The 282,420-nt window shown below is 30.6% G+C and overlaps 4 protein-coding genes, 1 long non-coding RNA gene and 3 pseudogenes across 10 annotated transcripts; 4 read left to right on the top strand and 4 right to left on the bottom strand.

The window, feature by feature from the left end:
• Nucleotides 1-4,829: 4,829 nt before the first annotated feature.
• LOC136969538 (galectin-8-like) lies at nucleotides 4,830-31,643 on the bottom strand. Of its 2 annotated transcripts, none has more exons than XM_067263740.1 (7): nucleotides 31,502-31,643; nucleotides 18,798-18,886; nucleotides 15,691-15,898; nucleotides 15,461-15,577; nucleotides 13,678-13,794; nucleotides 5,481-5,569; nucleotides 4,830-5,393 (listed from the first exon to the last, which is right to left on the bottom strand). In XM_067263740.1, the coding sequence occupies exons 1-7, from the start codon at nucleotides 31,520-31,522 to the stop codon at nucleotides 5,060-5,062; spliced, it is 975 nt and encodes a 324-aa protein (XP_067119841.1). In that variant the 5' UTR covers nucleotides 31,523-31,643; the 3' UTR covers nucleotides 4,830-5,059. The 2 variants fall into 2 exon arrangements, with proteins under 2 accessions (XP_067119841.1, XP_067119840.1); XM_067263739.1 differs by lacking the exon at nucleotides 31,502-31,643 and adding an exon at nucleotides 31,243-31,434.
• Nucleotides 31,644-39,465: 7,822 nt separating this feature from the next.
• LOC136969664 (neuronal-specific septin-3 pseudogene) lies at nucleotides 39,466-40,821 on the bottom strand (annotated as a pseudogene).
• A 4,782-nt stretch (nucleotides 40,822-45,603) lies between these two features.
• Nucleotides 45,604-63,793, top strand: Prim1 (DNA primase small subunit). The gene is made up of 10 exons (XM_067263676.1): nucleotides 45,604-45,783; nucleotides 45,865-46,016; nucleotides 56,521-56,695; nucleotides 56,761-56,897; nucleotides 59,057-59,115; nucleotides 60,514-60,593; nucleotides 62,927-63,012; nucleotides 63,088-63,290; nucleotides 63,368-63,555; nucleotides 63,624-63,793. Exons 1-10 carry the CDS (start codon nucleotides 45,651-45,653, stop codon nucleotides 63,641-63,643), a joined length of 1,233 nt encoding a protein of 410 aa, XP_067119777.1. The 5' UTR covers nucleotides 45,604-45,650; the 3' UTR covers nucleotides 63,644-63,793.
• Nucleotides 63,794-65,438: 1,645 nt separating this feature from the next.
• On the bottom strand, nucleotides 65,439-66,794 carry LOC136969663 (neuronal-specific septin-3 pseudogene; annotated as a pseudogene).
• Nucleotides 66,795-86,737: 19,943 nt separating this feature from the next.
• LOC136969503 (dual specificity protein phosphatase 10-like) lies at nucleotides 86,738-89,603 on the top strand. 2 transcript variants are annotated; one of them, XM_067263675.1, is made up of 4 exons: nucleotides 86,738-86,873; nucleotides 87,721-88,285; nucleotides 88,416-88,691; nucleotides 89,139-89,603. In XM_067263675.1, the coding sequence occupies exons 2-4, from the start codon at nucleotides 87,742-87,744 to the stop codon at nucleotides 89,381-89,383; spliced, it is 1,065 nt and encodes a 354-aa protein (XP_067119776.1). In that variant the 5' UTR covers nucleotides 86,738-86,873; nucleotides 87,721-87,741; the 3' UTR covers nucleotides 89,384-89,603. The 2 variants fall into 2 exon arrangements, with proteins under 2 accessions (XP_067119776.1, XP_067119775.1); XM_067263674.1 differs by having other exon boundaries at nucleotides 86,739-86,873; nucleotides 88,362-88,691.
• Nucleotides 89,604-110,862: 21,259 nt separating this feature from the next.
• On the top strand, nucleotides 110,863-168,299 carry LOC136969539 (transcription initiation factor IIA subunit 1-like). The gene is made up of 10 exons (XM_067263741.1): nucleotides 110,863-111,022; nucleotides 124,498-124,599; nucleotides 134,119-134,269; nucleotides 141,689-141,765; nucleotides 152,595-152,693; nucleotides 153,388-153,511; nucleotides 153,596-153,690; nucleotides 153,840-153,980; nucleotides 167,430-167,519; nucleotides 167,591-168,299. Exons 1-10 carry the CDS (start codon nucleotides 111,005-111,007, stop codon nucleotides 167,696-167,698), a joined length of 1,005 nt encoding a protein of 334 aa, XP_067119842.1. The 5' UTR covers nucleotides 110,863-111,004; the 3' UTR covers nucleotides 167,699-168,299.
• Nucleotides 168,300-168,341: 42 nt separating this feature from the next.
• Nucleotides 168,342-267,804, bottom strand: LOC136969545 (uncharacterized). 4 transcript variants are annotated; one of them, XR_010879836.1, is made up of 4 exons: nucleotides 267,541-267,804; nucleotides 261,824-261,882; nucleotides 174,898-174,989; nucleotides 168,342-169,298 (listed from the first exon to the last, which is right to left on the bottom strand). It is a non-coding gene; the product is annotated as an uncharacterized lncRNA (long non-coding RNA). The 4 variants fall into 4 exon arrangements; XR_010879837.1 differs by lacking the exon at nucleotides 261,824-261,882 and having other exon boundaries at nucleotides 267,541-267,790; XR_010879839.1 differs by lacking the exons at nucleotides 261,824-261,882; nucleotides 267,541-267,804 and adding an exon at nucleotides 235,029-235,047.
• LOC136969502 (N-chimaerin pseudogene) lies at nucleotides 216,592-220,095 on the top strand (annotated as a pseudogene).
• Nucleotides 267,805-282,420: the final 14,616 nt, after the last annotated feature.

Genomic DNA, 282,420 nt, shown 5'->3' with positions numbered 1-282,420 from the left:
TAAAATGATTTAACATTTATTAGATGATAAAAATTATGAATACGGAAAATTGAAATGGAGCTTATTTTTTCAGGTGAAGCATTTCAATCGAAAAAGAGAATATTTACAGTTCAAGGATAAAATGATAAATGAAAGCTATGAACCCATTGATGATGCAGCAAAATCCTAGTATTAATTTATTTGTACTTAAGATTTGTCTTTATAAACATTGTATAAAGTAGACATTTTAATTAAAGAAATTATGAATATTTACTGCAAAATGATGTCAATGTCTAGTGTTGAAGTTTATTTACAATTTGAAAATGCTGTTTAAAAATCACATTGACTATATAAAAAATTGAAAAGAGAAATAAAATTTTTATTTTTAAAAAATAATTTTTGATTAAAAGCATTTCAATCACATTGATACAAATTAATATATTCAGCTAAACAAAATTTTTATTTAATAAGAAGATTGAAATGATTACACGCACTCAGTGGTGATATTCGAAATAGTTAACAAAGGGTTCACTAGCAGAAAATTTTTCCCTGACAATCACCGACAAACGAAATGAAGTTTTGACTAGAAATAAATACAATACCTTTTCTTGCGATATATCTAATAATCAGTGGCGTATTTGGAATGTAAGGAGCCCTGGGCGAAGACCAGGTAACAATAGTATATTAGTGCTGTCGACCTTTTCTTTTCTTTTAGGCAGAGAAATTTTTCCCCCCAAATGGCACTCTGCTGCTAATAGACAGATGTCATCATCTCTCGAAATACAATATCCTTTTTATTTTGCTGTCCACAGCCATCTTGTATTATCTCGCACGCATGAGATTGTGGGATCTCTGACTGGATCTAGTTTCAAGAACTCTCTTGAATCGATCGCGATTAAACCTCATTTTGGTCGAGAGAGATCGCACCAAGACATAGTCCCCGACCTCACTCACAATCTAGATTGAAATGCTCGGTGCAAATGGGGTATAAGGCTCTAGTTTAGTAGTATTACAGAGTATAATAAGTATATTTTAATATATTTTAAAAAAAAAAAAAACAAAACCACTGAGAAATGTTCCGTGTGTTTAACAAGGTTTGGAAAACAAAATTTTAACAATGGGCTTGGCCGAACCTGTGCGAACCCGCTGAATATCACCACTGCATGCACTTGCATGGCAAGTAACAGCAAAACAAATGCACAATCATGGCATAATTTACAGCAATTGAAAGTGCATGAGGTAATGAGTATCAGTAAAAAAAAAAAAAAAAAAAACTTTTTTCTTTTGAGAAAAATCAAAGTTATTTGCATTGTGAAAGTAGGATTTTATAGTGTGTATTTAGATTTTTTTTTCATTCACCTGTAAGAACAAATGTCTAGTTAGTATGTTTATCATGTTAAACAATAAAAACTTTGAAAACTACAGTCACCATAACATTCTGATCAAGGGATTTCAGTTATTGCAAATTATGAAAGTTCAAAAAATTTTCTACGACTTTTTTTCATTTGAGAAAGTCTGTTTTTTATTTTGATTGCTACTCATTACCTCGTGCCTTCAACTGATGTCAATTATGCTGTGATTTATGCATTTGTTTCTCCATTACTTGCCATAGTAGTTCATAATTTAGAATGACTAGCTAGTCATTCAATCAAGATTTTTTTTTGTTTATTTTGGTATTTTTAATAAATCAGACATTTTAATTATGAAGTGCTTATAATAATTTCTGTAAAAACTTTTTAATATTTCTGAATACATGGATATATATATTTTTTCTACTTTGACCTGTGGGCATTAAGAGGACAGCGTTAGCTTCACGGTTCAAACATACTGTATCCTACACACCCGAGTCTGAAGTTCTCCTTTCTATGGAATAATCCTTAGTCAAGAACAAATACATTTTTAAATGTACAATTGTCATCAATAGATATTTTAAGTCGTTCTATCAGATCAATCAAAGACGCCACAAGCATAAGTAATACATATATATGTATGTATGTAAAATCTTCATTAATTCCAACACCTCTCGAGTTATAAAGGGCAGTCACATGTCATCTCTCCAGCCTTCTGACCAAGACGGCCAAGCAGCCAAGGTAGCAGCGTACAGTTCTGGGGCACCCAGGATCGAAAAATCCCCAGGAATTTTTTGGTGGGTGGTCCGTCCAGATATTCTGTCTCCATCCCTCACCATCCAAGCCACCCCATTGTGGGCCTGGACGAACCCATAATGGGTTTGCTAAAAGAGGCCCTCTTAGTGCTCACAGGTGAAGAGAGTTAAAAAAGTCCATGTATAAGGTGACACCCAAAAATGTGTAAAAGCACAGTCATATTGACCACAATTTGTCTTGGTCTGTTCTCTTATAGCTTGGAGACACTTTGATCTGAACAAACCAGTTAACATGCATATCATAGTTTGGACAGAATTTTTACTTTGAATTTCGAAGTAGCGGTATTTTGAACTAAGTGAATTTCTTAACATGTAAATCTCTATATCCCCAGTCAGGACAAAAGTGCAGTTATGAACTAATGGAATTTCAAATTAAACAATTGAAAGTTTTGAATGTCTTTCTGGTTTGCTTCAGACATTTGTAATGAAATACATACACATTAAATAATGTCAAACATTGTATAATACCAGTACATAAGTGTTATGTGATAATAGCAAATTCTTTTAAAAACACTAACAAAAAGGAAAAGCTGCCTATCCACTGACAGAGCAGATAAAATGCCAAACGTTGATAGTTGCAACGATGGTTCAACTGTACAGACACCATATTGTTTTGTCATTGCTGTAGCATTTGTTGTAAAGTTACTACTTGGATTTGTGCAATTTCTGCTTCAGCACCACTGCAACAAGCAGTATCAAAATTTTGAGCAGCTTACTGAGCAGAGCTAAGAATGTTCTGAGCATTATTAAATGATTATTCTTTGTCAGACAATTAGGAAAACTAGCAGACAAAGTTAAAAAAAAATTAAATCAATAATAATAAATTATAATAAAATTAAAACAGTAACTTCTTTATCTTTAAAAATAAGTTATTTAATTCAGCAAGAGCGGCCATTACAATCGTAAGCGTAAAATTCTTCAATGCAAAAACGAAGATAGAGTGATGTCACTAAGCATAGTTTACTAAAAGTAGTGTGAGTAAATGAGTAAGAATTCTTAAATTGAGCAGAGTCAGAATTACTCTGAATATTGTCCAATATTGTGGCACAGTCTAAGTCAGAATTCTGCGTTACTGAACATCGCCCAGTTATGCTTCTGAAACTGGAATTATTGGAACCCATCCAGGTGCTGAACTGTTCCAACAGAAATGTTAAACTAGATGGTTCTGTCAGAATGCTTACAACATTTGGGTGTCTTATTCAAACAAAACTTCAGCACATTGCCCTAAACACAAACAGCTCCTCCAAATAATAGGATCCACTTCAAACATTTCCAAAAAAGGGCCTCTGAAAATTCAGTGTTGTGTTTATAAGATTTTACCGTATCATTAGCATTATTATTACTATTATTCCTTACATCTGAAGCTTATAGAATATGAGAAAAAAATCTTTCATATTTATTTTATAATTCAAAATTCTTGCCTTAAGATTAAGAAATTTAAATCAATTATAATAGAAGTTTGAAATTAAAATTTTAAAAAGAATTTTCTTCTTATAAATTTTACAATCTTGATCTTGGGAAGATCACTGCAGAAAATTTTCTTCTTATAAATTCAAAATCAGATCTCATAATTGTTAATATATTTTTAAACATAAAAATATTTAGCTAAATTTCAAAGCACAATAATGGATGTTTAAATATAGAGTATAACTATCATTTAGACTTGAGAAATTGTACATTTACTAAATTTTATTTTCAATATTGTTTTCTAGTTGATATCATCTATCTAAACATGTGAAATTAACTACTTTAGATTGATCAAAACTTTAAACATGGAAAAAATTATGATAAAAAAATATCAAAGCAGATAGATGATATCAATAAAGTATAAAGTTATTTTGCATTATGTTTCAGTTTGTCTTAAGATTTTTACTTTTCTGTGGAGCAACTGAAAAGTATTAGAAATTTTACAAAGTAATTGTGTGTGTTCCACTTTATAATTAAACAAATCATAACATGTATAAACTAAATAAATATATGAAAATTAGTGAATGAAAAAAATAATCATCAAAATCAGAAAATTAAATAAAAACTTTAAAAACATGATTTATCCAAAAATTCTTTATTCAATATTTTACTGAGGTACAGTACATGAGAAGCAAATTGACTAGTTCTGTTATATAAAAATTATAATAAATGATTAATTTTAATTATTGATCTTATTATATTTTTATCTATATTCTTAAATCAAAGATATTTTCTATGGCTTTTACACAAGAAAACAATGCTACAAATCACACAAAATTAAATTTCTGACCTTAGTTATTTCTATAGGAGTGATTTTAAAATATTTATATGCCAACAATGTACCGTACTGTAAATACATACTTCTGATCAATTATAAAAAATGCTTTGTATAATGAAATGTATGATTTTCTTAAAAAAGTAGCCATAACTTTGTCAAGTTTTTTTAACATCTTACAATTTCTTAAAATAAACTGAATAATATATAAATTTAATTCCTGAGTTGATTATAAATACTTTCAATAGATTATCACATTTTGGATTTCATTGAATCCTTTTTTGCATAAACAAAACTATACTTTAATTTCTATTCTATTTAATACTTTATCAAAGAAACATTATAATGATTAAAAGATATAAACATAAATGTTTTTGATTCTTTTATTTCTAACCATATAATAATAATCTATTTGTCATATTACACAATATTTAATATTAAGTTATAAACTATCAGAACTAAAAATGCAATGGTACCCAGTACAAATATATAATATATCAAAATAAATTTTCAGAAAAAAATTAATATTTAAAAATTTTAAGATAATATGAAATGAAAACAGTATATGTAGAAATATTTCAAAAATAATTAATTCCTTGCTAAATTATGTAAGTACTATTTTTAATAGAAATATTAATTAAATTTGAAGAATACTTTTTAAAAAAATTTATGACTTAGGATCTTGACATTTTGATGCATGATAATACAATATCTCCATTGAAATCAAGACTGAAAATACGGGAAAGAGGCATAATACGATGTCTGTATTCAGCAAAATGTGCTCCATTAACTGCAACCATAAATTTGTCAGTCTCAATTCTGATAATCATATCAAAATGAGTACCTGGAGCAAAAGGAAATCGACCCTGTCTTTCTTCTTGGCCCCATCTACTATTGATGTAACTATTGCGAACAACTACATTTTGATTGAAACGAGCATTAAAATGAAAAGCTATATCTGCAGGTGGCGGCTGATCACCAATACGACATCGAAAGTCAAGTGTAAAGCTGTAAAAAAGCAAATGTTAACACTCATTTTAGTTTATCAAGAAATTATCTGAAGTTATCAGTAATTTTTTAATTTGCATAAATTACCTGTTAGGAAATGCAGTAACACGTCCACTAATATAAAGCATTGTTGATGGCAGTAGTGGCTCAGCAAAAGTGTAATTAAATGGCATTCTCTATTTAAAAAAATTACATATAATTATATATAGTTTATGTAGGTTTGAAATTATTCAATTTAGCAAAATTAAAACAGCACTATAAATTTTATCTTAAACTTCAAATCAAACAAAAAACAATTATGATAAAAAATTAAATTGTAAGTAACAAACAGCTTAAGTATTTCTACTTTATTTAAATCAGTTACTATAAATTTATATACAGGGTGGACCAACAAAAATGAAACAGCAGAGTTAACAGATAACACATTATCAGCCTTAATTTTACGATCAATTTTTTATTCCTTGCATGATTTCAGAGATGTCCCCCGAGAATAAAATCGACCTGTCCGAGCAATTTGCTTAAATACAAATCCAACTATCCAAAAACTCTGCCGTTTCGTTTTCGTTGGCCCACCCTGTATACAAAACAAGAAGTTATTATATGCTTAGTTAAAAGGTAGAAAAATTCTGTTGAACAAAATTCACAAATATGGATATAGATTTTGTATATGTATTATGCTTATTATTAAAAAATGAGCTTTTTAAATTTTATTTTTGAATAAATATCAGATATTAATATCAAAATAATCTATTAGTTGAAGAAGATCTGTTATCCTTTATACGGTAGAAAGCAAACACTGCTCAAAATGGGCCAAAACATTCTCCAAGCCTTTCATATGTAGTGGGATGAAGAAAAAATGCTGAAGATGAAATGGACATAAATGGACATAAATGAACAGATATCATCTTACTTGCAATTGGAGAAGAGTATAGCTTTCTACAGTCAATTAAGAAAAAGAAAACTCATAATGGGAACCTTCGTCACAATGATCTAATAAAGATAATCCTTGAAGACATATTCAAGACAAAAAGGAAAAAGTAGACCAAGAATCTACTTTGTACAACAATTGTGTACCGACGTAAATATGACAAATTACAAAGTATCAATCTTGATACAGGAACTTACCTGTTGGTGGATCATAATCAAGGGTGTCACTGGGGGGGGCAGCTGCCCTCCCCTAGAAATTTGAAAAAATTATTTAAATGCTAAGTTTTAATTTAAATAATCTTAGGCTTCTTGTAAGTTAAAAAAAAAAATGTTTTAATTAAGATATTTCTTTTCCAGTACATAGTAAATGATTAAAACTTTATGAATCATTTTTATTTTACCTACATACAATTCATATCCTCTATCAATTTACATCATCTTGCCCCCCCTGGCCCACTGGCTGGCATCATCCTTGATCATAATAAATACAATGTTACAAATCAGTCTAAGGACTAATAAAAGTATATAGATAGATTAAAATTTTTAAAAAAATGAAAGAATTTTTAATCTATCATTAATCTTAGCTCATATCAAGAAGTTTTGACAAATTTAACATTATTTTAGTCATATTCCTGAATTAAATTAATAAACTGAAACAACACTACTATGAACCATGTGCCTCTACTATACTTTCTTGTTCACATTCCATTTTGATAAATTTTCAATTTATTAATTTCTTATTTATTTTGTAGATTTATATAATTCAACTGTTTAATTTTTCATAAGACTGTAGAATGAATATCTTTCATTTTTCAGATTATTCATAACAAAAACCAGAAACACTAAGCATTTGAATTATCCAAACATTGAGGGAGGAAAACAATTATCTGCTTTTAATATTTTCATGACTTGTAATAAATATTCTTTGTCCTTATATTCATATGAACTGTGTAAGTGTATATTATATATTATGTTAATGTTATTTAGAGCAGCGGTCGGCAACCTTTCTGTCCTCACGGATCACTAAACTCACAATTTTGAATCCTGCGGACAACTATCATGAATTTTTTAAACGACCCTTAGATTATTGGCATCAGGTGATTATTTGTCATGTTAGAGGCAGCCTGGTGCCAATAATCTTGCAACATAACAATGCTTGTCCACATACCTTGCGCACAACTGGAGAGGCTCTGTGAAACCTAAAGTTTGAACAGATTCCATGCCCTCCTTATTCCCCCAAGCTTGCACCTTGTGATTTTTATTTTTTTCCTCTACTCAAGAGAGACCTGAAGGGTAATCATTATACCTCAGATGATGAGGTGAAGGCAGCTGTCAAGTCCTGGATTCGAGAAAAGTCTGAAGAATTTTTCAGTGACGGAATGAAAAAACTTGTTACATGTTGGGAGAAATGTGTTAGCCTTAACGATGATTATGTTGAAAAATAAATATATGATTTTGAAGCTTAAGAATTGTACTTTAATGTACTTTTTGCCCGATCTTGCTATTTGTTTTTGTTCATGTTCTATAAGCATGTGTGCATTACTTTTCAGCCTACCCTTGTATAAAAAAATTATCAATTCATGCTTATAATTTTTTAAACACCTATTTAAGTAATTATGATTGATAAAATGTTAAATTATTGAATTGAACGATATATACAATTACAGAAAAGTATGATGTATTATTTAAGAAATATACCTCTAGAATAAAATGTAAATGGGGTACATGATAAACTAACACAGTCCCAGCGTATGACATCACACAACTAGTATTACAGCTCGTATCATCTAGACCAGTGATTCTCAACCACTGAGCTGCGGCACTTTAGTGTGCCATGAGAGTTTTGAAGTGTGCCGCCACTGCAAATACCCATAAATGCGCAATGTCAGACAAGTAGTTCAATCAGTTCTACCTTCCTGGGACGCATTTGGAAATTGTAACCATTGTTACCAGTAACTGCCAGTAGTTACCAAGGCATTTATAAAATGTGACCTAAATAACCAACTGCGTTTAAAAAAATCACTGTTATGATGTCATCGGTTGTCCTGTGGTCCTTATTGAACTAACCATGTGTGCCACCAAATTTTTATATTATTAAAAGCGTACCATGACAAAAAAAAAGGTTGGGAATCATTGATCTAGAGAGCCTTGGCCAGGGCCATGTTTGGGGAGTAAGGAGGTTGCTGAACTTGTGCAATACCATGTTTTGCAAGGATTGTCTGGATGAGATTCAAGCCTTGGGCTGGAGCATTGTTATGATAAACAAACCAGTTGCAAGACTGCCAGAGCTGTGGTCTCTTGCACCTAATAGCATCTCATAGATAATGTAAAATACCTATACCTATCATCACTTATAATATTGTACAGTACATCACCTATAGTCGTAGTTCTCAATCTTTTTGAAGTCAGGGGACACTAAACTTTGACATTCTTTTTCCACAGAACACTTAAAATACATCAGCTTTTTAAAGCAGGGGTGGCAAACTTTTTTGAAATCAAGAGCACACTCAGTCTAGTATATGATGTCATTGCATTTGCTGATTACATTTCCATAAAAAAATTATTTTACATTGTATTGATTTTTCTTTTGCAACAATTTTTAGTTGTATATTTGATTTTTTCATGGAACAATCCTAACTAAGATATAGTCAAGCAGCTAAAGGAGTGACAAAAATTACATCTGAGAAACAAAGATGTGCCATCCATGAAATAATGGAGAGATTGCTTTTAGTTTGGATAAAAAAAAAAAGGAAATGAAAAGAGATGTAACTAGTATGACTATCATTCAAGAGAAGGCTAGAGAAATTTTTGAAAAACTGAAGAAACAAATTCCACATTCACCAGATGAGGAGATAGAATTCAAGGCTATCACTGGATAGTTTGCAAAGTTTAGAAGGAAATCTGCCATTAAACATGTGGTAATGCATGATAAGTCTGCTAGTGCAGATAAAGAAGCAGCTGAGTTCTGTCTCAAATTTCAAGAATTCATTAAAATAGAAGGATATTGTCCACAACAAATTTTTAAATTAATGAAACTGGTTTATTTTGTAAGCACATGCTGAACCATACCTACATCAGAAAGATAAGAAAAATGTTCCTGGGCATAAACTCATGAAAGACCAATGATGTTACTTTTTGGAGCTAATGCTAGGTGATATGAAGCTTAACCTGCTTCTTGTCTATCACTTTAAGAACTGTAGAGCATTCATGAAGAAATTCCAAAATTAAAGAGCTGCCAGTGATGTGGAGATCGAACAAAAGGGCATGGGTCATGCAGGTTCTTTTTAAAGAATGACTGTTTAAAGTTTGTGTCCAAAACATCAAGGATTACCTTCAGACTAATGAATTGTCATTGAGAGCACTGTTGCTATTGGACAGTACACCAGGACACCCAAAAGACCTTGAAGATAATTTGCTAGACAACTTTCCCTGGCTGACAGTTCAGTTTCTGCCTCCAAATACCACTTGGTTGATTCAGCCAATGGATCAAGAGGTTATTGCAGGTTTCAAGAAATTGTACATTTGCATGCTATTTTGTTAGTGTTTTGAAGTATGTCAGTCATCTCAAAAATGACATTAAAAATGTTTGGGAAAGAAAAATTTGATATTCTTGAAGCTAGTCAGCTCATTCAAAAGGAGTGGTCAGAAGTCATTCAATAACAGTTGAATTCTGCTTAGCAAAAGCTGTGTCCATCCTGCATTCAGTTAGACAGAGATGATGTCCCTGAAATTATGGATGAAATTGTGACAACTGCTAGATATCTGAATTAAAGGTGAATAATGACATCAAAGAACTCATAATAGAACATGAAAATTATCTGATGACAGAACTCAAAGAACTCTTGAATGAAGAACACCAAGAAACTCAGCAAGATGTGTTTTATTCTGAACAAGACGATAATGAAAGAGGACCATTGCTGACATCTGCTATTAAAGATCTTTTGAAGAAGTGGGAGAAGATCATAACAATGGTCTTAGAATAGCACCCAAATCAGGTTGAAGTCAATACATTTGGGGATCTCTACAACGATAATGCTATTAATCATTTCTGAAAATCCTGAAGAAGAGAGAAAAGCAATCGACAATATGGGGCATTAAAGTATCTGTCCAAATGGAAAAAAACATGACTGATGAAAATGCAAGGACTATGTATTATCGTTATTTCATTTAAATAAATGTAGTAAGAAATTACAGCGGAACCACACTTAACAAGCATAATTCATTCCAGAATCTTACTCTTAATACAAAACACTCATTATGCAAAACAGTTTTTCCCATATAAATTAATGTAAAATATGATAATGCATTCCAAGCTGAAAAAAAATACTCAAATATTTTATGTATAACGTTTATTCAAAGAAAATTATACAATGTACAGTACATTGTTAAGGAGCATGAATCATCATCATCTTTTCTTCTAGCACAGAATGAACCAACCTGAAATGCAAATTTGATTTGAAAAAAATAATAATAATCACAGATATGTCTGATAAACACACCAAACAGTATGCCAAATTCTTGGGCTATGTAAAGGCTATAATTAAATATTAGAAATTAATTAATTTGACTAGAGGTGGGTAGTTATGTTTCCATCTCATATTAAATTTAATAATTGTAAATAATTAATTTTTAATTTAGATATTTCTGGAATTTAATTTGGAATCGGTCATTAAATTTAATACGAGATGGCAGCGTAACTGCCTACCTCTAGTCAAATTAATTAATTTCTAATATTTAATTATAGCCTTTACATGGCCCAAGAATTTGGCATACTGTTTGGCATGTTTAGTATATGACGGGCGATGGTTGTTGATGTTTATACGTAATATGTGCAAACACAAAGTTTGGAAAAATCTTTGATCACAAGCAACACAAGATGCTAGTGGAACGAGTGCTAAACACAGACTGATGGAGCATGCACACAATCCAGGACTTCCCCTCTCCTCATCATTCATTATGTGAAATGTTGCTTGTTAACGAGTCATTTTTTTACAATTTGTTTTGCTTGTTATACGAAATACTCGTTAAGCAAGGTTCCACTGTATATAGTTTTTTGTTTATTTTTTTGGGGTCTCCAGAACAAATTAATCAAATTCCCATAAAAAAATCTATTGTAAATCAATAATCTGTTAACAAACAATTCAGGTAGCAAACATAGTCTTCGAATGGATTATGTTCATTAACCAATCACTCACTGTATAATGATGTCAATATTAATGGCAAACTTTAAGATAAGTAGATTTGCAAATAATAAATCACAATTATTGCAGATAATTAAATGACCTATAGCATTCTCTAGAAAAAAAAAAAAAAAAAAACAGATAATCTGTTGAAGAAAAATGCCAAATGAACATTAACAAAAACAAAATTAAAATCACAAAATGAAAACCTAACACAAGTAATTTTTAGTTTTCTTGACAGCCTTATTTCCTCAAACAATAAATGTCAAAAGAATATTACAGCAAGAATTATACAAGCTAAATTAACTTTCAATAAGAAAAAGAGACTTCTTACATTAAAGACCACTTCTTTCACAACTAAAATAAACTTTGTCAAAAGCTTCATTTGGTATGTGGCAACCTCTGTATCTGAGGCCTGGATCTTGAGAAGGTCTCAGAAGGCTTGAGATGGAGTGTTGGTGCTGAATGACAAAAATACTATGGACAGACAAAATATGAGGATGTTCTTAAATTAATTAGTAAAAAATACTACATTCTAAAACGTATTGAATATGATTCAACATCCTGACTAGATTACCACTAATGGAAGGAAATACTGGAAGTGGAAAGCCAAGAACTGAGTTTATGTACACTAGAAGGGAATCTATTTCACTAAGACCTCTTGACCCTGGAAAAGAGATTAATGGTTGATGAGCTAGCTGCCCACCAACTTTCAGGTAGAAAAAGAAATGAAGAATTCTGAAACAGCAAAATAAAAAACATGTCTAAGCTTAAGATTAAAATTATTCTTTTCAAATAATATTAAGTTTGTTAAAAAATTCTTTGTTTATCATAAAATTCTTATTAAATGTAATTTCTTATTGTTCAATATACTTTTAAATAATTTTACAAAGTATTTACAGTAGTATTATGTATTTATTACATTCTTATGCTGTTTAATATTCAATTACAGTAGAGCATCGATTATCCGACCCCCAATCAACCGTCACATCGGTTAACCGACCACGTTCTAGTCGGCAAATTCAAATGTCCGCTAGTGATGTGGCGCTACAATATCTGGCTACATATTGGCAACTTTAATATTATTTTTGTTAAATTTTTGCGTGTTTTAGCTGGCAACACTGGCTCGAACATGAAAGGGAGGCCAGTATGTAAACCAGGCTTAATTTTCTATTTTTCTTTATATTTGTATTTATTTTGTGCAAAATAAAGAAATAATTTTTAACAATACAATAGCGACGATTATTATTTTAAAAAATATTTTGTTAGGCTTAACATCAATGAAAATTCAATGCAAAGTAAGTTATCAGCAATATACTAATTACATGGAATATACTAATATACTATACTAATAATGTATTTATTTTTTCATACTTTTCGGTTATCCGTTTTTTCAGTTATCCGACCAACCCCAGTCCCAAGTGAGTCAGATAATCGATGGTCTATTGTATTTACAATAGAAAAATTTTGAATATATAAAGGTGATTCTCATGCTAGAAAATCCAGACATTCCTCAATATCTTTATGGTTTCCTATGAAAATTTACATGAACTTACCTTCTTGTAAAGCAAAGTCTTCCTAATGCAGATATTGAAAATGGCCACTCCAATATCTAAATATTTTTATATGAAAGTTATTGAGGAATGTTTGGGTTTTCTAGCAAGAGAATCACTCTGTACAAATGAACATTAGATAAAATAATAGAACAGAAAATTTAAAAAATTAGTTTTGTTTTTTGTCACTTTACTATTACTCAAATTGCTTTGAGTTTTGTTTAAAGTGGCCAAGTATCACTAGTAGCCATTTTGTCCTTGTATAGCATGAGATCAACCACTTCAGTGTCAAGCATTTCCCCAAGCCACTGATATGTCCTTCATTGCCCAGCTGAGATCAAGTGATATGATGACATGTTTATTAGCAGATAAACACATCATCAGTGTCACATCCCATTTCGAACATACACATGCTTACACTGGTAAATACACAAAAAAAAAATTTACAGGTGGAATTTTTGGTTCAAGTTAAAAAAGATATCCCCATTTTGTATTAACCAAGTTGAATTAACATGTAAGTCCCTATATTAAAGAAAGAGGAAACTGTACATTTTCAAGTAGAAGAGAACTCAAGTTAACTATGTTTGAGTTAAGCAGATTCCATTGTATTAGAAAATTACTTACAGGATTATATACTGGTTGGAAATTAACTGGTTTTGGCAAATATGGTCCCTGTGTACATATCTGTAAAACTGGTGGTGCTGGTGGACATATTTGGGCCCCGGGAGGTGGTCGAAACGACTAAAAAAAACAAAAAAACAAAAAAAAAATCACACACATTAACTTATAGCATGTAAATTTATTTCACAAAATATCTAAATATTGTATTTTGATATTACACTATTAAATGTTTAAATATCAAGCATTTGAAAAATACTTTTAAACTACACAATATTTAAATAAATTTCATTATAATGTAACTGTTTTAACTTGTATATTGTTATTTGTTAGATAAACAACTTATTTCACTACTTTAAAATTGCATTCTAATAGATAAAAAGAAAAATTATACCATATTTCTGCTCATGTACAGTATGCTCTTATAAGTCAAATAATTTAGGGAGTTAAGGCCTAATAGGCAAATCGAAATCTCTAAATTATAATATTTTGAATTAATTTACTAAATAAAGTTAAATAAAATTAAATTCATTTATAAAAACAACATTAATTTATGTTCTAAATGATTTACAAATCAAACAAAATGCAGAGGAGATGGCATTCACCAATTAACCACTCTTCAATACTGCTCTGCACTGAAAAACAAAACAACACAAAAACAAATCCACATTTTTGGGCTGCAATGTGAAAAAATTGTAGACCTATAAGTTCCCACTGTTGTCTGTCCATTCGTCTTTCTCAATCTCAAGAACTGAATTAAAGAGATGTAATCCGATACCAGTTATGGAAACCTTAGAGGCAGAGGCCCTGATTAACTATATATGAACTTCCAATGCAAACTGAAAGTCATGTTATTTCAATTCAAAACATTTTCCCTGAAAGCAATTAATAGATGACCAGCACAACTACTGTTAAAGGAAAAGTATGATGTACGGGAGCAAGACACTATAGTACTAATTAGAGGTGAAGAGCATATATTTTAAATTGAATAAATTAAAAATATAGTTAAAAATTGCAACTTGGCATTGCAACAATGCCACAATATATAATTGCTTGTTTTTATCAAAGATTGAAAAAGTAGAAAATATTTGGCACCAAAAGAATAAAAAAAGAAGCCAAATATAGCACAAAGTAGCCAAACCTGGCATCACTTTCATGCACTCCTTCATATGCAAACTAGCATGTCTTTGTATGGGACCACTATTTAATAAAGGAGTGGGCATCCTTAAAATTTAATCCGTTTTCTGAGTACATAAGATGGTCTGCTAAAACTAGATGTTTGAGTTGCTCTACAATTGATGGTTGAAGCAGTCTTTGCTTACTAGGAGAAGAAAATCTATTCTACTCAAAATGGAAAATTCATTGCAGTACCACTTTTTATTGTTCATGTTGAAAACTATAAAAAGCAACCATTATTGGAAACAGTTATTTTAGGGGTTGTGAAGGTAGTTTATAGTTTGGTTTAACAAATTATGGTAAAATTTTTGTTTGCTTTAACATGTAAAAATTAACATTGTGACAATGGTGTTTTGCCAGGGCAAATGGTAAAATTTGCTTTATTGGTGTTTGTTTGAAGGATATTGTTAACATTGCATTATAAAGCATTTTGTAGAAATTTTTATTTGTCTTTTAGTTTGGAAATATAAAGATTAATAATTATAATAAGAGAAACATATTTCTAAAACCATAAATTTTAATATTTAATCTAATAATGTTTGAATTTTATAAAATATTAATGTTACAAACATTTTTTAAACATAATCACAATTAAATAGAAATTTATACATACTTCAAAAGTGTATTCAATTCTGTTTATTTTTACAGCTCCCTCTATGTTTAACTTATCAATTGTTTGATAAGGCAATCTATGCTTAAATTCTGTATAATGTCGACCATTTACTGCTATCTGTAAACAAAAAAAAAAAAATTATTGATATTTTCTTATTAGGAAAAAATTAAAGAATAAAGAAGAACAGTTTATTCAAAGTTTCCATTTTAAAGAATTTTTTCATTGATTACCTTAAAATGATTCTGTTCTATCAAAAAAAGAATGACAAAATCTTTTCCTACAATAAATGGTAAAGAATAAGGTTCTGTTTCTTCATTTTGCCATCTACAATTTTCATAGCTATTTCGTACTACTACTCGCTGGTCAAATCGAGGATTAAAATGTAATGCTATATCACAATCATGTCTAGTATTTCCTCTTGAAAAATCTATGTGAAATCTATAAAAAAAAAAATTCAAAAAATTATGGGTTTTTCTAACTTAACTTTCTAAATTTCACTTACAAATTAATACGTGTTGATTTGTAATTTGATTATTCATATTAAAAAATGTATTTGAAATTATTCTGATCAGTTCCATTTTAGTTAATTTAGAATATGCACACTTATAACTATTCAAATATTTGGTTTAAAATTATATCAGTTATTTCTCTTTAAAGCACAAAAAATACATTCTTGAAAGATAATGAACTGTTTAAATTTGATTTCAACAAAAACAGATTTGGGAGAAAGAATTGATGATAAAATAACTAACACACATTATCTTTAGTCTACCAATGGGTGAAACTGAAATAGCAGTACATTTTCAGTATATTTTAAATATTTATCAGAAAATTTTGAGTATCATTGGAGCCAATTTTTAACTCCTTATAATAACAACTTTATGCTTAAACTCTGTGGATTAGCAAATTATTATATGAAATAACTGGTTGATTGTAATTTTTAATTTAAATAATTGAGTTTTTCATATTATTCAAATATACATCAATGAAACCTGATAATATAAGCAAATACACTCACAACAGCCCCAAATTTAACCTGTTCATTTACGGCTGTTGTGAGTGTTATTTGCTTCCTATTATTCTTTGACATTATGCCCATTTATAAGTGAATTTCTAAAAAACAATAAAAGTTTAGTTTTTATTGTTAAAATATACAATGGGGCAGAAACAATAAAAGTTTAGTTTTTATTGTTAAAATATACAATGGGGCAGAAACAAAGTGAATTTCTAATTGTTAAAATAAATATTTGAAATAAAAACTAAAAAAATATACTACAGGACATAACTTATGAGTTTCTGCAATGAATTAAGAATAAAGAAAAAGTTGTGAATCTAAGCTATTGTTAAATTATTATTTACAAAATAAACATTGCAACCAGCTATTGCAAATATGTTTAATGTAATAATACTTTATCTAAGATACAATGTAATCATTCTATATATAACATTTATTGTAAAAAATTTCCCTATAACATTTTGAGTCTCAAAACTTTATTGACTTAAGTTCTTGATCTCTCTATATTTGCCTGTTCTAACAGCTGCTGTTTTTCTCTTCAATTTTTAAAAGCTTTTTCCACCATTTTTTCTTCTCATGAGCTTCACCATCCTCTAATAGGATGCATCTTCCCAACAAAAATGTCTTGTTGCCACAAGACATTTTTGTTGGGAAGATGCATTTCTAGTTGTTAGAATCGTTCCTTTAGTTATAGATATTTTTTCAATAGATCCAAAACATTAGTACATTCTCAACAAGGCACATTTTATTTATGGAGAAGGCTCTTTCAACATCAGCATTTCAGTGTGAGAGAATTTTTCTTACAAATTCCATCAGCAACTTTCTCATTTGAGTTCTTGCTAGAATCTTTAAGTAGACATCCAATTTGTCCATTTTTCAGTTTCTGTCTTAAACTTCTTGACAACAGTGGATTTTTAAAGTTCTTCATAATCTCTTTACAGCATCAACTGTCACTTGACTTTTTGCAACAAAATCCTCCAAAATGTAATAAATACACATGATGCTTTTAATGTAGGACTTATCATTACTTCAGAAGAAAGGCAGAAAACATCTTTCACAAATTTGCTGGACAGAATACTATAATCTTTGAGCAAAATGCAATTAGAAACTAACTGCAGGATTTGTGTTTCCCTCAGTACTTTGTACATTTTTCTAGCACCAAAACCAATGAATACATACTGAACTGGCAAATACAAACTACTATCATTAACATTAAGTAAATGTTCAGCAATTTGGTTCTTGCCATTCCTTCTCAGAATCTGCATTTTGGACAAGAGAACCATTAGCCTAACTTAGGAAAGCATGTGCAATTTTCTATTGCACAACAGAAAGATCACATGTGCATTCCTAGGCTAAAAATAGGTCTGATTGCATCTTTTAGTAATCATTCAATTATTTAGCAGTCTAAGCATGCATTTGTATCAAAAACTGGATTTCATTTATTGTGACTAAAGAATCACACAACAAAAAATTGCATATGTATTCCCAAGCATAAATTTCACATTTAAAGAAATCATTTATAAATCCCATATGTTATAAATGAAAAAAAAAAAAAAAACTTAATAATTAGAAAATGTCAATAGACAGCACTGATAACACTTTGCTGAGATGTTTATAGCTATGAACTTTGTGATATTAAAAACAAAATATTTAAATCCACCATGCACACAAATACCTTGACATTAACCGATTTATGTTAATAGGCAAAGTAACGTAAACCAGAGAAAAGTCCATCATTTACTTATTGGCTGGGAATAAAGATTTCTATGACATTAAGTGGAATTGGCTGTAAATCACACAAACTCTACAAATATTCTCAAATATTTTAGGTTTAATCCATCAATGTAAATACAGAAAATAGATTTAAACATTTAAAATTTTATTTACAATTTAGAACAATGGTTCCCAAAGTGTGCACTACCACCCCTGTGTGAGGTGAGTAAATCTATGGGGCACAAAAAGAAGCAGGAGGGAACTGGAGGAAGAGTCCTGACCAAACAGTGACCATGCAAGGGTTGGGGTCACTTACAATCTTTCCCTTTTCTCTATTGAAATAGATAAGAAGAAACATTGCATTTAATGTGGAGAATAATGTTTGCTAAGGTCACAAAGCATGAGGTTCATAGAAGATTTTCTAAAAATATACCGAAGCCTTTCTCACACAAAGGAAAATGGGTTAGGTTGGCATTATATGGAACCAAAGGGGTGGTGGCTCAAAAAAGTTTGGGAATCACTGATTTAGAAAATTTTAACATACTTTGCATATCTCACTTGAAAAAAAATTTTTTTTATTCCTTCTGAAAATAATTTATAAATAAATACCTGTTTGCTCCATGATTAACAGAACCTGAAATCACTATCATCTTTCCTGGTTGCAGTCCATTAGGAATTCTTCCCCAATAAGGCAAAGGCTATAATAAATATATAATGAATGCATGTATTACAACATATTAATAAATTGTAATACACTTTGTAAGAATAAAACTCACAGATAATAAAATTATGTATTCAATAAAACTTTTATAATATTGATAATTATCAATAATTCATAAATATTTCATAATTTTTAACTATAATAAATATCACTAAAAAAATAGACTAACAAATCTCAAAAACAATAAAATTTTTATTAAAACCAGATTTAAACAGTAAAAAAATAGAAAATATAGGCTATTTATTTGTAATTTTTAAATAACACAGTTTTTATTACTAGAGAAAATTTACATAAAAGCAAAAATTATATTAAAACATCATAGATTATAATATAATAATTGAAATACACTAAAATATATATTTCTTATTATAAAATATATTACTCTATGCTTCTTCTTATGTTTCTCAAAAATTAAAGTGGTGACGTGGAAGATAAGAAGTTTGAACTGGAATCTAACTTCCATTAAAGAAAAGATGAAGCATCATAAAACATTTTAAAACACGACAGTAAACTGTCAAAATAGATCCATAAACTGTGGTAGTGTATTTTGATTTACAGCAAGCTTCACACACAATCAATCAATCTTTATTAATATGTATATGAAATTATTATCCTAGTTAATTTGCTAGAAATATATAATATATATATAACATGTTTATTGATATAATTTTATATGTAATCTATAAGCATGTAGTCATTTTTTGTTGCATGTTTCTTACAGATTTAAATAACAGCATCGAAAAATCCTATATTGTTTAATAATCCTGCATTCCAGAATTTTATTTAATTCTATTATGCAATGTGTTATAATTATATTAAATAAATACTATGATGCACTTCTTGTCTAGTCTTCTTAATACTAACTCTTCCAAAAACCTTTAACCGATGAAAGTCTGCTCAAAGTCCCTCAGCAAATGTTTTCAGACACCTCACTGTGCCCTTTCTCTAGCTTTCTTCTCTTCTTAAAACAATTTTCGAATTATTGAACACCTATTTCCGCGATGCACGTGCCAACCGAAAATTCAAAACGTTCGAATAGCTTCCGTAGAAACTCCAAATGAATAAAACTTCAACCAAAACACTTAAAAATGCTCCACAACTCCTTTAAAAAACAACATAGATCTGCTCACGTGATCGTTTTTTAAAGGAGTTGTGGAGCATTTTTAAGTGTTTTGGTTGAAGTTTTATTCGTTTGGAGTTTCTACGGAAGCTATTCGAACGTTTTGAATTTTCGGTTGGCACGTGCATCGCGGAAATAGGTGTTCAATAATTCGAAAATCGTTTTAAGAAGAGAAGAAAGCTTGAGAAAGGGCACAGTGAGGTGTCTGAAAACATTTGCTGAGGGACTTTGAGCAGACTTTCATTGGTTAAAGGTTTTTGGAGAAGTTAGTGTTTTCTACCTGGTGTTTTAGGTGATTATTTATATGTGAGTCTTCTTAATAGCTTGTGAGCACGAAGATTGACTTTTTTTTACCACTAGACTTATTACACCACCACCACCACAGGACATCAAATTACACTTAGAAAAACACTGTTTTATTTTCAGAATGCATTTTGGACATGGAGTCCCTCATCAGCTTTTTGATTTAACATGTAGATTTGATGTTTTGAACCTTAAACATTAAAAGATTAAACACAAGATAAAACAAAAAGTTTTTACATAAAAGGTAGTGCTGATACAATAACACAATAATAAATTGAGGTACTGGTAATTAGTAACAGTTTATTATTAGTTAGTAACAGTTTATTATTGTGTTGTTGTATCAGCACTACCTTTTATGTAAAAACTTTGTTTTATCTTGTGTTTAACCTTTTAATGTTTAATGTTCAAAACATTGAATCTACATGTTAAATCAAAAAGCTGATGAGGGACTCCACGTCCGAAATGCATTCTGAAAATAAAATAGTGTTTTTCTAAGTCTAATTTGATGTCCTGTGGTGGTGTAATAAGTCTAGCGGTAAAGTAAAGCCAATCTTAGTGCTCACAAGCTATTATATTAAATAAATATACATAAGTTTAATTATTATATTAAATAAATATACATAAGTTTAATTATTAAATGAAATAAAAATTTTAACTTTGCTATCCATATATGCCTTTATATCAACAATCTGAAACAAAATGAATCACTTTTCTAATGTAAAAGACATTATTTAAGGTTTGCAGGCTATATAATAAACATATCCTCATTAGGATGGTATCAATTTAAAACAAAAAAAAACCCATGCTAATAATGGTTGGTATAACCTGGTAATGAAAAAGTGTCTACATAAGTGTTACTAGGGAACGCTGATATCATCAATGAATTTAACAATACAATTTCACCACTTGCCATATACACACTTTGCAGAGATGTACCATGACATTGAATTCATTAAAACTGCATAGACATGAATAATGTAAAAAAGGGTAAACCCTGAAATTTTGCTAAACCGTGCTTGCTGTTAATGGATATTAAACCACTAGAAAAAATACTCTGGACAGCTAGCAAATAGGGCTACAAAGTTCATAGATCTCTAGTATTATCTTCAGTTTATTCCTCCAACATATTTCCCATTTTTACAATAGTCTTCCATATGGAGAAATAACCACTGTCACAAAATTTGAAAAAAAAAAAATTCTGGATTATAAGAACTAACCATATGTGATCAGTATGGACTATGATGAAATGTGATGTCAGTAATGGCATATGGAGTAAGTATTATATTGGTCAAAATAGTCTCGAAGAAAAATTAAATACTTAAATTATAATTTTTTATCCAATATCAGACCAACAACACATACACAGTGTTTATCCATAGAATTCAGCTTCCAGGAAGATGTGAAAAATTGCATTACAGCTTAAAATGTTCAGATGGTCTTCAATAAGCATAAAGTGCCTGAAGCACATTCAACTCGAAAATAGACTATCTTGACAAGGATCTGTTGTATGAAGCCAATGCAAGAATTGTTATACTAGTAAATAATATCATTGATAAATTAAAAAAAGCAGTATATCAAAAAGCTATGATGGATACTCAAAAGACATAAGGTCTCGAAATTGTAAGGTCATCAATAACAGGATAGTATAGTAATCCATCCAAATATTTCTTCAAAACCTTAAGATATAGCCCAATAAATCACCTCTACCATACATGAAACTTGAGCATATGATATCAGAAATAGAAGTTCTAATAGGGGAAAAAAGTGATCACGTGACATAGGTGTCGCGCATATCGATTCGGTTGTAAACAAGCTGTTCCGTTCGAAGGATAGCTTACTTTATAATAATGGAAGAACGAAAATATTTTTTAGGAAGGTTAACAACGGCACAATTAAAGGAAGAATTAAAAAAGTACAATGCCAAGTTAGCTGGTAGAAAAGCCGATTTAATAGAAAGGTAAGTTAAAATAATCTACATCTATATTTTTATCGTTAATTATTACATTTATAATTTCAAGTCCTTATAACTATTACATGATAAGGTAACTTACCAGTAGATGAAAGTTTTAAGGATAAGATTTCACAAAATGCACATTTTTCGTCGATAAAAACATTTAAAGATCAGTAAAGTTCTCATTGATTCCTTTCACATTTGTCTAACCAATACATAAGGTCAAAACTTTAATTAAAATAAATTTTTTTTCCTTTGGAATATGGTCATGTACCGAGCCTGATATATTATAACCAATTTATACCAGTATCTGAAATATTAACTGTACCAATAGGTTATCACTGTAATTTAGAACAACCAACACAAACAAAACTATGTTCTATGAAGTTCTAAAACAATATAAGAGATATATATCTTAATCTTTTACCAAGAGAAAACAATATTTGGAGTATTTAAAATAAATATAATCAAAATGTCTTTTTTATTGGTCACAAGTCTTCTTGTTTCAATAATTTAATGCAATAAGACTAATTTCTTCACCAATAAACTTTTTGTACAAGTGAATTTTTTCCCATTTTCTTTTACTAAATTTGGCATACACTATATATATGCCATATTTAGGTGCTTGTCAATACTGTTCAGTTACCTTATACTGTTTATTTTTATATTATATGTAATATATTAAGGTAAGAATATAATATATAATAATAATTTTTGCCTTTCCTGTCAATGTGACAGAAAAAACTAAATAAAATATTGGTGATCATATCTTAACTAGTTATTAAACTTGTTTACAATAATTTTCAGGTTACTGGCATATGAGAGGAATCAGGAAACTCATAATTTTTCTATATCCTGTGATAGCTCTCCTGAACTCAAACTTCCTGATTCATCTGAATATAAGGATCTCTCTCCAAGTTTACAAATACCAGTTTTGACTATAGATACAATTGATGCCTACATGGAGATGTCAGATCAAAGAATGCCACTGTCTGCTGTGCAGATGTATTTTAATGAATTCTTATTAACAATAAGAGGAACAAAAGAAAAAAAATTTTCATATTTTAAAGGTAATGTAAAATCTGAATTAACCAAGGGGAACACATATTATACAGATTTAGTAATTACAGATGATGGGGATATAGAAAATGCAATATGTGAATGTACAGCAGGTAAAGGGCCTAAAGCATATTGCAAACATGTATGTGTAACACTATTGGCAATAGAAGAATACGGAAGAACAGGCAATTATAAGTGTCACAAAACATGCACTCAGGTTCTGCAAACATTCCATCAGCCTACCCGCCAACATAAAGGTTCCCCAGTTAAGGCTAGTGAGCTTCCATTTCATTTATTTAAGAAGAGAGGAATGAAAAGGAAACGATTGGAAGACATGAAATTTGACCCCAGACCATCTGGCAGTTCAATCTCTGATTATACAAACTTTGTTATTAATTTGGCAATGAACATGCAAAGTGGTTGTGCAATACCGATATTGCAATTAAGGCAACCAGCAAACATGAGGGCTTTAGAGTCAGATCATGATTATTGCAAAAGCACAATGTCCGAAATGTTTTTAAAAGCTTTACATGTAACTGAAGCAAGTAGGGAGTACATAGAACATTTGGAAAAAGAGACCCGATTACAACGAAAAAGTGCAGTTTGGAAGAAGGAACATTTGTTGCGTTTGACATCTTCAAACTTTGGAAAAGTTTGTAAATTAAAATCAGCAGACAGACTAAAATTGTGTGACTCGTTACTGTCAAGTAGGCCAATAAAAAGTAAGGCAATTTCTCATGGCTTAAGGTATGAAAAAGAAGCAATTGAAGCATATTCTTCTTTTGAAAATACTCCTGTGAAAGAATGTGGCATGTTTCTTCATCCAAAATACCCATTCTTAGCTGCAAGTCCAGATGGGCTAGTGGATGATGATAAAATATTAGAAGTTAAATGTCCTTACTCCAGTTTTAAACTTCCTGTGAATGCAAAATGTACCATATTTGGAATGTACTGATGACAAAATTACTTTAAAAACGGAATCATGATTATTTTTATCAAATCCAAGGTCAATTAGCAGTGACAAATAGACAAGTTGCTCACCTGTTTGTTTACACAAAAAGTGACTTCAAAGTTTTTATCATTCCAAGAGATGATAAATTTATTGCAGACATGACTGAAACACTAATTATGTTTTTCCATGAGCATTTTAAGCCAGCTCTTTTAAAAAAGATGTTCTATAAACATTAAGTTTATAAAATAATTGAGCTAATTGTTATTTTTATTTTACAATTTGAGTTTATGTAAAATTTTTCTAGATGGTGAATTTTTTAAATAATAAAAAAAGATTTTGTTTTAAAAATTAAAATTTTTTATTTGCTTACAAATTTACAAACATTTATTCAACTATAGTACAAATTTTAAAACCACTATATTACTTTGAATTGAAGTTCCATAATGAAGACCTTACTGTGTATGCTAGTATACATTCTTAATCTTAGAATTTATAAGCAGACAAAAATTTAAAAATACTATAAATGGAAAACTTAAATTAGGCTAGGGTCTAGAATGAAAAAAACATTATATACAGAATTAATAGAGCTAGACTAACAGTGAAACAAATTAAGCATCTCTGCCAACAATGCTTGGTCTAAAATTGCATAACATAAAACATATAAATATAATTTCACTGCCAAGTTTGATTAATGTCGGATGCATGTGTTGCCTCAAAATCTTGAATGTACGAGCCATTCCTATAATACGTTCAATATGTATTCTTTTACTAGATATTTTTCTGTCTCGAGATAACAAACTGCTGCTCAGCTGTGCTTTTCCTCTCATAAAAGTGGGTGTATTTACCACAACATCTTTAGTAATTAGCAAGTCCTGAATGTTAAAACCTCTATCAGCCATTACACAGTCTTTTGCCTCTGTTATTTTACACAGTGAAGACCTTTCTGCAATCTGTCGATCACTTGCAGAACCACCATAGGCTTCTGAAACAAAACTTACTAGACCACCTGGTGTGCAACCTACAACTGCTTTTAATGTGTTGTCATTTTTATATGACGACCACGTAGCCTGCTGTGCAACAGGATTTTTTGGTTTGCTTATTTTGCATTCTAGAGAATCAATGATAACTCTAGTATTTGGAAATTTCATTTTAAAATCTCTAGGCATGTATGTATCAACAAGAGATCTTTCACTCCATATATCCAACTCTCGCCATTGTAAATACATGAAATTGATCCAAGTAATGAAAACGTTTCGTACTGTTTCTTCAGATACACTAAACATCCTACTCAACTCAAAATTTGCTGTATTCAATCTTAATTTTATTAAAGTCAAGAACAACTGGTTTGGCACTGCAAGTGTTACAACCTGAAACTTGTAATATTTTAAGCTGTATGCTGCTGGTCCCAAACTTTGTAGTACAGAATTGAAAGAATTGTAGTTCTCTAACCCAGTATAGTAATGTATAGCATTGTTGTCAAACTCAAATCTTTCAACTGACATTGGGACTTCAAAAGTATGGGTCTGTGTAGTTACACAGACCATAGTGCTTGCCACATTATTTTCAATAAGACAAGTAGCCTTTTCCTCCTCCTCATCTATTACTACTACTCCTCCTATTTCTAATGTACCAGTATCCATTATATAACATGCATCATGATTATCTTGAACTTTGCGTTCATAGTTTTCTCTTCTTGTTCGTCTGCTCGCAACCGAAGGTGCCTCTTTTTTAGACCAAAAAAATACATTTGGTACAGCATCAGCCTTCAGTTGTCTCTTTGCTGAGATGTTTCCTAATAAAGTAAAATAAATCTATTTATTTTTCATTCAGCATAAAGAATTAACAATTAAATCCATGGTACTATATATATTTTTTATCCTTTGTTAACTTAGCATTAATGCTATGTAAGTGCTCAAAACTAGCCTCTACTGTTAGGGCTTATCACGCCTAGATATTAAAACTAAACAGAGACTTTTGATGTAAACATCAAGTATTTTTCAAGCGAGGTGTTTGAAGCTTCTTAATTGCTAATAGCTTGAAAAAAATATTGTACAGTTATTATAATTCTTTAAATAATGTGCTTACCAAAGATATTAATCTCCTTATACTGATCAGGTGTGAAGTGATTTTTACACACGAGACTGGATGAAGTTGGTTTCCAATTTGCTCTTTTAACGGCGTGAATCCATTTCTTTCGCAATGCTGGATTTTTTGGAAACTTGTGACCACCACTATTAGAACAATGTGGTACACAGCACCACGTACTTGGCATTTTTGAAACTTAAAATATTTATTAGATTTTTGTTTAAAGAAAAAACAAATGGTACTTTACAACCGACAACGTATCGCTTAGTCTGTTTACGACCTCATCGATACTAGCGCCGCGTGCGGAGTAGATTTCACTTTTTTCCCCTATTGCTGCTATGGACAATATACATAAGGTACATTTTAATTAAAGGACATCCTTTTGTACACAGTAAACAATTCCAATAAGAATAAGAAGCTATTTTAGAACTGGATTAAGGCCTCAAAGGAGTGGGCTAAGATGGACAAGAACAAGGATATTATGCTTATGAAAAGGGAGATGTACTGTCATGGATTGACCACATGTATCGACAAAATGCAACAAGGCACACAAAAATTATCTTGACAAATTACAGCATATAGTCTAGTAGCCTGCTTTTCAGCTTCCTAATTGGTCCATAAATTACATCATTCTCAAACTGTCATATGCTCACTGAATATACTTAGGCTATTTGGGTTTGAGACTTCTTGGCAAACCCAAGTAGTCTGGGTAAACAGAGCAAGTAGACAACTTTGTCAATTATGGACAAACACACATCAACCTAAAGGCTTACTATGCAGGGAAGTATTGTGGCACAATACTAGAATGAAAAATTCAGTTGACTACTTTTAATCAACTATCGTAACCTGATGAAAACACTACCGAAAATAAAATTAATGTCACTATCAACAAGAACTGTTTATTAAGTAGATCTACATTACTAGTTTTTTCCAACTATCATACAACTAGCAGAGTACAATATCTTATCTACATGTTTCGGAATTAAACAATTTCATTTCTCAGTTACAGTGTTTTCGAAAACATTCTGAAAACATACTTGTTGCCATTGAGCATAAGTATTTTAGATGGAGTGGATAAATACTCATATATATGTTAGTATATGTATATTATTATTATACTTCATGTCATAATGCTAAAGTTTTAATATTTATTTTATTTATTGGTTTAATTTATCCACCAGTTGGCAACACTTAATCCTTCCACCCTTTTTACCTTTTTTATGAAGCAATACATTGTAACAGTTGTTATAATAAAAAGTTCTTTCTCAATGTCTTTTTTGTGTTTATTTCCTGAGTGTGAGCTTATTACTCAATCAACAATATACCATTTCATGATTTTACCAAAATTGATGGCGATTCTTGGGAATTGCCATTGTTGTTTGAGAATGCATAAACAGCTTAATGACTGTTTTTTAAATGTGACCATAAATTGCTGGTGTTGTTTGTTAATTTCATAACTGCATTTCTTCCAACACACTTTCTCAACATTAATTTTGGTAAAAAATACAGCCAAACTTTACTAGATCTAGTGTGGCAAGCACATGCATGCTTCTCTGGCACTATTTTGAATATGCAAGTATTCTTTGCTTAACATGGTTTTGCTTACCATGGGATTTGATTAATGTGTGAAATTAATTGTAGCAATCCCTTTATATATGTGGCAGAAGTTTTAATTTACATGGCTTTACCAGAGGTCTTTACTTAGCATGGATAATGTATTTTGATTAACACAATTTTGATATACAGTATGTGATAGGATCAAGGAATTAATTAATCACATTAATCAAGAGATTTCTGTATCGAATCCAAAGCAATTCAATGTTAGTTGAATAAACTGGTTTTAAAAATATTGATATTTTATTATTTGACATGGGCAAAAATTCAATATTTAGTCAATCGTCATTATCAATTGGCCATCACTACTTTATGCCTGATACATCAAAGGCCAATTTTATGGTGTAGTAAACTGGACAACAATCAATTTTTGGAAACTACAACTGGCAATCCAAATGGGCTCACTCTCAGGATAGAGCTGGAAAACCACAAGAAGTTATACTTTCTTGACTTAAGAATCAAACTTCAGGAAGGCCATATCACCATCAAAAGTGCATAGAAAATCAAAATACCAAGTTTTTATTTATTCTGGCAATATCAGTGAAACCTTTGGGACAACGCTATCTGCCTCCACAGCCCCTATATGTCATATCTACTCTTATTGCTCCAATGTCAACAACACCTACCAGGAAATAGACTACATCAAAAAAACTGAAGTTACAAGTACATGGCAAGATTTATTGAGCAACTGGCTAACAAGTATAAAGCTGGAGTAACAAAGATGTACTCCATTTACAAGACAGAATATACTTGTAGTAGCAAACTTCAATTAACAATTAGTGGTAGGCCTATTCATGGCAAAATGATCAGGTCTATTGACAGCAAACTCTGTTTCTGAGAAACTCCATGCTATAAAAAATGTTAAAAAATGATAAGGATCAACATGACTGCTTCAGGATCCCAGAAGAATAGGATCTGGTATTGTAAAAGCAAAAAAATTATTTTTAGTAAAAAGCTGAATAAATCCATTTTTGATCCCATTATTTAAAAGCAATACTTAAACAATAAAATCACTGGTATAACATTTCTATTCACAGTATTGCATCTATCAGTAATCTAATTTTACAATAACAAAATTTTCTACTGATCTTTAACCAACATTATATCAAATTAAAGCTAATATTTACAAAACAACTTTTGAAATCTATTGCCTGTAAGCAAATAAAAATCTCACTTATTTGCATTTTCTTAAAGAAATGGAACCATGATTAATAACATTAGACATGCAGTTGACACTCTTATATATCAAAGAGCAGAGAGTCAAATTTGACACAATTCCAATACTTTCCCTTGTTACGTAGACATAACAGCCGGTAATGCAATAAGGGGAATGGTAGAGATGATGCAAAGATCTAGAATAACTGGGACAGGAAAAATGGTCTGGATGGGGCAGAATCAGAGAAATAAGGAACCACAACTATTGGAAGATTAGTTACATATAGACATGCAGATAGACATGCAGTTGACACTCCTATATATCAAAGAGTGTCTCTAAAAGCAAATTATTGGACATTTACATTTTGATTGTAACTGCTTATATAGCAGTTACAATCCTATATATTCTTTGATATATAGGAGTGTCAACTGCATCATTCATCAATTGAAACCCTTTGTCAGAAAGAGATACTATTGATATACCTAACAAATCTAATTAAAAACTTTTTATTATATTTCTTTAATGTATGTTACTTGGAAAATATTAAACATTTGAATTATATAAACAGCATTTTAACAATGTTTGAAAATTCATAAAAATTATCACCACTATACTAATTTTTAAAATTCTCATTAACTTACTAAATTTGGATGTTAAAAATTGTATGTGTACTTATTTGCTTAAAGAATGTACTACAGAAACTAACATTACCTTTCTACTTGAACAAAACAAAAAATTAGCAAACTGACTGCTTTTTTGACTTTTCTGTCCATCTTGTCTCTCTAAAACTCAAACAATCTTTCAAACCCCTGTTCAAATAAATCTTATTTGAAAGACACCTGCCAGAGCATAAATTTAAATGAACATCTTTTTATTCTAGAATAATAATAAATTCAAACTATCTCTATATTCTTCTGTTCTCTCTCCCATTTTTTTTTTTTTTTTTACCATCCATTTCATGCATTTGACAAATTATCTACATCTTTGATATTTATAACTTCCTTAGTTAAATTTTCTTCTGTCAGAGTTTCCGAGGATGGATAGACAAGTTTGAAAGCATCTAGCAATTTGATCATTTTGTTTTTACAAACTTCAGTTCAAGTAGAAAAGTAATTTAAGATTGATCATATTACAGAGTTAGATTATATGAACAATACAGAAAATTACACACATCTAATAAATTACAATATTTGAATATTGTTTAATTAATTAAAATTGTATAAATAAAATATTCAGTGAAACAGTTTTACATTAAATATTTTAAATGGAATTTTTTGTTATATAGTAGAATCAATGATGCAAGAAAATGCATTTAATTTCAGACAACATTATGTAAGAAAAAATTTCATAACATTCTTTTAGTTTCAATGCTTATAGAAATGTTAAGATATATTTGTTTAGATAATATATCAGTGTTTGCTTATTGACATTTCTTTTTATGAATATTTTAAAAATATTCCAAAAAATATTTTTCTAAAATGATTTCTCTATAGTTTGAACCAAATTTTCTCTGGAAGTAAAACTGAATTTATCTATCTATCTCATTAAACTGATAAGTAATCTCCTTGTAGAAGTATTGAAAAATACATTTTATTGATTTATCAACAATTCAAATAAGTTTATCATCGTGTTTAAAAAATAGATATTCACCGATTAATTCTAGTAATACCAATTCATCGATATTAATCTGCAAAATATTCTGCAAAGTTAATACATTTAGTTTTTTTTTTATTAATTTCATATGTCAATAACTTTTCAAAATTGTTTACAAACTATAGTCACAATCCATCCTTTTATTAATAATTGAATGAAATTTACAGAATTAACAGGCATGTAATTGATATGATTAAGAGAAAATCCATGTGGTTGCTGGAAAAATATACATAATTTAATTATTTAACAAAGGAAAGTGTTCATAAATCATTCTGAACTTTAATATATTTATCAGAAATATTAAACTTAATCTAGAAATGAATAAACCTATTAAAGAATCAACAGGTAGTCAACAGTTATTTACATATATTCTACACAAAATTGATTTTAAATTAGAAATTTATATTCTAGAAATAAATAAATAAATCAAAATAATTTACCACATCTTCAAAATAATGAGCCATGGACGGATATCTTATTTTAAAGTCTAAACATTTATCTTTCATTTTTGCAAGATTCAAGTTGGACGCGCTTTACACAATGAACCGTGTTAAACTTAATTGTCAAGTCGAAAAGAAAATATATACACTATTTTAAAATATCGGGAATTCGATCTAAAAATTATTTATCGCGCAGTTATCACGAGGTATAACGTAAATAACACGTGACACCGAAACAGTTTTATTAATTATTACTTACTGGATTTTCAACTGCCTCCATGCTGAATTGACACCCCCCGTCTAACACGGCACGACACTACTTAACACAATTGATAAAAGATTTCTCTCGTTTATACGGAGGCGGTGGCGTATAATGGCAACAGACAACGAAATGACACTTATATATGAACAGACACGACCACGTGATTCTGATTAATTCATATATAAATATTCGTAACAGACAGTACTGTTACCAGTTTCTTATTTCATTTATGCAATAACATTAGAAGGCTTTTCCTTGCGTGTATTTATATATGTCTACACTCGAACGATGCAGATTTTTTTCGAGAAATTTATATATTTTAAAATTAAAAGATACTATATAGGTCTGTTCATAATTTTAATAGAAACGATAGACTTTTATGTGTTGTGAGCAACTAACGTGCGATGTAACACGTCAATTATATTTTAGTTTTGAATTTTGTATTGCATTTTGTTTTATATTTTGTATTGTGTAATCTTTAACTACACTAATCAGAAGTTAAATTTCACGTTTTTAACTTCCTAAAATAAGTTTAGAAGTAAAAATATTGCGCTTAAGAAAGTATATCACAAATTTTTCTGACGATGGAAATCTGACGAAATTTTGCTAGATTACTTAGAAATTACTGTAACGAAATAACCGTAGCAAGTAGTACGACATTTCTCAATCCGAGTGACAAATCTATGTATATATTTTTCAGATAATAAGTAAAGTTAGTTATAATCTGACTGTTCGACAACTTATTTAACTCTTTCCGCCCTGTGGGCACTTAAGAGGGCCTCTTTTAGCAAGCCCGTTATGGGTTTGTCCAGGTCCACGATGGAGCGGCCGGGTGATGAGGGACTCATCACCCGGCCGCTCCATCGTGGACCTGGACAAACCTATAACGGGCTTGCTAAAAGAGGCCCTCTTAAGTGCCCACAGATGCCCACTCTTAAGTGCCTCTCAAGTGCCGACATATACGGCCGGCCCCCGTCCTGATATTCCCCCCGAAAAATTCCTGGGAATTTTTCGACCTGTCTGAATTCGATCCCGGCTCCCCCAGAGCGATAGGCTGCTACATTCACCGCTTGGATATCCGGCTATCAGATTCAGATATTTGTAGATATTTGATATGATATCTGTATAATTTTTATAAAATGACAAAAAAAAGCTTAGTTTTAAGGGTAGAGATGACTTTTTTATATAAAAGTGTAAATGCTAATCACGAGTAAAATCTTTATTAAGTCCGACACCACTCAAGATATGACATATGTCCCCATCTGTCTCTCCAACCTCTTGACCTTAAACTGCCAAAATATAATAGAATCAATGTCCCTTATATATAAGCGACCGAGCCTAATTTCATTTCTTAATCATTACCCCATTTTGAGATATTAAACTAAATATACGCCGACGCACACACGGAATTTTTCTGTTTTTATTTTCCTGGCTGTTGTGTCTACGTAAAAAGGGAAAGTATTGGAATTGTGTCAAATTTGACTCTCTGAGTTTTTGTTCGCGGTCTCCACGTTTCGGCACCTCCTGAACCCAAAAAAGTCAAAACACTTCCGTGAGTGTGTGTGTGTTGACGAAATGTGGCACGTTGCTTGTGTATAGGGGCATTGATGCTGACTTATTCAATTTTGGTGGATAAAGATCGAGGGAGTGAGAAGGTCGGGTCTCATATCTCGAGTAACATCGAACTTAATGAATATTTTACTCTTTATTAGATTCTACATTTTTTTTTTTTTTTTTTTTTTTTATAAAACACATCCCTACCCTCAAAATTATGCTTTTTGCTATTTTATAATAATTAAAACATAGAAAGTTTTTTAATAACAAAATCTGGTAATAGGTGACACCACACCAAATTTTATTTATTATGATTAATTAAAGTTATTTTTTAAATAATAGTCAGGAAAATTACGTAACTCGTTTCTGAATTTTTTACATTATTTCTAAATAAGTAAAATATAATTTAATTATCACAAAATAATTTATTGAAAATTAATATTGTTTAAAAGATTAGCAGTCGAGCAAATTCAAAATTTGCGTTTTCGAATCTTCCTAAGTTCAGCCAAGTGGCATTTTTGAATTTGGTAACAGAATTCGATAGCAATTATGTCGGAGACATTAACCGAAACCACCGAATGGGGTTATTTGAAGATAAACTGCTGGCTCCCTATGTGAGAGACATACACGAGCAATGCGAGCAGTATTTGGAAGAAGAATGTGCAGATCGTAAGACCATAACAGATACGTGAGTTCAATGCTGCGTCTACTTCAGTGGCATGCCGTCCATGGAAGCTGTGGAAGCGCTGCTTTCCTTGTCTATATATATAAAAACGAATGTATGTCTGTGTGTGTGTGTGTGTGTTTGTCCTTCATGCATTACCACACCATTTATCCGATTGCCATGAAACTTTGGGAAGTTGTTTAATACATTCCCGCGAAGGTTTGTGGCATATGCAGGCCTCGGAGTCACTCACTTTTCTCACTTGTACTCACTTTTCTGAAGTATCCTCACTTTTCTCACTTTTCAGGTCATTTTCTCACTTTTCTCACTTTTTTGGTCATTTTCACGTGTTTAATTAAGATGTGGGACAAACCAAAAATAATTTTAAAGCCAAACGAATTGCCGAATTATCGGACTATCAGAATAGAATTTTTTAGAAGAAAATACGCGGACCCTGAGCAGACTCAAAATCGCAACTGCCTGCTCAGTGTCGTTAGGTTATAGGAAACAAAAATTTATTTAACGTATTTAAAAAAATCTTTTATGCACTTAAAAAATCCCTCTCATTACAAATTCAGAAGCCAGTGTTGAGTAAAGTTATGTACTCATGCCATATTTTCATTATTCGCCAAAATCTACCTTCTCCGAATTGCATTTCCTTCTACAGAGTTTAAAAATAAGTATTTTAAGCATCCCTGCGGTTTTGGCTGTTTTCTAAGAAAATCACTAAAGTCCTTTTGCAGGGGAAAACACACTACGCAGAGGTATTAATCTCTCAAGCTGACAACACTGCTGCCGCTTTTAAATTCAAAATATATAATTATTAAAATTAACACGAGATAGTAGCGTAACCTCCAACCACTAAAAAAGATTTCGTTTCTGACCATTTAGTTATCCTGATGATAGCCCAATAATTTGGCAGATTATTTGGTTTTAATTAACAATTGGGTTATGGAGTTGTCGTTTACAAAAATATTTTTTTACTTGATTTATCTTTAAATAATTTCATAAACTTGAGTTTAATAAAATTACTTTAATGATTTCATAGCATATTGTTAACGTTAAATCACATCTACATCTTCCCATAAATGTATGTTTAAATTGACTACAAGTATAATTATTCCATATAGTAAGTATTATTTTCATAAAATGTGTGATTACTTTGCTTGTGAAATATCCATTTTTTAATCTTCTCTTATGCCGATTATAATTGTGCATTAATTGAGAGACTAAAAAAGTAAACGAAAATGTAAATTCATATTTACATATAAAATTTACCAAATACATTAAAATATTCGAAGTGTTGTAAAAAGTACAACACGTAATTGCTTGTGAGAAAGATTTTCACACACTTCCCAAAAGGTTAACAACTTTGCAACGATGTTGGTTTTTATTCAGCTGCAGGAAAAATTTTTCTTGTTATTTATGAAATCATTAATAAAATATTATTTTACTTATATTATTTGGAGTATATTTATTTCAGATTTATTAATTTATTTTGAAATCAATATTTACACATCTCGAAGCATTAAAAAATAAACAGTTTCTGATAATGATAAATATCCGAGAATAGCCAAATTAGTGAAATCAACGTCGAAAATCCCGTTCCCATGAAAAAGAGGATCAATTTTATGCCGGGCACTTTCTCCTGATAGAACATCAGTGTTGGAAAGAATGCTTGATTCACTTTTGATTGTTAAGGAGGGACTAAACATGTATGACCAAAGCCCACACCTTGTACCTATTACAAAGGACGACTGAAATTAGCTTCCTCGGTGCATAGAAATTATCAAGAACGATTGGAAAATGAAAAGAAGTTAAAAGAATAAGAGAAACGGAAAAAAGAGCACAGAAATGTTTTGAAGAACAACAAAAGAAAGCTGTTCGTAACATGAAGATTATGGAACTGCAACTGAGTTTAAACCAGAAAAATGTAGAAGAAAATGAAATACATGCGACAGTCCAAGTTTTGTTAGAAACAGCAAACAAAAAAACTGGAGAAGGCTATTAACAGCAAGAACATGAATGAAGTACAAGCAGCACGTGTGATGCTTATTAGTTTTAAGTGTTCAAAAGCAAGAGGAAGCGAAAAAGAAGGAAGCTGATAACATGCAGAATAATCTTAATAAAAGAACATCATCTTTCATGACTGATTATTTACAGAAGCCAAAGATTTTTCAATTATTCATGGTTTACTGGAAATACAGAAGCCAGTGGTTATCGAGAGACAGAAAAAAAAACGCGATATAACCGAGTAATAAAAATTCTGGGCTTTTACTAAACAGATTATACATGCTATGGAATCTCTATTCTTTTATCAACAAGGGTTTCTGATATAAAATAAGCTTAGTTTTTCAATCTTGAATTTTATTCGTAGGTTATATCGAATTAATTGACGTTTACGTAAACATCGAAACCATGAACGCCCATTTAGCATTATTGTTTCTTTAACAATGACATTGAAAGACAAATACTGTCGATATAAAAACAAAACATCAATTGCGATTTATTATACAGTACTATATAAATCGCTTATTAGAAATTCGTGTAGTTTATATTTTTCAATAAAAATTATAAATGCTGTAATTGAAAATTTAAAAAAATAAATATTGAATATATAATAGAACATCAAAACTTATAAAATTAGAGTAAAAATTCTCTAAAAAGCAAAATAAAGTTACTACTGTATAAAAATTTTAAAGTTTTCGTTCAGAATTAAAGAGATCTTTTCCTTACACATTATGCGGTGAATTCGAAATTTCATACCTTTATGTGAATTAACGGTATTGCGTCAATTCACATAAAGGTATGAAATTTCGAATTCACAGAAACTTGTAAATGAGGAGACTGTACTTAAAACGAATAAATAAACAACTTTTATATCAAAAGAAAACAAATGACAATCGATCTATCCACCTGTTATGCATATTTAGCTCTTTCTGGTATTTCGTTGCAAATAGAAATTCAGTGGAAATTGGTAATTTAAAATTAATTGACTCAAATGCTTTTAAAATTTGGGGGACCAAAAAAACTCGATATAACGAGTGGCTACTATATTACAGTATATACAGAAATTTTTAAAATGTGTCTAACCATAACAGAATAAAAAGAAAATAACAATTTTTACCGTTATTTTGCTGAGTTTTCCTTCTGTGTTTTCACTTTGTTTTGTCACTATTGCACTCACTTTTTATTCACTTTTTCTGTATTTCAACTCACTTTTCTCACTTTTTCAAAGGGGAAATAGCACTCCTAGGCCTGCATATGTGAAGATCACCATTTCCCTCTATTCAAAAATATATTTATAATATGGATTAAGGCTTTTATGTCCAACAGATGGCGCTAACTTCAGACGACCTAAGTTTGCTTTTCTGTGAAGCATTATGCTTTTCTGTGAGAATGGACCTAAGCAGATCATTTTCTACCTATCTATATAAATAAAATACAACGTTTGTTTGTTCCTACCGATTCCTTTGAAATTTTGACACAACGTTGCATTCGAATATGCACGTGTTTTTATATAATATACATGTCGAAATTCTCCCTACGGGGGGAGATGGACGGGATTAAGGCTTACCGTGAAGAACTCGGCTTCTATTTATACTATTTTACATGCGGTTTTTTGCGTTTTTAATTGCGTTTTAATAGGTGACGTCAACAGAATATACACTAAAAAGGGATTTTTTGAAATTCCCCCACGGGGGAAGTGTTACACATTTATAATAGATACATTTTGAGCCACAACAACGCGTGGCCGGGTCAACTAGTATTTTATAAAATATAAATACATATCGTGCGATTATTTTCGTATTTTAACATACTCTGAATTATTTAAAATTAATATTTTATTATAACCGCATTATATGCTTTATTACAAATATCTATACATGTGAAAAACAATGATAAAATTTCTATTGTATATTCGAATATAAATTCGTATATGCATATTCCCAATGGAAGCACCGTATTGTCAAATACGGCACGGCTTCCACGGCGAAAATATCTGAATCGTGTAAAGCAGCCAGATTGTACTCATCGCGCATGCGTTTTACAGAGCACCAACCTCACGCGGTTTAAATCATGGATGCTATGCACCAAAATATCGTATAACGCTTCCAATGATATTATCCAGGGCCGGCATAGCTTCCCTATCATCAAATGTCACCGCACGCCACTGCTCTTCTTCATTTCTCTCTGATCCTCTAGATGTTGAATGCATGAAGAGTTTGGGGAAAATCGTCAACCTCGTTCCCATCGTAGCAAAGAGTGATTCTTGAAGACTATTTTCTCATCTGAAAATAGAAAATGCTTAGAAGAGAACGGAATAGCTGTTTACCCCGTGAAAGATATCGAAGAAACACGAGATGATGAGGTGATCAACGATGAAACAAAGTCTAAAATACCCTTTGCCGTAGTGGGGAGCGAGAAGCAGCACGAGATCAACGGAAATAAACTGTACGGACGGATGACTCGTTGGGGCTTCGTAGACATCGAAAATAAAGAACATTCCGAATTATCGGACCTCAGAGACATGCTAATAAAGACTCATACGATTGATATGATCGAGGTTACCAGATTATTTTTTCTACGAAAAGTTTCGTCGCGATGCTCTTAATGCCAGAAAAATAAAAGGCGTGGCTAGCAAAGAGACGGAAAAGAAGATAGCTGCAGGTCGGAATATCGGCGAAAAATGAAGCTATTTTAGTAAGAAGAGATTAAATCGAACGATCTCAAATCAGAGCATGAAAACTGGTAGAGAAAGATCAGCCGGTGAAAACGTTTCCGTTTCGAATATCGGCAAAGAAGGATGCATCGAAAAACAGCCCTAAAAAACGGAAAAACAAACATCGGTAATGTTCTTTCTGACATTTCAACTAAAGTATCTGAAAATGTGATCGATTATCCGATTAAAAAAGAAACGTGTAAAGAACGTACTTTAACTTAAATTTCATTAGGGGATCTTCACATCATTCTTCGTTAGTGGCCCTATATAATAATAGGCAGGCAGTATTCTAAGGTTTGTTTTACTACTGCAAAAATAACAGTTTTAATTTTGGCCAAGCCGATAAATCTTAGCGTTAATAAACTGTTTTAAAACACAAATGAAAAATAAGGACAACACAAATTGTTATATATATACTTTTAATGATGTACAGTACACATAAAACACAGCACGTTCCGTTCTCTTCTAAGCGTCATTTATGTTCGTATGTTCTTTGAGATCGGTAAATATGAAAAATATCAAAGGAACAAAATGTCATAATTAGTATTAGCATAAGCATGTTTCAGTTTGCTTCATGGCAAATATGGTGATGTATAAGGGCCGAATTTATGTGCGTTTAAAATCGCAATACATGCACGAAAAAATGCCAGGTGTCTCACATGTTAAGCTTTCCAATGTACGAGTAAAGATAAAACAACAAATTTTCTTATGAAATCTCGATATTTTTTTTTTGTGCTCACGAATTTAAGATCGTGATAATTTATAAACGAACGGCGTAATATATTTTTAACTACAACATTGTCAGAAGTTTTTAGATTTATTCCTTTAACAATAAACTCATTTGAATATTTTCTATAATTCAGAATTGAAGTATTTATATTTTAATAAAAAAAAACAAGTCAAATAATTAGAAATTTTATTAAGGTAAATATTGTCAATGAAAATTTCGATAATAACACGAAATTATATAATATTCTTGAACAAGAAAATTGAAATTTTCAAACATGAATTTCATTTTGTTCAGTTGCGATCCTCAATAGTTTCCTTTTTAAACGAATCGTCAATCACATTTTCGGGCACTTTAGTTGAAATGTCAGAATCGGCATTATCGATGGTCGATTCCGTTCCTTCTGCTTCTTTTGCGATGCTTCCTTCTTTGCCGACGTTTGAAACAGAATCGTTTCCATCGGGCGATCTCTCTCTACCACTTTCCATGCTCTTATCTGAGGTCGTTCGATTTAATCTCTTCTTACTAAAATAGCTTAATTTTTCGCCGATATTCCGACCTGCAGCTATCTTCTTTTCCGTCTCTTTGCTAGCCACGTCTTTCATTATTCTGGCATTAAGAGCATCGCGACGAAACTTTTCGTAGAAAAATAATCTGGTAACCTCGATCATATCAATCGTATGAGTCTTTATTAGCATGTCTCTGAGGTCCGATAATTCGGAATGTTCTTTATTTTCGATGTCTACGAAGCCCCAACGAGTCATCCGTCCGTACAGTTTATTTCCGTTGATCTCGTGCTGCTTCTCGCTCCCCACTACGGCAAAGGGTATTTTGGACCTTGTTTCATCGTTGATCACCTCATCATCTCGAGTTTCTTCGATATCTTTCACGGGGTAAACAGCTATTCCGTTCTCTTCTAAGTATTGTCTAATAACTTTCTTGAAGGCTGTTTTCTCATCTGGCGTCATGGTGTCACTCTTTGCTACGACGGGAACGAGGTTGACGATTTTCCCCAAACTCTTCATGCATTCAACATCTAGAGGAGTCAGCCGGCGACCGGGAGAAATGAAGTAGACGCAGCAGTGAACTCTCGTATCTGTTATGTTCTTCTTACGATCTGCGCATTCTTCTTCTACCAAATACTTTTCGTATTGTTCGTGTATGTATTCTACAATAGGGAGCCAGCAGTTTTCGTTGTTAATCTGATCGCCAAAACCGGGAGCGTCTGTAACGGTGAGGCGTAACCGAACTCCTTTCTCCTCCAGAAGATGGCTAACTGATTTAATTTCTGTTGTTTTGTTATAACCATCGATTCCCGATCCACTTTCGTCTTTCGAGCAACTTTTACGGCTGACACGAGCTTTAAAAAGAGAGTTGAGCAGCGTAGACTTGCCTAACCCTGATTTTCCAACCAGAAGAATGTTAAATTCGTAGCCTCTGTTCAGAGATTTCTTCAAAGTTTGCTCTTGAAGAGTGTCTACACCGACGTGACACCAGTTTTCTACCTTCAAATAACCCCATTCGGTGGTTTCGGTTAATGTTTCCGACATAATTGCTATCGAATTCTGTTGCCAAATTCAAAATGACGCTTAGCTGAACTTAGGAAGATTCTAGAACGCGAATTTTGAATTTGTTCGAATGCCGGTCTTTGGAACCAGAGGCGTAGCTACCGTGGAGCAGTTGGAGCAAACTGCTCCAGGGGCACGAATTATCTGGGCGCCAAGTTGGAAAGGGCGAAATAAAAACTTGTAAAAACATTTGTACAAATAATATTTTTGGATTTAATAATTAATTAATTCGCTTGTGCCAGTAAATATAGGTGGCGTATGAGTCGACCAAAATGACTGCTACAAAGGGTATAACGTGCTTGACAACGTACGAGAGTTACTTGTGTGTTGTCTTTTTAATAACTTTTCTCTCTGTAGTCAAAACGTTTTATTCGCATTTGTATCCGACATTAATCCTAGTTGATTTCGTAGTTGTTTAAGTCACGATGATTATTACACTTTGTGACATTTTAGAATATGTGGCTGATCGATAAAGATGTCTTACAGAAGGAGAGGAAATACTAAAACTGATAACTTCACATCTATCCAGCTCTTTCTCAGCAAACAATTCACTTCAGTTCCACCACAGCTAATTTTGCTGAGCTTAAAATTCTTTTATACAAATGTTTTCACCCTATCTAATATAGGCCATCGTCAGGTTTAATATTATAAATGTTCCAAAATGGCACGTACCGTTTTCGAATATTTTACATATTTAAAATTCAAAAAATAATTTAACTTTAAAATAAATTGAAAGAAGTGTGTATATTAAATAAATAAATAAACAAATAAAACACAGAAAACAAAGCTAAGTAGAAAGAAATGATTTAAGGGTTTTTAAGTGCCATTCTTTTTTCTATTATATATTTCCACGTTGTTGGAAGCGCATTAGCATCCATAGCATTTAGGCAACGGTTTTTCATTTTACTTTTATAAATTTCCAATTTTTCCATCTCCAACGCAATGGATGGAGAGTGCACCGTTTAAATGACTTTAGCCTCTTCCCATTTTACAATCGCTCCTTCAGTCTGTGCCATAATTGCTAATAGTGTTGTGTCCTTTGTCAAAATTGTATGTATGTTCTCGCAGACGTACCGCCAGGTTTCTTCTAGTCATACCACCAGTGGCGTAGCGTAGTGGGGGCGGCAGGAACGGCCCGCCCCGGGCGGCACGTATAGGGGGCGGCAAAATTTCACAATAAATAATAATATCTTGTAAAAATACCTAAATAAGGGGGCGGCGAAATTTTTCTCCGCCCCGGGCTGCTGACACCCACGCTACGCCACTGCATACCACATAATCTTTTTCGATTCCTAACTGTTGATTGAAGCGAACTGCGTAATATATTTTTAACTACAACATTGTCAGAAGTTTTTAGACTTATTCCTTTAACAATAAACTCATTTGAATATTTTCTATAATTCAGTATTGAAGTATTTATATTTTAATAAAAACAACTGAAGTCAAATAATTAGAAATTTTATTAAGAATTTTTCATTGATAAGTAGAAATATTATCAATGAAAATTTCGATAATAACAGAAAAAAAATAGTATTGAAGAAGAAATTTTAAATTTTGAAACATGAATTTAACTTTGTTCAGTTATTAATTAAAACAACTTCTGATATATTTCGAGTATAATGTACAGTATTCTATTGATACAGTAATAGTGAATAATTTACCTTAATAATTTTCAAAAATCATTTACAAAATTTTTATGTAGACTCGTCAAAAGTGAAATCGCAACACCACGAAGGAATGTGCATAGCCACATGCAAATTGCAGGACCGGTAGAGGTGACAGAGATATGTAAATGATTAAATTTGAGTACAAATCGGGTCTTTTTTTAAAACTCTTTCCGCCTTGTGGGCACTAACATGTCCTCTTTTAGCAAGCCTATTATGGGTGCGGCCAGGCCACAATGAAGCGGTCGGGTGATGAAGTACGGGACCCGTCATATCCACTACCTGAAAAATCCCCAGGCTGCCACCTTGATCCGATACTTACGACGCGTCGTATATGTCGGGTCGTGTGGTACTCAGTTTCGGGCCATAAAGATTAGCAGCTGGCTCGGGCCTTAAATGCTATCAGCGGCAGCCGAACTTTCAAATAAGCGTAGAAAATGCCTCGGAGACAACAGCGAGCTGAATACCACCAGTTAACGGCTGGGGAACGAGACCGTATCCTGGAAATGTGCGACTTCGGTTTATCGATGCATGCAGTTGCCAGGCGTGTTGGGCAAGATGCGAGTACCATCCAATGGTACGGCAAAATCAGTCAAGGGACTCTTAAACGGCTTCTGCGGGAGGAGGCCATAGATGCATGGCAATCTCACTGGAACGAACTTGGGCACCACATCATTAAGCAATTCATTCCTGACCTCCGGCAACACAACAAAATAAAGTGGTTTACCCCTGACCACTATAATACTCAGTTTTTGAGTAACCACGGGAAATTTGCTCACTACTTGGCGAGGTTTGTCAATAGAACGTCTGACGAGTGCCCCACCTGTGGGGTTAGAGACGGAGCTAACCATTAGCTATACGACTGTACTATAACTGCCAAAGAGAGAACTGAAATGAGTCTTCTCCTGAATGAAATTAACATAGAATGGCCCTGCGACCTTACCGACATTTGGAAAAGTCAAGAGATCTTCCACGCCTTCAAAAGGCTCGCAAAAAAGACGGTTCTTACTAACAATCAGCTGCTCCAAGATGGGGCAGTTGGGGGACCAAATAGCTCCTGAGGGGCTGCGCTTTCGGGTTTTCCTCTCCCCTGCTGGGCGGCAATGCCGCCCTTCTCTTTAGGTACAGGGGATGTCATCTTATTCTTTCTCCACGCGATACAAGCTTTTTTTTTTTTAACTCTTTCCGCCCTGTGGGCACTAAGAGGGCCTCTTTTAGTAGGCTCATTATGGGTTCGGCCAGGCCCACAATGGGGCGACCGGGTGGTGAGGGACGGGGCCCGACATATCCGAACGGACCACCCCCCGAAAAATTCCTGGGGATTATTCGACCCGTTCGGATTTGATCCCGGGTCCCCCAGAGCGGTAGGCTGCCACCTTGACCGCTCGGCCATCCGGCCGTTACGCGATACAAGCTGTAACGCGGTGATTCGTGAAACTGTTTTATTTTATTGTTTTATCCATTCTATATTTTCATCTTGTCTCTTCAATGTAGCATTCTGTAGCGCCAATTATATTGTTTCCTACGCCCTGGTTGTGCCACTGGCAGGTACAGGGAATGTAAAATAAATCTTTACGTCAATAAACCAACAATACAATACAATACAATACAATACCATCCAATGGTGTGTGACCTCCTGCCGTCAACGGATGCATCTGTGTCCACCCAAACCATTTCCAACAATTACATGAAGTCAAGTTGCACGCGCGACAACCAGCAACGGGGGCGCCATTATCTGCTCGACACAGGGTTGCGCGCTTGGCGTGGTGTCGACGTCATCGCAACTAAATCACTTAAATTAATGGCAAAATCGGGTTTTGTTTACGGAATCCCGTTTCTCTCTGCGAAGGAATGACGGCTGTGGACCGGTATGGCGGTATCCCGGAGAACGCTATGTTCCATGGGCCGTATTCTGGTCACCGTCTCTGGTCTCTCGTCTCTCACAAGCCGGTCGCTGGACGGCCGGATGGCCGAGCGGTCAAGGTGGCAGCCTACCGCTCTGGGGGACCCAGGATCAAATCCGAACGGGTCGAATAATCCCCAGGAATTTTTCGGGGGGTGGTCCGTTCGGATATGTCGGGCCCCGTCCCTCACCACCCGGTCGCCCCATTGTGGGCCTGGCCGAACCCATAATGGGCCTACTAAAAGAGGCCCTCTTAGTGCCCACAGGGTGGAAAGAGCTTTAAAAAAAAAAAAAAAAAAAGCCGGTCGCTGATTGGTTAATTGCCTCATTGATAGTGTGTCTCGCCGTATGTATCGCAGCATGTATAGCCTCTCGTCGAGGCCATATTTGTTACTGAACAAACAAGTCTTTGTTGCATATCTTTGTTTTTTAAATCATTTGCATGTGTCTCTCACCGCTATCGGTCTTGCAACGTGCATGTACTACGCGCATTTCTTCGTGGTGTCGTGATTTCACTTTTGCGGAGTGTATTAAAATAACGTACTGAAAACAACACGAAGATAAAAACAAAGTGAATAATATCGAACGATGCCGTTGGGGCAGCACATCGAAGATCTCTGCTTTTCTATCTATTCTGTGGGAAGTTATTTAATCTGTTACTATAAAGTTAGTCAGTAAATGGATGGTCGTAGCGGCTAAGGCGTCACCCCGCGACTCTGGAGACCAAGGATTGAATCCGGGCGGAAAATCCCAGGATTTTTTCACAAGTGGTTTGTTTTAGATGCGTCATGCTTCCGTTCCTCACCATCCGGCTGCCCAATTGTGGATCTGACTAACCCATAAAGATTATGTTTTAAAAAGATCCTCATAGTGCCTATAAGGTGGAAAGAGCAAAAGAAAAAAAATATTTTTCGTCTCAGGTTCGGCCAGACTATAATGAGATTATAGATTCCTGTGGCTGAGCTTTTCCAGCTCGTTCCTAACCACCGGGCCGCTTCATTTTGGGCCTGGCCGAACCCATAATGTGGTTGCTAAAAAGCGGCTCTCTTAGTGCCCACAGGGTGGAGAGTTAAAAAAAAGTATTTTTATGCATATTAATCTTTTAAAATTAGGTAAACTTTTAATTTCATCTGCAAAGAATATTATTTGTATTTAAAAAATATTTTTTGAACAATTAATAATTGGGCTATTATTTGGCGAAGAAACTGACTAATTTTTAAATATTATTATTAAAAATATTGGCGGGAAACTTGTCACGTAGCATGCTCCATGTGAATAGAGGAAAGAAAGAATAGAACTTGTCTCGTGTCGAGTAGGAAAGTAACGAAGTGTTTATTTTAAAAATGGCATTAAAAAGGGACGACGCGAAAGAAAATACGACTTATGACATTAGTCTTCTTCCCGAATTACTTCCAGTATATTATTGTCGTCTTTTCCCTTATGATCTATTCTATAAATGGGTTTGCCATAAAAATAGTACGTTTATTTTATTTAAATAATTTATTCATTCAATTTTTTTGTTTGTACCTTACAGAAAAATGTTTTATTTCGTTATAGTTACTCTATTTCCAAATAGGGAGTTCTCTTTTACTCTTAAAGATGATGTGTATTTACGTTTTCAATCATTTAAAGATCAAGAACAGTTAGAGAAGGAAATTAAATCGAAAAATCCATACAAAATTGATATTGGAGCCATTTATTCTTCTGAGGTATGTGTAATTAGACTTATTTATATATGCTGTTATATGACATAGAGCATATAAATAGCTTTAAAAATATTCTATGTATCATAAGCTTGTAATAATTGAAGATCTTGGGGCAAGAGTGGGTTAATTTGGTTAAAGCTGTGGTCACACTGTGCAATTTCTAGCCGCGCAAGTGATCGCAACTGCAACAAGTGCAAGTCGCGCGCATCTTCTTGTGATCACGCATTGTTTGCTGGCATTGCGACTTGGAAACATATGACCCTGTAATAAACCAATAAAATTATGGCAACTTGTTTTTGACTACTTTCGTGAGTTTACTAACAGTTTACGTTCTATTTTAGAGTACTTACAAAATTTTAACCGCTTATTAAAATGGCAAGCAGTTCCTTTTCTGCAATGAATAAAAGAAAAAAGGCAATCATTTTGGTAGAGTTGGCAAGTATACACAAAGAGATAAAATCTTCGATAAAATGAAGAATTAAAATCCCACAAGTATTTGTGAGCCCAAATAAGCTCAATCAATTGCAATTCTGTAAAAGTATCAATGCTCTTACTTTCTGTCATGATGATGACGGAAAGTAAGAGCATTTTCAATGTTGCTACCATATGATGTGGCGCAAAGGTGTTTGCTGATTGGATGTGCACTTGTAATCGTCATGAGCAGCGATGATATTCGAAATATTTAACAAAGGGTTCGCTAGCAGAAAATTTTTCCCTAACAATCACCGACAAACAAAATGGAAGTTTTGGCTAGAAATAAATACAATACCTTTTCTTGGGATATATCTAATAATCAGTGGCGTATTTGGAACGTAAGGGGCCCTGGGCGAAGACCAGGTAACAATAGTATATTAGTGCTGTTGACCTTTTGTTTTTGTTTTTGTTTTTTTAGGCAGAGTAATTTTTCACCCCGAATGGCACTGCTGATAATAGACAGATGTCATCATTTCTCAAAATGCAATATCCTTTTTATTTCGCTGTCCATAACCCGACACGTGTTCCACAGCCATCTTGTATTATCTCGCGTGTGTGAGATTGTGGGATCTCTCTTATGACTGGATCTAGTTTCAAGAACTCTCTTGAATTGATCACGATTAAACCTCATTTCAGTCGAGATTGAAACGGTCGAGAGAGATTGCACCAAGGCATAGTCCCCCGACCTTGCTCACAATCTAGATTGAAATGCTTGGAGCGAACAGGGTATAAGGCTCTAGTTTAGTAGTGTTACAGAGTATAATACGTATATTTTAATATATTTTTTAAAAGAAACAAAACCACTGAGAAATGTTACATGTGTTTAACAAGGCTCGGGAAACTGAAAATTTTATCAACAGGTTTGGCCGAACCTGCTGAATATCACCACTGGGCATGAGTAGAACAAACTTTTTGTTTCTAGTCATGGTTGCAGTCGCGCTGGTTTTCGAAGGGGTTTACTATAGTTAACAAGAACAGCTGTCGTGGTTGCAGTTGCCTGCATGGCTGGAAGTCGCAAGGTGTGACCATGGCTTAACAGTAACATGTTGAATTTCTACATTGCATATGATTTCCAGATTCAGGACCCATAATTTCTATACTGGTCTGTAAATCTCTAATATAATTAATCAGTCTTGTCCTGCCCTAAATACAGGGCAAATTTGGAACTTTAGAGTAATTTTCCCAGAAAATTTATAAATGAGTTAACATATTCTTACCCTGAAGTCTTTAATAATAAAACACTGTATTTAAAATTATATTTTGTAAATATTTTTGTTTTGTTGACTTCTCAACATTAAAAATATTTTTATTATAGCTCATAGTGAAATTTCACATTAATTCAAATGTGTATAGTGGTTTTGTTTTTTTCTAAACATGAACTGTTTAGAAAAAAACACAAAACTGTTCAATTCAATATTCATAAATTAATTTATTATAGTAATAAGTATCAACATTTGTTAGTATATCAATTAGCCTTTAATCTCTTTTTATATATAATACAATATGCTTTTTACAATTACACAGTACATAATTTTATTGAAGGATTATCATACAATTGAAACTATTATTGCCTTATATTACGGTTACCATATTTCCATATTTAATATGGACAGTCCATACTTTAAAGGCTCTGTCCATGTCTGTGCCATACTTAGAAAAAATAAACAAAATGTCCGTACTTTTCAACTAATTGTGCAGTTAAATCATAACCACTTAGATTTAAATCTGACAAAAGGTGCTAAATTTTTGATAATTCTTGTATTATTATATTTGCTGGCTAGGTGGCAACATTGGATAAACAAATGTAACAGCTCTGTTGCTTTGAGAACGTGTGCACATTCATTATAATGGTATTTTAAATTCAATAGTACTTGTTATCTAAGTGGTAAAATAGTTTTCTTATATTTAAAATTGCTTTTTGTGCCCCAAAGGAAAGTGTAAATTGAAACTTTATATGTCTACATTTACTAGATTGAAAATATGAATAAATTCCCTTTATTTTGCCTCACTGTTTGAGTACTTTTAATGCTAATCTATTCATATTTTGCCTTCAACTATTATGGTACCCTCTTGAAATGCATTTAGGCCCCTGGTGTTAATGGCCCTCATCAGCTAAGTAATCATATTTTAAATGTAAATTGTGTTTTGCCTTACATCAATAAAATTATGTACTGTTTAATTGTAAAAAGTATATTGTATGACATTTGTTAGTGCATTGAAAGAATCATTTATTTGTAAATTCTATACTTTTAAAACATGATAATGTAAATATAATTTAAAAACAATTTATGAAAACTTAAAATTGTACATTTTGGATTTTATCAAATTTTGTTAACCCTTTGATTCACAGTATACTATATTTGTTACACAACTTTGAGTTGCTTTGTAATAAATTGGTTTGGGCGGAACATCATTTATTTTGTCACTGTTTGTTGTTTCTAGTAGAAAACTTTTCTTAGGCCCAATTGTGTCATCTGATATCAAGAAAATGTTGGTTTGGAAGAACTTGCTAGGAATTTTCCATGTAAGTCAAGCAGATTTTTCTGTTTCTGTCATTAAAACATATTTCAGCAATTTTAATTGATATAATTAGGTTGTACCGGGATTATATTTAGTTAGGTAGTTATTAATACAATAATAGCTGATATTTGCATAAAATATTTTTCCAAACATTGTGATGTACTTTTTACTTTTCTAGCTGTTATATAGAGTGGTTAATAAAGTCATGAAATGTCCTTTTAAGATGCAAAAACATGTTTCAGAACATTGTCTATACATGCACTACATACATAATAAGAAAGTAAAAAGCAACTAACACTATACATAAGGTAATGAATAACAATATTAACAAGATAAAGAAGAATTAAAACAAAAAGGTCTGCATACGAATACAAACTGTTTTGAATAAACTTAACCAAATTCATGCTAGTATTTTGGAGCAAATGCTTTTTGTCTAAATATTTTCTCATTGATGAAACTAGTTTTGAAGTATCTTCTCTTATTTTATATCATTATTCTTGCAAGGCAGCATTTAGTGTAGCTTTAGATGTAATATTATGGTTTTGTATTCATCATTCTGATAAATCCCACAAGTGTTCTATGAGGTTAAGTTTACTTTCACCACTAAATAACACACACTTTCAAAACTTTTTCAACTTCCCCTCATATTCACATGCAAATTCTAAACACTTCTTTCTATTGATTTTAGAAATCAATGGTTTCTGTCTGACAGTGCATTCATGATAATTTGCCCTTTTTTAAAACATTGTGTATTGTTTCTGTACTAACCTTTTTATTTTCAGATGTGGCAACAAAGTGTGAATATTTTTGTTCTTCCTGGTCTAGACTTTGAGAGTAGATTGCTTGTTGCTTTAAAGTTATCAGTTACCTTTCAAATGTTGGAATGGACTTTTCTAATAACATTTATTATCAGTGTTTTTTCTTCATTACAAAGTTTAATTATTAATTGATACATATTTAGTGACAATTCACATCCAGATTTCAAAGTATCCATATTTTCTTTACATGACATTGTAATTTTAACAAAAACAAGAAACAGTTACATAAATGACCTAATTTGTAACACATAACAACTAGTAATGGATAAATTTGAACTTTTGGAGGTATTTTATGGTGTGAGTTTGAAAAAGAATACTTGTATGCAGACTTTTTTGGCATGCATTTTATAAGCAAATTTATTTTATGTTTATCATGTTTATATAAAATGCTCATTGTTTTAAAAAGTTTATATATTCATAAACAATATATCTAGCAATCTATTAAACAAAAAACATGGAAGTAACAAATAATAACAAAGTTTTGTGAGACATTTTAAAAATTATTAACTGCTATATTCAGACTTTTTTGAGTCACTCTATATATCACAAGAAAATATTAGAATTGAGATTTGCAAAATACCATCTGGGTGTTTTGCAAATCTCCATATTTTGAAACCTGAACCCAGAAAAAAGTAAAAAAGGAGGGATAAAAATTCCACGATGCATGTGTGCTTGTTGCCGTCTATTTTGTTTAATATCTCAGGAAAGGATAAAGAGTAAGAAATGAAATTTGGCACAGTAACTTGTATATAAGGGGCACTGATATTGAATTTTGGTGGTTAAAGTTTGAGGGGATGAAGAGAGGGAGGGTGTTGTGTCATATCTCAGATAGGTTGGACTTAATGAAAATTTTATTTGTTATTGGCATTTAGTTTTTTAAAACTCGTCTTTGCCTTCGAAATTAGCCTTTTGCTTTTTTATAATAATTAATAATATAAAAATTATGTTTTAATTAAATTTCATAACAGATGGTGCCACACACAATTTTAACATAAAAGAATCCAGCAACAAGTTGCATAACTTGTTCAGTTTTGCCAGGAAAGTTATGCAATTTGTTGCTGGATTTTTTAATACTTTATGATTCAAGAGAGATAGACTTAGTTTTTATTTACAATTTATTTTGTTTTGTAAGAAAGTAGATTTCATTTTCATTTTAAAAAGCATCATATTGTTATTTTTAATTTCTTCTTTTAATAGGTAGTTCCAGAAAAGTGTGATTAGGAATGAAAAGGGTATCTCAAGGATAAAGATGTAGAAGCATTATTGAATAGTTTGGAAAATGGTGATATTTCATATTATGAAGGAGAACATTTTGATGATGACTGCAAATTTTCTGTTCCATCTCCTGCTAATATTGATGAATCCAAAAGCTCAAATGGTTCATCAGATGAGGATGCTTTACTTGCTTGTACCATAGTGTATAAAATGTAATGTAAAAAATGTTATGAAAAAAGCCAAGATTGATTTGATTTTCAGTGGAAAAGGAAAACTTTTAGACAAGAGGAAACCACAGAAGTTTCAGATTCTTTAGAGCTATCTACTCTCTTTTTACTGCTTTGTTCATACTACAATGATGAGTTTTTTGAACTGATTGCAAACAGAACAAGTGAATATGCAATGCAGACAAATGGCTTGAAATTGAACACTTTGGAATGTGAAGTAAAGAAACTCTTTGCAGTTCATATTATGATGGGAATCCTGAAGTTTCCACAATACTGAATGTATTGGCAAAAGAGCACCAGAATATCCAGCATTGCTGATAACATTTCTTTCAATAGATCTTCCAGGTTGCAAACCAACCTTTATCTTGTCAACAATGTTACTGAAAATAACTCAGAAAATGTTGGATTTTGGAAAAGTTAGGCTAATTATGGATTGCTTTTTTCCAGGTCAGGTAATTTGATTTAGAAGAATGTCTTTGCATTGATGTACAAATTATACTATATAAAGGAAAATTGAATGTCAAGCAATATGTCAAAAATAAACCATCAAAATGGGTAATCAAAATGCTCTTTTTTGTAAAAAGAATCTGGTATTAAAAATGATACTATAGATCAGTGGTGTGCAAACTGTGGGTTGCCAAATTCAAAGAAATTTATTTAACAATAAAAAATAAAAGGCTCTTCTTCATTACACCCATGTGCAATTTATAAAACCATTGTTTTATAAATTGTGTTTTATTCAGACCTCTAATAAGGCAGAAACATAAGTGCAAATCCCAGAAAGAATTTCACTTTAACTATGTTGACAATTAAAAAAACGTCTACTGTCTATCTAGGGATCACGACAAAATTTTACACAAAATAGGGGTTGGAAATGAAAATAGTTTGCACACCACTACTATAGATTATTAAGGAAGCACTACAAAGATTAATAAATGGTTACCAACAAATTTAGTGTTTGTTTGTAACCATTAATTTTAGATTATATTTCAACAATTGTTTTAGTTCTGTCCCTGCAAATGAATCTGGAATTTTTCTTTACAGTCTCTGGAATCTGATTTTGCAGAAACTGTAAGACAGGTTAGGTAATGATGCAACACACTGACCACCTTAGATTCTTGGAGGCTCTAGAAATTTTTAAAGCAAGTTTAAACAGCACATAGATTAATTACAAGGAGGAACACACTCTGTTGACAGCTTGGCCGGCCCTTTATCAACTGGCATTATAATATTTAGTTACTATAGGGCCTATGGCACATGGTGTACTCACGTATGGCATTTTATTCCATTTTTCATAATATTTAGACAAACAATCCAATGCCTGCTGTTTCTAAATCTGTTTCACTCTTGGCAGATATTTCGATACAATATGATTTGATATTTTTGAACATTCAAATTTTTATTTTAAATTGACATTTCGTCAAAGAGAGGGCAATGTTTACCTGAAGCAGGACTCTGGAAGATCCCAAAAACGTTTGTGAAATAAATTTTTCCAACACTGGACTTTAGGTTCGGGATAAGAATAATTCAAAACTATATGTCCATGGATGGTGTTGACAAGGTTGATCAACTTTCCACAATCTCTATAGAATATTTATACAATCAAAGAAATGAATTTTATGTATGATTTTCCATTTTGTGGATTAGCAATCTGTAATAGCTGGTTGCAGTAAAAAAAATATTCCAGAGTCTTTAAATTCTGAAAAAGAATGTCATGCATTTGATTCATTTTCATTCTGAAATTGCTGAAGCATTGTTGTTTGTTGCTATTTAAGCAATTCCCAGAAAAAGAAAACAATCTTCTAGAAGACATAGAAAAGAGAGAAAAATTAAAGCAAGAGACCTCTTGTGTAAAAACTAAGTACTTGCCCATGTACAGATATAAGTTATGTTCATTAAATTCACTTCCCAGATATTGAGAGTAAAAGCCAACAAAGATGCAAATTGGAAGGTTCAACACAAAGAACCAAAGTAATGTGTGTGCCAGAAGTGTAAAGTGTTTCTATGTTTGGTTAAAAATAGAAATTTTCTCAAATTTCATACAAAATTGAACATTTTGAACAAGTTTAGATCCATTTTATGGACTAAATTAAGTACTGTACATTGTGAGATAATGGATTACTCTGTTGACTCACAACATTAATTTTTATACATAGAATAAAAATATTTTTTCTGTAAGGAAGGCTGTATGTTCTGTTATTGAAAAGAGTTTGAAATTCACAAGTTTTATTTATTTATGAGACCAAACAGTTGATTTAAAGGGTGAAGTTCCATACAAAAAGAAATTACAGAATTTTGTTGTTATTTTCCACATTAAATCTTATATTCATAATGATTATGAATACAAATATTAATAAAACATTTGTATTGAAATTATTATAATTAATATATGTAAATTTTTGTTCAAGAATAAATTATAAGAATATGACAATAAGATAAGATAATAAGAAATCACGTATCTAATTTTTTCTGAAATATTTGGTTGGCAACTAAGAGATTGTGGATTTTGTCAATAGGTGGCCTTAGCACATCCTTTTGTTTTGTCAACGTGTTCAAAGCGCCTAACCTATATTGTTTTCTTGTTGTTTGGACTTCCACCTTTAATTTAGTAAAAGAATTGTATTGATTAGTTATTTAGTTTCGTTTTTATCCCAATTTAAAAATGAAAGAACAAGACGTGCATTTCAGACATATTTTATTGTATTATTTCTGAAAAGGCAAGAACACATCACAAGCACACAAGAAGTTATGTGCCATATATGGGAATGAAGCCTTGAAAGAAAGGCAGTGTCAAAATTGGTTTGCCAAATTTCGTTCTAGTGATTTTTCACTGAAAAATGCTCAACAAAATAGCCGTCCAGTTGAAGTTGATGAGATCCATATCAAGGCCATTATCGATTCAGATTGTCATAGCACAACACGTGAGATTGCAGAGAAGCTCAATGTATTGCATACATGCATTCAAAAAAATTTAAAACAGCTTGGCTGTGTCAAGAAACTGGATTTATGGGTCCCTCATCAGCTTAAGGAAATTCATTTGACACAACGCATTAGCATCTGGATTCGCTTCAGAAACGCAATAAAATTGATCCATTTCTGAAACAACTGATTACTGGTGACGAAAAGTGGACAGTTTATAACAACGTTAATTGGAAAAGATCATGGGTGATACAAGATGAACCAGCCCAGACGACACCAAAAAAAAGATTATGCTGTCAGTCTGGTGGGATTATAAAGGATTCCTGTACTTTGAACTTTTACCAAGAAACCAAACGATTAATTCAAACGTGTACGTTCAACAACTCGCCAAACTGAGTGATGCAGTTCAAGAAAAGCGGCCAGAATTGGCAAATCGTAAGTGTGTTGTTTTCCAGCATGATAATGCAAAGCCCCACACATCTTTGGTCACTTGCCAAGAATTATTGGAACTAGGTTGGGATGTGTTGTCACATCCACCATATAGCCCTGACCTTGCACCTTCAGATTACCATTTATTTCGTTCCATGCAGAACTCCTTAAATAATAAAATTTTTAATGATGCTGATGATGTAAAATCACATTTAATTCAGTTTTTTGCTGGCAAAAATCAGAATTTTTATGAACATGGAATTATGACACTGCCTGAAAGATGGCAAAAGGTCATCAACAAAAATGGACAATACCTAATTGAATAAAGTTATATTTTTAAGCAAAAATTTTGAATTTTCCTTTTTATTTAAAATCCACAATCACTTAGTTGCCAACCCAATAATAAGGATAATTTTAGAACCAATTCAATTGAATTTTGTACAGAAATAATTTGTCAAAAACAAATAATTTATTTTAATGCAGTTTTTGTTTTTTATGTTTATTGAAAGAGCACACTTTTGTTATTTATATGAAGAAATAAAAAAATTTTACAAAAAAATACTTTTCTGTTGATAGGATGCCAGTCAATATATACAGCAATGGATAAGATTCAAGCTCTGAATGAGGGGTTTTGCACCCCCCAGAATTGTTGACCCCTTTATACAAGCAAAAATGTCAAAGAAACAATATTTTTACATGTGACCCTTTGCCAGATATTTGCCTCCAAAGGTTAATTTTTAACATGTATCAGTATACTGTCTATTCTCCATGCTCTGCATCGTCAAGGTGAGCGATAGGGAGCCTTGACTGAAGCTCCGCATCATGTAGTCGTGTACTTCAGTGTGAGCAATAGCAAACACGGAAACATCAGGTGGGGCGAGCTCCCACACTTCCTAAAACTATATAACATCAAGTACTCCACAAACAGTTAAGTGGGCTACTTGAAGCCTGTGTAGTTGCATAGGTTAAATAGTTAAACACAATAGTCTTAGTGGAGCAATGCAGGCAACGGTATTGCACATCAGATTAAAGTTACAACTGGTGTCCTGTTAACAGAAAAGTACCAAAAAATGAATTTATTAATATTTCATTAAACAAAAAATTATACAATCCTTTCCATTTAGTTTTTCTATTACTGCTATTCAATATTTACAATATATATGTAATCTATGAAAGAAGTAAAAAAATGAAAACACCTTAAGATAACACTTATGTGCTTATGTGATTAATAAGTTAACTAATTATTTCAAGTTTGTTATCTTAATTATTAATATAAAAAAGAAAATAGAATAAAGAGTATTAAAAATCAAAAATTCTAATTTAAAAATGTTCAACATTGAATGCTGTGAAATTTGAATTTCAATAAAATTTTAGAATTAATTTATTAAAAATAATACCATATTTATAAGTGTGCAATGCCAAAAAACAAACTTTTCTTGAGAGGTAAAAAAAACTTTTTCTAGTGAATGAATTCATTTCAATTTTACAATAAAATGGTAAAAAAAAAAAAACTCACTAGGTTACAAATTCTCTGCAATATCAAAGTAATTTAAAAATAAGCTGTAACATTTTAAGCACCAAAAGTCATGTGACTTGCACTTTGGCACTTTCAACGTTATGGCTTCACATAAATTCAGTTTTAAAATACAGCCACTTACAGTGACACTATCACCACAATATTTTTTTGCTACAGAAAACATTGCATTTAGAACTAAATTCTTAAATAAAACGTATTTAGAGAAAAATGACATTTACAACGTTATGGCATTGCACGCTTCATGTTTTGATTATTAATTTTTTAAGTTTTATCTAAATTAGAATAAATTTTATCGAATCTTTGCATTAACAAACTTAAATATTTTGAAAAATGAAATTTATGAAAAAGAAAAACTTGATAATTTGCAGCCAAAAAACTACCGCACTGCAGCCAATTTTTTGGCAGTGGAAAAAGAATTAGTTTTTGATATTGATATGACTGATTATGATGATGTTCGAACATGCTGCACTGGTGCTGATATATGTGCAAGATGCTGGCCATTTATGACAATAGCTATGAAGATATTATCAAAAATATTAAGTGGTAAGTTCTAAACTTAAGAAGAAAATTTTCATATTTTTAACATATTTAAATTTTGTCAAATACAGATGATTTTGGATTGTATCATCACTTATGGGTATATTCTGGAAGAAGAGGTGTTCACTGCTGGATCTGTGATGATAGTGCTCAATCACTTTCTTCTAAAGCTCGTTCTGTTATAGTAGAATATTTGGCAGTTGTAAAGGTATTTTATGGTATATTATTTTTGAATAATAAGCTTCAAATGACTTCTCATAAAATAAACCATGATAAAAAATAAAAAAAACAATAATCAATAAATTTACAAGAAAAAATAATACAAATGAATACAAATAAAATGCATATATAATAATAAAGAAATATACAGAATATATATAATATACATATATAATAATATACGGTATATATATATATATATACAGTCGAGTCTGCATAAGTCATCACCCGGATAACTTGACGCCATCGGATAAGTAGTCAGTTTTCTGTGGTCCCAGCCGACTTACATAGGCATTAATGTTAAAAAACTCCGGTCGGTTTACTCGTCACTACTGGATAAGTTGACATACTTTTGCTGTCCCACACACTGATAAGTCATCCCCCTCCTGAAAAAATGAATTCACTATTTTAAAATGTATACAGTAGAGCGTCGATAAGTGGAACCAATTGGGGACTGGGGTCCTTCCAGTTAATGATTTGTTCCAGTTTCCGACTTTGTACGAAAAAATACATTAACCTGTCCGATGTTCAAATTTTTCTCCGTTGCGTATCGCTTCCTGTTGAATTTTTCTCCGTTGCGTATCGCTTCCTGTTGAATTTTTTCTCCGTTGCGTGTCGCTTCGTGTTGACTTTTCGTCGATTTTAAGCCTAACGAAAATTTTTATAATAAATAATCGAGGCTATCGTATCGTTAAAAATTATTTCTGCATTTTGTACAAACAAAATAAATATATTAAAGAATATAAAAAACATGAAAATTATACTTTAGAAGTAAATTTAGTATCAAAAACATTCGATTCAGCACGACACAGTCCGACTGAAAATCGTTCCACTTTCCGGCCATTCCACTTACCGACGTTCCACTTATCGACGCTCTACTGTATTTATAAATGGATAGTATATTTTAAAACGGACTGCAAAGGCCTGTCAATCAATTTTAAGGAAGAGAAACAACTATTGAGAGCATGGCAGGCAGTTTATGACGCAACACTATAACAACTAGCGCGAGCACACATCTTTCAAATATTTAAATTTTAAAAGATTCGAAAAATAAATCCGAAGATAGAAAACTGGAAATTTAAAAATTAGAATAAAACCAGAAAATATTTATAGAAGACCTGAAGAAGACCCTAAAAAAGTGGATCAAAAATGTTAGTGATATGTTCTGAGTTTTTTACTTGCAAAGCTATACAAGGTTAGTGAGACATATTTGTATTATTGCTTTGTTCATTGGATGGAGTTGACTGTATCAGCAATGCAAATATGCTTGTGTAGTTACTTATTACTCATAATAATACTTTTTTGTAAAATACAAAACCAAAAAACAAGCACTTGATAAGTTACAGGTGCCAAAAGTATTTACAGGTAAAACATTTTTCACAATTTTTGTTTCAGTGTCAGATTATAATTGTAGCCTGCTCCGCAAGCAGAAATGATCCAGGTGGCTTACCCTGCCTAGTCCTCATACATGGATGAGACAACACTTCCCATTTTTTTCTCAACACCTCTATATGACAGTAATGTCACTACAGAACATACTACTGATGAATGGAATAAACAAATAAAAAATAACAATAGATAAGAACTAGGATAGCTGCAAAACAGAAAAGAATGGTACAGATTTAACCCAAGTTTAGCAACATAATATTATTAATAAGAAACTTTAGATATCAATAATTGGTGTGTTCATTTACCATTAATACCATTAATTTTATATATGTTTTGGTATGGAGTTTTTTATTGACAGTTTCTTGATGCAGCCAAAAAAATTATCAATAAAATGTTAGAATGATTAAAATGATTCAAATATTTTAAAATTGTTTTATTTATTTTATTTCGACAAGATATTAACATTATACCGGTGATACATCAGCTATATTAATGTTTGTAACAGATAACTTTATTGAAATTAAATAATAGTTCTTTTGTTTTTGATGGAAACCCTAATTCTTGCTGTTTGTTTTCAAGTTGAATGACAAGCTTTTACAGTTTTTGATTATTCATAACTTTTATTTATAAATGTAAAGAGAAAAATCTAAATTCTATAAATGTAATTAAATTTAACTAAACTATTTTAAGAAATTTCTTAAGTTAAATGGAATTAATTACAAAATTAGAAAAACATTATCAATAATTTTAAATTAATAGGGTGGTGAATACAAGACAAAGAAAGTTTATCTCGGAGAAAGAATTCATCCATCAATAAAGTAAGAGTTTAAAATTTTAAAACAATTTTTTTCCATCTTTTAAACTATTGTTTTAATTAGTTTTATATTATAAATAGCATTTCTATTCTGATTAAATGTGCAGCTTCAAAATAAAGAAGTCAAAAAAGTAATGTTAATATCTTTTGTTATTTTGTTTCATTCTTTAGAAATATCTGTAAGATATGTTAAATGCCAAAGTTAAATAAAAAGTTATTGTGTTTCCCACCATATGAGATAAATCCATAAATTGGCAAACTTGTTTAGAAAAAATGTGTATATACAAAGATCATGTCATACTTATTTATCACTAATGAATAAAAAACATATGAAATGGTTTATACTTAACAAAGTTTTTAGGCTCTTTGCATAGTCTCTGGCCATTTGTAGCATCTGTTGCCAAATGTCTTACAGACACTGTCCACAGACTTTTAGTAGAACTGTTTTCACAGATAGTGTATGGACCATTCAACTGCATGAATGGAATCTGTTGATGAGAATCATTGAACATCATAAAAGATCCAGAACAAGTCAAAATTGCAGGGAGACATGTTGATGAGTGAATAGGGTGAATGCTCAAGGATCTCTGAACCCCATTTCTGCTGCAGCATTGCCACCACACCATTGGTATGGCAGTGAGCCTTGTCATGTAACAAATTTGGCTGTTCTTGTACAACTGCATTTCTCTGCAAAAGAACTGCAGGCCATAAGTGATGTTTATGGAATTTTTTGTAAAAGGTTGATACTTTACATTTCTATATTTATATAATATATTTTTTTATTTATTAGCGATAGATAATTATGAAATTGTGATATGGCCCTCTTCATAAATATAAATATACATACACATACTATATATGCATACATATATACAGTGAATGAAGAATTCACCAAGTATTTTTCATTCAAGAAAAATCCTAATAATGATTATGTTATACATTCTTAATTGCTAAAATTTTTAAATTGGTGTGTACTTTCAGAAGTAAATTCTATTTGCATTCAGAACATATTTTCTTTAGTATAAAAAAAAGAATAGATTTTGGTTAGTGTTTTCAAACATAACTGAATGAAAAATAGCTATAAACGAAATATTTTTAAAAATTAATAATTTGACTATAATTTTAAATTCATAAAGATCTTATAATATTTATTATATGAATATACAATGAAGATTTGCAAACACTTTGTACTAATTGCAAAACTTTCAAGGTTTTCTTTTTGCACTTATTATAATTACATTGAAGCTATATAAGCTATATATTGATATATATCATATCAGATAACAATTAAATTATATAGATATTGGCAAAAAGTAATAAAACTCAAAAATTATTACTAATCAAAAGGAGAGAGAGAAATTTTTTTTTATAAATTTAAGATTTCACAATTTTATTTTTATAGGTCATCTTTAGCAATTATTGAAGAATATTTTGAAGATTTAATTTTGGATAAACAAGATTATTTAAGCACAGAAAAAAACTGTAAGAAGATTATTTCACTTTGTAATGATGAAAATATCCTTTTCACACCTACAATCATAATATTGATCCTTAGTTTTGCTTTTTAATTGTTTTGTGTACAAGTATATGTAGTTACTTATTGCCATTTTCATAATTTAATTCAAATTTGTATTAACACTAATGTCTAAAAAATAAGCATAATTGTCCAATCCAAAGATAAAGCAAAAAGTAAAAGCAGAAAATTTATGTGGATATTTCCAAATAATAAAAATAACCAGGATATACAGAGTTGAATGTTGCATTAAAAAGTACAAGTGTATACAAAGTATGCAGGCTTCATAAGTACAGCAGTAGCTTGTATTGTTTCTTAGTTTAACCATTGAGGACAGTTTGCTACTGACAGTGATAGTGCTACAAAAAGTCACATAAATGATTTTAAGACTGGAAGAATTATTGGAATGCTAGAAGCAGGCCAGTTGCAGACAGAGTGTATTCAAGACCCCAAATGTGCTGCAGAGCATCATATTCAGTCTTTGGGCCAGATTTTAAAGAATGGGAGATGTTGAACATCAACTTGGAAGTTGATGTCTAAGAGTCATCATTCCTTAACAGAATCTTTATTTGATATTAACTATGTTATAACAGAAGAATGTCTGGTAGGCAGTTCTTTGCAGTGCTGTCTATGGCCACTAGAGTTAGTTTCATGAAAAACTATCTATAGAGGAATTTACTAGTACTTTTTATACATTCTTAATTGCTAAAATTTTTAAATTGGTGTATACTTTGGTGTACACCAATTTAAAAACCCTGTCCTGTTACACCAATATAATTGGTGTAACAGGACTTATTATACTGGAAAATATGGATGCAGATATTTAGTCTTACAGATCAAAAATAATGTTTTTTATTTAGTTCACCTGAACACATACACTTTAAACTTGTGTTTCGGACTTGTTCGTCCCTCCTCAGCAGGCCTTTAAATGACACTTTCTACAATTAACAATAAAACATTTCTTGGTACAATTATAACTAAAATTAATTAAAACACAATTTCCCGACAATAAATTAAAAATTCTTACAAATTCTGTATTTCCAAACTTCTCTACATTTCCATATGAACTTATGATCCACACCAACCATACAATTCAACACATTCTGATTTTTTTATACATTATAATAAGTTTAAAACTATAAATTTAATTTTTATTTAAAATATTGAAGTAAAAATATTTTGTTGATAAATGTAATATATCTTGTCTTAAAGAATGGGATTTTGGTCAATATACGATGAAGTTACATGGGTCAATGGAAAAATATCATTTGTTAGTTTCTTTTATATTTGTAGAATAGGCTAGAAGTGACAAATTTTGTTGTTTGGGGACCTCTTGGGGATTAGGAAAAGGGAACCGAGACGTAAAGAGGAGTAAGCACCCCAACATACAGGCGCCCCTGTGCATCACACCAGATTATTTCACTTAAAATGAAATTTTTGTTAAATCAAAAAGGTATCTATAATTGCCCATATTTAGTTCAAATTATTTTAACTTAGAAATAGCAGGACATTGGGCAGGTTTCTAAAGGCAATTATCATGCCACTTTTAAATGCAAATTATGTTAATTGCTTTTCTTAGATCAATTATAATAAACTGAAAAATAAAAAAGATTTTTTAAGAATTTTAATTATTATCAATTTAATAGAAATTATAATAAAACTGCTTTGTGTTAATAAATAAATTATGAAAAATACTATCTTCTTTTTGTTTTTTTTCTTAATCTTTATAATTTAAGTGTGTTGCAGAAATTTAATTATAGGTTCAAGTATGTCATGACATATAAAAAAAGATTGAAAAACACTGCTTTCATATTCAAACGTTGTTATATTCAGAAGTGCATTTAGTTATGCTTGAAAAGAGCTTGTTAAATTGTAAAAAATAATGAAATAGAAGAGCTTTTACTTGTGAAAAAAGAGCTCCAATAAAAACAGTAAAGGTTATAATTGACTCTAATATGGCAAATTGCATCTGCTTATATTCCATGTTCATTTTATAAAGTTTACTGTTTGATTCTTTCGTATTTGGAATGAAACTAATGATAAAAACTACTTTTAACTTTTTGATCTGTTTCAAAATTATAAATCACATTAAGGAAAAACATGTATTGATTAAAATTGCATTATACAAAGTATTAATATATAATTAAATATGAATAAAAACATGTTTCCAAACCTGAAGATGACTAAGAAAGTTGAAAATGTTAATTTTTAAATAAACCTGATTTATTTTTGTTTAAAGGTTTATTTCTTTTCAGTTTTGAAATTATAATTTTCCTTAATTAAGAATTAAAGCTATGTTCAGCTTTAGAACAGAAGATCTATTCATTTGACACCAGTAGGGAAAGATGGAAATACATAAAAGATGCAGTGGCTTATCATTTATCCAAGGTACAAGTATAAGCATTTCAGGCTGAAATTTGTTTGCTACATATTTTTATATTATAAAGCTCTTTTCTTTTTTAGGAAAATGTATACAAATGCAAGCATTATATTGAAGAAGTTATGCTTCAACTTTGTTATCCAAGATTAGATGTTAATGTAACCAAACAAGTAAATCATTTGTTAAAAGCTCCATTTTGTGTTCATCCTAAAACTGGAAGAGTGTGTGTGCCAATTGACATCAGTAAAGTTGATGAATTTGATCCCTTTTCTGTTCCAACTATTACGTAAGTTTAATAATTTTAAAAAGTAAAACACTTCAATTTAATCATTTTAAATTTGATAATTTTGAAATGTGTTATAGTCAGTTATGTGAAGAAATAAATGCTTATGATAAAAGGGTAAACATTGCCACTTCAGAAACTGAAAACATTGTAAAAAACCAGAAGATACAGGATTATGAAAAAACTTGTCTTAATGACAGCATAAAAATGTTTAAGAAAGTTGTTAATGCAATGGTAGCTGCTCAAAAAGTATCAAAGAAAAAAAAAGGTAAGAAGAATGAAGTATTTAATGAAAAGATACTGATTTCAAATAAACTTAATTTGTTTATTTTTCAGATTATACCCTTGAGTTTTGATGCATGCAAAATATATACTCCATAGAAAATATAAAATATTTTCTGTTACATTATTTGCTCTGTATATTGAAAAATTATTTAAAATATTTTTCATTTATCTTATATGAAATTTTTTAAAATAAAAAATAACATTTTTTTTCCTCACTGAAATTAACTATATTCGTTCTTTTCCATTGAATAATTACTGAAATTTACCTTAGTTACATAATTTGAAAATACAAATGTTCTCTGAATATTATTTTTTCTTTTTTTTTAATTTATCATAAATTTTAGGACGAAATGTATGTTAAAATAACTGTATTTAGTCAATATTAGACCAAAGCCCATTTTTGTACAGGATGACCAAAGCTCAAAAATATTTTATGAAAATTGTTTGCTTTATAATATATAAATTAAACAGAAAAAAATTACAAACTTTCATTTTAAAATTCACGTATCCCTCTTTTTACGCGATTTTGAAATAATGCACTTGACAAAAAAAACTTAATCCTATTTTTATCTGATGTATTTTTTAACACAGAAAAAAAGTTTGTTTGAAAATTTTTAGATATAACTTTTTATTAAAATTGCGTTACTGTTAAAAAAAATTCAACAAAGAGTTGCGTAACTTTCCCGGCTGTTATGTAATTTTCTTTTAAAACTTTTATTAAACATAAGAAGTAAATTAAATTGTATGTGGCGCGATTTCGTTAAAAAAGTTTTATATTATTATTAATTATAAAATGTGTGAAACTTAATTTGAGGGTAGTGACGAGTTTTATAAAACACTATAAATGTTAACAACGAGTAAAATCGTCATTAAGTCCGATCCCACTCTAGATATGACACGTGACCACCCCTTCTCCTCTCGATCTTTCACCACCAAAAGTTAATAGCGTCAATACCCCTTTGTACACAAGCTACCGTGTCCAATTTCGTTTCTTAATTTTTACCCAATTCTGATATTAAGAAGGTCAAATATGACACGATCACAATATTTTATCAACAGCCGGGAAAGTTGCAAGAAAGTAAAAATTTGAAATGATTATAATACTTTCCCGTTCTACGTTATAGCAGCCGGGAAAATAAAATAGAAGTAGGATTAATGATGTATGTACTACTATACACATAAATCACAGCACGTTCCGTTCCCTTCTAAGCGTCATTTATGTTCGTATGTTCTTTGAGATCGGTAAATATGAAAAATATCGAAGGAACAAAATGTCATAATTAGTATTAGCATAATGCGTATTCGCGATTTTCACAGATTTTGTACAATTTAAGTCTTCTAAAAGCGAGAAAAGTTCCCTTTGCGAATACCCGTAAAATGTAAAATACATAAGCATGTTTCGGTTTGCTTCATGGCAAATGTAGTGATATATAAGGGCCGAATTTATGTGCGTTTAAAATTGTAATACATGCACGAAAAAATGCCAGTTGTCTCACATGTTAAGCTTTTCAATTTAGAGATAAAACAACAAATTCTCTCATGAAATCTCGATTTCTTTTTGTGCTCACAAAATTTAAGATCGTGATATTTCATTCAAAATTAATTTATAAACGAACTGCTTAATATATTTTTAACTACAACATTGTCAGAAGTTTTTAGATTTATTCCTTTAACAATAAACTCATTTGAATATTTTCTATAATTCAGAATTGAAGTATTTATATTTTAATAAAAAAAAACACAAGTCAAATAATTAGAAATTTTATTAAGGTAAATATTGTCAATGAAAATTTCGATAATAACACGAAATTATATAATATTCTTGAACAAGAAAATTGAAATTTTCAAACATGAATTTCATTTTGTTCAGTTGCGATCCTCAATAGTTTCCTTTTTAATCGAATCGTCAATCACATTTTCGGGCACTTTAGTTGAAATGTCAGAAGCGGCATTATCGATGGTCGATTCCGTTCCTTCTGCTTCTTTTGCGATGCTTCCTTCTTTGCCGACGTTTGAAACAGAATCGTTTCCATCGGGCGATCTCTCTCTACCACTTTCCATGCTCTTATCTGAGGTCGTTCGATTTAATCTCTTCTTACTAAAATAGCTTAATTTTTTGCCGATATTCCGACCTGCAGCTATCTTCTTTTCCGTCTCTTTGCTAGCCACGTCTTTCATTATTCTGGCATTAAGAGCATCGCGACGAAACTTTTCGTAGAAAAATAATCTGGTAACCTCGATCATATCAATCGTATGAGTCTTTATTAGCATGTCTCTGAGGTCCGATAATTCGGAATGTTCTTTATTTTCGATGTCTACGAAGCCCCAACGAGTCATCCGTCCGTACAGTTTATTTCCGTTGATCTCGTGCTGCTTCTCGCTCCCCACTACGGCAAAGGGTATTTTGGACCTTGTTTCATCGTTGATCACCTCATCATCTCGAGTTTCTTCGATATCTTTCACGGGGTAAACAGCTATTCCGTTCTCTTCTAAGTATTGTCTAATAACTTTCTTGAAGGCTGTTTTCTCATCTGGCGTCATGGTGTCACTCTTTGCTACGACGGGAACGAGGTTGACGATTTTCCCCAATCTCTTCATGCATTCAACATCTAGAGGAGTCAGCCGGCGACCGGGAGAAATGAAGTAGACGCAGCAGTGAACTCTCGTATCTGTTATGTTCTTCTTACGATCTGCGCATTCTTCTTCTACCAAATACTTTTCGTATTGTTCGTGTATGTATTCTACAATAGGGAGCCAGCAGTTTTCGTTGTTAATCTGATCGCCAAAACCGGGAGCGTCTGTAACGGTGAGGCGTAACCGAACTCCTTTCTCCTCCAGAAGATGGCTAACTGATTTAATTTCTGTTGTTTTGTTATAACCATCGATTCCCGATCCACTTTCGTCTTTCGAGCAACTTTTACGGCTGACACGAGCTTTAAAAAGAGAGTTGAGCAGCGTAGACTTGCCTAACCCTGATTTTCCAACCAGAAGAATGTTAAATTCGTAGCCTCTGTTCAGAGATTTCTTCAAAGTTTGCTCTTGAAGAGTGTCTACACCGACGTGACACCAGTTTTCTACCTTCAAATAACCCCATTCGGTGGTTTCGGTTAATGTTTCCGACATAATTGCTATCGAATTCTGTTGCCAAATTCAAAATGACGCTTAGCTGAACTTAGGAAGATTCTAGAACGCGAATTTTGAATTTGTTCGAATGCCGGTCTTTGGAACCAGAGGCGTAGCTACCGTGGAGCAGTTGGAGCAAACTGCTCCAGGGGCACGAATTATCTGGGCGCCAAGTTGGAAAGGGCGAAATAAAAACTTGTAAAATCATTTGTACAAATAATATTTTTGGATTTAATAATTAATTAATTCGCTTGTGCCAGTAAATATAGGTGGCGTATGAGTCGACCAAAATGGCTGCCACAAAGGGTATAGCGTGCTTGACAACGTACGAGAGTTACTTGTGTGTTGTCTTTTTAATAACTTTTCTCTCTGTAGTCAAAACGTTTTATTCGCATTTGTATCCGACATTAATCCTAGTTGATTTCGTAGTTGTTTAAGTCACGATGATTACACTTTGTGACATTTTAGAATATGTGGCTGATCGAAAAAGATGTCTTACAGAAGGAGAGGAAATACTAAAACTGATAACTTCACATCTATCCAGCTCTTTCTCAGCAAACAATTCACTTCAGTTTCACCACAGCTAATTTTGCTGAGCTTAAAATTCTTTTATACAAATGTTTTCACCCTATCTAATATAGGCCATCGTCAGGTTTAATATTATAAATGTTCCAAAATGGAACGTACCGTTTTCGAATATTTTACATATTTAAAATTCAAAAAATAATTTAACTTTAAAATAAATTGAAAGAAGTGTGTATATTAAATAAATAAACAAACAAATAAAACATAGAAAACAAAGCTAAGTAGAAAGAAATGATTTAAGGGTTTTTAAATGCCATTCTTTTTTCTATTATATATTTCCACGCTGTTGGAAGCGCATTAGCATCCATAGCATTTAGGCAACGGTTTTTCATTTTACTTTTATAAATTTCCACCTTTTCCATCTCCAACGCAATGGATGGAGAGTGCACCGTTTAAATGACTTTAGCCTCTTCCCATTTTACAATCGCTCCTTCAGTCTGTGCCATAATTGCTAATAGTGTTGTGTCCTTTGTCAAAATTGTATGTATGTTCTCGCAGACGTACCGCCAGGTTTCTTCTAGTCACACCCACATAATCTTTTTCGATTCCTAACTGTTGATTTTCAAATGGAATTTTATATACCCCAGCTTTACCTTCCTTTTTTACGCTGTCTTTATCGTTCCGTAGCAAGCTACAGATATTAGGTGCTCTTTTATAGATCATTCTCGATTTTTATAAAAAAAAGAGCATTTGATACAACGTTGACAAACGACACAACAACACAATATTATCAATTATAGCACAGACTGAAGGAACGATTGTAAAATGGGAAGAGGCTAAAGTCATTTAAACGGTGCACTCTCCATCCATTGCGTTGGAGATGGAAAAGGTGGAAATTTATAAAAGTAAAATGAAAAACCGTTGCCTAAATGCTATGGATGCTAATGCGCTTCCAACAGCGTGGAAATATATAATAGAAAAAAGAATGGCACTTAAAAACCCTTAAATCATTTCTTTCTACTTAGCTTTGTTTTCTATGTTTTATTTGTTTATTTATTTATTTAATATACACACTTCTTTCAATTTATTTTAAAGTTAAATTATTTTTTTGAATTTTAAATATGCAAAATATTCGAAAACGGTACGTTCCATTTTGGAACATTTATAATATTAAACCTGACGATGGCCTATATTAGATAGGGTGAACACTTTCTATTCTAACAAACTACTTTATACCCATAGCAGCCGCCATTATGTAGTTCGCGCTAATACCGCTAGGTGTCAGATCTATCGTTGGCACAAGCGAATTAACTACAGTATTACATTTGAATCCGTTCGACAATTATGTACACTTTTTAAGTGCTTTTCACCCGCATATCTTGTGGCATCATGTGATAAAAAATATTCTGGAAGGATCAGAATTGTTACAATCGGCATATCCTTCCGACATTTCGCCTACTTTTGGACCTCAACTGCTTCGATTTAAAATGTGTTTTTATACTCAAGTAAAGAAATTACTTCTATACGCCAAGTTGCCGAACTACTTTTAATTCACACCGCGGCCTCAAGTAGCTTCTCCGACATTATTGCAACACTCCTCATTTTTTGACTTTACCGGCGACGACAGCGATTTCGTTTTATTATTTTTGTATTTATTAAATTGAATAGTTCTTTTATTGTTTGGATAGTTCTCCCCACAATTTTTTATATGGATATTTTGTTTAAATATTTCTTAGTATTGGTTTGTATAACCTGTTTGTTTTATTTATGTATATTTTGCTTTATTGTGTTTTCTGTAACAACTCGTGTATTGTAACATTACAGTAATTTGCAATGTAATATATAATGATTTTGTTGTATTCCCCGCATGATGGGTAGTATCCCAGTATGTCTAAATAAATGAATAAATAAAAATTGAATATCTGATTGTTGAAATGCTTTAATTCTCAAATAAATTGTTATTAAATAAGGTTGTAAGTCGAAACAAGTAAAACGGCAAGGCCTTTTTTGGGACGAGACTTTGTCTCGGAGACTCGGGGCTCGATTGCGCACCATTTTCTAAGGAAAAGAGAAAAATGAGTTTTAACCATTGAGGAAAAGCCGACACCGGTACTTGGGTTTTAGCGTAGATTACGGCGGGCTTCGTTACCGCCGTGGTTAGACGGGTTGCGTTGTCACGGGACTGTTATTAGCTACTGAAATCGGGAAAGTATTTGTTCCCGAATTGTCCCGATGTTGTTCTAGTCGTTTTGCAAAATGGCGAAACGACGAGAGAAAGAGAATAAGCGCGTAACGTGTGTCACACGTTTGTCAAAATTCGATTTCGCAACGTTCGCATTTCGAAATGCCCAAAGAGCAACGTATGCGCAAATCTCGCACTAGCGCCTGTTTGTAGACAGTGTCGCCATTTTGTATTTTATTTTGACTCGGTTACTACCTAGAAGTCTGTTTTTTTTTTTCTTATGTGCGTACAATTTGGGCACCAAATACTCTGCCAAATTGCAACTCCTGACATGTACAGTACTGTACTCCTTCATCCCTCTAAGGTGTCCAGCCGTTGACAGCATCGCGATTTTACAGACAAGACATAGGCTTGTCAATAATTACATATATGTTTTTAAATTAAATGTTTAAAATAAATTTCGCCAAACCTCTTCCGAGGAACAAGAAGGCGCATCGATGCTACTTGCTCCAGTGCGCTGAATATGTAGCTACGCCACTGTTTGGAACAATACTAATTTTCAATAAATTATTTTGTGATAATGAAATTATATTTTACTTATTAAGAAATAATTTAAAAACCTCAGAAACGAGTTACGTAATTTTCCCGGCTATTGTGAAATTTTATTTAAAAGATAACTTTAGTCAATCATAAGAGGTAAATTAAATTTTGTGTGGTGCCATCTGTTACTGGATTTTGTTTTAGAAAATTTTATATTTTTAATTATTATAAAATGGCAAAAAGCTTAATTTTGAGGGCTGGATGGATTTTATTTTTCAAAAAATATTGTAAATGCTAATAACGAGTAAAATCATTAAGTTCGACCGTACTCGAGATACGAGACACGACCCCTTCCATCTGTCCAACCCCTCGACCTGTAACCAGCAAAATTTAACAGCATCAATATTCTTTATACACAAGCTCCCATGCCAAATTTCCTTTCTTAATCTTTACCCCATCCTGAGATATTAAACGAAATAGACGCCAGCATAGACACGCATTTCGGGTAACAGTTTTTTGTTTGTTTGTTTGTTTTGTTTTGTTTTTTTCGGTTCGGAGGTGTCAAAACATCCCGATTCCAAAAACGCGGAGGGTTAAATGTGACACGATTACAATATTAGCGAGGTTGAAGCCGAAGTTTTAAACGCGAAAACGTGTACGTCGGACGTTCAGCGCCGCTTTCCTGTAAGCCTAGAAGTTTGACAATGGTGTTTGGAAAGTCAGTGGAATCATGCTCGACGATCCAAACGCCGTTGTCAAACTTCTAGGCTTACAGGAAAGCGGCGCTGAACGTCCGACGTACACGTTTCCGCGTTTAAAACTTCGGCCTCAATCTCGCTATTACGTTACAAGGGTCACCAAACTTTTTCACAACGAGCCACATAACAGAGAATGGCGAGCGCTGGTCGCATAACCATTTTGTTCAATACAATACTGAATACACAATAAATAAAGACAACCAACATATTTATTTACCAATACAAACATGATGGCTGCAGCAAGCTTGTAATTGCTTTCCTCAGAAACTTCATTGCAGGTACTTACATAAAAAAACACTGATATCCAAAGTCGTCGAATTTTTTATTTTACTGATTTTTTTGAAAATTATATTACTGTCAGATGCAAAAATCAGATTGGACCAATTTTGGCAATTTTACTTACACTTATTTTAATTTTTTCTACACAGTGAGTTTAACTATAATCTATGATATTTTTATATAAATAGCTAGCAGGTAGGCCCGGCATTGCTCGGGCAAAAGTAACGATAGCGAAGATTAAGATTATTACGTTATAGTCAACTTTACCCGTTTTCACAGAATGCAAGAATTGGATCTTCCTGTTTCCGGACTAATTAGAGAATTTTTAAATGGGTCTAAAAATATGTTCGATTTCCCGCAAAAACAAAAAAAAACTGCGTCTGCGTCTTGCGCTTCTCTTTCTCTTAACAATTCCATTGTTACGTAACATTTCCATTGTTACTTGACACTTCCATTGTTGCGTAACACTTCCATTGTTGATGGAAGTGTTAAGCCTTATTCCTGTCCCTCTCCCCCATAGGGAGGAATTTCGAAAAATCTCTTCTTAGTGTGTGTTCTCGTGACGTACCCTAAGTGTGTACCAAATTTCAGCTTTCAACTCCTAACCGTTTGAGCTCTGCGCTGATTATTATTATTATCATTATTATTATTATCAACTCGTCTCGATTATATATATAGATTACCTTTTAGCTCATTTGTGGTACAGTGCGGCGGCGGGCCAAATGAACTGACCTCCAGGCCGTAGTTTGGTGATCCCTGTTATATTATAACATCTTGGAATGTAGCCCATGTTAAGTTAAAACGACCAGGAAAGGAAGAAGAAAGTAAAAATTTGAGATGATTACAATACTTTTCCGTGTTATGTTATAACAGCTGGGAAATAAAAGTTACATTATTTTTGTTAGAAGATTGGTTTTAATATTACTAAATGAAGAGTTAATTTATCTTTTTAAAGCACAGTACAGTACTGGGTGAACATTGGAGAATACTACGTTTAATTTATGTTTACTATACTAAATTGTGTTTACTATATTTACGCAAGAAAAGATAGGGCAAAACGGGGAATGTCTCTTTCTTCGTAAACAGTTACCTCCATCTGTGTAAGGAAAGTGTCAACTTATAATACGCATGCACAGCTTCAGTTTAGGGTTACAGTTTATCCTTTACTTTTCTACCTCTTCAAAAAAGTAAGCCTTGTGTTTTTCTCCACAAAAGTATTGAAAGCATATTGATAGGAATTTTGTGGAATAGTAATAAATTAACCGTATTGAAGCATCTAAGTTTCGTTTACAAAGTTGAACCAGATCTCACGTGATAAATGCTTTTCAAAATGGGTGTTTTGCCCATTTTACGGTAGAGAAGTGTCAACCTACCTCCTGAACATCCTGGATGGTCACCGATTATGTAGCTGCGGTTTTTTAAGTTGAATCTACGAATGGAGAAGATTGGATTGTATGCATTTAATGCCAGAGTGGGGCAGATGAAAATAATAATTGTTCATTTATTTGTAAAAACTGTAATTCGGAGTGAGATAAAGTGATTTATGTTTAATATGTTCTTTCATTTAATAAAATGATGTAAAACAAACAAAATTTTTGCCATACAGTTATATACCCTGCTTTGCCCTACGACTGCTTTGATGGCAAAACGGGCTTTTTGAAGACCTCTCCTTGTGACAGCTTAACGTGTTACTTTTGCTTTCCCCACGCCAAACTGATAAGGCTACCAGCACCTGCATTAATTAGTAAGTAAAACTGATGGCGATAAATAATTTGAAGTGGCTAAAAAAATTTAAAACGGGAAATAGTTGGCGAAATTTTTAAATTTTTCAGAACGACCCCTGTATATTACGTATTAAAAGAATATTTTTTCAATTAATTTCTCTTATTTTTCGAATTCGACAACAGTGACTTCGTTTTCATTTTTATTTACGAATATCCTATTTGAGCGAAAACTATAACTTGATGGAATAGCAGATAAAAAGGCAAATACAGTCAAACCTGTTTTTGTGCGATTTTTTTTGTGCGGTATATGAAAATTTCAAACAAATTGGAACATAATTGACTCCTGTAAAATTTTTTAGAACTCTATTGGATGTTTTCTATGACATCAGCAGGTTTTTTCACTTTTTATTCAGTAAAATTTTTTTCTCATACGTTTTTTTCGGTCTCCTCTTATTTTAATAGCATAAAAATTATGAATATTATGTTATATTTGAACAGATGCGGTAAGTTAGCTCCCCTTCACCTTTAGACTGCGGGTGTGAAATTTCACGCCTTGTTAAATGAAATAACACTTCCTGCAGCTATATTTATCAAATAAAATCATTATTTAACGATTATTTTTAACTTTTTAATGTTAGATTCGTATTTAAGTGGAAATAATTAATTAATATAAAAAATAAAATTCTTAGAGGATTTTTTCCCGTTAGGGATTGCAGAAAAAGGCCCATGGAGTTAAAAAAAACAATTCCTAGTTATTTCGTACGGTTTTGAGTTATTTTCTACGTGAGTCTTTTTTATACGGTCCCTATTCACCGCATAAAAAAATATTTTTTTAATTGTGTTGCGAAAACTATTTTTTATAGCCACTCGTGAAGTTTCGTGCGATTTTTTTTATGCGTTTTTTTTTATGCGGTCCCTATCCACCGCACAAAAACAGGTTTGACTGTATTGTTGAAACAAAAACTCGTGAACGAAAAGACGTATCGATATGAAAGTTTGTATATAACATCAGTGTCAGTGTAATGTGTTATGTACGTTTTCAAGGTCATAGGTCAACTTTCAAGTTAAAATGAAAAAAAAATATGGAAAATTGTCCAAAATTTCTTGTAAAGTTATTCAGTCGAACAAGGTGAAAAATTTATCGAGGTCATATTTTCAATGTAAAGTTACGTTCAAATATTTCTAACTTACATCATGTCCTTCTTTCCACCCCAAAATATCGATTGAATTTCTATAAATCAATTAATTTCTATATACATTCGATTTTCTGAGTTAAGCTGGAGTCACACTTACAGAAAAACACTACTGAAAACGTAAACTGAAAGCCAAATTCAGAAAAATTTTACGTCTCTCGCGCGGAAAATCAAGTGGAGAGGTGCTCAGTGGAAATTTTTTTCTGGTCGCAAATGTAGATGTTGACCAATCAGATTTCTGGGAGTGATGACGTGTTTACAATGTCACTGACGTTGCTGCTGTGCTGCTGGAGGCTGAAAACGACAAACCGCCTGAGCTGCCCAGCTGTCATTTTGAAACCTCCGCTGATAGTTGCGTCGCTGCTGCAAAATCATGGAAGCTCAGAAAGAAAAGAAGTCAAACGGGAACCAAGAATCCATGTTTAGCTTGAATTGGCGGGAGCCGTTATCAATGTAGATGTAGCGCTGTTAGTAATGTGAACTGACACTAAATGGCGAAGTTTATTTTTTTCATTCCGTTTTTCTATTTTTTTTTTTTTTTACGTGAGAAACACTGAATTTACGGTGAACGGAATATTGCCATTACGGTTCAGTTGGCTGTTATTTCTGTAAGTGTGACCCCAGCTTTACACATCTATTGGCAAAAAAGTTAACAAAATAATAAACTAAATATAATTCTTACAAAAAAAAATATAATTTTCAAAAATTATATCCTTTTTTGTAAGAATTATATTCACTTAATTACTGCGACAATGATATAGCGCAAAGTAGACGCGCTATGTAATTACTGCGACTGGTAGCATATAGCAAAATTGCTTAAGCCTGTGAATAGTGTGAGGACCGAATTAAGCCGGTTCGATTTGAAAATTTTATTGTTTCAAATTCCCTCGGGAGATAACGATGAAAATCAGAGATAACAATCACAAGTCAAAGGATGTACAGTCTTCCGCCGTCGAACTCGCTTCCCTCCTCCCCGGATCCGACCTTTGAGTCACGGAGATCGACTCATCGTCTACCGTCATCGCAACGGACGGGACTTGGAGTATATAAGGGGGAAAAAAAGCTGAGAACGGGGTCGCTGAAGGTCCGCACAAGACACCCGACCCGTAGGATCCGTCCCGAGAAGCGAGGGCCGAGACACGAAGTCACCGAAGCCCGCCGACGACGAGCCGCCCGCCCGATCCTCCCGCTTCCCTCCACGACCGGAGAACAGAGACGATTAACCCTACGATTACAGCTAATTCTTCGACTAATCCTAGGAAGAGGTATGATCCCCCCCCGCATTTGTGAACTCTCTCTCTCTCGGTTAGAAACGGAACGCGTTAGATCTTTTGTATCTGTTTACCGTCTAAATAAATCGTTATTTGTTTTCCTCATGGTTCCGTTACTTCGAATATCGCCTTGAACTTATCGACGAACCCACACACTTCCTCCACTCGACCTGACAAATAATTACCCGATCCCGACAAGTCGGGATATCACCAAAATTTAGCCATCCTTGACAGTGGGGTGGGTCTTGCCGACCTGTTCGCCGACAAAAAGGAGGTACGACTCCGTCCTACCTCCCGGCGTTTCCCACAATAGCCTATACCAAAGGTGGGCAAGCAAGAGTTCAGTGGGAGCCTAAATGTAGGTTTTGCAAAATGCATGGAAGCCGCAGTTCTGTACTGTCGTGGCGGATGGTATGGTAAGGCTGGGAAGGGTAGCACTTTCAGCAAGAGCCGCATGTAACTCAAAAAGAGCCGCATTTGCCCATGCCTGGCCTATACCACCAGAATTTAATGTTCCATACCTAACAATTCGGGTTTTTTTTATTTCTGGTTTATGTACTTTCTTAATTCTGATAAGCGTCCTACAGTAGCCGAATGCATAAGAGCACCGAACTCCGGTAATTAGTTCGTCGTGAGTTGGGGCATGGCTAAGTGGAGTTTTTCGGGTTTTCTTCACCTTAGTAACACATAAATAGGGTCCAGCTTCCCATAAAAGTCTTCCTGGGATACATCCCTCTCAGCAGATCGCTATGTCTCGTTGCTGTAACCGAATAAACCGAACTGCCGGTAATTCTAACGAGCGATTATTTATTGTGACATCGTCACGATGCCGAGCTGCAATTTTTCGACACAATGTTTTCAATTTGTTTAGCGGTGTCTTGCCCCTGTACATCGTACTTTTGCTGTTAGCCATAGAATCGTGCCGGTTATCTAACTCTTTTCAGGGAAAATTTTGAAATTGAAGTAACGTGACTTTTGGTTTGCATCGGAAGTTTTTTAGTTAATCGGGCCTCCTACCCGTAAGATTCCCATATCTGGTCTCGACTTTCATCTATCTAACTCCGTTCTCGAGATAAATTAAGGAAGAACAGTCAAGCAGGCGAAATTTATAGGCTATAATTTTTTTCAAATTGCATTCCAATCATTTTTCTATAACGCGACATTTACGAGAACATACTTCCCACGTAATTCATACAATCTGTTGCCAAAATTTAAACACTATCATCACATAAAAGGAATTATTCTCGCATTTTTACGAGATTTTTTATTTATTTAAAAAAATTATATGAAGTCTTTCGGACGTTAAGGTTAGCAACTTCGATCACTTGCGGGACCATTACAATCTGTCTAACATGGATCACTTTTCAAATGTTAATAATAGATCGGTATTAAGTAGTAATAGTTGACCATCCTCTCTTCCGGGAGGAGGACTACTACTACTTTTGATCGAATTAACTTCGACTCCCTTTTCAACAGTTCCTTCTTTCTAGAGGACCAGCGACATGGTGGCATTCGAACAGGAAAATTCCATAATACGAAGTTACCATTCTGCACAAAATATGTTTTAAGTGGTTTTCGAGGATGCCGAGTTTAAATATTTGATCCGTTTTTCGCGAAATTTGATTGGTTAGCAGATTACTGTTTGTAATTAGGCTGTGAATGGCACAATTTCTTAAAGTTAACATTAGGGAAAAAATATATCTTAAAAAATTTAAATTATCATATTTTCAATTGGTGTCTACTTGACCAATTCCATATCATCCGAGTATGGGATAAAAACGTGACATTGGTAGGCCAAACTCTTTATATGGTTTTCGTTTTAATGTCTGTTATATTATAGTATTTGATTTATATAACAAGAAAGGCTATCTTAGGTAAGGGTTTATCATACCGAGTGATCGATCTAACACAGTTTAAAAATTCTTTATTCCTCTATTGTACACAATTTAAAGAACTTTTTAAGTATGTTAGATTGGTCATTTGGTGTGATAAACTCTTACGTAAGATAACCTTTGTAATAATAAATTAAATACTATAATATAATATAATAGAAGGGTTAGAAGTACGAAATAATCTAATAATCTTAGTCTTTGTTGTTGTTATTTTTTGCCCGAGCAACGCAGGGTTCATCTGCTAGTAATTTATAAATAAGGAAATAACATTTTAAGAAAAAGTTTTTACGTATTTTATGAGTTTTGAAATCGATACTAACGCCATTTCGACCGTTATGACCATTCCACATTTTCAAAAGTAAGTTTATTTTCACTTATTTTGCAGTATTCTTCGCGTTTTTCGACAGCTACTTTTTAGATGTTTATTTGTTTACCTAATAGACGATATTAATCCGGTTCCGCCAGGAAAAGATGATCCACTATATTCAGACAAAAGTGAAATTTTGAAGTTTTACAGGCTTTAAACGTCATTATATCTTTCCAGAAATGCTTCATATTAAATCAGTCTCATAGGCACCGATCACTAGGGTAGAGAATGTTTATCCCTATCTTATGCTTACGAAGCATAAGATAGGGATTAATCTCGGATAATGATAACTGAATGACAAATAGCTGAGAGATGGCAGAAAGATCACGAAGCGGGTAGTTTCATTAGCGGATAGTTTCTAAACATACAATACGAGTGTGTGCATAAAAGCTTGCTGATGTCGTGGTGTGTCTAAAGAATAAACTCTTATGTATACATTAGAGTTTATTCATCACTTAACCCATTAACTACAGTATATACGAACTTACGTTCTGGATCGAAAGTCAGGTGATTTTTAAAAATAAAATACAATTAAAAATATGTCACAATGCATTCGATTTTTATATGATGACTTAATTGAATCTAATATTATTTATTAACAAATAGCCAGATAGTTTCTATTAATTTAAAAATGTTCAATGTTAAATTGCGAAGGGTGTATAAAAATTGTTTCTTAGTACATCCTGTTAACTAGTTATAACAGTTAACGGATGAAATTACACAATTTGGGCGTGAAGAGTAACAAATTTTAGGCAGAGCCTATGTTTTTAGAATTTCATAAACGTTACAAATGCTTTGCGTATAATTATAGAAAGACTTATTTTTTCCGAAACGTGTAAATTATAATACTTAGATATAGCTAATTCCAAAAGTACATTTACACTGCTATTTTCAATGAAAAATAATAAAACTACACAATTTAATATTCGAAAACATATTATTACAGAGGCACACTTTAAATAATTAAGAGATACACAGTGTGTATTAAATACTACACTTCTTAAGAAACAACTATCGCATACTATTTCGCAATCAGTTCTATATTATTTTAAATCAGAAATAAAATAAATGCAAAGATAAACTAGTTAATTCCCGAAATTAAATTTAGTAGAAAATATGAATGGACTGAATTTCCAATTGATAAATTAGAATTTGTCGGTGAATTTTTATTAATAAAAAAATCAAATTACGAAATTTGTATTCGTAAATATTACGAAAACATTTTAAAAAAATAGTCATCTTCTCATTGCACTTTGGGAACTATTCAAATATTTTCCCTGTTTTCTATAGGTATTCCCTACACTATGAAATAATTATTAATTAAACACGTCTATTTTTATTAATATTTTTTGTTGCCCTCATATATAAAACTTGCTGGATAATCCTAGTACTATAAGGAAATTACTTAATGTTGATAAACGTGATATATTGGCTATGACAAAATTAATTGTAATAATTAAACATTGCGAAATTACAGTTGCAATAGGTCTTATCTCCTGGAATACTTTGAAGACAACACCACAAATATTTGTGTACATAATACATATAGAACGTCACATTCTGTAGTACACATTATTCAACTCTCTAACCACATTATTTATTTTGCAAAATTCGGAAAAATCATTACGTCATAAGTAAAATAATATACATATCAAAGTAATAAAATAAAATTGGCGAATTTCTACTTCTTTCCCTTGTTCGTTTCTTTTATTTATTTATCTTGTAATCAAGAATTGGCATCTGTGTACTATAAGAAAAATATAACGATACAGTAGCTATAACCATAATTACATTACGTCATAATACGATAACGTCAATTTGTGTGACGTCGCTATCCAATTATAAAGATGATTACATTGTTGAGTCGTAATAAATCACTGACGAACGTTTCGAATAAAAACAATGACGAACGTTTCGAATTACTGTAAATATTTTAATAAAATATATTTAAATATTAAACAGTATAATAAAGAAAATTCTGTACGTTTATTTAAATTTATATTTCCAACAATATAACGAGTATCGAAGTGTACGCAGTCGCCATCTAACGGCATCTCATGCTATTATTTACTTTCTTCTTTTCAAAAAATCGAAAATAATTATTAATTTCATTAAAATGTTTTTAAATATTTAATAAAGTTTATTCAGAGTTGAAATTATAATTTTTTTTGTATTAAACATAGAATTTTATACAAAAAATAATATGTTTCTAGTGTTGGCATAGATCAAAAAAATGTATTGTTATCATATACAATGTTTTAATAATATTGAAATTACATTATAGCAGCAGTTATAGAATACTTGAATATAAATAAGTAAATAAACTTTCATAATTAAAAAATATACATTAAAATAGCCATTTTTTCGGAGAATTAACTTCATTCCCTAAAAGTATTCAAATAATTAATTTCGTTTTGCATTGCAAGATTTGTAACTATGATACACTCAATTTAATAATATTTCTCGTAATTTTATGATTCAGCCAATTGTTTTTTACTGTTTGGTTAAAACAAGAAATAGGTAAAAGGGATTTAACCCTACGAAACTACTTTTTTCAATATTGTGAATCAAACGTAAACTACAGATTATTATAAATAAAACTTTATATAATACTCTGCGAAATATATCCATAATCATTTTATATAACCTAGATTTTTATTTATACAACTTATTATATAAAAATTCCATGTCTTTCTGTATAAAATTTTGATTCGTATAAATCGGACGTTTAATGGAAATTGTATCAATTTATACGAATATTTTTTTTTAAATTAACGAATTAAACCTCTTCTTTCTTTAATTTTAATTACCCTTTTGTTAATGAAAACACATAAAGATCCGTTAATGCAGACAATGGCCTTTTCTCCGAAAGTTTTACACTACAGTAAAACGTCACAGAGATGAGATCAATGATGATGTCAGGTATGTAGAAATAAATCATTAAGCGCTTATGACATCACACTTATTTTAATTTTAACGATTTATAACAGAAACAGTAACTATAAATTCTATTATACAATAAATTACACTAATTTTTGTATGTGGGCTACGACGTCACTCACTAAATTGACAAAGAACGGAAAATGATGATAACGCTTTGTAATCTTGTCTATCATTTACTTGTTATGATTTTGTTTCCGTTGAGAATTACGTAAACAATCATTAATTTCGGCACGAGACTCGGGGGGAATGGCAATTACAAAAACAAAATTCGTCAGGTTCACTTGTGACGTCACGATTGAGTTTCTAATTAACCGAACGGATGAATAATTTCTAGCCCATATTTGGATTTATTTTAATAGACTATTAGTTTACAAAACGATAATACTTTTTTTTATAATTTACTCTATTTATCATAACAGAAATATGTAACACTCATTCGATTGCTTTTATCGCAGGAAATAAATAATTGGGTGGTAGTTTTAATGGTTATGTATCATCGACAAGAAATCTTTATTGTGGAAGAAGTTTTTGTAAATATACTCATCATAAGTTACAATCAATAAAGGGAAATTTCGTCCAGGTGCAGAATAAACTCTTTGCGGACCAATGGGCCACAGTTTGAATAGCACTGATTTAATCTATGAATGAATCTATCTTAGTTTCGATAGATTTCAAATATATACTTCCAATTTATTCGTGTATAGAACTTTCATTATTCTTATGTAAGTTAACCGTTACAAAGTTATATAAAGTAATTGGATTAGAGAATATTTTTATTCTTATTTAAGTATCTACGAGTATTACAAAAGATTCTTAAGTTACTTAACAAGCAGATACTTGCCGTACAAGAATAAATCTCGAGAGGATTTTCCTTGTGTAAGAGACTTATTTCAACAATGTACTGAAGCAATCCTATCGAATATTTTTAATTCATTGTAATGTTTAAAATTTGAATAAAACGTCTTCTATTTAATTAAATGTTTAATAAAACAGGATACGTCCGTGTTTTACATTATTAAAATAATTATATTATTAAAAAAATTTGATACGGTAGTAAAATCAAACTTTTCTAACAAGTTAATTTTAAGTTAAATAAACACAAATCTTTTTGAAACTTTATGTTTAGGTTACAAATTTATTATAATTGTTTTGGCAATTTCAACTAATTGATATATGAAAATACTTCAACTCCACTTTAATTCAGAAATTTCCGTCCTAGTTTCACCATTAAAAGTTCCTTTCCGGTCCATACAAAGTCACTATAAATGGTGATCGTTAACATCTTTCCAGACCATGAATTCCAAGACTTTCTCGATGCATGACATGTCAAAGTGATAAGTGACTTGTAGAGTCACATAAACCTTAAACACGTCTAATGATGAACATTATTCCATTTGGAAGATGAACGGCGATTAAATTATTCGTAACTGAAAACATTTTACAAGTTCTATATTTCACTCGACTTCTAAAGTTTCTCAACAACACTTACAAAGATATATAAACGATGTTATATACCTTTAATACTTAGATATCACCGAAAACATAAGTAAATTAATCTACATCATTAAAGGGAATTACCAAAATAAATTTATCAATCGAGGTGATGATGTGTGTAGTATAATTTAGAAGAATAATCGTAAATTCGTTACGGTGATCCGTAATGATTACATTCCCGTCTTTAAGTACCGTTATCACCTATCGGAGAAGCAATTCCCACATTCATTCATACCGCTCTGACCTCGTACATTGTCGAGTTTTTTCCTCACACCACAACTTTTCTTCTTATTCGATGCACCGAGGACGAATCTATTCTTTCGTAGTAGAAAATAACAGCAGAAAATTCCGTTTTGCACCACAATAAAGATTAATATCTACCTTTCAAAGAGATTCTTAGTGCCTGTTGTAGTCACGAATTCATAAAAAATTCGTAGGAAAAAACTTAAAATAGCCGATATCTCTTTTCTCCGTTCTTCCAAATTGACTATAGTATTTAAATTTTATCTAAAAGGTTTGTAAATGATCATTTTACTAGAAAAATTAGTAAATTATATAAAAAGAATTGCGTTCCTTAACATTGCTCTGCGTGATCCCTGCTCACGATGCTATGCGTGACGTCTCTTGTCTGGTTCTTCACCGCAAGGGCGTGTCAATTGTTTCGATTATCTGATGCGCTATGCTAAAAATGCATTATGAAATGCGTACGCTTCGCCTCACAACGCCCTACACGCTTTGGCATCCACTACTGTAAAGCACGAAACTACAACAAAAATTATACGTTACAATAGAAAATAATATAAATATTACAGAATGAAATTTGTTCCGAAATTATAAATCTTTCATTGTTCTGACGTACGAAAATTATTTTATTTAGATTTATATTCATTATTAACATATTACATACGATCCGTTTGTCTCTTCGTGATATTTACGTGTCTATTATCTTACAGGAGACACGTATATATTTAAATAAACACGTAAATACAAAGGTTTTGTTTACTTTGATATTTGTTTAACGTTATTACACAGACAAACAAGAGGTAAATAATATAATTAATTATAAGCATTACTTAATAAAATAACAATTTTCTTTGTTTAGAAAACACTTAAGTTGTATCGAAATCTCTAATTAAACCCGTATCGTAAATGGAGTTAAGAAGAAATTTGTAAAAAGTTAAAAATTGTTTTTGCATGAGGAAAATGTAAAAATATCGTGATCTCGAGGTTTAACCGTGATGCACACTTCCTACGTGAAAGGTCACTGCACACTGCCGACTTTTCATCCATCACTAAAATCAGCTTGAAAATCTACAAATTCTGTTTTTCCCTTTACTGTTAACTGCTTCATCGACAATATTATTGTAAATATTAAAAGTAAAACGGTATCGCATCAGTAATGATCTAACTGTTTCACATTGTTTTACTTCAAATTTCGGTGATTAAGCACTTTGATAACTTAAATACAGTTTGCAGGTAATGATTTATCACCTATTGTATAAGAATTTTTCGCTTGCCTTTTATTATATAAACTACAAATAAATTTTAAATATTAATTTTAGGGGAAAAAAATCATTAAAATTTTGCCACGAGTTGGTTTTAATTTAAGTAAATCGATAGCAAAGCGTTTAATTAATTACATAAATTATGAAATTTAACGTTTTTCGCGACAAGATATGTCTTTTTAGTAAAACTAGATCATTTATATTTATTAGAAAATAATATAAATATTTTGAACGTTATATTGCATATTTAGTAAAAGATGCTTGTTTGTATTACATATATTTTCCTAGGAATATAGGTTATTAATTAGTTGTATAGTTAAACCATTTACAAGAAAATTATACATTTTTAGCAATATCTTTGCTGTAGCTCCTTAAAAAATTTCAAAATTTTTGAAATAATTTGCAAGTTTTGCAGTCGAATCTTTGTTTTAGCAGAAGCAAAACTGTAATTGAAAGTGTTAAAAAACAAAAACAAAAGTGACAGTTTGCATAAACAATCAATACACGTTTTAAACTAAAATTACTTTTTCTCCTGTCGTAACTGCCCTCAGGCTACTAGTTGCCAATACTTTTTTTTTATTCATTGCCCTTTTGCTATTCTGAAACTCTGCCAAATTTGATCAAACTTCTGTTTAAAAATAAAATAATGGTCTAGACGCAATGTGGTGATTGTCCTTTTAACTTTACTAAATTATCTAAAACAAAACAAAAAACGTGAAAAGGTATTCACATATATAACACTACACGCATATATATTAGTATATAGAATCTAAATATACGATTAATATTTTTATTTTAAAAAATACTCATGTTTTAATACAACTTTGCTGTATTAAGATCATTGAGCCGAAAAAAAGATATAAATGATTTCATCCGGTCCCAAATTTAAAATATGTTTATTGATATAACTTGTTTGGCATTCTTTAAAATCGGGTCAAATCACGTGTCTCACCCCAGTTTTTAAAGATCTCATTTTGGGAGCGAGATTCGAACAACTCAGCGAAGTGTAATTAAAGAAAACCGTCGTAAGGTTAAAATCAGAATTAGTAACGTTTACATAAAAACAACGAGAAACTGAATAGAAATGGTTTAAATTTGGCATATTCTCGATTATTTTTAACTCTTTATATCCTAAATATAAAGAGTGACGCTAAAGATTCCCATTATAGTTAAATTATTTGCAATGGGGTGTCGGATTTAAGTTCGAGTTTAATAACCTTTAGACCTTACGTGCTTTGCTTTCGCGTAAAAAATTGCTATACGCAATCAATAATTATATATAAATAAAAAGATTATTTGTTATCAAAGAACCGAAGAAAGCTATCGAATAAGTAAATAAGCTTATTTGAACGTAAACGTAAACAATATGCCAATTACTTTCTATCCCGAATCGCTTTCCTTAAATTGTTTGTTTAAAAAAGAGAACGATCACAAACAATGAGTCATAATATTAAAATGAGTATTTTTCTGGGGTCTTTTCATTGACCGGAGTGAATGTCCTTGACGTCATTAGTGACGTCGAACAGAGCTAGTAGGACATGACCGTAATCAGCAAGAGTAAGATTCCAAAAAGCTGAAACGGCGATGTTTAGCTAAGCAACATTTGCTCCAATGAGAACAGAAACAGATGTAGGTCTGGTTATTTAAAGGGAATGCTTTCTATTTGTAACGTCGTGAGTCACTTCGTTACACTTTTAAAAACGATTCGAGACTGTAGTTCGTTACTATATCACGTGATGAAGCGAAGCGAAGAAGGGGGGAGAAATACTTTCGGGATAACTTGACTACATTATTCATTTTAAAAAGAAAAATATTGCATTCTTCGCCCTTTTATCAGTAACTCTAATATTATTATTGACAAGAGTTTATATTAATTAACTTATCTCTATACGTAATATATCTTATCGAGTTGTTTTATCATTACAGATGTATTATTGAGCAATTTTTTAAATAAACGTTTCATCTATTTATTACGTAAGTGTCTCAAGATTAAATTTGTGTAAATAAATCTCGAATGATACTTGTTTACTTTTAAAAATCAATAAGTCTATGCTATTTACATCGCCAGCATTTTAATACTTTTGCATTTAATTTAAATACTTTTCTTTTTAACATATATTTCTTAATTGCAACAAAGTAATATTAATTTACCTATATTTATCCTTGACTTAAAAACATTTTTAAATTTCATTATTCGTGTATAATTTTCCTCTTATTTAGCCAAAGTTTGTTATAATTAACTTTCCTTCCTTCTTATCCTAAAATATTTATTATGAAAATGTCTTAACTGTTGTTAAGATGCAAATTTCATTTATTCAAAGCTTATTAATTATTTTACAGCATTCATTTTCGAATTTAATCCAATAACTAATCATTTTAAAGATATATTTTTCGTTTTATTATAAAAATATGAAACTTTCATATTTATATTTATATAATTTTATGCTGATGCACCGCTACCTTATATGCAAAGACAATGCTATTGCGTGGGGCCCGAATTCAAGGTTATTTAATCGAAGACCCTAATTAATATTTTACATAAATATGTCCACTTCTGCAGTATATTAATTTTAAAGGAGAAAAATTAAATTATTACGGCATACTGTTTTAATCCTAAGGATAAATTAAGTTTTTTTTCCTATGAGATTACTTTGATTTGAAAATAAATTTAGTATTTGTACGTTTGTATTTTCAATATATATGCTATGTATAGGTAGAAAAGTTTTTATAGTTTTTCTACTAATTCTTCTACATTATTTCCTATAGATTTATAGGAAATGTATTCCCTACAGACTGTATTTAACGCAACTATATACATCATAGTAGCAAATAAAAGCATTTGTATTTATTGTGAAATTATTTTAATTAAATCAAACAAGCATTAATTTACTTTATATTGCATTTTAAAATAAACACATAAGTATAAATACAGACTTTATAAGTAGAAAAGCATAAAAATCTGCGTATTTTTTTTAAAGGTAGAAGCAATGATATCCTTATTAAAACATTAAAAAATTGAATTATTAACTGGTGTGTTGTGTGTTACGCAATTGGAATCACCCGGATGATGTCTGCTACCTTCGAAAACGGCAATAAAAGTTCTTATATAAAGCTAGATCAATTTTCTTCCAGTTTACATAGTAGCTGCATAAAAATAGAATTTTTCGATAATTCCCCCCTATAATTAAATTAAAGGTAGGAATTTCTTTTCTTTCGGTCAATTACGTTAAATTGATTTTAAAGTAAATCGAAATGGCGACTCTTTTTTCCAAAGGGCAGGTGTATTAAACATACGCATCCGACTCTAGAAGCGAATGCGTCATAGCCATTCGACCTTGGTCGAGATCACTGAAATCCCGTCATGCATCACGCTCCGTCCATGTGTACAACTGCCAGGTGTGACGTCAGTCGGTATGACTCATCGCGGAAACTGTTGACGTCGCGAAGCAAGATTGAGACCGACTGATTTTCACTGCTTTCTTCTTTCTACCCGTACCACAAAGAGGTAAGTTTACTCTCGTCTTTCTTGCCAAAATTTTTGTATTTTCGTCCAAACAGACTTTTGGCACCGCGTTAAATTGAAATATCAACAAATGGCCGGTTTGTTTATTTTATTATTTCTAAAAGAATATGGATCGATTATACATTTAAAAATTGAAAAAAATATATATATATTGTTTTTAGTCGATATTTTCTTAGTTAAGCTTTTGTGTAATTAAAAAAATTCTTTTAAAAAGTATATATATAAAAGAATTCCCTTGGCATTAAAATTTCTACAGTTTTTCGACGCATTAAAAGATTAAAAAATCGATGAAAATTCTTTTCCGATTGTATGGGGTATAAAGTTGAATGAAATATTATCTAATTGTCATATAATTGATTAAAATTGCTAAAATAATGAACGGTGCCTTAGAAATGAATGGATTTATCTTAAAGTTGAAGGCGTTTTGGGTATCGAGTGGAAAGAGAAGAAACTCGAATGCACGGAATATAGAATATCCGAAATGATTCAGATATTTGCAAGACGACACTATTTACTAAATAGGGAAACCATCCCGACTATCCGAAAAGTGAAAAAAAAAGGTGCCGTTAATCTAATCGTGACATCATAAGTTCTCGATTTAGCTAGAAAGCCGATAATGACCGAAAGATAACCACTACTGATGTCACGCATGACGTCAGACAAACCACTCCCCCTCCAGTTATAATATAAAAAGGATAGGATATAGGACAGAACGTTTTAGTGTGCCGTTTTCGCAATTAGTTGCAAGCGATTTTTGCTTATTGTGAAACGTTGTTTTGCAATATCTTTTGCGGGATTAACTTTAAGCTGTTGGTTGTTTGATTTCCAGGTGTTTGATTCCAGAGCCTCAATGTCTGGCGCAGCTCAAGTTCAGTTATCTCCCAGTATGTTCGAATTTAGCGAAGGAAGGAGGCAACGTCTTCATCTGACGCTCAATCGTAATTTCTGTTTTAACGGTTACCGACCGTCGTCTCCCGTTCACAAGAAGTGTAGAATGGACACGGAACAATGCAACAACAATAGAAACTGGATAAAACAAGTGCGTTTAGTGAACTCTTCCGAATTATCCGACCGATTAAGAAACTTTAGAAAATCAGTCGTTCTCATCGATTGTCGTTCGTTTTTGTGCTATAACTCCAATCACATTTCGGGTGCTATTAACCTTAATTCCACAGACAGAATTAACAGGAGGCGATTACAACAATGCAAATTACCTTTGTGGGATTTCGTTACGTCAAATGAAGGAAAGGAAGTGTTGAAAAACTGTTGCGGAAAGGAAATAATTGTTTACGATGATAACACGACGGACTTAGATAAATTACTCTCCACTAATTCAATTTCTCTATTAGTGAATGCGTTCTACAATCAAGGTTATAACGTATCTATCTTAAAAGGTAAGCCATATTTTTTTGTTTTTTTCGTTTATTTACTCAGTAACCTTTTAATTTCTAAGCATTTTAAAATAATTAGGTGGCTGGCGTGAATTTTATAACTGTAACCGAGATCTATGCTTTCAATCCGAAGATATATCTCCTTCTACGGTACCATCTCCTAGCTGCGATAACGCCGTAGAGACTATCCACGCTTGTCCAATTCTGCCATTCCTCTACTTAGGCAACGAGAAGGATGCTGCAGATTTGACGACGTTAAAACGCTTAGGGATAACTTATGTGCTAAACGTAACGGCGGATCTCCCCGATCATCAGTCGGCGGATGGGATCAAATTTAAACGATTACCCGCTTCCGATAACAACAATCAAAATTTAAAACAATACTTTCAGGCAGCATTTGAATTTATAGGTAGGTTTTCATCTTATATATTTTATAAAATAATATATATTGTAAACCATTTAAGCTCCGTTCGAGATTTTAATGATGAAGAAGCACACGCGTATTTTAAAAAATATATTAATATCTTATTACTAAAGTATAAAATGTAGAAATGTATATAGTGCTATATATTTTTATTTAAAAAATATGTGTGTGTGTGTAATAGCGATTCAATGGCTCCTAATGGTTGTATGTGTACTACATCTGGTTTGGTTGCATGAATCATCGCCCATGTGTCCAACAAATGAAGAGAGAAATGCCAAACAGATGTAGCTGTTGAGCAAAGAATGAAAAATTAGAAAATTGTTATCTAATTCACTCCGCATCGGAAAAATTTAATAATTAGTACGAAAATATTAAATGTATTCGTAAACGTAGCTTTTAATAAAGTTCGTATTTTTGTTTGTTTTCTTTCAGATGACGCCAGAATGAAAAACTGCAACGTTTTAGTGCATTGTCAAGCAGGCATTTCTCGTTCGGCTACAATTATCATCGGTTATTTGATGCACCATAAACTCATGAATTTGATCGACGCTTATCGATTAGTGAAGAGAAAAAGACCTATCATATCACCCAATTTAAACTTCATGGGACAATTATTCGAATTAGAACAATCGTTAAAAAGATCTCCGAACGAATGCGACAAACCAAGAGCCTGTTGAATTTTTAGTGAATACAGCACGGCTTAGTTTTTTTTCTCAGGACTTTCATACACCTCCATCATCGCTGACTAGTCTATCACGATCTCCTCATTTTACACGAATTTTATCACTATTTCACCAGATATTGATATAACTGGTCGTTGTTTTCTTTGTCATGATTGTATTTACGGAAACTAAATTATTTTTTAATAAAACTGTAAATTATATTTCTGTTTTAAAAGCTTGAAATGTCAATTCTAATTCTCATTTTGATCTATAAGAATCCATTTTCTCATTTAAAAAAAAGAAATTAAATATATAAATATACTCATAAAATTTAACAAGTTGATAAACTATTTCTGCTTCTTGTTACTCTTGTTCTACGCGTAAAAATATTGTAAATAAATTATTAATCAGCAAAAAAACATATTTTTTTTTCCTATTGAATTAATGACAAAATATGAAATCAGATTCAAGAAATAACGTGATTTCATAATTATGAGTAAACTTGTGACAAAGCTGATTTAAATGAGTCAAACATTATCTTTTTCAAACGCAAAAAGAGAAATTCATTTCATAATGCTAATTCAAGCAAATCGCACACGCCATTAAATGTACGATAACGAAAATTAATCTGAGAAAAGTAAATATTAGATCAAATTTATAATTACAAATGTATCATTCATTTTCACTTCCGTAATACAGTATTTAAAATTGAAATTACGAATCGAAATTTCGTGGAAAATGATGCAATAATGTAACGTTTAAAAATTCGATATTAGTGGAATCGGAGAGGGTTTTTACCTAAAATTAATTTTATTTTTTTTTAAATTTTTACCAAAAGTAATGATACAATAAAATAAATATATTATTAAGGATTAATCTATAACACTAATGCATAAGAGTTTAGAATGATAATATTAATATTTACATAGTTTTTTATTGTATGTTTCATGTCGATATGCAGTCGTAAAAGTTCTAATAATTCAAGATTTATACTAGTATTATGTTAATTAAATCCCAAAAATCAAATCAATTTAGCTGATTTGGGAGAAATTTCATTTTATATTTGATTTCTTTTACAGTCAAGAGAGTTTCTAATTTCCCGAGGGTCCTATTACAAATACAGTCGAGATTCTCTTTTAAAAAACTTCAATGTAGAATAATTAAACATAACTCAGTGTAGGATTCTCATCGATTCGCAGTTTAGACACCTTTATAAAACTGTTGATTATGACAATACTCCTTATTACACATTTCTAAGTGCATACAAAGGGGGTGGATATATATATATATATAACAATATGTAGGAGGATACATTATATCAATATATAAAAATTATTATTATTATTGGTCTTATATTTTCCGTTATAATGAAGGAAAAAATAATTAAAACGTAAAAACAAAAAATGATTTATTGAATAAAATAAAAATTTTTCTTATATGTTTAATTTAGAAAATTTATTAATAGATAGATTTCTTAATACCCTTATTAATTATTTATTTATTATGGTTTCCATATCGAATTTAGTTCAAAATAGGCGAATTTACAAACGTTAAATTACATTTATATCTGATTGATCTAAGAAAAAATTAACGAGTTAACTTATTAAAATAAATTATTACTTTTTCTCCATTATCTATACGTTATACTCCAGTAATTTTTTATCACATAAAATTATGGGAAATTATTTATATTAATTTATATATTAAACTAATGAGATAAAAGAATATTTGGTTTATTTATTTAATACACCTTTATTATATTTTTTTAAAAAAAACTTAAAGTTATTATTAATGTTAACATTATAGTTTGTTTGAATAGAATTAAAAATTATTTGTTTAATTTTTAATGCAATTTCTATACAGTTTAAAACCAGAATTTTTTAGGGCATTTAAAAATTTGTCAAAGATTTACGACTAATAAATAGATGAGGATATACAAAGTCGAGAGGGTGAAATTTCAACAAATTGCATTGTCATCACAGATAAGTGAATCTGTTATGTTTCATCCCGTTCATCTTAACAGAAGCGGAAAATGAGCTGAAAGAATTACAACCGCCAGCAACTCGTGGTTCAAGAAGAGAATGAAATTTTAATAAATTGCATTATCATCTCAATTAAATATGTTAAATTAATACAATAAAAATGCATTTAAAAATAATATATATATATTTTTCTTAGCTGATTTAAAATCAATTTTATTTATAATTCGGAGAAAGAAGACACTGTATTAGGAATTTATTTTGAATTTTATGGATTTTAAACGTTTATTTTAATAATCAAAATTCGACTAATTGACTATCGCTTGTAGCAGGGATGCATTAACGCGTAGACGTATCCTCCCACCTTTATCTCACTAGTATTTTTGTTCTATGGTCTGTATCTGTATAATGCCTCTAAGCAAACTGAACCGAAGGCCTCGGAAGAAGTGAATAACTTGTTTTATAATAAGAAATCCGATCGAAATTAATATTAAAAAGTTTAGAAATTTATTCAAAAAATGCCACTTTTAACGAATAAATTCGCACTTCGGCGAAATAACAAATTTTATCAATTTCTGATTAAAAAAAAAAAAATTAAAAGGTTTATTTTAATTACCGATGAAATAATCACTGCTAGCAAATTTTCATAAATATTTAGTAATAATTTAACTAATTTTAACAGTTATTAGTTTTCATGAGTTTGGAAATAATGATAATAATCATTATATGCTAATTACTGTTATTATTTGCTAATAATGATAATAATAATAATTAAAACGCGTTTGAATATTAACAAGTATTAAAATATCATATAATTATTGATCCACTCTCCACTCTTTTAGCTATTCAATTACCAAGTTCATCGAATATCTGATCGATAAACTGACACGTTAGCAAAATTTCACTCGTGAACGAAATACTAAAATTACTTATATATTTAAATATTGGCTATATAAATTCTGTTACAGCTGAACAAATCACGTGTGACATAATATTACAAACAGTGATAATATTGTATTTACACTTCAGTTAGTTTTTATGTACCCAATTTATTCATCCGTCTCCGTTTAAACTGTACTATTGTTCGATATTTCAAAAGATTTTCGCAAATGAATCAAGGATTTCCCGAATTTTTTGAATCACATCAACTTACGCGAATCAACAAAACAAAGAGGCGACATTTTAGTTTAGTTTTAAGTTAGTAACGACCCGAATAAGTATAAAACCTCGCCCTTATTTCGTATGATGAATTCCGATTCATTAACGTTAGACGTGGGCATGTAAATATGTTGTTTGAACCCTGAAAAGTAAGAGGTTTCCCACACGCTGTTAGTTATCAACCTCCACCGATGATGAAACACAAATCCTACAATATTAATTCCATAAATAGATTATATAAATAGAGACGAGTCTGAAGAGATATTTTCCCATTATTCTAATTTTAGTGTTTCTAAGTTTTTCGTTATTTTTAACGTAAACTATATTTTTATTTTTATAAAGTTTTATTTAATCAATTATACGTTTATCTCATTTTAATTTAGCCGTAAGTCGGATTAATCATAAGTTTATTGCCATTGTTCGCTAGTGTTGCTTTGATGACGAATGACTTCTCTTGAAACATTACCCACTAATGTGACATTTTCTCCTTACCATTCTATCTGAGAAAAATACGGCATTGTCTTTTGATACGCCGATAGAAAGGCGCGTCAAATCTCTTACAAAGAAAATAAATCATATAAGAAGATGAAAGAACTCAAAGAAATTGCCGAATGCTAGCTTGTAAGATGCAAGAAACTCTGTTTAAAAAGGTTAATAAACTAGAAATCACTTTCTACGATTGAAAATCTTGTTTGCCAGTTAAAAGTAGGTCTGTCGGGAGAGTAGAAATAAATAAAATCTACCTTTGAATTTTTAATGCAGACAATTTTCAAACAATTCTGGTATTTCTGATTCTTAATACTTTACAATGAATTCGTCAGAATTAGTAAGCAATTTTTAATGGGAAAATGATGAGAAATTCGTGTTGATAAAACCGAAAATCATGTTCGAATACTTAGAAATGTTGGTGTATTCAGCAAAAAAAGAAAATATATTCAGCTTAGAACTAAATGTTGCTACCTCTTACGGGTAATGTACTTGTAATATTGATTCTTCGACCAGTTCGTTGCCTTAGGAGTCGTAACTTGCGTACAGTACGTGCAATACCAATCAATAAAAAGTAACCCGTTAAGTATGTCTATGAATATATTATTAATTAGATAATGATAATGATTAATATTAATTATATTTGCGTAATAACATTATCTTTATTGAAAATAAACCTGCAGTTTTTTTTTTAAACAAAATCTAAAATATGCTCATCAATTTCGTATTTAGTGATTCAGTATCGTGTGGTAAATTCCGCTCTTTATGAGAAATCATTATTTGTTTGTTAATTCCGTTAATATTCATATGTAACTGGCTAACGGGGTTTGAATTACATCGTGCCTTGAAATTTATTAGTAAACAAATGTTACAGATACCCCGATCACAGGCTTCAGTTAAGTAGAATAAAATTATTTAACAAGTTACCTAAAAATGGGTGACTTCCCGCATAAACAGAGATTCTAACCTAACCGGTTCGTGAGAAAAGTAGTAAAGGTAATCCCGGAAATCAGCACTCAGTTTCCCTATTACATTCTGCTTTGAAATTATTTGCATTATATTGCTTAAAAAATTCAAACATGTTTACATACAGATATATTTCTTACACAGGAGCAAGAATTTTGGTACTGTAAATAGTCTTATTATATAAAAACATACTAAAAAAAATATGCCATAAATTCTCTAAAATTTATCTAGAAAAATATTTATATAATTTAATGAACTTTAAATCTTGATGAAAATTTAATATATTACTGATTCTGCTTCTGGTTTCATGCTGTAATATATAGTTGTTAGCTCTGAAAAATCACGAATATGAAAACATACGTAAACAAAAGCATAAATTTCTCTTCTAATATGACACTGTTCGTTAAAAAAGAAGAAGAAAAATTACTTCTTTTGTTCGTATAATCTTCAAAAAATTAATCTTAAAAGATTTCTTCTTTTCTTAAAAATAATTGTTAAGTTAATCTTGATAAAAGATAACATATCCATTATATAAATATTAAAAGTTATCGATATTTTGGAGGCTGTTCTCAGCTTCTTTTGCATAAAGTTCCTCAATATGAGAAATTTTGTTTAAATGTATATTAAGGATTTGATACAGTGTGAGAAAAAGACAAGAAGTCACTTTTATTGTATAGTCTTGGGGCCTCGGGAGACCTCAAGCCAATCTTTTATAAGAAAATATTTCCATCAGAAAAATTCTCTCAAAGAAAAACCCCTAATTCGAATTTGCCTGGGCCCCATGAAACTATAACGCGCCACTGTATAGTCTTTTTTTTGTGGAATATATTAAGTATTTTTAAATAAGAATATATTATAAATTGTAGCCCAATATTAAAATTTTAGTTAAGTTTTCTGATATTATAAAATAGTAGCATTTTTCCCTTCGTTTCTTTATAAATCTATAGTGTAATCAATAGGATTGGATATTTGAAAATCGAGTACGATATTAGAATAGACAATTTCTATGTATGAATATAATTACAAGCAATTATTATATATTATATAATTTTATCTACGGGTATTTATGATTAATTAAATTAATAAATTCTAAGATATCTTCGATAGAAAATTATTTTTTTTTTTCGATCTTTATTCCTTAAAAACGATTCCATTCAACTGATACGAGTTAGTAGTTTTTCCTTTTAAAAATTTTGAAAATTATTCAATAATTTCTGTTTGCTAATTAATTAATTTAATTAATTTAATATAGCGAATTATTCATTTGTAAATTAATAATTTGCTATATTAAAATTTCTCGAATTGATTTTATGAAGTCGAAATTTATAAATGTATATTTTTATTGTATTTTATTGTGCATTTTTATATTTTTTATATTTTATTTTTGATCGTTTCTGTTTATCTTATACGTTTAGATTAGAAAATTGTGATTTTTTATGTATTTTTATATTAATTTTTCCGATCTTTCTAGTAAAATAAATTAAACCAAAATTTAAAAGAAATTTTTATTAATTTATTAAGCAATTCTAGAAAATTTATATTAAAAATCTAAAAGATTATATATAAATTTTTAATTGCAAAATGTTAAATTTGAAAGTAATTAATTATAATTCTATAAAACAAATGAGTTATTTCCATATTAAACTACAATAAAAAAAAATTACTTTTTATATTCATAAAGTATTTTTAATGAAATTTTTAATTCTGGAAAATATTATTCATTATAAACTAGATTTTATGAATGAATTTATTTAATTCTGATCGCTCTTGACATTTAACTGTCCTTGTAAAGTCGAATGAAAGAAAAATTGTTTCTTTTTTTTCTCTCCAGCTTCTACTTTCAACAGTAATATATAAATAAATGATTGTTATTTATATAATTTTTAATGTTTAGTATCATAGAAAACTTAGGTTAAATTTACTATTGATATAATATTGTTTATTGTTTGAAACAAATAAACATACACTATCTCATAATAAATGGTGTTATATTTTATATAAATTAACTCTTTTGTATTTATGAAAAGTAACTTATATAATAATATTTTTACACGTCTAATCAATAATTTATAGTTAAACAGACTCTTTAATTTCCATTTTAAAATAATTAAGCATCAATTAAAAGTGCGAGAAACTTATTTATAAGCTCTGTTTAAAATGGTGCTGACTGTTTTTATTAGCATTTAAAAAATACACAATCTGTTAAAATTTTAATATAAATAATATATAAAAGAATATTTACAATTAAATTTGAATTAAATGCATTTCAAAACAATAAAATGTTTTATATCTTTTAAATATGTTTTAGGAGTGGTGCACTTATCTAATAAAAAAAAAAAAAATATGTTTTAGTAAATAAAACGCATATAAAAAATAATAAAATTTATTTTCATGAATGTTTTTATAAATAAATTTTTGTAAATATATTTCTATGTTAAAATTTTATAAACTGTTATTTCTATTACTATTATTCGTTTAAATATCACATTTATATGATATTTAAACGAATAATAGTAATAGATACGAATAATATTAAATACAAGTAATAGAAATGTTAATTAATGTTCGGCTAAAAGTAATTTGGATAGAAATTGCTATTTTCTAATGGGATTTCTAGCTATAAATAACCATTAAACTTTTAACTATTAAGTAAATGTTTCTCTTATCATAGGATGCAAGTATCAATTAAGTTACTGAATTTAATAACTTTTCTCTCCAATTATTGACTGAGATGATTCAGATTCTCTCGGAAAGTTAAATAGATTCGAATTCTGAGATCCATATCAAAATTTTAAAAAATTACGTGAAAATAAAATGCAGCATTAAAATATGAAATAATCGAGTTAAGATTCAGTTTAAATATTGTTTCCGATCTCTTCCGGTTAGCATTATTTGAAATGACATGCCTAGGGTTGCCAAGTACTTGGGGATAGAATTTGGGACAAACTGAGTTCTTTCCGAAAGATATGGAACAAGTCAATTCCAGGACATGCAATAGATGTGTGCTTTTACTCTGCCAGTGACAGAAATACATTTAAAACGTGGAAAAAGATACTTCATTTTAGGAACAGTTTTAGAATAAAGTTCTTCTGTTGCTAAATGGCAGTCGGAAAAATTCCGGGACATCTGTGCAATCCTAGATATGCCCCGCTTAGAGATGACCCTTTATAAAGGCATCGTGCTTGTAGGGGCCTAGCAAGCGTTGATAATATATTTTAGTAGTTAAATCATCAAATTAGCAACGAGCAATTATTTCTTGTGACATCGTCACAATGGCGGGTCACAATTTTTAAACATATTTTTAATTTATTTCATTTAAAATAGGCCTATATCTTCTCCGCCTCAAATCAGTAGTGGCTTGCCCCGTATATCATACTTTTCCTTTAACAATAGACTCGTGCCAGTCATCTATTTAATACATTTCGATGGAAAATTTTTGAACTGAAATAACGTGACTTTCGGTTTGCATCGGAAGTTCTTATATAGTTAATCGGGGCCACCTGCTCCTAAGGTTTCCACGTCTGGTCTTGTCTTTCATCTATCTAACTCTGTTATTGAGGTTAAGGAAAGACAGACGGACGAACGGACAACAGTGGGAATTTATAGGTCTACAATTTTTTTAAATTGCAGCCCAATTATTAAACACATAATTGTACCAGTAGCTATGGGCGAATTTTTCCAGGGGAGCAAAGCTGGGAGACAAGTAATTACATCAATAAATTCTGATTTAATTATTTAATTTTTGGGGTTTTTTTTAAACACAAGTGGATTATAGAAAATAATATTTCATCAATATAAAAACAGACAAAGAGTCCCATGGTCGAGGGTGTAATGTTCAATCACTTTTACGATTATAATTTGTGGAATTTTTACTCGATTCCAGAGGAGTCAAGTGCCCCTTTTGCTCCCTCTGCGTATGCCCATACTGGTAGCTGTTGCATCTGAAAATAATCCTTTTTAAAGTTAAAATTGATCAAGAACCACCTGCAATCAACGATGTGTCAATAGAGACTTTTTCACTTTCGATTTTATCCATTGAAAGAGATATTACTGAAAAACTGGACTTTTTCTCTATAATTGATAAACTCAGCTCTGCTAAAAGCAGTTTTCTAGATGAATTTCTGCATATCTATTGAATTTTCCAATTCATTGTAAACTATCGTACACATTTTGTTACTTTATTGTATTTATGTATTATTACTTTGAAGTGTCTGTTTGTATATCTAGAATGTTCATATTATTATACATCTAAATAAATCTACTTTCTATCTCCATCGCTCTTTTAATGGTCTTCAAAAATAAATTTCGCTTACAGCTTGCAAATTCTAGGGCCACCTGTGGCCCTGTTTTTTTTTTTTTTTATGAGGGTCATATTAACGTATGGGCATATCCAGTCACAGCCGAGGGTTTCAGAATGCTCGTTTAGACACATCTAGTAATTTAGTCGAGTGGCTAATAATTTACTACCTTACCGTGTGCATGTAGTGAAATTTAGTCGAGCATTTTAGTGAAATGATTTAGTTTAATCCATTCTATTCTATTTTTCCTAATCGAATAGCAACTCCACCACGGTCACTAACCAATTAAGCATGTACACACGGATTTGTTTTCAGTCGAACTAATTAGTTCAACATTTCCTACAGCATTATTCAATTAGCATCGAATCCAGAAGTATCCAAAGAGAACAAACTAAAAAAATCTAGCAATGAGTTGCTTAACTTTCACGGCAATATTTAAAACTGCGTTTGTAATGCCATCTGTTATAATGTTTTATTATTAAAAACTTTTTATATTTTTCGATATAAGCTTCTAATCTGTATTATCAATTAATTGAATTATATATAAATATATGTCAAAAATTTTAAAAATAATAATAATAATAATAATAAATATTTTTAGCAAAATTAAAAGTTATCTTAATATCTTATGTAATATTTCGAACATTTGCATTATATATTAAGTTTAAACTGGTAGTTAAAATGAGGAAACATAAATATTAATTATGGAGGATTTAATTTTTAAAAAAAAGTAATTGGTGATGTATGAATGATATATTGAAGTATTGAATACATATTGTTATAGAGTTTGTTTCATATTCTAGTTTATGGGAATTCTTAGTATAGCTAATTGACTGTGCCTACAACACAGTTGGATGCTAATTTGCATTTTATGCTTGATATAGTGAGTAGGTCAACACGTGTAAAAAATAACAATATTTATATTATATCTAAATAACAATGGTATAAAATCTATATAAAGATTTTCACAGAGAATTATATATATGTATCTTTATTTGATTAAAAGGTGTACTATTTATAAAAATTTTTACAAATATATATATGTATATATATTTTTTGTAATGAGAAATATTTACATTGTAGACTTTTCGGTGTTTTTAATACTTTTCTATTGTTTACAGATACAGTTATAGAAAAAAATACGCAATAACAGTTAAATTAAAATTAAAATAGAATGACACATACAAAGATATCCAAATGAGTAATAAATAATATTTACCACTTGTTCTGAAAGTGTTGTAAATCAGTGTTTTTCTAGTATATTACATATTAATAAAATAACAGTAACAATGTATATATTTAAATATATTTTTAATTGCAATGTATAATTATATATTTAATTCTTTTAACGAAAAATACGTGAAAAATTACACATATTTAACTTATTAATTTTATCATATTTACTACACAAATAATATCCTTTCAAAAGTATAGGCGTGAAAAGTAAACTATTCACGCACATTTAAACATTTTTTAAAGTTATAATAAATAATAATTATTATTATTTTATTATAACTTTAAAGGTTATCATTTTAACGCTTATTTATATAAAAACTGTCATATTAAATAACACTATTCAAAAACGTTAATCCAGAACACTAGAGAAAGTGTTTTAAACGTGGTGAAAAGCTAGCGTATTCTTTTATCTAAACCGGAATTTCGAGGGCATTGTTCTTTGTCATGCATTTGTCAAACGAAAAGGCAATTATTTTTTCCTCTTCAGATTCTTTTACGTTGAATTTGAAAACAAACGGTAAAGAGATGATTGCCAAATATGGTCCACTTTTAACAGAAAATAAAGAATGAACAATCTCTTACGTACTTGAACTTCATCCTGTTTATATCTAAGAAGAGTAGCTCTTGACAATAAGAAGAAAAATACAAATTATTTTATTTTGTACAGAATATCAACAAATATTTTCAATCTTATATATTTTTATAGTAAAAAATATATTTATGAATTTATTTTATAAATATTTTTGTACCTTTTAATATTTCTTTTTTCGAAGAAATATTCTTATAAATATAAATATTTATATATTTTAAATTAACGTCACGTATAAATTTAGTTATTTTAAACGTTTTCTTAGAGGAAAAACTGTATAAATAAATATATATATGGAACTCTATATACAAGATTTATAGGCTTATATGCATCATATATCAAAGGAAGACAAAGTATGATAGAGAAGATCAGTTATATTTTATATTATGAAACTGAACGAAACTAAATTTCAAATTTTATTTAATTTAAAAACAAAAATCTGTTTATTATTGCTTCATTTTTTAAAATTCGCAATAAATAGATTTTTAAATATATAATTATTATTTTAATTTTAATCCATGAACTTTGTACCCTGATAAAATTTACTTAGGTCATATGTATATATACAATATATGATTTATCGTTAAAATTTTTAAATATACTTCTCGAATTTTACGTTTCGAAGAAAAAATACACCTATTATTATTTGAAAAATGATATTGGTAAAAGTATATATTACTATTTATAATTTTCTTATAAAATTTATAGCTTCTTTCTTTTAATTCAGTGATATCGAATACAAGAGAAATTTCTAATGAAATAAAAAATTATACTTGGAATTATTAGCCTTTTCGTGATGATATAACCTTTTAAAATCTTTTTTTTATGTATTTTTGATTAGAAAAAAATTAAATAAATAATAAAAATAGAGATTCGTGCAACTGTATTCACGTCAATGTTTTAGAAATAATGATTAAAATTCCGTTTTGTTGACAACATTTTTGGAATTAGTAAATAAACTCATCCGATTCCAAAAATGAAATTATTGACTTTTCCGAGAAGTTGCAAACAATGATGAACTAAATTTTTATTAAACCTGTCATCGTGTAACAAGTCTCTAGCTGTGACCCATTATGACCCACCCAGTCATTATTTAAAATGCTTTAAAAATAAAAAGTTAAAAAAGACTTTCTATTAAAGTAATTTATAACCTCTTAAATGTGACTTATCTAAATCATAATTGGATTTTTATTTTTAATTACACTGTCTCTCTATTCTTTACATACAATAAACTGTATCATTTAACAAAGTTAATTATTATGTCATACGAAGTCCGATAAATATTTTTAATAAATAATTCAGTAGAAAATTTATGGGCTTATAAATAAAGTTTCTGCTCGCGTTGAAATTATAATTTTGTGAATATTAAATAATTCGTTTATTATTTTTGTAACAGTAATTAAAAATAAATTTTTCAGAAAGATGTCTGCGAGTTACTAAGAAATGAATATTTATGATTGACGAAGCGTTAAGTCCTGGAACAGCTGAAGATTTCCATTAGTCGAATATTTGATATCGTTTTCTGTGTTATAAACAACGCCCTTTAAATAATACTCCCAGGATTTTACAATTTATTTGAAACATAACCCATCTAAATGTTGGAAGACATTTTATTATTTATATGTAAAGTTTTAGAGGCATAATTAGAAAACACTTATCTCAATAAAAACTATTGTTATTCTTTCTTAATTATATGTGATAAGATAATTTTTACAGCCTGTGATAGAACACTTTTGGGGAACGAGTTAAATAATGTATACGTAAAATATCAATAAAATTTGAAATCTCTTTCTATGTAAAGGGGCTGTCCATAAATTACGTCCGCATTTTTCTTAAAATTTTTACTTTCCCTCCTTCTATTGTTCCAGTTTGTCTAAGTTTCTGTAACCCCTCTTTGGACGTCGAACAAAACTCGATCCCCCTTAAAACCATTATCGGCCCACTAGTGACCAACGGTAAACACTGGGAGTTCGGTCATAGGTTCGCACCTCGCCAGGGGGGCTGGCCACGTGGAGTTTTCCAAATTTTCTCCACGTCTGTCACGTCTGAATAGAGGCCACCGAAAGGCATTTCCCCTAGACAGATCGCCCAAGTGTTGCGTTGCCTTAACAAACAAACAAACTTAAAACCATTATCACTATATGAAGGATAGATACCATAAGTAGAAACGAAACACAAGAAATTTTAAAATGAATATAATAAAATGCATAAACTATATAAAATTTAATGAAATAGACGGACGTCCACCGAAGCTCAACCTTTCCCGTAACCCCCTCTCTCCCTTCCAGTGTGAACGTCATTTATGGACAACCCCAAAGGTCGGATTAGGCTAATTATTACGCAAAATACGCAACTACATAGGGCCCATGACGGACCGACGTTTTCATTTTCAAAATAAATAATTTTATTTTATCATCATGTAGTAATAATAAACTTGTTTTCTACAAGACTTTTAAATACTAGAAAAGATTTGTTATGCCAGAGACTATAGCTTAAATGCATCTTGAAGTCTCTTGATCTTGCTCTCTATACACGTATATTTAAATTCGTATTTTTAATGTTTTAGCACGATAAAAAAAATGTTTACTTAATGAAAATCAATTAAAACTTTATCTATATACAAGTTAATTTTTAAAATTTTAAGATGCAAGTTTTAAAAAAAAAAAACGTACAAAATTTATATTTAAACAAGGCCATTACTGAAAAATTAAAATATTAAAAAATATTTTAATCGTTTTTATATTGTAATAAGACTTTTTATTAAATTTCTAAAAGATTTTCTCGTTGTCTTTCCGAAAAATTTCTCAAAAATTGAAAAAGCGAAAAGTTAAAATTTTCTCGTCTATCTGTCTGTCCATTCATCTGTTCTCAAAATTTCTTGGAATTAAAAGAATTAAGTAGACAGAGGTGATTAATGGTTGCTGATAAGAGAGACGGTCATTCTCCTATCATAGATTTTAACTTATAAACATTTAAATAATCTCCTTTAATTAATTGTCATGCAATCCAGTTTTTCTATATTTATAAACGTAACTCTAAAAATTACCTTTATATATAAAAAGAAAATCTAAATAAATATGATAAATTAATATACTTTACATTGCAATCAATTTTAAAAATACACTGTAATTGTATTTTATCTTAGTTTGTTCAATTTTTTTAAATTGAAATAAAAGAAAATATATTTAATACTATCGATACGACGATTAAATATAGGATTTTATCATTAATTTTTTAAATATTTAATGATATAAGATTTTTTAAAAATTATATTAAAATTCCATTCGAATACGTAATGATGAAGTTATAACAATTGTGACTATGAAATATGAAGTTATATTACATAAAATTATTAAATAAATTAATGTAAAACAATTGTGAAAATGAATTTTCTCAATGTTAAAACGGTAATTTCGGTTTCATTATTTTATGTTAAAATATTATTACAGTATTAAAACAAACTCCGAATAAAACGAAGACATGTATAAACGGATAAAGTAACTTCAGACGGAACAATTTTTTGTTAAGCTAGGAACCTATTTAAAGCGGAAACAAGGTTTTTGGATACGAAAAATGTAACCCGAATAAAGCAAAAAAATTAAGATTTCACTTGTAGACAAATTAGTAAAATCGCTTCCAGGTATATCCAGGTTACCACAGAGCGTGACAAACTGTATTTCAAGAATCAGTTCGAATCGTTTCAGAAAAACGAGGTCACACGACGAGGGGAACATTAGGACACAAATCTTTGTTAATATTAGTCGTTGTTAAAATTAACCTGGGGCAGAATCGAATACTTTTAAGAATTGAGAATTTCAAGAGAACCTGAGAACCTAATTCTCGAGGGTGTAACTCGTTGAAAACAATGAGAATAAGATAACACAGTGCTGTTAAAGTGTCGATTTGTCTTAGTAATTCAGTGATTTTGTACAGGAATGTTGCAGCAGCGACACCTCAGAAATGCAGCGAAATATAGTGCCAAGCAGCGCCATAACACTTATGTGTATTACAAAGCGAAATAACTCTACATTGATAAAGAAGTAAGGGTACCGCAAGAAAATTACCAAGTTAATGTTCCAGTATTAGAAAATGATTGAAAAATACTGGGGTTGTTAGTAACTAAGTAGTATCGACTATTCAAGAACAAGCCGATTAACATTGTTGGTAGTTAGAGATCGAAGTGAATGATTAGAGTATTAAAATTCTTCGAGAAGCTAAATTATTTGGTCTCGGTAATGCGATTAGAATTTCCGACGGCTGAGTGAAACACCAGTTCTTTGAACTCAAATTCGCTTGTTTGTTATCTTGTGAGTTTATAAGGACTGTAGCGAGAAGTATTCAGATACTTTGCACAAGTTCTCGCCTAACAACGAGGGCTTATTAAAATTAAATAGTTCTCAATTCTTGCATTCGATATTACCATCTTTAGTTGGAATCATTTTGGATTCAAATCTAATAATATGTTTTTATGTGCAGTAAATAAAGTGAATTTACTATAAAAAGTGGTCATAACTGCGCGACATTAATCTATAGTTTAGAGCAGTGGTTCCCACCCAAATTGGGCTCTACCGCCCCCCTGTGAGGTGAGTAAATCATGGCGGTGAAAGAAGCAAGTGGGCGGCAGGGGAAGCTGGAAGCAGGATACTGAACGGTAATCATTGCAAGGGTTGGGCGGGTAAGAAGAAACATCGCGTTTAATGGTTTCCAGACGTGGAGAACAGTGTACAAAGTGTGAGATTCATAGAAAAGTGTTCTAACACTGGCGTGCCATCCATGGAAGTGGTGGAAGCGCCGCTCCCTTGTATTTTATAAAATATAAATACATATCGTGCGATTATTTTCGTACTTTAACATACTCTGAATTATTTAAAATTAATATTTTATTATAATCGCACTATGTATTTTGTTACAAATTTTTATACGTGAAAAACAACGATAAGATTACTATTGTATATTCCAGGCCTGGCCAACCCAAATTGTTTCGCGGGCCACTTTGATCACGTGTAACATTACGGTGGGCCACAATTTAGGCAAACATATGCTTTTAAAAAAGTAAAACAAATACAAAATGAATAAGATTTTATTATACCAAGAGTTTGTACTCGCACTTGTGCACTATAACAATGACATGCAAATTTTCATTTATTTAATTGTTTTAGTATACACATAACGGGAAACAAAAGTTTTAATAGATATATAATATCGAGTTAGCGGGCCACACAATTTAACGTGACAGACCGCGGGTTGGCCAGGCCTGGTATATTCGAATATAAATTCGTATATGCATATTCCCAATGGAAGCGCCGTATTATCGAATACGGCACGGCTTCCACGACGAAAATATCTGAATCGTGTAAAGCAGCCAGATTATACTCATTCGCGCATGCGCTTTACAAAGCACCAATCTCACGCGGTTTAGCTGGTGGATGCTACACATCAAAATATCGTATAACTCTTCCAATGATTCTATCCAGGACGGGTACAGCTTCCCTAACATCAAAGGTCGGACGGCCGGATGGCCGAGCGGTAAAGGTGGCAGCCTACCGCTCTGGGGGACCCGGGATCGAATCCGAACGGGTCGAATAATCCCCAGGAATTTTTCGGGGGGTGGTCCGTTCGGATATGTCGGGCCCCGTCCCTCACCACCCGGTCGCCCCATTGTGGGCCTGGCCGAACCCATAATGGGCCTACTAAAAGAGGCCCTCTTAGTGCCCACAGGGCGAAAAGAGTTAAAAAAAAAAAAAAAAAAATCAAAGGTCACTGCACGCCACTGGTTTCTAAGAATATTTCCAAGCCTTTCTCACAAGGAAAAATGGGTTAGGGGACGGTTGAGAGCGTTGGGTATAAGTTTATGGAACCAAGGGGACAGTGGCTCGAAAAATTTTGGGAATTACTGAGAAAAATTAGTAAAACCTTCCAAAACGGTAAAAATTCGGTACGGTGCGATTCCGGTTTACGCAGATTTTACTGTATTACAACATTAATATATACAGTACCTGTACATAAGGCAATAAGACAATATATATTTTAAAGTTATACAGTAGAGCGTCGATAAGTGGAACGTCGGTAAGTGGAATGGCCGGAAAGTGGAACGATTTTCAGTCGGACTGTGTCGTGCTGAATCGAATGTTTTTGATACTAAATTTACTTCTAAAGTATAATTTTCATGTTTTTTATATTCTTTAATATATTTATTTTGTTTGTACAAAATGCAGAAATAATTTTTAACGATACGATAGCCTCGATGATTATTATAAAAATTTTCGTTAGGCTTAAAATCGACGAAAATTCAACACGAAGCGACACGCAACGGAGAAAAATTCAACAGGAAGCGATACGCAACGGAGAAAAATTTGAACATCGGACAGGTTAATGTATTTTTTCGTACAAAGTCGGAAACTGGAACAAATCATTAACTGGAAGGACCCCAGTCCCCAATTGGTTCCACTTTTCGACGCTCTACTGTATATTATTATATAACTTAATATAATATAATATTAATTATTAATATAATTATTAATATAATTAATATATATTATTAATATATATATAATAAGTAAAAATTTTAATATATATATATTTGTCTTCTAACATATAAAATATCTAGTTTTACCGACATAATTCAGCCAGTAGGAAATCCGGTCATTCACAGGATTTTAACGTTCCCTGCTAAAAGAGGAAATGAAATCATTAGATTCCAATTAACTTTTTTTTAAACAATCAATCGTTAACTAATAACGCTTTTATGTTATCTAAATTAAAATTTTTATAAGAGATAATTAGAAATTTTAGAAAAATAAATGTTGATTATAAATTTATTGCAGTTAAGAATTTTGTCACATTTAAAAAAAAATAAAATAAAACATAATTTAACTCATTACAGGTCCATAAAATCACTTACAATGCATGCATTCAATGACTTTTTGAACTTTTGAACAATGACTTTACACAACTTTTTGAAACTGTTTCAATAGAAATAAATGGAAAAAAATCATTTTTACATAAAAGAAAGTATTTAATTTAGAATTTTCAATCTTTTATAAATAATCAAATAGTTACCAGCTTCTTGTGATTATGTTTAATTTTATAATTTAATAATGTTGTTATAATCTAATTTCATAATTTGCAAAACTTCTATTATTTAATGATTAGATTTGCAGACTTTCGAGAATAAAAATGTAGATCAAGCATTATGATATATTATATCAAAGTACAAAAATCCAGCCACGAGTTGCTTAACTTTCCCGGCGACATTTGGTGGCGCCATCTGTTATGATATTTTATTTTAAATTTTTTTAATATATTTTTAACTACAGTATTTTAAAATGGCAAAAATTTAGAGGGTAGGGATGTGTTTTATGAAAAATTGTAAATGGTAATAACGAGTAAAATCGTCATTAACCTTTGACCCTACTGGAGATACACACGATTCCCATTATCTCCTACTCCCTCGACCTTTAATCACCAAAGTTTAATAAATAAACCTCCCTGTAAAATTCTCCAAGGCGTCGACGTCACGACTCTAGGGAAAAAATTTTTCCCCACCGCGGTCGCCAGGATGGGGAAAAAATCCAGCCGCCGCCATTTTGTGACCTAGGGTAACATTAACCGAAAAATATTCTACATAATTTTTTTGTAAATACCGTATCATACAAATAAATCATATATAAGAAATATTTTTTCATAGATCTGATACATTTTTTAAATCATAGAATGATAATTAAAGATTGCATACATATTGGCGGAGAAGAGTCTATAAAGAAAGGTCGACTCTGCTGGTGTTAAATTTTGGTTGTGAAAGGTCAAGGGGGTGAGGGAATAGTGGGTCACATGTCATATCTCGAGAGAAATAGCACTTAATGAAGATTTTATTCATTATTTTAATATTTACAACTTTTTATAAAACGCGTCCCTTCCCCCGAAAATTATGTTTTTTGCTATTTTATAGTAATTAAAAATATTAAAAGTTTCTTATAACAAAATCTCATAACAGATGACGCAACGCACAATTTTATTTATTTATTATGCTTAATATTTTAAAAGTTCTTTAAAATAACATCTAATAACAGCCGGGATAGTTACGCAATTTGTTGCAGGATTTTTTAAATAACAAAACGACTCTGGTCTCTATGTTGGCAAGTTTTGATAATCAGGGAACCATTAAGCCGTTTGCTTTTCCCATAGAATCTGTACTAAAGAAAAAGAAATCGAGAAAAGCGATACTTTTGTGACTTTTAATAAAACCGTTATAGCGAGATAAGCTACGGATTTTGAATACCCTTAATAATACCAATGTGTAATTTACATCGATTATAGCAATACGTAAGTATGTTTATCGATATGTGGAAAAGTAAGTTTAACATCTCAATATTTTTTACTTTTTCGGCTTGTTATGTATATAACATGGGAGGTATTGGAATTTGACCCTCCAAGATTTTTGAAAATCTTTACGTTTTGAGATTTCCTGAAGTCAAAAAGATGGAAAAATCCCATGTGTACGTGTTGGTGTCTGTTCCGTTTAATATCTCGGAATGAAGTAAATTGTGTATAAGGAGCATCGATGCTATTAAGTTTTGGTGGTTAAAGATCGAAAGTGAACCCATATGTCATATCTTGTGTGAAATCGGACTTAATGACGAATTCACTCGTTATTAAAATTTACAACTTTTTTTTTTTAATTATATAACTCATTTCTACTCTTAAATTTAATTTTTTTAACCATTTTATGATAAATAATAGTAGAAAAAGTTTTATTAATAAAATCTTATACAATTTTAAATTTCATATACAATTTTAAATTTGTTTGCCCGGAAAGTTTTAGTACTCGTTGCTGGATTTCTTTTTCTTTTCTTTTTTTGGGGGCATTCTTCGAGCAACTGTAATGTGAAGATCGGTTTAATTTGCTTTGAAATCGTTTTATGCTAACAATATAAAACTTATTTAAGTTTTTAAAATATAGTAATAATACTCTTTCAAAAACATTAAAATATTTTATATTTCATTAAAGTTTCTTAGAACATTTAAAGTAGCTTTATTATTTAAAATTTTATCGTACTTATTATAGCGTCATAACTTCAAGTTATCTACAATTGTGCAAGTTATGTTTAGTAATATGAAAAAATTCATAACTTAAATTGTCATGCGTTGTGTACGTGCCTCGCACATTATTTAGTTTATTACATGGTCGATATTTAAAATAAAAACCAGATAAACAATCGTGTGATAAAAACAAGAAACATATTCCACAGATTTTATAATCTGAGAAATGAATCCGGCTATCTAGAGTGGAAGGCTAATTTATTTACTACCTCAACCATTCAGCCGTCAAAAGTTTAATTTCATCGTTCTAATAGAAACATTACGTAATAATCCGCAACATCTTCCGTTATTTACAGATTATAATTCTTCTAAAACCATTGCATCCCTCTTGCTGTTAGCGCTTTCTGAACAAAAAGAGGCTTCATCCCTCCCATAAAACCATTACATTTATTTTACATATGTACAATGTAATGAAATTATCTGCTACTTCAGTGGTGCCCAAACTACGCCTCAGCTAAATCCGGCCCATGACACGCGTTAATCTGCCGCGCGAACATATTTGAAACATCACTTAAAAAATTATGGAAATAAGCCTACTTTTTGTATATATGAAACATACAAGATATTTGTAGCCCGCCAACTTACTTGTGCGTAATTTAGCCCGACAATCAAAAACTTTGGGCACATGATCTAGTTAACTCCTTCCGTCCTGTGGGCAGTAAGAGAATCCTCTTTTAGCAAGCCCATTATGGGTTTGGCCAGGCCCACAATGGGGTGATGAGGGGTTGGGCCCTACATAACAAGTTGGACCATCCCCGAAAAATTCCTGGGAATTTTTCGATCAGTCCGGATTCGATCTCGAGTTCCACAGAGCAGTAGTCTGCCACAATGACAGCTCAGCCATCCGGAATATGTAAGTTGTGCATAATTTATTATTTAAATGAATTTTTTTGAGTTATGTTTTGATATTTATTTATTTAATAGTACAAGGGAAACCCTGCATGTACGGGCATATTATAACAAAAAAAAAAAAAAAGGAAAAAAACATTACAATCATCAGAATCAAACAGGTATCATCAGTATTAACAATACAGCGCGTAACAATAAACCTGTTAAAAAAGAAGCAGTATAATATTAATAACAATAAGAAACAAATGTTTTGATATTAAATTAATAATGATCATAATTAAGCATTCATAATAAATATTTCATGGATAAGAAGACTTTCTAACTGGCCGACTGGATAAAACCACTAAACATACACTCACTCAGACACACACTCTCTTTTCTCTTTCTTTTTTTCCTGACTAACGGGCTAGCCCTGACATAAATTTTTTTGGGGGTATTTTTCGTATGTCTAGTAAATAAGTAGGGAACAATTTCACATAGAATTCCACTATCCCCTCGGCAGAGCGCCTCGTGTTCCATCAAAGTACTTTATATAAAACTTTAGTGTATCATTTTAAAATACTATATAATTACAATCAACGATTTTATTACTTAAAATTATTAAATAAAAATGTTATTAATAAATATTTCATAATTGAAATTATTGTTTAGTATATGATTATAAGTTTTTAAAATACTAAAATCAAAAAGTTGATTTTAACCTAGAACATTTATTTAATGTTTAGGAATACAAAAAAAAGAAATAAAAACATTATGATATAATTATTATTAATTAATTAAAATTTTAAAGTAAATAAAGATTTTATATTTTTACCGATTGCCAGATGGCGAAACGTCGTTTTGACGTCATTAGAGCAATTGTAAGACCCCCCTAAGGAAGCAAAGAGGAGACAGGGAATATATAAAGGAGGAACGTTAGCTGTTCGACGGCTGCCACTGGAGCCCACAAAACGGAAAAGAATCGAAAGTCGAGTGAATGGCAGCAGCAAGAGTGGTAAGTTCGCTCGAAAAACAACAATCGATATGATATATAAAAATTAAAAGACTTAAATATAAGATCTTTTGATCTTGAGTCAATCAGCTTTTGACTTAGTGAACAAATGTCGGAAGAGCGAAAAATCCGAATAGAAAATAAACCAATTGTGTTTGTCGATTGGGAGCTTTTCAGGTACATATATAAAAAAGAAAAATAAACAAAATGAAGTTTTACCAAATATCTTTTATTTTTTATTTGTGATTGGGAATAATGATAAGGGAACTTCCCATGCTTGACAAAAGTGGAACAAGTTTTTTCCTTTGTGTCCCTCTTTTTGCTTTAGGCTCAACTCATTATTTTCAAACTTTTTATATCCTTGTTTAGAAATGAAATATTATTGTGTGTAATATATATATACATTAAGATTCTTTTTTATTTATATTACATTAAAACATACAAAAATTAGGAAAACTGAAATTTGTAGGGGAAAAAATTGAATAATATAAACTATATAATAAATTGTAGGGAAGATATTGATTTAAAGAAAAGGTTCACTTAAAATTACAGAATTAGCGGGAAACAAAGCCGCTACTGAATTAATTTTTGTCCGATAATGCAAATTTAATAAATTGCAAATAAATTGCGTTATATATATATTTATATGGTAAATTCAAAATAATTGAAAATGTTTATTTCTTAAATAATACCATTTTGGTTACGTTGTATATTTTTAAAATAACAATGTCTGTTTATTCAAAAAATAAAATATCTTTACACTTGAACTTTAAATTTCAATAATTTTCGTAATATGCTTGGATACTAACTCGATTGTGTATAGGATTTTATATTTTGATGATATTGTATATTAGTATTAGCAGATATATCCGGTGCCTGGACCGAAAAACCAAATTTTTAATATGTTTGTTTTAATGTTTGTCCTTATTATCTTTTGCCTGGCATTGTTAGATATTTCCACTAGTAATTTCATAAAAAGACAAGAAAATAAAATTCAGAAAACCATCATTTGTTAAAAAATCACTGGGAAAAATTAAACACTGGTATATCTTAAGAAAATTATAGTAGTTGCAATGAGAGATTGCATTTGGTCAATACTGTCTGTTTTAGAAGTGGGTGACAAGATGAGGTAGTACTCTCTGCATCAAAACTTTTCTCTACTGTTTTTAACTTCTTTCTGGGGCTCTATTCAACTTGCTATTAGATATAAATGTGTTTATGAAATTGTGTGTGATTGACTATTAAATCCTTAGATCACCCACCCCCTCTAGCCCTCCTCTACTTTCCCAATTATTACCTAGACTACAGAGGGTTTGCTTATGTTTACACAAAAGCTTTTTTTGAGGAAAATGATGATACTATAACTGATAAAACTCGTATGGCATAACTACTCACGTACGTAGCAAAATTAGTGCAGAATTATCCCAGCTCCTCTAAAATGGACGGTTAGTATTAACCAGGTGTAATGACTATACAAATTAGCATAGCCGTCAATAGAAACATCAAACAGGTTCCAAAACAAAGTGAAATTTTGTTAGTTGGTGATTACGTTGAATAATTGCTTTTGTTGCAGTGTCAATGAATTTTGTCATTGGTTTTATTTTTATCCTCTCTTAATGAAGTCAGTTTTTGTTTTATCTAGGTATCTTTTTGTAGACTTATTCTATTGTATTTTATAAAAATATTTGTGAAGATTAACAAATTTTTCTCAGTGAAAAGTCTTAATAGAGCAGTCTGTAACAAAATAATTTAAAGTGAAATATTTCAAGAGGTAATAATTATATTTCAAAGAAACATTGAAAGTATAGGCAGGGCCGGCCTGAGAAATAGTGGGGCCTGGTGCAAGGTTGTCGAACCTATACTCAGGTATCCCTTGCTTAACACTGTTTTGCTCAATGTGGGATTTGATTAACGTACGAAATTAATTGTGGGAATCTCTTTATGTACGTAGCAGAAGTTTTAATTAATTAACCACATTAGTCAAGGAATACCTGTATATGGAAAATAATAAGATTTTTAAGTATTTTCCAAATATTCATGCATCATTAGGTTTTATATCTGAATCAGTAAAGTAAATTATCAGTATTTGAGTGAAGGAACACCAATTATAGTAATGGTACTGCTCAGCTAGTTTTAGCCAATTGCATGCTATTGTTCTGATTATGTGTTCTTAATAATTAAATGTTTTATTAATATACTATTTCCAAAATGAAAATAACGGAATGTAATGATGGGTTGTTATTTAACAACCTGTTATTTTGATAAAACAGTAACAGATTGTTGTGTAAAAATAACAGCAAGTAAAAAGTATGTCACATTGTGCATTACTGTATGACAACTGGAGAACAGTCAGAACAGTAAATTGTAGAAAAAGACTTGATAACACATTAGACTTCTACCCTACCAACTTCAGGAACCTGGGTTTGTTTCCAATTGGAAATAGAGTAGTTTTAATGGGTGGTCTGTTCTGAATATGTAGTGTCCATCCCATACCACCTGGCTACCTCTTATGAGTCTAGCCAAACCATTATGGGCATGATTAAAAAAGTCTTCTTGGTGCCCACAGAGCAGAGTTTCTAGGCAGACAAAGGGTACTTCCATAAGTTAAGTAATGATATCTTTTACAATTTTTATTACCCTTTCATCACTTGTAACATACTGTAATGCTTCTCACTGGGATCCCTACAAAATTACTTAATGCATAAGAACTCCTTCTATTTCTAGTTTCTGATACAAAGACTTGACCATAAACAAAATACAGTTCCTTAGTAGTACTATATCTTACAAATTTTCTATACCAATATCATAAAAACAAGAAATTTGAGTTTTTACACAGCTCAAAATTTTTAAAAATTGAATTGTACATACTTGGGTTTATTTAGCACTGAATGTCAAATTGTAACATTCATCTATTGGAAAAAAGATTTTAATTGATTCTGTTTTCATTAAACTTTAAAACATACAAGTCACCAATTTTAGTTGGCTAGGTAATTTACATTGTGCAGACAGAAAGCAAATTCAAACCAATTATTTTGATGCAACTGCTTATGAATAGATAAGATAATTGATTTGGATGTTTGTAATTACTTAGGAAATTGAAAGTTCTTTACTTTCCTACAAAAAAAACATTGTAACTTCAGACATTGTATAGTTTCATAATGTTCCATATTGCTAGGATAATATCACTGCTCCATATTACTGTAATCCCATAACATAGGCCTAGGTCCCCCTTAGCATTAATTTATGGAAACCTTTCCATGGTCTGATGTTAACCATTGCTGATGGCACGAATCCATTGATTCATTGACCATCAACAATTGAAACAATAGGTATATTCCCAAACAATATTTTTGTGTAGAATTGTAGAATTGGATATCTTTAACTAAGGTGACCAACCGTCCTCCTTTTGTAAGTTCTGTCCTTCCTTGAAAAGTGTCCTCCTAAATGTCCTCCTTTTTGATATTTGAAGACTAATCTGTAAATCTCCATATTTGATTGATGCTGAGCCGATCCGTTGCATGTGATGTGATGTGTTTGTATTTGACATGACGGTTCATCGAGTCATGGAAAGTTTGACCGACTCAACAACCCACGACTAAAAAAAAAGAAAAGAAAAGAAAAAAAAAAAGGTCAACGGATTTACGCTAGTCAATATAAACCTATGTGATGATATCGCTTATTCGATATAGTGTTCAAGTTTGCTCGAGTGCGGGCATATTACAATTCAATAATCCGATACTGTTTTATAAAACAGTTAAGAAGGTTGACACCCACAGTGTGACTTTGGGTGACACCACGATATCTGCCCTCGGTGTCACCCATGCTAGCTATGCCACTGCGCATACAGTAGAGATTATTATAGTGTATTATTATTGCAATGAATAAAATGTTTCTTTTATTTACAATATTTTTTCCTTCAATTTATGTGTCCTCCTTTTCATTATAAAAAAGTTGGTCACTTTACAGATTATATAGATGTTTTAAAGATATCCAATAATATAGCTCTATATATAGAGCATTATATTAATTTTCTTGTCGTATGAAGTCTACCATATATGCCATATATGATCTACACAATTTGGAAACCACAGTTTCACCAGAATTTGGGCACATTTGAATTAGTTTTGGACAGTCATGGATTTCTTCTGTTTTTAACCCTCAAAATTAGAATAAAATTTTAAATAGAGCCATTTTGTAGGTCTTGTAATGAAATGCAATGATTAATTGTTCCATTACTGGTTTCTGTGGATTTTTTAAAAACCAAAAGTTTTTGGCTTTTTTTCAGTAACTTATCACATAAGGAACTCTTATTGATACAGACTTTCTTAATGGAAATACATTTTGGGTCATTAAGACTTAAAATGCATTTTTATTTGCTTTCTTAATTTTGTCCTTTCTTATTTATTCATAAAAATAAAAGCCAAAAAAGTTAATAAAAAAATAAAACCTACATAAAAAAACACTATATAAGTCTTTAGTCATTGGTAGATGTTGTGATGACATGGTATGACATGGTAGACCAAATATGACAATTAAATATGTATGGTAGACTATATATGACAAAAATAACATTCTATTCTTATTTTTAACTTAATTGATAATTTTATTTGCCAGTTGAATTAATGCATTCGTCATATATACTGTGTACCTGTATGTCAGGGATAAGGATATAGTAGACCCTGAATTGAATGGACCAACAAGGAGAGAGAGAGTCTATAATTTTTGATTATCCAACTTTCAGAGAATGTCTAAGTAGTAGTAATAAATAGAAAAATCATAAGAATAACCAATAACTTAGTATGTAAAAAATAAAATTATGTTTTTCTGTTTTAAAACAAAACTGAATGTAAAGTAAACCATCTACTTAAAAAAGTAGAGGGTCCCAATGAGCTCCCCTTTATCTGCTACCTTATGGGTTGATCATTAGATAAGTAGTTTAAAGCAGGGATGGGCAAGCTTTTTCTATGTAAGGGCCGCATTTTAAAACTTTTGAACTGACACGGGTTGCATACGTGAGAAAAGAGAAAAAAATGCTGGTAAATCAGAATTATTTATTCATATATAATTATAAATTAGCATAGGTATAATTAATTTAGCTTCTGAAACTGATGTAAACATAATATATCAGAAATATTTGGTTAAATATTTGTCACTGCTAGTTTTAAATTAGTTTCAATGTGTCTGTTACCCGGTTTCTTGTTTTAATTTTTACTAAATTCATCACGGAAAACTATTCACATACATAAGTTGTAGAAGTAACGTTTGAATTTTTGCTGCGTACTTCCTTAAGCTGGGAAATTGATATATTTATTCATATTTTATGCGACATGAGCCGCAAAAAATATTAATGCAGGCCGTCAGTTGCCCATCCCTGGTTTAAAGTATTCATTACCTCGCTCACTATCTGCTCCCCACTCCTATATTTCAGTTATGTAGACAACATTCTTGTTGCATGGGAAGGTATAAACCAGGAGCTGTCATACTCTGTACATCATCTATCCATTGTGTATTCCTCCATTTCCTTCTCCAGAGAAGAGAAGATGATATAAAAATAGCATTCTTTGATCTGTACATACATAGATTCTCCATGGGGTTTCTCTATTTAGTGTACCACAGGTTTAATGATATTTCCCATGTAATCCTGATAACATTTTTTCAACCTTCACATTGCATCAACTCAGCCATTTTCATCCTCATTAGAAGAGCCTTTTTGCTTTCATCAATGAAGGAGCTTGTTGAACTTGAGTTACGTGACATTTATGTGGCCATAAGCAAGGCAGGATATTCATCTGCCAAGTCTTATCAAGTATCTCTAGGACAAGTGACTCTTATGAATTACAATTTGAATTATATAAAATAATTATTTTATATTTACAATCTCTTAAAATATCAGATAAAATTTTAAGATTGAATACATTACAAGCATTTAAAAGCATGTAGAAACCAAGATTCAGTCTTTGACAATCCATTTATTTGTTCCTTTCTACAGATTTATTCCTTTATTGTTTGTTGTTTGCACATTTAAGTGTAATGCTTTTTAACTCATTTATTGCTACTAATTTTTTTTATCATATTAGTGTTATATCCTAAAATAATTTTTTAACATCAGTTTGATTTTAGAGAATTAACAAGCTGTTGGTGATAAATCAGGAAATATTTAAATAAGAAATGAATTCCACTGGACAGATTCAAACAAAATGTCCTATATAACCTAGCAGTAATTTTAAATTAATTAACATTTTCAATTATCTAAAATATTCATTCATCTTCAGGTTCTTGAATGTGAAGATAACCATTTAAAATGGTTGAATATATTAGTTTATTAGAATTATTGCTGGATTATAAAGATATTTGTTTCGAAATTTAGTTCTACAATCTGATATTTCATCAAAAAATTTCTTAATCATCATTGCAAAATAAGACTGTTGTGTTATAAGTTTTTATATTATACAAATCATTATCATTGATTTTAGTAATAAGAACAAATATTTTGTTAAAAATTAGATAAAAGTGCAAACAAAATTCACAAATTAACAAAACAAATGTATTATGACAATATTGTCTGTCACTTGTATATTTTAAATAGTTTGTAAGTTTTTATAGAATCTGTAAAAGCCAGAATTGCATAGGACTCCATAAACTTTCTGGCTTAAGCAAGTTTTCAGTCTTATGCTGTCTTTAACAAGAAAATGATTATTGCTTCAAAATATGAATATACATTTTAACCAAGTTTTTCTCTAGACTTAGTGTTTGCTATGTTTATTGAAATGACCTTAAAATTAAAAGGAAAAAGGTAAAGAATGTAAAATATATGTATATTTTCTTTTCTATTTTCCTTTTAATTTTAAAGTCATTTCAATAAACATAGCAAATACTATATATATGCTATGTTTATTGAAATGACTGTCTGCCTTGTAGCCACTAAGAAGACTTTTTCAAGCCTATCATGTCAGATCCACAATGGGACAGCTGAGTGGTGAGAAACAGGGTCTGAAGTATCTAGGACAGATAATCCCCTGAAAAATTCCTGAGATTTTTTGCTCTGTTTAGATTTGATTCTGGATCCCCAGAGTGATAGGCTGTTGCCTTAATCACCTTGGCCATCCAGCTAGCCATATATGGTGATTTAAAATAAAATTTCGCTTTAGGAAAAAATGTAACAATAACTAAAAATCAGTGTTTAACACTACTAAATATTTATTTTTTCTTTGTTAATCCACACATTTATATTGTAGCATTTATAGTATTTTCCAAATTTTTTGTGTATCTTCATCTGCATCTCTTTGCTATTTCTTGTTTGTTGCTAAGTGGTGCCCTTTTAGTAATTATCAATGTTCCCTCTAAGCTGTGCGGCCGCGCGCTGTTCAAATTGTTGCCACGCACGAGAATTTATGTGCTGCGCAGGCAAGCATGCACACTGATTTGAATTGTTGTTTACTTATTTCTCACTATGTCTGCAATGTGATTATTGCTATGTGTATTTCGATTAAATACATTAAATCATTGACAAAAGATAATATTTTGTATGGAAGTATGTTTTAAAATGAATTTTAATCTCTATTTTATAATTAATTAATTTAATTTATATAGGAAAAAATAAGATTTTATATATATATGCTCAGAAAAATATTTTGCTCAGAATCTGCTCAGCAAAAATTTTTTTTTGTTCAGAGAAGTATATGTTCTGCTCATCTACAAAAAAAATTAGAGGGAACATTGGTAATCATGCTTTTACTTTTCTCTTTTAAAATATTATCTTAGCATTTCTGTACTTTATTTCTTGACAAGAATGTCAGGGACAGACAATTGCCAGACTGGTTTTGTTCATTGAAAGATGGCCTTTGACAAAAGGGGTGTCCACCCCATAATAGAATAATATGAGGGGCGTTCAAATGAAAAGGTACAAAACGACACTGTGAGTATAATTGAAGTCTTTAAAGTAATCACCAGAGGCCTGAGCACAACTATCCCACTGTTTAACAAGCCAAAGGATTCCCTGTTTCCAGAATTCCTGTGGCTCTGACAAGAGTCAGTCCTCCACTGTGTCCTTCAGTTTGTCGTCCGAGTTGACGTGCTTCCCTTTGAGATGCTTTTTGAGCAGACCAAACAGATGGAAGTTGCAGGGCGATATGTCTGGGCTGTAGGGCGTTTATCTTGAGTTTGGCCGTGATTACTGTGTTTAATGGCCTGATCTCGGGTCATCACTCAAACACTCCCAGCCTTTACAAAAACAGGCACTCCACTTTCTCACTGACTTGTTGGACACAGTCTCCCCCCGTATACAGCCATCATCTGGCGATGAATATCAGCTGGTTTAACACCTTCTGCAGTCAGAAATCTGATAACACCTTGCTGCTCCTCAATCATCAACTTTTGCAATGTGAACACCATGACGTCCTCACATGCACTGCCACATCAATTGGATGGAACACACAACTGCCTGCTTCTCCTCTCCTGTCATGTGTGGGTGCATGCGCATGACACACAACCACGCCAGACACTACATTCGCATCCCTAGATGTCTCACTACAGTATCCCAAAGCAGCATATTCCCATTTCAACCAGTTTAATTGTGATGATGTTTCGTACCTTTTCATTTGAACCCCCTCATACAATATTTATTAAAAACCAAATAAAAGTTGACATGAAATTAATTATATTTATTAAAAAATAACTTATACAGGGATACTTAAAATATATTAAAAGTAACTTATATATAACTTATAAATGTATTTTACATGCAAAGCTAAAAGAAAAGTCTCAGTAAACATAGATCATAAAACCAACCCATAGGAAAGGAATTGAACCTATTTTATTTTTGTGCCTGGGGAAAGACATCCATATGATAGTGTGAAAACAGTTTTGAATTGTGGTGTCTCAAAGGTGTCTCTGTCTTCAAAAAATTGACTTTTTGTGTTTTTAATGTACCATAGCTAATGTTGAATTGGATTTGTACTCAAAAGTTTGCATACAATGTCTCAATAATCCATATTACTGAAGTGATTTTGTAACTTAATTGCAGAAATGTTGTTTCTTTTTCTGCACAAGCAAAAAATAGCAAGTAATTAGTTTTGAGTAGTAGTATGGTCATGCAAATGGAAATGCATGACCATACTACTACTCAAAACTGGGAATAGCATAAGCTATCTGTTCTATCTTTATCTTGAAGTCTGTCCTAATTGCCAAAATCTGGATGGGAGAATATTTACCCATATTCATAATCATCTTAGAGAACAAGGAACATTTTTTGTGGTACAAACAGGTGAAAGGTGGCCACAAAACAAAGGCAGTATTCTCAATTGAATAATGAATGATTCACATGTTAGCTCAAGAACACTTGCTTGTGAACATGAACTTTTTAAACAACTGCCATGTGAATTTTGCAGTGAAATCATTTTTCTCTTTACCATTTTCAACATATCCAGGCCAGGCTGTGATATATGATGATTTTCCACCATAAAAAATATTAATTTATACTGGAATTAGAAAGAATTATACAGATTACCACCTATATTAGAGTACTTCAATGGGTTTTACAAGTATACATGGAAAACCACCCATTCCTGTTCAATGTTCTCTTCACAGATGAAGCAATGTGTACAACAAACAGGATATTCATTTTCATAATCAGCACAGTTGGGCTGAGAACTATAGAGAGATAGTTTTGTCATCTTAGCACCAACACTAGTACTTAATTAATGATTGGGCAAAAATCATTTGAAGCTGACTGACTGGCCCTTAAATTTTGTCAAACATATTCTTAGAGAATCATTTTGAGCTTTCTTGGTGAATTTGATAGATACACATACAAACATCATGAAACCAGATATATTAGTAATACTCTTTGAGTAAAACATGTACCCAGTTGTACGACCCATTGTCGATAAGGCTAAATCACCTAATGACTGTTGTATTAAATCAAGCTACTTCTCTGCAAATATTTTAATTTATTTATATAAATTAATTAATTTCTAAATAATTTGTCACTAGAGGCAGGCATTAGGTGCTATCTCTTATTAAATTTAATAATTATATTTAAATTAATTTTGTAACTTTGCCTGTCAATTCCCAGGGGCAGATCTAGGTTTTTTGGGGCCTAGGATTTATTGAAGTCCAATGGGGCCCCATTTTTTGTTAGATTAAGAATTATTACAATAAGCAAATAATACTATAAATTATCATTATTATTATATATTAATATTAACTATTTTTTTACTATATGATAAGTGTTCATTGTTAATGAAAATGTATTAAAAATTTATGATGATGATTCAATTTTGTGGGCCCAGGGCTTAAGCCCAGGCGGTTCTACATAGGGACTAATAGAGCTTAAGCCCTATTAGTTCCTATGTAGAACCGCCCCTGCCAATTCCTATTGTAAATCTGTTCTAAAACTATGCAGAATGTTGGCTAAATTAATTTTTATAAATAATTTAGAATATTCTGGAAGAAAAGAATTTGATAGAAAACATTTTTTTTAATTGTTGGAAGAAGTTCCCTTAGCATCAAGAATGATCATTTAGTTCATGCATAATAGAGCACCTCTTCATTTTATTATTGTAACAAGAGATTATCTTAATTGAAAATTAGGGAGAGGTGGATCATCATTTTCCAGTTAGGACCCTTTATTTAAATTTCTTTGATTTTTATTTTTGGAGGTATTTGAACTCTTGTCTACTTCCTGCCATTTGCAGCTGTGACAGAGCTACAAGAGTGAGTTGAGAATGCATGCAATGTTATTAGAAATCAGTCTGGAAATTTAGAGTAAGGAAGTTGATGTTACAGTGTCCGAACAATGGCAAACTTCCAAAACCTTATAAGCTAAACACTCAATTTTTAGGCATGTTTTTTGGAAATGGTTGGGAAGTGGATCCTATTAGTTAGAAAAGAGCTCAAGTTAAGGGCTACACACACACACCAAATTTTGTTTGAATTGGAGACCCAAACATATGACTCTCTCCCTGTGAGATAGCCAAGCAAGGAGCTCTAGATCTCAGGTCATCTGTTACTGATTTTTCTACCATCATAAAACTTTACACACCACTCAAACTTTTTGATCATGACAAAGTGTCTTTCTTGAACACTACCAAGAGCAGTCAATGAATTTCTGTACTGTAAACACTCTTGCAACAGGAAATTTCATCATAAGTTTTTTGTTCCAGACAAACATCAACTGTGTTGACATGTGTGGTCCACCAATGATGTTGACTGCTCTGATATAGTTTACAATCTGGCCAATAGATCAGTGGCTGATCTACAGGGAGGGCTACAGGGGTTTAAGCCCTCCCCATCGACATAAAAAAATTAAAACTTATTTGTTCAAGCATCAACATAAATATGGTTTATTGGCTTTGACTTGTTCAGATATTATTAATTTTTGAGTTAGTTCCCTTTGGGTACTTTTGAATCTACTATTGCAACACATAGTCCTAGTATATGCTACTTTCCGTATTAAGCCCTGGTCACACTATGCGATTTCCAGCCATGCGGGCGACTGCAACCGCGACCGGCTGTTCCCATTAACTAGTAATCCCTCAAAAACCAGCGCAACTACAACTAGAAACAAAAAGTTTGTTCTACTTGCACCGATTGCAAACATGCATCCAATCAGCAAACACCTTTGTGTCACGTCATACGGTGACAACATTGAAAATAGCTCGTCTTCATGGCGGATAGTTAGAGGATTTATACTTTTACAGAATTGAGATTGATTGAGCTTATTTGAGCTCATGAATACCTGTGGGATTTTAATTCTTCATTTTATTGAAGATTTTATCTTTTTGTGTATTCTCGCCAGCTATATCAAAATAATTGCCTTTTTTTTTTATTTTATTCATTCCAGAAAAGGAACTACTTACCATTTTAATAAAAAAAGTTGCTAAAATTCTGTAAATACTATGAAGTAGAACATAAAATGTTGGTAAACTCATGGAAGTAGTCAAAAACGAGCTACTGTAATTTTACTGGTTTATTATAGGGTCACATGTTTCCAAGTTGCAATGTCAGCGAACAATGTGTGACCACAAGAAGATGCGCGTGATTTGCACTTGTTGCAGTTGCGGTCGCCTGCGCAGCTGGAAATCGCATAGTGTGACTAGGGCTTTAGTGGAGTTTTTGATGCAGCAGAAGCAAAGGAATAGTTGTGTCCTGGAATTAATTGGACACTTCTTATTTGTATTATAAATAAGATTTATTGAGCCTACTAAATTACAATTGAAAAACATCCTTAACTGCTTCTTTTGTTTTGAACTACAGACTATTCAAGTAACATTTAAGAGAATGAAACCATCATAATCTTCTAAGATTAGAATCTCTAGGAATGAGATTCAATCTGTTAGAAAATATGAAAAAATTTGTACATTGCATTTTGCAGCACCTATACAGTGTGAAAACATGATTTTTTGGACAGAACTTATCTTTTTTTGATTAAATCAGATTTTCTTTCACAATACATTGTGATTATCTTTTATACTTTTGTACTGTTGTATTCACTGTGATTCTGGAATGAAAACATAAAATTTTTAAAATAAGCCAGGACAATGTAATACAATAAAGAAAATATATTTCTCTTTGCAGACAATACATACATAATGTGTCTTTAAACAATACATCCTTTCTCATGCAGATGAGGGATAAGACAATTCCATGGTGGAGTCAACGTTTTATTTTAGGCTTCTTGTCCACCTTCAAATGTAAAATAGTCCAATACTTCCCTCTAGTGGTGGCAGCACAATTAAAAAATAATTTACAATTTTACAAGTTTTGTATTACATTGTCCTGGCTTATTTTAAAAATTGTAAATTATTTTTTAATTGTGCTGCCACCACTAGAGGGAAGTATTGGACTATTTTACATTTGAAGGTGGACAAGAAGCCTCAAATAAAAGGTCGACTCCTCCATGGAATTGTCTTATCCCTCATCAGCATGAGAAAGGATGTATTGTTTAAAGACACATTATGTATGTATTGTCTGCAAAGAGAAATATATTTTCTTTATTGTATTGGAAAACATAAAATATTCATATGAATTTTAATATACATAATAGCAGATGATCTGCTGTTACATATGAAGAGTTTGGTGCAATAAGGTGCATAATTAGTTGATTTATAGTGGAATTTCATAAAATTAAATAGGAAATTAGCTAAGTACAAGCTTCCATTTACAGTGAAATCTTGATTATCTAGCATGATCTTTTTATCTGCTAATACGCTTAGAAAAGTTTTACATATATAAATTAAAGTTAAAAATGTTTTACATAAGTATATATCTGTTTGTGATAGTATAAAACAATGTATAAAATTATAATGATATTCTTATGATGGAAAAACTGAAATAAATTGCAATCTTGTGTGAATTTTATAAATAACCTTTAAGTAATAAAATTTAATTAGAAATTACTAATATGTATTCTGAAATACTAATTATGTTCAAAAAATTTATTAATTAACACTGAAATTAATAAAAATAAATTTTTTTAGCCAGTGTTATATCGCAGTGTCATTGAAGATGTTGTGGCTAATGTACGAGAAATATTTTTGGATGATGGAGTGGATGAACAAGTTCTTATTGAATTGAAACAAGTTAGTAAAATATATTTTAAATTTTACCAAAAGATTATTGCATATTTTAACAAGCAATTATATAAAGTTTTGCTTGAGGTATTTTTTAGTCTGGTAAATAAGTTATTATAATGTATGTTATAAATTTAAAAATTTAATATGTTAAATTTAAAGTTTAATTAAAAATAACCATAGTTTTAAGATTATTTTGTAGATTTGAAAACGTTAGGAATATTGTATTATATTAGTGCAATTTGAGGTTGAGGTAGGCATTCTCTTAATATTCTTGCAATGATTTTTTAGAACACTGTCGTTGTGAAATTGTCTCACATTACAACTATATTCAAAATAATTTAATATTAAATTTAACATTCACATATTTTAGTGCTTTTATACATGTAATTAAAAAATTATGTATCAAAAACAGTCTAATTATAAATTTTATAAATGCATTATTTTTTAATTTTGTTAGTCCTCTTATTCAGAAACTTTATAAAATTTATGTTACAGTAGTAAAATAAAAAAAATTGCAATCCAAAATAGCTGCTATAAAAACTCAAAGAAAATTGAAACAGGAAGATATATTTCCTGCATTTTGATTTTTTTTTAGCATTTTGTAAATCCATTTTTTTAAAAATTAAATTAAATGCAGTGGTTACTATTAATTTTTGCCACAAATAATGCTGTTAGAATCTGTGAAACCTATAAAGTTCACAAAAAATAACTTTTTTTTCTAATTATAAATTTTGCTTTTGTTATACAGGTATTATTACAGTATATGTTTAACTTTTTACTCTTGATATTTGACTGTAATGAAGTACTGTACTTCTGACTGTTGTAACTTGGTTTGAATTTTTTGCTTTCTTGTGATTTGACTCATTTTTGTCTTTTTCTTGAAAAAAGACAGAATTTTCATCTCAGAAAAGGAAAACATTTTTGTCGCTATCTCAACATATATCTCCACGAAATGTAAGAAAATGAGTGGGAAGCGAAGAGAATGTTTCAGGTGAGTCAACAGAACAGTTGATCTTGTCTTATATAAGTACTGAAAAGGAGATTAATGTTTAAGAAGGAATTCAACTGTTGTTGAAATTACAAGCTTCTTCAAATAGTAAATTACAAATTCTTTTAGAGCATTTAGATAGAATGCAAATGTGGATTGAAAATATAGACACTGCTTTGGTAGATCTTGAATCCAAGCTCTGTCCTTGAAACTGATAGAGAAAAAGGTTATGTTAAAGGTGATAAATCAATTACGGAAATTGATGCAATATGTAATAATTTGCATGAAAAGTTAATGAGGTTAGAAGATAAAGAAAGAAAAAATAATAATGTAATCTCAGGTATAGAGGATAACAATAAAATGGATGATAGCTTATTTAAGGTTCAGAAACTTAATGATAGCTTAAAGGTTACAGATGTGAACATTAAGCATGTTCCTAGAATTGGAACATTTAAACCAAATGGAAAAAGATTAATTATTTGTGAGTTGATCAGTTTTGAAGAGAAATTAAACGTACATAAAAACGTTAGTAATTTAAAAGGTTTAAATATATTCATTAACAATGACTATTCGATGAGCAATAAATACAAGAACTATCAGAAACAAATTAAGGCTCTTTGGTAAAGAAATGTGTTCAAAATGAGCTATGAATGTTAAATTGCAATGTAACAGATTAATCATACCAAAACTCTGGTGACATTTGTGTCTAATTACAAAGGTAAAATTATCCAGACAGATGGCGAACAATTAGTTTACAATGATAAACAGTGTGATGATATAAAGGACAAGGATGATGAGTATAAAGTTCTGTACTTGGATAATAATGATAATATGAAACTTCTATCACCTGTTTAAATAATAAACATTGCTTTCCTAACTTCTGGAATCTGATATATAGAGAAGGGATGTGTTCTGTCTGGTAGAAGCATGGCATACATCTGTTGCAATTGATTCAATGTTTTCTAATGATTATAAAATTTATCTTCAGGTAGTGTATAGCTGTGAGGATCCTAAAAGACCCAGTGGCAGATTAATTGTCAGTCTTAGATTAGATACAGTCTCTGAAGTTAAACTGATATTTGTCATGATTTGTGCTGATTTTACAACTAGATACTGAAGACTTAACTAATATCCAGCTAATAGTGTCATAAATTCCACCTAACAATAATTATGATGATGATTTCAAGAATATTTTGTTGCTTATAGAAAACTACTCACTACATGGAAATAACTTGATCTTATGTGCAGATTTTAATGCTAGAATGGAATATTCTGATTATTTGTCATGTTTCACTGGTGGCCAGCAAATTGCTTTCAGAGCTACAAAAGATTCCATTGTTAATGATAGAAGGAAAATTCTCAACCATTTTTGTGAGGATAATAATCTTGTTTGCTTAAATGGTTTATTGCCAGGGGATGATGAAGGTAATTTTACCTACCATACAACTAACAGAGGCAGTGTAATTGATTTTGTGTTAGTGTCACAAGAAATATATTCTCATATTATAAATGACTTGTGTGTTTTATCAGAGATAGGTTCTGATCACTCACCTGTCTTACTATCAATAATCCCCTTGGTATCATCCAGAGTTTTGGTAAATGTGCAATATGGAGAAATGAATTTAAATCTTCATTTACTGTCACACTAGATAACTTTTTATTGGAAGACTATGGAGGAAACCTCACATCTAATAATCTAGTGAATTGTATGAGGTCTATTCAAAAATTTCCAGAACTTTTTTTTATTACAAAAAAAATACTTCACTTACAATTTATTGGTCATGGTCCCCTTCAAAGTAGTCTCCTCCCCAATGTATACACTTATCCCAACGGTATTTCCACTTTTTGAAACAGTCCTGGAACACTTCTTCCGGAATGCTCATAAGCTCCTTCGTCAAATTTTTCTCTATCTCTGGAATGGTGGAAAATCTTTTTCCTTTGAGCAGGTTTTTTAGTTTGGGGAACAGGAAAATGTCTCATGGGGCCAGGTCAGGTGAGTAGGGTGGGTGGGGAAGCAACAGCGGTCTTGTTTTTGGCCAAAAACTCATGAGTTCTGAGGGACGAATGAGCTGGCATGTTGCTGTGGTGAAAAACCACTCGCCACTCCTCCAAAGTTTGGGCTGTTTTTGCCTGATTCTGTCTCTCAGGCGTTTCATAACCGCCAGGTATTCCGTGTTGACTGTCTGGCCTGTAGGTAGGTATTTGTAATGCAGAACCCTCTTTTCATTAAAAAAAAAACAGTCAACATTACCTTAAACTTGTTGAGCTTTTTTAGGACAGGGGGATGGTTCATAGCATCCTCATCATAAGCCATTGTAATCAACTCAAAAGTTTCCGTGAAGGATTTCCCGAGTTTCACACAGAATTTTACAGAACAATGCTGCTCCTTCAAAGAGCTCATTTCCGTGAATCCGATAGTTTGCTGAACCCCACAAACACCCCTTCACATAAGCAGCTGTAACTAACCACCAAAACAAGATATCAACAAACGGATTGAAGGAGGTTACTCGGGAGGTTTTGCAGACACAACACCTCCAAGTGGATTAAAAAATAACCAACTGGAGGTGCACTATTCAAAAAGATCGGGAACTTTTTGAACAGACCTTGTATAGTTAAAGCAACAATGTCCCTAGACTTAATTCACGATGTTAAATCTGTTTTTCATAAAAGCCATATAAGAAATGTATGGTATGATAGTGAATGTTACATAAAATCTGTGGAAATTGTTTAAGAAGGCAAAAAAGTTAAATACAGTAGAACATTATGCTTTCTGTGAAAACTATTTGAAAGAGTATAAAGTATTATGTCAAAACAAAACAAAAAACAGTCTTATTTTTGGAATTTAAAAATAGGAGATTGGTGTCATTTAATAGTTCTAAAATATTTTAGCAAAAAATTAATAGTTTTAAACGTAAAAGTGCATCAAGTTATAATTTAAGATTTACCTTAGAAAGATGGTTCAATTTTTTTTCCACTAAATTCTCTAAAGAACATTCTTTAATTATTAATGATCAACAATTGTCAATGGATAAGGTATACAGTGTTTCCAATAAAGTCAGAATGTTTTACAGATTTTACATTGGAGGAAATAAAAAGAGCAATTAATCATTTTAAAGCTGGTACCTCATCTGGAATTGATTTTATTAGATCAGAATATTTAAAGTGTCTTTCAGAAAAGTTTCTTTCTACAATTGTAGAAGTTTTTAACTCTATTAAAATAAAATAAATTCTAGTTTTCCAAAGCATGGATTGAATCTTTGATTATTCCAATATATAAAAAAGGTGATGTGTATGATCTCAAAAATTATCGTCCTATATCTTTGGTTCCTGTAATTGGCAAACTGTTTGTCTTTATTAAATAAAAGACTAGAAAGCTGGATCCTTACATATATTTTGTGTCAGGAGCAAGCAGGTTCTCTCTCTGATCAAGTGGAGATACATGTGTTAATATATTCAGACAATACTGTAATTCTTGCTGATACTCCACAAATGTTGCAAAAGAAAATTGCAATTTTAGAGGAATTTTGTAGTGACTATGGACTATTTATAAATGTTTTAAAAACTAAGGTAATGGGTATTTTAAAAAAGCAGTAAACTATTACCCAGAGAGAGATAGTTTCTTAACAACCAACCTTTACTAGTTGTCCCAAATTACATATATCTGGGAATTTTTATTTTTCTTCTGGAAAATTCTTACAGGCCAAAAATTATAATATACCTAAGGCTAAAATGGCACCAGGTTCTATGTGGTTGATTCTTTCAAGAGCTAAAATTAATTCTGCTCATATTAATATTTATATAAAATTATTTCAATCAATGATTTTATCTGTATTACTTTATGCTGCTCCTGAATGGGCAATAACTTATTATGATAAAATGGAACTTGTTCTTACTTTATATCTTTGAAAAATATTTATGCCATACAGTAAAATTCCAGTTTACATGTTGTGTTTGGAGTTTAGCATTTCTAGAATATTAACAATTGTAATTAAAGGAATAATTTTATTTTAGATTTTGAAGTTGGAGGATAAAAGTTATGTTAAATTAACATATAACAAACTCTATAAATTAGATCAACATGATTTCTTCTTTTTATGGTTGTCTCAAGATCCTCATTTGATTGAAAGCTATCAAATGTTAATTCTGAAAGTGTGTTGTGAACAATGCAAACAAGAAGATTGGTCTCTGCTGGAAAAGAATAAGCATTTTCAATTATACTGTAGTATTAAAACAACTTTTGTGTGTGAAGATTATTTGTTTATGGACGTAAATTATGTAAAATGGTTAATTCTTCAACTAAGATGTGGTCAAAATTATATTTCGACATATAATAGTACAGTACACTAATAATAGATCCTGATAGAATTTATAGTAATTGAACATGCAAGTGTATGAGACTTAGGAACATGTATTTTTCTATTCTATTTTTCTATTCAAGAAAGTTGGAAAAAGTATTTGATGAGATTTAAGTCTTGGAAAGATATAATTAGTTTCTCATGTTTCTCAAAATCTGATTATTACTGTGTATTTTATTTGGTTATCCTCTACTAAGTTGTTATGTTAATTTGTTAAATATTACTAACTTACTTTTAAATTATAGTTTAACTCCATATAATGAACTAAGGTTCATGCAATAAAGAATTGTTATTATTATTTGACTGTAATAAAGTTGTATTAAAAAAAGGAAATTTTACTGCCAGTTATCGTGTGCTGTCAGTTACTGAATTGGTTATTTTTCAGGCTGACATTCATAACCAATATGAAACCCATAAAAATCATCAAATCTTATCAAAACGTGAGAACTCCACAAATTTTGACACTTGATACATGGCACAAATCAGACAAGTATGGACAACTGTATTCACATATAAAAATATATAATAATCTCACTAATAAAGATGATGATGATGATAATAATAATAAGTTATTAAAAAACTCTGAATACATAGCTTTAAATGAATTTTTCCTTTTTTGAGTTTTTTTTCCTTTACTTTTAAATATTATACAAATTAATATCAATATACAAGGAAGAGTCAAATGCAAACCTTAATTTGTAAATAAATTCCAATGTATACCCTCCATTGGTTACAAAGTCCATGGATTCTTCTGAAATAGAATTGTTTCGACTGCTTGTAGAGCTTTATTTCTAATTTTTAATCATATATATCCAAAAGTTAGCCCGATTATTCATGGCAGTTGGTGATGTATTGGCTTGTAGAGCTATTCATAAACTTCCTTTTGCAACTCAGCACCTCTTTAAGTGGTGTAAAAAAGTGATCACTTGAGGTGAGGTCTGGTGAGTGTGTAGTTTGTAAAACGCTCCATGTGCAGTTTTTCCATGAATGCAACTGTCAAATGAGCAGCATGTAGTTTTCACATTGTCTTGTTACAGAAGAACCCCATTATATTCAACAAGGATGATATGGGGTGCTGAACTATACTGATGTTAAATAATTCAGCTATTGACTACGGTGTCACAATTCAATGACCCTGTCTTGGTTCCTGATCATCATCCACAGAAGTTATGCCATCTTCAAACTTTGTGAGCCCAGAAGGGGTTACAAAAATATTCGTTACTCAAGTGTTAATTATATTCATGCCAGTTAATGGTTGATGTGAGTCTTATTTTATCTTCAAACTTTTTATGCCACGCGTGGAGAGATGTGCATGCACTCCCATACTGAGCCTTCATTTTACAATGGATTTCTGCTGTTTTCACCCCATTACTACTAAGGAATCTGATAACAGAATGGTGCTCCCCTCTGCAACATGATTCTAATGAGATGGTCATCTTAGGACTACTGCTGTGACATCACAAATGTAGCCATATGCATACTGATTCCTAGTACCTACTTTTCAGATGTCCTTCAGCATGTCAATTTGAAAAAAAAATACATAAGTTTTAGAATTTTTACACATGTTTTAAGGTTTTCATTTGACTGATCTGGTAATAAATAATACTGAATATCAAATATAAAAACATAACTGACAGGTTACACTTTTATATCTGTTATTAATGTTTACATTTTAAATAATGAAGACACTACAAATGGACTACAGTTTTAATATGTATGTCTGTGTATTGTTTTTAATGGTGAATCATTGGTTTTTTTTAATGAAGATTTTTAGTATTTTATCTTCAGTCATTAGCTATCACAAACCCTGATTATAATTAAAAAGGATTTTAAAAAAGATTGCAACTCATCCCTCTAGTTTTCATTATTTAAAATGTAAATAATCCTGGGTTTGTATGGATCTCTATTTACATCTATAACTTAATATCATGCTTGAGGTAGAATCAGAAAGGGCTTTCTTTTAGTATTGTCTCTTGAATTCAGAAAATCTAAATATACACAATTTTAAGAATTGACAATTAGAAAATAACTATAATAGTGGAAATTTTTATAATTATAAAAACAACGTATCTAATATATATGCCTGTCAATTTAAATACAATAAGAAAAAACTTATCAGAAATAATATAAAGTGATAAAATGTGCAGTATGTAGCAATTCCATTTTCATAATGTAGAAAAATTGATTTACAATATGGAATGATTCCTATCCAATGCTGTCTAGAGAAATATTTAGCAATCCAAATGCTATCAACTCTGGTATGATAACATTTTAAAACTTGTGAAAGACATCTGTAAAAAAAAATGCTACCAAAACTCACCACTTTAGCACTTTTGGTATGGATAATCCATATAATGGGATGTTTAAGAAGGGCGGATTATCGAGGCTTATTGCAAATTTGATAGCCTAGAAAGACAGTATCACAATGCAGCTGAGAAGCATCACAATGAGGAGGCCACTAAAGTGCACCTCTTGAGGAAGAATCGGTCATTTTGATTATCCTGTTACATCCATAAGTAGCATCGACATAGAATCGAGTAAATGATTTCAGGACAGATGATGGAATCCGCCAGTAGTTGTCGGGAATTTATTTGACAGAATATATACAAAAGTTATGATCAAGTCGACCACGAACAATGGTTGGAGCATGCGACAAGGTGAGCGATCAGACGGTAGCACGTCAACCCAAAAAGTGAGTTAGCTTCAGCCCTGACGTCACATAGGTTGGGGATGGTGGTCAAGTGCCATGTTGCCAACCACCACAACAGAGAATTAATTATGGTTGGCTATTGAACACACTGTTTGTTGCCTTTGGATTTTTGCATCTTCAAAATGGGGACCACATTGAGCAGTGTCCTCTGCATTACTAAGGTCTTTGTACATGAGTGTCTTATATAAATAAAATGTTTGTTGCTTGCAGTGCCAAAGTGTTATTATGGTGAGTTTTGTTGTTAATTTTTTTGAAATGTCTTCCATATATCCTGAAATGTCAAAATACCAGATTTTATTTCATTTAGACACTAAATATCTCCATACACAGAATTTTCACTTATTATTTTTATTCTTTTATGATTTGAACATTGTTCAAACCCTTAGAACTAAACTTGGATGCTATTTTTTCTGTGGGAAATGAGTTTATTTTACTTTCCCAGCTTGTTATATATATATAACATGGGAGGAAGATACTGTATTGGAATTGTGTTAAATTTTATCTACTGGGTGTTTTGCAAATCTTAACATTTTGAGACTACATGATCCCAAAAACATCAAAGAAAGAGGAAAAAAATTGTGTATTGGCATCTATTTTGTTTCATATCTCAGGATGGGGTAATGATTAAGAAAAAATTTGGCACGGTATCTTGTGTATAAAGGGTATTGATGCTATTAAATTTTTGTGGTTAAAAGTCAAAGGGATGAGTTTGTCATATCTTGAGTAGGGTTGGACTTAATGAAGGTTTTACTTGTTATTAGCATTTAAATTTTTTTTTATAAAACTCATCTCTGCCCTCAAAATTAAGCTTTTGTCATTTTATAATAATTATAATGTAAAAAGTTTTTTTAGTAAAATCTCATAACAGATGGTGCCACGATTTTGTAGGAAATTTGTTTGCTGGGAAAGTTACGCAACTCATTTTTTAATTCAAAATTCTCAATCTTTACATTTGAAATTAGTTCAAACACACCAATAAATAAATAAATAAATTGACTGAGAAATGGCATAGAACTCATAAAATTATAAATTTATAAAACTTATAAGTATGATCAAATATTAGATTATTTTGTTTACAGTCGTGAGTAAATGTAAAGTAAGAAAATTTGAATTATTTAATAATGATATTTTGTAGGAAAAGTGCATTCAGATATATATAAATTAACAGCTAAGTAATACAATAGCCCCTTGTTATATTGCACTTGTCGGGAGATGAAGAAAAGGTGCAATATAACCAAGTACTGAAAATTCTGGACTTTTACTAAACAGATTATACATGCTATGGAATGTCTATCCTCTATTCTTTCATCAGCAACTGTTTATGATACTGAAGGTGATAGTCTTTATCACTATTTTGTTGTGATTTTTTTAGACAATTTTGAGATACATTTAATAGACCTTGTTCAGTTTCAAAACTTACAAAACTTCATAGTATTTATTATTATTAATATATTTTAAAATACTTTTTATAGGTATGGGAGAAGAAGTTAATTGAGTCTAAAGCATTTGAACAAAGGGATTCAGATCCTGTTCTGAATTCTGGAAATGTTGTTACCCAACAGTCTGTCATTCAACGACAATCTCAAGTACAACAACAAACAACAACTCAGATTAATCCTTCAGGTAAATTGTTGAATATTATGGAGACTATTTCTATATATATTATTAGCAGATTCATCTTAAGTTATTAAAAAATTGATTTTAGAATATAAATTTGCTAAAATAAGAACATATTCCTAAATGTGTTCTTATATTAAATTTATACTTTAATATATGTTTACCTTTAATTTTTGTAGTTTAAAATTAAAAGGAATGATTTAACCGCTGTGATTACTCAACTTGTTTAATGTGCCTTTAACTAATTTGAATAATGCTAGAAGGTTTTTGAAGAAAAGAATTGACCCAAAGCAGGACTTGAACCCACAGTTTCCTCTTACTGTGTGGTCATATTGCCAGTTACATGATTGCGTGGTATTTTAATTATAATTAGTTTGTATAATGCAAACATTTTTAGTGTGGTTAGCAGTTATTCTTAGGCATGGAAATGCCAGTGTTGGAAGGAAGGAAGGTGAGGTAGACATGGGGAGAAGGAAGGAAGGTGAGATAGACATAGGGAGTTGGTTACAAAGGCGACAATTGATGCAAAAGACAAAGAAGATATTGCCAGGCAAGGAGAGGGGAGTCTTTATACTGTACCTGCTGGTAATACAGGACAGCCTAAAAATCATGCTACCATTTAAAAACTGTATAACATTTTTATATTTATTTATTTTTGAAAGAATGCTTCTGAAAATTGAAATATAAAATTTGGAATTTTTTGTTTAAAGCAAATGTTATAAAGTAAACGACCTCTATTTGCTGCCTCACAAGTGCACACTTTTTTAAGTGAATTTTCTATATGGGTCAACATGTCAGCTCCCAGTGCACAAATTTCTGTTTGAGTGTTTTCTTTCAATTACTGGATATTGCAGAGTTTGTTAATGTATACTGATGAGTTTGTACACACAATTATTTGGTAGCCTCACAGCTGTGAAGAAATTCATTGTGGTCTCTTGCCATGTTTTGAAAACAAACAACATAATTATGTCATCACTGGTAATCTATTGGCTTTATCTCTTACACTAATTGCACTTTGTGTGGGTATGTGTGCAAATCCTTTTAAATTCACTGTAAGGATGTTCTGGGAATATTAAACTCATAGAAATATCTAGTGGATGTATTTTGTTGAATGCTTTGCTGAACACGATTCCTGTTTTCTGGAGTTTGCATGGAACATGGTCTCCAAATTTGTGGCAAGTTAAATACAGAGCCCTGTTATTGGAAACAAGTGAATTAGATGAATAATTGCAAATTTAGAGAGCTGGTTCCTTACTTGATAATGGCTTCTGTATGCTCTTTGTGTGTGACTGACCATTTTCAAAATAAAATTTTACATCTTTGGTTTGTAGGGACTGTGCTATATTTCTCCATAACAAATTTCCAAGGATTGTAATGTTAATATTTGAAACCAAATGAAAAAAATTATTATTATTATGAAAATTGTTTTGAATTTTTTAAAAGGGTAGTGTGACTTTTGGGTTACCATGTAAATGTATTATTCAAATTTCATCACTGTTAAGGCACATTAATTAAGCTTTAAAATTAAATTTGAATTTCAAAAATGTTTTTGATTTGCTCTATATTCTGTTTTTTGTTATCTGAAGCTAAAGCTCTTTTTTTTACAATTGCTGTAAATTGTTTTCTTTTTCTTCTTCAATGATTGATTTAAATTAATTAATCATCTACATTTTTGTGACAGTATGAAATACATATTTTTTTAATGCTAATTTTTTTACTAGAGGAAATATTTCTTGCGCTCTGGTGGTTTTAATTTATTGTATATACATTGATATTGTAAGCTATCTATGTTTTTATGTATAGATTTCCTAAAATATTTTTAAAATGAAGTTTTTGTTTTATTAACTCAGATTTTTTTCAGATGGAATCTTTTTCAATAGAAATTATCATTTTTGGATCTTGTCTTTGATATCTTATTACCAGTATTATTTCTGCTTTAGACCTACACTCAGATTAGTTTTTATAATATCTTTTAACAGGTTCTTTATTGCTAGTTTTATGAAATAATTTTAAGACCACCCTAGGAATAAATTTAACTCTGAGAAAGTCCATAGTATTTTTTCTATGTTTCTTTCTTGTTTTTTTTTTAATTCAAAATAAATAAGTTCTATAACCTAAGTTTGACTGTTTATAGGATATCTTAAATTTGATATTAATACCTCAAAACATTTTTTTAAACATGTGAAAAATCAGTTGATAATTAAGTATAGTAAAGCATCGATTATCCAACTCAATTGGGGACTGGGGTTGGTTGGATAACTGAAAAAACGGATAACCGAAAAGTATGAGAAAATACATTATTACTATAGTATATTAGTATATCCCATGTAATCAGTATATCAGTATATCGCTATTAACCTACTTCGCGTTGAATTTTCATTGATGTTAAGCCTAACAAAAATTTTTTTAAAATAATAATCGTCGCTATTGTATCGGTAAAAATTATTTCTTTATTTTGCACAAAATAAATACAAAAATAAAGCAAAAAATAGAAAAATTAAGCTTGGTTTAAATACTGGCCTCCCTTTCATGGTCGAGCCAGTGTTGCCAGGTAAAACACGCAAAAATTTAACAAAAATGATGCTAAAGTAGCCAAGACATAGTCAAATATTGTAGCGCCACATCACTAGCGGACATTTGAATTTGCCGACTAGAACACGGTTGGTTAACCGATGTGACAGTTGATTGGGGGTCGGATAATCGATGCTCTACTGTAATTAGTTCAACCACCAGGTCACGGTCACCTTGGGTCATTTCAACCACCAGGCGTCAAGTTGAACAGTGCTTTGTCTTTGTTCTGGCTCTAATTTTATAATAAATTTGTTTCTTCCATTTCTTTAAAACATTATTATGTCTTATTTTTGCTTTTTGGCCTTTGGTGCATGTGAGTATTAAAAATTTGTATTATTTTGTTGTTAGTCAACCTTGCACTCGTGCACATGACTTAGTGCGATAGCTAAGCCTAATCTGCAGCACGATGCCAGGGCACAAATCTAAAGCTACCTCAGAAAATGTCTCTGCAGCCTTTGAAGAAATATCGAAACTAGGATTTACAGAAGCCATCAACCAACTTAAAATTATTTATCAGCCCATAGTGAATAAACACCCAGTCAATCAATAAGAAAGCTACACAGTGGATCAACTAATACAAAGGATAACTGACATCCATTTATGTTGTTTAGATAAATACAATGCAGTACAAGAAGAAATAGTTAAACTGCAAGATGATAAAATACATTATCAATCGCAACTGAAATCATATGCAAATGCTATTAAAGTTTCAAGAGTCTCAAAGTCCATAACCAGCCTGGTCAAGCACAAAAAAAGGAGACATTACTGTTAACTCCAGGGATTAAAAACTTGCAAGTGGACAAAAATACAGTCAGAAGTCATTTAGAATCTGTTCTAAAACTGGTTGCCAATGGTATCAGGATTGACTCCTGTCTGGTGCAAAAAGATGGAAAAGTCAACCTCCAAATATCCAACACTGCCAGTGTCGATAAAATTATTAATCTTATCAACAACAATGATGACTCTGAATTCAAATTTTCAGCAAGAAAGAAAACTAAAAGAAAGCCCTTAGTTCAAATACACCATGTGTTCTCTAACCTAAATAAAGAGGAGTTGCTTAACACTGTCACTGCACAGAATGATAACTTTAAAAAAAATACTAGAAGAAAAAGATCAGATACTACAACCACTATTCTCCTTCAGATCCAAGGCAGACTCTGCTCAGGAAAAAACATGGGTTTTGTTGACCACACCACAAGTTATCAAAATTTACTAAAAAACAGAAGGTGTATATAGGACTTAGATCTCATCAAGTCTTCAATTACTTAGGAATCAAACAATGCTACAACTGCTGTAAATTTGGTCATATTGCTTCAAAATGTGTACCGGAACAACCAGCCTGCTCACATTGTGGTGTCAAGGGTCACAGCTATAGAATGTGTGTGGAAAAGACCAAGTCTTCTGTTATTAAGTGCATTAATTGTATCAGATGGGCTAAACATCTAAAAATAAATGTTCAAAATGTTTCTCACAAAGCCATAGACCCAGAATGTTCTGTATACTTAAAAGTTAAATCAAAACTGATTGAAAACAGACTATGGAGAGGGCACATACCAAGAAACATTAAAATTGTTCAATTTAATGTCAATCACTCCAAAGCAGTCACAGGAAATCTGGCAAAATACTTAATAATGACATAGACATTGCTCTATTACAGGATCCCTACATATACAATACCAAAATTGTTGGCTTTCCTAGGAATTTCAAGATTATCTCTGCAGCTGTCCCCAATCCCCTAGCTTGCATTATTATATGCAACCCAAATATCCCCATATTGCAGCTAACCCAGCTATGTAATGAGTTCTGCACTGTAATATCTATTACTCTGGATACTGTTCTGTTCTTATCTTCAGTTTATTGCTATCCCAGCTTGCCTCTGAATGATGCCATCTCTTTTTTAAAGGAAACCTACAAAACAGTTGATAAGAATAGGCTGCTGATTGGTGTTGACTCCAATGCCAGAAATCCACTTTGGCATGATATCATAGAAAATAGCAGAGGCACCCAATTTGAAGAATTCTTAGAAAATCAAAATTTTACTGTTATAAATTAACCAAGTGATCCAACTTATGACTCTATTCTGGGGAAAAGTTGGATTGATTTAACTATCATTGGCTCCTCTCTGGCTAAAAAGATCACAGGTCAGTCTCTGGTAGAACAGGAGATGCTATCTGATCACAGAGCCATCTCCTTTTGCATTGAACAGCAACACAGGCTTTGACTTACAAAAAGTAATTCCTTCAACCTAAAAAAAGGCAAACTGGCAAATGTTTTATGGTCTAATTCAAAAAGAACTGAATAATTTAAGTACACTAACCTATCTTAATACTGAACAGGAAATTGATAAATGGGTGTCAAAGCTAAATAACATTCTGAAAAGTGCAGCAGAAAAAGCCATTCCCAGGAAAGTCCCTCTAAAGAATATCTGCTGATGGCAAAAATTCTAATTAACACAAACAGGGTAGAAAGACAATCTGTGTTTTAAGAATTTAGAATGACTGAAAATGCTTGTGAGATTTTCATGTACCACAATGTGCATTGACTAAGGCAGTCCTCTACTTTTGTACAATTCACTATTTTGTACTTCGATTTTTATCCATATATATGGCAAAATACACATACTTTCATGTAATGATTCTCCCCTTCTCTTGAACTATTAGTCACTATTCCCTCCCCACGTCTCCAACATTAATCACGCCCATTTTCGACATCACAGGTTCACTTTTGAGCAGGGACATCTTGAGTTAGTCTTCATGCATCTTGACAAATTTTTGACCATCATGGAAGAATGTGATCCCAAAGGAGAATGTATATCTCAAGTACAAATGGCAATAGAAAAAGAAACAGTATATTACAGAACTCTTTATCAAGAAAAAAAGAAGAGTAAAATTCAATTATCTCTTGACAAATTTATAAAGAAAACACCAGATACTAATCAATAAAAAATAAATATTTTGAAAACCCTTTTTGTTGTTTTTTTTAAATTGCTCTATTTTTGTGCATTTTGACTTTCATACACATTTCAGGAACCAGTTAGGTATGAAAGTAGAGGACCACTTTGTATGTAGAAAGATATGATGTTATTTTTGATCATTTTATTTTGAGAATGGATTACATTCAAAAGCTAACAAAAATTTGTCAAATTTACAGAAATAGGAAATCTGGACAATCTGGAATCTTTGCACAATAAAAGTTCTAATGATCTGGATTATTCTTCATTTAAATTTAAACTTTTTGCACAATGTATCTTTTCTCCTCTTTTAAAGATGATCCAAAATTTATCTTTGATTCTAGAGCAGTGGTATTCAATCTATGGGTCGCGACCCCAAATGGGGTTGCAGAAAATTACCTTGGGGTCGCACTGTTAAAATGTTTGAATACCATTGATCTAGAGAAATAATCTTTTTTGAGCAGTGCTTTTTTTAAATTTCGTTAAACATAATTTAGGACTGGAATTTAATTCACAACAAAGAAATGATTCCAGTGCAATTCTTAATAAAAAAAAAAAAGTTTAATATATAGTAATATAGTCCAATATAATCCAGCAAACAATTGCTGGATTATATTTGACTATATTATTATGTTTGGCTTTAATCTATAACTATTGGGTTTTAGATGTTTATATTTATAAGAAATTTAGTGATACATATCTGGAAAAATTAATGACTGATTAAGTAAAAACCAAAATAACCTTAATTATATCTTAAAAGTCACAAACCAAGTGCTTTGAACTAATAATTTTAATAGTCTCATATAAGCATAAGTTCAATAGCACAGAATCTCATGTGGGGACTTTTTTAACAAAATGAAGTGTGGGAATTTTCCAATTGTTTTTTTTTTAATGTTTTGTAAATCAACAGTGCACTTTATTACAAAAAAAAAGAATGGAATTGAATTACTGAATTTTTTTTTTATAAACAGTAGTTCTGATTCTATCAGGTGGGGAATAAATGCTGGAGATAGCAAACACAATTCAATAATAATAATCTTAACCAAATTATATTCTTGAAATATGATTACCCAATCTTCCAGTCTAAATACCGGTTTATTTAATACGTACTCACTTTTTGAACCTTTGTATCCAGTACTTCTTTACTGTCCACAAAACAAAGCAGACCTCGATTGAGTTTAACCTGAAGCAGACCTTGAGTGAGGCCGAAAACGTTTGTTTTGTGGACAGTAAAGAAGTACCGGATACAAAGGTTCAAAAAGTGAGTACGTATGAAATATGATTTATATAATTTTCATTTACTAATGCTTTTTTTTTTTTTTTAAATGATATAAACCTTTAGCTGCACTAACAACGCACAAACCTTATTTAATATCAATATAAACAAACCTTCTGTGTTTCCATTTGCCATTTAAATTTATGCAGCATACTTTGTACTTTGTTGGAATTACCAATGTTTTTGCATTGATGATCATTATCGCTCACAGTTATCACAGCTTAAGAAACCAGTCTACTATTACAATGTTCATACATTAAATTTTTTATAAAAGAAAAACCAGTCATTGTTGGTCTATATTGATTTCTCTTACTATCTCTATTTTATCTTAAATAATAATTTTGTCACTTCGTATATTTTCTGAATTAATAATTTTATTGTTAGAACCTGTTGTATTTTATTTCATATTGTCTTTGAATCCATCTGCATCATTTGTTGTTATTTTTATCATCACGAATTTATTTTGTGACAGTTTTTGTAGTATTTTCTTTTTGTATCTAAATAAAAATAAAGAAATAAAATTGAAGATTTACTCAATATATTTCATTTTTAAATAACATTTTAATTTTTTCAATATTAAAGACTATTTAATTATGAAAAATATTTAAATAAAAATATTATTCATTAGCTATTGCCCAACCACTTACAATACCAGCAGGTAGTGTCTTACAACAAGCTGTGCTTCAGTATACAGCTGGACCAGGAGTAAGTATTATTATTACTATTATTATTATTAAATGTATTTATACAATAAACTAACATTGTCTAGTAAAATCTGTAACAAAAGTCATAGTAGGTATGTTTTTCCTATCAGATAAAATTAGTTTGATATTAGCTTTTTCACAAGCGCACAATTATTTGTGATATAGAATATGTTCTTATGTATTAAAAAGTGTGTGTGTGTGTATAATAAATTAAATAAATAAATAAATATTATATATTTTTATTTAGTTTGAGAACATTATTAAATCTAGTAAAAAAATAACCATTGATTTTTGTATTACTTTTTGCAAAATTCATTTAACTTAAATGAAAAAATTTAATATTAAAATTAAAATACAAATTTTAATATTAACTCTCTATTTTTTGTGTATTTGGATTCTTGAAAGAATAATAATGCTTTATTTAAAACAATGTTTCAAAAATGTTAATTTTAAAAGTTATGAGTATTTTTAGTTGTATTTTAAAAAAGTTTTTTTTAGCAGTACAGACATTTATTGTAAATAAAAAATAAATGTTCAAATTTTCTATCATTTGTTTTTTTTATTTATTTCAAATTATTCAATTCATTAAATGTAAGAATTAAATTATTTAACAGAATTGCCACTTTGATTAAAAAATTTTTTTTCCTGGGACATCTTTTAACCATTAGTAATTTCACAGATACAGATCAAAATAACATGTTTTTTGAAGGAACACAAATGTTCCTTTTTTAAAGATTATCTCAAAAAATTTCTGGATGAAAATTATTTTTATCGTAATTACATAATTGATGATGTAATTATCTAACTCAAAATCATTGAGACATTTAAATATCTTAGTTACAATAAATTAGTTTTTCAAAAATACTTTTTGAAAATACATCTAAAAATGATCACAGCTTTTGAAATTAACATTTTTTGAAAAATTGTTTTAAATAAAATTTTGTTATTTTATTGAGAATACAAAAAATAGAAAAAGAAAAAAATGGGTGTCCCATTTGAAATTCTCCCTTAAGGGGTGGCTGGGAAATGTTTATGAAATAAATAAACCTCTCAAAAGTAAATAACTTTTATTCTGATTAATTTTTAATTGATTGATTGGATGCATATTTTACAAGATACTCAGGGATATTTTAAATGAACCAACCTGTATAAAATTAAAAGTTTATTGGTACCTTAGAAACTTTCCATATTATGATAGTACTATGCCTATTAAATAATGCCTACCAGTACATGTCAGAGCTTGATCGTGGTAGAAGCGTAGCGTACAGGCACTGCAGTTTATCATTCCACTCTATTGCTGTTTGCATTGGACATATATTTATATATTATTAGAAGAGAAATTAAATGTAGAACAAAAGAAAATAATCTTATGTTTTGCAAGTATAAGAAATTTGTTTGTGATTTTATATTGATAGATTAAAGTCAATTTTCATTTCATATTAAAAGCATACCAATACAATGTGACTACTATGAGTGTACTTCACATCTGAAAACATCTCATAAATAAGAATAAGCCTTTTCATTATTCTTATGGTCAATGTTTGTACCTTGTTCTAATATATCTCAATCACTTTACTTGTGTTTCCTAAAAAATATTAAAATGCTATAAAACATCTATTTACCTATCAACTAATGATTCTACAGCAATCTTTCAATCTTCATGTCCATTTTCCAGGAGGAGTGGGCAACATATAAGAGGGATACTCATCCATTTATCAGATTTCTCCAGACACCCCTGTCTCTGCATATTTCTTTCACCTTTGCCACCTTTATCTCTCTCTTAGCACAATATAAAGGTAGCTTCATATAAAGTACATAATAAAAAAAAAATCTGAGTTGGCCCATTTTTACTCATTAATTCCTCTAGCAATGAATTTGCTTTTGACTTAGACTCCAAGGCCCTGTTCCCAAGTACACTCTCTTTAGTAATTCCTTCTCATTCATTTTCTCGACAAACCTATGTAAATAAAACTTGCTCACTCTTTGTATGATGTTTTCTTTCACATCATATTCTTTCTTGATATTCTCATTCCTCAAACAATCACTTCACACATTCTCTTCAAATATTTCATTTCACATGCAGTGTTGTGACTTCTATGATGCTTCGGACATACCCATACGTATCAGCACAGAAACCATAACAATTCTGTATACTGTCATTCTGACTTTTTTTTTACATATTTTGTTGTATAAATGTACTCATAACATCTACAACCTGTGCTTCAACATTTGCTCTTCTTTTGGTCTCAACAACTATACTGCCATTTTTCTGAAACATGCTTCCCAATACACAAATTCATCCATTTGTTCCATACATTTCCCCATTCATCTGAATTTCACATTTTATTTGCTTTTTCTCACACTCAAACATAACCACCTTTGTCTTACTGACATTCACAGGCAAGTTAAACTCTTCATGTGCTTCAACCATCTTTGGCACAAGGGTCTGCAGTTCTTTCTCAGTGTCTACTAACAGCACTGTATTGTACACATACAGCAATTAACACATTCTCTCATTCCCAATTCTCACTCTACCCTTAGATACTGTGTTTCTCATACATGCATCTGTGTACACATTTAATAATCATGGAGAAATCTTACACCCTCTTTAATATCTTCTGTGAAATTTGCATGAAAGGTACAACATGCTGGGATATTTAAATGATTAGCATTTCAACGCATGCTTGCAAAAGCTGGTTTCTCATACAGAAATTGCATTTGTATGTTGGTTGCTTGTGTAAAGGTTTTGTTATGCCTCATGTAAGAAGGAGGAATGCCTACCAGTACATGTCAGAGCTTGATTGTGGTAGAAGCGTAGTTACAGGCACTGCCGTTTATCATTCCACTCTATTGCTATTTGCATTGGTCATGATCCCATGACTGTCACGAGAATATGGAATTGATGGGTCCAGGAAGGCCATACAGAATGCCATGTGGGATCTCAGCGTCTTCTGTTCAGTAACACCTGAGAGGACAGACATTTTTTCCACATGGCCTTGCGGGATTGTACAATTACATCACATACCTTGAGTCAGGAACTTTGGTCGTTTTCAGAACAACAAGTGTCTGAACAGACAGTGCAACAACATCTGCGACACCATGAATTAACAGCACAATGATCATTGCCGCAGCTTTCCTTGACACTGCAGCAGAGACAGGCATGCCTACAATAGTGCATTCAACGTCAAATATGGATGCAGGTGTGGCATCACATCATCATTTCAGATGAAGCCTGGTTTTATGTACAGCATCATGATGCCCATATCCATGTGTGGAGGCACCGAGAGGAATGATCGTTGCCAGTTTTCATTCATCATTTTGCAGTCCCAGTATTTGGAGTGATGGTATGGGATGCCAGTGGTTACACATCCTGGTCACCTCTCGTTTGGATAGCTGTCATTACATTTCTGATGTGTTAAGGTCCATTGCTGTGTGTTATCTTCAAGTCTTCCGTCATGCTTCCTTTTAATAGGACAATGCATGACCTCATGTTGCCTATGCTGTTCTGACTTTTCTGAATACAGAGGGTGTTCAATTGTTGCCCTAGGAAGCATGTTCTTCAGGTCTGTCACCAATTGAGAATGTCTGGTCAGTAGTTGCCGAGAAACTGGCACATCATTCTCGCCAGCCAGTATGATAGATGAACTCTGGCATAGAGTTGAAACTGCATGGACTGCTGTATCCATACCTGCCATCCAAACTCTGTTCAACTTGATGCCCAGCTGGATTACAGCTGCTGTTATTGCCAGAGGCAGCTGCTTTGGGTACTGATTTCTGCATACTCTTTACCTTAAAATTACCTGTCAATCATGTCTTCCTCCCATTATACTGTATATGTATAATAAATATGATTCTGCAGTTTGCTTTCCTTTCTGGTGTAGCATTTTTAATGCCCAACAGTGTAAATGGGTAAAATACAGAAGAAAAATTTGTATTTGGACATTGATGCTAATTAGTTGAAAAGTTACACTAAGCTGGAGGTGTTTGAATTGAATGAAACTCTATTGATGCAAACTGGATGATGAAATGATGGTAATAAGTGATTACAATATAAAGGAACAATTTTCTCTGGAACAATAGTACAGTTTTGAACAAGACTGTAGTATCTTGTAGTACCTCCTCTTGCTTGTATACATGTGATAAGATCGATCACCTAGATAGTACAAGCATCGTTATGCTATCTTGCATACAGGCCTGTGTATGGTACCAAGAAAATATAAAAACAGAACTGAGTGTATTTATTTAGTAAAATATAATTTTTAAAAATTATAATATGTATTTGTATAATAAACAAATATTTCCAAGACATTCTGTTTTGATATAAACAAAAGCAATACAATAATTTTTAACAGATTAAGCTTGCTTTTATTTTCTTTCGAAACCTTTCAATAGTAACAAACAGTTATGAGTTTAAAAGCCAAAAAGTTAAGAGAATATACTCATATAAACATCTAAAACCTGACAGTTATATGTTAAAGCCAAACAATTGCCAGATTATATAGGACTATATTACTACTACTATTATTAATTAAATGCTAGAAGTAGGTGTTAGTCAATATCTCTTGCTAAATTTAATAATTATAATTAATTTAGAAAGTTCTGGAAGAAGAAAATCAGCCCGAAATTACTTAGAATGTAACCTGATATAATCCAGTAATCATTTGGCGAGAATATGCTCTTATAAAACGTAAAGAATAGCAAATACTAGGAAGCTGTTTTTGACTATTAGTTGATTAAAGATGAAGAAAAACCTTTTCTGACATTGCTAATGCAAGGTTTATAAAATATCTTTAAAAATTGTATGAAAAATGAAATACATTTTATTTACGATACATTGTAAGACTTCCAGAAACATCTAAAGAAAAAAAAAACCAAAAACATTAGTCCTCAAAGCCTCCAAACCTCCAGAAAAAAAAACACACCTTTGTTTGAAGAAGCCTTCAGATACAGTGAAATAGGATTTTAATTGTTTTGCCCTATCCAGAATGATGCTGATTAGGATCTTAGAAGAGTTGATGATTGCTATTATTATTACTTATATATGAACCTTTTATTAATTATTAATTAATAAAAGGTTCCTATATCCAAGTCTGGACACTGGGAAATTCTCATTACAAATAGCATTTGAACACTTATGACAGTAACAGAATGTGTTTCTTTTAATTTAGTATTTTATTTAAATATTTAAATTATTTATCACAGAATGCAATAAACATTTTACTATTTAAAACATTACAAATAAGCAGTTATTTAAAAAAACATATTTTCTGTTTGAATTTACATCTCGAAAGTAAACTGTTTTGATTTCAAAAATATCAGTCCAAATAAATAAGACAATAAGTTTTAACAGATTAAAATATTACACTTGTTTACAAATTTATTACTGAATACTTTTCTCTCAATGAATATATCTGAAATTCTTTTATATTTATATAAAAGCAGAATAATAATAGTACTTGATTGCTTCTTGTTATCTCCTATGTTGTTTAGATTAATTCTAAACAACATTGGAGGCCCAAAATTCCTATAAAGAACTTATCACACAGGAACACTTTTTTTGATGGAAAAAGTAGACTTGATATTCTATTTTTTTTACAAAAGGAAATGCATTTCTGGCTATTTGCCCTTCATCAGTCCTTAATCAGTCCTTATGGTAATACTGAAATGATGTCTAATGGTGACTGCTGGAATAACTATCATTCCAGTTTTACCACATTATACATTGAGGACAGATGAAGGGCAAATGGCCAGAAATGCATTTCCTTTCATAAAAAATAAAATATAAAGTCTACTTTTTCCATCAAAAAAGCATTCCTGTGTGATAAGTTCTCTATAACAATTTTATGCTTAATTCTAAAGAACACAGTAGTAATAATACAGTAGTACACAGACCATAAAAAGACTATTAAGGCTTAAACAAAATAATGACATAACCCAGGATTATCTTCATTTGAAGTATTAGAAGACTTACATAAAAAATATAATTTTTTCGAGTTTTTTCTTTACATCCTTTTTACAGTCCAATTCAGAATTAACAGCAAAACTGGCTCGAAGATATAACTAAATCTTTGTAAAACAGTGAACATAAATTATTGAAAAATTTACACAGACCTTTTATTGTAGGATTCAGTGCTTTCACAATAAAACACTGATTAAAAATTTCCCACAATATCTACCATGTCTTGAAGTCATAATAGCCATAACTGCTTGGAGTCTTCTGGTGGTCCTTTTGGGTATATTATGGCTTCAAGACATGGTAGATATTGTGAGAAATTTTTAATCAGTGTTTTATTGTGAAAGCATTGAATTCTACAATAAAAGGTTGGCATTTTCATCATTTTTAACTTGTGTAAATTTTTTTAATAATCTATATTTGCTGTTTTATGAAGATTTAGTTATATCTTCAAGCCAGTTTTGCCATTACTTCTGAGCTGGACTGTAAAAAGGATGTAAAGAATAGATTTTTAAAAAAATTATGTTTTTTATGCAATACTTACTGTTTTAATACTTCAAACTATTAAGGTTTTTGTTAACATTATAAGTTGTTTTAAAAATTATTACAATTTAGATAAAATGTAAATTTAAAAAATTTATTTCTTTTTATATTATTCTTATTCTTTCTATTTTTAAAATTTCTGTAGTTCCCCATTTATCCAGATCAAATAGAACCAGACCCAATCCAGATTAATGAAAATCTGGATAATCAAAATTAGTTGGATATTGAAATTCAAGTCTAAAATTCCAAACTGAAAATAATTCTTAATGATTGAAAATTAACTTTATTTGCTTTAACTGACCTGAAAACAATAGGAACATAAAAATTACTCAGTACATATACTTTTACAAACAATATGTATTTTTATCATTGCAAATGTGAGATTGCTACATAGGTACAGTCAGTGGTGATATTCAGCGGGTTTGCACAGGTTCGGCCGAACCCGTTGGTAAAATTTTCAGTTTCCCGAACCTTGTTAAACACACGTAACATTTCTCAGTGGTTTTGTTTCTTTTAAAAAATATATTAAAATATACGTATTATACTCTGTAACACTACTAAACTAGAGCCTTATGCCCCATTCGCACTGAGCATTTCAATCTAGATTGTGAACAAGGTCGGGGACTATGCCTTGGTGCGATCTCTCTCGACCGTTTCAATCTCGACCGAAACGAGGTTTAATTGCGATCGATTCAAGAGAGTTCTTGAAACTAGATCCAGTCATAAGAGAGATCCCACAATCTCATGCACGCGAGATAATACAAGATGGCTGTGGAACACGTGTCGGGCTATGGACAGCGAAATAAAAAGGATATTGTATTTCGAGAGACATTGACATCTGTCTATTATCAGCGGTGCCATTCAGGGTGAAAATTTTTTCTGCCTAAAAAAAAAAAAGAAAAAAAAAAGGTCGACAGCACTAATATAATATTGTTACCTGGTCTTCGCCCAGGGCCCCCTGCATTCCAAATACGCCACTGATTATTAGATATATCGCAAGAAAAGGTATTGTATTTATTTCTAGCCAAAACTTCCATTTTGTTTGTCGGTGATTATTAGGGAAAAATTTTCTGCTAGTGAACCCGTTGTTAAATATTTTGAATATCACCACTGGGTACAGTACATATTAAGATTGTAAATAATGTTTCAGTTCTCACAAATATCACAAAGAATAATTTTGCACTAAATGTGTAAAAATTTAAAAAGAAATGACTATTTAAACCAATCCAGATAAATTGGGTTTAGCTTTTGAAAATTTTTTATAATTCTGAATAAACTTGTTTTTGTAGATAACGTGAATGATGAACTTGCTGACTGTATATCTTTTACATTTCATTCAAGGTTATAATTCCTATAAATGAATAGTTATTTTTTCAATAGCTTATGTCAAAACTATGTGATATTCACCACATTATCAGTTTTTGATAACAATGTATATTGTATAAATATCATAAAGGATATAAGATTTGAATTTTGTAAATGTAATTATTTACAGAAAATGAACTTTTTAAAGATGACCGTTTAACATTTAATAATGTTTAAGAAATATTAATATAATTTTAGAAATATCTTCAAAAATGTTTCTTCTATTGTTATAAAAGTACAGTTTAAATTTTTAATCAAAATTGTTAATGCTTTTAAAATGCTTAATTTCTAATTATGACAGCTGCATTGCTTTTGCATAAACAAGAATACAAGTAAAAAATTTAACATCATTTATATTATAAATATTGAGAGTGCGTTATTTGAAATATTCAAAAATTATTGGATAGAATTAAAATGTTAACATTTAGTTTACTATAACTGAATTTATAATTGAATGTTTTCAGAATTATTACTTCTTAAAGAAGATTAAAAGTTTAAAAATAAAAATAATTAAAAATTAAGTAACTTTGATTTTTTAAAATAAAATTAACAACTCAAATTACATAAATCTTTTGATAATTTAGTAAGATGTGTTTTAATTTTTTTTTAATTATCAAAAGATGGATATAATTTATCTTGGCTGATTAATTTTGTTAAAACATGATTGCATGGTTTGTTTGATTTTCCAACAAAATAGTAATTTGTTGTTCTCTTTATCTATAAAAGATATGATTTTATTGCAAACTCTTTAGTGTTGAAAACAAAATTGAAATTTCGAAAGCCTAAAAATTTCATAAATATCCTATGTTTTACTAACGTACTCAATATAAGGATAAATAATATATAATAGTAGTAGTTTATTTGATCAATGCCAATTATTTTAATTGATTTGCAAATTGTGTTGATGTGAATATGCTGAATTTAATCATAAGTTAAATAAATGTAACAAGCAGTCATTGGCAAGTCTGATTGATCCCTTTTTCTATCAATTTATTTTGTCCTGAGCTGTCTATAAAAATAGTTAAACTGTAAACACTTATTACAGTTATTATCTGGAAATGAAATATTTTTATATTAAACTATCTTCAGTTCTAGATCCTTTAATTAATTTTTTGTAAAAATTAATTACTTAAAGCAGTGGTCCCCAACCCTATGCCTGCGGGCACCATGGCGCCCGCCAATCGTTTTACGTGTGCTCGCCACTGTGCGACCACGATAAAAATAAAAATATTTCGGTTTTGAATAAAATGCTATGTAAAAGTTTTTTCACTTTGAATGATTAACCATTCAAAAGTAGAAATGGCGTCCAACACAGATGAAAGCGAAATGCGACCGATCTCTTTTTCCCCTCTGCCAAATCTGCACCAATGCAATTTCCCATACCTGAAATGAAGTAAAACGGTCCGTTCTGAATACCGTAAAATCAAAGTAGGGAAATGTGTAGGGCCCGTAACTTGGAGTGACCTACAAATTTCAGCAGTCGTTAACTAAAAAAAAAAAAAAAAAAAGGTCAACAGCTATCCGTGTGTCAGAAGTAATCTCTGGCACCGTCTACAAATATTTCTGGGTGACACAATGATATCCGCACCAGGTGTCACCCATGCTAATGTCACATTATATAAGATTTGTTTAGAAGCAACTTATTTAAATGGGGCCCCAATTTAAATTTTGTCTAGGGCCTGCTAGAGGCTTAATCCGGCGCTGTTAACTATGTCCAAATATAAATTCACCTTGAAAAAATAAATGGTGCCCGTTGTCCAGCCGGTATTCTAGAATGTGCTCTTACGTACAAAAAGGTTGGGGACCCCTGACTTAAAGGATCCACAGGTAAAGAAATTTTTCTTATCCAAAATTGTTTTTCCCCCTTCCTCCAAAGTTTGGTAATTTAATTCCAAACCTGAATCCATTTTAAGTATACAAAAGTGCACAGATGCAAGAGTCAATGTGTCCATGATTGTGACCAATACTGTTGTTTTCTTCTATAACTCATATCAGTCATCATTCCAACTTAATCATCTCAGAAGTTTTATATTGTTATTATTTTAATTATGGAGCAAAGAATAAACATTAAAGTTTGTTGCAAGTCAAACAGAACTAATCTGACTGAAACTTTCAGATTTATAACATAATTGTGTGGCAATGATGTTTCCTGTTACTCTTTATGACTGTCAAGAGGATATTGAAGACAGTAAATACTAGATAACCAAATTTAAAAATATTTGAAATTATTTGTGTGGAATTTGTTCCAATAGAAAAAGTGAGTAGAGAATATTATGCACAAAGTGTGGATCATTCAGTTCAAAAATTTTATCAAAAAAAGAATATTGCGGGAAAAAAAGGAGTTACTTCCTGCTTTATGACTATGCACAGCTGCTATCTATTGTGATCAAGTTTTTGACAAAGCATAGGCTTATAGAACTAAATCATTGTCCTTGCTCTCCTGATTTCTCTTTCTTATAGACTATCTTTCTCCTCTTAAAATTGAATTGACATTTAAAGAAAAGTGATTTGAAGGTATAGGAAAACATTAAATATAATATGACAAATGACAAAGAAATTTCTTACAGTAGATTTAAAGTTTAAAAGATATTTCTAACAACAATGTGAGGGAGTGCAGGAATGTGAAGTACCTCAAAGAAATTACTTTGAAGAAAAAGTTTATTGTGTTTCTTATAAATTCACATAATCCAGGAATCAGATTGTCAAACTTTATATGGTAAAATTTTAAATAAAAAATTTTTTTAATCAGTTGAAAATCATATTGTTTAGTTATAAAAAATTTTTGATTTATAAATTTCTTCTGTTTGGATATTTTTAAACAATAATATTGAGTATTGGAGATGTATTTAAATAAAAAATTGTTTTAGAATATTGAAGAAGATAATTTAAATATTTCAACTATCTTATCTGATAGGAAAAAAAATTAACAGTTAGGGAAAGCATTATTATAATTTTACTTTTTTAATTAGGGAGAGGGTCAGAAAACTGTTGCCTTCACAATGCCACAGAAAGTAACAATAACTCTTCCTGCTCATCAGATATCTCAAGCTGGACTACAATCTGTTGTAGTAAGTTTAAAATTTTAACTATGTATTAAAAACAAATTATTTGTTTGTATTCAAATGAAAAAATAGCATTATTACTCATAATTATCATATTTTATGGCATATAAGATGGGACTTTTGTCCAAAAAAAAAAAAAGAAAAGCTAAAAAATCACCTTGCATCTTGTATGTTAAGTTGTGATCATCTACAGGCTAAAGAATTTCCCAAATGGCCTAGATAGTAGGCTATGTGTAACCTCTATATAGCCCAACTCTTGAATAAAAATGTTATTGTTAATTAAATATATTAATAGTATTATTTGCTGTAGCTAAGGAAATTTTCATGTATTCATGTTGAATATTTTAACAGTAAATTTTAATTTTAATGACTTTTTTTAAACTCCTCTTTTTTACCTAATAAATGAAAGTGTGGCATTCTGATTCTACTTTTGTAAAATCAGAATACAGTAAAAAAAATTTGAAGCTGAGTGCCAAAGGTGTGGGGTGGCTTAAATTGAACACACTAAATACTTTTTTCCCTAAAATTCTGTGTTGAAATGGGAGTGCACGTTGTATGCTGTAAAATATGGTAGTTAACAATTATTTGAAACAAGGCAGTTCATAAATTCCCCAAAATAAAATTGATATGGTTGTATGATTGTAATCAAATTATTCTTTATTTATGTATGTATTACTTCAAATTTTCTTTTTGATTACAGTCGGGCCCTACCACATTAACTAATTTACCACCAGAGGTAGCTGCTACTCTGTTACAACAAGCTGCATTGCAACAAGGTAGCATTTTAAACACAGGCCAACAGCAATCAACCACTTTGCAGACAAGTATTATGATTTTGTTTTATATTTTTTTAAAAAAAATTTTGATTTATATGTTTTTCAATTCAAAATGTTTTGTTTTTTTAACAGGTGATCAACCAATTGCAGGTATTCAGTATCAAACATTAATATCCGATCAACGACAAAAACAGTTAGTGACACAAGCCAACACATCAACACAACAAGTAAGGCAGTTTTAATAATTTATAAGTATATGTAATGCTAAGTTAAATATGGAACATTTATTATAATGGAAAATTCTAATATAAAATATTTTTTGTATATTTGATAGTAAATTTTTCTCATATTGTTTAAATTGTAATATAATTGCTAGGTAAGAACTATTACTCAAGTTGATGGCACCAATGATACTAGTGATGACGAAGAAGAAGAAGATGAATTTCGTGATGATGATGAAGTTTATGATGAAGATGGGCAAAATGAAGAAGATAATGACATTCTGGCTGAAGAGGAGGTATTGAGATTAAAATTATTTTTGCAAAAATTCAGAAGTTAAAACATAATGTTTTAACTTATCATTATCATCATCAATAACATAACATCATAACATTATCATCATCAATACAGAAATTTACAGAAATCTCATGTTGTTGATCAGTGAAGATGAATGAGGATAGATATATAAAGTCAAATTATATAATATGTAAATACAGATTACAAATACTATTCATAAAGTCATGATTATACACATAAACATTATATACAAGATGAGACAATCCAAGAATGCAACTTAAAAACTGCCTTTATTCAAAATTTATAGTATGTATGTAGGATACAAAACTAATTATATTTTTTTAGTTTATTAGGCCAATCTTTAATGGATACAAATAGAAAATAATACAATAAATTACAGCTGAATTTTAAAACTTCAACAAATTGTTGCCAATGATTTTCATTTCCCATTATTTTTGTAATCATAAATTAATTTTAATGTATAATTATATTCAGTATTTAAATTAATATTTACAATGAATTAATGAATATTAGAATTTCAATATATCTCAATATTTATGCAAATATGGAAACACTTAACAAATTTTAGAAAAAGAATTTAAAATAAGCATTTAGTAATAGAATTCAACAGTAATAATTTTTAACTGGATTTAATAGATGAAATTAAGTCTACATGAAAGATTTAAAATAAAAGTTTAATCTTTATAATTGAGACTGAATCAACTATTATTCCCTTAGCTAATGAAATTTTATTACAATATAAAGTCCTGCTTCCTTTGGTTTTTTTTTTATTGTAACAAAATTCTGAACTTTTTACTTGAATAAACTTAGAAGAGGTATACTAAAATACTAGAGTAAAGTAAAAAATAATAATAATAAACAAAACAAAATATACAATCTCTTTTCTATTATTCTATTATAAATCTATTTTGTGCATTTTAAATTTTCATTGAGCAGTGAATTAATTAATACTGTGGCAGATTAAAAATGATTAATAAAACATTGTAAAATTTAGAAGTATAGAACTGAAAACTCATTACATATATTATTTTCCTGAGTTAGTAATTTAAATATATTATAAGAATATTGTAAACATGTTTATTTTCCAAAAGTGTTAAAAGTTATAAATGTTAATTTTATAGTATATGTTTGTCATTAATAAGACTATTTTAATGTAATTATTATTCTATTGTTACATTATTTTAATGATTCTTGAGTAAGAATCATTAATGTAATGAAGAATACAAGAATTATTCAATAAATCTTAAATTTTTTTTATTACTGTAAACTTTTCCTACTGCTGCATTTCTTTTATGCAGGAAAATAATGTTTTCTTCTGTAGATGTAATAATGCAAAATTTTTAGTAAGTAAACAGAATACATAATTTGTTTATATAGTAAAACATTTCACTAAAATACTTTAAAATGTTTTAAAAAATAAATGAATAATGAGCTAAATATACAAATGTTATAATGAAAATTTGCACAAAAATTATCTTTCCCACAAGTTGCTTTTGAACAAAATTGTTTATACTAAATACTTGAATTTTTTTGCAATTATTTCCTCTTAGGTAACATAAATGACTTCCCTCGATAGTTATTGGAAAATAAAAATGATCTGTATTGCATGTATTTTTCTTATAGTTGCTTCTTAGTTTCAGAATGAAATATTTCCTAGAAGTTTTTTTAATCTGTTACTTATCATTAGAGCAATTCTCTACTCGTGTGTCTTTTATGCAGGAAGCAAATAAATAAATTCATTTTATTATAATTGCTAAATTAAGAATATTAGGCCTATATATAAAAAAATTATTGGATTGATAATCTATGCACTACAAATACCATTGCATATTGTTTTTTTTTTTTGCAGTTTAATCTGCAAATATATACATCATATCAGTTTATAACTCTCTCTTCAGTAGATATATTTAACAATAGAAATCATGCAAAAATATGTAGGTTTGAAATCAAATAAACTGGAAAGAAACTGTTGTTACTATCTTTTTCAATGATTATGACATTACAAATAATTACAGCATATATATTAAATTGATAAAATACACAGTAGTATGATATAAAAAAATTAAATATTTAACATCAATCTAGGTATATCATGTTATAATTGAGTTTAAAGTCTGATGTATGTTGATAGCTTCTATAATTGATCATTAACAAGAATAAATTTAGAAAGGAGACTATAAATTTATTTTTAGTTTCTGCAGAAAAGTTCTAGATTTTTGTGCCCTAGCTAAGGCATTTGTTTGTCTGCCAGGTTTTGAATTTAAATAATATTCCTGGCACAGATACTTAAAATCAGTTTTCAAAATCCATTGGGAAGACCATGACATTTATTAAATGATTTATGTCTTTGAGTAATATAAATAATCACTTGCAACAGTTATTTTTATTTCACTTTGACAATATTAAAATATAATTACAGTTATAACATTTTGAATCTAAATCCATAAATCCACACAGATTCATTTGTACTGATAACAATAACCAAATGAGAACATTAAGCAGGATAAATAAGTAAGATTATAATTAGTGGAAATTCAGGTTCTATTTTATTGACTCTGATATTAAAAGGATACGTTAAAACAATTAAAAACTATATTACTTGATGATTTATTAGTTCTAATTATTATTAATGAATAGTAATACATCCAGTGAAGTTTGTCTACTAAATTTTGCAGTACTGTCTTTGACAACAACTATTGCATAATTGAAGTAAGAAATGCCAACAATTTAAACTAGTGTGCTGTAAACAAATAACAAATAAATAAAATGATTGACATTTTTGAAGTTTAAAGCATTTGTTTAAGACTAATAAGAGTAACTGATGGCAATTTCCTATTATCAGCCTATCAGTGGAGACATAACACAAAAAGATAGTTTTTTGTTCATTCATTTGAAGATAATGATATCTATAACTGAGTTCTGATTACAATAAACAAGTTTTTATAGTGTGTTTGAAATTATGTTTTGAGACTTGCTAATTCTGATAACTATATAGCAATATCCCTGATTTCAATAAATGGATTTTACTCTATTTTGATTAGTTTTCAAATCAGAAGCTCGATGCAGAAATTATAGATGAGATGATAGCATTTCTAAATATTTTTTCCACATTATAGTACAATTAATTAAAAATTTTTTAAAATATACTATCATAGATAACCTTAAAGTTTATTAAAATTAAACATTATAGATTACTATTAAAATTAAACACTACATACCATGCATTCAATCTTCTAGCAAATAATATGTATTTGAATTAAATACAAAACAGAATGTTTTCGGTCTCTTTTAGAGGCCTGCATCAAGCTTTACAGAATGTTAGAGGTTCTACTTTAGAACATTTTTTAACTTTGTGAGCAAATAAAAGTTAAATATACAAATGAGATTGACAGTAAATAATCTTTATACCTATATTACCTCTTAGTTTAATCTGTTGGTCATTTAGTAGTTTTTTTTGCCTTCGATTCAAATTAAATAATCAAATAATGTAAAGAAATTTTACTTTCATTTAATTATTAGGCTAATTCATTATAACATACATTAATATATAATCTGCCTATAAGGTTTTTTTTATTGGATATAGAAATATCTAGATTTTTTTCCCTCGGTATTTTCATTCTTAATACCACATGGAGTTGTAAAATGATCATTGCCATATTGAATGCTACAAAACAGCAAGAGTGAAGATTGTATTGTATTATCATAAATTAGCAAAATTTGTTTAAAATAAATAAATTAAATTGGTCAATAAAAATTAAAAATCCAGGGCAAAGTATATTTGCCCTGGATTTTAATTTTTATTACAGAAGTACAGAAAGATATTTTTAAGTCTTACTGAATGCCCATTCACAATCACTGGAGCATAGTTATCATTAGCAGAATTGATTTGTCTTTATAGACCCTTCTCCTCCTATATGTATGCAAATTGATTTTGTATACATATAGGTGGAGAATAGCTTATAAAGAAAGATATAGACTTTGCTAATGTTAATTGTGTTCTGGTGATTGAGAGTAGATGTTCAGTAAAATAAAATATATATTTTTTAGTTTGTTTCAATATTGCATAAATGGGACAAGTTATTTGGTTTTTACCAGTATCTTAAAAAAATGAGTCTCTGGATTATTTCAATATATATGGTATTTTAGTATTCTAAAATATTTTCAAATTTAATAGAAATAGGTTTTGTTTTAAAAGTTAATTGTATATGTAACATTTATTTTTTGAATGTTACTTGTTTTATGCAAGAATCTAATATATATATGTACATTAATTGAAGAGAGTTTCAGTTTGTCAGACTTAGTTTGAGTGAACAGCTGGGGGCTAAAAATACTGTTCAGATATTAAATTAAAGTTCTTATCCTGTAGGTGATGCTGCAGAAGAGAGATTTGAGAAAGATACAGTGGTTTGGGCATGGCAAAGGTATAATGTTAAGTCTATGGGACAAGTCTATGTTGGGATCCCACCCCCTATTAACTTTACCCTGACCAATTTTGTGTGTTTTATGGTTTTATTATTTTAAATGCTGAAATTAATAAATGTACATTTTAGTTACTAAGTCCATTGTTTTTTTTTATTCTCTCCCAACTCAACCTCATCAATCTCCCATTTCTTTATAAGCCCAAGCGACACCAGGCATATGCAGCTAGTACTTTTTAATAGGCAGCTATATCATTATAACTTGTTTACAAATATACATGTTTCATAATTTAATTTATATATAATTTTTTAAATTTTAGTTTAAATAAGACATGTTTAAAATTTAGATTAATTATATGAATTTGTAATCTAGTTTACTTATATTCTTTTCAACCTTTTCATATACAGTATATATATTATATAAAATTTCATTCTCTAAGGGGTGCTCTGTCAAAATGGGTATCATCATGAAAACTGGGTAGTACTGAAAATGCTGTTGCATGTTTGGCTAATGTTCTTTGAAATTATTTATTTGACAGAGAAAGCTTATTCATAGGATGTGTGTTTAGACGACATCTTTCCAGACAAGAGAAGTTATCTTTGTTTTATACTAAATAGATGTTTTTTTTTTCCTTCTTTTTTTAAAATAAAGTAATAGAAATCTTTTGAAGGACATTAAGAAAAGTAAATGCACACAATATTCTAATATGTTCATAAATTCTTGTAGTCTGATTGGCTGTACATAGCTTGATTGCATATAATGATATTCAAAGACAGTCTTGTCTAATTCAAGTTTTTATGCATTTGTTGTTATGAATATATATGAACTTGTTATTTACAATCTTGAATCAGGTTAGAAAATTTGTTATTGAATTTGTCATTTATAATATAAACTGAACTATACATGGATAAACTGTGGGATGGCATTTAATTAGTAGAAATCAGTCAGACTAGTTTTATATATTTGTCATATGATGGAATATATAAAACATTTTTGCGAAAGTCACACTTGTAAACTTTACTTACCTATTTCACTATAATATTCACCAAAAAAAAAAAAGAACATAGTTTTGTTCATTTCTCATATTTCTGCAACTTAAAGGGGAAATGTTTTTTTATAAACAATTTCTAAATAATGTTCATTAATTCAAATTTTGGTTGAAAATAATTAACACTTCCACTCTACTTTCTAAGCTACTAGAAATGTTAGAAGCAGTTATAATATGTAAATGTTAACTGTATAATGTTACTTCTAACGTTACAGAAAATGAAGTATAAAAAGTAAGCAAATTTAATTATATTTTATAAAACATACAGTGGGGCAGATTTAATACTATTTCTTGGTTTTAGGTTAAAAACAAGCTTTAAAAACAATAAAACTAAAAGACTAATTGATGATGTACAACAGGAAATTTGTAAAAGAAATAGGTAAAGCCTGAAGAGGGTGACAATATTTTTAGAAAATTTACCTGAAATGCATAGCTTGTTGTTTTTGTTTTTGAAAAATAAATGATTGTTTTTCTGTTCTGAGTATCCTCGGTGTTCTTTGTCTCTGATAAAAGGCAGTTAAGGGTGAAAAAACAAAATAAACATTTTTAGATTTTTAGTTTTATTGTTTTTAAGCTGTATTTGATGGTTTTAACAAATACAAACTTAATTAATTATGATAAAATAATAATAGTCAAATCATGTTTATCTGGATCAAATGGGATGGGACCCAATCCGGATTAATGAAAATTCAGATAAACTGAAATTCAAGTCTAAAAATTCCATACTGAAATACTTTTTAAGGATTGAAAATAAACTTGTGCTTTACTGACTTGAAAACAATAGGAACATAAAAGTAACTCAGTACATATATACAGGTAACCCCCGTATAACACAGGAGTTATGTTTCAAGAAATTGCCGTGTTATGTGAATCTGTGTATACAAAACAAAGAACTAGTACTAAAAGGGGGGTTAGGTTCCAAAAATTAAAAAACATGCTATTATATTTTCATAATTAAGATAAATATCTTTATTAAAATTTTCTTAAGAAGTGATACATATTAATATAAATTAAACAACACCAAAAGCAAAGCATCAAGATCTGGCAACACTGAAACAAGTTTCAAGAAGGACCACGTGTATCGACAGAAGGTGGGAAAAGAAAATTTACATACTGTACTTATGTACTAATAGTTCACAAAAATTATGCAGAAAAATCTGATAGTACGTACACGCTCAAATGAAAAATGCCAAATGAGGTATTTTTCGCACTTAAAAGCTTTATCACGTTTATTGAACTGTTGTACAGGGATTTCCCTAATTTCAAATTAAATAAAGTTTGCTTTTAATAGTTTTTATTACATTTCATGTTGTACAAGGGTTTTACCCAATTCTCCAACCATGTTAGAGTGAATCCATGCTATAGAAATGCCGTGTTATACGGGTGTTACCTGTATATATATGTGTACTGAGTAACTTTTATGTTTCTATTTATGTAACTTTAATCCTTGCAAATGTAAGAATGCTACATAGGTACATACTAAAGTATTGAGTTCATAAATAATGTTTAAACAATTTCACAAAAATAAAAATTTTTATACAAAAATGTGTAAAAATTTAAATACTAGTGAGTACTCAGACCAATCTAGATGAATGGAATCTAGATAAACAGGGTTTGCTTGTACCATACAAATAATACAAAAATTAAATATTTTTGGTATTTTATTTTGGTTCAGTTTGTAATGTTTGGCATTCTCTAAATTTATATTTTTTTCTTGCATTCTTAACCATTGAATTTATAGTGTTTGATAGAATTCTTCTTAACCTGATGATGATCTTTATTAAAGACCAAAAACATTTATTATTAAGCACTGTTTTGCTGCTTAAAAGATTGAGAGTGTATTGTACAATACAAATGTTTGTCAGAAAGAATCAAAACTTCCACTTATTAAAAAGTGCTTATAACAGGTAGATAAAAGTGGCCTTATACAGCTAATGTTTGCATACAGTGTGTTATACAGTGAATGACAACTGGAAACTGTTATACAGTAAAACCTGTGTAAACTGAAATTGCATGGTTCTGAATATTTTTTCCAGTTTGGCAAGTTTCTGTTTTGAACAGGTTTCTTTTTAATATAAAAAGATCATCCTGTTCCAAAGAACTTTTTCCACTTAGGCAGGTTTGTTTTATTCAGGTTTCACTTTAGACAGGTACGCTATTAGACTACTCTATTTGACTTACACTATTAGATTACTCAAAATTTGATATGTTGTATGTCATATGACAATGATTATATGTGATTTTCATATTTATATAATGAAAAATATACTGTAGAAGAACATGAATTTAAAATTAGTTAGTTGATCAAGAATTCAGTTTTCTTAAGAATTACCAGATGAAAAAATATTTCAGTAATCTTATTTCTAAACTGGTATTCTGAAAATTTGAGTAAAACATATCATAAATGAAAGGATTCAAATCTGATGCATTTAATATTAAATGAGATGGGGCATTTGAAACATTTTGTATATGTGAAATATATTTTTATAAAATATTCTTAATATCTTGATGGTGTGATAGTTTAGGACTGTTTTTTAAAGTGGCTTTGAACGAACATTTTTTTGTGTGAAACCACAAGTACTAGTTTTCTCTGCATTGTCTTGGGCATTTGTATATGTATATTAGTATAGCACAGACATGGGCAAATGCGGCTATTTTTGAGTTACATGCGGCTCTTGCCGAAAGTGTTAATTTCTGTTTTTTATTATTATCTTTACAATTTTATTTTTATAATTTTGTGAAAATATGTTTATTAAAAAAAAAACTCAATATTTGTTTTATATTATATAATAAAATTGTGCGCCTTACCATACTATCCGCCACGACAGTACAGAACTGCGGCTCCCATGCAATTCGCAAAACCTACATTTCGGCTCCCACTGAACTCTTGCTTGCCCACCCCCAGTATAACATTTTGAGGCTAATTTATATTTTTACTAATAGGACAATGCTCTGTTATGTTGCTTGTATTCTGATGATTGGTTTCAAAAATATGAGCATTCTAATAGTGAACTGTCCAGTTCTTGGGCCTTAATTCTATTGAAACTGCTGAGATAAATTAAACTGTCAAGTACACAAGAATAAAGATCATCAAATTATAATTTTTTGAAGATCTATTGTTTGAACATTTCAGATGATACAGAAAAAAACTGATGGAAAATATCCCATAGAGACTAGGCTATATTTTGTTTTTTTGAAAAATTATTGAAAAAATGAAAAATTATATCAGTAAATATCTAAATTGTAATGATAGGCTAGTGTGTTAGAAAATTTAAAATTATGTATTAAGAATATTTTAGCTAGGAATTGTAATATTTAATTATGAATAATCTTAAAATTTTACCATCTGCTTTCAACTAGATTATAATAATCTGCTTAGCAGATGTTAATTTAATAACAACAAATATTTTGAGTCTTGTATTTATCAGTTTAGATCTATAAAATTTCAGCAATTAAGACAGTTGTCTTTAATCTTCTATTCCTAATGGCCATATTTTGATTCATCATTTTTGGATAATTGTTAGCTATAACTGTTTGAAACATTCTTTGATCCATATTGTGCAAATTAAGAGATATATCCAATTTTATTACTTTGTATTCATATAATAAATGCTGTTTAAAATGATATATTGTAATGTTATATTTTAATAAGAAGAAGCATCTATATATTCAAGCTAAGATTCTATATTCAGTGCACAACAGAACTTTTTAAGTCAAGGTGCCAGTCCCCACCTGAATAATAAGGTTGTATTCAAGACAAAAAAAGGCAACAAACTGAAATTATTTTAGATGTAGTAGTGTTAACTGTTTATTTAATATAAAATATTTATATTAAACTGATAAATTCATTTTATAAAAGTATATAGCTCAATTTCTTTAAAGATAAAGGTGAATGACGCACATGAAGAATGTAAAGTCTTGCGCTTCAAAATATATGATATATCAATACTGTATTTAGTATAAGCATTAATGTTGTGTACCCAGTGTTAAATCTATACTGATATACAAATTAAACTAATTCTAATAATGCTGCCATTTTGTCGGTAATTTAAAAAATTTTCACCTTTTGATAAATATAAAACACCCAGCCGGAGAGGGAAAAAATCCCGGTGCGTGTGTTAGTTTGTAGTGTTGATTATTTCACATTCAAACTTAGAATGAAAGTACAGTCAGTTTATATTTTGTTCCTTTATTTGTAATCTTGTACAAGGTGTTTAGAGATTTGTTTGTTTGTGAAATAAAAATCATAAATAAATGTTTTCCAAGTAAAAATATAAAAAATCAATTTACGTAATTAGCTCTTTTTGTACCAAAAGGATTAAAAACCAGTTTCACCTTCATTAACAAATCCTATATTTATGCTAGCGATTAAAAGTTATTTTTGTGTTGAATGCTAATGAAACAGATTTTTCATTATAATAAAATTTTCATTGTAAATATTGTAAAAGTTTTAGCAATTTTTCTTATTGCAATGGAATGGTGGAGTGTTGCAATTCTGTCAAACAAGCAATTTCTGGCATTGAGTTTAGTGTTACCTTTGTCTAAAATAATAAACAATGTCGTCACTTTCTCGTAATACTTGAATGGTACAGTTTTTGCGATATTAAATGCAGTTGACATTTATTTTAATCTGAAGCACTTAATATTAAAATTGCAAGTTAGAAATTGTAGCTATGAATTGTTTTTAACAAAATTATATTTAGGTTAAATATATATCTCTCTAAAAAGTGATTGTCATATGCCATCATTTCTCAACCTTGCTGTGCGATGATGGGCAGGTGGTCCACCGACAGATTTAAGTTAATAAATATTAAAAGGTTGTTCAATGATTGTTCACTTTTAACAGTTTACTTTCAATTCAATTAATTATGTTTTCATGTGTATTCAAAACACACTTAGATTTATTATGTTATAAATGGCACAGCATGTCCCAAATGTTGGTAATCCCCACATTGGTTTAAAAGAAATTTAGGCCTACATAGTGTTTTGTAGAATTTTTTCAGACATTTTACTGGATTTTGACTTGAAAGGTTAGAAATGCTGTCATATGCAATACACAAGGCATAAAAAGAGAGTTTGCCTGTAAATGCAACAGATCTCATAAGAATTTGTGTGACTTTAAAAGTCTGCCTTTTGTTGATCATTTACTTGATAATAAGTTATGAAAAAATGAGTAAATGTTTAAAATTTATAGGTTTATAATTTAAATTTTATATTTTCATCTTTATTTCACTAATCATTATGATGTAATATATAAACAGTTTTCAATTATTAACTAAAACTTTATGAACAAAACATTTGTATGTAAAGAGATAATTAAGAAATCCATCTTAACCCTGTTTTTATACACACAGTTTTACTCAAAATATCTTTTTGAATTTTACATTTATTTTACTTACTCTGAGAAGAATAAGAATTCATCATTAGGATATAAAACGATTCAAAGTTATGATAGATTCTGTTAATCTGTTTATGAATTTATGGGTTTCCATTTAAAAGAAACTTCCATTTTGTCTTTAAAGTAGCTTATAATTAATGTCTTAATGCAATTTTGTTTTCTTTTACTAAAATTCTTAAATGGAAGAAACTTGAAGAAATTTAAATTAAATTTCAAAGAAGGTTTAAGTGGTTTGCAGTTGAGGAAAAATTATCAATAAAAAATTTTTTGTTAAAAAACATTGCCAAATTTTATTTTGTACAAATATCTTCTAAAATATGCCTTCTTAGTTTAAACAAGTATGCTTTTTGAGATGAGTTTCTATTTTAATCGTTCTTGTTTGTAAGGGATAAATTACACAAATCAATTGTATTTGTGGCAGGTATTCATTCACCTTTTGAAGAAGTATGCATAACATACTTCTTTTAACTCAGTTAGCAACAGAGGAATTTATAAACTTTAAAAAATTCAAAAATAAAATTACATTTGATAAAATCCAGACTTAAATGTAGAAGACAATACTATTATTATTACTACTAGAAATTGTTTTTGACTGCCCGGGTTTACCGTCAGGTAGATTTTAGAATAATTTATTCAAATTTGGGAATTGTTAAATTAAAATTTGTTTCTATAAATTCAGAATTTGCATTTCAAATCTTAAATTAAAACTTCTTTTTATATTCAAGATTTAAATTTAATAACAATAAATCATCTAGTTTTTCATACCCTTAATTTCAGTGTATTGTCACCAAACACTAATATAACCAATTAACAATTAATATTAACAAACTTTCTTACATGTAAGATTTAAAATACAGAATATAGATCTTGGCATTTGTTAGTTTATGTTTAGTGTAAGCAAAATTTTAGTTTCGTTCGTTCTTATGTCGATGTTTATCGTAATTCTTTTGACGATCCGACGGCGGAACGACAAAGTTCCAAAGCGTTTATCAGTAAATACCATTTGAAAAAATAAACAAACCAGACGACGTAATGTGCTTGCCCATTACTCAAAGAAGTGGACCGTGTGTGATGAAATGTTCAAGATCAACGAGCATAGACTCTGAATATTTTTCTATAAATTTAATTTGTTTTGGTTCGAAAGCCATCATTCTAAAAACCGGCAGACGACAGATCCAGGTAGTTCGAAAACAATTTTTAGTAATATAAACTTGTAGGCTTGTATATTTGTCTGGATTTTATTTGTCGACAAATACAAAATCATTATTTCCAGAATTAACTATTACCAGAAAAATACTTTAATGGAGTTATGTTCTGTACCTAGGCTTAAAAAAATTTTTTTTTAATATTTGGAACTAACTTAAAATCCTATGCTTGCTTATATCAAATTGTACTTAATTCTGAATATAAATAAGTATACTGGTACATATTTATATGCTTAAAAATATTGAAATAATAAACCGCTTATGATCAATGCACCTTATTTTTTTATTTCAATATGGTGAATAAATTTTTTATTTATTAAATTATATAATACTCTAAATAAAAAGAAATAAACTAATTGTTTTTTGGTAGATTTTTATTAAATATTAGCATTGCCTAAGGTTTATAAATTTAAATTTCTCTGTTTAAAAAAGGAGGAGAAAAAAATTAATTGTTATATTCAAAGGAAAGAATGGTTACATAATTGGAAATTCTAATTATATATGTAGAATTTTTTGTCTGTCAGTAGAATTGTGATAGTCAAGCTAGGATATTAGCTAACCTTCTATTTAGTTAACAAAGTGCATTCACCCATAGCCAGCCATTTTATGTATTGATGGAAAGTAATAATTCTTTTTGAGTACTTTCCGATAGTATTTTTTACTATTATTACTAATACACAAAAATCTTCAATTTGCTGTATTTATTATTCATATCTAACTGTTGTTTTTAATTGCAAAATACAAATAACGTGTAGACAGAGAAGTGATTTATGACTGCCATTAAATTGTCAAATGACGAAATTACTATAAAAATTTCATTATTAGAATTAGTTACAGGTGCATAAGTACTGTACATGTAGGTTTTAAGAAGTTTGCCCAAGCCCCAAGCAGCAAAATACGAAAATTTTAATTATAGGATATCGGATCATTTACAAGGAAATACGCTCGGTCGATTCGAAACATCGATGATGATAATACAAGAGTATTTACGCCGATCTGTATTCTAAAAACGGGCACTTTTCTGCCCAGATAGGTTAACTCACCTCCGACAAACATCTATTTCTCCTGGCAAATGCAACGACAATTAAATAACTTTAATTGCTTAATAGCATGCGACATTTGGGCAAAAATTGAAAATTAATTCAACCATTCCTTAACGTTTAGAGAAATGCCAAGTAGTGCCAACAACTATCTCCGGGCCAGTAAACGCGACGTTTAATTAAGATAACATTTTCGAAGTTTATAAGACTTCGATTACGTTTGCCGTACGAGTTATTGCCAAATAAAAGAAATGGCGGATGGTGAGAAACGATTAAGAAATTCGTCGCTTTTTAAAAATTCTAAACGCTTATTTTTCAGGATCCGTTAAATTCGGACGACGACGTCAGCGAGGAGGACCCATCCGATCTGTTCGATACGGACAACGTGGTCGTCTGCCAGTACGACAAGGTAAGTTTCGTTCTCACGCGCCGCTTCCTCTCCGATCCTTTCTAATCTCGTCATTTCCGTCTTTGACGCAGATCACCCGAAGTCGAAATAAGTGGAAATTCCACCTGAAGGACGGCATCATGAATCTTCGCGGAAGGGACTACATATTTCAACGAGCGATGGGCGACGCCGAATGGTAACGTTTCCGGCCGGGCCGACTATTCCTCCAAAGCAGTCTTTCACAAATTATTAAGATAATATAAAACAAAACAACAAACATCGTTTGGAACATTTCGTATTCCTTGTCACAATTTCGCATCGTCGTTTACATCCCCGAAAGAGACACTCCGGCTCGCAGCTCCCGTATTGTACAGTGACAGCCAAACACACATTATTATTATTATTTTGCTGTCCGGCTAATCACGTTTACTTTTTTCTTTTGTACCGTTTTCCATACTAACCTATTTATTGATGTTACCCCTTTGTATTAAAGAAAGAAGTCTTCCCTTTTTTCGGTTCGTCCGGTAGACTCTCCGTAGAAATGAGTGTGATTATGTAAATATATATATTCGACGTATTTCGTATCGGAAGTGCCAAGTTACTGGCAATAATTAAGATTTTTTGAAAAACAAAAATTGGAAAGTTGGGCATTAGGGTTTATTACCATATGTAGCTTTTTTTCTTTCTTTTCCTCCTCCTGTTTACTTTTATGGGATAAGAACTATTCGTGTATATGATTCTTTGTACAAATTTGTGAGGAGTGATGTAATTCGAAAATAAATGTTAATATTTGATATTTAAGAGATTTCTAACGTGGTCGGAAGAAGTCAGTCCTTATTCGTCTTTACCGTTACGTTACGCTTCCTTTATTAAGTTTATTTATGCAAAAATCAACCATAGTAGTGCCTATTTCACACTTTCTTACAATATAAATTATAAAAACGTCGTCTGTATATATGTATACATATATACATATACACACACGAGATACACACACACTTATTTTTCCCCTAGCGATCTGTCATAGGGAAAAGTCATATAACTTTATTTTCTGTTAACATTCTTTGTAAATTCAGTTCGTTATTAAAATTTTCGACAAATAATAAAAAAAAAAAGTTTTGTTTTTCCTTTAGATTGTAGATCATCCGAGTGAAAAGCGGCATCCGTCGGAAAGTGGAAATATTAAATGGGGGGATTTTTTCCTATCGTGCGCGCCCTCTCGCGATAGTTGGCGTATAATTCTTTGCGCGATAGAACTTCCCTTTCAGAAACGGAGTCGTGGCGGTTCTCACGATAATCGACTGGGACGAGTCGTTCGACCGATACCGGAACCGCGTTTTTAGTCGCCCCGACAAAAGGTGTCGCTTACGTAATTTCCGTTTTGCCACGGTTTCTTTGGTCGAGTTGCAGACGGAGACTATATTTCGACCAATTACTAGCGTCGGCTCGTATGTGCGTTTTCTATTATTTCTCGTCGCTCCACCCGACGACGGGCGGAAGAATTATTCCGAACATCCTCTTCGCCGCGGCCTTCCGCTCCATCGGATGCCATCCGTGCATTTTTCTACTCGTATTATTTATCCCGTAATGCGCCAGACAATTAGCAGTTTCCTTCCAAGCGTTTTGACTGTGTCGCCACCTGGTGGCGTAAAATAATACAATTAATTCCATATAAATTTTATTTGTTAAAAAAATAAATAAATATTCTTTATCGTTTCATCGAGTAGGAACGGATATCTTATTAGGAATAGAGGAAACTTCGGTTTCCATCGCCGTCTTCCGATTGCCTTACTCTTCTTCCTGAAAGGAAAAAAATCCTTGATATGCTTCTTTGATGATATTATTATTTTTTTAAATACAATTCATTTAATAATAACAACTCAAAAATTATACTTTCAAAAATTAATTCGATGGGTTAAAAAAATGTGAATCTTGTTCCGCGTTTTAAGTTAAAGAAATTCCCCCCATGCCTACTGGAAGGGAAAAAACTCTAAGAAGTCTACGGAGGCAAAAAATACTCGAAAGATAATTAAAAATATTTTTTCTTGGAAAAAAAATTCCGTTTCCCCGATGGCGATTGGATGAAAAAACTGCTTAGAAAAAAATCCGCTTCGACATATTAGTAATGAATTTAAGTAATGGCGATTAATTTATGGAAACAAATCGAAGAATTGCAAATTACTCCGGTGGTTAATTGACTCTTATAAAAGTAAAAGATTAAATTTTTCTTTAAACTTAAGTTTTGCCTTTATTAATTTTCTTTGTGCCATTAAACTGGCGGCGCGCGGAATCGGGGAAAAAAAGGGAAAGAAAAATGACAAATTTGGTGGATGGCGGTCGTTATCTCGTTTGTTAATACGACAAAAGCCAAAATCGTCATCAGGTAGATTAAAGAATCTTTGCTAATTCCCTTTATCATCTTTATTTTTAATTGATAAACACAGCGGTTAATTAACATGTTTCTGGCTGCAGCGGACGAAAAAGGCAGAGACGGCAGAAGCGCACAGCGATACGTATTGAGTGTAATTCAATGTAAGCAGTCATTCTGTAAACCATCAAGGGTGACAGTTGGCTCGGTCGCACTCCGCCCCACACTCCGACTGATAAGAAATAATCCACCAAAACACTACCACTTCTTGGCGTAAGCGGTGACTTTAATCACGCGTAATGACTCTCCCCCCTTTCCTACCGTCTAATTAACTTTGGGATCTCTTGCACTCTACATATTTCACACGAGTGACACTGGACACATGCTCGGAAGGGCTTTTCCTTTAGCCGTGGGACTAATGAGGGCTGCAATTCATCTAAACGCTGTTACGGATGGCTGCCTGCGACCCCACCCACTCTAATGGATCACCCGAGCCGGGAGAGGTTAGCGATTGGTGTCATCCCGTCACTTGTCACCCTATCCGGACACCAACATGTTTTGTTTGCGGCCCGCCAGGAAAAATCGCTTCATTTACTTAGAGGTGGAGTCGCGTTAAGACGTGACATCATCCGGCCGCGGGTAATTTCCCAAAAAGATTGTAATTAAAAAGACATCCTTGGTGGGTTTTAATAGCGGATGAGGAACAACCTTTATTCTCATCATGTCTGCACGTTACCGGCTCGTGCATCTATTAATTTTAACGGTTCGTGTGCCGTTATATTGTTCGATATTAGTTCCACGCCGCGCGTCGTATATCCTTCTTCCGCGCGCCCGCCACTTGGAAAATTTTTCCAAATTTCGACGTCGCCTGTTTATTGTAATTATAAAGACGATAGCGACGCTCCTGGGACATGGCCAGCCTTTCTGACGTCTCCGGACACGTCCGACTTATAAATAACTCAACGTCGGCACCACATTTTGCATACGAAATGTTCCGGTAAAGTGTTTATTACAAAACAATACGTGACCGGTTGGGTGGGTTACGGTACGACTCGCGCCTACCTGGAGGCCCGGCACCCTGCTCCCATCCAGCCTTCAGACAATTAATTTGTCCATTATCTCAATGAGTTGGGTTAGAATCTACTGTCAGCTACTCCACCCACTAGGAGGATGATTCCGGGAAACTACCGTAGTTATCCGTCTGTAGGAGATTTTATACGCGACGTAGTAAAACACACACATCTGACGCGCATCTGATTTACGACGCCGAAATCATTTTTTCTCCTTGCCGTGCGGACCGGCAAACGGACGCCCCCTATAAAAGAACAAATATATTCTTCCGCCTGCGGCGTCTTCGGTGGCCGGTGGGCTTTTTATATTTATAGGCAAGGCAGCATCCATATCGTAATAGGTCTACAGAGTATTGTAACAAATTTATACTAATGGAATATCGAGTTGGGGCATCTGTTTAAGCTGCCGACCTCCTACGTTGTAAGCGCGCAACGTGATGTTGACACTCCCTCCATCTACCAAGCATTGTTTCCTAACTAACCACTAAGCTATTGTGGAGCATTTCTCGGCTGCACAATGTTATACTAATTGAGGTACATAGTTTGATAAATTGTTAGATGGTGCTAACTATACTAATTAATTCATAGCGGACACACAATGGAAAGACATCCGGCACCCGTACCGTTTTTCCACTTTATTAACCGCTCTTCATTTAATTATCCGTCCCTAAATGCGGATAATGCCTAACGAGTTTAAAAGAGACCCTCGGTTCTATCTATTACACTATAATAAAGGGGGGACGGCGCGAAGTATGCACGAAACGCCCTTCGGGTGTCTCCGGTAAATCGAATCGGAGTATCCACGTTTCGTCGTTAAAATTTAATTGTTGCCACATCGGAATTATTTTAAGAAGCGGGATAACATGTAAACCGCGTCTACTATTTTTCTTGCAGGAGTGCCCCCGCCACGGTAGCGCTTTTAAATAGTAAACATTTGCCTCTTTGCATGTAAAACCGGTTCGAGTAATTTCCATTCGGACATTGACAAATGACTCAATGAAGTCGAGTAAAGCCGAAATTACACTCGGGGACAAAAACATAAGGAAACTGTAAATAAAGAAATGTTTGCTAGCTAAGAAATCGTATTTCTTTCAAAGAAATCTAATTTGCATGAAATTACACAACTGCAAGGACCTTAACGCGTTGTTCCACGCCCGCCTACCAAATGGAATTACTTTAATTGCCGCCAGGATGTAAAACTGTATTTTTCGAGTATTTAAAATTTATTCGCCCGAGTTAAAAATTGAAACAAATGCCTCGGGCGCAAGCCACCAAAGAAAACGAATAATAAAAAAACAACCAAAAGAATACATTCGATTTTAATCTGCTTAAATCTCCGATTTGCTGCAGCCTTTATTGCAACGGACCCTTAACTTTTAAAAGAGAGGAAATGAAGTTCCCATACAGAATTTAAACATTTCTTACCCTAATGAAAATCTTTCCGCTTTCGTGACCGTGCGCCATCTCCCCGATTTTTATCCCTTCCTGCATTGATTAACCGTGCAGACGGCCACTTATATTCCCCACGAACAAACCGCGAAATTTAATGTTTCGCAACTGATGAGGCTTTACTCCAACCAATAGTTCGGGACGATAATGGCAGTACGATGTTTGTTTTTAATCAATCGCAGCCGAATATTTGGATGTCAAAAGTGTCGTCTTCGGTGGCAAACGCAGTACGATCCCATCCGTTAACTGTGTTAAAGCGCAGTTTCCACTTCGGCCGTAACGTTAAGTAACGAGGAGGAGCAACGAAAGGATAATATGGGATTTGCATAGGAAGAAGGTGACCGATACTTAGAGGAGGAGGGCGTCCGAAAGGTAGCAGCGAACACACTTATATGGGAGTGGAACGGAATGGTTATCGCGCGGTAGTCGGGCAACCAATTTATTTCTCTCGGCAGTAAATACAATTACGGTGTGTTGAAAAATCTGTCAGATAGTTGTTTTTCAGCATTACACACTCGACACACGTATCTGTTGAGGCTGCCACAAGAGAAATACAGTTGGTAAAGTGTGGAATGGCTCGACATCTATCTCTTGTGCTGCCAGCCACAACTACTAAATGACCAATACCTGCCAGACTGAAGTGACCGCACTAAATTATTTTATTCTCCCCTCATTCGTTGTGTTGCCCTCTCGTCTTCGACGGTGGACGAAATAACTTTAAAAGTGATAAATTCTGACAATATGAAATTCCTACGTTTATTTCGAGTCGACTTCTTTTAAAGCTTAGTGGAGCATGAAATGGCCGAAAATGTCCGGCCCGAGCGCGTCCGAAAAATACAATCCGACGTATGAGACTTTTTTACATTGTCCAGTCGATAACGAATCGATAGAGACTTTTGGACAGGACCCGCAAGAATGCCATCAAGCGCATTCCAGTTTTGTATACTTTTTTCGCAATCGGGGGACGAGAAAAGAGGGAGATAAAAGGACGACTATTCTTGTTTTGGAAAAACAATTTTCTTTGATTTCCGAAAGGAATAGAGCGTTGCCGCATTTTCAAAAGAACGCTTCATCTGTTGAAAATGATTTTGTTTGGTCTGTGGAATTTTTTTAGTTCCGGTAATTTAGACGGACACAAAACACGCAAGAATTCAACTGGTTGACGTCATTTTTATAGATTTATCAGGCGAGCTACAATGTGCAGGCCGACTTTTATCGGCGGAGGTGCCGAGCGTTTAGTCAATGCCGCATCTTTCTTTACACGGTGCAAAAGTGAATTGTTGTCGTGTCCTTCTCAATACTCTTCTATCCCGATAACAGGACCTCGTAAAACCAATTACTGTCAAAAACAACTATTACGCGAATATTACTCCTCCATCAAGCGGGCGTGCGGCCATTCAAATCCCTTTCCTATCTGGTTTCCACACTATATAAAACTCCGGATAACGAATTGGCCAGGTACGGAAAGAGGCAGCCCCTGGCCAATTAAGCAGCGCGTTACGAAATTTTCTCGATTTGGACGGACGTGTCGATTGAGAAATTAATTTCAAGTGGTCGAGAGTTTAGAAACTTTCTAATATGATTTTCGGCAACTATTAACAAAATTTGTCAAAGCAAATAGAGCTGGTGATGACATTATAAACCTTCTACCGAGCCGAAATAGAATATCAATTACTTAACATTTACAGGTGAAAAGTCCGCTATTGATAACTGCATGAATTAATGCCAGCCACAACATATCGCATCACTACAAAGGGAAAGTATCCCCCAAGGAACATGGCCTGGCCTCTGCAACCCAAGACAAATGGAGCATATTTCCTGATGGTCTCATTATTCTTTCCCACCACTTGTGGTCGCGCACAACCATCCAATTAGAATACTCAAGATTACACCACAAGACTAATAACCTTGTATTTTTGGCTTCACTTTATTATCCTTAATAAGTTTTAACAAGGACCGCAGCTAAAATCCGACGTTTGTACAATTCCAGATGATTTAGTTTAGTATCATACGAATAAAATAATTTTATAACAAGCTGTACTAACTAGTGGTTAGATATTTACTCCCTGTTTATCACGAGAGACAAATTTGATTAATCAGCAAGTCGTAAACTTGATTAGTCTTTGTCCCTAAATGTAGGAATGTGTGCTGAGTGGATTTAAGTGCAGATATTGTAGAACCCTACAACAAATCTAACAGGACGAAGTTAGCACTATTCTGTCCAGCTGCAAACATTTACACTCCATGTCTTGCATTTATAAGGTCACGTGCTATATAATATATTGTCTGTTTTATACAGAAGTCTTCTTCTGATACCCGTAAATTAATTTTACAATATTCCTGCGCTTTCCGGCAATTAAAAAAGAATTTTTATACTTTTAGTAAGTACATTTATTTTTTATATAAATTAAAACACGTCACCGACAATCATTTATATGTTTTCTTTTTTCATATCTACTGATAAACGACTGAAATATAGAGATTGAGAAAAATCATCCAACTATAAAATTACCTTGTTGCAGGTGGTCGACAGCTGTCAGTTATTTCTCAAGGTTTCTGCAGAATATGGATGAAACCGCGCTGACATATCTTATTTTTATAATCCTACAATAAAAATTTTGTCTGCTTACTAAATATTCTTCATTTATTTTTACTAGATTTAGTTGTAGAAAACCTCAAAAAAAGTACGAAGCATCGATGAAAAATTCTCTCTTTTTATATCTTATGTTTTTTCTATTTTTATAAATTATTAAACAGATTTTAATAAAATATAAATATTGTTAATCTGTTTTGACAAGCTCAATCGAAAAAAAATAAATACAGTATACAGTATATAAATTAACTCATTAAATAACGAAAATACTCAGTAAAAAATCCATAAAAAGTGTTGGTCGTTTTGTATTTTTAGAGAAAAAAACAATTCTAGTCGTGTTAACAGATTTTTAAATTATTTAAAAACCTCCAAAAGTACTTAAATTTACGACTACATAAAATAAATAATAGTTAAAACGTTTATAAAAAGTAAGAAAACTTTTTTCTACAGATATAAATAAGGTGTCGATGTTGCTGTTCCTTTCCCCGAATTCATTTCAACAAACTTGTAAGGGAGAAAAAAAGCACATGCGAATCGTTTAATACAATTAAATAAAGGAAATTGTATCGACTACTAAATAAATTAAACAATGTAAATATAGTTAAAAGTTTTAAACAGCTTGACACTAAACTATATACTAGTACTATTCTACAAACTATGTGACAACATTTACTATCTAGTAGGATGTATCATCAATCAGATTCAGAAGTTGCACAAAGATCTGTTACTGACACAATGTCTCTGATTTACAGGTAATTAACTTCAGTACGACCAAATTATCAGTCTAATTAATCCTGCTAATCCCAGTTACTGTAACTGTGGCTGGACGAGGACATGGCTAAATCTACATTCAATACAGTCAGCAAAATAATGCAGGGGAACAGAAATTGAATGATGTCCCCTGATTAACGAGATATTACAGGAAATTTGTGGCTCCAAAACCAAAGTGATACTAATACCAAATTTTGATCAAAGATAACAATACGTATTACACAATACTTTATATAAATATATATACACTTATAAACAACAACAGTATATATATATATAGGTATGTCTGTATTATTCTCAACATTTAATTAATTTAACATTTATAATATTAAATTATTTGATTAAACTGGAATATTTTTACTTGATATTTGTATGGTTTCTAAGTAATTGATCATGTCAGATTTGTGTATGTTTAAGATGGTATTGATCTGCTTGTTTATTATTATTAGTGCTATTTATATAATGTGTTTGGTCTATAATGCATAAAATTTTCATTTCTCTATCTACATTATTTAATACAGAATGCGCAATTTGTTTAAAAATTTATTTTACAGATATTACAAATCTCTAAATGTTAACTAATGATGTTTTAACACTGAATTAATTATTTTTAAATTATTACTTTTTTTCCCATAATTAAATATTTTTCTTAATTGTGAAAATTTAATGCATCTTTTAAGTAACTTATTGAATTTGAATTTATTAACAAAACGGTTTGTTCCTTTTGTTGATACTTTTAATTTAATTATCCTCATTCTTAACTGAATAAATTAATCTGCTTGATGTAATTAATACAGTGAGAGTAATGTACACCTGATATATAATTAATTTTATTATATATATTATGATATAAAATTTTATTTTCAATTTAAAAATGTTTTTATTATTTGATTTTATTTAAAGTATTCAACATCATAAAAAAAAGAGGATAAATTCATATAAGTGATGACAATGCATGAAATAAATAATGAATTTAAAATTAAAAAGGGAAAAAAAGTAAATTGCATTCAGTTTAAGATGATAAAAATAAATATATTAAATTTAATAAAAATTTAAATATTTTACAAACATCTTGTAAAAATTTTTAAAGTTTAAAATATTATTTTTAAAGCATAAAAATAACTATTTCTTTTAACTTATTGATGGTAAAATAATAAAAATTAATAAAAAAAATCTAATCGTAGAAAGACTTAATATTTTTTTTTCAAATTTTAGATACATATAATGATTAAATTCATAAGTTTGATTTAAAAAAAACAGCAGCTTGATTTTTTGTTACTCAAATGCTTTGATATACAGAAGATTTGCTTTATTAAGTTTTTTCTTTTAAGTTATTGCTTAAATTTAATAATTTTCTGATAAATATTAATATTTTTTTAAAATTTACCACATTTCACAATAACCAGTTAAATTATTGTTCTAAAGTATTATTATTATTTTTTATATTTTATGTTTAAAGAAATAATAGCTTGACAGATAAGATAATAACTGACTTCATTTATAGGAAACGTTCTAATTGTAAAAAAAACGATAAACAATATTTCTGTAATCAAATCCTAATTTATAAAGTCAAACATAATTTAATTTATTTTCAATTTATGCTTAACATCTTACATATTTAATTTAAATATCAAATAAAGAATTCTTTCAGACATCTTTTCAATTAATTTGACATTGTCGCCCATTTTAATATATATAAAGATTTATCAACAGAAAAATTGAAGATTTCCTGTTATACGTCTCTGTATAAACAGAAATTGGTAGGACATCCTTAATATATACTTTGTTGAAAAGAATCATCTTTTGTTGTAATAAACAAATTCTCTAATGAGAAAAGTATACAAATTCTTAATATATGTTTAGCGAATTTCGGCAACTTACTGTTGTCAGAGAATTTCATTTTTTCACATAGTTAAACAAATTTGTTTTGTAATACAAGTGTTATAAATAAGTTATTATTTACATAAATAATTTAAGATTTTAATCAAATTTCAAAATTCTTTCATATTTACAATCAAATTGCATCTAAATATGTTTTGTTAATTTGATATAGAAATTTATATAAAGTATTAAATAAATTATTTGAAAAATATTCTAATTTCTAAAACAATTAGTGTTTATATATCAATTTCATTTTTTTAAATTAATATTTAAAATAATATTTTTGTAATTTAATATTAATAATTTTTATCACTTGTCAAATAAATTTCTTAAGCTATAATTTTCTATATTTTGAGCTAAATTTATTAAATTGAGAAAAATAAAAATTGACTAATTTATATCATATATCTTAATATAATTTTATTTTATAATTTGTTATAAAGATCAATATGATATTTTAATATTGAATAAGGGAAATAAAGCCTATCTTTTTTTTCATTTGGAAAAACAGTCTTTCAAAATCAAATATATAAAATAAATGATTTGTTCATATTAATATTGACCATTATAAAAGACATCTTAATATTAAAAATATAACTTGGTGTTTTTTTTCAATGGTTTCAAAATAAAATTCATGTTTAAATTTTATTTCATTCAGAATGAAAAATTTATTTTCAAATAAAAATTACTTATAATTTATATATACTATAGAATAAACTTAATCAACATTTTTATAGAAAGTATTAAAAATATATAGAAGCTGAAATGTGAATCACGCAATTTAGAATTCAAATAAGCTACAAAAAATATTCAAATTAAAGCTAGATAAATTTATAGGATTAAACACAATCCAGTTTGAAATATGAACCAGACACGGAATGCCAAGTATACTCAAAATATTTACTAGTTTAAGGTTGAAAAGCTAACATATATGATGCAAGAACCATTATAAAGTTTTTAATCAAATGATAAATGTAAAATAATAGATAAATAAATGCATGATGATTAATACAATACTATCAAATTAATTTTATTATATATTTTAAGATAAAAATAGAAAATATATTTCTATATATTTTAGCAAGCCACCTGTCTATAAACATGGTTTTAAATATAGATTAATAAATGCAGAGTTAAATTTTTTATATTGATATTGTAATATTTCATCTGTTATTGACTAAACAAAATTTATATTTAAATCTCATGATTATGCACTATAACAAAGATGAAAAGAGTTTGCAGATTTAATATGGCCTAAATATTATTTTAAACTGATCGTGATAATATAACACAACATAACTCGACATACTATATTTTCTTTATAAAAAAACAAATTCTATTTTCTTTATTTCTTTTACAAACAAATATATATTTAGACTTAATACATATGATATTAAATCACTGAAAATGCATTAGCTATAAATCACTTTACGTTAATTAGATGATTTGTTATTCAAAATACTTATACATACAGTACCTAAATTAAAAGTTTTTCATTTAAAATAAAATTGGCAAATTCCAAGATCAAAATGATTATTATACATTTAATAGTTTAAAAACAGCAAATCAGGTGTTAATCAGCCACATAACATCTGATTTCTTTCATTTTACTTAAATACCTAAAAATAACCAGTAATATATTTTTATTTCAATATTTATAATATTTCTATATAATTTTAAAATCTCCAATTATTTAATTTTGAATCTGGACATCTGAATATAATTGATTTCTATAATAAGATATTCTACAAACTCAAAAGTTTACTTAAGGATTATAATCTATCATTAGTATTTTGGCTTTAGTGGGAATAGTAGGCATACATCATTTGAACAATTATCATTTATTATATATTTACTATCCAACATGTATTGTATTATAAATATAAGCAAATCCATAAATATTAACAAAATTTAATATTTATACATTCTTACTCCTCCTGATGAATGTATGGTGTTTCTCCGCATCATTTGGTAAGTGTTTGGTAAAATAAAAAGTTTGTGCAGTGCTTTAAGTAGGGATAAAAAGTGTACTCAAATAATAACACTCATATTAATATTCAAGTCTCTTTTTGAAAAGATTACTAATTTGGCTATTTTGATGTTAAAATCTGAATAAGGCAGTTTGATTCAAAATTAATTATATTTTTATTAAAAATACAATAAAATAAATAATTTATAAAATTAAAAGATTCAAAATTTAAAATGAATATATTTGCAAGGCTGTCTGGTCATGGCTGAACCACTTCTTGCTATCAATGTTATGAATACAACTTTAATTTAAAATCATCCACCAGCATAATAACACTATCAGACCAAACCAATAGACTTTTCTTGGGGGAAAGGTAGAAAGCAATACCTATGAGATTGCTTTCCCTCTTAACATGACAACTGCCCTCTTCTTTTGGCCAGGCCATTTTTCTCCCTTCCTACATCCCTGATTTGTACAATATTAAAGAGAAAATTCAAAAAAATATTTTTCAATCTTCTGAACATCCATTCATAATCACAAGAACACAAATAACAGTAAACAAAGTCAACTTTTCTCTATAGGCTCTTCTCTGCTTATATATATTTAATTAATTTAAAATAAAAATCTAACAATTAATAGAAAATTTTAAAAAATCATCCACAGAGTTCATTAGAAGAATTAATTTTTCTATTTGGCTATTTAATTATTCAATGTTTAATTTTAACATATATGACTTTTCTAATTTCCTACTCCAGATTTACTAACATTTAAAAAAATCCAACATTCATTACACAAAATATTTTAAAATCTGAAAGATTAAAGATATGACAGACATTTCTATTTCAAAATTTAATTCTCAAAATGTTTAATCACAGGTTATATTTAACTATTAACTAAAACAGGATTACAATTGATACATTATAGTTTATATCTGTATTAATAACAGATGTTTTTTACAAAAAGCAGGTAACTTTTTTAAATTGATGATTTCATTTCCATTGCCTTTTTTGGCAATGGAAATGAAATTATCAATTTAAAAAAGTTAGCATGTAAGAATAAATTTAAGAACAAAATAAATATAAACAATAATAACAAAATAAGAATAAATTAAGAACAAAGTTAAATAGTCCTATCGGAAATCAAATTAATTATTATTATATCTAATACTTTTAAAGCAATTACCAGTAGTGTCATTTTTAGAATATAATCAATCTACATGCAGCTTCATTTTTAAAATAAAGTTAAATTACTTCAAAAGTGTTAAATGGTATAAAATTAGTTTTACTTCTAATAAGATTTTTTAATCTATATTCACAAAGTTTAAACAGTTTAATATTTTTTATTGTACAAAGTACATATCTAACTAATTCTAAATTATAAAAAGAAAATGTGAAATAAGATATTTAATTCCATGAAAATATTATTATTGTTATAATGACCAAGAAAATTCAACCAAAAAAAAAAATCGGAGGCAAATGTATTAATGCACAAGATTGTGAAATGCCAACTTCAGCATGAATACTTCTGTTTAGAAACAATAGTTCAATGAAGATTGTAGATGGTATAAAAAAACTTAAAAAAGTTAAAATAGGAGAAGCAGAAAGATACAATCTGAAAAGTACAATGTACTTAACAAATATTTGATGGTTGATAGAGCACTACTCACTGATTAAGAATTTCAAAATCAAAAGATTATATACATGAAGAAAAATGACAATGTGAGAAAAACTAATTGGTATATTTTCAATATAAAATTTGATCTTAATTGGCATTTATTATAAGTATTAAAACATTAATTATATTTTCAGTTATGTTATCTTAAATATAATTGAAAATTCCAAAATCTGTCTTTCTACTATAAAAATTTTTAAAAAAATTCTTAAAATTTTAGAATATCACTAATATAATAAAAGATGGATATAACACATTTTAATTATTATTCAAACATATTTTATAAAAATATATATTAATTATGGAGTACTGTTTTAAACCAAAAAAACATATCTTAAAATCAGTATGTTTTATTTTCTAAATTAAGAATTAATATTTTCACTTATCTCAAACAAAATATTCAATTTCAATAAAAAAGATTCTATTTTTGATCCAAATTATTTTGGAGTATCCAATATATTATCTAAATGAATGTATCTTTAATTGAATATTTAAGGTAATTAAAAACATTACTTCAAAAGATACAAACATATTGGTCTAAAAATGCATAATTTATTCATAAAAATACAGTTTAAGAAATTTATATTATTTTAAATTATACAATATTTTGTCACTGGATATAATATACTAAATTTACCGTTAATAAGTATATAAATATACATATAATTGATTTTTATTTTATCATTCGTTAAAATATTTTTTGAACATATTAACATATTAAAAGTGATATTGAAATTCATATCAAATTACTTAATTTGATTATTTTTTAAAGTTGTTATTTTTCTGTACCAAAATTTATTTTTATCCTTAAATTAATGAAATGTAGATTGCAAAAATAATATTAATATAAAATATTTGTTATGATTTTTAATTCAATTTTGCTTTCCATTCATATCTTGTCTTTAGTTTTTAGTGTGTTAAAGACAAAATGAAAATAGAAGAAACAAATTAAGTGAAACTCATAATTTTTGAATGTCATCCGTGGTTAATGCTTGATTATTTAAATATACGTACAATGTTAATATTAAACAAATATACTTCATTTTTATGTAATCAATGCACTAAAATTTGATATCACAAAACAAAAGACATCAAATGATTATTTATAGTTGTTATATTAATGATGATATATCAGACAATTAAATGATATATATCATATCAACTAATAACTATTTTACGAAGTGAAAAACTTAATTAACTGATGTATATATTAAAATTAATGGCAAAAAAATATTCAGGATGAATGAGTAAACCAACTGTTCTAAATAGAAATTTGCTTTATTATTTTTATAAATCTGTTATATTAAGTATTTCTGTTTTAATCAAATTCTCATAAAATTACCATTACAGTTAAATTGCAGATATTCAATATATTTGTTAACAAGAATATTGTGGCACTCTTCTAGGGACACTCTAGGTGGTGCTTAAATCTTTCCATATATTGTATAAGACACCCTGTCCTATGTAGACACACCTACTTTTGTACCTCTACTGTGTGTACTATACATTAAACTATTCCAACTAAGCAGTTCCTTTCTTTACCTTGTTACCACACACTACACCAGCTACAACTATATTATATACTTATAGGCTGTTTCAATGTACTTTAAAAACAGAAACATGTTAAGAGATATTTTTTAATATTTTTATAGATTTATAACAATATTTAAATTTATAAAAATTACTTTCTTATTTTATTTTACAATAGTTTTTAATTTAAAGTATAAATTCAAACATCTCAATAGTAAAATAAATTGGATTAATCTAAAATATCAATTTTATCAATAACATATTATTTAATAGCTTAATAAAATATATTCCTTTATAAAACAGTTCCCAAACTATGACCTGCAATGTGATCCAAAAAAATTAGAAGTTTTATAAATTATATAATTCCCTAATATGTAGAATTTGCTCAGTTATTTCAAGTCAAAGAAAAGAATGCTTCACATACTTTTTAGATAGCAATTTGGATTTTGAAAAGAGCCAAAAGTCAGCCAGAGCCATGACTGGAGAGTAAGGATTCTGCTGAACTTGTGCAATACCATGTTTTGCAAGTAATGTCTGGAAGAGATACAATCCAAGGGTTGGAGCATTGCTATGATGAATGAACCAGTCACGAGACTGCCAGAGCTGTGCTTGAACTGAACAGCATCTCATAAGTGATATAAAACATTCAGATAGTACTCATTTGTCACAGTTTGTCCATGAGGGGTGTACTCATGATGAACTATGCCCTGATGGTAAAAAAAATAATCAACATGACCTTCATATTGCTGTATGACTGCTGTGCTTAGTTTGGCCATGGAGACCATGGCATTTTCCACTGGGATGTTTGTGCCTTTGTCTCTGGGTCATACATGTAGAACCAGGTCTCATCTCTGGTTATAATCTTCATGAAAACAGTATCCATCATGTTCCACCATTTTCACTTCTTCATTAATGTGATGATAACAGTGTATACCTGCAACTATCATAGCTGCCTGCAGAATAGGATGGGCGTGCCAAAATTCACATATGTGCAGTAGAGTCAAGGTCACATGATGCCCCGCTTGCAAAGAAAAAATAAGATTGATATACTTTTTAAATCAGACCTTGTACAAATTCTCATCTTCTTACATGAATAACATAAGATTACATATCCCACACAAACACAGCTAAATGACCATTAGATGTTATACACACTTACTCTAGTGAATAACACTCAAATGGAGTTTGGCCTAGACCAGTGGTTCTAAACCTTTTTGAAGTCACAGAACACTTTTGAATATCAGAAAAATTAGTGGAACAGAAAAAAAAATCACTAAGATCATAAAATAACAAAAAAATAAAACATGAACATACCATTTTATTAAAAATTATAGATTACAGAATACATAATAATAAAAACAGTAATTAAAAACTTATATTTGTAAAAGCTAACTAAAATAATAAAACTTTTATAAAAATGGAACTTCTTTAAGTCAATTATAATGCAATACATGAGCTAATCAGGTTTTGCAAATTTCTTCAATTTCAGGTCTACTATGTGATATAGCTACCCTCACTTCTTTGTCTATATATGCAAGTCTTTCTCATTTTTTGAGTTTTTATATTGGTGAATGTGAGATTCAAGCTCATACAAATATTACATTGAAAACTGTAACTGATTATTTGGATTGGACAAAAATCGAAAATTCCTTAAGAGTTATTTCAGAGAATTTCATTTTTTTAATATACCATCTGTTGACAAGTTGTTCTTGTATCAAAAATTCACAACTTGATAGGTTAACTGTGCTGAATTGATTTTATATCAAGTCATAATTTTCTGTATTTGAGGAAGGAAAGTAATTTGCAATGTTTTCTTCCAATAGTGCTAAAAGTTCTGTTATAACAGAAATAATTCCCTTAACATTTTTATTACGAGGTTCATATTTTTTCTGCTATGAGAGTTTTCAGAGATACTTTTTCTAAAACATTGCCATTTGTTAGTGGATGTCAAAATATCTTCATGTTTTCTTTGGATATTTGTATTAAGCTCTTCAAGTAATTAAAAATATCTGTTAAGTGTGCCATTTTAACAAACCAAATATCATTTTTAAGATATTTTATAAAAGCATTCATACCTTCATTTTAGAACAAGTAACATAAAAAAATTTTTTTTAGCAACAAACCAAATATCATTTTTAAGATATTTTATAAAAGCATTCATACCTTCATTTTAGAACAAGTAACATAAAAAAATTTTTTTTAGCAACAAACCAAATATCATTTTTAAGATATTTTATAAAAGCATTCATACCTTCATTTTAGAACAAGTAACATAAAAAAATTTTTTTTAGCAACAAACCAAATATCATTTTTAAGATATTTTATAAAAGCATTCATACCTTCATTTTAGAACAAGTAACATAAAAAAATTTTTTTTAGTCAATTCCTACTTAGACACAACAAAGAACCAACTTAGACACAACTTAGTCAACAAAGAAAAATTTTATTCTAGTTACTTTTTATTAAATAATTACAATTAATATAAATATGTATATACATATGCTAAATATCTTATATAAGAGAAATTTTTTTCTCCCATATAAAACTAAAATTAATTAATTAAATTTAATTAATGAATTAATATTTGAAAAAACTGTATTGTCATCCACTACAAGTTTAAAAAAATGTATTTGAACTTGAGTGGATGAATAAAAAGTATTTTATTAATGATTGAAAATTTGAACAAGATATATAAATATATATAGGGAGAGTGTGAACTAATAATAGGAATTTAAAAAGGCCAACAATTCATTCTTAAGTTCTAAAAATGAACACAGCACTTGACCTTGAATCTTACTTCAGCATACAAAAGCAAAGATTTATACTGAGTTTCCATAGATATTCAAATTTTAAAAAAATCATCTTAAATGATCATGACCCTAAGTTAACATATTTACAACTTGGTCTAGTATAGGTTTTAATGTTGCTGGCAATGTTTTTGAAACTACAGATTCTCTATGCAAAAACATTGCTTAGATATATTTGAGTTTCTTGTCTTTGCAAGGATAACAAGAGAAGTTCACTGCAAAATGCAAGTTGCATTTTGTCTGCATTCTAAACTGTGAATTTACACTGGTTTGTCCAAGCATAGTTTCAGCTAGAACATTGCATTCATAATTTAGCAGAACACTTGTAACAAATTCACAGAACACAGTTAAGAATCACTGGCCTAGACAAATACAGAATACTTCACATAGTAAAAAAAATCCTGAAAAAAGATGATTTTGTACTGGAAATGGAGGCATCAGTGAATCCATGGATAAGGGGGAAGTCTACAAATATTTAGGATTCCAAGGTCCAAAATTTAGGATTTAGGATTTAGGATTCCAAGACAAACTCACAGAACATGCAAAAACAAAATAAAAACTTAAAAAAAAATGTACAAAGGAATACAACAGTATATCAAACTCAATACTAGCAACACAGCAGAATGCAAAACACACATTTAAAGTAATCAACACATAGACCTATGTCATCTCAGTATTGAGACTTGTACATTAGATACAGAACTAGAATAATTCAAACAATACTAAAAAAAAAGCACTTTAAGCCATCCATAGAAAGGATGTCTCTTCCTCATAAAGAGGGATAAGACCTCACAGATATAGTAAATCTTAACTACAAACAAATACAGACATTATGAGAATTTTTCTACATAAAACAAAAAATATTGCAATTACATAAAGCTATAACTCTTATAGATAACAATAATATAACATTAAACCTATACAACACTGATCAGGATCTAACACAGTACAAAAAACACATATCATCATCAGGATGCCTACCATGGAGCTCTTTCCAATCTAAACAGTAGGCATCCTAACAATCTCAGCCGAGATCATGTTAATACAGAAGGATTCACAGTTACCATACAAAACAAAGTCATAAAATTCTATGCACAGAAAGCTAGAACTTCTGTAAATAAGCTTCACAAAACCTTTCACTTTTTTTTAGCAACTTCTTTAATTGATTAGATAAGAGAACGAACACTTTTGGCTATTTTTAATGGCCACAGACTGCAAACCCACAGATGATGGCTATGTAGACAAACTCCATTCTCATGTAGCAAGATTCACGCACACCTCCTTGGCCAGGAAATGGGGGCTTAACAACGTGATGGTAGCCTCTCCTGACACTCCCAGGCTGTTTGCATTTGCCAAAACGCACAAACTGACCCCGTCGCTTAGACCGATCCTGGATAAAGCCAGATCTCCTATGTACTTTCTTGAGAAGGCCATCCACAAGATTGTCTCTAGCCGTTTGAAAGGCTATAGGTTCTCTATCACCGATTCCACTACTTTTGTGTATATGTTACGGCAAGCTGAGGTGGGGCAGGATCCACACATCACGGTTTTGGATTTTGTGTCCCTTTTCCCTTCGATTTGTCTACAGTCTTGCTTCTACGCTCTGAGGGACCTTCTAGTTACCAAGAAGAATGCACACAGGCTTCGCAATCTGATTTTGGAGCTGGCACATCTCATGTGCTACACCTCGATTTTCCAGTTTAATAACACCTCGTATTTGCAAGGTCGGGGAGTACCCATGGGCAGCCCCCTATCGGGGGACCTATGCGAATTAGTTGTGCGGCAGTTAGAGGGGAAGGTGTTACCCAAATTCTTACATAACATAAGTCTGTACAGCAGATATGTTGACGACATCTTTATTCTTTGGATAACCAAACCAAATGTAGATGATTTTCTGGCATGCATGAATGACAACGCGTACGGTCTTTTCCTTAACCTTGATCAGTTTAGTGACTCACACGCCCATTTCTTGGATGTTAACATACGCTTCAGTGCTGGCAACATTGTAACGAGTGCGTATCACAAGCCGGACTAGGTGCCGCTATATATCCCTGCGAGCGCATTCGACCCCTTTGCTTACAAAATTGCAGCCTTCAAGGCCTTAACCAGGAGGGTGTACACGCACCACACTAACAGGCGTGACACCATGGCAGAGCTTAAGCACTTAGAAGAAATTGCTGTGGCGCATGGCTACGGTAAAGGTTTGGTCTGCAGCCTAGCCCTACATCCGACCCCACACTGCATTCCGGGTGCCCAGTCTGCAACGAGCAGCACCCAGCATCCTGTTACGAAGGGCAGGCACATGGTCGTCCGTTACTGCCAGCAGCTTGACCCCCTATACAGGGAGATAGCTAGATGGTGTCACATCAGTATAACTTATAGGAGATCCGGCATGATTTATGACCTGCTACATAATGTTAAGGATGTGATCGATTGTGACAGGGCCCCTGGGGTTTATTCCATCCCCATCAGGGACAATAGGTTCGGTAGGGATTTAGTTTACACTGGTGAAACTGTTCGTTCTATGCAGAAACGATTATGGGAGCATCAGGCAAACCACAAAAACAACAGGTGCACCACGGCCTTACAATGTTAGTTTCCAACCTGGAAATTCAGGTGGACTTCCTGAGCATGATGTTAATATGGCGTGCCTTCCGTTACAATCACATACGGCACCTGGAGGCATAGGAGATATATAAAGCCAGCGTCGAAGGCACCTGCATCAACTTTAAGAATGGGGACTCGGTTGCGCATGCGTGGAGGTACCTGTTCAAAGAATTCGAACGGTGCCGAGCGGAGAGGTGAAACACGACACGTATGTTGTTTATTTTATGGGCAACACCATTCTGGTGGTCTGGTGGGATGACCGTTAGTTCTCAACCCAAAGAAGGCCTCAGTGGAGGCCGAAAACGTTAGTGTTGTATACGATAGAGAACCAACTATGAAAGGTTTTAGTCTGTCTCTGTGTTACGCACTACAGTGTTATTAGAAGAAGTCATTTATTGTTGTTACACAATTGGTCAAGAGCTTTTCTTTCTCAATGCCTCATGCTACATACATGTTTTACAGGAAACACTCCAACATATATATATTTTTTAAAAGTTTTGCTACTGTTGTCCATCTGTCCATCCTTCCTTCATCTCAAGAACAGAGTTAGATAGATGAAAGACGAGACCCAATATGGAAACTTTAAAGGCAGAAGGCCCCAATTAACTATATATGAACTTCTGATGCAAACCAGATGTTATTTCAATTCAAAACTTTCCCCCTGAAAGTTTTGAATTGAAATAATATGCCGGTCATCTATTAACTGCCTTCCCTTGAACACAGTTAATAGAAGACCGGCACGACTCTATTCTTAAAAGGAAAAGTATGATGTACATGGGCAAGACACTACAGTACTAATTTGAAGTGGAGTGCACATATTTTAAATTAAACAAATGAAAAATATGATTAAAAATTGCAGCCCAGTATTGTGACAATGTCACAATAAATAATTGCTCGTTATTATTATAAATTTCTTTTCATCTCATTCACTTTTAGTTCTACAGAGATTTTATATTGGGCTTTAAATATTATACCTAAAGTTTATTAATTAGTGCAAGTATAATTTTTGAGTAAATATCTTTCAATGTAATAAATTTTAAATATTAACCATATATAAAAGAAATGAATTTAAATGAGCAATTATTTATTGTGACATTGTCACAATGCCATGCTGCAATTTTTAATCATATTTTAAATTTATTTTATTTAAAATATATGCTTTCCACCTCAAATTAGTACTGTAGTGTTTTGCCCCTGTACATCATACTTTTCCTTTAACAATAAAATCATGCTGGTCTTCTATTAACTGCTTTCAGGGAAAAATTTTTTAATTGAAATAACGCAACTTCCCCATTTGTATCGAAAGTTTGTATATAGTTAATCGGAGCCTCTTTCCCATAAGGTTTCCATATCTGGTCTCATCTTCATCTATCTAACCCTGTTCTTGAGATTAAGGAAAGACAGATGGGACAATTTATAGATATACAATTTTTTCACATTGCAGCCCAATTATTGACGATATTTTCTGAAAAAAGTTAAGTCAAAAGTAAATAAAATTACTTTATTAGAGCACTGTTAAAATTAAAAAACTAAATATTTTGTTTCTGGGACCCATAAACCATTTTCAAAGAAACATTTGTACAAATAGCAAGGTAAAAGTTTATTTTAATTGTACAGATGTTCTATCAAAAAATCAGTCTATGGACCTGAAAATGTTTAGATTAGCATTTTTGGCAGTGCTAATTTTTTTCTTTCTTAGCTTTTTGAATTTATATAAAAATTTTTTGCTATAACCAAATAATATTTTTATCATAAAATATCTAAACAAACATTCTGTTGATTCTATTGATTAATCAGCAATTTTATAAAATGTCATCATATGCTTCACTCAGATAACCAACTGTAAGTTCATATAGGAAATCTGAGTACAAATATTTTATATTAGACTTAGTCCATTATTTTTTAATGAGTAAACTAGGACAATATAATAATACAGAAAGATTATATTTTAATCATATTTAAATCAAAGTAAAGAAACCTGTAATAAATCATATCAAACAAAAACAAAAGTACAATTAATAATATTTTTTTCCCTCCCCAATCAAAAACAAGTTGAAAAAACTTTAAATGCATTGAAGCTTCCATCTTTTTCTCCCTAATTTGAAACAGTTATTTAATGCATTTATTTATTATAATAAATAAATACAAATATATTTTCTTTCATTTTTATAAATGTAAATAAAGATCGTATATCTTTTTTGCTTAATAAATCATTTTCAAAGGAATGATATTTTTCATAAAGCAATGATAAAGCATGCATTCACTTAATGATTTGATATTTAACATATTTTTATAATAAAATTAATTTAAAAGTTTTAGGATAAATGGCTATTTCAAAAGAACATGTTTAATACTGAATATACAATAAAGTAAATAGAATTGTATAGTTTGAGACACATTTATAAAAATTTCCATATAAGTTTAAGAAATCTAAAGGATGATTCATACCTTAAAAAAATCTTTTTGTATAGTTAATATCTATTCTCTATCTGATAATTAGAATGTTACACATATTATATATATATAAAAGGAGAAAATCAATTCTTAGAGAGGAAAAAGTAAATAAAAATGTACTATAGTTAAATTACTTAAGTTTATGTTCAGTTTTTTCATGATGCAAACAAAATCTATTTATGTATTTCTAAATTGAATTTTTTATATAGTGTTTTGACCAAATTTTGTTCAGGAAATTAAACTGTCAATTTTCAAATATCAAATATATTAACTTTAAACTTCTAAACTCCTCATTTTTTTAATGATCAATATATGGATTTTAAATTTTATATTTGATCCAAATAATTCTCTTGTTTTAAATGCTACAATTATTATAAATAATTTTCTTACTTATAAAACATTTGAATTTTTAATTTTTTCTATTTTACAGAGATTATAAAATTATTTTATGTATAGCATTTACTTATCTAATAACATATTTCTGTTAATTTTATAAATAATAATAAATTTTTATTTATTATTAGTTTTTACAAATGAAAATAAAATGTAGTAACTTTATATTTTTAAATGTTATTCTATAGTCTCCTAATAATACACTGTCACAAAAAATTACTATAAAAAGGCTTTAAAACAGTTTTTTTTTAATTAACACCGAATGTTTGTACATTAAAGTATCATTGAAATCCTTTCCAATTGATTCTATATAATCATTTTGAACATTAAGATCCAAAATTTTACCCCGAAATATATTTTATTCTTACTTTTTCTTCACTTCAATATTCAATTTATTAAAAATTCAGTACATCATAAAAATAAATCAAAATAATTTAAAAAGATATGCTTTCAATTCGAAAAAATAAACAAACTACCTAAACCTCAAATATAGGTTTTTACCACAATGTCAATGTTTAACATTTAAATATTTTTCAGCTGTTCAAATTCATAGAATTTATGTCAAACAGAAAGAATTTTAATTGCAGTACATATTCAATAAAAATACTGTATAATATACTCTTTGTTATCTGACATAAATGAAACTGAAAGTTTGTTGGATGATATAAAAATTAAGCAAAACAAATGTACTTTTTTGTTCCAAATAAACTGTATTTATTTGATTCTAAAGTATACCTCAATTTCTACACAGGTTTTTGTGAAAAAATAAAAAATACTGATAGTAAGATTTATTTACAAAAATTTTCATTCCAAAAAATAAGAAGTAACAAGGAATGAAAAATTAATTTATTAAAAAATTCTTAAATACATAAAGTAAATCTTAATTGCTCTCACTATCACATTATGAAAATGAGTCATCAGTCGCACTATCACAACTGACTTTGGAATCAGTGTTGGCATTGTCATTTTCCCAAACTAAGTTGTCTTTTGTGCCATCCATTGCATTTGTAATGTAGCATGTTTTAAAGGAATGAATTATTATTTCACTGAAAACTATCTTCAGGCAACAGATACCCATTCCACAATTTTTGAAGCACTTGCCTTCTTTATTTTTCCAGAAGCAGTTAAAGCATGGTTTTCCAAATGTAACCAAATTTCATATTCTTTTCTTACATAGTTCTTAAAAGATTTGTTGATGAAAAAAGATTCCAATTAAAAACTACTGGTTGGATGATGAAATTAGATTAGGGATAGGAGACGTGGTATAGAATAGATTTACTTTAAAAAATTGTCTTTTCAGATAAAATTTAACCACCTTTGAATGGTAAACCATCTGATTCTCAGGGACATTAAAACGGCAAAAGAAGTGAGACAATGCATAAAAAATAATTTTAAAAATTGCATGCACTCATGCTAGCAACCTTGGACATTGTAACTTTGACCCAAAAATAATACTCAAAAACAAAATCATGGACCCCTAATTTTTATTATATTTTAATTTTCTCATTTCATATTATGTAAAGTGACAAAGTGTAATCACAATCAACCAATCAAATTTTGAGAATGAACTCAATTCTATAAGCCACACAGAAAAGTCTTTGCTAATGTTCCACCTCAATTAAAAATAGTGATGATAATCATAATAGCAGCATAGAAAAGATTTTTGAGATATTTTTTTGTATGATAACTTTTTTTTTTACTAAAACATTCTAAAAGTCTCTGAAAAGTACATATTCAGAATTAAACTTGTAAAGTACTATTTTTAGTATCTTAGGAAACCGACACTAATTGTGGTCGGTAAAACTTCCGTTAACCTAACGGGTACTTTACACGGATTCGAGATTAGTTTGCCAGGCCTGGGCTTTTAAGCGTGCACCGAAAAATTAGTAATAATAATGATAAATATCAAGTCAAATCAAAAGTTCAAATATATTTAATTAGTAACTAGAATGTACTACGTACAAATGTCAATAATCCAAACAAAATTTATTAACGAAAATCAACAAGTCAACCCGACAATAAACTCAGCTACTTAGTTTATCTTAAAATTAATTCTCCTTTGAAAATTCGACAAATCAAATTCTTAGAAACTATGAACAAAATCTCTTACTAATTAAACGTCTATCCGTCACCTCACTATACGAAGAAACTATTTCCTCAATCCTTTCGATATCGTCAAATCGTCAATCGAACTCCTCTTTAACACCTTGGATCGTCCAATTATCAATCTGGACTTCTATCAGAAAATACTTCGCTTTCGAATTTACCTCGCTCTCAAAGTCGCCTCGATTTGGAAATCACCTCTCTCTCCTTCGGTTAATGTACGGGTTTTATACTGTGAGGTGACGTCACACTTGAGCTGAGTTACTCCCCTTATTTACATACTTAGTTGCTAACATTAATTTTCTTTTCTGGCAGCTTTAAGTTTCCGACAAAGCTTATAAACCGTTTACAAAGTATTTATCATAATTTTCTGGGATGTTAAGACGGTTTATCAAGTATTTCTTTACTAGTGAGTGTGGGGACTCCCCCTCCATTTTTTTTTCTGCGGACTGTTACTTCCGCCGGGCAGCGCAAGTGCGCAAGATTTTTCCTACGGCGCTTATTTCTCCGTGAGTTGTTTTATCTTCATTTTTTCATTACTAACAAGAGAGTGGTGGGGAACCTTCGTCCTAAATAAACATAAACCCCAAACAAAAGATAATAAAACGGAAATAATAATAAAATAAAAATAACGCTTGGACTCAGTTCCTTACAAACTCTTATTATTTGTATTTATTTCTTAACATTTATCATATCATTAACTAAACACACAAAAAATGCTAAAATAAGGTGTAACTCCAATATAGTTATCTAATGAATGTTCATTTTAGGTAAATACATACTTGCAAACCTTTAGAATAGGGAATAGTTGAGATGTTGGTAGAAAAATGCTGACAGCATAAAATGCATGAAAATTCTTTATTAACATTGATATTGCACAAGGCTTATATTAAATACCTTTAATAAACAAAATGTAATTTTATGTCTGCATATGACATTATGTAAAGCTATTGCCATAAAATAAACACTGTCAAGAGTATAGCAATAGCTTTATACTTTTTAACATCACAATGTAAAAAAGGTCAAGTATTTTACAGGACAATCATAAATATCCACACCCAGATTTACCATGTGTTCCATCTTGATGTGTCATGAGTCTTGATATTGCATAATGAGTGCCTCCTGTTATATGCCTTTGTGTGATGTTTTGCTTTGTTAATTTCTTTTGTTACAGTGTACTCATGACAGTGCTATCAGTTAGTTTATTGACTTTCACTGCAATTATTAAGGACAATGATTTTTCTGATTGTGGTTTATTTTCTCTCTCTGTCTTACTTTTCTTATCATTTTGAATATCTTTTCCTTTTGCTACATAGCAATACAGGGAGGCTTTGCAATGCTGTGTGACAAAACCAACATCAGCCTTACTATTTTACGAGATTACAAATCTTTGTAAAATTCCATAAACCTCAAATAACCATCTGGTTTCTTTTTTTGAGAAAGTTCATACCAAGTTTTTTTGAGAAAGTTCATGTATTCTTAAGTGAGGAATCCATTGTTTCTTCATTTTGGGCAGAGAAACTGTAGTGCTTCTCAATAATTTGGTCTAACTGTAAAAGTAAACTCATTTCCTTCCACTGATGAGTCAGCCATGATTGATTTAACCACCAATGCAATGACACTAACATTGCCAGACTTGTAGATGCAATTTATCACATCTGCCATTTAAAATTACCATATTTGAGCTAAAATTCTCATATGTATACCAACATACAGATATAAAAATATCAATCTTGATTCTTTTCCAAGTGAACAAATCTGAGAATGTTTTTTCTATTTCGCTTCAGTTGTTCATAATAAAATAAATACAATGTCTTTGGCATATATATTGGTATTAGACTCATTAAATAAGGTGTTTATGTGATAATATCAAATTCTTTAAAAATGCTGACAAAAGGGAAAAGCAGCCTGTCCACTGATGGTTGGCAACTATGTAAATATATTGGATTTTTACAACTGATTTCGGTGTTTTTTTTGTGTGTTCAATTCTAAATATTACCAGTTCTAATGAAATTATTGTCATATTAAGATAAATTGAAGTCATTATTTCAAAAAAAAATTCTTTTTACATAGTAGAACTGATTTTTAACTGTAAGGTTATATAATTTTTAACTGTGTAGACCTAAAAATGATTTACTGAAAGATTAAAAGTACTTGTCAAATAAATATATTTATGCTAATTATCAAGGTTTGTTTTTAATCACTACAAAATAAAAGATTAAGGGAGAATTTTATGTGGTATAAAAACTTATAAATTGTCCTTCTAGTAAAAAGCCAATGTACTAGATTGCTATATTGAGAAAAACTTGCAGAAATGAAATTACTAAAAATTAAACTATGAAAAAATGAAATTACTAAATGTTTTCAAAAGAAAAGATGGATCTCCAGAATATTTCAAATACAAAATAAACTTAATAATCAATACTAGAAATTTGAGCAGAGATCTTATAATTTAGAATTAGCATTCTGTCTAATAAACAAAAGTCGCTTGATTAAGATACCAAAAAAATTGTTTAATACAAAGAGTTCTATTTCCTTTAATAAATGTAAAATACAGAGCATTCACAAAGGATAAAACTTTTGTTGTTGCCTTTTTCTTTCTGTTGTTGCACACCATCAGTAGTCCATCGAAATTTACAAAAATTACAGAGACAACCTTCCTTTTTAGGACATAAATAACAGTACCATGTTATTTAAATGATCCTTGTTGTAGTGATTCTTGGACAGTTTTTTTTAACCTGTTTTAAAACAGAAAAAGATCTCTCTCTCAAAATATTAGAAATAGACAATATCGAAAACAATCTTCACTAGTGACTACTGATACATATAAGATCAAATACAGCCTCTTCAACCTTCAAATTTCCGGTACACAATGATGAACGTTAACAAACTAACGTTTTCGATTCTCCACCGAGATCTTCGTCAGACAAATCAAATCAAACGAGCAATTATTTATTGTGACATCATCACAATTTCAATTTTATTTCAGTTCTATTGCAATTTTCTTTTTCTATTTGCAAATTTAAAAAAATATTTTTTAATTCGTAGATATTCTATTTCATTAATCTGCTATTTAATTTATATTATATGTTGAGGATGGTCTAAATTATGGCCAAAAAAACATTTCATATTAAGCAATTTTTGATAACCTTCATCAAACAGATCTTGTTCATTGAACAATACAGTGCTAAGTTTCACATATTTTTGTATCAAAGTCAAAATATCTGCTATAGACAAATGATAAAAGTAAAGTACAAATATAATAACAAATAAGTTAAAATAAATAATAAATAATATATATATATATATATATTTACAGAGGCTGATTAAAATAGCTTGGGCTGCTGGCTGAACAAAGTCGAAGTCCCTATCATAAGTTTTAGTTTTAATAAAAATTAAATGCACATATGTAATTATACATCATTTCTACAAAATAATAAAATAAATATTATTCAAATATTTTTGAATTAAAATGTAGGAAAAAAAAACCACTAAAAATTCAGTATCTTCATAATTTTTAGGAACAACATAGTCACATCATGAAGTTGATGTTTATTTGGAGGCTCCTATATTTAATTATAATTATAAAATTACAATTAATTTTTATTAAATGTAATTTTCTAATTATACTATTACTAGTGAGTTGCTTATAGACAAAATTTGCAGGTTGAGGCAAAGGAAAGCCTCCAAATAAAGGTTGATTCTTCTCTTTGTTGCTTTTGATGTGTAAGAAGGAAAAAATTGTAAAGATACTGAATTTTAAAACATTTTTCTACATTTTAATTCAAAAATGAATTTTAATCCTGGTTTTTAGCTTTTATTATTCTAGCTATTAACAGTATATTGAAAACAAAATAAAACATTTTTCTTACAAGTTACTGCAAAATTTCTTTTAAAATATTTTATGTAACAGCACTAGTTAATATATACTAAACTTTTAAAATAAAATAAGAACTTGTATGAATCATAGTTACACATAGTTATAAATTAAGAAATCATAAATTTTATTTAATCTGATATAGATACTCATATATGATCTTTTTCTAGATTTTTCTTTGAAAATTTTTTTACTTCAGAACAATTGATGTTATTAACTCATGTTCCATAAATAACAGTACCATGTTATTTAAATGATCCCTGTCATAGTGATTCTTGAATAGTTTTTTAAACCTGTTTTAAAACAGAAAAAGATCTTTCTCCCAAAATATTAGAAATAGACAATATCAAACGAGCAATTATTTATTGTGACATCATCACAATGCCAGGCTGCAAGTTTTAATTTATTTCATTTAATATATATGCTTTCCACCTCAAATTAGTACTGTAGCATCTATACATCATGCTTTTCCTTTAACAATAGAGTCATGCCAGTCATCTATTAACTGCTTTCAGGAGAAAAGTTTTTAATTTAAATAACGTGACTTCCAATTTGTATCAGAAGTTTGTATATAGTCTAAGGTTTCCATATCTGGTCTCATCTTTCATCTATCTATCTAACTCCATTCTCGAGATTAAGGGAAGACAGATGGGCAAACAACAGTGGAAATTTATAGGTCTACAATTTTTTCAAATTGCAGCCCAAAAACTTTTTATATAACTTCTATATTCAGAAAAGTAAACTTCAAAATTAATGCACTTTTATAAACATTAATTGCAATACTTTTTTTTATTTGTCTCCATCAAAGATAAAAATATTGTGCTAATTAAATCTTCAAAATGGTTAATATTTGCATCACTTTTGTAAATATTTCTTAAATTGTTAATATAATTCTGTTTCACATCATCCACTAAATTGACATCAATAAATATCTTAAAATATTCTATTGTATCTTCACATATATTATTTCTTCTAACAAGATTTGATATCATGTTGCAAATAAGTAAAAAAAAAGCATTCAAATGAAGTAGTCACCTAAGAAAATGAAGATTCTTTGCCAATAGCATTGAAAAATTCTCATTTTCACTATTTATTCAAAAAATTTCTTTTGCTTGACCTTAGTATTTCTTTGTTAAAAGTTGAGTAAATTATTTTGTTAACTCCTTTGGCATTTTTAAATTCATCATGCCTTATTAGGGCATCTAATTGTGTTCTTTTTACCTTTAATTATATGTATAAGTTTATTAAAATGGGTATTATTTGAGGTCCAGGAATGGATTAATTTGCTTTTCATTATTTCTAATGGAAAAAATTTATCTGGACTTTGAATAATTCCGAGTTTGAAAGGCTTCATGAAATGAATTAAATTCAAAGTATAAGGCATCACTGTATATCTAATAAATCAAATGTATATCTATAGATACATATCATTTACATCTATAAATTCATCATAGATTTGGTATGACAGATAATTATACTTCCCTGAAAAATGGTTTTTTTTTATATAAAGACACTATATTAATTATTACAAATATCTCTTTCATTCAATATAATAAAGCAATAAATTAACACAAATAAATGTACCTGAAAATAAATTTATTCAGTTACTGATTTATTGCTTATTTACATATGGCATGGATGTCTAATTTCTTCTATGATAATGACCACCTCTATAAATAAATGAAAATATAAAATCTGTCTATTGGCATTACTGGTAAATACATTTTAATGCCAATAGACAATTTTTATATTTTCATTTCTTTTTAGCAAGTGGCATTGCTTGTTTATATCTCATGACCATCTCTATTATTTGTCATAGTAATTTGTTTTTATTAAAATTACTACTTTAAAATATTCGACTTTATTCTCAAGCAAATTAAACATAAAATCATGAAAGAATTTCTCATTAAACAAAACATATAATTTTTACTAAGTTTTTTTTCTTTGAGATCACCATTGATTGCAGGGTCTCTAGCAGCCATCAGGTCTGATAAGCCTCTTTATAAAACCTTAAATACAATATTCAACAATATCAGAAAAAAAATAATTAAAATGGTTCAGTCACATGACAGGAAGGAAACTGAATAGACAACCCAATATGAACTTATATAAAGTAGAACAAAGGAAAAACAAACACGATTGCCCTAGGATTAGATGGATTAATTGTATATAAAAAATATTGCAGGACTCCAGATATTTACAGAATTTTTTATAGCAATAAAGAATATAGTGTAGAGGTCAGTTATATCAAAAATTCTTAACCCAGAATGATATGATAAGACACAAGAGAAAGAGATGTAAACCTAGCACTACACATTATTATTAATATTTGATAATGCAACAAAAGAATAAATACTAAAAGCAATTAAATCTAGTCAATTAATTATATTCAACATATATTACTGTAATATCACAACAATAAGAAAAAGAGTTTTCTTTCCAAAACATTTTAGTCAGTCCCTTTTATGAATGTCATAGATTTATTTATTTTAAAGATTAAGTCTTTTATAAAAATATATTTTCCTTAATACATTAATAAAAAAAATGAAAACATAATCAAAAATTTAAATATTTAATTACATTAATAACAATTCCTTGAATTAATACAATAATTCCTTTCTAATTTTTTTTATAATTCTTTTATTAAAATATTTTATTATTGTTACTTCTTTAACAATTTTAAACTGATAGCTGTCTAAAAAAATAAGAATAGTTTAATAATCTTAACAAAAGAAAAATTAGTAATGATGTAAATTAAAGTATAGTGAGAGTTTTAATATGAAATTAAAAATTAAACATTCAAAATTGGTTTTTTAAATTTTATTTCTGATGACTATAAATAAAAAATAAGGCATACTAAAGTATTATTAAAAATGTATTTAATTAAGATAATTATATATCATATCATAAAAAATAAATATTTAATTATTGAAATAATTGAAATTTCATATAAATTTGTAGAATGTTTATTATATTTAAAATGCAATCTTGTAATTTAATGAATTTTTTTCTTTGTTATCTATGAGAATTTCCTTAATAAAATTTTATTTAATTTTTCAAAATCAGTTTTTCTGTACAACTCTTTATTTAAAAAAAAAAAAAAAAATCTAAGAAAAATACTAATAAAATAATAAAAATATAAATAAAACTAATCACTTGAAGAGCATTTTCTAGTTTATATACATAATCAGCACATCACCTACTAAGATCCGAAATAGCAAAGTTGTATTTAGTAGTTTCAGTATCATTAATTATTTATAATCAGTGTCTGTTAATGATCGTATCAAAATAACAGTTACTATCATTTGAAAATTAATAAAAATTATAGAAAGCATCAAATTCATATATTCATTAAACAAAATTAACAATGAAGATAATTTAAAATTATGATCTTGAAATAAATTTTTCTTGTTCATTCATTTAAATTACAAATTGATACAATAACTATTGCCCTATAATTCACAATACAAAATAATTAAACATATATTATTTATCATTGTTTATATATTTTAATTATTAAAAGTAAAATACAAATATTAATTTAATTACAAGTTATAACAGCTATTAATAGACATGGTTCCTATTTTATAGATTGCCAGATGGAGCCACATGCGAGTTTACTAATACATAAAATGTAACTATTATAACTATATATATATATATATATATGCATAAAAGCAAATTATAAAATTTATGGAATTTTTATGATTTACAAAACATTATATATGAAAATTATTATTACAACAAATAATAATAAAAATATGTGTTAGCATTAGAAAAATTCTCCAGTTTCTATGTTACAAAACATTATATAAAATGAGTATAGAAATATTATATGAAAAATTTTCAAGCTAAACTAAAATCTAGTAGTTATTTCTGTGAAAGATAATCTATCCCATTTAGAAATCTAAAATTTAATATGGAAAAAGTTTATTTTAATCAGAAAATAATAAATATAATTATTTCATCATTCAAATCTACATTTTAATTCAATATTGTCAGATCAATGAAAAACACTTTTGATTAACTTCCAAATAAAATTCTTTACAATGAGAAAGTCTACATACAAATTTTCAGTTTTAAGATCTATCAATTCTAACAAAATTTTACTTATATAAATGTTATTTTCTATATTTCTATAATTTGATTCTATAACAATAACAACAATCTTTCATCTTTCAATCTTTCATCTAAATCATCATATTCTAAAAACTGTATTTTTTTTTATAACCCATAAAAAGAGTATTTGGAAGTTTTTGTATAACTTGTTCTCTTAATAATGCATTATTTACTATATTTTTAACTCAAAACAGATGATGATGATAATTTTCTACAAAAAGGTTGTTGTAAGAACCATATGCAAATACAAAGAACAATTATCTATAGACTCAGGTCTTCTACAAGCACACGAATCTACATAGGTTACAGGAAAGAATTTGACTGCATCCCATATTCGTGGTCCACACTAGACTTACACACTAGACAAAATACATTCAGTACTTAATACATTTTTAAAAAAAAGAAAAAAAATCAATGCAATATTGGAGAACAACACTATAGGTCAAACTTCATAATACATGCATTAAAACAAACCAAATACACATAAAGTCGGGTATTTTCCAGGATTCTTAAGTTCATTTTGGTTCTGTCTGGCCTTAAACCCATTATTCAATAGGTTAAACAACACTACATACAAAACATCAAACAACAAAACAACACAACACACATTATCTCACCTCATTTACATGTACTGTATAACAAAATTCTATGCATTTGCACAAGCACAGCTAAATTACCTATTAGATATTACACACATACTAGTGACATTCAAATGGAGTTTGACCTAGACAAATGCAGAAAACTTCACATAAGAAAAGAAATCCTAAAGAAAGGTGATTTCTTACTCGGAAATGGAGACACCATTGAATCCTTGGATGAAGGTGAAGTCTATAAATATTTAGGATTCCAACAGGACAGACTCACAGACATGCACAAATAAAACAAAGACTAACAAAAAATACAACAACAGGTCAAACTCAATACTAATAATACAACTGAATGCAAAACACATTTGAAGCAACACAGATCTGTGTCAACTCAGTATTAACATATTCATTTGAAGTTATACAGTAGATGCACACAGAACTAGAACAACTCTAAAGAAAAACAAACATTAACATAACATAATAATCATCATCCTAAATCATCCAAAGAAAGGCTGACACTTCCTCATAAAGTGAAAAATTGAGACCTTACAGATATAGTACACTTTCATTACAAACAAATAGATATTGTAAAAGTTTTTCTACAAAAAACAAGAAACATTGCAATTATGTAAAGCTGCAACTTCTACACAGAATGACAATACACCATTAAACCTATACTAGGATATAGCAACCTTTTTAAGTGTGTGTGTAAGTAAGTTTAAGTTCCCAAATCTATGATGCAAAATTTTCTCACATACAAACCAAAATTTTTGGGAGATTATTACTATTTAGTATGGTAGCTAAACAATTTAATGGAAAAGCTAGATTTAGAGATTTTTCCACTAAATTGAAAATCCTTTTTGTAAGTTAGTATGAATAATCAATGCACTAATGTATCAATGCAATGCAATCAATGTTAGTTACTATAAATCAGTATATCACAGAGATAAACATTTTATTTCTAAGATGTCTGTTTCATTTTCTTATTACTTATTATTACTAAAACAGTTGATAGGGTTTATTTCTTTAATGCATTTTTATTTAGTATTGCTCTACTCAATAAAATTGTATTCTAGTAAGTTAAAATATACAACTCAGCAAAGATGTTAAATATTTATTTTTTACAGTGAGATTTTGTGTGCCAGAAAAAATCATTGGCATGCTACATTTGACACACATGCCAAGAGTTACCTATTGAAATTACTTACCCCTGACCCAGTGGCGTAGCGAACATAACTGGTGCCCGGGGCATGACACTTTATTGGCACCCCCCTCTCCCCTCCAGAAACACGTATAGTTTGTCTTGGAGACCATTTGGGCACCCCTCTGCGAGTGGCGCCCGGTGCATGATACACCCCCTTGCACCCCCTCGCTATGCCACTGCCCTGACCTATACAATACTGATCTGGATCTAACAAAACACACAGACATCATTAGAATGCCTACTAATATTTCTGTCTGTAACAGACATTTTCAGGTAAAATACATAGAACACAGAACTAAATGAATAAATTAAAATCAAACACAATTTTTTGAACAAATTACAAATTCAGTTTAAAATAATTTTAAACTGAATTTGTAAGATTTGCAAGATACATTCTTGGACTCATTTCTTTCCAGTGAGTTTCAACATGAAATAATAACTCTCAAAGTTGAGACCAGAAGCAATCACAGAAGAACATGTGAACTGTGTGACTATGGTAAGAACAGATCCAAGTGTAACATATAAAGACAGAATTCAATTTAGGCATTGATTGGCATCTGTGCACAAGATCTTTCATAGAGAGCTACATATCAGGAAAGTATTGAGTTGATAGGTTCTACATTCCCAATCAAACCAATAGGAGCTACATCATTAAAAGTAAAGTTTCTGAAATTTTGTGATTTTGGATTTCCCAGAAATCAGAAACACCATTGAGTAGTTCCCAAGAAATGTTGAAATTTGAGAATTGTTTTAGTTTTATTTTAAAAGTACCAGTATGTATTGTAATTTCCTTTGTGCAAGAGAGGGAATTATATATAAATTGTTACAAAACTTATCCCACTCAGTAAAGGGAACATAAACCCAACAATAATATACTCTAGTCTCACAGGTTATCAGTTATCAAGAAGTTTTCACCTCTGAGCATTTCAGTCTATACAATATTTAACACATGAAGAACTCACTGATTGTACCTTGATTTCAGTCCCTTTCTCCTCCTCCTTTTTCCTTGGTTAGGGAGCCATCTCTAACACATTGTTCTAAAGAGAGCCTAAGCCTTTCAATATATATCCTAGTGGTGTGCAATATTTGGAATAAAGAGTTCCTTTCTTCCTGTTCCCATACATGCTCTTTCCTTGATCGCTAGTCCTCCTTGAACAATTTTCCTAAACCCGCTTGCAGGTTAAGTCCAAAGAGAAGGGAAAAGATCAGTCCAATAAAGGGAAAAGATGGCCACCACATCATTTTTTCTTGTTTATATATCTTCATAATTGTTCTCTTTTCTTTTCTGCCAACAATGGCACAATGGCACAATGGCCCTGAACAATGGCATAGTCGAACTTAGACTCTCACTAGACAGGACAAGACTGTTATTGCCTCCAGCAATAAGTATGCAAGAGACGTTAAAAAATCACAGGGTGAAAACACCACAATAAACGACACAAATTTGAGACGGAAGTACCACACTCTAAACCAAAATATCTACCCTATATATAACAAATACTTAGCTTAAAATCATAAGTAATATTTTTCCATCAATGAAAAAAATATAGAAATAGCAATACCAGGAATTGATAAATTATCATAAAATTTTTGAACAAGTGGGCCAAGCTATAACCTGTGAATATAAAATCATAATCTGTTAAGAAATTTCAAAACGATTACAAAAAATTAAATCTAATTAAATATTTCAAAAATAAAAATAAGTTCTAAAATAAATGACAAAAACTTGCTCCTGCAATATTTCCGTGTAATCTAGCCATTATATTTATCTTTGTTTGAATAATATTAATGCCTACCAGTAAAATTCAACAAAAATTATCAAAATATTTTAATCTTTTGTAAAGTTATAACAAATTTTATGGATCAGTACAAAATAAAATGGGTTAATACAGACGATATGCTAAAAAAATGCTTAATTACAACACAATAATAATATAACATAGCAAAAGTAACTGAAATGTTTGTTTATTTTAAAATTATCTGCTGGATATTAAGGTTTGATGATGATTGGATATTGTGTCCAGTTATATGTGCTACTGACATACAGTATGAGGACTTATTACTGATGTCTTAGTAATGAGATAGTTTCCTTTTTTTTTATTTTAGAAATTTTCCTACGTACTAATTTTATTCTATGTTAAAATTTATTTCTTATACAGTAGAGCGTCGATACATGGAACGTCGGTAAGTGGAATAACCGGAAAATGGAACGATTTTCAGTCGGACTGTGTCGTGCTGTATCGAATGTTTTTGATACTAAATTTACTTCTAAAGTATAATTTTCATGTTTTTTATATTCTTTAATATATTTATTTTGTTTGTACAAAATGCAGAAATAATTTTTAACGATACGATAGCCTTGATGATTATTATAAAAATTTTCGTTAGGCTTAAAATCGACGAAAATTCAACACGAAGCGACACGCAACGGAGAAAAATTCAACAGGAAGCGATATGCAACGGAGAAAAATTTGAACATCGGACAGGTTAATGTATTTTTTCGTACAAAGTCGGAAACTGGAACAAATCATTAACTGGAAAGACCCCAGTCCCCAATTGGTTCCACTTATCGACGCTCTACTGTATTTATATACCATATTTACTCGCATATAAGACAAGGTTTTTTTACATTTTTCACTGCTTCAAAAACCTATATCATCCTATACATGCATGCAAAGAATTCTTTGCATTTTTGCAATAATTTTTGTGAACCGTGTAATTGCACTTTTTACTGGAAGCTCATCCTCTGGTGTTTAAAAACAAAAGTATTTTATCTGAGTCGTTTGAATTGTTCTTGTATATCATCAGGAGTAAAGATGAATAGCAATAGGAAAAGCAAAGCTTTTGAATTGAATTCCAAAATTATACGGGAGCCCATTATAAGTTTTAATCCATTTCCATGTGAAAACAGATGATTATTCGGAAATCAGAATTCGGAAAAACTCATAAGTGTAATCGATGTAGAGTGGATTTGACTATTAAGAATTGGCAAAAAAAAGGTTCTGGATTGTCCAGCTTTACGCGAACAAATTATGTTGTTGATTTTACAAGATTTTCCCTTAAAGTTTAAAATGCCAGTAATTTTTGCAGGACAATGTGTGCATTTATGTGCATTTGATATTTAATTTGTGATTAAATAAAATAAAATTAGAATTGTATTAATAAATCTAATTTTCTTTATTTTGATCTTTAAAGTCACACCTTGTCCTATATGCGAGATCATCTTATATGCGAGTAAATACAGTAAATTTATTAATAGAATTCTAAATAAATTTTTTATTAAAATTTGAATCTAGTAACAAAATAATTTTGTTACTTTACTACATAAGATTTTGTTTGTTAAACTCTTATTAACTTATGAAGAATTTTTCTGTTCTAATATATGAGTCATGTTTTGTGTCACTGTACCACTGTTGTGACAATTGCATTGCCTATAAAAAAGTAAAATTAAATTAATTAGTCAAAATTATTTCAAGGATTTGAAAAATTTCATATAGCTACAGAAAATCAGAAATGTCATTAATATAGAAAGTTAAACATTCAATGTTCTCCATAGCTTAATTCATATGTGATGTGTTATGATCATGTTAAAATTGATATATAATTTATGGTAATGTCATCATATTCATTATAATTTTAATCTTGTAAAATATTTCTTTTTCAAGCTTTAATAATAATATTGATATTACAGTTTTATTACATAAGATATATTGGGTTCATAATATTCACAATAAAAACACAGAATCAGTCTATCTTATAAAGGCCTGTTTTTATCTTCTTACACATTTATTTAAGTATACTTAGTCACATTATCAGCAATAAAACTGCAATGCCAAATTCTATTTTAAACTTTTATTTATATATTCTTATTTTCCAATTATTATTATTATTGTTTTTTTTTATTAATTTTTTTGCATTATCTGTAAATTTATTCTGAAAATTTCCTATTAGACATCCATGATCTCTTTATGTTTCTTAATTGTTTAAAAAAATACTCTAAAATATCTAATAAGGTATTAATGTGTTTGCAGATGATTATAAATGAAAGAGAAATTGATAAATCTCTCTTTAAGACATATTTAGCCTTTCTCATTAAAATCATTAGGATTAATCAATAAATCAATGGCTTGACCTTAATTATTCAATTTCGATACTGTATTTGTGACAATGGTAAATACATCCTGTGGAGAACATGGAATGTTCAACTCTCTATATTAATGACATTTCTCATTTTCTGTAGCTATATCAAACTTTTCAAATCCTTGAAATAGTTTTGACTAATTAAATTAATTTTTTATAGGCAATACAATTGTCACAAAAAGCAGTACAGTGACAAAAAACATGATTTCATATATTAGAACAGAAAAGTTCTCTCTTCCTAAGTTAATAAGAGAGAGACTTCATAAAATATATTTTTGAACTTTAATTTTATTTTGTGAACTCAATTTTCTTCTACTTTCATTTTCCTATTAAATCTAATATGTTCATAGTAATTCATTTATCAGAGATTTCATTTATTTACATTTTATCTAAGTTACATCATTTAAGTTATTTTTACCAAAAATATGGAACATAATCTATAATTGTTCATTTAGATTAGTAAGGTAACAAAACATAAAGAATAACAAAAATGAGCATAAAATATAATTTTTATTTTAAAATATATTTAAATAAAACAATAATATTAAATACAAAGAATTATGAGGAAAATTTATCAATATAATATCAAAAAGGTATTAAGATTGATATATCAATATAAGCTTCTGCCACAGACCCGTGATGGCAGAACTTTTTCTGAAGGTGGGTCAAAATTGAATTCAGAACTTAGCAACTCCAAATTATAAATCAAATGTTTAATTTGAGTAATTAAAAAAATAACAAAAATGTTTTAAAAAATGAAATAAAGAAAATTTGTAATTTATAAAAGAAAAAAACAATAATCTCTATATATTGTAATGAAAAGAAAATAATGTGATTATAATGAAAACAAATCTTTTGTTTATTGAAAAATCTTTTGTTGTTTATTTTATGTTAATTTTTCAATCTGAGATTCATAATTACTAGCCTTTAAGACTTTTCACAATAGCTTTAGGTTCTTGCTTTCACACTACATAAATGAAGTTTTGAAATTATCAAATATTTTTTTTTAACTTATAAAATTTAATATTTTCTAAACATTCAATGTAGGTACTTTAAAATTGTCATACAGATAACGACTGACTCACAGCTAATGAGTTTACCATCACTGACATAGGCTAGAATCAAAATGGGGATATGAAATGCAGTCTATCAATAGCTTTTGTATGGAGGAGGTCAATTTATATGGAAAGTATAGGTCTAAACACAAATTTTGAGCTTTAAGTTTTGAAGTTGAATTATACAGTTATATATAGGGTTGCCAATTCTCCCAGAAAAAGACCCTTAGTTTTTAAAATCTCCCAGTTTTTTTTGCATCACCAGCACTGAAAAAAATTGGAGCTGCTACTGCCCCTCAACCCTCAAAACATGAAACCCACAAAATGACATAGCAGCTAGCAGCTTAGGCTCAGGCTCCAGTTCAGTAGCTGCTTCGGTCGGCATCACTGCTGCTCTCTGTGTTGCACCAACTGATGCTGCTACTGAGCCAGAGCCCAAGTCGCTATAGCTGCTACTGTTTTTGTGTCAGTCAAGTCAACACATGTCCGATCACTCGCCCGCACCTGTTGCAACTTGCGACGCCCTGCCCAGCTTTCTCCCACTGCGCATCATCATTTGCATAATTAGTGACCAGAATGAGACAGAAGCAAAAACATTGCACTATTTTTATTTAAGTAATACATAATTACTTGTACTTGTAAATGTGTGAGTATTGTTGTTGTTGCTTTGATATTTATACAGCATAAATAGCATAATGGAAATTTCAATGCAAATGACACCACCAAAAAAGAGGAAAGTCAAATATAGTACAAGTTTTGATGAAAACTGGTTGAACAATCCTCTGTTTAGTACTTGGCTTAGAAAATGAGACAATTTCACTGATGAATGTAAATTATGCAGGACCAATATTTCAGTTAAATACAAAGGTAAGAGAGCTCAGAGCTCTCTTACCTTTGTATTTGTGCATTCAGAATGTAAAAAACATAAGTTACTTTTCAAAAACAAGTCTTCTGTGGCATCAATTTCTAGTTTCTTTGTGAAAAACATTCATGAGATAAAGATCAAATAACTGTTGCAGAAGTTACATCTGTGTATCATGGAATTAAACATCATCACAGCTACTCAAGCCAAGATTGTACAAATAAGTTGGTTCCTGATTCAGAAGTTGCAAAGGAAATAGCATGCGGCTGAACTAAAGCTACAGCTATTTGTGAAAATGTCATAGTCCCACTGTCGCAAGAAATACTGCTATCCGAATTGCATGATTCAATGTATTTTTATGTTTGTACAAATTCTTCTAACAAAGAAAATTTTAAAATGTTTCCAGTTATGGTGCAATGGTTTTCAGTTAAAGATGATAAAAATCAAGTAATTCTTGTTTCAAACCAAGACCCTGCTGAAACTAGTAAAGTGATCAAAACACAGCTCTGTAAAGTTTTACAGGAAAACAGATTATTGTGGTAATCGGTATCTTCACTATCTGAAGATAATGCTTCAGTTAACTATGGAATTTATAACTTAGTTTTTCAAAAACTTAAGGCTGAAAATCCAAATATTTTGAAGGTGAATTAAATGCCACATTTTACATAATTGTAACAAATATGCATTAAAAACATTGCAGTTTGATGTGGAATCATTTGTATTGAAAGTTTACAGTGAATTTTCTGCATTTTCCAAGCAAACTGCAAAGCTTAAGGAATTCTTCGATTTCACTTATTTAGAGTACAAATCTATTCTCCACTATGTGCCTACACGATGGCTCTCTTTGCTTCCAGTTTTAGAAAGAATTCTTTTGAATTGGCCGGCTTTGAGAGAATATTTTCTTAATGAAGGTGATGATGAATGTACAGCAATAATTTGGAGAGCCTTTAAAGATGAGAACAGTCTTTCATTATGCTTCTGCCATTTTATTCATAGCATAAGGCAAATTTTTGATGTTTCTACAAAAAAAACTGGAAAATGACTATATTACATGACCTGAACTACACACGATTATGACAGAATTGCAAAACAAAATTATTAACTAAAAGAATGGTATGTTTTATGGACAGTCAGCAATGCAATGTCTGAAGAAGTTGACAGTTAGTGGTCAAAATACTTTTAAAGAACACACAGAAAAATACTTGGAGCGATGTTTGACTTATTTGAATAAGTTGTATGAATTTGATGACTCTACGAGTATTTACAAGTAAATGAACATTTTGACAATGGATGAAGAAATCGACTGGAATGAACTAAAAGATCCGAGTTCTTCTCTGAATGTGTCTATAAATGAGCATAAATTGTACAGTGATTACTGTTTACTGCAAAAAGTTCGTAAAGTTGTGGCAAGCAAAACAAAGCAGCATTGGAACAATTTTTTTGAAAAATATGTGGGTGAATCTGGCAAAGAAATAAAAAAAAAACTTGTTGCATTCGCTTTACCAATTCCTATCGCAAACACCACTGCCGAGTGTGTTTTCAGCATAGTAAATGAACTTTGGACAGAAAATCGTAATCGATTGAATGAAACACATGTAAAATCTGAAATACAAGTGTGCACAAATTTCAAATACACCTGTAAAGAATTTTATAATTTTATCATCTCCAATCAAGAGGCATTGCAAGCTGCTCGCAGTGTAAAAAAATATGAATTTAAATAAATAAAAAATATTAGATTTTCATTGTTTTTTTTTATTTCACCTCCTGGTTAGTGTTCTCGAATGCATCACCCTACCTGGCGGGAAATTCAAAAGTACAAAAACTAAATATATTAAACCCAAGCTATTTAAACCCCATAACCCGAGGGGATAGTTAATTTATTTATTGTTTATGTAAAAAACGTTTTTATGGATTCTAAAAAGATATTTTGCAATTTATTTTACATAATCAATAAAATTAATTAATTAAATAATTAACTGTCCCCCGGGTTATGGGGTTTAAAAGCTTAGGTTATTGGTTATGGGGTTTAAATAGCTTGGGTTTCATATATATGGTTTTCATACTTCTGAATTTTCTGTCAGGTAGGATGCTGCATTTGATAGCACTCCAGGATTTCTGACCCACTGAGTTGGCAACCCTAGTTGTATATATGGCAGTTATAACATTATAAAGCTATGAAAGAAATAATTAAGAAGCACAAGAATTTAATAAGGAAGTGTGATGACACCACTGGTCATAAATCCAAAAGTCACCACCAGGAGAAACTCCAAAAACTTAACAAACCTGGCAACCTGACTCAAAACCTCACTTTTGGTTCAAACCTCATTATGTGTACATGCATGCTGATTCTGTGTTCACCTGGTACTATTGCATTGTAGGTCATGTAACCTAAGAAATTAAAGGTTAAATTATTAAATCATCTTTTGTAACATGGTATTGTATCGTAACATAAATCATCGCCTCCTCAGTAAGGAACTTGGTAATTACTTACAAACTAGCACTAAAAAGTTGTAACCCGAATGTGATCTGCAGTGCCCTCTACCCGAAGAAGAACTCTACAGTACACCAGGAAAATTTCATCCATTCACATCAGATGCAACATTAGACTTTCATTTCCCTTAACAATGTCTATCCATTCATCTAAACCTCCAAAAAGTGTAACCACGGACAGTTTTCGTCAATGGTCGACTGATCAACAGAAAAGTATTGTATGTGCCATCCTTCTTTATTCTCTTGCCACGTGCTGAATGTGTGCAACACATCATTTACTTCTATCTGCCTTTGCATGGCCACAGTCAACTAAGCTCAAATCATGGCTGAGGCAGGAAACCACGACAACCACCCTCATATAGCTGGAAGACCAAATCCATCCTTCCTGTAAATGCAGCTACATGATTTAGCTGGTAACCACTTTAGCAAAGATCTTTTAAAATCAATCTGGCTTTCTAGGTTACCATAGAATATACAAGCTATCTTAGTCACATTGAATGAAAAACTGCAACAACTGGCCACTAAGGCCAACAAAATCATGGAATTAGTCTCCCCTGTGCATATTCATATGGTCAAACATGATCCAACTGCAATCTCAACTCTGGAGAACCAAGTTTCAGAATTAACCAAACAAATTAAAAGCCTCACTGTGTCACTCAACAACCTGTGTTGCACCCTCAAATACTCAGAATAGCCTCCTAACAACATAAGGCACCACAGCAAATCACATCAAAATCAATGGCCCCTTACTCCTTTCAACCAGTGGAAAACTGACTGGGGACACTTACAGCCAACAGTTGCATCCACCACATTGACCAAATCATCATGGCCGATCCTGCTACCAAATATAAATTCCTCATCAACACCAGTGCTGACATCTCAGTAATCCCAAAATGTTTCAACCCTTATCCAAACAAACCTGAGAAGCTAGTCCTGTTTGCTGCAAACAGAATGCCTATACCAATGTACAGAATGAAACAACTGACACTCAACACTTTAATCTAAATCGAAGTTTCTCATGGCCACTTGTAATAGCAGACATGACTCAACCCATAATAGGAATCAATCTTTTGACAAAATTCAACCTACTTATAGATGTCCAAAATAATCGACTAATCAATGGAGTCATGCAGCTTGAGTCTTGTGGTTGCCGGCAGAACCAACCTAAACCTTCACTAATATCATTGTGGTGACCAACAACTCCCCTTACCATTGGATTTTGGCAGAGTTTACAACAATTACAAACCCATCAATAATTTCTGAAACTAACAAAACATCAACCACCTTCCACCACATTGAGACAGAAGGGCTACCTGTTTTCTCAAAACATACAGTTGCCACTTGATATGCTCCACACAGCATGTGAAGAATTTCAATTCTTAATGTCCCAGGGCATCATCAAGCCATCCAAAAGCCCCTGGACCAACCCACTACATATGGTCAAGAAGGCAGTGGCCAGTGGCAACTGTGCAGCAACTATTTCCGTCTCTAATCACTACCCTGTCTCTCATATCCAGGACTGCACCCAACTCCTCGAAAACAAAACCATCTTTTCCATACTTGATCTAACCCATGCCTATCATCAGATGGTCTTCTCTATGGACATTCCAAAAACTTCCACCACAACTCCGTTTGGCTTCTTTGAACATGTCTATATGCCTTTTGGCCCATGAAATGCTGGCCAAACTTTTCAGCAGTATATCCATCAGGTCCTACTTGGCCTTGACTTCTGAATCCTCTATTTCGACAAAATATTGGTCATGTCCAAGGATGCAGATGAAACATGGACTATCTTTGCCAAATGTTCCTCCAGTTGCAAGACCTTGGCCTAAAATTAAACCCATCCAAGTACATCATTGAAAAATCTGCAGTTCCATTTTTTGGCTGCATAATCACGTCATCAGGCATAAAGCCCTTGTCATCAAAAACCAAAGCCATCGGCAATTTTCCTCAACCTAAAACCATCACTGAGCTGTGTCACTTCTTAGCCATGCTCAATTTTTATGGATGCTTTCTGCCAAACATAGCCCAAACTCAGGCCCCACTACTAGAGTTCCTCCTAGAAAAATGATAAATGCATCATCTCCTGGAACAAACCTGCCCTAAAGTCCTTCAATTAACATAAAGTAGATCTCTCAAATGCAACCCTTGTGTACTATTCATCAAACAAAAGTCTCTCCGTAATGGTAGATGAATCTAATGTCGCCATTGGTGCTGTACTCAAAACCCACATTACAAAAGAACCTTACCCACTAGTCTTCTTTTTGCAGAACCTAACCTCTACTGAAATAAAGTACAGTTTCTACAACAGAGAACTACTTGCTATATACTGTGATCAAACATTTCCGCCATACCATCGATAGTCAGAACTTTGTCATCTTTATGGAACATCATCCACTCACCTTCATATTTCACCAAAAACCAGAAACTTGCTCCCCATGTCAGCTGCAACATCTCAATTACATTGCACAGTTCAGCACTAATATCAGGCACATCACCGATTCGAACAACATTGTGGCATTGTGGCAGACACCCTTTCTCAAATCACAAGATTCAACTTCCTGTGACAGATTTTATTGTCATAACAGAAGCTCAAGCTAACGTCAGCAGCCAACTGCATTCCTCATGGACAACAAAACATCACTCACACTACAGCCACTTCAAATCAGCCTGTCACTACAGCTATATTGTGACCCAAAGGACAACAAGGTTTACCCTTACATACCTCTCCAATTTTGCCGTCAAATCTCTTCCATGCACAATTTGGCCCACTAAGGACCTCATGCCTTCAATGCAGAAGAACATTGCTAACTGAACCCGTTCCTGCATAATCTGCCAATGCTCCAAAGTAAATCGGCATACCAACAGCCCTCTTCAGAGATTCAACCTTCCATCCAATCAATTTATACATGTGCATTTTGACCTCGTCAGACAACTTCCCCTTCAGATGGATCTATGGTAGCTACCTACTCACCTGCATAGATAAATTCACAAGGTGACCTGAAGCTGTTCCCCTCCATGACATCTCTGCTGAAACAGTCACTCACATTTTCATCTCTCATTGGATCTCCAGATTCACCCTCATCATCACCATCAATCAAAGCTGATAATTCCAATCTCACCTGTTTGCCTCCCTGACAGCTAAGCTGGGCATCCAGCACATACATATAACATAGTATCATCCATCGGACAGTGGTTTAGTTCAATGATTCCATTGTTCTTTAAAACAAGCTTGCAGATGTCACGAACAACACTGGATAAAATCCCTCCCAATTGTCCTTCTTGGCATTCGATCTGCATTAAAAGAAGACATCAACGGTATTTATACTGAGATGGGTGTATGACACAACCCTTCATCTCCCGGTAGTTCTTTCATCCTTTGTGGGAACCACCAATGGATCCTTTATCCTTTCTCCACCACCCACGATCCAAAATGTAATTGCTTATGCTGACTCCAATGTCTGCACATGTAAAATCCTCTCACTTTGTTCACCCAGCACTTGACACCTGCTCACACATATGTGGATAAAAGGGCATAGAACTTCTCTGACCCCCCTTACAATGGCCCCTTCCCAGTTATCACAGAGACATCCAAGCATTTCACAATCCTAGCTAATGAAAAAATGACAACAGTTAACATTGACCAACTGAAAGCAGCATTTTTGAACAACGGAAATGTCAGCACACCATCAAACTCATTGTACAGGACAGCACTTCCAGACTCCCCAGAACGACCAACTATAAACACTCCAAGTGAGTCTGCAACTACCGACACGACGACACAATCGGAAAAAAGGATTAAGTTCAACCCGATACCTCTAACTTTGTACCTATGGTACACTGGGGGGGGGGAGTACTGTGGTGACATCATTGGTCATAAATTAAAAAGTTGCCACCAGGAGGAACTTCAAGAACTTAAAAGACCTAGCAACCTGATTCAAAACCTCATTTTTGGTTCAAACCTCATTATGTGTACACACATGTTGATTCTGTGTTCACCCGGTACTATTGCATTGTAGCTCTGTAACCTAAGAAATTAAAGGTTAAATTATTAAATCATCTTCTGTAGCCTGGTATTGTATCATAACATAAATCATCGCCTCCTCAGTAAGGAACTTGGTAATTACTTACAAACTAATGCTATAGAGAGAATAAAAGATTTTTAATTTCAACTATTCAAAATTGAATACAGTATAAGTTAATAAGCATTGCACATATAACCAATATCCAGCAAGAAGAAACAAGAAAGCAGATGTTTTCATTCGTGTTTAATGAGCATCATCAAGCTAACTGCATTTGGATAAAAATGCAGTACAGTAAAATGCAGATGAAAATGTTTGTTTTCTTGTAGTTTCTTCTCACTGGATATTGGTCATATGTGAAGTGTTTATGATTTTTAATTTAATCTTTTCATTGCTGCATCTATGTTGAAAATAAAGCAATTTAAACAAAAGTACAAATAGGCTAAAAGAATGAAAAGACTAAAAAGAAATTAAATCCAAAGGATAATAAACTTTTCAATAGTAAAGAAATCAAGATTTATCAAAAATGTCTGAAGAATAGAATACTAAATTTAAAAAAAAATTAATATAGAAATAATTCTGATGGCATGAAAACACTTTGTAACAAAAGTAAAAACAAAAACATTTTATCATTTACTTTGTATATCACCCCTATATTATATACATATATAAAAAATAAATAAATAAAAAGTTTTTACAGAGATTATTATGTTTAATTACAGGCACATTTTAAATGAATGTCCTGTTAAGTTGGTCAAAATCTTAAAATTTGTATTAAAATATTCATATATTAATATATATCAGTAATTATTTAATATACAAAATGCTTCAATGATAGTTTAGAGTTTTCTTTTAGTTAAGTAGTTAGTTCTTTTAGTTAAAATGCTTTCTTTTAGTTTTTCTTTCTGGATATTGGTTGTGTGTGTAGTGTTTAGTTAAGTTGTTAAGTTTGATATTAATACATAATTACTTAATATATAAGATTTTACAGCCATATTGGTTTTTCTTATAATAATAATAATAGCATTTTTTAAATTGCAGAATGCTAATATTGAATGGAATGAGGAAAGTATTAAAATGGCGGAACAGATGAAGTCTAAAGGCAGACGACAATTTTTAAATTTATTGGAAATTAAGAATTAATAATAATTAATATATCTACGTTGTTGTCATATTTTGAAGATTAATGGCTCATGTGTTGGAAGATAATTGGAGGAGTAGACCTACAAGCAAGATTCCCTTTCTTTGGAAGTCTTATTTATATCAACTTCAACAAGCTGCACTGATACCTAAACGTATTGTTTGTAATTATGAAATACGAAGCAGACCTTCTCACTATGGTAGAGAGTTTCATGGAAAAATATCTCGTGAGAAAGCTGACAGACTACTCCAAGAAGGAGATGGATGTTATCTTGTCAGAGAAAGTCAGAGGGCAAATGGCCAATATACACTTAGCATGAGATTTGGAGGCATTACCAAAAATTTTCGATTATATTATGATGGTAAACATTATGTTGGAGAGAAAAGATTTGATACAATACAAGATTTAGTAGCAGATGGTCTCATCACTTTATATCTTGAAGCACATGCTGGAGAATATATTGCAATGATGTGTGTTGAATCCAGATATGAGGATAGCCCCTATATGACTCTTAATTCATATAAGAGAAGAAGATTAAAAAACAATAAACATTGTCAAAGTCTTAATAGTCATAAAGATCGCAGTCTTGGTAAATCAGATTCTAATCATATTGATTCATCTGATAGTTGTGAGAAAGCTACTTCAGAGTTTGTATTTTTACAGATAAATGTGTCTCCTTCTCGAGATACATTAGCAAATGACATTGACGTTCAACAGTTTCAGAAGCCTCATTCTTTTAAGGTTCATAATTTTAAGGGTTTGCCTTGGTGTGATTTTTGTGGTAATTTTATGTGGGGACTCATTGCTCAAGGTGTTAAGTGTGAAGATTGTGGATTCAGTGCCCATAAACATTGTTCAGAAAAAGTTCCAAATGAATGTTTACCTGATTTGAAGTATGTTAAAAGAATGTTTGGGGTTGATTTAACTATGCTAGTCAAAGCACACAATACGTTGAGACCACTTGTAGTTGATATGTGCATCAAAGAAATAGAAAATAGAGGTTTAGAAGTAGAAGGATTATACAGAGTTTCTGGATTCAGTGATGAAATTGAAGCAGTTCGATTAGCTTTTGATAAAGACGGAGAAAATGCAGATATAAGTCCTTTGGTTTATGAAGATATACATGTCATCACGGGAGTATTAAAATTGTTTTTTAGACTTTTACCCATTCCTTTAATCACATTTGAAGCTTACTCTTATTTCATCAATGCCATTAAACGTTCTTCCCAAGAACTACAATTAGAAGGTCTTAAAGAAGCATTAAGTTTGTTGCCACCTGCCCATTACCAAACATTAAAGTTCCTCATGACACATTTAAATAGGGTTGCTGAAAAGAGGAAGCAGAATTTGATGACCCCTCAAAATCTTAGTACTGTATTCTGTCCAACTTTATTACGTTCACCTGAAATAGGAACTACACCAGATCATCAATTGTCTGCATGGCATTTAGAAAAGGATGTCATCGAGATGCTTATTTCCCATCAGAAAAAACTGTTTGAACGTTAGCGTCCACTACATCTAAAAGTAGTATTTCCTTAATATTCCAATTCACGTCCATAGTTATTGCAATAAGGCATTCTCCGCATTTTAAAATTTAATTATCATCTGAAATCATTTATATTTTAAACTGGTTTTTTTTTATTTTTTATTTTATCTACACATTCTCAAGCATTATACAGATTTTATATAAAATAATGGTTTTTTTTTTTTTACATTTACTGATCTGATGCTAGTATTGAGTATTATAATTGAAAAATTATTCTCACACACACACACACACAGTTTTTAGAAATGAGTAAAATGGATTAATGATCTTAACTAAAGTCATCTTCCACAAAGAAAGGACCATTCCAAATGTGATAAAATGTTAATAGGACTATTTGAGTAATTTGTGCATAATTCCAACTTATAAATTTGCAAAATGTTTCAAGAATGATAAATATATATATATAGTATTTATATAATCTAAATGTAGAATAGAAGATCAGATTTATTGCATAAATATCTTTAAAATATCAGAGAGAATATTTGTGTATTGTGTTTTTTTTGCAATGCTCCAGTTTGGAATATTTTCAGAGGGTGCTAATGTTTGATATTATTTAATGGTTAAGCAATTGGAAATTTTGAATATTCTATTTGTTGCACTCCAGATGGTTAATAAGAGTGCCAAATATTTACAGAACTTTTATAAGAAAAAAAAGTGCATTGCTTAACAGAAGTTGAAAAAATTTTATATAGTTTTATTTTTTATTCTGATTATTTTTTGTGTATTTTTTTCATTTTATATTGGAGAATTGGCCATCTAAAATTTTTCACTCTGTGTATTTAAATACTCTCAATAGTAATAGAAAATAATCATTATTCTGTTATATATCAATATACATTTAATATCTTATTTATATGTAACAGTTCTGTTGTTAATCACTAAATCATTCTTCCATTGTTGCTTAAAAAAAATCATTCTGAATCGCTTTATCATTAAAAAGAACAATAAATGGTGCAAATAAATTTGTTGATCCAGTTGGAAATTTTCAATTTTATATAGAACATTGAATAAAACCAAAAACTACAATTTGTCTATCAGAATTGTGTAAATTTTATATTTAATTAATGCTATATTAACTATAATTATTCAGATTTTATGATAAATGTTAAATTTTGAATGTTAGTTTAAATGTAAAATTTTTAAATCCAATTTATATATGTGGTTATTTCACTGGTGTCAGGTTTTGCCAAAAAGAAAAAAAAATTTAGATTTAGGTACAAGTTGTATACGAATCTTATCACAAAGGACAAAAACAATTTCAATTACTCTCTTAAGCTGCCAATAATCAGAAACTACTGTGAAATTTTCAAACTGCAAAAAAGTAAATAAATACTGTAATATGGTCTTAAACATCATGATGATTGGCTCATTTGTTGTTTTGAAGGGTTTAAGAATTGTTAATAACAAAGTAACATAGAAATTACATAACAGCTTTTATTATATTTATGCCTTCATTATATAATTGTTAAAAGAAATTAACTGCAAAGTTTTTAATTTATTATTTCCATATACTGCAGTTAAGAATCAAAATTTTTTTTTTGTAAATTATATGTTTATTTATTTTTTAATTTATAATAAATGATATATTAATTGATATATATAAATATGTATAATTAATATTTTTCAATATTCGTTATGTTAAAAAAATGATTCTAATTATGACTACCTCACTTAGTGCAAGTTTGGTAAAGAAGAAAAAAAGAAAAGAATAATTGTATTATTTTTTGTAATTCACAAAAATCTCTTATTAAATAGATAAGGTTTTTATACCCTTATCTTCATTTCCATTTCAATCAAATGTATATAAAGGCAAGTTGAAATAAGTGAACTGTAGTTTTAACTAAAATGTATTTAATGAAGAATTAAAACACATATACTGTTATGTAAAAAAAAAAAAAAAAAAAATATTGAATGGAATGTGCAGAAATATTAGACTCTCTTGAAACACAGTTCTTACTCTTGTAAATCTTAACTAGTGGTTTTTTAAAAATATAAATACATGAATTAAAGAATATGTGAAAAATCATACTAGTGTTAGTTTCATTTCATATTTACATATTCATGCATTTTCAAATTGTTTTTGATAAGTTATTTCAATAATTACTAAAAATATTTTTTAAACAAAGCTGAATGTAAATATAAGGAAAATAAGTGACTTAATTAAAATCAATTTTTATGAGAATTCTCAAGAACTCAAAATTACTGGTTTATTCTGTTTATTATTCTGAAATAATTATTAATTCAAATTTTTATTACAATTTATAATACAAAAATAAACTGTTTTTAATATAAATAGTTTAAAATTGTCTTCAATGAATTTTATAATCATCAATATGACTGCTCCTCTAAAAAATCTAAAATGTCTAATTTTATTTCATTATATAATATCTCATTCCAAATAAATAGACTAAATTATTCCTTCTATTGTAACTATAATCTATGCATGTTATGAAAAATAAATACAGTTCTAATGTCTAAAATTTATGTTTGAATTTAGAAAATAAATCATTGAAAATGATTTCTTATTCAAGAAAAACATTTAGGAATTTACACTAGCATAAAATCATTATATTAAGAAATGAGAAATCTTATTTATGTTGCATCCATTAAAATATGCCTAAACTTATTAGTTCATCTATATATATATACTGATATAATATTTTCAATTTTTGAACTGCAATAAATTTATTTTACCTTTTTGACAAGGATAATTACAGAAGACAGATGATTATAAGAAGAGTATTTATGCTTCTTTTCTCTATAATTTAGTGAGTTATATAGAAAACTTATGATTAAGTATATAGTAAAATAAAAAATTATTATTTGAAATACATTAGCCTTATATAAATTAATTTATAAACTATTTAACATTGTTTCCTGAGATGATGTCATATTTCTCACGCACTATAATTATAAAAAATACTTACTTTGTTTCATTTTTCATGTATTAATATATATTTTTGGATTCATTATTTATTATTATTAAAATCTATAATAAATAAATCTTTATAATTTTAATAATTTTATTATTCAAATACTTATATTTTAAACATTTTAAAGTAATAAATTATTAATAATGAAATGTAAACTTTTAACAGTAGATTACAAAACTACAATATCTTCAACTACAAAATAACAAATATTTAAGAATCATTTTATTAGTTTGAAACAAATAAAAAATAAATGAATAAAAATAAAAGTAATTTGCATTTGCTAATAAACAATCAAAAGCTATTTCAAAGAAAAATGATATAGTTATCTTTAAGTTTCTGAATAAAGTTCCAGTAAGCATATAAAACTCATAATTATTATTCATTTTACTATATATCAAACTTTAATTATAATATATATGCCAATAAATTATTTAATGGAATAGATAAGTTGGCATTAAGCTTGTACATAAAATTTTAAATCCTTCAGAACTTTGAAAGTGCAATAATTTAAAATTAATATTCCTTAAGAGTATCTTAATTATTTTCTTAAAATAATATTTAATCAGGTTTTGTCATAACTACATATTAAATAAGATTATTGTTTAATCATTATTCAAATTGTAATCTAACAAGTCAAATTATTGTTCATTATACTTGACTACAATATTTCAAGTTCTTAGTTTCAAACTATTTTTTCATATTGTTATTAATAATTCATAATAAAATTTGTTTCATTAAAACTACACCCTTTATTTTAAAAAACATCATAAATCTTTTAATGTGTCTTATCTTATTAGACTGATATCAATTGTAAAAACAAATACTAGAAAGAATACTTATTTTTATTTTAAAATTACTATATTGCATGATAACTTTTTTGATTTATTAACTAACTTTTAAAAATGGGATATTGTAAAATTAAAATTAGTAGTTTAAAATTTTGTTTCATTTTAAAATATTTTAATAGCATTATGTATTACTTAACATACATATAGTGATCTACAATATTATGAGATACATAAAATTTTTTGAACCTTTACAAGTTTTTCTAATTTGAAAATAAAATTAATTTATATAAATATTAATGTGTCAGGTTATATATATATAATATGAACAATTTTAAAAATACAAAAGTAATTTTATATAATTATTTAACTTATATTTTCAGATTGCATTTATAAAATTTCTTTTTTTGTTGTTGTTATAAGTTTTATTTAACTTATCCATAAATAGCAATTTTTCTAATATGGCATTTTGCCACATTTTAACTTGTAAAATATTTTCAATACATTATGAAGCTATTTCTAAACTAAGTGAACAGTTCATGCATTTATAATATTAAACTGCTAAGAGTTATTTGCAGTACAATAGTTTTTTATAGCCTAATTCTTGAAAATCTCTAAGAAACTAATATATAGTATCTTGACGATAAAATAATTTGACATATAAGTTTTCTAAAAACATTATTTCAATATAATAATTTGTAACTAAATTATTTATTCATGTTATAATTACTATAATTAATTAACATTATGCACAGTTTCTTAACAGAGTAATTTTTCTCTTGATTGGGCTGCAATTTGAAAAAACTGTAGACTTATAAATTCCCACTGTCATCCATCTGTCTTTCCTTAATCTTGAACAGAGTTAGACAAGACCAGTAATGGAAACCTCAGGCAGGAGGCCCGATTAACTATATACAAACTTCTGATGCAAACTGGAAGTCGTGTTATTTCAATTCAAAAATTTTTCCCTGAAAGTGTTAGATGGCTTTGTGACCAATGACCAGTATGGCTTTGTGTGTTAAATGAAAAGTAAGATGTACAGGGGCAAGCCACTACTTATTTGAGATGGAGAGCATATATTTTAAATTAAATAAATTAAAAATATGATTAAAATTTGCAGCCTGGCATTGTGACAATGTCACAATAAATAATTGCTTGTTATATTGTTTAATATTACTGATAAAAATATAACATTTAAGGAAATATTGTTTTAGAAAATTATATAATCTTAATTATTTAACATTTGTATTATGATGATTGAAAATTCATACCTCTACAATGACTTTCATAATAATTGTTATCATTTAAATACAGCAATATTTAAGGATATGAAAAAATGATGATATTAATTTTGTCAGTACAAAATTATTCTTGTTTTTTATATAAAAAATTAATAGTTTACATTGACCAATATGTTGTATTGACTAATATGCAAATGATAAATTCTAATATATAAACCACATAGCTACATAAAAAAAATTAAAATATAGACAGAAAAAATATATTTCAGTTTATTAGACAAATATTCCAGTAACTAGGATAAAAACATTACTTATAAATTGGTAATAGCAATAACACCTTAACAATGAAACATTTATGTTCAAAACAAACATTTTCAACTTGTTTAACATGTCATCCACAGGTTATATTAAAGAATATCATCAATAATAATATATACTGGTACTCAGTGGCGTGCCGTGACATTTGATGATAGGGAAGCTGTGTTTCTGTAAGAAGCCGACTTTCAGGGGCAATCAATTAATTGCGCGTCAGGGCCCGTTCGTATTCGTTTGTTCGATAAGCCAGTAAAAACCGTATACTTCTTTAAATGTATATTTAATAGATTATCTGACGTACTTAATAAATAAAAAAGTTCAATATAATTACCTCCGTTATTAGATTCAATAAATTTCCTACGCCCTCTAAATGCCAATTCTCGCTTTGAGAAAAAACATATAACATCTATTAATTTAGATATATCTATTAATTGTAATTATCTTATAATTTTCAATATTTATTTTATATTGTCTATCAATGTTAAATTCTATTCCTCTTTGATTTCCAAATTGCTTCAATTTTACGAAAGAATCGTCATTCGTCATAAATTTTATCGTCAAAATGTCGAAAATTTTTTGTTGACGTATTTATATTTAATTTAGGCATTGGTCTTTCTCTTTTAATAATGTTTTCTTTTTCATTATATGGTCTTGAGCCAAAACTTTTTTAAAATAAATTTTTGAATCACTAGCCACGATATAAGGGCTAATATTAAAATTATCAGAAAAACTTACTTGGTAAAACAAAATGTGTGACGAATACATACCTAGTACATACCTAGTACAAAACCATACGTAATACATACCTAGTACAAAAAATTCTTCAATTGTACGAATATACTTTTAAAGAAACTTATAATTAAATATAACTTTGGGAAGAAACGTACATAAAAATAACAAAATGTTCTTTACTTTTTAAATCTTAAAACAATCCACTTAGTGAAATACTGTAGCTCCCTACGAGTGGCTAATGATGGAATCAGAGACGGTCCAGGTAGGTGTGTCCGTGCCAAATCCCGAGGGTGCCGATATCGGTCAATGTCAAATGCCTCTTTTGTCGCGTCACTAGTATATCTCAAAGGACGCGACGGGGCCGTTGTAAATTTTAAACGTTCCTCACCATAGATGTAAATATGTTAAACTTAATAGTCATTTGTTTTCTAACTACTGCAATTCGTTTTAGTACCAGGTGTACACGGAAATCAGTTTCCCACTGTACTGAGCAAGTGACTGGTTCGGTTAAGCTTTTGTTTAAGTAAAATTCTGGCTCTTTCAGTAGGGTTTTATTTATGTCCCCATTCCCTAATCTCTTAATTATTTAACTACTTCTTAGTAGAAATAAGTCAAAACCAGTTACTTTGTACTTGAATATCTGTAATCTTGGGAAAACATTGGAAAGACAAATTTTTATGACAACCGATACTTAGATCGTACATTTAAGGAAAATAAATTCTAGAGCTTTTTTTGTACCATTGTACGTCTCATTCATTAAATTTGGTTGTAAATGATGATGCCAAAGTAACAGTTAATTTTTTAACATTATACAAGAATTGTACACGTTTTTTCTGCATTCCCTTACAGATGGGACATACTATAATCGTAATATCACCGGTTTAACATTGAAACCCGTAAGTAATATAAGATGGGAGAGCAGACTAAATACAGAATAAATATATCAAATATTTTAATGGATTTTTTTAAACTCCTGTCAACTATACAGAACTATCATAAAAACATGCCAGTAAACTCCTATCGGTTGGGTTAAGTTATAAATCTAGTCTAGGGTGGGCAACCTTTTTTATAACACGGGCCAGAATAAATTTTACGTTTTTCCGCGGGCCGTAGTAGTTAATTGACGCCTTTTTGTGACTCGTAATTTTTTTAGTCTGCAAATATGAAATAAATAAATAAAAAGTTTATACTACATTTATTTCTCTTATCGTTTTCGAAAATTACAAAGAATTGGAAAATTAACTATTAATTAGTTATTTTTCCAATTTAATAATCTATTAAAGATCTCGCGGGCCGGATAGAAACTTTTCGCGAGCCGTAGCTGGCCCGCGGGCCGGGGTTGCCCGCCGTTGATCTAGTCTACTCGTGATTCACATAATCGGGCTAGGGCGGCCGAATATCTAGCAGGCAGGCGGCTAAACAGCCCACAACCGGTCCGGGATATAAAATTAGAAGCTTTATGTGTGAAGCATCCACCAGCTAAACCGGGTGACGTTGGTGTTCTGTAAAGCGCATGCGCCAATGCCTATAATCTGGCTGCTTGGAAGTTGACAGGCAGGTGGCTAACAGCCCACAACCGCTCCGGGATATAAAGCTGTACTCTTTACGAGTGTGTCGCTTCTACCAGCTAAACCGGGTGAGGTTGGTGCACTGTAAACCGCATGTGCTAATGCCTATATAATCTGGCTGATTGGAGACTGACCCGGTTTCGACATTCCTTCCGCCACCGAATTATTCGAATATACAATAGCAATGTTATCGTTTTTTTTCACATGTAGTATAGAAATTTGTAAAAGATACATAATGCAGTTATAATAAAATATTAATTTTAATTAATTCAAAGTACGTTAAAATATGAAAATTTATATTTTATAAAATACAAGGGAAGGTCATTAGAAGGTGGAATCGGCGCTTCCATCGCTTCCAATGACGGCACGCCACTGCTGGTACTTATGTAATGAGAATATTTGGTGTGTTACTAAAGCATGAGATAAGATTGTACTCAAGGCAAAAAAACTTTTTCTATTCAAGTCTTAATTTCTTTTTTTGGGTATTACATATTTATTCATAATTTCAGTCACTCAGTACAAAACTTATATGCAATAATAAATGATAAATAGGGACTAGATTAATAATTTAAAATTTTTTTTCCTATGAAATATTTTAATTAGAAAAATCAAGAAAAACAGTAAATCAGTGTTTTTATGCCAGTAGAAAGTAATTGAAAAAAAAAACTAATAAAAAATTATTCCACTGTATAAAACTTAATAGTACTGGAACATAACATTCTACATGCCTCATCAATACATAGAGAAAAATAAGAGGAATCAACTTATCTCAAAAGTAAATGCAAACAAAAAGCTATAAGTAAAGTAGTAGAAACATAATTATAAATTTCCTCATCTATGCCATGCAACCAACTAATGCTGGAATCAGTGCTGAGGTTCATGTCATTTATGTAGATAGTGGCACCTGTTGAATACTTCTAATTATTACCATGTGTTCAAAGACTTGATGTTAAGAAATACTCCAGTCTCTGTCACTTACAATCTAACTAATCAATATAACATATGAAACTAATAGTAGATACTAGACTAAATATTGTTGAAATGGTAAGCATATTCTACGTGGATGAAATAAAGAAAATTATCTCATTACATAAATCATCACCACCCAACATAGTTGCCTCTTTAACTAAAATTTACACCACTGCATAATTACAATTTTCTTTCAAAAAAATAGTTAATGGAATAGAGGCAACAGAGAAAGTTTGCATTGCTGCAATTCTTCACGAAATTGAAATGGAACATTGTACTATTTTCAAGACATTACAGCCATTTAGAATGACCAATTTAAAATGATTACACATTTGATTACTAAGCACTTCAATCAATGGCACTTCAGAAATAAATGAGCCAATCATTTGGTTATTTTTGTATTATTTATATTTCATAAGTTATTAGAGGATTCTGCAAAAGAATTCAGCAAAATCCTCTCTAAATGTAAAAATTCATATCATTAATATTTGCATCATAACAAGCCATCTAACACATCATTAATAAAAATGTTCTGATGAAATTTCTCTTGAGAACTGTAAATGTACAAGTAATTAAAGAAGTTAAAAGAGATCATCATTATCCAGTATCATTTATGGTTATACTTACAACCAAAATTAAAAGTTAGAGTAAGAAGTTAATCAATTACCATTCATTTTACCTTTAATACATGAGCACTTGCTGATTCTTTCAGACTCAAGACACCTCTGTAAGCAGCAAAAACAATTTAATTACATGTGTTTTCATTTAAAAATGACCAAAAACATTTGTAACTAAGTTGTTTTTGCTGCTTACAAAGGTTTCTTGAGTGTCTGAATATCCACAATTGCAATTTCTATTTCATACATTTATTGGTTAACTTATAACTCTAACTCCTGATCCTTGGTTGTGAATATAGACATTAGGGATGCACTAGAATATTGATTTTAATGCGATTACAAAGAAGGCTTCAATAGCATCCCAGAAAAAAAACATCAAGAGGTAATTAAACCATTCTAGAGAATGTGATAACATCTCTTAATACAGTTTTGTTTAAAAGCCAGCATAAGATATTCAATAGAATTTTGTTTTAGATAGAAAACAAAATCTTTATGAAAATGGCCTGAAAAAATTTTTTAAACCGTTTTCAAATAGATTTGTGATTTTAAAATGTGAAATTAAAATATATTCAACAGTTCAATTTTTTTGAAAGATTTTACACTGTAACCGCTTAGTGATGTGATCAATTAATGTCAGTATAGATCAAGACATTCTGAATAATATAAAGTTAAGAAACAAGGTAAAATGTTTAATAAATAAATATTGGGACAAATATTGGAATGAACATGTAGTATATTTGTTGATACTTAGAAGACCTAAGTATCAACAAATATAGGCTACCACATGAAAGAGTTTTGATGATTAAAAAAAAAAAAAAAATTATCATCTTTCTTTATAAATAATGTAAAGCAATAGCTCTAAACAATTTTCCTTTTGTGATATTTGCAGCTTCATGACAAATTTTGTCATTACTATGAGAATTCAATTCCAACTGTCCTGTCAAATTTATGATCTAACAGAATTGTATTGGTTATCCTTGACAAACAAAGATTTATTAGATATTTTAAAAATATGTAAAAATGCAATTTCATAAATTTGTACTTTTTTAAATAATTTTTATTAACAGTTCCAGCTATAAAACTTAGAGCATTGTAAATTTTTGACTAAATTATAAAATAAAATTATGAACAACATGCAAAGGAATTTTATTCTTTTATAGCTACTTTTCTTAGCTATTTAATCAGACTTATTGCACCATGATATTGAGGAACTTTTACTTGGATTTTTCTTTTCTTTTTATTTTTTATTACACTCTAAATAAAGAGAAAGAGTAACAATAAAAATGAAAGAAAAAAATCAAATAAAAGTTCCTCAAATATCATGGTGCAATAAGTCCGATTAAATAGCCAAAAAAAAGTAGCTATAAAAGAATAAAATCGAATGAAAAAAAAAAGACTAGAAGCTTTACGAATAAAAATAAAAATAGAAAGGAATGTCTTCATTGTATTCATTCTTTTATTATTTGATAAGTTCCAAACGTTTTTGATTCATAACTTATGATTTGTGTAAAACACCTGGATTTGAATTATCCAGAAATCTTTGGAGTGTGTTAAATAGAATTCAGATCAAACATGGGTTATGTAGGGACAGTCCTTTTAGGTTGGGAAAAGTTGCATCCCCACAGTGTGATTGTGGTGCTGAAAGACAGACTATACATCATATCTTGGAAGACTGTCCAATAAGATCTTTTCTGGGACAACAGAGTGACTTCCTGACTGTGACTGAAAGTGCTCTAAACTATATTTCTAACTTAGATTTACATTTATGATTTGTGATCTTTTTTCTGCTTTCTGTTCTTTTTACTAATTAGATGTGTAGCCATATGCTAAATAAATGTGTAAAACAAGGGTAATTTTAGTTTTTAGACTATACTGATAAGTCATTAATTTGTTGTTCTAACACTACCAATGTTTTGTCATTTTCATTTTATACTTCAATATAGCTTTACCTAATTTGTGATTAGATTAAACATAAAAAATCTCTCATATCATACAGTAATTATTTTTATTGTTCAAAATTCTAATTTTGTGAATTCTTCTGCAAAATTATTTATAATATAATATAAAAATGTCAAAATTTATTAATTTAAATTTAAAATTATTATATTTCTAAAAACTTTCAATATACGTGCTGATCGTTGATCAGCATGTTAAAATAATATTTGCCTAACTTTGATTACTACTGTAATTGTTTTTGTTATGCAATATTGCAGAGTATTTTCTCTTGATAGATGATACTTTTCACAAACTGATCTCAGAAATAAAAAAATTTCTAGTGTTTAGTTTAAATCTGGTAATCTTGGTGGTCATGTTAAGAAATTTTAGAAATGCTGAATAAATAAATTAGAACTTTGCCAATCTTCTTATTCAAAAAGAAAAAAAAAGCACTTAAAACTGAAGATTAATGTTTCTATAATGTGGGGTATTATTTTATTTACTGGAATCACATACCATAATGCAGTTGTGGCAATGTTCATTATAAATAGCTAATCCTAATTGCTTTCTGAAAAAAAAAAAAAAAAAAAAAAAAAAAGGGTTTAATAACATGGTAATTCATTTTGTATCATAACATATTAATCTTCAATATGTATCTTTGGTATCTGATATCATCTTGAGACAACTCAGTATTCATATCATATCCAAGGGCGTCGCCAGCCAATGGGCCAGGGGGGGCAAGATGATATAAATTGATAGAGGATATGAATTGTATGTAGGTAAAATAAAAACGATTCATAAATTTTAAGAAGCTTAAGAAGATTATTTTAATTAAAACATAATCTTCTTGGGTTTTTCTCGCGGGAATTATAAATCGGGCAATAAATGACAGCATTTAAATAATTTTTTTTCGCATGTCTAGGGAGGGGCAACTGCCCCTCTGCCCCCCTCTGGCGACGCCCTTGATCATATCTTGATATGATTAATACCATTATTCGGGGTGAGTAGAAAAAAAAAACTTCAAGGAAATTTTGTACATGTCTGACAAAGAAACACATTCACCTATCAGCTAGGTTATTTCAAGGTTTGAATGTTATAATTTTTTTAAGTTCATGCCTGGTTTGGTTGAAGAGTTAACTTGTTTTGCTTACATGGCTGTGCCAGCTAGGAAGTATAAAGAAACTAACCAACAAATCAGAAATTTCTCAATGTTATATATTTGGATAATATTTTTCAAAGTATGGATGTTATATTTTGTTAAGCTGACAACATTGATCTAGATGACAGTCTGGTTTGCATATTATGTTGGTTGAATACGTGCTTTTGATATTTACCAACAAAGTTTGTCAAGTGTCATAAGACTCACTTCATTAAAAAAATTGTGTTAGGGTATTGTCTTAATATAATTTCACTAAATTTTCATTAAAATCTCTCATATTTTGAATGCTTTTTTTTTAATAATCATTGGTCTCTTTTTATGATGTAATGATTTTGAATTCATGGAGTGAATAGAAACAGAACAAAAATGGCTGTTTCTATTCATCTCATGCAACTTTTTTCATATCAGTGATTTAAAATTTGAAGGGCCTAGGCTTCAAAGTAGCTAAACAGGTGAAAAAGATATTTGGTTTTGACTTTTGAATAAAATCTCCTCTCTTTGCTAATCAGAAACTACACCAGTATAATAAGTCCTAATAGTAAACACGGTCCAAGTAGACAATATATACATAGAAATGTAAAACAGTAAGAATTAAGGTTTATTTGTATGTTTTCATATTAATCTTGACTTGTCTCAGTGAGGACACTGCTCTTAAACTTTGTGACTTCTGTAGTAAAGGTGTACAGAAAGAAAAAACAGACTGTATGATGCTAAAGTCTATCACATTGAAGATGGTGGATATATGATGCTCTTCTCTTCCACAGACCACCACAAATGATAAGCTTTTCAGGGATGTGTGAGGAATCTTACTTCATGTCTTACTTCACTGTTGTTAGGAAACTCTGCCCCCATTACCAGCTCTCCATACTTCAAAAATGTAAGCTTTCCTGATGACTTCAGTGACTTGAGTATTTTTAAGAGGTCTTTCATTTTTATTTATTTAATCAGTTTTACAGATTACACAAATGACTTATTGACTACACACAAATGACTATACACATTGACTATACACAAATGACTTCTTTTTATAAAAAATTCTTTCTTTCTGTAAAATTATGTAATGGACACAATATAAGGCCTAAGTACCTAATAGATATTGTTTGCAAAAAAAAAAGCATTTCCTCTAATTACAAAATACAAACAAACACAACTTTTAAGTTACTGTTTCTTTTCACCCCAAGAGTAAAGGTGAAAAGAAACATCAAGAGAAGAAAAGAACAAAGAACTTGATACCTCATATATCACCTAATGAAGTTGTTAATGAAGATAAGACTGATTTAAGACAACTTACAAGATCACATCATTAATATTATGGATTGTATAATCATTTAAACAGAGAGATGTTTCTGTTCACCTGAAATTACAACACTGAGTCATCACATAATATTATCAAATTTAACTTTCATGATTCCATCCAACTAAAAAAAGGCATCATACTATCCAAGAAGTAACTTTCATAAGTATTTAATATAAAAATACAAATGTTTTAGAGTTTACCAGCTACTCAACTTTAGGGAATACCTGCATTTATATCTCACAACTTAGTTTTTCTAGTTTGTAAAATCTATAGAGTATAACTTTATTTTCTAAATTATTAGAAAATAAAAATTATAGAGAACAAATTTAAATTAATAGATTGTTTTATGGTAGCATAGCTGTTTCCAAAATAGTGAAAGCAAAAGATCATTTCAAAAATGAAAAATTGTTTACAGACTATATATGAATCTAAAAGGTCCACAAATATGCATTCATAGGTATATGTGTATGTCTGGCTATATATAAACACTAGGTTTTCTGAAATATTTGAAAGAGTGGATTAAGTAATGTTCAGAACCATAACAGATCAATAAAATATGATAACTTTACATGCCAAATACTATTAAGAAAAGGTAAGCCACACAACTGTATCAGCATTATGGAAAAAGATTTAACTCACAAGTACTTTTAACAGTATATAACTGTCCTCTTCAGGCAATATCTTTCATAGAGAACAGAACATTTAAATTCAAGAAATAGAACACGAACAGTAACTAACATTTTTTCAAATACAGTGGGTGATCGGTTAATGAACAAATTAGATAATGAACACTTTTGTGAAAGATTTTTATGTTCAGATAACAGACAACTCACAGAACAAACACAACAAGAAGTGACGTAAAATAACAAATACTGATTGGTCTTCCCTTGTCTTCAGGCAACAATTTGAAACTTTTCTGAGTGTGGGAGATGTCGACATTGATGCTCAACCCGATATATACTGATCAGATAGTATTCCTCCAAACTTTGAAACTCTCCCTTGTAATTCCAGCCTTTTATTTTTCTGACAGAAACAATTCTTTTATAGTATTTGCAAGACTGTTGGGCAGGTATTTGTTAAGTTTTGCGTCGGTTTTTATTTTCGAAAGGCGAGAGTATAAGAGCAAAGGTAGAAAGTGGGCAGAAGATGTCTGATGTTGCTGGGCAGTATGGCTTGAACAGGTCTACAGTAGGGTGCAGTTCAATCTTATCTAAGAAAGATACAGTATAATCAAGAAGACTCAAGCAGCTAAAGGAGTAACAAAAATTACATCTGAGAAATAAAGAACATTGAAGAGCTCATAATGGAACCTGAAACTGATCTGACGACAGAAGAACGCCAAGAACTCTTGAATGAAGAACACCAAGAAACTCGGTATATGTTTTCTTCTGAAAAAAGAGGATTAATGCCGATATCTGCTATTAAAGATTTTTTGAAGAAGAGGGAGGATGTCAGAACAGTGGTTTAGAATGGCATCCAAACCAGGTTGAGGTTAATAGGCTTGGGGATCTCTACAATTACAATGCTATTAATTACTTCTGAAAAATCCCAAAGAGAGAAAAGCAATCGACATTAGACAGATTCTTTAACCCCCACAAACAGAAAAAACATGACTAATAAAAATGCAAGACTGTGTATATATGTATTTTATTATTACATATAAATAAACATAGTAAGAAAGTATATATTTTTTATTTTTTGGGGTCTCCAGAATGAATTAATCAAATTCCCAGGAAAACTTATGGTAAATCGATAATCAGTTAATGAACAATTCAGATAGCAAACAAAGTCTTGGAATGGATTATGTTCGTTAACTGATCACCCACTAGTTTCTCCATGCATATGTGCAAAAACTCAGAATTTATGTTAAAAAAGTTTTAATGGAAAAACTTTAGTACTTTTAGGATTTAATATACACATTACAAGTAAGATTACCAATATTTGTCATTATTAAAGTATCCACAGCTTAAACAATAAAGTAGAGTTATGCAACTAGTGTGCCACAGTATACTGGTGTGCTGCTAGATGCTAGGTGTGCCTCAACACAATGCCTGCCTCAAAGAGGAGAAAAGCACAGAGTTGATGGAGGACACATAAATATGATAAATACATGTTGATTCAAAAGAAACAATAATTTAACATTATGCCTATTACATGTTTATTGCCACTGACATTTATGACAGAAGGAATTCTAACAAGCTTCAAACTTTTTCACCTTTGCAGCCATATTTCACAGAATCTGTGAATATGTAACTTTGGCAAGTCACATGTCACAGTCACCATCTATTTTTGTGAACTAGATGATGTCTCTGTTAAATGCACCTATAATCACAGATTCAAGACTCCAATCAGGTGCTTTTCATGCTAGGACTGTGATATACTTCATCCAGAGTGGTTTCTGGGTTGTTGAAAAATAAAATTGAATTAAGAAATAAGAAACTTGATTACAAACTAATTTCAAATAATTTTATATTAGTACAAGTAAATTAGTGTATTTTGGTATGTACAGGACATTGTAATTCCTATGTTTTTTTTATATTTTTTTACTTGTACACAGAATTCTGTAAAGTACCTAGGTGTGCTGTGCATGAGAAACGTTGTGAAGCACTGGTATAAAGTATAAATCATATTTATAACTACTCTGTTCCAATATAACTTATCTATTAAAATATCTGTCTTATAAAATGTCTATCGAAATTAATTTCAACAAATATATTACAACACTTATCTGCAAACAATTAAAGATTATCTCAAATTTCATTTTTATATTATAATCTTTTTAAAAGTAATTCATTTCATATAAAAACATTTTTATTTACTTTCAATGTAAAACAAATGCTTTCATTTAAGAAATAATGAATATTTGAGAGCAATTAAATCATTTATTTTTTGCATATTTCAAAATAATTTAGTTTTATTTTAGACAACTTTAGATATCTAAAAGAATTAATTCTTTATCCTAAAACTCTTTTGAGCAATGCTCAATATACAGTAAAAACACAGTTTCAAGAACATTTAAACCTAAAACTCTTATTTCATTAATGATTTTATTTCAATACCTGTCTATTTTTTAATTTATGAAATTTTTAAAATAAAAATTTTGATAATTAACATTCAACAGATGATAACTTATTAATTCTAATAATACAATAAGCTTATTTTTTATCTTGAAATATAGTAAGCACGTTGATACAATTTGAAGAAAATTAACTTTTAGCAAGCATTATCATAATACTATGAAAATTTACTGATACAAAGAATTATACTCACATTATTAGCAATTAAATTCTTATAATTTGAGTGAAATTCTTTACATCTGAACTGAATAAATCTTACATTTTTATCATATAAAATACCATAACTATTTTGACAATCTTTTGTCTTCTTCAGGTTCCAAAATTTAAATTACAAAAATTTGAAAAACAATTTCAAAATCAATACTCCAAAACATGCAAATTTTAAAAAGTTACCTGTTAGGATATGCTGTATTATGCAAAACTTTTCAAAGTAAATTTACATAAAACTCATTGGGAATTCTTTGTACCAGTACAATACTCATTAAAAAAAAATAAAAACTAATATAAAATAAATTATACACAATAAATTATCTAAAAACATAGGTGTAAAATGTTTTATATTAAAACTCATTTTTATTTCTTATATTTTATTAATTCTTATATTAATATGTTGTACACAAAAACTTTCCATTAAATCTTATGTAAATTTATTTTTAAAAGTTTTGCATAATACAACATTACGAATCAACAACCAGCATAACAATCTGCTTTTAAAACTTCAATGTTTCAAAATGAACATTTTGAAAATTATTTTTAATTTTCACAATACAAATTTTAAATACTATAAACACACCTTATTGATATCCAGCAATGAGTTTAATATATTAAAAATGTTTTTGACCTTTTCATAGGACTTCCTCAGTTAGAAAACATCTGTATGTTTCCTATCAATACGGTGTTTATAGTATCTCATTCTCTCCCATTCAATTTTTATGGATATTATTAGCTACAAATTATAGAACTTAGAAAAACAAAATGCAGTCAAAAATATTTGTTTCATACAATAAAAAAAAATTATACCATAATTTCATGCATATAACCCACAGGCTTTTTGTGTTTAAAAGACAATTTGAAAGTGGGTGTGGGTTATACAATGAAACAGGTTATATACCACCAATTTTAAATTGCAATTGCAAACTCATCAAGCAGTTCTCATTTGTTTAAAGCCACTAAGAGTGTTTTTAGAAAACATGAAAAATCCTTTGTGCATCATAAACATATTCATCTGCCATTGCAATTTTTCTGAAAACCACCAAATATGCATCTCATTTCAGATCTGGTTCATTTTTGTATGCCAATTCATACTTTAATTATTATTATTAGACCATCCTACTTGAAAGATGATAGATTTCCAGTTAATTTCCCCCCTCTATATATGTCATCATTTCAGAAGACTCTTTAGAAACTGAATGTAATGTTTATGTGTTAACTTTTCCCTTTATAACAATTAAAAAAAAAAAATTTTGATGATTAAAATAAATATATACATTTAAAATGATAATCCTAACATGACTGTACAATTTTTTCCTTGTTTTTATATACAACAGCATTGCATTCTGCCATATTGCAAACTAAACTAATGCTTGAGATGGTACCTTCTAAACTGCATATAGGTATGTGTCATGTTTTCAAATGGCTGCTCTAGAGGCATGAAGCACAGTCAAGCCCATTTATAACATGCCATGGCTGTAAACACCTGCTTATAACATGCAGTTAAAGTTTTTGGAAATTTTATTCTATTGAATTATAATCATTTCTACCTTGATCATAACTATATCTGGCTCAATGAGTAGGTGATGAAGCAACTGCTTCAAGATGCAAACTGAGAGGGACAGTAAAATAAGCAATCAAAAATGTTCAAAAGGAGGAAAAAAGAAATAAAAATAAGCCAGATACAATGAAGTCTATAAATGTACTTAAATTGTTTATAAACAGTTTTAATTATTGATAATGTCCTCTTTTTGAATACAGTTTTAATCTGTTTTTGATAATTTTAAATTATTATTTCTGAATTATAATAAATCCAGCAAACTTTTTGGTATTGTTCCAATATTTTATTTTCTTATTCTGGTTTTGCCAGATTAACAGAAAGAAAGACAACTATTAATCAGGATCAGACAAGCAAATAAAATTTAGGGACTCAATTGGTGTAGCATTTTACAAAAATTGGTAATAATTCTAGTGATGTTTTATAATTGACAATTAGTCAGTAAATATTTATAACTATTTTGTTATAAATGTCCTCCATTGTACAAAGTACTGCAATCTCCTTCTTTTCTGTACAAGAAAGTTGGCAACCCTAATTTCACCTCAGGTACAAGTTACTTGTTGGTAACTTGCACTGGTACTGGTTATCACATATTGTACTTAAAACATACTTTTAGTTATAATGTATACTTTTTGGCTCTCTCTACATTAAAAATTCTAGTTAGAGCATAAAGCAGTGGAATAACTAAGATTTTGCTCTGGAGATGATCTGGAAGTGGATCTAAAAAGCACAATCAGAATAAAGAAAAATTAAGTGTCCCTTACCCCTCATTGCCGACAAATGAGCATCTCTATACTCGCCAGACAAATGCTCTAATAGGAAACTTCAAAAATAAATTTGATATCCAAACTATGATCTTTCTTCTAGAACAATCCAGTCATGTATGTAAGTGATTGATAATAAAGTATTCATTTTTTTATTATAATAACAAATGAAATAATTGATTGATATTGAATTATTCACTCATAAAATGTAATTTTAGATTTATTGTTTAAGAAAATTTTTTTTTAGTTTAAATTTTATTCCTAAACTTTCTGAGGAGGGATCCAACACCCACATCACCTCATAAGTATACCACAGCCATACAGGATATAGCATAGCATACTATTATAGGCTTCACCCTAAGTTTTTAAATTAGTATTATTGTAAGGCAGTGTTTTACAACTTTTTTCTAACAATGGCACTTCTAATTTGATAATTTTTCTTGTGGCATTCCTACTTCTCTACAGACTTTAATTAATATGTATTATAAATACATATACAATTATTTTAAATTGTATGTAGTATTTTCAATAAAATGATTACAAAAGTATTAAATAATTTATAATTTTAATTATATATAAATATATAATAAATTTAATAATATATGTAAAAAGCATGCTCATTGCTATTTTGCAGAATCCCTGAAGTGTCATTGCAACACCCTGGCTGAAAAATCATTGCTGTAGGGGTTAGAAACGTTCAAAGTGATTATGTCATTTGTTCCATTTGCCAAAGCGATTATCCATGTTTTACTGGAGGGGATCCGAGTTGATTCTGACATGCCATTATACCAATGTGAGGAAATTAAAAGGTTTGGACCCAATAATAAGCTGAGAAAACCCTCAGAAATTATCTGATTGATCAAGAAGGTTGAAAAGAAGAGTTAAGCAGTCTTGCTGTGATATCATCAAAAAGAAAGACATTTTAAGACACTATAAAACAAAAGGCATGAAAAATTCTAAACAGATGTAATTTTCCAACATCCATTTGGAATTTTTCATATTGTGTGCTGATGTTGAGAATGAACTTCCTAGATGGTTGAAAGTAATGTCCAATTAGTAAGAGGCCCATTGCTTCTCAACAAGGTTTGTGATATCACTCAGCAGATTCATGATTACATCTTTAAGGTAAGTGCTAGGTAACTGAATCATTTTAAAAAAACAATATGATATTATGTGTAGAAGAAGAAGGTGGAGTAGATCCCAAAATAATTAAATTTAATAAGAGATGGCACCTAGCACCTATCTATAGTGTTAAATTACTCAGTATTTAATTATTAATAGTAACAGTAATGTAGCTCAGTTTAATCCAGCAACTGTTTGGCTATACTATAATTATTACGCTTTATATATCTTTATATATCCCAAAATAATAGATAATATCATTTTAAAGCACCTATTGAACTTGTAGCATACAAAGATTGTGTACAGTTTAGATAAAACTGTATTTTTACTAGTATTCTAACACATGTACTATATTGAACACCTTCAAAATAAAAAAATGTACAGATGAAAAATTGAGTAAAGAGAGTATAATGATAATGCTATATTGCAATATGAATGGAAGTGACAAAAAAAAAATTCCTCTTATTATTGGCAAGAGTGAAAGGCCATATGCTTTAAGAATATAAAATACTAACCCATCGAGTATCAAGCCAATTTCAAAGCACAGATGGCTGGTGAAATTTACAAAGACCAATTAATATTTTGAAATAGGGAACTGCAAAACCAGCAAAGAAAAATTGCTTTGTTGGTTGACAACTATCCAGCACATAAGCTACTTGACTGCAGTTGTCAAACATCAAAATTTGTTTCTTGCCATCAAACTGCACCTAAGATTACAACCTTTGGACTAGAGTTGTAGAAATTAATTATTAATTTGCTAAACATTAATTGTACTAATCAGCACTCCCACCAATTAATCATCAAGTGATAATTAATTTGCCAATAATTAGAGTAATTGGTAAATAATCATTCTATTTGAAAAACATAATTTAATAATTTTTAATTTAAAAAGTAATACACATTAAAAAATGACAGCTTTATTAGTAATTATAATTTAGGATAATCATGGCAACATATCCAGTTTTGTTAGAAATCACTAACTTTTTGTATCTACATTTTCAATCTGAATTCTTATTAGACTGCAATTTTCAAAAATTGTAGACTTATAAATTCCCACTGTCATTTGCCTGTCTGTCATTCCTTAATCTTGAGAACAGAGTTAGATAAGTGAAAGATGAGATCAGATATGAAACCTTAAGGGCAGGAGACCCAGATTAACTATACATAAACTTCCAATACAAACTATAAGTCATGTTATTTTGATTCAAAACCTTTTCCTTGAAAAGTGTTAGATAGATGACCAGTATTACTCTATTGTTAAAAGGAAAGTATAATGTACAGGGACAAGCTGCTACTAATTTGAAATGGAGAGCATATATTTTAAATTGAATTAATTAAAAATATGATTAAAAATTGCAGCCCAGCATTGTGATGATGTCACAATAAATAACTGCTGGTTCAAAATTAAAATATTCTATTACAGTACTAATTAATTTTTATTAATTAATATAGTATATATATATATGAATTTTTTTAAGGACTAAGTTTCAGTTCCATTCATAACTAATTATCACAACTGACTGATAAATTTTCAACACCATCTGCCTGTTTTTGAAAAAATTTTAAAAATTTTTAAATAAGTAGATTATTACATTGCAAATTATTTCATATTATTTGTTAACTACATTGTACTTGAATGTCTGATGTGTGGAAGTAATTGTGATAAAAGTCAATTAATTTATTAATTAATAATAAAAAACAACCACCAGAAATATTAAAGTCATTGCACCTATTTGCTCAGAATGGCATCAATATAAAATTGCCAAGAAAGGATATAACCCATGATTTACATTAATAAAGATAACAAAAATAAAGATAGCAAAATGTTATCCTGAATTAATGTCAAGAAACAGACAGAAATAGTGTAATCAAAATTGTTACAATAAACTATGTTATTAGAAAATTATTATAGTATGTTGTTTAGATGAAATTGTCCAGTGTTTAGTTTGACATTTCAATTGGATACCAGACAAGACCCATGGATCCAGACAGTTGGCAACCCTAGCTATTATGAATAGGTTAGATTAGTTATATTGGTCTCCTGAGAATAGGAGACAACTTCCAGAGGCATTACAAGGACAGAGGAAGAGAGAGTGCCTAGTGCCCAAGCATTTTTAATTAAAAATCCCATTTAGTCAAGAACTTAGTTGTTATTTAGGTGCCAATTGCATGAATTTTAAGTCAACTACATAGCCAATTATGCTGTTCTCCTCAGCACCTTATGTATCAGGCAAGCAGGCCCACAAGGATGCAATGTGGACAAGATGCTAAATAAAAGAGATTCTGATCATTTATTATGTAAATATAAAAATATGCTAATTCCATACAATGCACCAAACTAAAACTAGCACTGTGAAAACAAAAAATTTACAAATGTTTTCGTTTATATAGAAATAGACATCATCAGGTATACTAATTCCTTTTGCATTACAGTAGCATAATCATGTTGTGCACCTGCTAGTATACTGAATAAACTAATAGAAATCGTGGGGTTCTTATTGATCAATGAAGACAAAAAAATAATAATACAATCAAAGCCTTTCTCTCCTTTGTATATAAATTAAATCTCTGACTAATAAATTTTATAGTAGTAACCCAAGGATGATTTATGTAATTCATTTTTCAATATTTTCATACAACTTTAAACCATAAATAAATAATAAAATAAATGTTTATATATTTACTTGGGAAATATTAAGTAAAACTAAAAAAGGATAAATATATAAAATTTTTTTTTAAATTGAAATTTTATAAGCTATTTAAAAAATACTTGACAGCAATTAGCTAACAATTAATCAAATGATTAAATGATTATACAATCCAATTAACTGTTTATTGTTAATTGGCTAACTTGATAATTGTCCCATCCTTTGGACAAAGGTATTATCCAGAACTTAAGATATTTTTTATCACAAACATCTAATGCAGCAGTTTGTAAACAAGACGGAAATGCAACCATTGCATTGTTTGATGGCGTATAAGAAGTGTTTACGCATGGATTCAACTTTCTTAAACTGCAATTCACTAGTTCAAGTTTATTCCTATATCAGAAAATAGACTGACTGTAATTATCTTAGAATCAGAAATATCACCATCATATGACTGAGTTATGAGATTTACAGAACTCTGAAAGTATAACATAACTTTCCAAATCAAAGTAGAGGAATTTCTTACAACAGATGCTTATGTTGAAACAAATAAAGCCTCCACATTAACCAGTGTTCAAAAGTTACACCTATCAGTGAAACAAAAACAAAACCAATGAAGGGGAAGAAGAGGAACAAATTGCAGATGATTCTCCATCTTCAACAGCTGAAGCAATGGAAAATTATTCATATGTTAGAAAGATATTTTATGAGTAAAGGAGAGTTACAAAATGAACATTTGAGAGAAATAATTTGCAAACAGAATTTTAATAAAGTGCATACTAATGTAACAGATTCTTTTATCAAAAAGAAATATTAAAATGCAATGTTGTAGAGTTTCATATTTAGTACAATAATTAGTTAATACATTTAGTTAGTTGTGTACAGTACTATTTTTTTCCTTTTATATAATACTGTATTAAAAGCTTATTAACATAGACTGATTATAATGCAATGGCTGTAATGGTCTCAGTATAACAAAAAGAAAATAATTATACATCTTCTAACATATACCTAACATACCCTATTCTAATTTCCTGAAAGGACGTGCAATAAGCATGTTCAATTGTATATAGTGGTTACACAGTTCTAGGAAATTCCTGTGTGATATATACAGGGTTCCTACTCAAATTTCTGTTTTAATTTCCATGACTTTTCCTGACTTCCACTGACCAACTTCGTACAAATTCCCTGATCCTCACATCCCTTATAGCAGGGATGGGCCGCATGCGGCCCGCAGTAATATTTTTTGCGGCCCGCGTAGCATAAAATATGAATAAATATATCAATTTCTCAGTTTAATGAGATATTCACCAAAAATTCAAACGTTATTTTCTACAACTTATATTTGTGAATAGTTTTTTCGCAATGAATTTAGTAAAAATTAAAACAAGAAACCAACTAACAGACACATGGAAACTAATTTAAAACTAGCGGTGACTAATATTTGGCTAAATATTTCCGATATATTACGTTTAGAATATTTACGTTAAGTATACCTATGCTAATTTATAATTATATATGAATAAAGAATTGTGATTTACCGACAGTTCCCCCCTTTTTTCTCTTGTGTGCGGCCCGCATCAATTCAAAAGTTTTGAAATGCAACCCTTACTTAGAAAAAGGTTACCCATCCCTGCCTTATAGTATGGCACACTGACATAATAAAACAGCATTTGATTTACTATGCACATATGTTTTGCTTCTCCAACATTTTAATTAATTATTTTTTCTAATTAACAGTTATATATTTTTTTTATAATTGCTGAATTATTAAAATTAAAAATAACATGTATTATTGAAATTCTGTTATTAATCCACAACCATAAATCTACATGGCTTTGAAAAAAAGAAAAAAATCAATTATTTTTTATTATTCATTAACAAATTCTATATAATCCATGTACAAAAGTATATATTTATTAAATTTATCTCTTAATAAATTTCCTGAACTTTATAAAATATTAATAAACTGGAAAAAAATCAGAAATTGTTTTGTTATGCAATCAAAATTATTAAAATGAAAAATGATAAATAATATTTAAACTATTTATCATTTTGTGTATTTTGTAAATTTTTGGAAAAATTTTGTGTAAGCTTGGGAGAAATTTTGGGTCCTGAAAATATTCTGCACCTCTTTTCATAAGTTGTATTGCACCATATTACTTCTTGCTGCTCACAGAAGACTACACTTAGTCAAGTATACTGTCAGCAAAAAATCAACAAGGCAGCCAAGGAAGCAAATTCTCTGACTTTATGACAATTTTTAACATATTCCCTGACATATTCCATGACTTTTTCTGAAAACTAATGAAAATCCCTGACTTTTCTGACTTTTCAGGTGTGTAGGATCCTGTATAATGGTTTATATTAAAAAACATACTGGTATTAGTATGTTTTTTTACTAACATATGCCGGTATAGAGAGACATATTGTTTTAGGTTATCTGCACAAAATTACAGTAATTGCTTAATAGTAAAACATTATGACATTTTACCATTAAAGTAATAAAAATCAAATAAGAAGAAATTTAGTATCAAACTGTACAAAAATTTTTTAAATTTCATTCACTTGAAAAATTATGTAAAAGAGCAAAATAATGAATCATGCTACTATTGCATCTTATTTTCTAGAAATTTGAACCCTGCACAGTTGAAATTTAAACTTATACCTATCAACTTTAGTTGTTTTTTCTTTAAATTTTATTCAATAAATGCTATTAAGCAATTATTTCTTTGAAACTAACTTTACAATTTTTATAGTTCCATATATCATTTTTATATCATTTATAAATAAAATTTTGTAATTGGAAAAGGTAAGACTGTTTTTAAGTATATAAAAAAAAAATTATTTTCTGACTAATCATTTGACTTTAACAGTTTCATTCTGAGTGAAATGTATTTATATATTTAATTTGTAGTATAAATAGTTTCTCTTTAAAATTTAATTTATTGGACAAGTCCAAATTACACAAATAATGAAATAATTATTAGTAAAATATTTTTGTTTCTTTAATAGATTTCTGTCTGATTTTTATATAAAATATCTTTATAACTTTTTGGTTATTAAATTAAAAACTATATTTATCTCACAAATAAAAAACAGTTTTTAATTTAGATAAAATAATTTCATCTAATTTTAACAGTAACATATTCCAAATACATAAATATTATTATACAAGAATAGAAATATTGTTCTATTTTATTAATATCCTTTTGATAACAAAATATATTAAAATACTTCTTACTAAAACTTACATATACAATACATTTATATAACTGACATTTTAACTTTAAGAAACAAATGCAATACTTAATTTCTTCAATTTTGTATGTTACACAAATCATTTTCTTAAAATTTATTCTAATAAATAAGACACATCCTGTAAAAGAATTGTTTATTGCTTTTAATATAGAAATTTAATCTAACAACTTTTTCCAATAGGACTGATAAATAAAAATTTAATAATAATATTAATATTAATTTCAAATTAAAATTTAAAATAAATATTGAATTGAAATTCTATCAATTACATTCTTTTTTCGTTAAAGAACATAATTGATAGAATTACATTCACGTTTTACTTAAGTAATTTTATGTATATGAACAGAAACTTAAATTTGTATTGGTTTACAGTAATTTAATTCCAGCAGAAGCTACTTTTAATGCAACATTAAAAATTTTTAAATAGACTGTTATGTTGCATTCTAATATTACACACACAAAATTTAATAAAATTCATATTTATTTGAAATTTAAAATTGCACATTTTGAATTATGTTTTATTCTATAAAAATAATCAAATAGATCCTTACAAATTTATTCATTTAAAATAATAGAATAAATTATATATAAGTAATGAAACTGATTCAAAAAATTATTTTTCAAGAAATGAAACTCATTTCCTATTAGAGAGTAATTTAGATGTATATTTAAATATTTCTCTTCAATTTACTGTTGCTATATAAAGTATCACTCCAATATTGAGTTCTGATACTATATTCAAGCCTCGTGCAACACACTATCATATTACATGTCAATAAACATATTTGTACTAATAATGATTAATTTTGTAATATAACAATATTGGTATAGTTAAAAATTAACAGATAATGTTTCCTAACTGTTAAATCAAATTTACAGTCCAATCTCCTTCCATTTAGAGATATTTTTAATCAAACAAATAAAAGCAATCTTCTAATTAATATACTGTATATTTTATTAATTAATAATAAATATAATATATAAAAATATTAATATAGTGACTGAAAAGATCTCAATTTAGCAGAAAAAATTTCCAGTCCGTATGTCATATATGAAAATTAACATCCTGTTAATTTTAAAATGCTTTTTGTATGTAATTAAATTAACAGGTTTTTTTTTTCAAATTCAAACATCACCACTCTTAACTTCATGCCACAATAGGAGTGTCTTGATATATCATCCTCCAAAGACAAGTAAATAAGAAATTTTTTGTTGTGTTTTCGTTAAATTTAAATTTTGTTTTCTTTCTGAGAATGTTATTTATTTAGTTAAATACAACTAAAGCAAATTTTCCAAAAAAACTGTTTGTTTATTTATTTCAATTTAGATCATATACTCATTTATTAGTCTCAGAACTACAGTGAGCACATAAGCAATAATATATATATATATATAGAAAACTTTTTCAAAAAATTAAACTTCTCATACATACTGTACTTAATTTTAATTATAAAAATGGATCTATATAAGTAAAAACAAATAAACTAACTTGTCAATTTTTTAACATGCACATTCAGAAACTTACTTTATTATGTAATGGATTTTTGGCTTTAACGGACACCCCTTGCCTGAATTAGTTCATTAAATTGAGGTTTTACTATACTATAAATTATTTTTATTTCTGATAGCTGTCAAAATCATTCTCTCTTAACATTTCCTCTTGACTTTTCTGTTTTAATCTAAAGTTTCAAATTTTGTTAATCATGATGGTTTGTGATAATAGGGGGTAGTGTCTGTTCCTCCTCGTGGTGCCCCTGGAGACTCCCTGCGCTAGCAGGGTGAGCTGAGCACGGGCAGCCTCCTGGATGACAGGCCCTACAACAGGCCAGCTGGAAGGTGTATTAAATAATTGGTTTTAACCCCACATGGATCTAAATTTGAATCAACAGGATATAGGTAATGCTAGGGCATACACCGTAGTCGACGCAGCAGGGTATGACCAGGCCTAACCAAAAAATTGTGCAAGGGTTCTGCAAGCAAGCTAGTCCAGAAAACCCAAAAACAACAACAACGCAAAATACAAGGAGGGAAAAATATTGAACAGATTAGAGTGGTGACGGTCAATGTTGGTATGATGTATGAAAGGCGTGAGTTTGTTGCAGCAGCCTTGCGGAGGTGACGCATCAACATCTGTGCACTACAGGAAACCAGATGGAGCGGGCAAAAGGCCTGCGACATGGAGCAAGAGCAGAGGGAACACGGCTACAAGCTGATCTACTTTGGCAGCCCTTGCACCCACAACGGCGTAAGCATCGCCATCTCAGAACGAATTCGTAATGCTGTTCAGTTGGTCCACTGATACAATGACAGTCTTATGACGCAGTCTGGTACGGTGTCATTGTGACACCGTACCAGACTATCCATGCTTTTACTGCTTATGCACCGCAAACTGGGCGACCAGAGTCTGAGAAGGATGCATTCTGGCAGCTGCTCGACGACCAGATGCAAGACATGCCAGCTACAGATTACATCATTGTCGGTGGAGACTTCAATGGCCACATTGGTGAGACTGCTGATGGAAGCCGTTGTCGTGGTGGCAGTGGCTTTGATCGACGCAGTGACGATGGTGAACGCCTGCTTGACTTTGCTGATTCCCACAATCTTGTCCTCACCAACACCTGGTTCAAGAAATGACTGTCGCAATGGCCTACTTTCTACAGTAGAGACACAAAGTTGCAGAGTGACTATGTCTTAGTTCGACAACACAACTTACACTCTGTCATCGACGCGAAGGTCATGCCATACAAGACAGTGGCAGAGCAACAATGACCTGTCAGTGCAAACTGTTCGCATCAATCCACCAAAACTGCCTGACGAAGATTGAACCAGCCCACCGCACATCAAGTAATGGAGACTAGGTGGCAGAGAGACCGAGACCATCACAAGTATTTATCTCCTAGCTATGACAAATGTTGAGGAGATGTGGCGGAGGGCAAGGCAGTCTATCCAAGGGGCTGCCCAATTGATACTCGGCTGTACCATCCCAAGCCAGCACTTTGTGAAGCGTGAAAATTGGCTCTGGACAAATGATGTCAAATCAAAATTCCATGCAAAGAAAAAGCTCTACCATGCCTTCCTTGACAACAAGACTCTGCAGAACTGGCAAATATACCGAAACACCAGCCGCGATGCTATGAAAGCTGTTGCTGCAGCCCGAGCAGCGCACTACAAGACAATCTATGAGCAGCTTGATGGGCAAGATGGTAAGCGTCTCCTCTACCTCTTTGCCAAAAGCCATCACCAGCGAATGCAAGACATTGAGTAATTTCACTGCGTCAACAACAAATATGGCAAGCTGATCATCAACAGACAAGCCACGATAGAGCGATGGTGGGGTTACTTTGAGAAGATTTCCACCGAGGAGTTCCCTCATCCACCTAACACAGAACTCCCCACAATGGCTGGACCTATGCAGCCAATTACCAAAGAAGAGATCGAAAGTGCACTAAAGAGGATGAAGCCTGGCAGGGCATGCAGACCAGATGACATCACTGCAGATCTTTGGAGGGCAAAAGGTTGGAGGCCATCCACTTGGCTTGCCGCTTTCTTCAACCTGATCATCGAGGAGAAGAGGATGCCCATCGACTGGCAACAGAGTATTACAGTGCCTGTCTGGAAACAGAAAGGCACTCCGGCCAAGTGCTCAAACTACCGCCTGATCCGACTTCTTTCGCACACTATGAAGTTGTTTGAGCGTGTCTTAGACGCCAGATCTGCGACCTCATCAAGCTCACGTAAACCAGGCTGGCTTTGTCAAGGGATGCAGCACGATAGATGCTGTCCTCACTGCTCGACTCCTTGTTGAGAGACATTATGAGAAGAGGATCCCACTGCACATTGCATTTCTTGAACTTGAGAAGACATTCGACTGTGTGCCACATGAGCTTATCTGGGTCACTTTTCACCAGCATCACATTCCTGAGGAACTTATCAGTTGGGTGCAATTGCTCTACTGCAATCCAACAAGCCGTGTCCATGGCGTTGATGTGTTCCTTGCCTCTGCTGACAAGATTGACCTGCAGCAGCTTGTCCAGATGTAGTGTAATTGCCTTGCACAACATGGCCTCTGACTGAACCTGAGGAAGACAGAGTACTTAACAACAGACACAACTGAGCAAAGCACAATCATTGTCGATGGCATCGGCCTTCCCCAAGCAAAGCACTTTAAATATTGTGGGTCTGTGATCTCAACTGACAGTGACTTATACCATGAGGCGGTTGCACACGTCAATGCCGCCTGTCTGAAGTGGCACTCAGTAACAAGTGTGCTGTGCAACTGATGCATCAAGGACCAACTCAAGTCAAAGATTTATTGAACTGTCGTCCAGCCTGTTGCACTGTATGGTGCTGAGCGCAGGCCAACTATGAAGGTCGTTGACCGCCGACTTGCTACTGTGGAGACTAGGATGTTGCGTTGGATGAGTGGCCTTACCAGACTCAATCAAGTATCCAATGTTGACATCAGAGCCCGGTATGGTGTTGCTGAGATCAGCAAGAAAGCACGCGAGTGTCGCCTGTGCCTCTATGGCCATGTGCTCCATCTGACACCAATTCCATCATCCACATGGGCCTACATTTGGAGTACCTGGGTCCCGCCCCATAGCCCATGGTGGGCCAGGGCAAGAATTTGCTTTATGAGGCAAGGAGCCATTCGAGGCAGCGTTGGCTGGACACACTATATCATGACCTGCAGGCCGTGGGCCTACATCCAGACCAGGTCCACGATTGGGCCAAATGGAGATTCAAAATAAATTCCAGATGTGCCGACCCTGCTGTTAAGCAGGACTAAGGCAAAAGAGGAAGTAAGATGGTTTGTGATAATAAATTTGCAAAAAGGAAATTTACAAAGTATGATAAGCTATAAATTATTAAAACAAAAGTGTAAACTAAAAACAATCTATACTTTCTGATAAAACTCTCTTTAAATATTCACAAATTGTACATTCCTGAGGTAATGTATAAATTTAAGCTATATTGTCTTATTAGAAATTGTTCATGATCTCTTTGAAGTAGTTTTTAGTAGAAGCATTTCCTTCTATAATTGAAAAAGAATCATTTGTTTTGAACTATAAAACAGAGGACAATTTACATTATCTTTAAACTTTGTACTAAAACTTCATGCTTTAGATTGAAACATAAAGTTGCTGTACAATAAAGTAAATCCACTCTATCTATTTTATGTTATATACCATTCTAAGTTTACATTTTATAATCATTGTTATTTTTCCTTTTGATTTCCTTTACATTTATCTAATGTAATATTATATTTTTCTTTAATTATAATATAGGTATTGTCATTTAACATGATTTTGTTTAATATGAATTCACTTTAATACAATTGATGATAATTGCCAATAGTAATTCACTTTTTCCACTATGGACATCAATCATTTTTGTTTCAGCTTTGGTTGGCTATACAGATGAGTATGATAACAAAATTTTCATTCCATGTTGCCAATCAAACCAAGACATCAAATTTTTTTTCTCAAACAAAAATATAATTTTAATGAAAAAAAAATCAATCAGTAAAATATAAATAAATACACAAAAAAGCATAAATGCTTAATTATTACCTAATTAAATAAAATAATATAAATTTATCAAGAATTTTAAAAATATGATTTGCCATATTTCCTTGAATTAACACCTGGTCACTTATTCACTTGCATGAGTTAAAATTCCAAGTGTTACTCAAGATCCAGTGCTTAGTTTTACTGTTGATTGTTTTGACTACAGTATTTTATTTTGTTTCAGTATGTTCAGTTGATTTGTTTTTGACTAAAAACTAACTTTAGGCTCCCTATAATTAAATCATAAAAGTAACTCATGGAATTATTATTATTTTTTCATTATTACTATAAATTAACAACAAAACATGACAATATATAAATTTTTAATAGATTTAAAAAATTGACTGTTTGATTTTCTCTGTAGTCTGACTAATCTGAATCACTGTCAGAATCACTCATGCATAGTTTATTGTTCTTCTGTTTCTCATCATCTTCCTAGTAATCTTGGTTCTTCATCTTTGATCCTCCAAACTGACTCAGAAGCTCCAACAATAGGTGGGTTATTTTGTTGTTCTGATGGCTCAAAAGTCACTTGATGTCTTTCAACACAGAGATCAATTCACATTCTCTGAGTTGTCAGGCATTAGAGATTGTGCAGACTTCGAAGAAATGCTTCATGAGATCTTCAAAATCAAATCCCATGCCTTCTTTACTTAGTGAATTACTATTTTGCATTCAGCAGAACACTAGTTCAAATAGTGATTCTTGAAATGTCAGTTTCAGCAAACATCCATCTATCCAACAACAAATAGAAAATTTACAAAAATTTCACAAAATCTTATTTTAACTTATAATTTGAATAAACATCCCAGTGGTGCTTATTTAAGGCAGGCACTCATTCATTTGCATGGATCAAAACCAATATTCAAGGTGGGTAGCTATTTTAGGCCTGGTGCTAATTGACGGAAACGTGGTAATTCAAAACGTACTACAGAAAGTTGTAGAAAATATCAATGACATGGTAACAAAAGCATAACTAAAAATTTCGTAACAGAACTATTAAAATTCCACAATGAGTCATTCATTAATGAAGAACTTCAAGATATAAAATCAAATGCTGTTCTTCAAAAAAAAAAAAAAACATGATAAACTATAAAGAGTATTGCATATTAAAGTTTCAGAATAAGGTTTTTCATTCTACAACATATGCATGAATATTTTAGACAAACATGATGAATTCTCATGAGTTGACGTTACATGAAATATATATGAGGTTGTAATAATTTAATAAATTCCTTTCAGCAAATTTTACAAATTTTAAAATTTTACAGATATAAGCACACAAAATACTTTGGATTCTTTTACTCTAAAAAAAAATAATTGCAATATTTTAGATATGATATGTTAAACATCTTTAATTAAAGACTCATAAAATTTTGTATTATTTTATATTACTTTTTGGACAAAAATATCATTATTTAATACAAAAAGTAAAAATTAACAAATAATTTTAAGAATAATGAGCATACAGCATAAAAACAGATTATTTTACTTGTTTAATATGAAAATTCACTTAATATCTTCCTTGTCAGACACCACATTAAACTGAATATGCTTGTGTAGGTATTATATAATTAATATCTACACAGGCATACTCAGTTATTACATTGTGTATACTTGATGTAAAAATTTTAATATTTTTAAAACATATAAAACATCAATTATTACTATTTTGTAAATTATATAAAAATATATCAGTATATAATATATAATATAATAAAAAATCTTTATAAAAAAAATTTTTAATGAAAATCAAAAATATTTTATTAATATCTGATAATATTTTAATATAAAAATATTTAATCTATAAAGTATTTAAATATCAAAAATAAAGAAAGATAAATAATATCAAAATTGCATTAATGTAAATACAAGAATATGATATTGTTTCTCTAGAAAACAGATAATTCAATTTCTAGTTAAAGTCAATAAAGTTTATCAAAAAAATTTCTATATAAGGAATGAAATGTAAATAGAAGAACAAAAAAAAAGATATCAAGCCAATTCTAACTGTTTAAAGAATAAAATTTTTAAATCAGTACAGAAAATAAGAGCAACAATGTATTAAATCAGTGGTTCCCAAAGTGGGCACTGTGAGTAAATCTAGAGGGGTGAAAAGAAGCAAGTGGACAGGAGGAGGGTGCTGGAGGAAGGGGGTGAATAGTAACCACAGGGAAGGGTTGGGGTCACTAACAAAGTTTCCCTTTCCTCTGTTAAAATGGGTAAGAAACATCCCATTTAATTAATATTTCTCAGATGTGGAAAAATATGTGCAGTAAAGACACAAAGTGTGAGGTTCATAGAAAAGTTTTCCAAAGAATATTTCCAAGCCTTTCTCACATAAGGGAAAATAGGTTAGGGGATGTTGGGGGCATTGTGTATAAGTTTATGGAGCCAAGGACCAAACTTTTACAAGCCACCACGGCTTGTAAAAGTTTGGGAATCACTATATTAAATTTTTACAATATGATATATCCGTCATGTGTAAATAAGCTATATATAAAGATTAGCAGAACAATAAATATATCTTTCATGAGAATTTAACATTAAAGTTCATTCTTACATATTTTAATTAAGAAAGTTAATTTTACTATCTTATTTGCTAAATGCTACATATTGAATAACTGTCATCAAATACATATTTAAATAATAATAATAATAATAAACAAGTACACTCCACTCACTCAAGAACTAAGATAGATGTGGAGAATGGATAAGGTATTTATTGTACAGTACCTGTTTGTCCTCTCTTCTACTGGTGTTATACCACATACACTATGCAAAAGTCTAGAAACATTAAACCTTAATAAAAACATATACATGGCACTACAGAAAGCTGCAATATTAAACACATGTCACATTGTCAGGAAGTTTCTAGATGTTGACACATACCAATAACACAGCTTAATGCTACCCTTGTTTGGGTAGCTATGCTTTGACTTTAGTTTGGCATACCACTTGGCACCAGTATCAGCTGAGCTTGACATTTGCAACATAATAATAATAATAATAATAATTTATTATATTTTTTAAATTAATAAAAAGTTACAATTAAACAATTAATTTTAAAAACCTGAAAAAGCATTCTGAAAATCCTTTCCATTAAGGTAATATTTGATTAATTGATTCAGTATAGATTCTAGATTGCTTTATGATATATTGGAAATCTAGAAAATTCCCAAGGGACAGCAAAAATCAAAATTTTAAAATTATTATTTGCATAATTTTGTCAATATTACAATATCTCTCAATGAATTTCTACAAAAATAAAAAAATAAAAATTTGTGGCCATATGTTTCAAAAAGCTTCCAAATAAATTTATATAATTCACCAATTTTCTGTAATATTTGAAAATTTGGTCTTTATGTCCATTCAAACTTATTGTATGTATATACACACCTTTGGCCAATAGCAGTGTAAATGATTCTTGCATGTCCCATGTACTGTACAACTAAATATTTTCAGTCTTTAAACTCTCTCAGTGCATTGTGTTTATCATATGTAATTTTGTTTTCTCCAAATTTGTGAGCATTGAAAATTGATTAGTTTGGTTTTGTGTCCCTTTGGGAATTAGGACTATTTTAGAACTCATTTGGTGGTTTATCCACAGCATTACCAAGTCTTTTTGACAACTTTTTTCATCATATTTTCTTTTTGAAACTCTGAAAGAAAGCAGCTTTTGCTACTGGGACTATCAAGGAGAACCATATAATAAAATGTCCTATTGAAAGCCCAAAGATAACTTCAAAAACAGAAAGAGATTTTTGTTTGTGCATTAATGGTGTGATGAAATGATAGTTCAGTAGTAACCGTAATTACCAATATTAATAATTCATCCTCTTGTTCAAGCAAAACATTTCAATATCAAACAACTTAAAAATACCCTAATTGCCAAACCAAATGTTATATCAGATTGTAATACACATATATAAAGAGTTGACCTTCATGACAATTGTATAGCAAATTATTGGATTAAATTTAGAGGCAAAAAAGTGGTAGTGATCTTTATTTAATAATATGGATGATAGTATAATTGTGAATAGTCGGAAACTCTATAATACAACAAATGATAGAAGAGTATTTATCTCAGTTGGAATTTTGTACAGATCTAGCAATTGCTCTACTGAAATTTGTTGACTAAAACCAAGGAATAAGTGTTGACAAAGTAGGTCGTAGTTCACATCATGGATAGCTTTCTAAAAATGCTTTATCTAAACTAATCAGATTTGACAATAATGGCCATTTGATAAAAACAAAAGAAAAAATGCCATTATAACAAGAGCCATTATAACAAGATTTATATGTTCAGAGAATGCAAAGTCCACTTGCATTCATAATGCTTTAAAAACTTCCATTCAAAATAATAAATTACTAAGTTATGACAGTGATATATGTCTCTTTCCAATATATCAGATGTAACTGAACTCAGTGCCAATATTTTAGATAGATTCTAAGGCCAAAAAATAAGCTTAAAATCTTCTATAAAGGTTTATCAAGAACTGCTTAAAAATACTTGCTTCCAAAAAAGGTACTTTTCAAATTTCCTGCCCAAGTATTAACAGTGTACTTGTCAACTTTTAAAGTAATTTTGTGAATTTTTATGCTTCTGTCAACTGATTGAGTAAGTAAATGTTGCCCAAGTAGGCCCTACTGTAATAAATTTTTAAAAAAACTTTTATACACTTTTCAGATTTTGCCTCATCCATTCATTTTACAGTAAAAAAAAATAGCTGAAAAGTAAGAATTTTTCAATATAAATTTATTTTGAATAACATTTTGTTTTTTACAAATTTAAAGAAAATAATTTACAAAAACTGCTCAAAAGTTGCATGTATGCAATTTTAATTTTTTCCGTAAGAAAGAAAAAAGTGGAGATAATGTCTGGAAAAAAATAAAAGAAATTTGTGGTAAAGAGTAAGGGAAGAGAACAGATTCAAATACTTAAGAAGCATTATTGAAAAAGGAAGAAAGAACAGAGAAGATATAATTAAAATAAGTCAGTAAGGAGAAATTTTTTTATTAGTATATTAGGAGTATGCTATGAAGAAGAAAAGTACCTGTTAAGTGCAAAAAAATTTATGAAAGATAACTATAATATTTAGTACAAAGGTTTGGAAACACAGTCTAAATCTTTCAACTACAGAAAAAAGTAAAATACCTACAGGGATAAAATTTTTGGAAGATAACATGAAGGAAATAGAATTAGAAATATAGAAAACAATGAGAATGAAAAGATTATTATTGAAGAGGAATGGATGAAGCAGTTGATCATGTCAAAAGGATGGAGGAAAAAGAATATCACAACTGATCACAGAGAAAGAGCTATTCACGGAAAAAGATCAAGACTGAAGGTCAAGAAGACAAAAGGAAAGTATGGTTGAAGAAATGGGTGAATAAGAGAGTGAGAGAAAGAGTAATGAACAGGAGGAGGTTGAAAAGAACAAATAGTGAAATAATTGAACAAGTTGGAAAGATGTTAGAAGATGGAAGAACAAATTGACTTGATAGCAAAATGACAGAAGCTAAGGATGATAATATTTCATGAATATATATTTATAGCATATAGAGTGTCAAGTCCCTTTGTTTTACATGACCTTGAAAAGTCACGAAATGAAATCACTTTTACTCCTCATAAATTTAAAGTTGCAAATTATGTAGTTGTAAATGTATTTATTTGAATCCAGAAAATGATTTTAGACTATTTAAATAGTGTTCTTAACTTTGTCATTGGAACTTTTACATTACTTCTGCTCATTAAAAAGTTACATGTGACATTGAAAATCATTTTTTAAGGTCAACAGATTCCTACACAACTTCCTACACAACTGCATTAACAAAATTAATATATCTTGAGAACTTTTGGAATGAAAAGAGTGCAAGGGACCTTTGACTCACCCTGTATAAAGGATATTATTTGCATATCCTTTATACAAATAATAATGAATACAATATTCTTTCAATACTAAACCACACATATTGCATAACTACAGACAAGTTTTTCTCTTTTCACTGTATTCTGATGCTACAAAAAATACTATCATATTTTAATGCTCAAAAGTTAAGCAACAAATGCATAACTCAGCATATCTAAGAAGCTAAGAAACCAAATACAAAAAAGATATTTTATGTAATAACCTGTGTTAAGTTCAAATCTACAAACAAAATTTGTGTAAAACAGTCCCACATGTAAAACCTGATTCAATATAAATAAGCATTTCTTGCAGAGTCATTTCATTTCATATTAAGTGTCTTCTTGTAAAAAATTCAAGATATTAAACATTTATCAAAGAAATCACTTGAGAGAAGAAATCACATGAAGAATAATAAGGAGACTTGAGATTAGACAAAGGCAATCAGAGATAGCCAGATGGTTAAATGTTTATCATATTGCTAAAAACCACTACCTTTAAGATTGTTTTTAAACAAGCCAAAATATCTCCAGAAGACCTGTTCCCGGATTCCAGGACTGTATCAACAAGAGAGAACTGTAATGAATCTAAAAATACAAGATATTATCAAACCTATATAGCACAACAACATGCTTCAAATTTTTCTGTATATCTACAGGAAGCACTGTTTCCCAGCAAAAAATGTTTGGAAAGTTTCTTTAAAGTTACTTTTAAGCAACATGACACTCTTGTTTGGCATACTCTCAAAGATTAGTCAGACCAAACTGCAACTGGACTTGAAGTCAAGCCACTTGTGTTCTTCAGTGATGAATCCAGATTTAATCTTCACACTGGAGGTTTTTTAAACATTGAAAAACAGCAACCACAGATATTTTGGAAAATTTTTAAATAATGGTACAGCTTGGCACCGCAATTAAAGATCATCCATATCTTCACATCTTCTCAGAAAGTACTTTAACAGATATCACATGTCAAAATGAAAACTTGGAATCCCATGTTCATTTCCATTTCTTATAGCAATGAATCCTGTGCCATTAATAAACAATAATGCTCAGCTCACTTGACTTATCCCAATACACCTCCTATAACTTTCAGGATATCAAATTTGCTCTTTGCAAAAGTGGCAATTTATCTTGAACTCTGACAATCTTATTTACATCATGATAAATCATTGTCAAGCTTATACACTGATCCCAAATGTTCATGAATAATTGGGAGTGATTCAAGAACATCAAATTCTTGAATTTTGAGTTCCATTTTTAATGTTAAATTTGTAATACATTTCAAGACTATGTATTACTGCTGTTTTAAAAAAATTTTCAGAAAAATTAATGGTTTTATTAAATAAATATACTGCGCAATGGTTTATAGTGCTAAAAAAGCCAAAAAAAAAGTCATTTTATTTAAGCCAAAGAAAAAAAAATAAACAAAACAGTAATATAACTTATGACAGACACCATATGAATGAGTAAATGCAGTGATCTTTAGCATTGCACCTGCTTGTTCGCCAGTTTACAGTAGTACATAATCTCCCATTTCCAAAAAGGTAGAAACCTTTCATAAAAATTGGAATTTCGGTGCATAAATTTCCGATCGCAAATGATTGAATTCCCAAACACTGTCATCCATGAACATTAAGGGGGTAGTGTACTGTCATTCAAAGTATTATATAATTCCATTGAAGATGTCTTATCATTGAATTTTTGTAAGTTATTTTTATATATTAATTATATAATCAAATCATTAAATATTCAACAGAATTTTTTCTTCTTCTGTGCATTACTCTAGTACATTATAATGCAATAAATTTAAGAATTCTACTAAAAAATCTATAAAATTTTTATTATTTCTATTTTGTCATTTGTTGCTTAATTTTAATCACCATGCAAAGTGTCAAATTTAAAAATTCAAGCAGTTTATCAATGTTTATCATTAAAACCATTATCAGGAAAAAAATAATAGAAGAAATAATAATAAATAATTCAGAACATTTTCCTATATAAACATGACTAGAAGTTTACAAACACAAATTTAAAATTTAATGTAAATATTAATATAAATAAAAATAAACAAATTTTATATTAAATTACATTTAAAACTGATAATAAAATTAAAATCTGATAGTTAAAAACAATGATTTGATAGGTCAGCTTGATTAGCAAAATTTGATGATTATAAAAAAAAAACATTTTTGTTTTAAACTAAAGTTTTTTAAAAAAAATTTATTTTTTGTTTAAAACTTAGTTAAACTTTTAAATTTTGTATTCTATTTCATTGCTTGATGTTATATCCTCCTATTACTTATATTTAAAATTATCATTATCTTATGATATAATTATGATTATAATCAATGGTAATAAGATTTAAATTTATTGTAAAAGTCAGATAAATTTCTTTTATAACTAAACATCTTCAAAAAATATTTTTCTTATTCTTACAATCATCTTTTTCTTACTTTCAAGCTTTTTAAATGGAAATTTCAAACAGTTGTGATTTGAACTTTTTAACAATCAGTTTGAATTGTGAATTTTAAATACAAGTAATCTGAAGATCATTTCAAAACCTTAATGCTGTTGCTCAGCAAGTTAGCAAGGTTTCTAACGCAATTGCTAAGCAATGGTGAATTGAACTTCAAAGAAAGAGAGAATTATATTTAAAACACTGTTCAAAGTAATTGTTAAAAATAAGGACAGAATCCAAAACTTCAAAATTTTTATTAAAAAAAAAAAAATTAGATGCTTCTAAGAATAAGAATGCTTGAAACTTTTGAAAGTACTTAGTAAAAAGCAAAAATTATTTGATTTGACTTCTACAACAAAGCTCAATAAAATTTTAATGATAAATTATAATTAATTTTTTTATTTTTAACTGGAGAGAATTGAGGCAGAAACTTTTTAATACATCTTAAATATTACAAAAAAGTTGTTTAATGTTTTAAAAAAGTATAAGCATCAACTGTAACAGAGTTGCATTACTTTCAAGAGATCAAAATGAACCACTATATAATGACATTATAATCACACTTGACTCAATATGTCATTTTAAGAAGATACTGGGTCGGCCACACATGTAAACAAACATTCTAAACAGGATATTACATAAAAATGAATTTTTGTTAGTCAAATTGGATATCCTTGAATAGTTAATATTTCATTATGTATAATAATATATATAGCATTATAAATTTTCAGATTAACCTATAAAAATTGTATTATTAGAAAATTAATACTTTGAACAATAAAACAGAAAATAATGATTATAAAATTTTATTATAATCTAAAATTACAAAAATTGTGAATATCAAAATGAAAATATTTTCAAGTAGTGAAAAGTGATTACAAGTGAAAAGTAAACAGATCTCAAGTAACTTTCTTATGTAAATAACAAAAAATCATTTTAAAAAAATTAATTTGATAAGAAGTATATGTTGAAAATACTTTGAAATTTAATTGTTTGTAGAATAAAGATATTTAGTAGTTTTTAATATAATGATAAAATATTTGCAATCACTGTTTTGCATCAAAGAAACTATAATATTCTTATTTCTTTGCAAATTAAGTCATCCCAAATTTATAATTTTTATTTTCTAATCATTTTCCTTACAAAAACAAAAAAAAAAAGACTTGTTTCTTAATAATTAATTTGATAATGTATATTATTATTAATAGATAATCTTTCTTCAACAATTTATTCTCTCAATTCATTATTTTAAATATATATATATATATATATTTAAAATAATGAATTGATAGAATAAATATATATATATATATATATATATATATATATACACACAATACTGCAATCCACAAGTGCTGAAGTGCTAAAACATTTCTGTTTTTACCAATCACAGATTTGTAGTATATCATTATTAGGACTGTATTATTGAATTTGGTAAGGATTACCATTAATATATACAGTATATATGTATATGTACTGTACGTGATGGAATGCATAACTTTTTATGTCCCAACAATGTCTCATCCGGCACAGTGGTCCTAAACTTTTTAATACATTTTGCGTCATAATAAAAATATAACTTGACATACATACTGTAGTTTGCATTTTTATGAATAAAAATTTGACAGTTTCAACTGCTTTTTATTTTATAAAATCCGTCTTCTTGCACCACCAGAGGGCCTTTAAACAATAGGCAGTGTTAGTGCTGGTCAGTAGTAGTCCAAATTCAAAACAAACGTTTGTTTCTTGAAAATTTAATCACGATTTAAATACAGTACAGTATTATTTTTTGATTATCCGAACTACCTTCATCCCCAATTAGTCCAGATAATCGAGGTTCTACTGTATTTAATTTAGATAGAGTTAGATAGCCTAATAAACAGGATTTAATAGGATATTATTACATTCATTATACTAAGATTTATACTATCTATATTTTTCTGTACCAAATAATTTTTAAAATTCAAAATTTAGAGTAACTTAATATTTGCACAAGTTGATTCTTTTACTTTTTTTTATCAAGTGATTGTCTTCATTATGTACAGTACATTGAAAGTTGATTAGATAGCTGCATGATAAGATATCAAGCCTGCTATCACAAGCAGAGTTGTCAAAAGCTTAGTAGGGGACTTAGGGTATAGGAAGCCTCTTCTGCCTCTTAGCAAACCTCCTTTGCCACCTATTTTTTTGAACAAATGAAATTCATAGAAAATGTTTCTTTTTAATAAATGGTAGCGTTAAAAATTTTATTTTTTGTTAGCAAAAATAACATTGTTTTATAGGGGTAGAAATCACTATAGGCCTTAAATTTCATCTGGGATCATGGAAAATCCCAGCTCTCCTCTCTCAATATTGGGTCGTTGACATTGAAGAATAATGGTTCATATCTATTCCAAATTCTCATAATTCATTATGGGTAGTTTAAGACTGAAAATCCCCATCCCTCATGAAGGTTGTCACCTTTGGAAACTGGCTTCACTGGCCAATGTGATGACCAAGGAAAAAATAAATGAAAAGGATGAAATTTAAAATTTGATCTATAATTTAATGAATCATATTCAATCTGGTACTCAAATTAAACATTTTAGTAAATTTTAATTAATAAATTTGTACACTCAAAAACCATCCAAGTTGAAAAAGCATTCAATTTGAACGGCATGGATGGGTTAACACTATTGGCATGACATCAGAAAAGAAGAGCAAGTTTATTATAAGTACGTCCAAGGCATGGATCAGTAATGACTTTGGCTGCTTTTGGGTGGAAAGCAAAATATGAAATTGTCTTTCTAAATCAGCATATTAATGTAACAGCATTTCAGAAAGTGCTGGCAGAACAACTTTCTATTGGAAAAAATCAGAGGAGCAATGGAAATTCCAACATGATAATACTCCCATACGTACTGCTGTAAGTGATATTCGATGTAAACCACTGTCTGCATCAAACAACATCAGTGTAATTGACTGGCTAGCGCTCTCTCTTGACCCTATCAAAAATCTATGAAACAGTGTTAAAAAATTGCAACATTTAATTATTTCAATGCCAAAGCATATATTTGCAATTATTTTCAAACATGGAAAATCATTGATGTATAAATATATTTTTTTTGTTTGCAATTCAGTGAATAAATAAAGGTGGCATATAATTTTTCACCACTGTGAAATGACTATTTCTGGATAATTTATGTTTGGATTAATTGATTAGGATGATATTTAGTTTGGTCATTAAAAGATAATATTAAAAAATTATTTAAAATTTTGCCCATCTACTCTAAATAATTCAAAAGATTTTCAAAAAAATTATACGCCAGTATAATTTTGCACTACACTGTATACTTGCACTCTTAAATTCAAAAAGTATTATTTGTAAAAAATTAAATTTAATTATTAATCAATTAAATATCACAAATTAATTAATCTAGAAAAGGATCAAATTATTTGTTCACTAGAACTTAATTTAAAAGAAAACAACAAAAACATTTTGCTTACACATAATTATCAGGTCAAAAATGTATTTGTTTTTGAGAAATGCTTTTTCTTTTAAAATTCTGAAAATTAAATTTTATAAGTAAAATAATAAAAAGTTTAGTCCAAATAAAATTGTTATTTAAGATATTCTAGACAATAACTTCCTTAGATTACATAAATAAGATAACTAAGATACTTCCTAAAATTGTAAAATTCTACTTTATCTATACATTTGTGGATTTAGGCACTTGTGCATGTACAAATGACAGTAAAATTTCTTAACAATCTGATTTTCCTAATCTTCAATTTAGTGTTAAAATGTTGTTATTACATATCTCTCAGGCTAATAAGCATTATAGGTAGCAGTTTGTATGTCATAGAGCTGGTTAGTTAAAATGGAACAACATTGCTATGATGGCATTTTAAAAAATATTATGAGGAAACAATGTTTCAAAGAATTTTTTTCTCTTGTTTTTACAATTCTATACTTAAATTTATACATTGTATATCTGGTATAAAATATTAATGATTATAAGCGATTAATAACTGGATAAGATATTATAGCTTCATACACATCAGAAAACCCAGGAAAAAATAGTTTAATTATAAATAAACATTTTCAACAATTTTAAAATTGTCATCTTCAGATCTTTAGGTTGAAGAATGGAAGATAAAACTTAAATTTAAAAAAAAATGAATGTCTGAATTTTATTAGAATGTATAATAACTAATGTGATCCTGCAGGGCTATGGTCCATTGAAAACATTTGTTTATATAATTAAACTTTATTTTTTGTTGTATCTCCTAGTGTGTATGAAGTTATATTAATGGTTGGAATAAATTAAACTTTTACAATTTAAAGATGTATCATAGTTGTTCTATTAATAATTTTATTACAAAGATCATAAAATTTTTTAACCTAGAAAAAATATAATATGGTTTTGTTTACAAAAAGGTTGCATATTAGCAAGTAAACATAACATGAAATTTCATGTAAATTTGTCCTCCATCCCAAGTAGTTCCACATGTTTGCTTAAATACTTATGCAACAATTTACAATTCACATAAATATGCTAAAATATGTTTAAAATGTTTACTTATGCTTTTACTATAACAAATAACATTTTAGTCGTGTTTCTGAAAATACAGAGCAAAATTTTATTATACTGTATCTAGCACACTACTTGAAAAAAATGCATCAAAACCAGAGTATTCACCACAGTGAGTAGCATTCAGTAGTTCTGTATCTGGAAAGTCAGAACTGGAGAAGCATGGTTTGTTGACTTAAGAGTCAGATTCAGTGGCACTGGAATGAGTTAATCTAATCATTTACCATCAACAAAAATATGAATCTGCATATATTAATCCAATATAAAACAAGACTATACTGTACTTGTTTATAAATCTTAAGATTAGTTTGTGAGATAAAACAGAGAGGAGAAAATAAAACTAAATAAATTTAGTGTGCAACACTTGTGCATAGTAATAGTGACATACCATACTTCTGTTCTTTTTTGGTTGTGAGAAAAGTTGACAGAAGTTCTACTTTTCTCTTTGTTGGTAGCCCACAATTCTTTGCATCCTTCAACATGAAGACTGATAATATTGAAATGATTAGAACTAGAGAAAAATTTTATTCAATGAATCTTAATTCATCATTTATATATCTGAAGTTAATCAAATCCAAATAGATATTATTTTTACATATACAGTTGAACCTGTCTATCTTGAATCTCCTGGGAATTATAAAAAAAATTTGAGATAGACAGGTTTTGAAACAGTACATATCTGTATTAGATATAAATAAAATATTTTTGGCATACCTTAACACAGTGGTTCCCAAAGTGGGTGCTACTGCCACCCCATGGACAATGAGTAAATCTAGGGGCAAAAAAAGCAAATGGGTGGCAGAGGACACTGGAGACAGGATATTGGATGGTGACCATAGGCGAGGGTTGGGGTAACTGACAACTTTTCCCATTAAAACAGGTAAGAAAAAACATGGCATTTCATCGTTTCCAGATGTGGAGAACAGTAGTAAGGTTCATAGAAGAGTTTTTCTAAGAATATTTCCAAGCCTTTCTCACACAAGAAAAAATGGGTTTGGAAGTGTTGGGTATAAGTTTATGGAACCAAGGGAGCAATGACTCAAAAAAGTTTGGGAATCACTGCCTTCCCAGAAATAGTTTGTCAATAGTTTCTGATGCCTGACTTTCTTCAACCAATATGATGCAAGCCAAACTCATAGCCAATCAGAGAAAAGCAGCATTAATTGCAACTATGAAGTGCATAGTGAAAGATGTTTCTCAACTACAGTTTATGCTATCAAAATGTAGTCGTGAGCTTTAAAATTGTAATTGACACTTCAGTCCATAATTTGAGATAAAGGTTTTGGAAAAAAATTAACTGAAATAAACATGGAAAATATGTTAAATTTAGGCTGAAAATGCAGGAAAAAAAAACAAATTTTCAAATAAAGCAGTTTTCAAGATAAATAGGTTCAACTGTATATTTAAAACTTATCTAAAATATCAAAAATGCACTTCAAGATCAGCTTCCTTAATTGGGCTGAAATTTTAAAAAATTGTAGACCTATAAATTCCCACTGTCATCTGTCTGTCCATCCATTTGTCCTTCTGTCTGTCCTTCCTTAATCTCAAGACTGGAATACATGAAAGTCAAGACCAGGTATAAAAAGCTTAGCAATTAACTATATATGAACTCCTGATCCAAACCGGAAGTGATGTTATTTCAATTCAAAACTTTTTCCCCAAAAGGAGTTAGATGACTAGCACAACTCCATTGCTAACAGAAAAGTATGATGTACAGGGGCAAGACACTACAGTACTAATTTGAGGTGGAGAGCATATATTTTAAATTAAATAAATTAAAAATTGTAGTCTGCATTGTGACAATGTCACAAGAAATAATTGCTCATTTCTTTTATAATATATTTCCACTCTCTAATCATGTTGCATTAATTAACCTCATATTCTCTCATTTTTTAAGAAGTTTATGACTCAGGTACACTTTCAAAGTATGCTTATGATTATAGCTAAGAGATGCCACATTTTAAACTGCAGGTACCAAAAATGCATTCTTGATTCTCTTTTACTGTTCTGAAGTATGAACACTAATAGAAAGAGAATAATAAAAAAAAACATTATTTTTTCTTTTCCATTTTCACAAAATATGAACTGGCCTTTAGTTTCTATCTACATCATATAAAGTGTTGTTATTGAGAGAACCCATTTTACTATTAATAAATAGAATGAAATAGCATTTTTAAAACATGTTATATTGTACTGTTTATATGCCATTAAAAATATCAGATCTTTGCATCCTATCAGACTGAATTTTTCTAGTCTGAATTCTGAGTCCTACTTAAAGAGGAGATGATGCTATGGTTTTCTTTCCTGATTCCCACCCTTTAGAACATTTTTGCAATCTAGATTTTGAAATCCATATGATCTAATCTCTCCTTTTTTAGATAGATTTGAAAGTTCATCCTGTGTATGTTATTCTAATCAAGAATTAAAAACTGATAAATCGAGAAAATGAAAAGTAACTCTTAGAGTCTCTTCAGATGAGGCTGCTTAACTACCAGCACTGCCATTTGTAAATCCTGTAGATAAATTGAGGCTTTCATATGTAGCCACATCCACGAAAAACAGCACCACAGGATGGTTTGAGTAGTTGCCTTCACTGATAGTGATGGCCACAAAAAATGCCATACATTGTGTTACTAGGAGATGAACTATAACTTTCTCACACAGCTACAGCCATACAACAATTTTAGTGTTGCATGAGTGGTATGAGTCGCATGACAGTAGTGCTGCTAATGTGTGATGCTAATGTTTCATTTCCTAATTTCATTGCTAACTCCAGCTAGCTTTTGAAAAGAAACTGTTGAATGTGAAACTTTAAAATAGTGCAATTAGCTTTGAAAGTGTTCGGAAGTTATACCTGGAAAACTTTATTAACTAAGCTCGACTAAAATTGCGAATAAAATATTTTCACTAAAAATTTTCTTTAAAATAAGATACTGTAGAGAGATGCATTGGGAATTCTGTTTACCATAAGTTTTCCTAATAAGTCTCAATGTATTTGACAATAGTTTTATATTCAAAAAACAAGAATTGAATTAAACTCTTAAAATAGTGTTTAGATTTAATCTTATGTAAACAATTTTAATACAGTAAACCTTGTTTATTTTATTTTTTCATTCTGTAATTTCATTTATTCCCTAATTCAGTTAATGTTACCTTAGGTAGCCAAAATGGTGGCTCGTCTCTAATTCCAGCAAGGAAACAGTGGGACGCACATTCTAACCTAACCTATTCTAATAATTTGGTTGCTAATAATTATGGTAATTTATTAGAATAGGTTAGGTTAGGTTAGAACGTGCTTTCCACTGTTTCCTTGATGGAATTAGAGATGAGCCGCCATCTTGGCTACCTAAGGTAACATTAACCCCTAATTCTAATCATTTAATTTCATATCATTTAACTCCTTTAATTTTTGATTTTCTTTTGCTTATCAACAGAAAACTAACTTCCTAAGTCCATTCATTCCTTAATTTCAAAGTAAATGAAATTTATTTATTCTTATGAAATTAGGAATTAAGAAAATAATAACAACTGTAATTTGTAACAACAATAAAATGTGCACTCTGTAGTAGTTTCCTCAATCTTAAAATTCATTTAAGAAATAATTAAAATTAAAGATTTGAGTTTTACCTAGTAATTTAAATAAAATATATTTTATGAAAAAACAAATACTATTTATCTAAAAAAAATATTAATTTTGTTTTAAAGCTGTTTTCAAACAAAAATTTTTTATAAACATATTTTTTTTTTTATAAAAACAAAATTTGTCTCAATTAGTTTAAATATTGCATTAATTAACCAATCATTCTCGTGTACTTATTTCATAGATTCTACTTATTCAACTGCACAACTAATAAGTAATAATGTCATAAATATATAAATAGTGAATTGACAACTTATGCAAAAAAATTTTTAATACAAAGAATCAACCTCGTTACTACCACAAATTCCAAACATAATATATTAACATTCAAATTTTCATACAAAATCAAACTTTCTATCACGTTTATCATCCATTTTATAGATCATATTTTATTTTAATGCCTAATACAACAAAACCATTAATACGGAAAGAAAAATCTTAAACCGAATTACCGTTATATCAACCGGATAATCCATTTGATTTAACCAGTTCTTTAAGCCCCGACGAAATGAATCGAAATTAAAAATTTCATTGATCTACACAAGTACATTATATAAGGAAATTTATCAATGTTTTCATTTTTATAATCTTTTAAAGTGATATTTAAATCAGATGAGAGAATTGATAATATCTTCCACATGTTGTCTTACAATACAATTTGAATATGAGTAATGTCATAATCTAAGAATAAATACATAATATAAATCAAGATTTATTTTAGCCAATATATTTGATGAGACCTTATTTTACTCATCTTACTTCTTGTATTTGAATGCAATATTTTAAAATGGACTGTATATAAATGTTATATTGTATCTTGTTCTAAACTATAAACAAATCCTCGACATAAATCAAGCACTTGTATATTTTAACAGCTGTACATATGAAATATCACGTTTCTTTTAATAATCATGCGATAAACTGCCTAAGAGTGTAAACAGACAACAAATCATCATCAAATTAAATCACGAAATTATCACACTTACTTTAAGTGTCTTTCACTAAATTCGCATTAAAACAGAATGTCATCCTTCAATACATCAAAAGTGGGAATAAATCGAGGAAGATGAGCATCATAACCACAGCGCACCACGCTATCAATAACAAAACAAATCATCATCGGATAGGAAGTGCCTCCATCGTTGCCTCCACGAACAGTCGCCATCTTTGATACAACTAGCGGCTCCCCCCCTCAAAAAATAATAATAATAATAAATATTAACGACAGTGAAAGTGGTTTAAAGTTTATTATTAATACTTTAGAGATGTTTATAAATATTTTTTAAATATATTATGCGTAGGTTTATGCGATATTATATACGCGAATCGCTATTGGTCGGGTCTGGCTATGAGTCAGCTCGTAAAGGGAAGCACGTTCTCCGTAATCGGGTGCGGGTGAACGTCTTTGTTGTTTCTTTATCGGTAGAGGGAGGGACGCATCCAGCACCCGGTGCGTCAGCCAGGTGTGACAGGTGAGTGTTTTCAACCCGATTTTTCTAACATCTAACAAGGTGTCAGCGCTCGGGTATCATTCTCCGCTTCGTGTAAACACGCCCGGTTTGTTTTGAATACAATAACTCGACTCGAAATCCATTTATCCTTAAAAAAAATGTGTTCTGATTAATACGATCGGATAATGTTTATCTTTTTTTTATACCTTTGTTGGTACGGTGTACTAGCGACGATTCGGGTTACGTTTACCGCTTTATTCCGTTAAAGTTAACTTTTGTGGGGTCACTCCACAGAGAAACGTGTACGTTTCGAAATGTTATTGTTCTTTCGGGAATGTTCTTGGATTTTTTATCATTATTATTGTTATTATTTTTCTGAAATTTTTAAAAGAGTTTCGTGTAGTGTAGTGAACGTTTCGGGATCGAGTCCTTTTGTATAAACTACGCTTATGTCTTGCGCTTACGGCATTACATACAGTAAACGATATAACATTGTCCATTTGGAAAGATTTGAATCAACGCCACGATTTTCTCCGTCCTATGTCTTGCAAACAGCAGAGACTGGAGCCAAGCACTTAAATGGCCATTATGGTAGGCCAGGGACTGTTTCCCTTGGTGGGGTAGCTTTACTGCACTGGCAATCCGCTTTCCCTGAAAGCTCACCTTCTGAACGGAGGGGAAGACAGGAAGATAAACTACCACCTGTACACCGTCGAGTAACAGACAGACAGTATTCGAATTGAATTTTAAGAAATATTCTACGCCTAACTTAACTATTTATAATGAAACATAATATCTCCACTGGTGGCAATTTCCAAATATTCTCTTGGCTTAACTTTTGGTAAAGTTTAAAAACTTTTAAATGCCCGTTAATGTTATTGTTTTTGTATACGTTCGTTCCATTGCGTGTCATTTGATTAATTTATTACTATATTAGTTAAAGAAAGTCGACTTTGTTTATTGTTATAGATGGAACTGTTTAGACTTTTGTTGTACCCGTAATTTAGACAGAAGTTATTCGTTATCCACTCGTCGACTCGGCCAAATTCGAAAATGTTGCATCACCTGCCAATCGTACTGCTAGCCAATAGAAATCGGCCTTGAACCGTGCGTTACGACACGCGGAAGTTGTCAAAATGATCTTTCTACCTGTTTCATGTTTCTTTTTATTGAGAAACAAGGTTTGGTCGAACGACCAGAATTAAGTTACGACAATATTGAACCACCTGTTAGGATTGTATTTGTCGTCTCAGCACTTTAACGTATCTGCTATGTCTGGTTGTTACAATTTTCGATGTTTGAACTGTTGTCTGCTAGGATATAGAATTACAATTTGTACTTCTATTCCATGTCGCTCTTGAAGTATTCTTGGTGCAAGGTCTGAAAATCAACAGGTTGTTCGTTCTCGTCGTTGCCTTACGTCCTTGAATTCTCAACTGAAACGTTTTCGATTTTTAATAAAATTTTATTGATTTTACTTTTTTCGTTTTTGTTGCATATTTGTTTCATTAAATATTATTTTTTTCCTCCAGTAATTCGTAACCGAAAGCGCTTCCATATCGTAAACTAAACAAAGTTTAGGTTTGGATTAATAAAAGAAAAAAGAAGTTTTTATTTCTTTTCTGGTTCTTTTCGTTAACTTGAGTTGACAGACAGACCGCGATCAAGAACTGAAAAACGACATTTCCGTCTATTGTTCGATCAAACGTTAGAAAGTCCCGTTTCTTCTGCCACGTGCCAGCAAACAATAGATTTCTGATCCCCTAGCAGACTTTGGCATCTGGAGGGATGATCAATCCCTCTCAAATCCCTCCCTTCACCAAAGAACAGTGAATAAGGGAAATCTATTCTTACCAAGAGGGTAGACTATATGTCATTCGAGCAACAGTTTTAATATAAATCCACTTCCATTTTCAGTTATGGAAACTTATTAAAAGCTTTAAACTATCTGCCGGTTAAATGTCAACTCCGGTTAATTAAGATTCCGTGCATTTTAAGAAAAGAAAAAATTCCGGATTGTTTCGACCAATGCTAATTTAATGTTTGTCTTTTAACGAAGAATGCGATTTTAAAAAAGCAAAGAAATAAAAGAGAGAAAGTTTTTAACGTTATCTAGTCGCGTTTTTATGAGTGTAAGTCAAACAAGTTGCCTCTTCCCATCCCCTACCATCTGGGATCAGACGACAAGCGACAGCAAATCCTACCAACCTCGTGACATATTGGGAGGAGGGTCAGGAGGAAAAGAAGGAGCTGGTGGAGGTGTCCCTCATGCTCCGTGCATGAGTCAATCAGTTTATGGTCCTATAAGTAGCAGGAAGGCCTTTGTCTCCGTGCCTTACTCCTCTAGCTGAAATATTGCCTGCTCCGTCCGCTGCTGACTCACTACTAGCTTGAGTAGGGCATCTTCAGAGGGTCGTCCCGTGACTCAGACAGTAGACAAAGGAAACTAGAAAGAGGCCCCTGCAGGTAGGCCTGACTGCTCGACACCCTCAGGCGTGTCGTCGCCCGATTGCTTTGCGTGCGTCACGTGACCGAATCGCACGCATTGCCGTCGCATCTGGCAAACGAAAAACCAATTTCCTGTCCTAACGGTCGCCGATTGGAAGTGCCAGGTTACGGCTCCTTGGAAATGGCCGGATTCAAGCCCACATCTTGCCTACAAGAAACGCAATTAATTCCCTGTTAATAATACTGTTAGGGTAGATGGTTGCTTAGTCCAGTTGGCTGTCACCGCTCGCTGACGGTTTTAACAGGAGCGGGCAAATTGCGAACTATTCGGACGGAGCAGCAAAATTTATCTCATAAATAATTACCCTTGGAAATCAATTATCATGCAGGAACGTCGTTGCAACCATTTCTCTCCCCCTTTCCCTCGTCCCCTCCACAACGACGACCACTACAATGACAGCCAACGAAAATTCCTTATCGCCATAAACTAATGTTTGTTAAAGCAAGATATCTGTGGACGAGTATAAAGTTTCGTTTATATTGCTATTTTTTCTCTTCTTCTTGCTCCTCAATGCTTCTGTATGGTATTGTTCGTCTTGGTAATGAGGATTTGTCCTTATCGCCGCGACAAACTGAGGATGACGCCACAGCAGTTACTGAACTCTCAGTCGATGGTCGTCACCCCTCTAAAACCCCCGTCTTTTTTTCCTCTCTCTCTTCTTCTTCGGATGTCTTCTTAAAGAACATTAATTTCCAATAAAGATCGGCTGTACATTAACCCCACGAATGTTTACCGAGCATCTAGCAAGGCAGATGGCGAAATTCTACTTAAGATCGTGATAAGGGACCCACTTAGAACCGGCATAGAAAAGTATTAACCACCTGCCTTTAACTTAATTGACTATGACGACACAGAAATTACGTTTTGAAAAAAGACGTGTGCTTCAAAGTATTAGCAGCTTTCATTTCTTGGAAAAGTGTACATGCAGGCGACATAGCGTCGTCTAATTATGAAAATTGTTACATAATTAAAGCAGTATCTAGTAATTATTAACTTGCATACAGAAGTTTCGAATGAAAGACGAGAAATTATTTAAAAGTTCGAGTGTCGACGGGCAGGTCTCTTTTTTACGATTGAGTAGGAAATTTTCATTAAGCTGCTTAGTTAAACTATCTCGACTTCACTGGTTAGATTTTGTAGTTGACGTGTAGTTATGCTCGGCGCACAATCTATAATTCACTTTCTACAGAATCAATAATTAGTCAAGAATGACCAGCTATCCACGTCAGCTTAGCCCCCTGGAGGCACCAATCGCCTCAGCTGTGCCTTCCCCCTTCTCGTTCTAGCAATGGTTTGGACCTTCCGATCTACAATCTTATCAACTGCAGGGGCGCGTGGGGGAGGAATTATTATTTGCCTAGGGGTTTCGCCCATATTTTATTTTGTCTCCGACGATGGGATAAACAATTTCTCCATCCGTTTGTTCAAAAATATTCATTTTTCTAACGATATTGAAGGATCGGGCTGGATGGGCGAAAGAGATCTTCGACCCGACGACTTGACAAAAGACGGTGAAATGAGTATGAGTCATCTATTGGTGCGGAGGGAAGAGGGGTTCAAGAGTTAGTTTCTAGGTGTTCTATCTTAGTCATCGGCTCCCGCAGTGCGGCAGGTGTCTATGGAGTCTGACAAGCGGGGGACAGCCTTCTGATTTCTTTTCTGAGTCACAATCAACTGGTCCGTCTGTCTTGTAACAGTCGAATGGGATCATTTAAACGTAACAGTAAACCCTCCTCCTAATGTTGATGGCGTCCAAAGGTTGACAGCGTTGATCGAATATCTTTGCTGACATAACATAACGTTGACAATTCTATGGAAACTGAGCCGTTCAAAGAATAGCATTAACATGCGTACATAGGTTAACTTTGTCATAAAACGAATCGTGACGGATCTATTTCCTTAATTCTTGGAGTCGAACCCGTATGGAAAGATTTTAATCGGTAAGCGGAAATGAGTTAGGCTTTCATATTTCGTTTCGTAACTGTATACACAACGTTGTTTCGGTTGAGAGTTAAATTAGTCACTAGTAAGACGTCGGAACGTCCAGAACAGTTCCTGTAATTCTATCTTTTCTGCACCATAAGAAAGCCGCAAGGAGTAGACCCCTTACCGTCAGGTAATGTAAACATTGCGCAATTTTAAGTTAAAGTGTTGGGTTTACCCTAGTTTCGTGCGTGACGCTTCGTGTCGTGCTTTCGTCTTTACGAAGTTGACACAAAGTTGCGATCAATTGTTAAAGAACAAAACCATAATCGCCCATTATTAGAATGTAATCTAAGAACGAAACTATTTTGTAGAATCGCTCCATAGTTACTGACAGGAACAAACAACCTCAGAAACACAAACAACCCGATGAGCAAACACACTTAATGTCGGTCAGGATAGAGAGAGAGCGAAAGAGAGAAAGAGAGAGAGAGAAAGAGAGAAAGAGAGAGAGAACCTTTGCATGGCACCCATCTAGTCATCGCCAAGCTTACTCATTCATGGTGTCTCCCCGTTCTATTGATCGGCTCACAGAACCACAATTTCAGCCATTACGTACCTATTGTACAACGTTTGCACTGACAGAGTTCTCTCGCTATTACCGACAACCAATTGACGGGCTGGGACGGCCTCGGGCGCCCAGCGCAGGTTCTTTTTCCGAGCCCACCTGTTAAGAAGTTGGCACGAATTTTGCCGTCGCCGGCATTTTAGAAAGTTTTCGAGTCCAGCTTCGGGGCTCAGTTTACTGAGCGCACATCGGTCAAGTGAAGCATAAATGCAGTTTTCCAGCCATTGCCCCTGAGTTACCGTCCACTGGTTGATGCAGATAATAACCGCACTGGCATTTTCCACCTGGCTGGACGGTCGCCCGTCTTTTCGCAATTTCTTAAACGATCCGAGCTCCCGATAAGAAACCCGTTCGACTTGTATAATTCCTTAATGTAAACCATTAAATTCAATTAATTCCTGTTAATGTACTTCTAGCATTGAAGAGGAAAGGTAATCTATAATTACATGGCGTTAATTACTCGCACAGATGTAAATAACCACCCCGCACATTATGGTTTGTCGGAGATGTGGTCTGTAAGTGAAAGACACACTTAACTTCCCCCTTCGAAAAATAAGGTCAAAACCACAACAATTGACGTCTTTAATGTGCTAAATTAAAGAGGGGACTTTTAAGAAAACAAAATTTGCCTCGTTCGCCCATTTCTATTATTAAAAACGGGCTAAATGTTCCGCAAAAATCTTACCAGTCGGACTTTGCACGCGACGATCATGTTAAGTTTTGTCAATCGCCGATCAGTTAATAAAATTCTGTTTATTCTGTTGGTAACATTATAGTTTCTGCATAACCAATATTCAAAACACGATCCGTTAACATGTTTTTCCCCCCTTTAAACTAACGTTATCAATGAACCAATTAGATAATTTATTATGATAATTGATGTATGACGTAACAACTATCAAGTTCAAATTCTGTACAAATTCTGATTCTTATTTCACTTCTGTCATTTTACAGACTGATTTCCAAGTTCCGAAATTTCCAAGCAGAGCAATTGTGAAAAGATCGGTAAGTCGCTTTAAGTTTCTTTTTCTCTTCCGTTTCCATTTTTTCTTTCTTCTTTTAATGGAAACTAATACTCATTTTCTAATTACTGTTTTCGTCTGCAAAAAAAAGGGGGAAAAAATACATAGAAAAATCCAACTGCACATCTTTTGTTAGGATTCCGTGTCTTCCCCACTCTTCTCCGGATAAACTTTGCTTTATTGCTTAAAGGAGATTTTTGATTCTAATTACTTTAATGGAAAGAGTCAATTTTATTTTAGATACTAATAAATGTATTATGTTAAAAAATATACACAAGAAAATTGATGAAAATAAACTGTCGTGTATAAAATTTCTTGCGTTAAAAGTATGTTATTCAACTATCCCTAATTAAAGGATCTATTCGGTTTTCAGATCGGAAAATTGGAATTTTTTCTTTTTTTTAAGTTCCCCAAAAAAATCTGCATATATTTGCAAAGATTTATAAGCCTTAAATAGACATTTAGCACTTGATAAATTATCGGCCAGAGTCAACTTTTTTCAATATGGATTTAATTATAAACATTTTTTAAATTACTTTTGAATCATCGTTTAGTATAGAAATTCATTCTTTATTTATTTATTTATTTTTAACTTATTCGAATTTAGATTTTTAAAATCAATTTAAATCGCTGTTTACAGAGATCGAAAGCAGAAAGTTTAAAACGATTATTTTCACTTGTCACTCTTGCGTTTATTAACGAAGCTTATTTTATGAGCATTCATTGTACAACAATAATATATAAAATAAATGCCGTGGAAAATAGAATTATGAGTGTTTATCTAACAATAACATTTATAATAATCAGTATCTAGTGAGGATATAACGAATTTTAAACGTATCTTTTCGCTAATTATCCTGGGCGTATCGAGGAGGCCCTTAAGGGTTTGTATCCGAAGTAGTGGGAGTAAATGGCCGTTTAAAAATTTCAAAAGTGGGGGGTGTCTCATCCTAATTAAATCGTGTTTGTTTTCGTTTATGGACATATCACCTTTCATTACGATAGCAGTTTAGTGCGATATTTGTTTGTCGAAATCTGATAGAAGCATTAAAATACACGTTCATAAAACGACACGGCCCTCACTTCACGCAACGAGTTCCAGCCAGTCACGTGACCGAAAAGAGGGATAACGATTAATATAGATCAGTGTAACGGCTGACGTCACTTCGGGGTTTTTATAACAACGTAAACATTCTGTTTTAAACCCCCGCTCAAATTAAATTACTACGGAGTAAATAAAATAAGAAACGATTGCCGTTTAATGCGATTTCCAGGTTTTTTCCCCCTACCTTTTATATATATATAAATTTTTTAATAGAGAAAAAATAGGACGGTAATATTCCCACTTGGGGGTCTCGTTAAGTGTCCACGTGGAGTGTGGCGAAGGGAAGATTCGAAAATAAATCGCGTATGACTGCCGTTAAAAGGTATACGAGGAGAATAAAAAGGAAAGGTTGTTACTTTTTCCCTAAATCGCCGTCAATAAATCCTGTGGGGGGAGAGGTGATCATAATTAAAAGGCGATTGCCGTCCAATTAGGCCTAGTTGTTGCTGCTGCGGCTTTGCATCGATTCGTAGTTTCGTCGGCAGCGACTCTTTTATCTGTCAACTCATCGTCTGCTTTTTTTCTCTCTTCAGCTTTTCTCTCCTGTTTACGGCGCCTAATTCTTTTAGACGGCAGTAAACGACCTTCCGTTAAGCCGACGATTAACTGAGCTGAGATTTGTGATCTCTATTAAGATGTTTAAAGAGACACAGGTCTTTAGAGATGACATCCCACCATGTGCCTTCTACCTACCTCCATTACTTTTTCTCGCTTTTTTTTTAAGTAAGAGGATGTAATCGATGCGAAAGTTTTTTTTAATTTTTACTCTTACCCTTTTGGGGGTATTCCCTCGTTTTATCGACTTTAATGAATGTTTCGGTTGTAGGTAATTATGAGGTTTACCTGTCAAAAGAGTAAAACCTTTGGAATTCTATCTCGGCGGCGGATTATATAACAATTTTTTTTCTTGCAACTTAGACTTGTTATCCCGTTAATAAAGAAAATTAGCGACTTTTATGGCGTTTTTTCGTCTTCATTTAGATTTGTAGATTGCCTCGCAAGATAAATTCGTGCGAAGACCTCTCGTATAAAGAAAGAATAATTATTTCGACGGCAGAATAATAACGCGCGGTTCGTTGTATAAATGGTTATTATCTTAAGGCGAAACTTCTTTGGAGTTTTGTTTCTTTTTTACGAATAAAAGTTGCAATTATTTTAAAGTTTTATGTACTTAGAACTTGCAAAAATGTATAAATCGCAAGAATGGAAGCGAATCTTTCCTCTGTCGAGAGAGTCCGGGTTCGAATCGCTATCGGGATCGGGATCTATTCCGAGCGCTCTTGTTGAAGAAGCTTTGGTAAACTTTAGGCATTATCAGTCTCCAATTCTACTAGTAAAATATGGTCGACTCGTTATTTTGGTTCGTTAAATATCGCAAATAATTATCAAGGTTTATACATCTTAATAAAGTTTTGAAAGAGATTTCATTTCTGAGATAAATCTATGCATTAATGATGATTCTTAACGAGAAAAATGCCCGTCAACATCCGCGTTCCGTAAACGATACGACTTCGAATTGTATTTAACCCTATCACATTTAACTTGGGGATAAAATCCCATCCTCAGTTTTATATTATCATGGGATAGGATAATAATTATTAAAGATCAAAATAGTTTAATACGATAGCATCCTTAAATATAAATCGCGGTTTAAAGGATTGCATAAGAGAAATAAGCCATTTAAACAATATTTAAACAGCGATTTTCCAATAAAACTTCTAGCTCTTCAAACTTGCATTTGTAAGCAGAACTTGAATCGTTAGGGATGATCAAACTTTTAACACGTCATCATGTCCATAAACACTCGATTCCGCCCGGATGGTCGGCCTAAAGTTATTTTAAACCGAGCATAACCTATTAATGGTTTAAATTTCAATTCGGCCTATTGATTCGTGGGGGAATTTTTACTTCTCGGTGCGTAATATTCAATCATTATGTTTGGATAATTGCAAGATTTACTGAATTCTGTGCAACTATTGAACCCGATTCTGGTGCGCTATTTTAAAATCTTGACCTATGGGCAAGATCAACGAGGGCTTCGAAATCGATTCCTTGGATTAAGTAAGCCAAATCTTCGATGGTTTTTATTCAATTCTACCAGCGGCATCATATACCGTAAGTATGCCTCTGTATACTTTCCACACATATCAAATACCACGCAATCAACGCCATCCAATCACGCACTTGGCCGATCACGATTGTTTTGCCGTCCATTAAGCGGATTGAAGATTGTTTGCATGTCCCTCCGACTGGCGACCACGTGACTGGGGGACAGACACAATCTTAAGCCTCGCGTGGAAGTCAGTAGCTGCACGAAAGGACCCTATTTTACTTTTCTGGAGTCTTTTTTTTATCAACACTTTTGCCTTCCCCTCCGTTACGATTTCTACGAATCACACAATGAGGTCAATGGCCCGTAAGCAATCTGTAACGGGATATTATGTATGCAGATATAGTTATCGGGTTTGTAAATGAATCCTATACTTGTTGCTTATTGATTGAAAATTGTATAAAAATGCGTTATGCGATCGTTCGGAGGTATATTGGCTTTTCTGACATTGATACGCCTTTTATGCATCTAAAACGAGATACTCAATAACCAGAAAATACAACCGATATTTAACTTTCCAGAAATTCTCTCCTTCGTTTTTACACGCTAATTTTATCAATTTGCCACGTTTCAGTAGCTATAAGTTTATATTCTAATAGATAATTTAATTTTAACTGCGCTCAATAAATGTGCCTTCCCGGTGAGGACATTTAACTTTCGATGCATTTTGAATGGCATTTTAAAAGCAAAAAGGAGTTTGTCCCGAAAACACCTGCAGACGTGATATCATCGTCATAGATCACAAAGAACTCGAAAGTTAATAAAATAAACAATCGATTTCGTTATCTGTTTTCTGATTTAGCGATTTTTCCTTGCGACATTTAACTGCTTTACTTAATTCAAATAGGCTACGCCATTGCTGACTGATTTTAAGCGTTAATTTCTCTACTTGCAGCCACGAAAATGTTTACGAAAAGTGGAGCGATCGACTCTTTATGGCCAAAGCGAATGGTTTTCAAAGGAAAAATAAGTTTGTTCGGAACAAAACTGGAATATGAAATCGTCACCTTAGCGCACAAAGAGTCCAATAGACGTGGCCAATACAACTGTGCGTGTGTATTCAATGACTATCTTTAGATAGAAGCTGACGGTTTAGGTATGGCGTGCTGTGTAAACACATTATGTAGAGTCATGGTATTGACCAGTTGCTCTGACTCTATGTAATGCTTTAGGGGAAGGACGACAGGGGCGCTGCAAACAGGAAGGATATTTAAATACTGCCATCCTGCTGGAAATATATGCATTTGATCTCCCTTTATCCTGTTTGTATTTGGAAATAGGCAAAAGGCTAACTCCACGGACAATCACTTAAACCCATAAAATATATTTTTAACGCTCTTTAATAGCGCCCTATGTTGATATTATTAGTTTAAAGAGGGTACGGAATCTATAGACTGGCGTCGCCATTTTTAATCCGCTTTAAGAGTTATTTTCGATACGTTCAACATCTTTATAAAGTGTTGTGAACAAGTATATAATTCTTCAATAGATTCTTTTAAGAACTTTGCAGAATTCCCTCGGATTATATTCGTAATTTTAAATTCTTTCTGACGTGTTTGTTTATTGTGCTACTAAACTTTTATAAAACTTCTAATTGCTAAATATTGACGATTGTTAGATTCGCCATTATCTTTTTCTGTGTAACGTAATGTTGAAAAGCATTGACAAAAGCCGGAAAAATTGTTTCTGGGTATTTTTTTATACAAAATTTAAGCGAAAACAAAAGCCTTTGACGTTATAAAATCGTCAAAAAGTTTAGAAATTGTTAGCCGCATTTTGAAAATGGAGCATTTTATTCTTTGTCAGTTCCTAAACAGAGATGCTTTAATTGCTGTTTGGGAATAGATAAGACAAACAGCTCTAGTTTTTTATGCGGTTTCGTAACGAAATCGTATATGAAAGCCAGCAAAATGAAAGTAAATTCATCTTTGTTAGCGTAGGTTTTAAAAAAATCGCCATATTTCAGTATAGGCTTGTTAGTAAAAGCGTGAGTTCGCGTAATTTGCTTAAATGCGAACAAGCTGAGCAAATAGGAAGCTTAAATAGTTCATTCGAGATTAATAGGATGAAGTTAAATTAAAGCTGTATGTTCTTTTATGTTGAAAATGAAGTTTATTCACAAAAGAATTATTCTAGTGGCTGAATCGAGCATTAAAGATCAGTTTTTTTTATAAGCGTATTGAGAGAAGCCCCGAGGAAAAGCGTATTGTCGTAAGTAGATTTTTCTCTGGTATAATCGCCATAAACTTAGATAGATTGGAGATGCGTGCCAGCGAATCGTCCAAAGATGTTTCTTGACCTAGTCCCATATAAATTAAATAATACAAAAGCCGTGCCATTTGACTTGATACATACTTTCAACAGGTAGTAACCTCAACCGATTTTCCGATAAGGGATTCCACCGTCACGTGATCCGGAACATCACGTGGTCGTCATCGAAGAGGAAGAACAAAGACAGAAGTAAAACTACTTAGTGACTCGGCGCACGACTCAAGGATTCATTTTACAGTCACGTCAGATAATAATTAATTCTGTGGTTAATTGCTAATCAATCCACTATCACCATAGCAACGAAACAGGCACAACAGTGAATTCATGCTTCAGTTACAATGCTGTGGATAACTGGGAAAACTTGGCGAACCGACTAGAAACGGGCTAAACTTATTCGACTTACGCCTGCTCTAAAAGTAATAATAATAAACAATAAGAGTGTTAAATGTATTAAAGATGTGCCTAGACGTTTAGTGAAAATCGAATCATTTATGAAATTTTTCAAAAATATTTTCGGATGCTGAGTTTAATTTCTTCGCTTAAAATGCCGATAGAATATCTTATATTAATACCCATTAGCTAGAATTTCCAGTAAAAAGTAGCCTTCCGGGCTTCTTGAAATCGCTCCATATTGATTGATTTCATCGGTTTGTATCACGATGTGCTATTATGACCTATGTCACGGCCTCTATATTCCATCGCCACCGAATAGTTACAAAAATGACAAAAATAATTCTTAATTCTCCATTTTGGAAAAGTTCAAAACTACCAAAGTTAGGAGCAATTTGAAGAAAATCAGCAGCGAAGGTTTACAATATATAATGAAATGGGTTCACTAGTTTTACTCTAATTCCACAAAAGGCAATTCATTTCTAGTAAAAAGAGTTAAAGATAGTCAAAAAGACGAGTGCATGATAGTTAATATTGGATTTATAATCTTAAAAATTAAAAAGAAAAGACTTGTATAGCATATTATTGTGAAAACTCTTAAAAAGTCATAAGCTAAATTTCTCACATTCCAAGCTTAAAATGTGAACTTTCAAATTTTAAAATTGCGAAATGTATGGAACGTAAATTGTTTAGCGAAAGAATGAATGCATGAAGAAAACTGACATGGCTCTAATTTTGCCGAATGTTAAGATGCATAAACATTCTTAAGAACAAACACTGGACCATTTTACAATTTCAAATATTTTATTCTCGTTAAATAGACTAACAACTACACTATAAATCATATTGACAACATATTCCAAGTCATTTTTATTGACGATAAACTTATAAAAAGTCTTCTTCGTTGTCTAGAAAGTTAAGAGATGCTTTTGTCTACTTTACTTCCTAATTTTGCTTAATGTTACACAGGCAATTTCTTAGCGATTTCTGCAAATTTACATTAATACAAAAGTTGACAAATCTCTTTTAAAAATGATTTTTTTAAAAAAAAAAATAATCGTTTAAAGCGTTTTATAAAGGTTTATCACCGAAGAAAAACTCTATACAGTATCCTTTCTAACGAAAATATGCGAGAAGTACACTATTATATTTCTCCTAAATCTTGATAATTTGGAGGGAAAAGCAATTTCATTCACGTCGCTTGTCAAAATGAAGCATCACTAACATTACGGAGTGTTCGGATATTATATATATATATAAAAAAAGAAGCAGAGTAACGTAAATTGAATGTTTATCTGCTTTTTACAAGTATGGCGAGAGAGCGGCTTTTTATTATTTGACAAGTGCCGAATTTTCCAGTTCCGTGCGCGGAAACGACTCGGAAAAGCGGTAGTGGGTGGAAACGTAAAGATATTCCCGTGTGTCTACTAAACTTATTTCGTTGATTGATTTTTAAAGAGAGTACTTTTTTGGTTCTCCTCTCTCTCTCTCTCTCTCTTTTTTTTCTTTTTTTTTACTGCTACTTGTTCCCCCGCTTCCATTCCAGAACAGGTGACAGCAGGGAATACTAAATTATCTTAACAATGACTAATCTATCTTACTTGAAATGAAACAGATCGCTGTTAAAGCGCCTATTTTTCTCTATTGTAAGCATATCAAGAATCATTCTCCAAATGCTGATTGAGTCAAGATGGTGGCGGAATAGTAATGCATGTATTATGTAGACTACTTGCCAGCGAGGATTATTGTCTTGATTCTTAGCTTTTGTATATTACTATTCGATAGAAAATTGTTATTTGAAGATAGATGCGTGTGGATCGTTATGAGTCTTCGAGAGGTGCTAAAAAAAAGTAATTCTCTTGGATAATTTGGCTCTTTACCGAGTGCTTTTACCTGATTTTTAAGTTTAAGTCGTATGAATTGGCTTGATTTTTAGAAATGAGCCATTAAATGTAACATAATTGCTGTTTTAACTATTATTTTAACCTATAAAAGAATCATTTTGTGTAAAACTTTTGAGTTTCTGAGGTTTAAAAGAGTAGATTTCGATTTATTTATTGTTAAAAATGCCATTTTTCTGTGTCCTGTTGAGATTATTCGCTGATTGTTTTGCATAATTTTTGAATTTAAATCATTAGAATTGATGAAATTGCTAGAATTTGGTAATATCATATAACATCAGTGCTATTTAGACTATTTACTATCGGTCATTTCGAGTTGTTTTGCTGCAGAATCATCAGTATGTAGTTATATCGAATGCTATTTCGGCTATTATCTTACTAATAGTTTAATCTATATTTACCTGAAGTTTCGAACTTCACTCTTATGAGTTTAAAGAAAGAATTGAAATTATAAACCTCGAGTTTTTATTATTTAACAATATAACTTTTATGATTAGCAACTGATTTATGTGAGCTTAATTTTAAATTTAAGTCGTATGAGCTATTAAAAATTAAC

Source organism: Centruroides vittatus, unplaced genomic scaffold (genome assembly GCF_030686945.1).
Source record: "Centruroides vittatus isolate TY-2023 unplaced genomic scaffold, ASM3068694v2 contig_18, whole genome shotgun sequence".
NCBI lineage: Eukaryota > Metazoa > Arthropoda > Arachnida > Scorpiones > Buthidae > Centruroides > Centruroides vittatus.
This window is presented reverse-complemented; position numbering and strand designations above follow the sequence as displayed.

What these genes read in the sequence shown, in the direction of transcription:
- LOC136969538 (XM_067263739.1), bottom strand. Translation starts at nt 31,308, where the DNA reads ATGAAAGATAAATGTTTAGACTTTAAAATAAGATATCCGTCCATGGCT. An exon ending in TAGAACAGAATCATTTTAAG is followed by an intron (nt 15,578 to 15,690) that starts GTAATCAATGAA and finishes TTTTGTTTACAG; the next exon opens with ATAGCAGTAAATGGTCGACA. An exon ending in GAATTGAATACACTTTTGAA is followed by an intron (nt 13,795 to 15,460) that starts GTATGTATAAAT and finishes TGTTTTTTTTAG; the next exon opens with TCGTTTCGACCACCTCCCGG.
- LOC136969503 (XM_067263674.1), top strand. Translation starts at nt 87,742, where the DNA reads ATGTCTGGCGCAGCTCAAGTTCAGTTATCTCCCAGTATGTTCGAATTT. An exon ending in TAACGTATCTATCTTAAAAG is followed by an intron (nt 88,286 to 88,361) that starts GTAAGCCATATT and finishes TAAAATAATTAG; the next exon opens with GTGGCTGGCGTGAATTTTAT. An exon ending in GGCAGCATTTGAATTTATAG is followed by an intron (nt 88,692 to 89,138) that starts GTAGGTTTTCAT and finishes GTTTTCTTTCAG; the next exon opens with ATGACGCCAGAATGAAAAAC.
- LOC136969539 (XM_067263741.1), top strand. An exon ending in ATCAACCACTTTGCAGACAA is followed by an intron (nt 153,512 to 153,595) that starts GTATTATGATTT and finishes TTTTTTTAACAG; the next exon opens with GTGATCAACCAATTGCAGGT. An exon ending in CCAACACATCAACACAACAA is followed by an intron (nt 153,691 to 153,839) that starts GTAAGGCAGTTT and finishes TATAATTGCTAG; the next exon opens with GTAAGAACTATTACTCAAGT.
- Prim1 (XM_067263676.1), top strand. Translation starts at nt 45,651, where the DNA reads ATGGCATTAAAAAGGGACGACGCGAAAGAAAATACGACTTATGACATT. An exon ending in ATGGGTTTGCCATAAAAATA is followed by an intron (nt 45,784 to 45,864) that starts GTACGTTTATTT and finishes ATTTCGTTATAG; the next exon opens with TTACTCTATTTCCAAATAGG. An exon ending in GAGCCATTTATTCTTCTGAG is followed by an intron (nt 46,017 to 56,520) that starts GTATGTGTAATT and finishes GATAATTTGCAG; the next exon opens with CCAAAAAACTACCGCACTGC.